We start from the raw sequence: 225816 nt of genomic DNA, 5'->3' as shown, positions 1-225816 counted from the left end.
TCATGTTCATCTCTTTGCTTGGATGAATGTAAAAGGTGAGCGTGTTGCTGCTTTTCTTTCATTAAAAAAAACATTTTCTTTATTGTGATTTTGCTTGAAGTTTTTGAAGATGGACAGTAAAAGGTGGGCTGAACGCGTGATTGGTCTCCGTTGATAAAGTACACCATTTTTTTTAATGTATTACGTAACTGGCACTAATTTTTACCTGTTAGATTTGTTGGCAGTTCCAGTTTCCATATGTTTCCATAAACTTAAACTTTACTCGTCGGTTAACGAAGCCACCAGATTTGAAGTGTTTCAGATATCGACCAGTTGCGTCCAACTTAACGGACTCCAGAATGTAACCGTGCAAAGTGTTTCCGAACAACGCAGCTATATGATGCATTTAGATCAAGTAAATCTGGAAACAAAAGCAAATCTATGCAAACAAAGGATAAAATTTTAATTCCAAACAAATTCCTCTCCTCAAATCTGTGGTTTTCTGATATTTTCAGCAGTGTAATTTGCTCATATTGTTTTACTCATGAAAGAGTAAAGATTTTACACATTTGTTATAGATGGCTTCTATACTTCTATAATCACAAGATTTTGAGCTTCTAATGTACAATTTGATCTATTCTGAAGAATGTGCAAATAAACAGTGTTACTTGATTTATTTTTGTGACTCTTGTCTGCCACCTCATTTCACATCTGATTTATCCATCTCTCACGAGCCTGCGAAGCTTCGGTAGCCAGTTGTGAACACAATCTTTCTCGACATTCACGCACGAGTTGGAATAATCAGCTCGTATAATCCAGAAACAAGATGCGTTTACCCATAAAGATGACTCCTCTACATATATGTAGTACTGAGAATAAGGTTGTTCTTTAAAAAGAATATTAGTTATTACTTTTCATCAAAAATGCATTGTTTTATAATCCTCTTAACAGAAATATCCAAGCATTCAGTTGATTGAAGATGAAATGAAGATGAAGAAATTACATTGAATCTGTGTTTATGGTAAATCATTCACTTGAATTTGAATGAGCGCATGTTTCTGTATGTTGCTTTTGTAAAAGAGCAAGGAACTGAATCTTTCTCCTTTATTCTAAGATGTACTTGTTGTCAGTGGTTTGAGGCTGCTCTGAATTATTTGTATTCGCGTTTTAATAGATTGACGTCTGTATAAGAAGACATGGTCTAGTTTCTAAACTGGAGCACTGGTTCAAAACTTGGAAGCAATGTTCTCAAACACATCTGTCTTGTCAGCAAGTGTCACATCCATGAAGTCAGAAAATTTCAAACCACAACTACAGTTTTTACAAACATTTTCACAAAGAAAAATCTGTGGCTTTAAGGGGTACTCCATGTTGTTTGATCAGTGGCGGAGTTAAAATGTTAGTTTTCATGAAAACATTGGGATGAGCCAACCAAGAAACGTAAACATGTTCAGAAAAAGATTGCTGAGCACATATGAAACTATGAGTAACTCTATTGATGGAGATCCGACATCTTGTCAACTTTCCAAAATATCAGCCTTCGGCCCACCACCTAAAGTGCCGTGCAAACTTTTGATGGACAAGCGTAATGATTGTCTGTATGTTCTACTTTTTGTTAAATTAATCTCATTATCTTTTTTTTTTGTTTTGCAGCTTCAGAATCCATCAACCACAGTGTGTTATTCCATAGCCAGCATATAGTGTGTCTATGTTCCAAATGTGGACATGCTGAAAAACTTTAATTATTAATAGAAATAAACCATTAGAACTGCCCTGACAACACAGGTGCACTCAGTGCTCAGTTAAGAGTATCAGTGGCAAGATGGCACGTGTTCTGTGCATCTGTGCTGTCTTCTCAGTGAGGCTCCTTTATGCCTGAGCTGGTCCACGAGTGCTGGTCTAATTGTGAAAACACGAGAGCCACTGACCATTGGTGGTTTGAACTGGAGGCAGGTCAACACTCTCGGGTTACTGTGGTGGTATGTGAAATTTAATGATGTGGGTGTATGATTTTTCCATTTTCGTGTTTCTCCAAAGAAAGGAAGTGAATGATTTATTTGGTGCCCCCTCTTGTAATTCCATCATTCCCAAAGAGCCCTCACTGTTCCCTTGTTCCACGACAGTGTCAGTGTGAACTCGTCGACCTGCTCTACCACCATCCTTCTGTCTCAACCCTCTGGGAACCAAGCAGGAGGCAAGGCTTTCCCCACACTGGTCCTCTTCCCCTGGAAATCCCTCACTAAACACTTCCTTTTGCTTAAGTTCCTAATCTAAACATACAGTTTTTGAGTTGCTTTAACGTGACAGATGTTCTATATTGAGTGCCTCCTACATTTTGTGTTTGCAATCTTTTGAACTTTTATGAAGTCTTGACTACAGAGCAAGGAAATGCACAAAGTTGTGACGTTGTTTTTGTTCCTCTGAAACCGTTTGTGGTAAAGAATGTTGAGACGTCTTCTTGTGTTTTCTGTACAGTGTCTTTCCATAATAAACTGGTGTAACCAATTTCACTCTCTCCTCTTTGACATGACAGATTTTGTCCTTATCACAATTTAGAAGCATAATTTGTTTGAAAAAGATAGCCTGAAAGTGATCTTGCGTGCATGCCATTTTCACACCTAATAGTTGAGAAAGGTCTGCTTGCACACAGCACAATAAAGCATAAGTATAGTACATGTGTATAGTACGAATGTTTTTTTTAAGCATTACTCTATTGTGACCAGCTGAACTTTAGTTTTTGGCTCCTACCAACTGTTTCTTAACAGTAAAGTATGAATACTTAAAAATTCAGGACAGTTTGAGTTATTTATGGTGACATGGTGTGCAAATCTTCCTCTGAAAAAAATATACACTACACTATATTGTCTGTGTTGTATATATACTGTATTGTCATCTTTTCTCACTGTGAACCTTATATTTGTGAGGACAGAAGTTCCCAATACAAAGGAAGGAAGTATATATAAGTATAATTTTTTGTATTCATACATTACACCATGAGGTGCTAAATACTTGAGGCCAGAATATTTCCTCTCCCATTACACAGCTGATAAGTTCAGTTTAAATGAACGATTAATATTAATCAAGTTTATATGGTCTGCACATCAAAGAAAATTGATATGGGTCAACCGATCCCTCCGTTATATTTCCTAATTTTCTCTCTTTAGAGCAAGTGGCATTATATGTGTTGAAAGGTTTTGCAGAGCAGCTGCACCCAAAATATATTGGAAAAATAGAACAGACACAAAATGTCAACAGTTTAAACCATTTTAAGTTTGATCTGAGCAGCAGCAACTGGGGCAGTGGTTGCCACAATCTTAGTCTTGAATCACATCCCTTTTAACAACAATAAGTATGTGGGAACAGAAGAGAACATTTTTTTGTAGTTTTGAAAGTGAAATCCTGTCTTATAGAATAGAATAGAATAGAAGTACCTTATTAATCCAAAACTGGGAAATTACAGTAGCAACATTTACACCCGAGTGAAATAGACATAAAAACACAAAGCACCTACTATTAAGTAGTAGTATAAACAAAATGTACAATTCAACCTTTAAAATTGTAATTACAAAATAAGATTCAAGTAAAAATATTGTTTATATACAACAAAATGTGCACTTATACAGTATTAAAGTGTACCAGTCTGTTATTGAACAAATAAGCAGTATGTTTAACAGAAAATATATCTAAAGTGCATATAGAGAATAATGACCAGTACTTTCAGTTTATTATATAGAAATAAGACCTAAAGGATAGGGGGTGGGGTTTAACTGCAATACATTTTAGTATTTAACAGATACACTTAGCCAGTTAATACACTAGTAATACATCTTATTAATATTACTATGAAATATAGTATGTTTGTGGGTTAGTACGTATTCGAGAGTTTATCATCTGAAAGATATTAGAATACTTCAGCAATGTCAATTATTATTATTCCTATTATCTTTTCTTATTCCGATACAAATGTTCTGACTATTTCTGAGTATTTTCTTTTGGAAGTCTTAAACATGTAAGATCACTAATGGATTCTTATTCTGAAGCTGGTCTAAAAAAAAGTTATGTCTAAAGTAATAGTTTACAGTAAATTACTCTGAATCCACACCGAAATTGAGTCAGTTGTGTTGCTTTCGCTGTGATGTTTTATGGATGTTCCTACGACACAATCAGCTGGCACTTCCAAATTCAATCAAAATGTTCAGTCTTAATCTAGTTTCCATTAACGTGTCCTGATACTGAATAGATCTTCTCTTGTTGTTATCGTGTCGATTCTCAGTGATTAATTAATCAGTAGTCGGCTGGCTTTGAAATGGAGCGCTAACTCGATCATCTTTCCAGTCCTCTTGATGTTTCTGTGGAGGAACCGCTGGGATAAGCTTATAGGCCTATCTCATTCTCTATGAGAAACAAACTTCAGAACACATTGGGCACATGCGTCTATCGACAGACGCTTTACCTTCCAGGCTCATATTTGAAATAGAAATGCAACAAGCCATTGAATAGATTTAGCCTGTTTCTTAGACAATTTAGACTAAGTTTAGACTGAAGTGGTTGTATAACCTACTAATTGACAGGACGGAAGCTACCTGATAATGTTATCATTCAGAAATGATAAAGTGGAAGGCGGTCAGGACAGTTTGCGCAACAGCACGTCTTGATGAGCTGTCGTTATTTTTCTTTCTTTCTTTCTTTCTTTCTTTCTTTCTTTCTTTCTTTCTTTCTTTCTTTCTTTCTTTCTTTCTTTCTTTCTTTCTTTCTTTCTTTCTTTCTTTCTTTCTTTCTTTCTTTCTTTCTTTCTTTCTTTCTTTCTTTCTTTCTTTCTTTCTTTCTTTCTTTCTTTCTTTCTTTCTTTCTTTCTTTCTTTCTTTCTTTCTTTCTTTCTTTCTTTCTTTCTTTCTTTCTTTCTTTCTTTCTTTCTTTCTTTTCGTTTGTACTCTCTGAGATACATGAACCCCCCCCCCTCTATAATTTCCATTGTCCACAGTCTAATTAGTAGCTGTGAATATCAAGGCCCCCAAAATAGAGAAGGGAACTTTATTCATTCAAATTTGACCTAAAATGATGAGAATATTGTGCTTAAATTTGGCATAGACTTGTAATGGATATATCGTCCTAAATGTAGTGTCCATCCCCTATTTTCACTTCTCTGTTTATGCAGGCACTCCTCCCTTTGTTATTCTAATTGCGCGCATCCGCCCATAGATCATATCCTTAAAAGGTCTGTGTTCCAATTGGACTTCTTGATATCCACTCACAAAAGCTATTGTGATTTAGACCGTTTTCTTCCTTTTTTTCTAATTTTGACAGCTAATATCAAAAGCGATAGGCCTATATATAAGGATTTGAGTTGGTTTTATTTGGATTTGAAGAAACCACCTAAACAAGTCACATGTCTGCTGCTTGTAAAAAATTGCAGATTGGTAGAAATACCGTATTCCCTTTCATCTCATCCACAGAATGTACGCTTAACATCCGAAAGCCATCTTGAAAAGATTTCAGCGGAGTTGAAAAGAGTGCCTGGAAGAGTTTGGTAAAGGTTTTCTTTCCTGTTTTTGTGGATAACTTTGCGCTTTGAGTTCTTTCTTCTTCAGGCACTGAATGGTTGGCACAGCAAACTCAACTAATTTGTCTGTAACATATGTGGGTTTCAAGAAGACGGGGGTCCGGGATTACCAATGAGTGAAACGCGATCCCATTTTCTGTGACTCAGCGAGCTTGTCAGAGCAACAGATATTTCAGTTTCAGGGATAGAAGGTGACACTGGCATCTATCAAGCCCATCCACGGTGAGGCTGGACATTGAAACTGTGCGTAACCACTGAGCCGGACCTTGAAGATTGAATTCATGTTTGGCACAATACGTGTCCGTCTGAATCAGCACCTTGTAGAAGCGAGTTCCGCACCTGGCCTCCCTCAAATGCACTTATAGCGCACCGCTTTGACTTTTCTCGCAGCGCAGCAATTGTTGCAAAAAAAGATCTCACAATGGTGGAACACGGTGGCCTAGACATTATGTGTCTGAACAAGAACTGCCACAGCTCCTCGTCGTCAACCAGCTCTGAGCAAGACAAGAAGATTTTCACCAAACTAAAACTTAATTTGTCAGCTGACTATCCGAGGAAAAACGCAGAGTTCCTCAGCGGGCAGTATGGGACCAATCTGCTGCTGATCGGGGTCGCGCTGATGCTGGCCATTGCGCACCACGACCGGTCTGTTGAGGAACGGCACCTGCTGTCCTTCGCCACCTGCCTCATGATCCTCCAGCTGATCTGGATGATGTGGTACATCCTGGCGCGGCACAGGCAGAAGAACACACGAACCGAGAGAGATGTGAATGCCACCACATGCTGGATAAGAGGTGAGATTACGCAGGGAGTTTAATGCGTAAAAATGCCCAATTTGTGCCGTGTGATTAGAAAGTACAGCGTTTTATTTGTTAAAGCTTGTTTCCATCCAGACCGTTAAACCTCAAATTTGATATCCAACGCCTAGGAAAGGACAATTAATTGATTTGATAATACAACATTAATTATCTTTCAACTAACAATCAGGTGTGCAACTTAAATCTTTTTATCGGTAGGTGGTTTGACTCTCCTCGCTGTCCTCTCACTGATCATGGACGCTCTCCGAATCGGGTATTATGTTGGCTATAGGTCTTGTGTGTCGGCTGTGCTCGCGGTATATCCTGTCATCCATGCAACCCACACCATAGCACAGGTAAGTTTACAGACCCTTAATCTCAATAAAGTGATAATCTTTCATCAGCGTTAGGAGCTGGGTCTTTATTATCTGTGCACCACTGGAGGGCTTTGGATAATGTGCTCTTTGTTGCAGCAACAATATAATCCCATCTTTGTCCATGTTATTTGAGTGCAACTTCATATGGCAAGGGATGACTTTGTGGTAAAGGAACTTAAACAGTCAAGTTAAGATTAGAATGTAATTAGATGCAACATGTATGTAAATTAGTATATGCTTGGTATATTTAGGTTGTTGTTTTTTAAGCTATACAATTTTTTGACTCTTGTTTGTGGGTTTTCTTTAGGTGCATTTTCTCTGGTTTCACATCAAGGATGTCATCAAGAGCTTTGAAACATTTGAGAGGTTTGTGAAATCTTTGATCTTATCATTGTGGAAGACTTGGCTGTTAAATCACGCTACATTTTTATAAAAAAAACAATCTTCTTTTCTTACTGAGAAAAACTAAGGAATGTGTTAAATATTTTATAATATGTGTAACAAGACAAGTGATTCCTCACTTTCAACATGCTATTCAGTGACTTCCAGATAACTGTTTTTCTACTTAGATTTGGTGTAATCCATGCAGTCTTTACCAACCTCCTCTTGTGGTGCAACGGAGTGATGTCAGAGGCTGAGCACTTCATGAACAACCATATCAGAAGACTTTCTGCCCTGGGATATGAAAACCTCACTATAGGTAAGGGCCAAGGGGTCGATTGCTGACTTGTACCTAGAGGAAAAGTACAATGGTCCACTTGAGAGCTCACTTCAATGGATGAAAGAAAAATTAAAGGGAGGAGGGTTTGTTAAGGGAAGGGAGGTTAGCTCAGTCACCCGGTGGGTCTTGTTTGTGTTGAGCACCTCTCTATTGGGTTTCACAAGTAACACAGATTTGCCAGTGCATAGAGCCCCTCCCTGACCCTGTCATGGTCTGTGTTTTGTTTCAGAGTTTCTATGTCATGTTGTTTTGTATTCTAGTTAAATTTCTGTCTGTTATTTATCATCATCCTGTATCTCACTTTTCTTGCTTTCCGTTTTATTTTGTTGAGCCATCCTCATTATGTTTTTTGTTGAGTTTACTTCCAGTTCACATCAGGTCTTCAGTTTCTGATTGTCACACCTGATCCTTGTTTGTTATCACCCCTCTCAGTATTTATTCTCCAGGTTTTCTTTTGTTCAGTGCAAGATCATTGTGGGATGTTTTTGTTATTCAATCTTTCAGGGTTTTTTTTCAGTCAGCTCGTCCCTCCTTAGATCTGTTTTAGTTTAGTTTGTAGGTTTTTGTTTCTGCCTTGGCAGTTCTTTAAGTTTAGTTTTCAATAAAGGCTTTTGTTTTTCTACACCGCCAGTCTGTGCCTCCTTCCTGGTAATCCAGCATTTGGGTCCCCTACCTCCCGCTCCTCCGTGACCTATGACAGGCCCTCTCCCCACACTTCAACTACCACGGCCCCTTTTTGGCAACCCCCCTCTTGACCTCAGACAGCTTTGTCCACTGGCTGCTTAGTCTCAAGGGTGCTGCAATTACAGTAACTGATACATCTAAGCCTAAGGTTGAGGGGTTCGGCTGCTCCTCCTCATATCCGGCTGACTGTGAGGGTGGCTGCACTCTGTCTGTTGCTGCCCTTTTAATTAAAAGGTGCAGTGGTATGGCGGTGGCCTTTTAGGGGTTGAAGGGTAGGAGGAGGGTTGGAGGGAAGGGGCACACGATGGGATTTTGCAGAGTAGTGACGTAGAGGGGAACTAGAGAACTACAGTGTATTGTGGTGGACTTTACAAGAAGTGAGTGTTAGCGAATACAATAAAAAAATCTATAAGTGTCAGCAGTTAATAGGTGATATTTCAAATTGTTAAAGAATGATATATAAAGACAGAAAATGGAAATGATGCTGGCGCTTTATGCTACATTGAGGTGGCTCTCTCCTTTTTTAGAAAACACATCATAGGTGAAACTTGTGTAGCTACCTATAGAGGAATTTAATAATAGGTGGAAGAAACATTCAGATCCCTTATATAAGCCAAAAGAGTTACTGAGGAATGTAAAAATTCTTTATTGAAAGTACGCCTCAAGTCCTGCATGAGAAATCCCACTTAAGTAGAGATGCATGGGTATTAACACCAAAATATTGTGAAACAATTAATGTATGAGTATATTTAAACCTTTTACTCATGTGTTACATATGACGCCATCAGATTTTCAATTCTGAAGCATCTGTGCAATTCTGTTGTAACTACTTATAAAGTGGAGCTAGTTTGATATTCTTGATAAAATTCTTAAAACAAATGTTCACTCGCTTTCAGTTCCAAAGTTATATTCTTGAATCTGAGAAAGGTTATAAGGCTGATTACAAACTATTTGGAGTTCATCATTCAACAGTGATGAAGATTATTCACAAGTGGAAGACAGACCTCTCAGTAGTTATTACTGCTGATATTGCTCTGGTATTTCCAGAGGCTAACAAATCGCAGGGTGTGTGATTATTGTTTATGTCCTGGTGTGCAGAACCTTAGAAAAGAAAAAGTGTGTACCTCTGTAAGTTTACATTACTCTTGTGTTGGCTTTAGATTATTGAAAAAAAAATTGCAAAAGCCTCCACATGCCCTCTTTCTCAGGCATTATAACGTTTTTCAGTATTATAAAGTGCTTGTTTATCTCCGTATGTTTTAATCAGTATTTCAAGTCACTTTTTCCCTTTTTTTCTATCTTTTCTTTACAGATGCACAAACTGTTAACTCTCCTCGTATTTTAGTCTTCACCACCTTCCCATAGAATGATTCTCTTTGTTTTTCCTGTGTCACTTTATTCTGAATCATCATATTCTTATTAAATTATAAGCAATTAGTGGAAAAAAGTTGTGTAGTCTACACAGATGTATTCCTTAGTGAAATAAATATTTCATGTTTCATATATTTCATTACGTTGAGTGTCTATGACTGTCTAATTGACTGGTGTTGTTGTAAAAAGATGTCAAGACTTAACCATTTTGAATTTAGTTTGAGTGCTTTCATATAATCCATATTTGATGGTAAAAAAATCTGATAGGATGAACCACAGTTTTTCATCCATTCAAGGTGCATTACTTTTTGGCCTGTACAGTTAGATGTGTCTTATTTGATATTGAATTGCTTCTCATTTCGATTAACTAATGTTGCTGTCAGTACCTTAATTGTTGATTTTAAAGAAATATGGATACTTATCCGCAGGTTTTTGGTCACTTACTTTTCAGTATACGTCCTGATACCAGGGTGTGATTTTAGTGATGTTATTTTTTTTTAAAAAAGGTTAACAATTTTAGATTTGTTAATCATTCTGTTGTATTTTCATAGAGGCTCTCTCATTTATTTACACATTTCTTTTTTTACTTGTTTTACAGAGGACTCAAAGCCACAATGTAACTGCACCACGAGCACATGCTCCCTGTTCTCCACCAGCCTCAAATATCTCTTCCCCTTCAATATTGAGTACCATATCTTTGTCTCTGCATTGCTTTTTGTCATGTGGAAGAACATCGGACGCACCATTGACCTCTCTTCAAACAGAAAAAGTCTGGTTACCAAAACCCAGGGCTTGACTGTAGGCCCTATTCTGGGTCTACTTGCACTGGCCAGCACCATTGCGATACTGGTGGTCTATGTTACCCGTGTAGAAGGGCGCCTTGAAATGCGTCAGTCAGCTATTTCTATGTTCTACATTTATGGCATTACCATGCTGGTGGTAATGTGCTTTGCTGGTGCTTCAGGACTGCTCATATACCGAGCAAACCACATGCCATTGGACACATCTAAGAACCCTTCGAGACAGCTGGACACTGAGCTGCTGTTTGGATCCTCCATAGGCTCCTGGTTCATGTCCTGGTGCAGCATAGTGGCTGTGCTAAGCAGCAACAGCAACCCCCCTTTTAGATGGACCAATCTAATATACTCTGTGCTTATTGTTTTGGAGAAATATGTCCAGAACCTCTTCATCATCGAGTCCCTTTATCGCCAGCAAGAGAGTGTTGAGAGGGTAGATCCAGAGTTGCCAGCTGCTCCGGAGGTCTTTTCAGTGACTTCCTCTCTGGCTCCACCCTTCAATGGCATCATCAACAGAGCTTATGAGGCTGCGGACAGGTCCTGCATCTCCATGGAGAAGGAGCAGGAGGAGAGTGGACAAGTGTACAGATGTCAGCGAAAGCCTTCTGAGGTGCCGCTGCATGTGGGAACTCAGGCTGTGGAGCCCCTAAATATGAAGAGGCTGATCCTAAAGAACATAGCTGTTTTGATGATAATGTGCAACATTTCGGTGAGTGTGTGTTTATTACACCAAGAGTTACTGATCAATTAAAAAAATGCAAATGAAATTAGCACTGCTTACACCCATGGAAACCAGCAGTTTGTAACACATAGTTTTGACATTAAGTGAGGGTGTTTTGTTTTGTTCACTATATGTCTGCTGTAATTATTATTAACTGTTATGCTGCAATACTAGTACTGAGTACTACTGTTTCAGTGATTTTCACTTTTTCCATTTAGTTTCAGTCTCATTAGATTGATCAGCTTTGTTTTCAAAAACCGCTGACAGCTGTTTCCATCTACAAGACTCCAGGATTACGCAAAACACAACATGTACAGACTTAAGCAACAGTTAGAAACTATCTGGTGAGCAGAGAGGATAATTTAGACACTCAATATCCTCACGTTTCACTTAAGAGGGGGTTTAAACGACACTAAGCTAAAGGAGGTGTAAATATTAGACGGATACATGACTCTACATGAGTGTTAATGTTGCAACGTGTCTGCCACAGTAACTTCACATGGAGACAAAATGTCAGTTTTGTGTTGCATTTGTTATTTTTATCCAAAGTGGTCAAAAATCCTACATGTTCTGCATTTGGTATCTTTGCTCATACCTTTGACTATGACTGATAATGGCATCCTGTAACGTATTGCTCTTCAAAGCATCAGGAGGGAAATATGACTCATATGAGTATTTCCAGATACTATTCCCAAGTCTTTTTTGGAAGCCACAGATTCCTCACAAGAAGGAAAAGGCGCTTTGAACCGTACACCTTTGTTAGACAAAAGATCAACATCAACATATGACGACTGCTTTTACAAAACATTTTTTAGCTATGATGAAGTAGTAACATGACAATGCTTTATTAAAACACCCGAGGGTTAGAAAGACATCACGGATACGGCTAAAATGTTATCCTTTTTACAACATTGCCCTCATGGATGCTATTTTTCACTTCACACTTCACTAAACGTTATATATTCTTCCAACTAAATTATAGGTTGCACTTGCCTGCATGACTATGTGGCCCATGGGCATGTTTTGAGAGGGACAGTCTCCAAAAATCAATATATTCTGATTTAACAAATTACATTTCTTTCTTTCTTTCAGTTGTGGATCCTTCCTGCCTTTGGCTGCAGGCCACAGTATGACAATGGGCTGGAACAGGAGACATTTGGCTTCACCACATGGACCACAGTTCTCAATTTTGCCATTCCTTTGAACCTTTTCTACCGCATGCACTCAGTAGCCTCCCTGTTTGAGGTGTTCCGACGAGTCTGACAGACAAGCAAATGAGGGACACTGCCAAACAGCATGCACAGGAACACCTGTCAGCACCAGCTCACAAAAGTGTCTCACAGCGCAGGTCAAGTGTTTACGAGGCAGTCAGGGTCACTCTGCGACAGACTTGTGAGCAAGCCATGGAGAAAATGTAGGTCCTCGGTGTGGGGATAACAGAAGATGACAAACATATTAGCCTGAGTTCCTTGAAGAATCACCCTGTATAACAGGAGGCTTACTAGAAATGGTGGTGAAATCATTGTTAACATTAATTTAGAGGAGCCAGTTGTACTTTTTGTTCTGTTCTCACATTTCAGGAGGTTTTCTAACTGTTTGGTCATTGACAAAAAGGACCTGTATGCTTGATCTGAGATACACAGTTTGTGCTGTTTCATATAAGTAAACAGGTAGACTACTGACTTGATTACAATATCCAAAAATAAAAGTAAAGCCACTGAAAAGTTGTAAGTTGTTAGTCTCAGTAAAGTAATAGTACTGTATTTTTTAATCATATTTTATATATTACTGTGTGACTAGAGCCACAAGTGCACTGGTGTACCATTTGACCCATATTTTATCTTTAATTGAAATATGCATACAGATAAAGTTCTCATATACTTCTCTTAGTGCTTTAGTTTAAGTAGATTAGCAGAACAGTATACACACTCAACCTCAATGCTAGCTACAATCTCATCAATATATCTGTAATAATTTTTTTTCAGTTGGATTTTAGTTCTCAGAAGTTGTTCCTTCCTCGCTCAGAAGTTAAGGTTCACAATTTTCCCAATTCTCTGTTCTGTTGAGCTGATGGAAAATTATATTCAAAGTTGTTTTTCAAAGTTTCCCATATTGAACCACATACTATTTAAATTCCACATCTTAACATAAAGATGTAGTTGGACTCTCACATCCAACATGTAAAATGTACATTGCTATCATGACAGCTCTACCCCTGAAGGATCAGCTATAAAAATGATCACAAACTTTGTTTGCACTGTATAAGTTTTTATGGAAATCTGCATAGAAATTCAGTCAGGTGTTCAGCAAGTTCTCAGCCTGGTGCTATTTTCCCTCTGGGTTCTCTGTATGTGCCAAGTTGTGGGAAACAAAAAATCCTTCTTTTTTTTTCTTTTTAGTAGATTGCAATAGTTTTATAATTTTGTATATACTGCTGTTCTGATTAAAATCACTCAGATACAGAGATATGATTTTGTGAATATTCCATTATAGTGTGCTGATGAAAAACTGTGTACATTAGTTATGAAATTATATCATTTACCTATTGAAATAAAGAATAGTTTTCTTTTTTCAATCTCAAGACCTTTGTACATCTTTGTAATTTCTTCATTTGTTTGAACCTTTTCCAATAGACACAAGTGCAAGGGAAATGATTTTCAGTGTCTTTACTGACAAACTTAATTGTAGTTCAAAAACGTAAACAAATTTCAATGCTAGCAACACACTCAGAAAAGTTGTTAGAAGGGTGAAGATTAAAAAAAATAAAATCTTGCAGATTATACAAAGATTAAACAATTTTCTGGAAGATTCTACAGTCATCAGATTAACTGGTGGCAGGATGTCAAGACTGAGTATAAAATAGCATGCCCCTAAGGCTAAGTCTCCATGCAAAGCCACTGTGTGCTAAACTCTTATCAGTTCCAAAAAAAATTTAAAATTGCCACAAACACAGGTCTCTCAACTTCTACAGTGCATAATACAGTGGAAAGATTTAGGGAATCTTGAGAATATTCTGTGTGTGAAGGCCAGGGAAAGAAAACAGTGTTGGATGTGCATGGTATTTGAGCTCTGAGGTGGTGCTGCAAGAGAAACTGTCATACCACCATGAGCAGTAAAGCCACTTGTCTTCAGGAGTACCTTGAAAAACCATGTCCATTCAACACAGTCCACCATAGCATCCAGAAATGTAACCCAAAACTGTATTATGCAATGAGGAGGCCACAACTCTGCTCCGAAACGCTGCTGAGTTCTCATCTCACAAGAGCTAAAATACAGAGAACAATTGTTCTGATCAGATGAATCCACAATTTCCTCTATTTTTTGGAAAACAGACTTCTTATTCTATGTATTAAAGATGAAAGAGACCTTCCAGGCTGTTGGCACTAAAGGTATAAAAGCCAGTCTCGGTGATGGTATAGAGGTGCATCAGTGTCCGTGGCATGGATGACTTGCACAATGAAAGAATGTATAATTGATGAAATGGCACATATTGGAAATTTGAAGAGACCTACAAGGTGACATCTTTTCCAAAGAGGGAAGTGGTTAGTTCAACAAGAAAATTACAACGTACTCCATGCAACTTACAACATCTTCATACACAGTGTGCCTTCATGACTGGCCTGCCTGCAGTCCAGATCTGTTGCCCATCTACAAAGTAAGCAGCATCGCAAGGGAGAGAACCACAGACTGTTGAGCAGCTGAAATCTTGTATTGACATATCCTTTTGGCCTCGGATGGTAGATCTGTGTCTATGCTTTTCCTGTTGGAACGAAGTGCTGCATTTGATACAGACGATCACAACATTATATCACGGAGGCTTGAACATGTTTTTGGGATTTAAGGAACCACATTAGGCTGGTTTAAGTCATATCTCACACTCATGCCATGAGTGAGTCATAGAGTTCTGCTGGTTCTGGTGCTTGGACTGATTATTTTCAATCTATACATGTTTCCGTTATGGAATATTATTAGATTGCATGGCATAACTTTACATTGCTTTATTGATGATAATCAGCTACTTACTCATGAATCCAGATGAAACCAATCAGTTGGTTTGACTACAAGCATGTTTTAAAGTTACAGCCAAAGTTCCTGCTTCTAAATTCAGACAAAACAGAAGTTGTTGTCTTTGGACCTCAGGAAGAAACTGTCTGTCTGTACAGTTTCTCTAGATGGCATTACCTTGGCTTTTAGTACTACAGTTAGAAACCTTGCATTATTGTTTTTTTTTTTACCAAGATCTGTCCTCTGACTCACATATAAAAAGGTTTCTGGGACTGTCTTTCATCATCGTCACCTTCATAATATTGCCAATATTTGGAACATCCTGTCTCAGAGTGATGCTGAAAAACTGGTCTTCTTTTACTTCAAGACTGGGCTACTGTAATTCTTTATTATTGTCCCACAAATGATCTGAAAAAGCCTCCAGCTGATCCAAAATGCTGCAGCCAGAGTTCTGATGAGAGAGGAGAGACATTTTTCCAGTTCTAGCTTCTCTTCATTGGGTCCCTGTTAAATTCAGAATAAAATAAAAAATTCTGCTCCTCACATATAAAGCTCTTAATGACCGAGCTCCATCATATCTCGAACAATATCATAGTTACATATTTTCCAAACAGAGTACTTTGATTGCAGATTTACTTGCAGAGCCTTCACTCATCAGGCCCCTCTCTGTGGAACCAGCCGCCAGTTTAGGTTCAGGAGGCAGACATCCTCTTTACCTTTAAAGGGGAAGTTTCTTTTTTTTTTAAAAAAAGGTTTTCTGGACCTTATTTCTGGCATAAAATTTGTTCATATACTCACCGATAACAGTTTATTGAAAGTCCACAATAACCCTCAATATCCTCCACACATATTCATATAACAGGAGTGAACGAGACATAGACAATACAGCCTCCAAATAAGGTATTATCTGTCTTTATTTCACCAATACTTTAAGACGAATGAATGAATGAATGCGTACTATTGCACTGTTAGTTCAGAGCTGCTGTGTTGTTAATCATCTACTGATGATCGTATTTTATGCCAGAAATAAGGTCCAGGTAAAACCGAACTTCCCCTTTAAGATCTGGCTTAAAACTTTATTTTTTGATAAAGCTTCTAGTTAGGAATGGCTCAGGGAACTCTGGGTCTATAGCAGCGTAAAGGGATGTTACAGACTGCAGGGGCACCTGCTTTTTTCAGATACAATGGACTTGGCTGGTGAAGACATTGAAAATATTGTACTTGTTTCAGCTTTGGACCTGTAACTGTTTGATAAAGATGAAAAACGACATAATAAATTACAAATGTCTCAACTTATTTGGAAATCTGGTTTTGTGTTTTCTTATATGCTGGGGACATGACGTTGGCAACAGAAAGTGCAGTAAATATTTGAACCACTGGATGGAGCCATATATTCAAGTTTTTAAAAGTTCTTAAAAGCTGAAGCTCCTGCAATACTGAATTAAGAAGTCATGCGTGCTTCCGACAAACCTGCTTTTTTTTATTTTTACAAAATACTTGCCAAAATAGAATACTGTTACATCTTATACAACAAAAACTATCCATACAGTTGCTTATAATAATAATAATAATAATAATAATAATAATGATAATACTACTACTACTACTACTACTACTACTAATAATAATAATAATGACATTTATAGATAATAATTTAACGTATGTAATTAAATGAAGAATATCTTATTCACAAAGAATAGCAGTATTCAACATGAACACATGCTGCAAGTTCCTTACAGTCCTTACTTATTCCTTCCTTTTGTCATGTAAACACATCCAAATGCACTGACATCTGTGTTAACATCTGCAAGGTAAATAAGTGAGCCAAAATTCTTTGTCGGACACAGGTTGACTCATGACGTGACGAGATCCTGAGATTATGGGTCAGACTACTCCAGAGAGTTTGGCATAGGGCGTCAGGGGATTATTTAGACGTAGTGTCTGAACGATTTGACAGGCACGCAGACACATCTAAAAATAACCATGACGTTTGGAAGGCGGAAACCACACTGCGGCTACGGCTCTGACACACGACGACGCGAAGCTCCTGGCTTTACATGCCCGCTGAGAGTGTGAATGTGACTCACCTGTTCAGAGAGCTCCGCAAAGTGGATGAGCTTTGACCTCCAGTCGGTGATTGTTAGAGAGCGACAAACCGCCTGTGTTCGGTCTGCAGAAAGACTCAATTTAACCATATTATTTCAGAACTGGAAATATTACTTCTACTACTATAACGCCAACTACTACATTATTAATATTATACCAGCCTTTTTTCCCAAAATTCGATTAAAAGTGTATCCACAAGGAACTTCATTTTGGGAACTGAGTTAGATGTATGATTAATTTAAGTTTTTGTGCTTTCAAATTAGCTGTGAATAAAAGTAGTTTTTGGAGAAAAGAGAAGCTTATCATTACTGCAAAGAGGAAAAACAACATTATAATCGCTTTCGAATAGATAGACCCTTTCACATTCCAGCAGACGCATTTATCGAAATCAATTCTAAAGTGAAGAGCACGAAGGACCGCGGGCTTACCGATCAGTAGAAAGCCACCCTGGATTTAGATGGATGGATAGACAGACAAACAGACAAACAGACAGAAAGACAGATAGACAGACAGATAGACAGACAGATAGATAGATAGATAGATAGATAGATAGATAGATAGATAGATAGATAGATAGATAGATAGATAGATAGATAGATAGATAGATAGATAGATAGATAGATAGATAGATAGATAGATAGATAGATAGATAGATAGATAGATAGATAGACGGACCATGAATGCAGGCTGCCTGCGTTTCAGCACCATGGACAGCGCTGTAAATGCAGACGTCAGTCCCAGTGATATAGTCTTGTTAACTTATTATGGGAACTGACTTGTATCCAGAACAAATGTTGGAAAAAAAAACATGTTGAATGCAAATGCAATGCAGTCCACACACTGACCCGTATGTAGTATCTTTCTAGTCACTCCAGTTTTATGTCAAGCAGGTAAATACCAGATCAAGGAATAGGCAGTTATGGGATGAACGAAACCTCTGAATTTATTTGGAGCTTTCAATTAAGCTGAAACCCTCAAACTGCTGAAGGTTTCCGCGATGCGTTGTTGTGCGTAACTCTACGCACAAAGAAGGCGTGATGGTGCATGCGCCCAGCACAGCCTGGTAAGGTTCGTGTGCGTTACACTGTCGGGAGTCCCTCTTCACCCACAGCACACTCCGGATATCTTGGACTGAGAAATCCACAGAGGCAGCCAGGTCAGACGACCGGCAAGGTTTCAATATGCGCCCGCCACTGCGTGCTGCCTCTCAGTCCCTCCGCGCTCCTGACACGTCGCTCGGTTTAGTTGAAACATGCTCAACCCTCTCTTTTAGTCTGTTTTGCACTCTGCATCAAGCTGACAGCCCAGCGGGTCACTTGGGACTATTCGGTGACTGGCTGATAACTGAGCCTGTCCCCGCGCACGGAGCAATGGAATGCAGTTCTACTTGAAGCGCAAAATGGAGAATCCTGCCAAATATCTCTCTTCGGTGCAGGGAATTGATTCTGTGCCGGCACCCCTTGGAGAGATTATGTGGAACAGCACTGGAACGGAGACAACAAGCGACGGGAGGAAGGATATGGTGGTGCGTACGTTGACGGGCTGTCTCCTGTCCCTGCTCATCCTATGGACCCTACTGGGGAACATCTTGGTGTGCTCCGCAGTGCTGCGCTTTCGGCACCTGCGGACAAAAGTCACCAACATTTTCATCGTCTCTCTGGCTCTGTCGGATTTATTCGTCGCCGTCCTGGTGATGCCCTGGAAAGCTGTGGCAGAGGTGGCGGGATACTGGCCATTTGGCACTTTTTGCAACGTCTGGGTGGCTTTTGATATTATGTGTTCCACTGCCTCCATCCTCAACCTCTGCATTATCAGCGTTGATAGATACTGGGCAATCTCGAGCCCCTTCCGCTACGAGAGGAAAATGACCCAGCAAGTTGCTTTTGTTATGATTGGCATCACTTGGACGTTGTCGGTGCTCATTTCATTCATACCGGTCCAACTAAACTGGCACAAAGCCACCGCTGATGATGTGGCTGGGACGCACAACTCTTCCACGACTCGACGTGTGGAGGAGAACTGCGACTCCAGCCTGAGCCGAGAGTACGCCATATCCTCCTCATTGATAAGTTTCTATATTCCCGTGGCAATTATGATTGTAACATACACCAGAATTTATCGGATAGCACAAATACAAATTAGAAGAATAGCCTCACTAGAGAGAGCAGCAGAGCACGCGCAAAGTTGCAGGACCAACAGAATAGAGTGCCAACACCACAACACCTTGAAAACGTCGATTAAGCGGGAAACCAAAGTGTTCAAAACTCTGTCGGTGATTATGGGCGTCTTTGTGTGTTGCTGGTTACCTTTCTTCGTTCTGAACTGCATGGTCCCGTTCTGCGACAGGCCGGCCACTGACCGAGACGCGGGTTTGCCGTGCGTAAGCGAGACGACGTTCGACGTCTTCGTGTGGTTCGGCTGGACCAACTCATCCCTGAATCCCATCATTTACGCTTTCAACGCTGAGTTCAGGAAGGCCTTCGCCAGTCTGCTGGGCTGTCGCTATTTCTGCTCCAACACACCTGTGGAAACCGTAAACATCAGCAACGAGCTGGTCTCATATAACCAAGATACCCTCATCCACAAGGAAATCGCGAACGCTTATGTCAACATGATCCCCAACGTGGTTGAATGTATTGAGCATGAGGAGACTTTTGACCGGATTTCACAATTTTCTCACAACAACGATAACGCGACCGACTCCGTTTGTGACTTGGAGGACTGCGAGGCAGACATTAGTCTTGATAGGATGTCATCGTTCACACCTAACGGATTACACTGACTCCACGCTTTGCGTCCCCCCGTGCGTGACTGGATGTATTGATAAGGTCATCGTTAATTCAGCCTCTTTATATGGGAGGCTCCAGGGAGGCCACAGGTCAGGGTTATTTGAGCAACCCAGCAGCGACCCTCAGGTGGCAGTGGGTTCTAGTGACCTGCTCATTGACATTTCAGCAGGACGCATGTCTCAAGCCACAAAGCCACCCTGCCATCGCTTTGCGTCATGTATGAGATGTGATGTTGTTGTCCTGTTCTGAAAAAAGTGACGTGTAGGTGTGTATTTACATGACAAGTAAAGTCTGTGTTATTTCGTTCTAAGGTTCAGTGTTGCTAACGCTGTTGTTTACTTAAAGACTTTAGTTGGAGCATCAGTGTCTAATGTCCATCCACTTGGAGGGAAAATGTTTGTAAAAACTCATAGAGGATTCTAAAAGGAAACTCTGCTGCTTTATAACCTCATGTGTATCCAGTGCCCGCCTTTCCATTGAGTATGAAAATTTAGGGCAGCCTTACAGACAATACAACTAAGATAGTCACATGCAGTCATTTCAGCGCCTTACAGCTCAGAGTAAGAAGTCGTTTGAGGCAGGCAAGGAATGTGTCTTTTGGAGTTTAAGTTACATGATGCCAAAATGCATTATTGAAAGTTTCACCACTTCAACCACTCCAATGACTCCCTCAGTACTCCTGCTCTGCTCCACATGGACTATTATGTAGTTTGACATAAAAAGCCACACGCTTTGATGGAATGAAACATGATGCAAAAGCACAAAATCTAATGTGAAGAATTGATAAAGTCAGCCTGCATGTACTGACATCTCTAACCCATATTGAAAAAACTGAATTTAATCAGTTGATACATTTTAACACATTATAATTGCTACTCTTTTCTATTTCTGTTATTTTTAATTTGTTATTGAGGCCAAACTGCCACAGTGTTTAAAGTTTTTCAGGCATATCTAATTCTAATCAAACAGACAAATAAAATTTAAAAAACAGAGAGGGACTAGATTAATTAAGACTGTCTTATATGACCAAAGACTTCAAGGAGTGAATCAATAACTGACACATTCAGTCTACATGGTTTTGTCAGCTGGATGAATTCTTTCTATAGAAAGCCCACACACGGGCCCATAGGCCAACATAACTGGATGTCATATGTCACCTCTCCCACATCTTTGTACTGTGCAGATGACCTGATCTGAATGTACCACTGTCCTTTAAATGGTGAAGTGTGTCATCATTTGTCTAATAAAATGCTGTCTTGCCGAGGAACACTGGTATCTTCCTGAATGTCTGTAATTTGGTTTCACAAATGGACAAAAACTGCAGGTTGGTGAATTTTCACCTTAAGGTTAAATTGCATTAGTAATCGCGTAAGTGGTGAACTTCCTGCTAAATGTCTGTTTGTGTTTTTTCCAAACATTTCTTCTTTTGGTATTTTGTTGTCTTTGGGTATTTCAAGAGCAGATAACAAGTGAAAATGTCAGCATACAAACAGAGACTGAGGGGGACAGCATGCAACAAAGATCCCCAGTGGGCTCAGGGGACATTGTGGTTTTGGCGTGCTGCTCCTAAGGGCACTTTATTAGTCTGACCCGTTTTCCATGGGTTCAGAAAGCACATCTTTCCACTGGCTTCTCCACTGGCTTTTTCAAATCCTGCAAATATGTGTGGCACAGATGAGCATGGGAAACATGGGAAAAAGAAATTCATCACTCTAACAATACTCAGAGCATGTGAAATAACCCTATGTGTCTTTGAGTTACCAGTAGCATCCATTAGTTCAGCCTGTCTCCAAACAAGAAATCCACTGTGTGCATATCCCATCACTGTTTCCCCACTGTGCCTAAACACATGTGAGTGAATAAACAGAATATGCAGCATAGGAATATATGACAGTAAACAGTAAATGCATATGAACTCACTTTTCTCATATAATGTGTTCCAATCTTTGTTGCAAACTGATTTCTACATTTCTGGATACTTCAACAGCAGCTTCAAAGCTTTCAAACAGGCATGGATGATTGACAGGTACTGGGCTTATTAATATGTGTAGAGGGCAGGATTAACAGAGCAATCCCTGTTCAAGAGACATTTCAAAGAAAAACTATAAGAGTGCTTAGAGCCCTCTGCCAAAGCCCAGTCTAGTAATTTTAAAGAACACAATCCAGACCCATCCAGATTTACTGGGTGTGTCCTTTGCACATCCACTCCTCCAGCATGTACTTTGGCCTGGTATCCCTTGCATAATGTAGCTGGGAAAGGCCGACAGATAGTTAAACAAATGTCAAGGGAAGAAAGAAATCTGTGCCAGTTATCTCAGGTGGCATCATCGTCTATCTAAAGTGTGCTTATCCCTCGCCATTCACCACATTATGCAATGTTGAAACAAATTTGTCTGTTAGTTACACAATGTATAGGTTAGCATAAATTAAAAAAGTATAGTAGAAGTAACTTGTGGTATAAGAAATTTAAAGATAATCCATTATTTCCCTTGACAGAGACAAAATAACCTTAAGAGGAAGTCTTTAAACTGAAGTCCTGAGTTTGTTCATCTCTGTTTTCACCGCCATACTGTCACGTATCAGTGTCTCTCCCGTGGGATGAGAGGCATTAAAAGATGTGCGGGGAGTGTTCAGCGGAGCAGGTTGTGTCTGTCGGATCCAAAATGTAGGTGATACCTCAGTGACAAAACATCAGGCTATGATTAAACTCCAGATCTCAGGAGCTGGTGTTCTCTGACACTAAATTCTTAACAAGTCTGGCCTCGTTTTAATGGTGTAATTATAAAGAGGAGATCATCATTTTAATTTATAAAGCCAAACCTGCTGTATGCAGCTGCAGCTTTTTTTAATCAAAACTGAGACTAGAAGGTTAATACTAAATCTTCAGCATAATTCCCCCTTTCGACATTTTTTACGTCCATCTTTTCAGTGTTTTTAAAAAAAAAAAATTCTGATTATATGAGTGAAAAATGGTAAAACAGCAGCCTTCCCTGTGGGCTTGCTGTTGACATGTTCTCTGTGTTGTGTCCTTGCAGTGCCAGGCAGATATAAGAGGTGGTTTGACCTCGATATTCGGCCATGACAGAGGAGTTGGAGAGGATGAAGAGGCAGGCTTAGGGGGGTAACACCATCCGTCAGGGCGCATTCATCAAAATCACTCCCTTTTCCTCTGCACATATATATGCGTGCACACAAGCAGCACAACCATTTAAAACACATAGATGTGCTGTTGTTTGAAGAGGTTTCTTTGATTCTTATTTCACTACGTATTTATTCTGACAAAGTACAAAAAGCAGTTTTGGCCTTCACTGTCTGCTCTCAGTTCTCAGCATGCTTCTCTCCTACTTTATCTTCAAAGAGTTCAGTTATAAAAGGAAAAGAAGAAAAACGGTTAAACTTCATGTTTTGTTCACGTTTCAAAGTGAATTAATTCAACCTGTTGACATTTTTTTAGCCTTCCACTGTTGTGAGAGCTTGGGTTCTTTAGGTTAGGTCTTTTCAGGCCTCTTAGTCTGAAAAGTGAAGTCAATAAATAAGTATATTTTATTCACATCCTTTCTACCATAGAGGACAGAAGTTTGAATGTAGAAAAGTCTGGGAAAAGGACTCAACTTAATCCAAGATCCCAAATAAATTAATGGGAAAAGGCTTTCTTCATTGCAGCTCTGGTCTCATTTAGAGTAAAATAGACAATCTGCATTATTATTTGCACAGTTGAGATTTGAGAGCTGAGCTATGGTTACAGTTCAACTGTGTCATTTAACTGGACCACCAACCTTGTCCCAGCAGGCATGCACAGGAGGGGAATTGAGTTATTGACTGAAGTATGTCCAACACTATTGACTGTGTAAAGAAACGTTCAAACATTTTTATAAACTGTAGGAAATCACTGTACTTGTAAGTGTAGCAGAATTCACTGCAGAGACGTTATCTTAAAGTTACTTGAATTGTGATTTTTTTTTCAGATGACATTATAGATCTTACTAAGTCCGGATTTGATAAGGGTAGAGTGACAGTCTGGAAAGATGATACAGAAGAGTCTATACACAGTCTTAAAGGGCTGATTTACATTCACTTGAAAATAGTTAGCCACCTGAAAAAGAAAAATATGTGAGTCAGAAAAGCTTTACTGGAAATGCAGCTGTACTGATATACATGCACTACTGATAGACTTTGCAGATTTAACAAAAAGATGTGAAAAAATTTAACTTTGAAAGAATGTAGACAGCCACCAGGTCAATTTAAGTCTAGCTGCGTATATACATGCAAGAGTGATTTGATACCCGACTGCATTATTTAGGCGTGTTAGGATGCTTTTGAGAAGCTTGATTTTGTACAATTACAGCTGAACTAACATGTTTGCATGTATCTCAAAAACACAGTTTTGGTTGGATTGCCATACTCATTTGTTTTTTTCTAGGGTCATGCAAACATGCTTAGTGAAGCACGATATGATTTAAAGCTGTGGTCCCCATCGATCAGCACGAAGCTGAAAAGTATTTATGACTGTATCAGCAAGAGAGTAAAGGAAAAATGTAATTACCTAGCTTAAATGATAAGCACATCACAAAAGATGCTAGTTGTTCTGTGAGGCAGGGTATGCTTTGGAACAGTGGTCCCCAAACACAGGGCCATCGACCAGCACTAAGCCATAAACCATTTATGAATGGATCGCTAAGAAAAGGAAAAAGAAAATTAATTACTTACTTTAAATGATAAGCACATCACAAAATACACTAACTGTTCTGTAATGACATTGAAAGCTGCTTTGTCTGAGTAGCTTCACCTTAAGGGCTAATGAGCAGTCACCTGCTTCACTGTCCACAGAATTTGACAGTTGCTCCCCCACCAGATATGACGCAAGAAGTGCAAAGAATCCATGACCTTTTGTGAATGTCCCCAACATATCAGAGGAAAAAATTAACTCCGTGCAAATGACAGCAGGTTGAAAAAATGTTTGGATCTCTGCAGGCATTATGGATGAAAGTCAGTTTTGATACTAAACCACTAGAGTGCAGAAACTGTTGCTTGAATTTCCAACAAGACTCTGCAACAAAGGAAGCATTTCTGCTATGGATTCTGCTACGAATATCCATTTTATGTTACTGGATGGTATAAGGTTGAACCAAAAACAATAAAGTTGTGTATAACTGAAGCTCACAGTGAAAGCTGAAAGTCCTTACCACTATCCAGAGTTGTTATAACACCATCATGCTCTGGCTCAGATCCAACACAACAATCACTTTTCCTTCCAAAAGCATCCATTAGAGAGGCTTAAACAGACAATGGAAATGGAGCCTAAGAAATATGTCAGAAGATTTCTGCCTCTGTTTCAGGGAATAAATGACTTAATATTCATGTTTCCACTGGCATTCATCCACTGACCCCGCACGCTGTCTGGGGAGCAATAGGAACCCATAAAGTCAAAACGGACACGGAACGAAACATCCATAAGGTAAAGACAGGTAACATGAAACGCTACACAGTAATTACCTACAATAATGTTTTAATATGGGAAAATATAAAAAATAAATAAATTGAAAAAAATCACATGAATAAACTGTAATCATTTAATATGAATAATGTAAGTAAATATATAAGTATAATATAAATAATTCTTTGGGTATGTTAATGTTACCTCTACTTCAATTAGCTGGTCTGAGTCACTGATGGGTACTATGATAACACAGGTCTTAGTTCTGAGTTAGCCAGTGTGAGGGGTTGTTTTAGCATAAAGATAAAACATTCTATGTCATCATGAAACTGTCTGATCTACATCTTACTAATCCCAGGGATATTACCCTGTTACGTGGGCTCACCAACGTATTTCCTCCTCATATTTCTCTGACTCGTCTCACACACTTTCATGTGCCTCTTACATGTTAAGTTTTTCAACTCTACGTGCATTTTAATGATTTCATATTTTGTTGTCAAGAAAAAAGAAACCATTTGATTGAAGCTCTTCGTTTACATCTGCAATGATAAAGCAGAAACTTCCTTCAGATCATTTAGACATTGTTGCATCTCTGTTTCCAAAATAGTGCAGCTTTGAAGATCTGACGTTTCTGCTTTGGAACTGCTTCTTTCACCTCTTGCTGCCATCCCATCCGCTTCCTATCTCTGTTGCACTCTGTGGTTTTGAGTTACTTCTTGTGAGCCTGAATGGAGAGAAAGGCTGGTGTCTCTTTCCCCAAAAGGCCAAATGGCCCACTCTGTGTATTGTCTCTCAGACATGCACACACCTGAACAGAACAAAAAAAACTGTCTCAGTGACACAGAATGTTCATATATGCAAATGAGTGAATCGTTTGTTGTTTCAGTTTCTCTTTTATTTATGTGATGTTGAGAATATGCATCATTATTTGCCTCTTGAGCATACTATGGGAGCTGGTATGGGGTCCTGCCACACCCCTGCTACCCTGAACAGTACAACGGGAGCATGGAGCCTAGATGAATGGCTGGTAAAAATAGTGACCAACATGACAGAGTCTCATAAAATGTCTGCATACAATCATTAATCAAACATTTGTGAATACCTCCTGGTGATCAGAAGCACACAGATCACTGTTCAGCTGCAATATCTGATTAAATGAGATTTTACCTTGTCACTGTTATCTTAAATTGTTGCATGAAGCTTTTCCTGCAGCTTAAGTAACATTTTTAATAAGGCACACAAAAACGAAAAGGTGCACTTAATTTCTAATCACTGTTTTCTTGTAATTATAATAGCCAACGTAATTATGAGGTGCTTCCACCGTCCAAAAACATACATGTTAAGTTAATTGGCGACTCTAAATTGTCCGTAGGAGTGAGTGTGAGTGTGCATGGTTGTTTGACTCCATGTGTCCCTGTGATGGACTGGCGACCTGTCTAGGGTGTGTCCTGCGTCTCGTCCAATGATAGCTGGGATAAGCTCCAGCCCCTCTGCGACCCTAAATTGGATTAAGCCAGTACAGAAAACGGATGGATGGTGCTCTGCAGAGATTAATGTGAGACCCAGGGTAATAAATGCATATGCATTTGCAATGTGCATCATATTGTTTTAATCAGCTATAAAGTGTGTAAAAAAATCTAAAAATATCAAACACACTTTTAATAGTGAACAAAGCTGATAAAGAAATGATGCCCAGGTCTGTTGTGTCTCTGTGTTTCTTTGGCTGGACCACTGGGTGAGTTTCATGCACAGATTCAACATCAGAGCACAGGCAATGAGACGAGAATTGTTTAGCTTTATGAGAGCGGTGAGAACACTGAATGTAATAAAATGCTGCTCTCTGGTTGCTGAAGGCAATCATGAGCCGAGCCTGCAGTGTAAAGAGCTTCAGGTCAATGACTTAAACACCTCCAGTGGTTGTAAAGTCAATGCCCTGTGTATCTTTTGCCTGTTGACTCAGCGTTCCTCACTTTGATCAATCAACAAACATCAGCCAAGGACAAGGTCACATGACACGATCAGCAACAACCCATCTCAGCTCTGAATAAATAATGCAATAATTATGTACTCAGGTATATCAATTTGATCTAATTTAAACATGAAATGTCTCTCTCATATCACTATGTGTATGAAACATCAACAGATTATGGTGTGGGAAAATAGTTCCTGGGTCAAATCCTGACTGGGGCCTCTCTGTGTGGAATTTGCATGTTCTTTTGTACATGCATGGGTCCTCTCCACCTTCCAAAAACAGGTATGTTAGGTTAATTGATGAGTATGAGTGTACATGGTTGTTTGTCCTGTGTGGCTCTGTGATGGACTGGTGACTTGTCCAGGGTGTACCCTGCCTCTTGCACACAGGAATAGGATAGGCTCCAGCCATCTCTGTGAATCTGAATTGTAGGTATATAAAAAGGATGGATGGAGATTGCAGTGTGGAATTTATCTATGAACCATAGCTATGAAGGTTTTTAATGCAGTTGGATATACTTTTGCACAAAAGAGGAGATCATGTCTTCTGTAATGAAATTAGATCAGGACATCCACCTTTGAAAGAACAGATTTTGTATTGCAAAAACAAAGCTGGAGGGGAAAAAAAGGTCAGCATTAAACAGAAGAAGAAATAACTTCATGTTTACGTTAAATTAATACATTAAAAAAATCTGACGACAAGTATTGAGCCTTCCTCAGAGGATAAATGATATAATTCCATTAGGACTGCGGTTGTGTAAAAATTCCAGTTATTATTATTATTACTTTTTGATCAATAGGAATTTTGGAACAATGACTATCCAACAGGTCGTCTTGGGCACACGGGGGTAACTATTTTCTTTTTAAACCTGTCATGTGCGCCCTGGAGAAGGCTTGAAGCTGTAACTAAACCTTCTCTGATTTGTTTTTGTTTGTTTGTTCAAACTTTGTTGTGGTCAATAAATCCTCAATTTGTCATGTTGAAAAGATGATAACCTTTTCCACCTGAAGCGCGTACACAGGGCAGCGACTTTGCTTTCTGTAAAATTTACGATGAGTGAAATGTGATGACGAGGAAGTTTCACATGACGTGCATCCATTACAGTTTTGTTATGAAACAAAAAAAATCTAAAAAGGTTATCCCTGTTGAAAGTAATTGTCGAGGACATTCAAGAAAAACATGATCTTGACCATCTTACATTTTCGTCCTGCAGCGGGTGGGGTCAGCTGCCATCTTGTCAAAGGAAACTACACAACACTCCCTGTCAGACAGGTCATTTTCTTGAGGTTAATCGCACGCAAACCCAATGCCTTGCTGAAATGAGATAGTGACAGATGTGACAACAACTGGAGCCATACAGCACAATGATCCATTATCATAAACTATATTATCTCAGTGCAGTCCAGTATGAGTCAGTGTCTCTTTCTTAATTTATCAGCATAAGACCATGAATGGACCAAAGTGTGTGTTCCTTTGCTGAGTGCGGGCAGGAAATCGACTCTTGAACAATACAACAGTTTTGAGAGGAATTATATGCTTGGCATGTTCTTAGTCTTACTGCTGAAATACAACTCCATAATTCCAAAATTAGGATGATGTCTAAAATGAAAATAAAAGCAGAATGCAATTATTTACAAATCTCATAAACCAATATTGTATTCACAACAGAGTCTTTACTGTTACTGGACAACATTGTCCAAAGTTTACATCTCTTACCCATTGATACAGTCCCATGTAAAGGTGCTTTATGAAAATTAATCCTCATCGTGCTTTAAGGGGAAACATTTGTCTGTCCTCTGTGTCTCTGTGTGCTGATGATTTCAATGAAAATTTTGAGTGAAAGTCAAAAAATCCCTCTGGACTTACCAATAAGCTGTCTGGCGCTCCAGCCAAAATTATTCAGCTAATGTCAATATTTTTCTCCCACCAGCCCACATGGTCCTGTTTAATATGCTGTTGAAGGCCTGCAAAGAGCATCTGTCTTTTTTCTCTGGAAACTGTATAAATTGAAGAATTGCATTTTAATGGACATTTACCCAATGACTAATGTTCCCCTACCATGTTTAATGTGTGCTGGTGAAGAATCAAAGAATCAAATGTAAATGTGTGAAACAGTGTAGTGTCTTTAAACAGTTCAGGCTATTTATGTCACTTTGACATTTATCCCTGTAGCATGTTGGAACAATTTCATCTTTAAGATGCACTTGTCCTATGAAACTTCCTTTTTATATAAAGGATTTGAAAGTTTGCAGTTAATTAGAATTCTCTTAGGGGATGTAAAATCTCATCAGTAATGAAACTATTTGTATTCAGATTTTTTTTCATATCAGCTTATGGTTTATATCATGCCAGAAACTGGGGCAGATACTGTATGATGCTAATCTTCAGTAATCTTTCAAACTCCATGTGTTCAGCCTTGTACGGACTCTCAAGAATAAATCCTGCTGATGGTCTAAAATAGAAATGTTTACAACTTGAGTTTGAAATTAGAACTGGTTCAGTGTTATCCAGGCTTCTATATCCATTGGGTTCCTCATCAGCGGACGATGCTGAGCAATCTCATAACATCTATTTCAGTTCAGTGATTTCCTCCAATACTGCCACGTATCCAGCTGAGTTGTTTACAGCAAAGAAAATACTGGCCATTATTGGGTCAACAATTTGCTGTATATATCACAGTCTCAATTTTATGTATGTATATATATATGTAAATATATATATATAGTTGCTAACTGACAGTCAGTCTCACAAGATCGCTATTGATGACATCATCTTTTTTTAAATATATATAATAGTCTCTCACAAGCATCAAGGTTACTGGCAAAAAGTCTTAGAATTTTTTTTGACCAGTGCAGTACTTTGTATCAAAATAAAATAACTTGCTGTCAGATAGAATAACAGAAAGTGGTATTTAGAGGAAATTTATCTTGATACCATATGGCCTTCTGTTAATGAAAGTCTTGATGACACCACAAACAAGATAGCAAAGACAGGAAGAACTAAAAGGAGATGGACAGTGCTGAGCATGAATAATTCATTTCAGTTCCGCAGCCAGAACACAAACTTGATGTCCATGCGGTAATGATTCTTGGAGAGCCCTGTCCCGAACTCAGCAGACTCCTCTCTCTCACATTGTATCTTCAGTTGAAGTCGGAGCAGGTTCGTGGGGGAAGCTGACAGAGAATAGAGTTGGTGTAACTAAATCCACTGTGCTAGGCTGTCTCTCTGAGTGCTGACCTGTGACGACACGGGAAATCAGCCATGTTTTATCGGTGGCAGGTTGGCGGATAGTGGCTAGTGCTTTGATGCCTTCTGAAACCTAGGAATCGGGTTGCAAGCCCTGTCAACTGACACAGCAGCAGATATTTTTGCATGCAGGTGTTTGTGTGCTAGAGTGGCTGCCTGAGCGTAGTGGGTTGATTGTATGCATATAGCTTAGTTTGCTAAATAAAAACACATTGGTATTGGGTTATATGCAAGCTTGGGCAGAGGAGACTGTACTAGGTACAGGAATTTTAGCAGTTTAGCAGTTTTAGCAGCAGACTTTAGGTCAGGTAAGGAAAATAAAATATATTAAACTGAACTTTGAATAGGGTAAAACCCCCAGAATGGATCCTTATGAAGCTAATAATATAACAATATAGAATAATTATCTCTAGCAAAAACATAAGACCAGCTGTTTTTCCACATTAAGGAGGCTTTTATTTGAATACTTTTAATAGGCATAAAACTTTACTAGAAAACTGTACATAAAAAGTGGATGTAGCATTCATAACTGAAAAGTGAGAAGCTCAATTTCAATTATGTAGTTTGACTAACATGTTTACATGTATATTTGAAAGTCCTGCTGTGGGCTAACTCAGTCATTCATGTTTTCATACTGTCATGTAAATGTGCTCTTTAATAAGTGTATTCAAGTCTTAATATTTCTTTCTTGATTTGTTACCATGGCAAATGCTTTCCTTAAGTCCATAGTTTCAACCAGTAATTACAACTTAATATGAGATTAATAGAAGTGAAAGGCAACACATCTGAATTCAAATGGCGTGTGTTTGTACCATTTATTTAGTTTCTGTGCATTCCAAAGACAAACTGGACAAACAGCAGAGCCAACTTTAAAACTACATGAAGCAAATCGGATCGTCAGAATAGATTTAGTATGTCTGACAAATTAAAGTGCTTGATAAGTGTAAGAACAAAATAAACAAAACTTGGTAAATAAACAGTTTTATTAAAAAAGAAATAGCAGTATATTCACGCCTAACAAATTAAGCTACCAACTTTTGATATTTTTCATGAGAAATGACTTGACTTGTTGCCAGAAATCCTTTTTAAGCTATATACATCACTGCAGTAAGCCTACTTAAGTGTAAGTAATTAGTTTATTCTTACTGATGCAATCTGTCAAACAGTTTCCCCAAAAGCCACCATTTAAAGGCTTATAATTCAATATATTCTCCTGAAAAGGCATGCCTCTTGACTCCACATCCTACTCTTGGCCCCAACAACTAATTTTATTTGTCACACTGCCTGCCTCCACTGTGTAACATGATTACTATAAAAGCAGGGCTCTACAACGAGTCCAAGACCGATTTACATACACGTATCTATGATAAAAAAAGAAGTCATTATAAGCTCTAATAGAGAACAAATTGTCTCTCAAGAAATCTTTAAGTTAACCCTTTGGAGATTTATATATGATATGACAGCTCGACAAAATACATCTTTTTTCCACCACATATATGGGGAAAAACAATTACTGTCAGATGGTGACAAGACAAGAAAAGTCATAAGTAATACGAGATGAAAAACTGAAAGATCGAAGACCTGATTAAAATTACATCTGAAAGAACTGTCCCATAGTTCAGATGAATAAGCTCTGCTTCTCTCATCTCTGCCCAATAAAGATTGCCTGTTCAGTTCTGCAAAGCATTTCTTTGACAAATGATGCCTGATATTACTTTGTCACAGCAAAGTGTTTCCATAAAGCTTTCAAATCATTTTATGTAAAGTACAGATCTGAGAAAAAAGGAAGCACGGTGTACATTTGTCTCGCAGAGACAGCAAATAAATGGTTTCGGTTAATACTAGAAACAAATTCTTTCCTATTCATCAAAGTGAACATAATGATGAACTGATAAGTTTCTATTGATCCTCAGATAAAATAAATCAAGCAGCTTTTGTTCAAAGCAGACAAACACGAATGCAACCAGTAATATATTGGATGAGGATAGAAAAAAGGGGGGCACCTTCTTGGATTGGGAGCAGGTTTGACATTCATTTGAGGTTTATGAGACATACAATAGATGTCAGATAACGTCCTTGAACTGAATTGGAAGTCTTTTTTCAGCCCTGTTATACTAAAACTATAACCCATCATATCTGACAAAGGAGTTTTATGGCTGAGCTCCAACATTCTTTGCAGGAAGGGAACAAAGAAGCCAATTTCCGTATAATTTTGTGTCAGTTGAAACAGTGGCTTCAGTCCAATTGTCTGATCAAAGATTTTACCTGGTACCTAGGGGCTGTCAGCGTTAGCAGTGATAAGCCTAACGGCTATGCTCTGCTTTAATTTTTTCTTATTTATATATTATAGGGATTAGGGTAAGCTTACATTGCCAGCAAATGTGACCTGAGATGGTAATGCTTTATTAATTTACATATTGATTATTTCTCAACCTGAAACCCAAAAACTTGATGCTAAAAGCAAAAACCTTACAAAGACTAGCTTTGCGTTGCCATACAATGCATTGCTGTCTTATTATACAATGTTTGCTCTTACTAGGCCATGAAATGGTGAGGATATCATGCCAGATGAAGAGGTAAACTCATTTGTAAAATAAAGTGTCAGCCGTATAGACACTGCTGGTGGCCCTTCTCCCAGGAGCCTAAGATAGTAAGTGATACACTAAAGAAGAGTGTGATAGCTGAGTAAATCAGCTGTGTAAATCCTTGCTTGCCAATAAGTGGATACGCTTAGCTTCTTTAAGGATTTCAAATATTGCATGACCGAATTCTCTAGCTACTACACAATAGTATCTCAGAGGAGATTATTGCTCAGTCCTTAAAATTAATTTTTTAGCAACATTCTGGGGCCATTTAATGCATTTTTACTGCTAGTGCGTGCCTAATATATTCTCTGTGTTGTAATTTTGACAAATATTTTCTGTTAAAGTGTGATCTTTAACTAAACTGACCTGACAATTTATTCCCATTGTCTCTTTATTCAATTCAATTAAATTCAGTTTTATTTATATAGCGCCAAATTACAACAATTGTCATCTCAAGGCACTTAAGTAATATAGTTCAATTCAAGCCAATTGGAATTTAAGGAAACCAACAGATTGCACCGAAACTTGTCTTCAGTCCAATCTCCCGTCCTGAGCGTGCCTGTGGCGACTGTGGAAAGGAACGACTCCCTTTTAACAGGAAGAAACCTCTGGCAGAACCAGACTCAGGAAGGGTGGCCATCCGCCTCGACCAGCTGGGGTTTGAAGACAGAAAAGAGGGAAAAGAGGGGGGGGGGGACATCATAACGCCATTTAAAGGATACCTGTTGGAACAGGGAAACACAAGTTAATAACCACAATAATGTCACATGTACATAAAATAATTTGAGAAATTTAACAGGGGGAAAAAGAGAGCAAAGTGAGGAAAGGTGTGACAGATGAGGTCCCCCAGCAGTCTAAGCCTATAGCAGCTTAACTATGGGATGTTTCAGGATTACCTGAGCCATCCCTAACTATAAGCTTTATCAAAAAGGAAAGTTTTAAGCCTAATCTTAAAAGTGGAAAGGGTGTCTGCATCCCGGACATTCACTGGCAGCTTATTCCACAAGAGAGGGGCCAGATAACTGAAGGCTCTGCCTCCCATTCTACTTTTAGAAACTCTGGGAACAACAAATAAACCTGCAGTTTGGGAGCAAAGTGCTCTGTTAGGAAAATATCTTACAATGAGATCTTTAAGATATGATGGATTTAAGATATCATAAAGAGCTTTATATGTGTGGAGAAGAATCTTAAATTCTATTCTGAATTTAACAGGGAGCCAATGAAGAGAAGCTAAAACTGGAGAAACATGATCTCTCCTGTTAGTTCTCATCAGAACTCTGGCTGCAGCATTTTGGATCAGCTGGAGGCTTTTCAGAGAATATGTGGGACAGCCCAATAATAAAGAATTACAGTAGTCCAATCTTGAAGTAACAAATGCATGGACTAGTTTCTCTGCATCACCCTGAGACAGGATGTTCCTGATTTTAGCAATATTACGAAGGTAAAAGAAGGCAGTCCTAGAAACCAGTTTTCTTTGACCAGTGCGTCAAATGATAAATTCTGGTCAAAAATAACTCCAAGGTTCCTCACTGTAGAACTAGAAGCCAAGGAAATGCCATCTAGAGTAGCTATATAACTAGACAATTTCTCCCTGAAGCGCTCAGGTCCAAAGAGAACAATTTCAGTTCTGTCTGAATTTAGAAGCAGACAGTTCTGAGTCATCCGGGTCTTTATGTCTTTAAGAGATGCTTGTAGTCTTTATCAATTAAACTGAATTTATTAAACTACACATTTCATAAATTGCCAATTTCTGACAGAGAGAGTGAATTATGTAGTCAATCAAAATCCTGTTTCCAACCTTCAGCTGAGCGTGGGGGTTGTTTTAAAACAATTGTCACCTTTTGTTGAAGGGGAACCTTTTCCTACTTTTTTTTCTACTTATGGACAATCATTTTTTTCAATGAGCACTGTCATCCTGCGTGGGCAGTAGGGATGGTTTCATTGTCAGTTACTATGTAATATGATTATAGGTGTGGCTCAACCTGTGACTGCAGGTCAGATATATTTATTCAGCTATTTGATGAATGAAATATCAATTTCATATCTATGAAATCAGCAACAATGGTTTTCAACTTGCAGATCTACAATCGCTGGAAAGAAAAAAAGATGGAAAACAAAATGTAGTTATGAGATGTAATTCTTTTCATTTATTCATTTACAGTTCAGAGACAGTACATGTTCAACAATAGATGAAAGAAAGAAAGAAATAAGCCCGATCTAAAAGTCCTTGTTATTCAACAGACAAATTAGAACTAAATTATTATAATTATCAGGAATAATCTATTTAATTCTCATAATATTCTTCTCATATCCTTGAGTGAATCAACATATTGTCATTGAAATGTTCCAATTTTCATCTCTAAACCACTTAAAACAAACCCCCAAAAAAGTTTCAGTGGGATCCTTTGTATTCGTATAATTTACAGAGGTTTGTGTTGATTTCAGAGACAAAAGGGTTATCTTTGCTCTTTTCAGTATCTTATGATACTTCAATGTCTTTTTGTCACCAGAGGAGCAATATCGTGTTCACAGACCAGCTTTATTTTTCTGCCTGACTTGAGCTATTCTTACTTTCTAAAGCTCTTCTTTTTTCTTTTTTTGTTTTTGAGTCTCTTTTGGCCTCTTTCATGCCTGAGTCCTCCAAGATTTCGATGCTCTTACTTCTTCATGTCTTTGATAGTTTCTTGGCATTGGATGCTTTGATAATCTTTCACGCCTTAAATTCACTAAAGCTCCCTTGATTGTTTTTCTCTCTGACCGTATGCTTTCAGCCCCCCCACTGGTCCCTCCCCATGGCAAACAATGTCGACAGCCTCACTTGTGTTTTTGATACTCATTGATTTTTATTTCCCACTGTCTGATGCAACAGGCCTGATCCAAACAAAACTTCTGGCTATCCAAAGATGGCATTCACATAACAGTAAATGGACTTGGCCCGATATACAAGAAATATATGAAATTCACACTTAATTAGACTTAGAATTAGTGAGCTGATTGGAAAGATTAAAGTTTTCTCCAAATATTAGTGTGTGTAGAGACTTTCATTTGTTTAAATACTGTGTCACTGATACATTCTCAAACATACAACATATTGGGTCATATCAAATGTTTGTCATTTTCCCATGCCTGAAATTGTCTTTGAACTACTCTGGCCCTAATTTTCCTGTGTTACTGAATAATCAGGAGCCAATCAGTGTCAAACAGGGGTTTCAAGTTCATGGAGTGAGTTACAGACAAGGCCAGTAAAATGGCAACTTTGTACTGCCTGTTAGATTATTGTTGTCCTTAACTTCGAGAGTCAGAACTTTTTTTGCAAGTGTCTACATGCGGTAAGGGGGGAAAAAAGCAGTTTTTGGTGCTGTTTTCTTTCGACCACTGTGTTAAAATGACTGAGCACATGAGGTTTACCAGTGCTAATGAGATAGCACCATGCTATTCTGGAGGGTGCTTCTTGAGCATGGAAGAGAATCATTTTCTATTGTTTCTGGGTGAGTGTGGACACAATATGAAGACTGCATGAATTCTAGTTAGGGGTTGCATTTAAGCTGCTGCTTTAGAAGTGCTCAAAGCTCAAGTTTGCACGTGGACAGAGCACGTGGTTGGATTCGTCAGCACACCACTCACTTTGGACTAAAGGTTTGGGGACAGTTAGTTGCTACAGGCCTGCACTTCTTAAGGAACTGTGAGTACAAACACCATTCTCCCCAAGTTTGGCAAATGAGCTCTAACTAAAGAGTTACGATTAAAAATTGAGTAATTAACAAAGTGTTTTTGTGATGAATATCGCCATGTTAAATTAGATTTATGGAGATGACATTGCTTTGGTTGTGATGGACATCTGGTTCAGTTAAGAACTAGAGTTTCTAAGAGCTCACATTGACAACATAGGATTTTACATGAAGTTAACCAGGCTATTATACACCTCAGTGAGTTAAATGCCTAGATTTCTAAATATAATCGCTACACCAGACTTTACATCTCAGAAGACCCTCACAATTCACCTCCAATGAAATAGGTTGCCAGGTTGAAAAAGGGGATGCTGTGATTATTTTAAAGACAATTTAGAATTCAAACCAACAGACCATTAAGGGAGTGTGTGTATTACTTGCAGCATAAACTGTAATTATGGAAACTTCTGCCCACTGGCAAAATCCCCAAGAGACACTTTACTGTTGTTCAGTGACCTCATACGACACCATCCTCTTGTGCCTGTGCGTGTGTTGAGCTTTAATTCAAGCGTAACAATGTGTGCACAGACCCACAAGAGTGTGTACTATACAACAGATCCTGTTTCCAGCAACCTGTAATTAGATGAAGACAGACTCAAAACACAACAGTGACTAATGATCTCCAGAGGATCACTGTTGTTAATGAAGTATATGTATATATGATGAGCCCGAGGTCTGGATTTCAGAAATTAATAAAGAAAAAGTTGTTGGTCCTGGTCCGAAACTCTCCTATGCTGTGCTTGTAAGATTTGTTGCTCTCTAATCTGGACTTTTTGAACAGGTGTCCCAGTATAAGACCAAAAAATAGAGAGCGTGCAGATCCAGTCTATGAAGTATACATAAAAAGGGTGTACTCTGCCTTTTGCTCAATGGCAGCAGGGATTAGGCTCCTAACCCCTGTGACCATGAATTGGATTAAACAGATATGAAAATAGATGAGTAAAAAACTGGAGTGCATACATAGAGAGCTTTCTTATCTGTCAGTGACACAGTTGTGTTTGACTTGCGGTATGCTAGCGTTACTCGGTAGAGTTTGAACTGGACTCCACTTTTGTTCATTTATTTGAAGGAGCCACACAGGTTACAAAATTATTTTACATCTTGCAGCACCACACATTTATTGGAGCTTGGCATTGTTGAGTAATTCTTCTTTTGATGTTTTTTGCCCCAGAATGATTTCATTTTAGATATTTGTGGATTACAGCTGTGCTTCTCTGGTAGGCCACTTTCTGTTTTGCAAAGAGAGAAAGAAGAGCACTGTTTTATTAGGTCTCCGTTTAACAAGTTCACACACTGAGGAAAATTGAGGGGTGGGTGTAAACGGTGCTCCCCAAGTTGACAAAATTATGTGATCCACCTATTCTGTTCACCTCATTGCAGCCTCAGCTAATAGCTAATATAGCATGCACATGAAATGAAAATTTCTTTTGGCGCCATTTTGTCAGCTTGTCCAGGTTGTACCACATCTCTTACCTGATAACATGGATAGGCTAGATAATGTGAAGACTTTAATTAAATGTCAGGTTTTTTTAGACTTGCAAGTTTCCTTTTTATTCAGTACATCAACAATTGATGTGTTATGAAATTGTGGAAGCTGTCCTCACCACTGTGCCAATAAAAATCTATATGACCTGACTTGCATTCATAGATAATCTAACATATTTGAATGTTGAATGTGTTGTGTTTAGTATCATATATTCACATTTTCCTAATTTGTTGTAATTTGAATGAAATTGCTTATGAAATGTTATTAATGTTATATTAGTTGCAAATCTTTTTGGAGGGTTAACTCATCACTGTTATCAGTGGTCAGATTACCATATTGAAAACAATTTCATAGCATGTTGTGCATTTTTCTAATGTTATCACTCTACATTTGCGTATACAGTCAGGGAAAGAGGTTCAAAGACTGCCGTTGTCACAGTCTTGTGACCAAAGATAACCATAAACAAATTTCGGACAGTATCAGAATTTTAGGTTGATCATCCTGCAGTGTGACTGCAGCTATGTCTCCCAGTCAGCCAGCGTTGGGATGACGTGTTTGTCAATACAACGCTGATGCTATTGTGTTTATTTGAAAAAAACAAAACCTGACAGTGGAGATGGAGACCAATTGATTTTAGATATAACCTGAGGACATAAAACAAAGAAGAAATTCTTATTGAGTTGCAAGGCACAGCGGAAGTCTCGTCTAAATGATGAATGATGTGTCCTCCAGCTCATACCATGACCACATTGTGAAAGACAGAGCTCAGAAAAAAAATGGTAAAGCAATTAACAACTTTTGAATAGCAAACCAGCAAACATATTAATACTCTTTTTTTAATGACAATATGCATATTTTTTTTGTCCGTGTGCTCATAAAACCCTCTTCACATCAACATGACGCTTGGAATTTTGTCGTTCTTCACAGTTGCAGCCGATTATGATTTAGCAAATTTTGTCATCGTACAGTCGGCACACATCAAACGTGATACTGTAGCTGAGTTCAGATACCTATGTGGCTTGCACAGAATTTATATGATGGCAAAAGTTGCACAATTCAGAGTCATCTTCAGTGAGACAGATTGTCTGAAATACCAAAACTCAAAAACTAAGTTGCAAAATGACATGCCATTAACAAAAAAGCATATATTGTCGTAATACTGCGTACAACTCTACAAACGTATTGCAGCTGAGCCACAGTAATCCATTCTGATGTAGTTAGCTTAATATTTACACAAAAAGGGGCATTGATCTTCCAAACAGCTGAGAGGGCATTTCCAAAAACATTTAACCATTCCCTTTCAATCATATGACCTTGGGCACTAGATGGTCTGTTACACAAAAGCTGAAGGTTGGTTACACAGAACCTCTCATAATAATGTGCTTGCAAAACTTCCAGCTTCTAAGCAAGTCTGAGTTGTAAGCTACAGATTGAGAGTTCAGAATTTTTTTTTTTTTAGTGAAAAACCACAACCAGCTGTTGCTGTTTGGAGGTTGGCAAGTAACTCGGTATCACCGGTCTTAGTGTGAACAGCACTAAATGGTCTACCTCTTGAATTTTGTTGTGTAGCCCCTTGTTAAACAGTGAGTGGTCTGGAATCCTGACTTTTCTTTCAGAAGATGTTGGAATTTAGTTGATCTGTATATCGAGTAACTCTGACTCCATATCAGTTGATTAAAGGAAAACAAAAAGACTCCTACTGATCATTAGCAGTTTGAAGATCATTTTGTCACAGCTAGGTGTCTAGCTGCCTTAACAAAATAGACCCAGGAGCAGACACACAATTTAAGGAAGCATCAGAGTTAGAACAGAGTTTATTTACAAGTGGTGGGTGTTGAAAGCCGAAGGGAGTATCCAGGTAGACGTGGAACTCTGAGGAGTGAAATTATTAAGGAGGTTCTGAATAAGGAATTTTTCTTGACAACAGGCATGTTTGTCCTTACTTGATCCAGGAGGGAATCCAAATTGGCGGGGAGGGTGCTGGCTGTGGTGCAGAGGTTCTGAGTCAGGGTGAGTAGGCAGATATGTTGAACAGGCTGAGATAATCTGGCAAAGACTGGTCGCTTCTGCAGCTCCTAAAAAAGTGTCCTGATGAGGGCAGATGAGGAACAGGTGTGGAAGCAGGAGCAATTTAGGTTCCGTCTGGTGCTCCCAGGAAACCTGACCAGAACCTAAGACCCAGAAACCACAGCAAAACAACACAGCCAAGCATGATCGTCACACATGTAGCTGTAGTATTCACTGTATTGTTTGACCTTTAACACACTACCACATCCAACTTAACTGCATCCATGCATGTATTTTTTTTCCCAAAATATAACCTTTTGGTCATCGAGGGCAACAAACACACCACTGCAGCCTCAGCTGTTTACATCCATTGCTAACTAACTGCTCAGTGGTACATCACATCGTCCCCGCCGTAAAGCTCCCCACGGTTTGTGTCTTTAGTCTGTAGCAGCTGTCAGCATTTTATTTTCCTTGTTTTGGTGCCAGAGGTTCAGTGGTGATTGTTGAGGCTGATTCGCATTTCGCCTTTGCAATTTAAGTACAGCTAAATTTGAAAATGATAGTTTTATTGCTTTGTATTGTGCTGACACAGATTTTTCCCTCTGGTGTATTCTGTCATGTATTATTTGTTGCTGCTTTTGTAAGGCAGGCTTTTGATGAATACCCACTTTTGGATCGCAGTCTTTCCAGAATGTGATGATTCAGCAGCTCGGACATCATTGCTCTCATCAGCACCATTGAAGTTTGCTCAATATGTACAAATCTGATGAATAACTAATTAGACCTAGATAACTATGAGGCTTTGAAAATTGTAATAAGGACTTATTCTGGCACTAGCCCATGCGTGGTGATTCACCACAAAATGTAATGGTACCTGGCTTGGAAGTTTCTCCAACATATTGAACTTGTGTAAAAGTTCAAGTGAAAAAAAGCAGCCGTTTTCTGTCTCACTGAAACTAGGCCACTGGTTTAAGGAGGGCAGGAAGGTTCTGAGTACGATGTCTGTGGTCATCATTGTTTCTCAGCATCCTTCAGTCTTACAGGGTTACTTGTAACAGGCTGCAGGGGATGCTCCACTCAAATTACACTTGCAGAAGCATATTATTTCCCAACGTCCACTGCAAAGATCAGGTGGCGTTCAAGGCAACCGAAAAGCTTGAGTAAGTAAGCCTGACCCACATGGCTGTTTAGAAGCGATAAGGGTCTGCTGGATGAGATCATAAAGGGGAAAGATGGAGAACACCCTTTGACTCAATGGACGGATCAATTCTCAAAGTTTAGAATAGAGACAGAATTTGTATGTATCAAAAATAGTACATAGTAGAAGCTCTCTCCGTAGCAAAGTTAGCATCAATAGGCACAGTTAAGCAAAAACAAGACAAGTTACATTTAGTTGTAATCATCATTTGATGATCATTTAGGGAATTATGAGGATGAGAGACTGTGGTATATAAGTCAGTAAGTTTTTGACATGAGCTGTCGGACAAGAAGCGAAGACCATCATATAATGTATCTCTTCTGTCTCAACCAAAGGTGCTTGCTCTTATTAAAATGTTCTGGTCTCATAGTGTCTTCATCTCTCTTTCGTTAAGATAGAATCTTCCGTAAGCATTCTCTCCTTTTTTCAGGACATTTCTGGAATTAATCATCTAAAAATTGGAAGATATTTTGTTTGTCCCATTATTGGTCTTTTTCATATATTTCCATTTTTTCCATTTAATCATAAATAATGAATTTTTCAATTTTATACAATATTCAGCATTCTAATCTTAAAAAAAATAAATAAATAATTTGCATTTTCTCTAGAATTGGCTCTTTGTTCAATGGAAGCATAGCATCCTGGGCTGTCTTCTCCACATTTCAACTACACTTTTGATAAAAGCTTGAGATGTGTAGAAGTGTTTCTTCAAAGGTAAAATATCCTTCTTTCGAGCTAAATTTCTTTGCAAGGTATTAATGAGGATGTTATCTATCTCCGGAGACTACTACATGAAGTCAGATGCAACTGTTAAAATGAATTAAATTAAAAAGAGAAACACCTGAACTTAGGAGATTTGAACCCATTTAAGCCATGAAAGAAGACTTCACAAGCATTTGATTGACTGTTGTAGAGTGTTTTGAATGCCTCTCTGCAGTAGTTGTCTTTGAAACTGAACTTCAGTTGCGGGTTCTTGACAGCTCAGAGACATTTCTGCTCTGTGTGCACTGAAAGATCCTTCCTGCCGCACTGCGTGAAGTGTTGAGCTGCAAATCACACAAGGTTCCCTCCAATCTGCGTAAATTCCCACAGAATCTAAATGGGAACAAGAAGTGTCCACCTTGACATTCATGCAATGCTTTTCTGCCTTTAACAATTCTGGAAAATAAACAAACATTACCATAGTGGGAGGGACTGATACATTTCTGTGCACTGAAAAATGTATTATATCAGAGAGTTTTTCACAGTGAAGGTTGGTACAAGGTTTCTGTTCATTTTGAAATCAAATTGGAATTTCATCACTGTTCATGTCAGCGATTGAATTAAAGCATCATCTGGCTTTTATGTTGCACTCTGTGACAGAGTTGATAGCAACAACTGATCAAGCTGATGTGCGAAACCAGTTAGAGGCAAAATAAGTACACAGAGTGTGAATGCAATTTTAATTAGTTTACACTGATCGTCGGTGTGTGTCCTTCACAGTCATGCCAATGGATCATGTGGAAATTTGCATTGCAAATCTTGGCGGCCAGTGTTTCTCCTTTACCTGTAAAGGGTCAGTCTCATGTTTACTGTGCAGGTCTGTGCAGCGCTCATGCACCTAGCGCATGCAATAGATGGATATCTGGAAGAATTCTACATACATATGTATGTTTTTGGATTCAGATCTGTGGAGAAGACTGAAACCAATGGGGGCGATAGCTGTGATTAACACCACATGTGTGAGTGTGATGCCAATGCATTTCTACAGTATGTAACAACACATGCTCAGCTGACTGAGAATCCCAGACGCGATCAGACTGTCAAAAAGAACACTAGAGTTTAAAGATATTACAGTATGGCTTTGGTTCATAATTCCCCTCATCACAAAGATGAACACACATTTGAGAGTTCAGCAATGCAAAAAATATAGGCGCTGCCTATATGTTAAAAAAAAAGAAAGAAAAAAAGTTATATGTTGAGATGAGTCATCCTTCACCATGTTGTTGTCATTGTGTGCAATAAACACCAAGTGATGTCAATCAAGTTGTCATAGTTTCATCATTAGCTGAGTGTAGACATGAATCAACTGAGACATGGTTTGGATGTGCCCAGATTTAAACAGATTGGTCTCCATATTCTTCCACTTCTTACAAGTGGCGCTGAAGAGACAATGAGCAGTAAGGAATCAGTTTAATGACCACTCTTGCATGGAACCCTGGTTGGCGGACAGTTGGGTCAGTCACCAAAAGACAAGTTGACCGCCAAGGCTGCCACCCGCGATTGTTTCCAATTATGGGCTTGAAGATTGCGCTTTAAATTTGAGACTTGTGTTTTGGGACTTGGTGAGGAGGCAGGCGGATGTCTTGAAAAAATGTCCATTCCTTGTGTGTGTTTATTTTGGTATTGTGTCAGAGTGTGTGTTTATGTATGGTTCCACGTAAATACTCAGTAAAGTAACACACAGCTTTTGTGCCAGCACATTTTGTATTGTGCCAGCTTAAGTGCAGAAATAAAGTGGAATAAAATTATTTAGAATTAACTTATCCCATCGAGAGACTTAAGCGAAAGAACAATTAAACCAAAGAAATCTACAGGCTGGAAGCAAGACATTACAAAAATGTCAGTGACACTCAAATCCCTCTAGTATTATACTGTTGTGTTGGATGTGTCTCAGGGTTGGTGAGTGAGTTGTCCATGGATCTCACATTGGCTGTTGGTTTGGTTTTATTCATGAGAAAGTCACTGAACTTCAAGTGTCTCCTACTGGCTGGCTAGTGCCCTACATAGCAGCGCTGCCGTCACTGGTGTATGATTTTTTTTCACACAAATAATTGGTGGAAAACTGTGCCTAGTAGAATCTAGCTAGTTTTAAAAGGTGCTATATATGTTTAGTCAACTTATCAGTTAGTATGTGTCACACTAAAAAGCCCCCAAAAGTAGTTTTGTTTTGGTCTAGTTTTTCACATATGTAACTCATTTTTTGCTCCTTAAACTTTGCTGAGATAGCCACCTCTTTAAAAAGTCATGAATAATACCCCATTTAACCAAAAAGACAAAACACGTGTGCCTTTAAAGTTTCTGTTGTTGTGTTGTTATTTAAGAACTGATGAGATTTCCATCAAAATTCTAAAATAATGAGGCATCGCATAGTGAGAAAATGTAGCACTGAGTTTGGCTCTTCTTTCATCAGAAAGTTTTCAGTCGATTCTACATTTCTAGCAATATCCCGGTCCAAACTTGTAATCAGTCCCCATTCTCAAAACTTAAAATATCAACCCCAAAATAGGTTTGAAATATTCAAACTTACGTTTAACATTTGCATTTGGCTAAAAGCAAAGGATGGAAGTTTTACTTTTTACTAATATCGAAGGATATAGAGATCCTGATAAACACATCTACATAAATTTACATTTTGTACAGAAAGAGACTGACAGTTGTTTGATATTGAAGCCTCCCTCCACATGCTGCCACACAAGCCCCTGATTTACTTTTTTGGCTCCGTCTCTTTACAGGCCCTGCAGGATTTTAATGACTGTACTCCGTTCCACTAGTTGCAGTTTGTCTGATGAACAAATAGAAAATAAAATGCTGATTATGGCGTGAAAGTGGGTTGTTTTTGCTTTTTGGAGCTTGAAGTGAGAGAGAAAGAGAATTTTCCTCTGCATTTTTTTTTTTCAAATCACCCAACAGTTTTTGACAGACAGGTGGCTTTTAGGTACAACCTAGAAAATCATGGCCTAAATCCCTGGCTTATCATCCTTCAGAGATGACACACGCATAACAACACAGGATACAGCTTATGAGATAAAAAGGGTTGTATCTGATGTCTCTGGTGCAACTTTCTACCCTTAAAAACCTCTTGATGATTGCACCCCACCCTAAAAAAAAAGCCAACCTTTAAGTGAATGTTTCTCACTTAGGACTGAGAAACTGGAAAAGCAAAGGAATTATGAGCTCTGAACATTTTGTCTGAGTGTACTACATCAATGTGACAGCTTCTTGGGATGTTGGAGGCTGCCGTGTGCCCTCTTTCTGTCCATTGTATGCGCTCAGTCCTGCATTAAGGAAAGTCTCTTCATAATAGTCCATCCACTGTTTGTTCTGAAGAACTGACTCGATACGTTGTCAAAAAAAATCTAATCTTTATTTCATCCTATGGCATAAGAACTCCTGATAGGACCCAATTTGTAGTTGTGATCTCCTTGAGGAAATCAACTCCATTTAATGATGCTCCTTTACATAGTGCCCCAAATTGTTTCCCAGCAGTGCTTTGTCACTGCGTCAAGAAGCTCATTGGTATATTTCAAGGTTACATTTTCTTCCTCTATTGTGTTTTTCTATGGACAATTTGCTCAATAAAACCATGATTTGTTTGTATGAGAGACAACTGGTCAACAATGTTAGATGGCTCTTCTGATCTCTTTATCTAAATGCCCATTAGAAACAAAACTTCTGTTCTGGGTGAGCTCCTGAGACTGAGGCAGGCATGAGCCAGACAGTTGGCCCCTGGAATCCCTCTGAGAGACAATCTGTGTTCAACTTGTCTTAGATACCAGCTTTCTTGGCTCATTTGCAAATGCCCCATTTATTCAGAGTTGGAAGACAATGAGTTGAAAACATATTGTGTTGCTGAATAACATTATCACTGTTAAATGCAAGACTAAATTTTGCTGTACAATCAACCTTTTTATTATGAATTAATTTACTGCACTGTGAATTCTCACAAAATTTATTAGTTCAGGCAAATGTGCAGACATGGCCTCAAAGCTGGAGTTTACTTAATTTTGGGGTTTTAGTATTTTCCTTTTGCCAGTGATTTGCAGAATATGACTGCTGATTTGCTTCAATTAATCATTCCCCTCTGAGTTAATTCAGGGGTTAATTATCGTCTTCCTTTTATTCTCCCCCACTTTGTCAGCTGCAAAGCTTTGACAAGCTGAATTCTGCTGACCTGGTTTTTCAAGTTTAGGGAAAGTCTTGCACCCTGGTAGGCTCAGCAAGGCTTGATTTTTCTCATTGTTATGAAGGATGTGCCCTTTATCTGGCAGCGCACCTGCACTCAGAATGATTGTGCACTGAAGATGAAAGGATAAAATGGGCTTATCGTTAAAAAGTAGATCGATGACAGGTCTCATGTGCTACTCATCACTGGCCATGTAATGATTGTATATGTTCTTAGGGACCCTTTATCAGTGTTTAATGAGATGGAGGCAGAGAGAAGATCTTGTATTGATAAGTGAAGCCTTAAACAGTTATTGACCTGAGTGCACATAAGGTCTTAGGTGCATTTTACTCAAGGTGGAAAGGTGCGTTTTCTAGTTAGGAAAATCTGTCCTATTTTTTTCACAGTATTTACACAGTATGTCACCTCTTCTGCTAATATCAGAATAGGTTTTTCCTTCTCTGCCCTCTTCTGCAAAGGTATGTGTAATTCTTGCTTTCTTCCGATCAGAACACATCAGCTAGAAATACAGCTCATCTATTATTCATCACGTCTATAGTCTCTACAGACAAAAGGTTTCTTGTTTTCCCTTTAAAACCAATGTTGTGCACCAGGAGAGCTCCAGCTGAGAAAATAAAAAAAATTGTTTGCTTTCTCTCTGGACTTTCAAAAATGAAAGACATGATCATATTTCTTTGTAAATTCTTTTTATCCTGCACTTACCATCACATTATCATCAATTAAGTTTGGCTAATTTATTTAAAGGTTTTACTAAATGGTTGCCAGATTTTTAAGGGCGCTTGTTTTATAGATTAAAGACTCTCCCAAGGTGGCCTGGGAGCTGCTTGGGTCAGCACATCTCTGGGGTTAAAAGTAGAGACATTTCTTATTTTAATTGCAGAGACTAGCGGGGCAGAATTAATTCTTCAAATAGAAGGTTTTTCCCACAGCACTGTGCGCAACACTTTATACAGTATAACATCTAATATAAAAATGTGGCTGTGGCTGAGATCTACAAAAGGGTAGTTTGTGTTAGTGGGGAATGGAGCTGCAGTGGTAATCAATCTCTATGCACTTTTAACTGTCCCAATACACTTAATGGAACTGAAAATGTACTTTGACATGAGAGATAAAGCACCTCCACTATTCAGTTGCTGTGTCAGTTCCCTCCTGGCCAGTGTTAGCTAAATAAAAACAGTTTTCTTTAAATTCTCAGAAAGCCCAGAAAGCTGTTAAAAAGATCACCCTCACAGACCTTATGATGTTGTTGTAACAGAGCCAGTTCACTTTACAACATTTGAGAAGAAATGAGCTTAAAAGGGCACTGCAGCATACTGAATCAATACCCGAGGCGGTTTGTAGAAGGACAAATTTTTCATAATTGGACCACACTTGTCTTGTGACACCCAAGTCAATAGCAGAATTTCATTTGATGCAAAATGACAATGTCACCATTACGGAAGGAAAAGGAGAAGGTATTTTTACTTTCTACTCATTCCTGCAGTAAAGATAATTCGATGCTCTGATGCTCTGATTTGATGCCTTCTCCTACGTGTGTTATCGCGTGTGTGTGTGTTGCTAGTCATGAAGAAAACCCTAAAGGAAAAAGGAATAAAGAATTATAATACAATGACCTACTAGAAAAGGAAGGAAACTGAGTAGAAACCACGAAAGTGGGGTGGGACTGAAATGGAATGCATGGTTTCTTCCTAAACTGTCGAGGTAGTTGACAAAAATATGGAAGTGGTTTTGATTCAGTAAAAACAATGAAGAACAGTGTGGTCGAAATTTTAGTAAGGCACAGAGTCGGTTATTTTCTGAGGAGATAAGATGCTTTTAATAATGATATCTTGCAAGAGTGAACAACACAATATAAAATACAGAGTTGCTCTGACCACTGAGGCAAAGACACTCAGTTATATTGCCCACTTGTCACGTCATCACTCCTTGGGTATAGTTGATTGTTATTCTACTGTACCTTTCCTCCCCAACCACAGTTGAGGTTACCCAGACACAGTTGTAAATATCAGCCTCACCCCTGTCGGCCTTAAAGTGCAGCTATATCACTATAACAAGCCCACCAATGTGAAGAGGAATCTAAGAAAACAGGACAGGATGGTTGGAGCGAGGTCATTTGCAGGTTATGCACAGTAACACTTAATATAATGCATATAGGAATTAATTTTCCATTACAACAGATTAATACAGTAGGCAAATTTTTTTTTTTTCACATTCATAGTTTTTATTCAATTTGCGAGAGAAGAAAATGTCAGGGTCTCTGAAATTTTGGCCTTTGGATTAGTTTTGGACTTGGGGTTTTCTGGGTTTTGTTTCTATTCCGTTTTCTTGTTTGTTATTAAGTAATTGGTTTCCATTACAATTCATATTTATTCAGTCTTGATTTGTCTTTTGGTTTTTTGTATTTTGAGTATTTTGTCATTACTCCAAGTTATCCTCAGTTTCATTGTTTTTGGTTCTCAGTTCCTCTGCACACCTGTCTCCACTCTATCTGTCACAGCTACAGTCACTCACTAATCAGTTCCCCCACAGTATTTAAGCTCCCTGGTTTCTTATCGCATTGGTCAGATCCTTGCCGTTAAGACCTCATAGTTGCCCAGTCTTTTCATGCTCATTGCTTTTTGTTTATAGTTTTGTTTATTTTTTTCCTTCAACACCACTATTTTTTTTCAAACCCTCAAAAATGTATATACTTTCTTCCACACAAATTCAGAGTCCATACATAGGATTTCATCATCATTGCCACACATACACACACACAGCAGCTGTACAGCATCCTTTCCCATGGTGCCTTGCATATGCAGTCAGGTTCATAAACAGGAAGGAGCAAAGATCATTCTGTATTACAAAACTGATTAGCAGTAAAAGTTGGGAGGTTTTGTCAGTGCAGCAAAACTTCTGTGATTTGATAGATTTAAGCAACTACTATGGAAATTATTTTCAGTTTCTCCACTAGCTAATTTTATTGTACTTAGGAAATATAAGCAAACTAATCACGATTGAAAATCCACCAAAAATGTCAGGATGGCATTTTATTTTTACCGTTGTGTGACATCACCCTTTTTTAACTGCACTGTAAAAAAAAATAGTTGGAAACTTCAGATACTTCTCAATGTGAATCTGTGTTGATTCTTGCAGAATACCAAATTGTTTAAATGTCTGTGTGGTTATTTAACTCTGGACTGAAAGTAGGCCAGTCAAGCACACATGTACACAGTGTCTGGCATGGTCCTGCTGAAATGACTTGTCTTAGTGATATTAACATATGATTGTCCAAAATTCCAATAAATCTTTCTGCACAAGTTTTGCCTTCACTCATATGCAAGGTACCCATGCCATGGATACCAAGACACCCCATACCATCACAAACGCCAGCCTTTTTAGGTTTTGTTTTTAACAGCGTGGACAGTCTTTCTCGTTTTTGGTACCCAAAACCAAAGGACAGTTTATTTTTCCCCCAAAAGCAGCTGAAATGTAAATTAATCTGACTGTGGAACACATGTCCACTTTTCTTCTGTCCATCAGAGATGAGCATGTGTCCATAGAACCTGGCTCTGTGCACAGTTGATACAGTCTAAGGCCTCGTCCTTGCACAATATGTTAAGTTCTAATGGTTTTCTGACCCCATTTGATTATGCTGATCACAGAGCCATGACAGCGTCTCGTGTGATGTTATCTGTGGTTTTTGAGGTCCAAGTGCATCTAACAGTGGTTTCTGTCCTTGGCCTTTAGGCACTGAGATATCCCAACACTATAAAATCATTCAGTATTATGAAGTACAGATATTTCATGACCTACACTATATTTTTTGCTGAGAAATATAAACTTGTATATTCAATAAACATTTCTGTCTTTCTTTGTTTTTCTCTAAGCTTTTTTTGATTGTTGCTGGGTTCAAATTCTCGGTTTGTTTAAGTTTTCTGATTTCAGTGAAGTTGGTCAGTGAAGACACTTAGGATTATTTTATTTATTGCATGTGTTTGTTGAATAAAATAATTTTACAAATGACATGCTAGTACATAGTGCTGTATGTGTTTCAGACATCTCTTAGCTGCTCTTACTCCAATTACTCTTCAAAAACAAAGAGGCTCAATTGTACGTCATTCCTTCCCATTTTAGATGTGAAGCGTTATGAGAATGAAAGCAAATTGGTAGCATTTAGTTGTTGATTATTTTCATCATTTAGAGCCATCATCTTTTAAATACAGTGCTTTAAATTCTTCTGCATTCTGTTTCTTACTTTTTTTCTTTTAATATTCTCAACCACAGACTGGCGGTGTCATCTCAACATATTGCTATTGCAACTCTAGGGAATATCTGCTCTCATGATTCGTAAAAGGGGAAAAAGCAGTCTTGGGTGATGCCTTGGATTTGAAGAGCAGCCCTCCAGTGACTTGAAAAATAACCAGGCTTTAGATCTATTTGCAATGATACTTTGCTTTTCTCCTGGTGACATTGCATTTTATGAGGACTCTACAATATGGAGCGCCCACAATATCATTCAGAGAAACAGTATCAGAATCTGTATGGAAGTAAAAAATACAGTAATTTGCACAAGAAGATCTTTAGAGTCAGACAAATAGCAGCTCTGATCATATTGCATTGGTATTTTTTCAGATTTCCCACTAAGCCTTTTTTTCTTTGCTTTTTTGCACTAGTTTAGAAGCTCTGCTGTTAGTGGATCTCTTCAGTTTTCTGACACTTTTTAATTGAGTGTCAGAAGTGTCTGATTGCGCTTTCTGCATGCCAGCTACAGTCTGAAAGAAGACCCCCAATCCTATGAGTTGTAGAGGAAATGCTGTGGATGTTGGGCAGGAACAAGAAGAAGAAAGAAAGAAGTGAAGGAAGCTTAAACAAAGTCTTCCCTTGATCCTAATGAAGCGGAGGAGGACACAGCAAGAATGTTGAGAATGCAGTATTGTATTTTTCAGAGAGATGGCTGCTGAACATATAGAAGAAAGCCTTTGGAGGGGGGGCAGCAAGGAGATAGAGAGGACCTCTCAAAACAGCTGATACATGAGGTGTCTCATCATAAAGTTGGTTTGATTTGTACCAGTTACTTTGAAATAGTAACAATTGAAGTATATACACAGAGTTTGAGATTTGATTAAAGTCTCAGTACCTTGAAGATTTCAAGTGGCTTTATCAGGTAGATTGTTGAAAAATTCTAAATTCCACGTGCTCCCTTTTGTGAAGCGTCTGGAGGTAATCTGTGTCTCTGAAGAGTAGGAAACATTTTGAACCCTGTTGATCAAATCTGACATGGCGGTTTTATCAGTTAAATTGACTTGACAAGTTGGCCTTTTTCAGCCCTACTGGAGCTTTTTCATTAGACATGTCACAGAAGGAAATGTGCAGGTACACCACTGGTGTTTGGAGAGGTTCTGCAGTTATGCACGTTGCTTCACTGTCATGGTTTACTGTAACACTAAAATGAACTGAGTAGTCATTAATGTATATTTACCTCACCTGTGCTTTTCCTGCTGTGATAAGTTTAAATATTGTCTGTGAAAAAGATCTATTGTGACCTATGCCACAGTTTTACACACTCAATCACTGAATCAACACACTGTATTTGAGACTGGGGAATATATACGACCTCACCATACGCCACTGGCTGCTACTTACACACCTAATTCTTATGAAAGCTTTAAGGATGGACTTTATTTTTCAGAAACTGTTTTGAATTATTGCTTTGTTTTAGTTTCATAAGGACAAAATTTAATATGTCATGTGATCTTCTATGGTTCTACTTATCAAATTTCAGTACCTGTTAAGGACCAGATTATTTCCATCTAATCATGTCCTGACACATAAGACCTTATATTGAAAGACGGTGCGCTTTCTTTTCCACATGACTGTATGAAGTATTGCTACATCCTTGCAGTTCATCACTGAGATTTTTTAAAACCTTTTTTTGATGTTCCCACTCTGTGGGAAGAATTTCTCATCATTTTTGTTAAATGCAAAGGCTGGTTTCTTATTGCTGCTGGTTTCACTGATCTTCACTTCATCACCCTCCAGGTTTCAATCAAGCTAATTTTATGGTGGGTCTTGCACTTGGTTGGGAACTAGATCTCTGCAAATTTCTCAGCTGAGTGGCTTGAGGAATCTAGCTCACATCTGTCATGGAAGCTTTTAGTGTCTGCTAGTCGTACTTCAACATCAATCTCTTCCACAGTGGGCTGCCAAAAACAGTGACCTTCCTCATTGAACTTACCTTGATTTTTGTTGCCATGTTCCCTTTTGATGCACTTGTTCCATTTCTTTTCTCAATCGTGGTTTGCTCTTTAAGTGTTACTTTTAGCACTCTTTTGTGCCCTGGAATACTGACTTGGAGGCAGTGAAATTGAAATTCAGCAGGAACACGGCAATGATTTTGTTCTTGTCACGTTCACGTTTTGAGTTCTGTTTTGTTTGGTCATGTTTTCAGATTCTAGGTTAATTTCTTGTCATGTTTTTTCCCCTGTCACGTTAAGTTTCACTCAAGTCATCTGTTTTCGTTCACAGCTGCACTCCATCACTAATCACCTCCCCACAGTATTTAGTTTCCAGGTTTCCCTCACTCATTGCAGAATACTCACCTTACTTCCCATGGTTCATGGCAAGTTTACTCACGTTTTGTCAGGTCAGGTTTTGCCTCTTAGTTCTCATAGTCTCGTCTTGTTTCATAGTCTTGTCTTGTTCTTTGCTATTTATGCTGCTTTCAGAGAACTCTGAATCTTGTGAGTGCCACGAATGAGAAGTATGCAATGACTGGCGCAAAATCCCACTGGCTGCAAAGATATATGCTTCACAAAAAGGATCCTAAGCCATGCTCCTTTGATAATGCACTGTTTGTATTTCCCTCTTTGAGAAATCAGCTTTCATTTCTTCACATATCAGTTGCCTCCATTTTATACCATGTGTGAGACAAACATCCTCTTTCAAGTCTCTTAGAAGGGATAAAGAGAAATACAGCAGTTGATGTTCATACTTATTTCCCCTTTGCTTACGGTTTTCCATATCACCAGCCTCTCATGTTGATACCTGATGTTGAGCCTAAAGTCTAAGAGATTCATTCTTGAACCAGATCGGTTTATTAAGAGGAAGAGGTGTCCTGTGGGAATTGTAAATGAAAGATCTGCTGAATTGTGTTGTCTTGAAAATAATCAGCAAACCATAGGTTGGTTATTCCAATTAAAAAAAGAATGAATTGCTGGTGTCATGATTTATTATTTATTTTCTATTCTAGTTTTAGTTTGATCACCTTGGTTGTTTCCTGTTTTATTTTGGTAATCCTGGTCTCTGTTCATTTCAGTGAAATTTCTGGGTCCCGTGTCACACCTGGTTTTGTTTGCTCATTGCCTCACCTGTCATTCATTTCATAATCATCACTCCTCAGTCTACATTCTCCTGGGTTTCATTTCTTCCCTACCAGACCATTGCATGTATGTTTTGATGTATCTGTTCTGCTGTGCATTCCTGCTTATGGCTTTAGTCCTGCTAGGATTTCGTTTGTAGTTTCTGTCCCTGCTTTGGCAGCAGTTTTGTTTATTTAATTAAAGTTAATTAATTTCCATCACCATCAGTCCTCACCTTCCTTCCTGGCATCCAGTTTTTGGACACTTAATAGTCAGATTAATATGACATTTATTTGGCATAAATGCAACTCTATTTGTATAATATGTATATTTACATATTGGGGGTTACCGATCTCTCACCCAGAGTCAGCTGAGATCGGCCGCAGCCTCACCTGATTCAATATAGAATTAAGTTTGCACAGCCCATGGATTGATGAAATGCTGGATTTCCACTGTGAAATGTCAATGCATGCAATATGTGAGCCCAACTAAAAATGTATTAAACTTCAATTGTTAAAGACAATGATAAAAATACAATTTTAAGCAATCCTATTCAGTATTACATTATGACTTGCTAATCTACTGTTATTCCTACATAATGGATGGATAGATTTAGATTTATACATTGATTTTTAAGGAGACATCCAAGATGCTGCACAAAAGTAATACTGAGCTAAAACAATAAATGTACTTTTTTTTTTTTTTGTTCAGCAGATTTTGCTCTCTTGTTATCAAAATTCGAATTTCCACTTTTTTTTTACCAAACTTCCATTTTGTATTATTCACAGGTCCACTCTATACAAAATCAGTTACAGGGTAGGTTTTCTGCCAAGTCCCATAATTATCTGAAAATGTAACTAAATCATTCTCATTTTGAGCATGTCACATGTTTCAGGGATTTAGTGTGTAGACAAAAGCTAATCCAGTGTAATTACTGAGAGCTCCCAGTCAGATGGTGCTCCAGTATGTGAATAATGCTCAGCTGATACAATTAAAGACCTTTAGGTGAAGGTACGTTTAATACTCTGTCACCATTCCTTAAATATACTTAAAAAATTACTACATATCCCGAAAAATCTTTGATAGGAATTTGTATTAATGCAGGAGCTTAATCTAAGACTATAACAATGAGGATGCATTTGGGAGGGTAATGTCAGTGAAAGACTGCTTGTGACTGAACATGAGCCAGTCTATTTGTGGACCTGGAAAGGAGGCTGTGGCCCAGCTCCACACTAACCTTCTGTTTTTTAGTCATCTGCAATCAGCAGCTGTACAGATGGCATACTGGCTGACAGTCATTTGAAATTTTTTCAAGAGATGAACGGTATTTTTCTCTAACACCATCAGACACATATGCTGACCTACATTCACTTATCTGTGTCTGACTGGTGTTGTAATATCACTGATTCGTTGAAAAATTGATATATTCTTCAATATTCTAGATTCTAATGTTGTGCAGTGAAAAGTAAATTGTCATTTTTTTCTGACCGCTTCTGTGGAGACTTCAGTTTGTTAGTGTTTAAGTTGGGGGGTAATTGGGGCTGGGTGGGGGGTTGGGGGAGGTGTTACTGCATTTACTGCATTGCTTCATCAGGGATAGAGAGCAGCTTCAGTGGAAACGTGGATGGCCATGAGGTCAAGCAGAAAAGCAATCACTAGAACCCATGTCAACAACTTGAGTTTTTTTTTTTTTTGTTAAAGCTGTCACATCCTCAGCTATACACCCATTAGAAGTAAATGCACATTGTCCTGTGGTGTTTCTTGATTGGTCTAAGTGAAGCAGTGATGGTTTGCACAGTAGAAGCCTCGATTTCGTAGCTTGGTTTTCTGTCAGAAACAGCTTCATCTTCATTCAGTTTAGAAATATCAGAACATTGAAACAATCTATTTTCATCAAATATTGCATATTTAGAGTTGGTCAGGTTACTATGAGGTATTGGGCTGGTGTAACTTTGCAGTTAAGTGAAAAAAAAAAAAAAGACTTGAATTACCAAGACAGAAAAGTTACGTCAAATAAATCTTAATGTTGATTAATTTATGCTGCATTGATATGTATGTTTGCAACAAGCTCAAAGCATGCAAATAAGTATATTAAAATAATTTTTAACCAAGTCTGTTCTTTGACTTTAGCGTGATTTCCATTTTCATTCCAACCCCAATTCCAAAAGGTTGGCACACCCTGTAAAATGTAAACTAAAATTGAATGCAAATATTTGTAAATCTTTTAAGACAATGTTTTAATTTGTAATAGAGCATAAAAAATGCAAAAATGTTGACAGCGAGACTCTTTACTTTTTCATAAAAAGCTAATGAAAAAGATTTTGCTGGCAGTAAGAAGTCTAAAATAGTTGGCAGCAGTGGCAACAAATGGCTGGAACAGTAAATGATATTAAAAATAAACAGATGGAGAAACATATTGCTACTAACTTGATTTATTGGCAACAGGCCACTAACATGATTGGGTTTAAAAAGAGCACCTCGGAGAGGCAAAGTCTATCACAAGTAAAGATGGGGAGAAAGTGTGGTGTCATTTTAATACAGCCAGTGTTGAACTGCTTTTGCTATTTTGGGTGTGCCAAATATGAATATCGATAAATATGGAGTCAAATTTACCAATTACAACTAACTTATTTGCCGCCCATCCCTAGTCTGAGTTTAGCATGAGATGCACTGAGTTAAGCAAAAGTTTGGAGAGGGAATGGACTAAGTTCATGGGGTGAGCTCTCTGATTTGTCTGTCTGAGATAAAAAAAAAAAAAAGGAAGCCCAAAAGTCTACAAAGTCTGAGATTTATTTTAAAGCATAAGATCTCTGTTACAACTTTGAAAGGAGGCACGTTTGAGACCTCTCTGTTCTAATAATTCATACCCTCATTTTAGTTTAACTGAAAACTTGAAGTCGTCTTAAGTGAAACATTGAGATCTCTCATCTAATTGTTCTTTTCCTCTGAGCCTGCCCCAACTTTTTTGAGAGGTGTTGCTGCCATCAAATTCAAAATAAACTCGTATTTTTTTCATGAAATAGTAAATGTCTTAATTTCAACATTTGATGTTTTCTATGTTCTATTGTGAATAGAATTTTAGTGTCTGAGATTTGCAAATGATTCTGCATGATTTTGCAGATTTTGCATTCTGTTTTTATTTCCATTTTACACAGCATTACAGCTTTTTTGGAAATGGGGATTATAGTCTCTCATGGGACTATGACTTTTAGAAATGTCATCTAATAAGTAGATTTCATTTGGTGAGATTGGATATTAATTGAGCACAGATTAAAACGCGAAAATTAGCATGTGCTCAAATTTCTGTAAATTCTTTATAATCTAATTCTTTTAAAATAATCTTTATAATATAATTCTTTAATTTCTGTATTTCTGGTATTTTACATAGCTCTGTAGCAAATCAATAAAAAAAGAGCCACTTGTTGGGTTAAATAATCTCACCCTACAATGTTTGAAAGCTAACATTTTTGACAAGAGACATTTACATTAAAACAAATATTTATAAAGGCTAGTATGTGAGCTGAAAAATACAGTTTAGGGATTGATTAAAAATCTGATGGAAAGAAAAGGTAGGTAATAATGGACATGACACAGATGTTTATTTTTTTATTTTTTTATTTTTTTACCATACCACAAACTGTACTGTTCTATTTCAGTGTACGTCTAAACCTTTACTGTGTAACCTTACTTACACGGTCAGCAGGATCTGACTGCATGAACAGGCTTTTCCCCGCAGCTACGATCCACCTGCTCTGAACAAAGAGCACAACGACACACTTACTGAGAAATCCCTTTTTGAGCTAAAATATTGAAATTCTTTTGCTCTGTCTGACCTGCTTTGTAGTTTAAAGGGATTGAAACAACGTGTAATTTTCAGTTTGTTAATACCTCTACTCTTAAACCGTCAGGATACATGGAGAAGATGGAGAAAAAGGGCCCAAATGCAGGGCCTCCAGAAGAGCAGGCGAGAGATCTTTGAGGCTTGAATAGATAAAACTCAGGCATGAAACTATAACAGAGAATTCTTTGGAAACAGAAGAACATATGTATATGCAATGATCTGACACAAAAGGGAAGGGGAACACTGCTTAAGTACATAAGGGGAGGGAAACAATGAGACGTGTAAGGAATAAGGGGGGAGAGGTTATTACAGAAAGGAATCTAAACAGGATGTGGGAATGGACAAACGTTTCAAAATAAGCAACAAATGTTTTAACATGAGGTCAGATAATAATCATGTGGGAAAATGCATTGATACCACATGAGGGAGATATTATTTGCTATTAGGTATTATTTGGATAGTATTTGCTCAGGAAAATGAATCATGCCAATTGGCTTTCTTTTTCTGTTTTTACCTCCATGACATTCTTCTGCGTGTTAAAAAGAAACTGTTATTACACATTTTTATTCGGTGTAATGTGTAAGAAATGGAAGCTCAATAACAAGGGGTTGTTAGCACATTTATGTTGCAAGGCAGTTATTTCTGAAATCTGTCAATCACTTTAACTGTATTTATATGGTTAATGTTGAATGATTTTTTTCCTTTTGTTTTTTTTTTTTTGTCCCAAACGTTAGTGTTTGGTGGCCGCAGTCCTTTGTTTCCTCTCTTTGGAGCACCATTAGCATCTAAGCCCACAGTACCATATATGTAGTACCAAAGCCTGACAGTGGTTATGCGCTCATGTAATGCATACTCTCATGGTGGTTGGCAAACAGCTCTATACATTACTGTCACCTTGTGGTAGTGGTAACAAAATACCAATAGCTGAAGGTTGATTTAGAATAAATCCATAGCAATATGATTGTCCTATAAATTATTCAATTTCTTACAGTTGAATGACTATTTGAAAATTCAAAAATCATTGCCCAAAAATGACTGAGAAGTTATTTTTAGTTTCAGTCCCTGTTTTCAGCAGCTGCTGGCTCTTAGTAACTGCTTGTAAGGGTTTGCGCATTTAAAATGTGGTCCTGAAAACATTAGGGCTTGTGTTGAAATTCACTGTATTAACATATGTATCAATATCTTCCTATTAAACTACATTTCTACATTACTTTACAAATTTTGAATAATCTCACTGTTTGTTAGTCCTGTGATATGCTGGCACCCAATCCAAGGTGAGCTGCTGTGCCTCTCTCCCAATGTCACCTGGGAAGGTCTCCAGCCCCCTGCAGCCATCTACAGAATAACGTGGGTATAGATAATGGATGGTTGAATGAATGATTTATTGGGGAAGGACAGAAAACCTAAAATTAGACCTGAAATTACAGATACATAGTCCATGTACCATTATGTAATAGAACTGTAACATTGCATTGTATGACCTTATCCACATCCCAAATATAAAAATACTATTTCCCAAAGGCTTGCTTCTACAACTTGGATGCTTTAGTTGTCATTGTTCAACATTTTAAAAAGAAGCTGCGCAAGTGAACTTCAAGGAGGCTATTATGAGGCTGAAAAACTAGAACAAAACCACTACAGACATCGGCCAAACCTTGTGATTACCCAAACCAACAGAGTTACAGAGGCAACACTGCAAGATGCAAACCACTAGTTAGCCCCAAAAACATGATGATGTTTTGATTACTGTTTGTCAAAAAGTACTTAAAGGCAAGAAGAAAGTATGGAGACAAGAAGGAACTACCCAAGATCCAAAGCATAGCAGCTCATCTGTTAAACATGGTGGTCGGGGTGTTATGGCTTGGGCATGTATGGCTGCCACAGGTATAATGATATAAATGTTGATAGCAGCTGCACAATGAATTCTGTGGTGTATATCAACATCTTATCTGTTCCAGTAAATGCCTCCAAACTCATTGGACAGCACATCATCCTGCAACGAGTTAATGACCCCAAACATACTGCTAAGGCAACACAGGATTTTCTCAAACCTTAAAAAAAACTGGCCATGCCAGTTACCTGATTCAAATCCAGTTGAACATGCCTTCGATAAGCTGAAGAAGAAACTTAAAAGGACAAGCCCTCGTAAAAAGCAGGAGTTGAAGGTAGCCACAGTATAAGCTTAGCAGAGCATCACCAGAGAAGATACCCAGCACCTCTATCAGTCGCCGACTTCAAGCAGTCGTTGGGTGTAAGAGATATGGAACAAAGTACTAAAGATGAGTGCTGTAATGTACTTTCCATTGTCCCAAACATTGTGGTGCTCTAAAATGAAGGGGACTGTGTTTAAAAAGTGTTGCAATTTCTACATGGTGGAATTTAAATGTATAAAGATTATGTTAAATTAAAGTCTGGAATGTGTACTTTAATCACACCTGAATTGTTTGATTTAGAATTTTACACTGAGGAGCAGAGGGGTAACATAAAAAAGTGACTTTGTCCCAAACATCATGAAGGGCACTGTAAATCCTTAAAACAGTTATACACAGATGCAGACCTGTAGAAGGATTACATTACATATATTTACACATGAGTTCAGATTATTATTAAAAAGTATTGTAGGAAACGCAATGCAAAGGTAATTTAACCAAGATTAAACGGGCCTACAAAAGTGTGGACAATTTACTGTGCAGCGCTTACTTCATATTTGTTTCTCTTAGGAAATAGTTTCTGTTACAGATAAAGTAGAAAAGTAGTCAAAGTGGGGAGAAAGTAAATTAGTGGGACAGACACCAGAGACATTTAAGAACCAGTAGTTTGTTAGGACCTTTCGAGCAGCAGAGCTGACCTCACCGCAGGTCTGAGGTACAAACCTCACAATTAACAGCTTTCATTGCTTATTTTTCCTTGTGAAGCTGCCTTCAGTCTCTGAGCTCAGTGTCAACCAGGGAGAAAATGGAGAACTCATATAATCTTGTTCTACCTATTAAGTCTTAATGCTTAATGGTTTTTTTTATATTTCTTTAGCAACTTCTTTAAAAAGCCACACTGTATATGGTCTGTGAAACCTTCAATTCTGTAAGTTAGAAAATGAAAAGTTAAAGTACAAGATGAAAAGGACAGGACTGAGTGAATAATAATGAAAATACTTCTTGTCTAACTTTGGAGCTTACCTGAAATTGACAATGTTCATGTAGGGGCTTGGGTGGGTTGTAGTAATTGGAAAATGTGTGGATTTGTCCTTGCGTCTGTAATTTCTAATGGCTGAACATAGTCATTTGTTATAGTCCTGCAAAGAAAATCTAATAGTGTGGTTCTCAGGAGCAGTTTATAGAGTAGTGCTGCTAATAGTGCTGTCAAAAATGACAAGAAGATCAAGAGTCTTCTTTTCTGTCCTCTACACCAGCAGCATGCTCACCCATTTGTTTTGAGAAGTGACATTAAGGACACAGAGGGTCACCAGTTTGTTCCACTTCAGAAATTATCAGCCGCTGTCCCATGTTTCATGAGCGAGTATATTATCACATTGGTACAATGGCTCTGTGAGATGCTCTTGCCCGCAAAAGCATCACCTTTCGTAAGCTGCAGGCATATATTTTGATTTAAAAACATGTTTTTCTCCTTTAACAGGCTTTCAGCACTACTTTCCCAACATGCAGCTGGGATAATGATGACTGATTCAGATGACCCATTCAAGCCACATCTGAATTGGTTAGTACAAATTGAAGATTGACATTTATTTCACCAAAAGTGAAATAAATGTCTAAAATTATGAATGAGATGAGATCAGACAAATATAGTTGGTGATTTAGTCCAGTCAGGACATTAGTTCAGAAAGCACAAAGTTTTAATGTGATTTAGTTCACGACTCTGCCACAGTCTTTTTTTTTCTTGTATTTCTTTTTCTCCAAAGACAACCAGAGTGATCTCAACATGGTAAATTTTTTGCACAATGATTTGTTTAAAATAATATTAAAAATGCTGTTCCTACTACATGAGTCTCTACAAAGGTATTTGAATACATATGTATTTTACTTTGCTGTGTGGTAAATTGCACTGATAACAAACTGAAAGTGAATATCTTACCCAGGCCACAGTTGACTGTAACTCTGAAAAGTGACATCTCTATTTGATTGGGAAACCGCAGTGCTAATTTCTATCAAGACTTTCTTTTTCTCTTACCATTTCTGTCTATTTCATGCAGGCTTGGCCCTTTAATAGGCTTTACCATCGGTGGTGGTGGTGACATATGGCAGCCCTAATAAATGCCTTCACCCAGTAAAGCAAGACAGGGAGAGACAAAGAAATTTCATCACTGTTTCTTGAGTTTGTTCTGGGATACTAAGTGGAAACAGAGGTTATCTCTGAGATGCTTCCTGCAGCACTCAACATTTACAACAGCAAAGCTTATGGGAAGAGGGTTGGACACCGAGGGGTAGATTGGCTGAGATTCTCATGCAGTGTCCCAGAGGCTCACTTTTGAGGGCAAACATCTCATTGTTCAAGCAGGTTTTGTTCTTTACTGTGTTCTGTTATCTCTTAATACCTGGTTTTTTTCCGTTTTTTTCCGATGCGGTTATTCACTGTGGTGTTCACCACATGATGTTCAATGTGAACATAATCCCCACAGAAAATACAGGACTTTCTGCAGTGTATGCTGTGTGTGGTTGTTGGTTACAGAGAATGCACCGAGGTGTTTCATACAGCTGGAGCTCCTTCATTCATGCTGGTGGAACCCACAGACTTGAACATGTTGCAGGCCAAAGGTCTTGAAAGTTGATAAATCTCTTTACAGTAAGAGCAACTGTGTTGCTCACCACGAGGTACACGCTCATTAGCATGGCAGCCTCTTTGTTATGATGACCCCCTCCTTCTGGTACTACGCTGGTGTGAGGTGGCAGCTGCATTGTACAAGGTCAATCAAGAACTTGATTAACTATGTACAGTGCCCCCCTCCCCTGCCACCATGCACGCATACACACACACACACACACACACACAGTTTCCAGACCTAGAATGGCAGGCTGTTACCTTGGTAACTGATATGTCATCATTTATGTTCTGCTGGTGTCATAGCAGAGAGAAAAGACTTTCAGCCTATCTGTAGGAGCTTATTAGAAGGTGGAATCTGGGGGAAACAAATTTTTATGTACCATAAGCTTCCCCAACTCACTTCGCCAGAAAGTGCTGACTTGATAGAAGCAGAGTGAGGTTGTAGTGCTTTTTGTGTAAGGCTGTAAAACATTGTCCATTTTAACTGCTTTGAGTGTGATACCACTTATACAGAGACTATTTAAATATCTGACAGGCAGACAAATTTCCATTTCTTGTTTGTTTGTACAGCCAGAAAATGCATTTATATTTTTGGGATATTTGTTTTCCCCTCACCAGTAATTATTGAGATATCTTTCCCATTGCTATCATTTACATTCAACACAGCAACTGTCTTTCAGCACCTATCTATTTGTTAAAATATGTAGATTATACAAAAAAGTTACTTTTTAAAAACAAAAAAGAATCTCTTAACTGATTTCAAATGTTACCAGCTACACATAGTCAAGCCATTTAGGGTTCTTTCTTTCCATCTGCATTTATTAATCAGCAGATAGTTCTATCTAAAGGGACTTAGAAGGCATCAGGATATGTGTGGGGTTTGATATATAGCATTTTGCTTGAAAATACTTGGACATGTGGGCAACTTTTCGTGTGGTTAAACAACTAATCTTCTTCCTGAGCAACAGCACCATGAATGTGCTACTAAAATCAGAGTCACAACTGAGGACTATTATTTCTTGGTCTTTAAGCACAAATGTCACAATTTGATCTGTGAAGATTTTAAGGACCAACAACAAAAAAAAAGATTTTTGACAACATTCTCATTTGTACATTTATCTGAAGCTTATTTTAGATGACATTTTTCAGTGTAGAATTTCCACAACATCGAAAGCTTTTACTGGGCTCATGAACTGGGTTGTGTATCACACTGACTCACTCCACACTATTAACAGAGACAGACAACTAGGACTAGTTTTTATTTTTCAGTTCACATAATGAATTCAATCAGAATTTATCAAAGGAAGTTTGCTTTTAAAGATCAATTAAGGGGAACTGTGTGTCTATAAATCAGTCAACACAGCCTTATTAACTGAATATTTGTTCTTCTCCTTCTCGCACTTACAGTAAATACACCCACACAGCATTTCCAGACACTGTCAATATTTGCTCGAAGTTGTCTAAAGTACTGAAGCTCACTTATGACAACTAGCGCCACTGAGACTGGAATAGAAAGCAAGTGCTTCAGGGCTTCAGCAGTGTTATAATGGAGCTTCTGTTGGAAGGGCCCGAGAGCAAATAATTGTTTGCTTCAAGAATCTGGTGTGGGAGGTTGGGATGTAACAGGTCAATGTTATATTGCAGAACTAGCTGCCCCTGTATTGTGACAGTAACATGGTGCAAAATGCCTGTAACTGCTGTTGTTTACAAGTATACGACCATTCTAATTGTCATATTGTGTGAGATTTCAGCACCTTTTTTTTAAGCATATATACTTGCAAATACTTTTGGATACAATCGTAACATCTTATTAAAGTTTAGGGAAACCTGAATTTATTTGCTGCATATATAAGGAAATCAGGGATTTACATGGTGAATTGAAATTGGAGGTCTGACACCAATAATCTGGCGGATAAACTGATTGCTGCCTGTTGTTTTTGTTTTCCATTGCTGGTGTTTAGATGGAGAGGCCAAATCCTGCAGAGACTGGTGAATAAAGTAAGCAGGCAGAAATGAAAGTGGCTTAATCTTCCATCGCTGAGGGTAACTCACTCCCCGCAGGAATAACACAATGTGGCAGGGACGTTAATGTCCAATACATGCATACTCACACAGAGATTATGGCAGATTTGGACATGGTTATATTTGAACAAACAGAGATATCAAAATTTGCTTCACTATGTTTCCCAAATGATTATCATACAGTACCCAGAATATGATCAGACTTGTTTTGAGACATATAAGCATTATGAACACCTACTTGGCTGTCATAGTTCAAGTGCTGAGTCAGACTAGATGAAGGCAAAAAAAGGGCTGTTTTTCATTGAAGTGGCACAGCTGCAGAGTGTAGAGCCTCTCGTCAATGCAAAGCACTGAAATTTGACAGATAAACTCCAACCCAGAGTCAGAAAGTCACATAACCACAGGGGCAGAGATGTTTTCCACAAGACCAGCTTAAAAAAAAAAAAAAATGTAAAAACCTTTCCATGAATCACATGTTTAAAATCACTATCAACAAAGTCGTCTGGTTGGAAAGGTTGGTGCTCAGCTGATGGTTTTCCACTAAGTTCAAGGTTAGCGTCTCAGTTCCTTGCCCTTCCACATATGGAAATGCACTTAATACAAAGATGCCCCCGTGGTGGTGACATGTGAATGGGTGAAGGAGAAACATGCTACACAGCATTTTGTGGAACCTAGTGAAAGCTGCACCAGTACAGACCTTTTATCGAGTCCAGGCAGTGCAAGAAAAAGACACTAATGCATGTGGGTGACAAGTGGAAGAGGGAGACTGCATTTCCCCACAGATCATCTCTGAAAGAAAAGACCCGTATATTTGGACAGCTAATCAATATTTAAAATAAAATCATCTTCTCTTTTTGTCTAAAATGTCTGTATGCATGTTGAGAGATTTAATGCTGGCTGAAATAGCTCATTTTGTCAAACTACCAACCAATACTGGCTATGAAGGGATTCATTTTTAATGTGATTCCAATAAAAGAGACAGTAGAAAGTTCAGCTGAAACTAATTTGAGGTTTCAGCAGCCTGAGCCTTGCAGATTAGCTTTGTATTCATTGGGTTTATTTTCCTTGTGAGATGAAGTAGTCTTTTTCTAATTTTCTGCTATTCTGTTATTTCAGATGGTGTGGCTAGAAAAGTAAAGAGGAAAATTCACTTTAAGATGTTGACTTTTACTAATTTTTTAAGAGGGTAAATGTTCAGATTGAATAAAGGTATTGGATTTCATAAACCATCTCTTCAGGTGGAATCCCATCATTATGGGCTATGAAAATGATGGCCTGTAACTGTCAGTCGGAATATTCTCACTGGGCAAAGGTGCTGCTGAAATGAGGTCAGAAGAGATTGACTTTAGTTGACAGAATGAGAGATTGTTTCATCAGATCAAGAGGCAGATAACTTTAAAAAGATACCTCACTGCCTTAAACTGTGAAGGGATTTAAGTCTTTAATGGGGGATTTTTATATTTCATGTCGCACGAAAAACTATTCAAACTGGAAAGTGTGTAATGCAGCCATTTTATTTTTTACCTCACAATAACTTGGCAATGGTGATTCCTTTCAAATGGTTTAGAGGAATAGTAAACTGAATAATGAATTATGACTTTGCCAGCAATCTTTATACCAAAACTTCATATTTTTGGCAGGGTGTAGATTTTCAGTAACTAAACCGTTCCAACAGAAAACATAAGATTGACACGGCACCTCCCGTTGCATTCACATCTTATTTTGCATAATTTGAGGTTAGTTGAACACACATTCTGAGAGGATATGTAAGTGGCTGGATAAGCACAGTCATTTATAAAGCACAGCATTTTTCATTAATTTGCATACTCTCCCACCAGCAGTGTTCGCCAAACCTTCCTGTCATTAACCCACCAACTAATGCTTCAGAGATCAGTACTTAAGAGTAAGATGCTGCTGCAGAGATATGCAAGACAACATAAATTGTTATTCACCTCACTTCCGTGCCTGCTTGCCAGTTGGGTAAATGTGATTTGTGGTACCAACTCACAAGATATGATCAAGAATTAAATTGAGTTATGATGCATTAAAATTTCCATATTCCCTATAAAACTTGAACACCTTATTGTAGCTTTACAACATGCATACACACACACACACGCACACACACACACTCACACACTTTTGTAACTCTATGAGAAGGTAGTGTCAGCCCTGCTGTAAGTGGACTTTAAATGTTGAACACACCCTCCTATGGAGCAAACCATGACCGCTTTCCAATGCTACGCTTGTCTGTTTCTGTTCAGATCACTTTCTCTGTTGGCTCCCACCATCTGGTGGGAAGTATCACCAGCTCCTCTCAGAGTTGGAGAGGCTCCAAGAAACTGTCAGATTTACAACGTTCACAGCGTTCTCCTTCTCTTTGTTGATGTCTTTACTGGAACATTAACAGACATCAGTGTTATAATCCTCATTTGGACAAAATATGAAATCCACTAAACTAGCTAACTGAGATGAAGAGATGTGTGCCACTGTAGCATCCAGTTTGATGAGTAATGATCAGATTCCACATCATTTTAAGTATTTTTGAAGTACCAGTGTGGAACGATCTATTGGAGGATGTGAAGTATGGGATTCTTGGTTGGTGGGAGGTTTTCAGTTTGTGCCACTACATCTTACAGTTCAGTGTTTGATTATTTTACTTATTGTGCATTTTCAATACGGTCTTTTTAACAATTTTATCACTCTGTCATTGTTATTTATCTATAAATCTTATAAGGCTTCCATGTCTCACTGTCCTATGTTTCTCCATGTCTTCAGACTCACTAAGTGGGCAATCAATATTCTAATCAATATCTTATGTTTGGCCCCAGCATCAGCATTTGATGACCTCAACAAAGTTGATTTTACTTATTAGAATAAAAAACTAGATTTAACTTTTTGTTTATAAGATATAGAAACAAATAATTGCTGTAAACTAAAATACCATAATATTTCTAAATATTCCAGTCATACAAAAGATACAAAAAGCATGAATTTCATTTTAATTGATCATTGTTATTAAATAAATATGCAAAACAACAAATATTTTTAATTTATACTTTGATCCTGCTTCTGCTTTACTCATGTAGTTTGTTCACTTAGAAGGAGCTCTCCATCTTTGTGACTTCTTGGGATTTCCCCGTCATGTCAGGCGTAATGGCCAGAACCAGCTCCATTTCTTGACTAGGGGAAGAAACAGGGATTTTGTTGATCTTGGAAAAACTCTGGCTGATGTCCATGAATGTTTTATTTTTCGTTTCAGGGAGGACAACACAGAGGTAAATAGATCCCAATGTGCAGACAACCACAAACACCAGGAAGGCAAAGGTTTGCAGTGTCTCCTACATCAACAGAAACACACAGACGAGAACAGATGTTAGATCATTTTCCATTATCTCAACAGTTTTTCTTCCAAATCAGTTAACAATTCATTATTCTGAAATAAATGGATAGAGTTTTTATTTTCCTCTCGAGACTTTAGACACGGTTTGATCATTTACTCTCCTCTCCATCCACAAAACCAAATCCTGCAATTTTTCTCAGCCTTCATAGACTTTTGCCGACTCCATAGGGCATCATCTGTGGCATCTGTTTTGTCATCTGTGCGTGTCAAGCTGGGGTGCACCAATATTTTTGTGTTCTGAATAATTGTATTTCAAATTCACAGCTCAGGCAGAATAAATGCTGTATTTGAGAGAGGAAAACGTATATCTCTTTTTTTAATTTGTTATCCTAAATCCCCCATTTGGATTTTTAGCATTTCTTGACCATTTCTTTTTAATAAAATTTTCAGATGTGTGCATTTTTATGTACACAGATATGTGTATAGGTACACAAAGTATGAAAACTAACCTTGTACAATGTATTATGTCAATAAAGGAGATTAGTGACAGATTCAAAAATGCACACTCGCTGATTACCCCGAGAGAGATTTAGATACTGAGAGGGGCTTTGTGTGTGAGAGAGTGAGAGAGAGTCTGTGAGAGGCATTTTGCTTGAGACAGAAACTTAACCCACCCACACCAGTGTGTCACCAAGCTTTAGCCTTTGCTGATAAGTGGACCAACTTTGTTTACTGTGCAAAGTACCCAGCAGTACAAATGTATTGCCGTACAAGGATGATCTCGATTATGGAACTACTTTCCACTTTTATTTGAGCGGTTATATCACCACTGATGTTTTACTGTGCTGCGTGTCTTTCATAACACAGACACACAAACACACACAAAGTATAACAGAAAAAACACAGCATTGTGCAAAGAACCTGACCCAGTTTCCCTGCTGCCTCTGTGATGTAATGCTCATCTGCAAGTTACCAAGTTCCTTAGAAAACACTTTTTCTTCGATGTCAGAGGAGATGACTCATAGTACAAACAGGACACTGTTGCATCTACTCCTTCTGTCATCAATTGAATTTTTTGCAATCCCAGTGGACGGAGGAGACTAAGGTCATTCCATATTTGACACCAGGATTCGCCTTTGATCTGTTGCGTCGACCCAGCTGGGTTCCGTTCAGGGCAAACGCAAACATTTAGGCATCACATAGACCCATCAGACCCTTAGATCTATTCTTAACTGACATTGTATGAATTGGACTAATTTGGAACGTCCAAAATTTTTTTGTATTCCTTTTGAAAAACAGAACAGAAACAGTACAACTGAAATAATCTGGAAAGACAATGAGAAAGGAATGGTGGTCTCGAAGGTGAAAGTCAGTGAAAAACAAGTCTCTCTAAAACCTCCTAAACAAAAGCCAAATAATTATTCCATCGCTATCTTTCCTACCCTGTAACCGGGCTTTCTTTGCTCATTCATTTCTATTTTGTATGCGCTCCTAACAGATATTGTCACAACTGATGTGTCACGGCATTGACAAAAAAGAACATATCGTCCGTGTCTGTGCGCAAAAAAAAACTTTTGTCAAATCTGGTGGTGTATCAGTGTTTGATGCCCTGAGAGGGAGGACACGTTGTTTGGCCACAGCAGGACGTACTGCTTTAGGACAGGAGAAAAAATAGAATATGACAAGATAGGAGCTGATGGCATAAAAAATGAATAAAAAAAAACATGAAAAAAGATGGCTCAGAATTAAGACTTAGTTTTGGAACAGGAGAGGCAGAACAGTACTGAACCAAAACCCTCACTAAAGACGCACAACTAGAGATGACGTGAAAAACAGCCCTGGCCCAGTGACTGCCCATGCTTGAAAATATAATGTCACAGTCAATAGTTCTAGGGCAACCATGAGTCATCATTGGTGGGCGTGAGCTATGTGCTGTTATGGGTCTGACGTCTATAGATTGTATTCTCATTGGGAAGCACACTGTCTGCATGGCATGAAAGACAGGGATGTATATAAGATTGAAGCGCTAATTTCCACACTGGGCTATTCAGCGATTGTTATGGATTATCATGGTTTAGTGTAGTCACAGTGTGCACACAAGAATGGGGAAGACAAATGAACATTTAGCAAAACAATTATGGATTACAGCTATGATAATGCAAACTCAACACAACAGCAAATACAACGCATTCTAATGTATGTGATAGTGATGGCTCATTAGTCTTTACAGATCTCAAAAACAAGTAAATCATGTTGTTACTATTTTTATTATCTTATTCAACTGGCTGGACTATGATGCACCCAAAACTTTAATTTGCAGGTCTTTTAAAGTTGCATTTAGATTCGTTCAATTCCAGGATTCCATTGTGGCATGTGGTCGAAAAAAAAAATATTTGAAGAAAGAAAAAGAAAAAAGCAGCATGTTTCTTAAGCTACTATTCTTATTCTAATTTAGACAACATTAATTTGCACAACAATCCTCTATTTCCAATCATTTCCAGTCTATTTCTCCCAAATGCGCATTTGTGCCCAGAGAGGGAAACAAAGAAGCAAGATGAAAGTAATAAAAGAGCAGACCAAAAGATCTCTGAGTAAACATTAAATGAGACTTTCAGTGTGATAAACCACAATGGGCTACTCAGTTTTATGACACCAAAATCTTCCTCAACAACATTTACATGAAATGACACTTGCTGCACTGCTGTGGATATTATTTGCTGAATTTCCTCATGGGGAAACAAGTAAGAGGGTAGTAAACCATGAAATTATGTCCCACACTTAATAAAAATGTAAACCAACTTTTATTGAATTTGATTAAGACATAATAGGATTAGGGGAGTTTGCTTCGCTTTGATTGCCTTTAATCAATTTACATCAAATTACTATTTGCTTTTTCAAAAGAACTGAATTGAGTGAAAATGTTTACCAATTGGTGCCATGCAAACTTGTCAGTTGATTTGACTTTATAATACATTTTCCTTGCTAAATTAATCAGAAAATACTATCAATACCCTAAAACATAAAAGAAATAAAATGGAAAAAAAACTGTCCTGTTGATGACATTAACAAACCCCTGTGTAAAACCGTAAGGGTGGAAGTAGACAGTGGAAATAAATGTAGTCAAATGAACAGCTGCATGTGTGATTTATTTCAATTACTCCTCCTCCCACAAAACTGACCGGAGCCTGTTTTTGCTAATAGAGTATGTCTGTTGTGTTTACTGTGAAAACTGCTGCTCTGTTAAATAGACACCGAGATCCTCACACAACTGCAGCATAAAAACTCTGAGCTCATTACCGTTAAAAAAAAAAAGAAAAAAGTGTTATATAAAATTCCAAAGTGTGAGTCAATAAAACCCCAAAATCAGCCTCAGTTCATTAATGCCAGAGGCTCAGAGACGGTGCCAGGGGTGCCTTTTATCTACTTTGTAGTGCTGCTCACTTTCATATTCTGGATCTGAATCTGGCTAGAAATATATACATCTGAAATTAAGATGCAGTCACACTCGAAAAAGGAGTGTGTTTGTCAAAGTTTCTATTTTGTTTCCTCACAAGCGTAACATAGTATGTGTTCACAAGTTACAAATATACTTTCCTCAGCACCTTCTGCAAGCCTTTGGGAATGAGACCAATTATAAGACACTTCAAATCCTCTTTCTCAAGAGAACGCTTCCCCCAGGAGGAAGCTCTCCCACATTCTGCAATAATTGTTCAGTATTTGCAGTTATGATGGGTGCAGAGCTCATCTAGAGGTCCCCCAGATTAAGAATTACATGAGTGGAAATGATCATGTCATGTCCACTTTCAGATGTCTGTTGTCTTGTTAGATATCCATGAGTGCTGTCTGACTTTAAACATAACTGCTGTTAATTGATATTAGTTCATGTAAAAATAACTAACTTAATGCTTAATTTAATTCTTCATTTCTACTCCTGCCCCATCACAAGTGAGATGTGACACCACTGCAGAGGTGGCAGTAAGGGGATGTGACAGTGCAGGAGTGTGTTGTCTGGACAGGGGTCAGAGCTGGTTTCAGGTGCAAGTCAGGAACGAGTAAGTCACTGCTGTGATCTGGATGGCCAGTGTGTGCCTGGGAGAAGGTGGGCCAGCAACAACAGCCAGAAAAACGACTCCTGCAATAACACTGGCACGGACTGTCTTAAAATAACTCTGTTGTTTCCTGTCTCTCACAGTTGTCTACACCTTCCTCGTCTCACTCAGTGTTATCTCCTGGGTTCTTCCCTTTACTTCATCAGATTCATTTTTACAGGTCTCCTGTGAGAGTATTGCTCTCTCTTTGCCGTATGCCTCTTATCTGTCTAATTACACATTCAGCCCTACTTATTCCTCCACTTAGAGATCTATTCCAGGCAATCTTTTATACATTAAAGTAAATAAGCAATTGGTATTACTATCACACATCATCTTTTTTTTTTTGTCTTCAGACTGGTTCATGATGCAACCAGCGTTGTGTGTGTGTGCATTTCAATGCAATATACCGTCGCCTATACAGTTCAAGACAAATCTTCAGGCCCAGTTACACATTCAAAATTATTAGACAGGTGTGTCCAAGCTTCTGACTACATTTATAGAACATTTATGTCAAGGAATGCATTGACTATGCGGAGACATTGGATCTCTCATCTGGTTAAAGTGAATTGTAATTCATCCATCCATCTGTATCAGTGAGGTACAAATCTGTCATTACCTCTGTGGCTTTTATTTTAGGTTTTAGCCACAGTGTTAATCTGAAGGGTCGGCTTTCTGTCTGTCACTTTGATTTTGCTGGATGAAATTTTTGCTGACCTCTGAGCTTGTGAGAGAAATCTTGTTAACTGTAGGATGAAACAGTTTTTTCTACAGATACATACACAGATTTTACTTCAAGTTTGAATCTATTCTAAGGCACCATGCTAAAAAATCGAATGATTATAGCCTACCTGTAAACCTGATCACATTGCCGTTAGTCTTGGTTGGGCTTTGGGATCATGTTACAAACACTTGTTAGCATGCTGACAGGCTAAAAAAAAGATGGTAACTTTGATTCACAATATTAAACATCTCAGCAATATTTAATATTTTGAACCAGCCATGTTGTTGCTAGTAATCTGCTCAAAGCAACACAGTACAGCCCTGTGCGAGACTATTTTCTCAATCCCTCTCTCACCCAGTCCACCCCTGAATTTCTGACTTTTACTGCCTGCTCCTGCAGCTTTCATGCTCTTCTCTGACCCGCTTCTGTGAGATTTCTGACCATTACCTCCAACCGAAGTGAGATTTTCACCAGGCCCTGCAGGACTGGCGTGATCCTAATCCCAAAGCAGCACTTTAGTGTGTAACACATTACAGAAGGGATGAAAACAACCCTCTAACTTTAGTTCATCCTTTAGTGTTTCTAAAAGCCTCAGCTAACATTGTGTTTGGACTGTAAAGTCCTGCTTTAATCCTTCTTTCAACTGCATTTGTTTATTTCTACATTGTTAAAGCTAGCTAAAAACAGGAGCCATTGTCATTATAGGGTGTGCAGATTTTTTTCTGACCAGCCTATTACAATTATAGCAGCATTTAAAGAACCCTGTTCATAAGAGTTCTTTTAGCCTCACAGAGCAGTTAGCATGGCTGTAGTCCGTTTATTCTGTAGTGCAATTGGCCAATTGTGGATGACATCTCCCCTGTGTTTGGGATGTATTTGTGTAAATTTGACAGGGCTTGAAAACAATGCATGATACATGATGCATGATGTCAAATTACTGCCTTTGATTTTTTTCAATGTCTCCGTCTTTGTTTTTTCCCCTTAATGTATAAGACTCAAGCAGAGGCAGAAAAAAAGATCCTGAACTTAATCTTCAAAGAAACTACTGTCGGAATGTTTGATTCAGATGGTGGTTTTCAGCTATTTTAGGGCTCAGTTCACTCTTTGGCTCCAACACATGACACTTGTGATGCATCTGACTGAAAAGACAAAATTAGGTTTATCTGGAGGCGTTGTAGAGAAAACGGGCAGAGAGCATTTGACGAAAGGTCAGAGCAACGTCACTGCTATGTCCACCAAGCCTCGAGCAAAGTTTCACTGCGATCTTCAACTTCAGTGCTGACTTTTATCCGACTCTCTGTTCCTCTCTATGAACATGTTCCTCCATTAACTGTAAGGGAACCTCCATTTTGTGTTGGTGTGTGTCTGTTTATACATTTTGCTTTTACTACTGACCTACAGGTCTACAGGTATGTTCTGCAAGTAAAATAGTCTGAAATTGTATGTATGCTAAAAAAAAACTAATCAATTTATTTAATTTGAACAGGCAAAAGTTCTTCTCATTATCATGAAACCTGCACTTTTCATTTCACTTGACAGTGGCTTTGAAGTGTACAAGGCAACTTAAAGTATATATATATATATATATATATATATATATATATATATATATATATATATATATATATGTATATTATGGCATGCCGTTCAGGAAATTAATCTTTGAATATATGGAATGAAACTTTGAATATATTGAATGAACCTTGAATATATGGAATGAAACTCTGAATATATTGAATGAACCTTGAATATATGGAATATATATATATATTCAAGGTTCATTCAATATATTCAAAGTTTCATTCCATATATTCAAGGTTCATTCAATATATTCAGAGTTTCATTCAATATATTCAAAGTTTCATTCCATATATTCAAAGATTAATTTCCTGAATGGCATGCCATAATATATATATATATATATATATATATATATATATATATACATAGCAGTCATTTAATGAAAGGAGACGAGCCTTATCACTGAACCCAGCTCAGTGATATATTAATTACTACTCATGCTGTTGGGGGTTAACCTCAGCAGTATGTATGGCTGAATCCTGCTTGCTGAAGTCTTGATGACTGCTGGAATACTCAGGAGAACAAACAATTTAATGAAAGATACCACAATAATAACTGTGGGAACACGTGTTCTTCTTGTAGCAACACAGTCTGTGCCTATTTTTGTGTGATCCGATTATGATTGAGCAGGCAATCGCAACACCTCCATATCTGACAGTAGCTACAAATACACATAGACTATACATTCTGTATTTGTAGCCTCAGCACTCGTAAACACAAACCCTGAAAGTGGACATGTTCAGATGTGGATTCAGTAGAATTAACACACCAGCCACTCAGAGATTTGATCTATTAAATTTGATGTTCTAAATTTACTTTAAGTCATTGTGTTTTCTTGGGGGTATTTCAGGAAAAATGGCTTTCTAACAATGCAGTTTTCCTAATTTAAATTGGAATTATAACAAGATATGCAATAAGAAAAGCTTTAATATGAGACAAATGATTTGAATAGCTTATGTACGCACGGAAATATACTGTTGTCCTACTGTATGTGAAATTACTGCCCTGGAAAAAAAAACAAATCTCTGACTCCTATAAAATGTTTAAAGGCCTGAAGCTAAACTTAGAGCCTGCACCAGGTATTTCTATTAACTGTGAATTATTGTTTATGAATTGTTCAACAAAAGAAACATGCATTACTTGAAAGAGTTAAGCAAACTGTAGGTTTAAAGAGTGTGATTTTCAGTGTACATATTTCCTTTCAGCTCAAGAAGATTAAAGTGTCAAATTCCATTAAGATCTAATGCGAGACAAGTGTGACATTATGACCAAAGGGAAAGTTCTTTCACTATAAAAAGCATAACAGACCTACGTCCTCATTACAAAGGGCAATTATAGAGCAGACAGAAGAACTTCACTTACATCAGAAACATTGTACAATGAAACAATGACCATTTAAAAAACATCTTTCTAATCATATCTACTTTATCACGAAATTGATTTCCAATTTCGCCTAAAGATGGCATGGCATCTTAATTGTTTCTTTAGGGGATGATAATTTCCTCAAACTATGGAAACATAAAGTATTTTTTGTTCATAATATCATTTGAAATTGAGTATAGAGCTGAAGGTGTTTTAAGCCCAGATTAATATACCTCAAGGCAGCATTCAAGACAAATGTTTCAAAAGATGTTTCATGGAAGGGAAATGCCTCTGTTTGTCTAAGATTCTCAGCTGTGTGTGTGTGGGGGGGGGGGGGGGGGGGGGGGGGGTGGATTTCAGCACAAGACAATACAAGTTATGATATTTTTATTGTCACTCGTAAAGTCTAAGATTTGATGCTATTAGGTGTTCATACAACGTCTACTAAGAGACTAGAGTAAATGGAACCTCAAATATATGCATTTAATATACGCAATTTACTACACTTCATCTACAATATACATGCATGGAAGTCTCATTAAATATTAGTTGAATTGGCATGTTAAACATACATCATGAAACAACATCCAATTTATTTTAATGTGAGCAATTAACTCTCATTGTTTTATCAATTAATTCCCCCCCACCAGAAATCTCCTCGTATCACTTATGTATATACAAACATTCCTCTTTATTTCTATCTGTACCTTTCTCTGATGGATTTTACAGTTGTTTTGTTCATGACCTTCACAGCCTGAATTAAAGTGAAGTGCCTTGAGATGACATTGGTTGTGATTTATATAAATAAATTGAACTGAATTAAAATTAGTGGGAAAGATGTTTTTCTGTACAGTATTTTCTGATTGATAGAGGGTTGAGAGAGACCAAAAAAATCATATCTCAACCATTTGACTTTATATCAACAATGTATCTGGAATCTTTAACCTAAGTTCAAATGTGAATTAATTGTGTTAATGATAATAATCAGCAGGGGGAATTACATTACAACATCTTCATCAGCAAATTTACCCTTGTTACAGACAGGAACAGGCTGAAGACTGTAATCACAATCAATATCCATTTAGGGGAATTACCAGATACAGCTCATTTAACATTGCATTAATGGGTGGGGGAGTGATTTAGAGGAAACCATTCACAAACTTGGAGTTGTGCAGCTGGGAATTTGTAAATGAATGCACAGCAGGTTTTCACGCACAGCAGGTTTTCAGAGAGCTGTAAAGACGTCTAAGCAGATTCCAGTGGGAGTACAGAAAAGCAAAGAGATGGGAAGGTCAACGTCAGGGACAATTCTTTAATTGTGTCGATAGAATTGATAGAATTAAGAACTTTCAAGTATACGGAAGTATTCTGATGTAAGCTTCAATATGTAGGCTGTATATCAGCTTAAACATGGCTGGAAGTTGGACAATATGACACAGAAAGTGGTTGATAAAATGCTTGAATATTTTCAAGCATTTCTGCAAGCTAAAGGGTAAAACCACCAAATACTTTTAAATACCAATTACTTCTTAGTTTCAACTCTTGCAAATTTCCTTTTGCCATGTGATTTGCATGACAAATGGTATAGCAGACAAACACTAATTGATATTTCAAGAGATTTGCAAGCTTTCTTTTAATTTGCAAGTAATGTACTCACATTGAAAAAGTATCAGTATTCCACTTTAACATGGAAAAAAAAATCCCGTTCCTTTTAAGCTTTATACAGAATCCATATGTGTACATTTAAGAACATTTAAATTAAAAGGAAACTAATGCATAGACAACTTCACAAAGTCTTATAATAAGAGAGCTAATCCCACAACAATTCATTTGTAACCCTGAGAAACCTTGGTGTGCCAGAAAGCCAAAGAGCCAGGGAAGGACAAAGAAAAAAAGAACAGCGACATTCATGACTTCCTTAAAATATTAAGGAGATAAAGATGACGTCACCTCTTCTTAATAAAAAAAGCTCCTTGAGAGAGAGAGATGTTACTGTACTGCAGATGAACAGAAGGTAGAAGGTAAGACATCCAGCAAGAGGGGGCAGAAGAAACTCATGGGTGGAACTAACAAGTACGCATGCCGTAGAATGAATAGCATTTGATGGATTGAACCGTTTTCAGTCTAAAATGCCGTACTCTTCATCCTCCTAGTAAGTCAATTAAAACCCGATAAACTTGTCTATGGTAGCATTCAGCATATGAAACCACTTCTTAAGAAGTACTACGGGTCAAGGCATGCATGAAAATGTCATTCAGTAAACAGAATGATAACTTATCAGATGGCTCAGGCATTTGCGCATCTTTTAATGTGCATAACTCATCTATAAAAGATAACTAATATTTCTTTAAAGAACATCACTGCCAGCCGGATCAAACTCGTGCAGTTATGATGAAGAACACGTTCACTTAGGACCCCTGGTAAGACATTAAAGACTACTTCAAAACATCAAAGACAAAGTGAGAGGAAGCAGGAGAGCTAGAAAACGGTAAGCTCTGAATACACCAACAAGCTGATACATTTTGTTTCCCAACCAAAACCCATCTCCCCTTTATCAGTGTCCACCAAAACGTTATCAGGGTCATTATCTTCTCAACACATTTTCATTGCAGATAAGATGGACTAAACCTTCAGGCTCTTTATTGCAAGTGATTCTTTGGTTTGTATTTAGAAAAATTATGAGTGCAAAGACTTAAACCTAATGATAAAATTGTATGAAAATTCTTAGAATTGTGGGCATTCCCCCCAAAAAATAAAGAACAAATCCCTGCCAAGATAGGTTACTCATGAAACATCTAGTCTCTTAAAGGAGCGCCTACCATGTTAGGATACAACAGGATCGCTTTTAAGTGGCTTAGGAGTTCCTTAAGCAGTGGAGAAATGGCTGAAAATGAGAAGAGATGTGCTCCGAAAAAATGGATGAAAGTGAGCTGTTACAAAGCTTTAGATTAGACCAGCGACCTTTTCTGTCAGTCAGTCTATATCTATATAGCACTGTTTTAAGCTCAATACAACTCGGCGCTTTATAGAGCAATTAAAACGACACAAGCAACGAAGTAAACCAAATCTAACAGAATGGCCCCACTAATAAAAGCGCTGCATCTTTAATGAAACAAAAAAGGCTGATAAAAAGTTTTGAAACCCTACGAGGCAAAAGAGAGCTTAACAGAAGTAACGCACGGAAAGCTCAATGACTTCAATTTAAATTCTCTCAAAAAGTTAAGTGTTGAGCATGGACATTAAAACCCAGCCCGTGTTTGTGATTTATTATATTAGAGATGTGCCAACATCTGTTATGAATACCGCCCTCGGTCTTTGTTTTTTCACGTTTTTTTTTTATCTCTCTTCTTTTTCAACAGCAGCAGCTATCCAAACCAATGGTTTTACTCACAAAGCCACCTTTAATGTCTTTGCAGTGAAAGCTTTGATGATAAAAAAAAATCAGCACCTAAAGTAAAGTTTTCTCACTCCAAAAGAAATGTCTTTAAACAAGCTTTTAAAACAAGGATGTATCCACTAAAACAAGTTGATTAAAGCCTTTTCCATCAAGTGCAGTGCTCTGTGGGCTAAGTGGGTCCAGTATACCTATACCAGAGAACAGGTGTGTTATTATGACAACATAAAGGACGGCATTACACAGTATACTGCAGGCACTGCTAGCGATATTCAAAAACTCTGAAATAATCAGGCTAGTTACTCCTTTTGACTGTACCGCAAACATCAGCACCATACAGCTGGACAGAAAATAAGCCTCCATCTGTCTTAACGATGGGTTGAAAAAAAATCAAATGGTATTACTCTCACCTCCTCGTGTAGCTGAGTTGTTGCAGTCTGTTTCAGAGCCTCCATGTGAGCAGTTACAACTGGTAGACTTGTGTTCTTTAAAAGAAAAAGTTATCTGTTCTCATTTTTCTTGCCCTGACCGCCGCATGGTAACTGAAAATGATTGTGTAGCTCTGGGTGTTGTGTTTTCATTGATGCTGAGCTGGAGCTAATTAAAACCTGTGTCCACTGCAGTCATTTGATGCTAGGCTGAATGCCAATCAAACACTTTCCCATCGCACTAATGCCAGATGTTAGTGGAAGTTAGCAGGTTTTTTGACCAAAGTAAGCCCAAAGGGCTTTGAATGACCTTAGCAGATTTTATCAGCTACCATGATGAGCTGGCACATGGTTTAAGAACATGCCACTGCACACAACCCAGGAGCTGAGATCATTTTGTGCAGAGAGAATCCTCTGAAATCCTCCGGCTATTAGCCAGATTTGGCAGAGAAGCTGTATTCGAAGTGCCACTGTGATAGCTCTCACACAGTTCAGTGCTTTTCTGTGTTGCAGGAAACAATGTACTGGCACACTGGTAGTGACTGCTTTTTTCCCTCCCCCATGCTGAATATCCACCAACTGCAGTTGTAATTGGGTTGGAGGAGGGCCAGTCTCTGTTGGAGGAAAGCCGTGGTCACAGTGTGTAAGATGTTTGTATTCAAAGCAAATTGAGAACATTCGAAATCATCCTGTTGATTGTTCGCCCTATATGCCAGGAGAGCAAGAGGGTAATACAAGGTGCTGCCAATCTTCTTCACGCTTGCTGGTTGAAGTGAAATGTGCCTGAAATTTCTGTAATAACAGGAAAATGATTCCCTTTCATGGTTTTTGTTCGAATGTTCTTCTTCTTTTCTGCAAGGCAGCTATCAGACAGCCATATCAGTGTTCCCTCTGATGCAATGCCTCGCTGATTCTCAGAATCCCTTGTACTGATCTGGGTATTAACCATGGTGTTGGATGCTCGTTTTCAGCAACTTTTTAAGAAAACACACAAGAATGATGTGTCATTGCTGATATCTCTGGTCATGGCATTGGCCTTGGGCAGAGACTCGCAGAGTGGATCAGTTCACAAGTTCAGTCCTTGAGCAGGACTTTGCCTGGCACTAGGCACCACTGCTGCAAGACCTAACTTGTTGTAAAGTGAAATGCAGTAACATGTCCTCCAAAACAGAGTACAACAAAGGAAAATTCAGTATACCAGACTACAATCAATAGGCAAACGAAAAGCTGAGCCGACCCAGGGTAGATTGGACTTTTCATTTCAGAACCTCTCCTTGTATTCCTTGAAAGGAAGATCAATCTCCTCTCTTTTTCAAGTCTTTCCTTTTTGAACAATTTTTAACCCATGTAATACAAATCCTTTTGGGGAATTTCCTTGACGCATGTTTAACTATGTTTAATTAATATTTTATTGGAACCTTTTCTATGGGTGTCTAATCACCTCACAACAATATCTTTATAAGTGCATTCAGTCACATGCACAGATTAAAGCTGCAAGTTTCTATATTTGCTACTAATATCCATCTACATTTCCAAACTTTCACTGTGATGACTTATTTTGCTTATTGTGCTTTCCAAACATGGTTTCCTTTGTAGGTTTAATTTGAAATAACAATTTATTACTGATAATACCTCTAACTCTCAGGCCAGTGCAGAACGCATAATTTTTGCTTACATACAGTAAATATCTGTGGACTACATAGTGAAAATGCTCTGTTACATCAGATAACACACATACATGGAGGATATCTAGTACACGATTCAGTGTATTTCCATGTCTCTGTCTCTTGATTAGAATAACCTTTGACTTTCTTTATTGCATGTGACAAGCTTTATGTCTGGACGTGTGATCCAAACTTAATGGACTCTCCCATGTTCTTGCTCTCTGACAGTCATGATGGTTCGGTATTGGCAAGGTGTAGTTTTCATTAGTGACTCCTCCACTCATTTGTGGAGGATATTGATTTGGCTTATGCCTGTAAAGGGTAAAATGTCCACATGGGCCACAGATCCTATTCTACACAGGGTACTGCTACATCACAGGCTCTGCTCAGGGGGATGTTAGTTCAAGACATTTGACTCTTCAGACTCAAAGATTACCTGAAGTATCTAATCTCTTTTGGATTGTCGAGCAATCCGGTTGGTATCAGAGAGAAGCAATACCGCTGTCCCTATCTTTACAGTCAGCAGATAAACTCAGCCAAACTCTGTATTGCTAAATTACTTCTGAGTCAAAGAGTTTTACTCTGTACATACAGTGAAATCTACAGAGATTTCAACAGGGCTCTGGAAAGAAAAGTTCGAATGAAGTTTTTAGGTTTTTATGCATCCAACTATCTCGAGCTTGAGAGTTATATCTCAGTCTAAAAAAACCTGCACACTTTTGTGGGTTTTTTTTGGTCTGCATCACTAAATGTTGATCACACTAATGTTTCAGCTCCTCGGGGCCTTGATCGGGAATTGCTACATTAAAAAGACATTTCTCAATGTCGTTTAAGTGCACAAAGTTTAGTACAATCCTTCGTATGTGGGGGTGCGCCTCAATAATTAATCCGAACACAGTGACATGTGAGCACCACCTAGAATCATATGTTTTACAAAAAAAAAAAATCACCTAGTGCCACACCACATTTTGTATATTTACATACAAAATACATATATCTATGAATGAAAATTTGCCTTGCACCTTTAAAATGACTTAATTGCTTTGAGCTGTATGTATCCTGATTGTACCATTACCAGGTATTAGAACGAGGAGCATAAAATGCCTTGAGATCATTATTCACACTTAGGGAAAAGATTTCACTGACATAAGCAATGGCTATGCATGGCAGAGGTGCAGAGGATGCTGTTGCCAATTTGATTCATACAATTTCTAAATATCTATATATATCTTCAGAAGAACTATCTTTTCCTTCAGGTTTAATACACTACAGTTAGGTGCTTTGGTGCAAATATGGTTCAGCAGAAATCTTTACTCTAGTATGTTTTTTTTTCTTACTAAAGCTGTCCCATTTGTAAGGATGAACAAACCCCCTCTTCAGCTATCATGTAATTCATAATGATAAAATGAGGCATAATTATAACTATAATTTCCCAAAAACTTGGGAAGCTGTGTAAAATGTAAACTAAAAAAAATTAAATAACAGAGGGCAATGATTTGCTTATCTGAAACCAGTATTTTATACACAATTGAACAGAGAAGTTGTATCAAATTGACCAAAAGGCTAAAAAGTGGTACTAAAAAGAAACTGCTGGGGGAACATGTTGCAACTATTCAAACTAGCTTGATTAATCTCTGATGGGTGTGTAACAGGATTGGGCATAAAAAGAGCATTTTAGAGACACATTGTCTCTCTGAAGTAAAGATTTTTAGAATTTTAATAATAAGGTTCCTTAATGTAGAATTGCACAACTTGTGCTGTAATTTTCTTTTAAAAGAAGTGACTTTCTTCTGGTAGCCCCAGTTGAGGACTTCTAATTGTACTGTTATAAACTTAATATGCTTACTTAAGCCTATAGAGTCACATGACTTTTGTTGTTTTCTTGTTATTTCTTTTCCCCCCAGTCTCTCTGCGCATCCACTGCAGGGAAGATTGACAGTTGTCTTGAGTGTTTTCCACTTGTGAATAATTTTGCTCAGTAGAATGATAGACTCCATTTTTTTGGAAATGGTCCAATAACCTTTACCAGAATAATGGGCATCAACAATTGTCGGTCATAACACATGTGTTTTTGTTCTTGCCATTGTTTTTACACTCACCTAAATGCTCCAGACCAGAAACCTGAGAAAACTTCTATATATATAACCTTTTATAGAGGTTCTCATACTTGCTGATGAACAATTAAGTGCATTTGTTTCACAGCACCTGGGTGCTACTTACCCACTTAATTCCAATGGAAGCACTTAGTGTACCTAGTTTTTCACACATCTTTTCTGCATCTTGGCATTATGTTTGCTAAATATGTGTAATATTTCCCTGTTTGTTTGTTTTTTTATCTCAAGTTGTATTCACCAAATAGTAAGACCAAGACTCTTTTTAAAATTTGTTCAGATACATAAAACCTGAAAGAGAATGTGCTGATTATGTGCAGGTCATCTTGACATGATCAATTCCTGTGAGAGCTACGCACAGTGGATAATAATTGTCACAAGATAATTGTAGCAAGAACCTTTTTCATAAACAGTTAAAGCCAAAATATTAGCGTAATCAAATAATTTGCAAATACAAGAAAAGAGCAGCTTATTTGCAGCTTCAGGCCTAAGTAATGAAATTGGCTTCTTTTCAGCTTTATCGTACAGGCAGTTGTGTAATCTGAACATGTGAAGTGAAAGAGCTGTACGTATCAAGACAACGGCCAACAAATACAATGGAAAAATAGCCAGATCATTCATACAAATATAGTTTGTGGTATAAATACCAGTCTTCTCTGAAAAGTTTTTTTAAATGTAACATGCCACCACATATATTTCATTTTACCCTGTAGTTGTTTCTCCATTTCTACTGAATTATCATTTCACCCCAGAACAGAAACAACAGAATGAACTGAGTAATTGATGCAGGAAAATATCCATTAGACAAATACTGTTGTGTTGAGCTGGAGTTTATCCCTATTTAAAATTAAAGGAATTCTGGCCTTTTTAACACAGGAAACTCGATGTAATGCGTAACAAATCACTGCCGCCTTTCACTGGTGGAGGCACCCAAGTGCAGACACGGAGTGAGAGCTAGGAGGCAAAAATGGAACGAAAACTATTCATTTCAAAACAAAAGTGAGGCAAAGCCAGAAATCCATCAAACAAAACATGAACTAATAGAATAGCCATGACACAGCTCAAGAGAAGTAACTGTGAGGATCTGACAAATGCTGAGAACAAACAAGGAGACTAAATACTATGGGGAGAGTCATTCGTGAGTAAGTGCAGCTGAGAATAAATGAACACAGGTGAGAGGAGTGGAGCTGATGACTGGCAGGAGCGAACTGAGGAAAAAAGTGAGGAAATGGCAAAACTGAAACCAAAATACACAGATTGTGACAGTCACAGCCTATCTATGATGTGACCAACTGAAATTCTCCAATACCAACAAACTCAGTCTTGTCAAGAAGAACAAAGACAGTGTATTTCTTGTCAGACGTTTGTGAAATTAATAAGTCTAGGGTTAAACTTTAGAGTGAAAGTAAATGAGGGTAAAAACAGGTTGTGAAACCAATGAAAGAGAATAAGAGGCACGGAGGGAAAGTAACAGAGGATGCAAAATGAGTGATGGAGAGTTGCCTGGAGTAATAGTCGTGGACTTGAAAGACTTTCCACTTTCCAGGAAAACATTCCACTTTTAAACACTGAAAGGCTCTTTCATCTTGAACTGTTGCTTGCTTATTACTTCACTCTTGAGAAGCACATCCTTAAAGGGGAGGTCCCTTTGGAGAATACAAAGCTCTTTAAAACTTATAACAATTCAAAAACAAGGATGATGGAACAGTAATGACCTTTGTTGAGCTTCAACAAAAGTTTCTTAAAGGATTCTACAACAACCCCACTCTTTTTAAACTACTTTTTATTACCACGTGTATTATCTTACATTGGCAGGTAGGCAGGTCTGCTGTACTTGCAAAAACAAAAACAAAAAAATCCCACAAGCACTTCTGACTTTACCAGTTCTAAAAACCTCAACACCAACCAGATTTGACTGAAATGGCAGATCCATTTCAGTCACTACACATCCTGAGTGTGCTATTCCTTTCAAAATGGTGCTGGATTGTGTTTTACCTACAGATCTCAATAGAAAAGGTTAAATGACAAAAAAAAGCATTCACATCATTTTGTTAGCAAAACAACGTGCAAAGCGTAGAACAAGCAACTGTGTCGATGGTTGCATTCATCACTCCTGTCATGTATCACATTTCACACGTTACACCTTGTAAACAAATGTCCTGCAGTGAAAACAGCATGTCAGCAGCACTGCAGCAGACAACACTGCAGCAGTGTCCACACAGGATCTGCTCAGAAACAGCTCTATTAGTTTTGGCACATTGGAAAATGATGTACCTTAATCTGTGGAAGAGAGGTCACGGTGACATGTCCGTTTTGGCAATTAGACCTTTACAGTTTATAGCTTGTGCTGACAGATTAGCTGCATATGTAAAGGTCAACTACAGTACATATGTGAAACACTTCAGGTGTAAACGGGTTTCAGGATTTGTTCCTGACCTCCTTGACCTCCCATGAAGTTGTAGAATTCCAAGAAACAAATTAAAGGATAATTCTCTGAACCAGCAACCTTCCTAAAATGTGCTGAAGCCTTTGTCATTGTGCATTTTATTTCTTAACACTGTGAAACATATGCCAGGGCAGAACAAAATTTCCCTTTAACTGTAATGACAATATAATATCTGACATTGTCAGGTTAATAAGGGGACTAAAACTGTGTCTCATAATCCCAGTCAAGTAATAATAGCTGGTGAAATGCCCTGAGTGGCATAACTGCTGCGGCAGTAATCATAGTGGTTTCTAAAGAAGGAGGTTGAATTTAATTTCAGTATCTCGCAAAGTTTACTGAGGTATCATATTAAAGAACTGCATGCAGAAAGCTGTGACATGAGGTACAATAGGTTTTTCCTATGTTTATATATTACAGTTCTGATAATCTAAGGGCCAGAAGTGCAATACATGTCCAATCAGGAACAGTCATCTTTAATTTCAAATCTATTATAGGCAGCATCTAAATTATCTTGAATCACTGCCCTCAAAAAGCACCTATTAGTAGTATGTAATTGGATTGTGTAATCCATATTGTTATATAATGAAACATTAAAAAATTCTAATGGAAGATGGACTAGAGAGCAGGCTGAGCAAGGTGGAGAGTTCCCAACATAACCTGCTGACAGCATGATGATGAGGCAAACTGCCACTTCAGGAATTAATGAGGAGCTGACAACTCTAATGGCCTGTGAAGGCTGAACTTAAACATAGATTATTGGCAATGTGTCAGCTAAACAACCTAACTCTGGCCATGTTTGTAAAACATGATTATTTTAGGATAGAGTCCATTGTTTTAGAACATCCCCCCTGAAGTTGTAAACTGGAGCTGAGTGCACTCCAAAACCTGAAAAACTGAAATATAATGTGTACTTGTATTCAACTATATGACAGCACTCACTTGAATGAAGGGGAACAGGAGGCCTACGGCAAAGTTTGATAGCCAGTTTACGGTGCCAGCAACCATGAAAGCAGCAGGTCGGTAGGACTGCTCAAACAGTTCACCAGTCAGGACAAATGGGATGCCACCTGACAGAGAGAGAGAAAAAGATTGATTAGTTAGAACAAAACTCTGCCATTATCTATCAAAAACAATTGTGCTTGGTCTGAAAAGGATTCTGTTCTTACAAACCCCTTGAAATTGATTAAGATTTTGTCATTGTCTGCCCTTACTGAAGGTTAATATACTTTACATTCTCCTGGCACCACCGTTTACTAAAAGCTGTCCCAAATGAGCCCACCGATTTGTTTGGATCCTGAAGGATATTGACTTTTGTTATGCACATTTCCACGTCCTAAAAATGACAAAATTCTCTGGTGTTACTCTAAATTAATCTGAAATAATACTTGCAGTTTGACTAGAGAACTTTGTTTATAGCGGTTTATAAAAACTGCAAAGTTTGGATTAAATTTTAAAAAAATAAATCTAATTTGAAATAGATCGAAAAAGATATCTTGTTTTTTCTAATATGCATCAAAACATAATGAAGGATCCAATCTGCAGTTTTTTGCTTGACTCTGTGACCGACCAGATAATGCATTTCAAAGACTGAATTAAAACATGATTTTTTTTCAGAGGTATTATTTGTGCACGGACAAGATAAAGTGATGGATGAGAGACTGTGTTCACGGACCTGATAATATTTCTTATCTGGATGATGTGTTATCTGGCTGCTTTTGAAAAAACTGCAGCCTGGAAGAATATCAGTATAAGAGTGCAAATGGTGTTCTGTGCAAGTCAAGGCATGCTATCAAATTATATGTGTCAGCAGTTTCATGAAGTAAGTTGGCCACCTCTCTAGCCACAAATACCCAAGTTTCTCCCACACTGGTCCACACTATACCATGATTTGACCATATTCATTATCGGACTGAAGATAAATCGCCTTATCTGCAGTAAAAGTTGTCAGTTACACTTGACAACTTTAATTCAAGGTGTAGAATTTCCAAATTCAAAATCCGTGCATTTACTCCTCACATCAGCTTGCGTGTTGATACAACTTGTGTGCTTGAGCAGAAAGCTAATCAGTTACAAGCGGCAGAAGCATTAACATTTTTAATCTGAACACAGAGGTATGGCTCACATAAACCCTTTTAGAATTAATTGCTTTTGACATCAAGCCATTTAATGGAAGATTCTGTTTCACAAGCATTGTTACGAGCTGATTAAAGCAGATTTTGTGTGTGAGCATGCACACGGCAATCATCTGCATATAAAAGATTAATCTTCTGCCTTTGGGTCCTACAACTGTATATCAGAGTTGATAATGGGCAGTAGACACACAGTATCCACCCATCTGTACCTCTATAAATGCTGGCTTATTGTGGGCAGAAGGTTTGGCAGGGAAAAAAAAACTTTAAAACATAAATTGTCGCTTCGTTTGAAAAAAAAACTGTTATCAGAGACTTTGGAATCCACAACAATAGGCACCAGAAGCAGGTAATAACAAAATCAATGAGCCCGGTGTATTCAAAGCGTATTTATACTGACTGAGAGGCCACAAAGTATCAGAACAGTTCATACATTCTTTTTATTTTGTCATCAAAATCAATCTGAATCAGATATTAAAGAACACCCAGTTTTCATTCACACAGTCATGCTCTGGCAGTCAAAGTTTACATTGCACAAACCAAATAAATCATGTGGTGGGGGGGGGGCAGTGGAGGGTTAGATCAGTTCCATGAAAATTCACTCAGTATATATAGTGCACAGCATGCAGGGAGTTGTGCTCCTGATCTGTAAAACGTTTGGGTGTGTTTGAGAAACATTGGCTCAATAATCTACAATCTACTGCTTTGTCATATTCTCGGAGAATACCACTAAACTAGGCTTCTGCTGGCTCCTGAAATTAACATTAGCTGCATTGTGTATTTGTCATATTTCACTCGTGATCCATAATGTTTCAAAATGATTTTCGACCTTACAATGTCAATAAGATACAAGTGGCTAATTGACCTTGTCTGAGGTGTGCCCAGGGACTGCATAGTAATTGGGCTGTTTATGTTATTTGACCATGTTTGTCTTGAATCGTGTGGGATGAGAGTATGCAGGTTTCCCTTCCAGGTAAACACAACAGTGATTGGTATATATTCAACCAGGCTGTACATTTTTAATTACAAGAAATCTAGTTTGAAAAATGTTGCCTGTTATACAAATAACACACTGTATCCTCCCTGCTTTAGTTTGACCTAAATGTAAGAACCCTTATTATGCAAAGCATCTGTCTTTAAGTCCCATAATGAGGTGTTTCTCCTGAATGGCCTATTTCTATCGAAGACAAATTTCCATTAAAATGTAAATAAAATTGTGAAAAGAAATGTTTGAATGTTTCACCAGAGGTAATAACATGTATCATAATTACTTGTGACAGAGAATAAAAGATTAAATTACAAAATATCTAAATCATGTCCCCAAATGCCATAACTGGACTAAACTGAGCAGACATAAACCATAGATTTGCTTCTTTGTGGTTCGTATGTGTGACAAATACTTCTGCACTGCCCTCTGTTTCAGCTTGACCTCCAAAGGCATCACATTGTTGGTCACACTCCAACAGTGCTATAGCCATGCTCTGTTGTGTGTCAGGCACAGACCTGCAGACGACTGAGCAGCAATGAGAGAGAGGTACCAGAAGCCCATGTTTTGTACATTACTTGGTTCCTACATGCTCATTTGTATAGTTTGCCGGAATGCCAAAACTCTAGGTCATGTTTCAGTACCATTTAAAATAAAGTAGTAGTTGATCAACTGGGAGAATTTTGAGCACCATTTAAAAAAAGTTTTTTTTCTCAGCAGCTGGAATGCCAGAAAAATGCTATTAAATAACAGGTGAAGTACAGTAAGGGTTCATGGTTAAAATATGGTTTCTGCTATAATTTGACATGTGAAGTTGGCTCTTTTATGTAAAAAGAAGAATCTATGAATGTAATGATTAAATTAGTTATAGATATGGCTAAAAACTGCAACATTATCAATAATCGCATACAATTTGTTTTTGTGTGTGCATGTTTATATTATTTTTGAGACATACAACCCAGTAGCTTGTTGTGATAGGGGAACATAATATCATCATAACCCAGTTCATTTCTATATGCCATTGAGAGGCAGGTAAACTGTGCAGATGTAGTTTACAGAAATGAATATCAGCTTTCAATCACATACCATTGCAACATAATCACTGCTTCAATTGAAATGCTTCTGGTATTGAGGAAACCAGAGAGCCAACCATCAACTCATCCACCCTCGCTGACTGAACGTTATTGTCTCTGACAGAACTCTCAGTCACGATTGCCAATTGTTCATTGAATTATTGCATGTTTTTCAAACAATATGTGGTGTTTTGTTATGTCTTAGCTCTTTATGTTATTTTTTTTCTTTCTTTTGTATGTACAAATAGTTATACATTTTTTTTCTTTTATACATGTTTGAAAATAAAATTCATTCATTCAGCCATTCAAACCTTCAACCCAAAACAGAGTTCAAATGCAATAAAATGAATCCACAATTGCATCACAAATGACCTATTTGGTTGGATTTTAATTGTATACTCCCATGAGTCTAGCATGAAAGTGACCTGAGTTAAACCTCCAATCCCTGCAAATGTATCTCTGCCATAACACTGCAACACAAATGTTATGGTTATTATATGGTTATAGGTTTTTAATGTAATTTCTAATTTGACATGTGAATTCACAGTCTATTGTGAGTTATTTTCTCATTTCAAAATTACAGGAACATGCTGTAAAATATGAGAAAAAGTGTATTATTATAGTTTTTGTTACACTGTACTAGCACTAAATTTACCCTTGGGTCATTTGGTTTGCCCTAGATATGTGCTTCTGAAATTATCTAACAACAGCTCACACACTATAAATACACTAATTACATAATCATGTAATCATGACACACCAACAGAAAACCACCCTCCCCCTCAAAGCCATGAAACCAACATGTCACAAAAATAGTATAATTGTCAGAGTGACAACCATTTGGATACATGTATATAATCTGTATGCAATAATTAGAGATGTCAGCTATAAACATTTTCAAATTTTTTTTTTATTTTCGCTTAATTTTACACTGATGAACATATTTAAGTATCATATGATATGGCCGCCAATAGATTCCCCTAAACCTTACACATCAGAACTTTAAGAACAGCTTTGAGAACAATCATTGGTTTTATTCACAGAAAATATAAAAATCCTTTCAACATAATACTTGTATATATTGCAGGGTTTCTGTGCTTGTATCTATTTTGAGTTCAGCAGATTAAAAATGTTGGTCCATCAGAAAAAGAAATCTAAAATTCAGAGAAAGCTAAACAAATCAGTTGAGGGTTACAAAGTAAAAAGGGAGATGGGTAAAACTGCTCTTTAGTTCCTAGAATTGTTTTAGCATCACAGGCAGTCTTACTCTGCTGTTGCTCTTGCAGCTGAACCAGACATTAATATTTAGAAAAAACAAATAGCCCGGAACAGCCAGGAGCTCTCCACACTTATTTGGTGTTACAAGCACAAACAGCTGCAGGACAATTTTATAGCCCACAGAAATGATCTCAGCAGCATGAAACTTGCATGTTGATATTTTTATGTACAGAGAAAGTGTTTCCTAGTAACTGGTTGGAGAATTTGTGTTGCCTTGTTGACTATAAGAGGTTGAGAAAAGCTTATTTTTCTCACAATCTCTGGGTGTGGTGCGATTGTGATTCACAACATCTATGAGAGGTCATTCACAGTGTAAAGGCCAACAGGGTTGTGCTCTCTATGAAGCAAGAAGCTACAGTTGTGAATATCTCACCTTGTTTAGAACGTTTTTAAGTACTGATGGTAATTTTAAAGTCACTGTTGACAAACATTTTCTGATGCCACTGTTGAAAATGTGTTTCACATAACTCTACACTTTTCCTTCATTTAGTATGCAAGGATCTATGAGTAGAAAATGACTCCATGCCTCTATATCCACTGTTGCCAACAGCTCTGAACCTTCAGCTGTACTCAAGTAGCCTAAAACTATCCGGAGCTACATAATAGATACATTGCAATACATGCGTTGCAATATTGCAGTCATTTAATCTTACATGTTTCTACAAGCACCCATTCAGAAGATAAAGACAAATTCTACAGTGTTGTCCACTAGAAGACTATCACAATGGTAATGGATTTTATGCATTGCTCTTTACGGTGTTACAGACATGGTGGTTATGGATAGCATGAGTCATCGACTTGGCTGTAATATCTCACATCATCTGTTGCCTTTTTTCATGGTCGCCCTAAGTCGTGGGGGATCAGCTCCTAATGTTTGTTTCGTATGAAACCGTGGCTGCTTGAGTCACTATTTTTTGAGACATTCACATGCTTTGACAGCTTCATTTACTCACAATATTTCCCCAAGCATAGAAAAAAAAATGTGGACGTTAATAAGGCTAAATACTTGATTTTCATACAGGGGAGTCTTCAACCTCTCAATGAACCAGTGGGATGCTTTCATTTTGAAGCTGCTAAAAAGCATAATTTTGAAGAAGTCTGAGTGGTGCTGCACTGCTATTGTTCATTAAAAATTAGTCCTCACAGCAAGATGTGAACATATTCTATTTTATTTAGCCAGCGAAATAGATTTAAATATTTCAAAGCAGAACAGTGCAAGAAACAACCAGATAGAGCAGGTTAGATTAAGGACATAGTTAACAGTGTCTGGTGCACACACACCTCTGACACATCAGCAAGGCGAACATTTTATTCTGCCTTTATGTGCTGTCAAAAGCCATTTACATAGCACTAGAAAGTCTTGTAATGATCCAAAATCGATCAGAAAACAACTTCAGTGCCTTTTGTAGAGTTGTTATTATGGTTTTTGACTGTGATTTTGTTTCAATGCTCAATACAAAGAGAGGGAGCCTGAGTGCAGGTGGAAGTGAACCATCTCAAGCCCCTGGCAGATGTTCAAAGTGAAGTAGGTGATGGGGAAGAGACTCGTTTTTCGCAATTTAGTAAACAGGGATGTGTGTCTATGAAGAAAATGTCATTTTTACATGAGAAATCAGCCATGGGATGTAAGGTACACAGCAAGGTTGGTGGGAGGAGTTATGCAAATAAATGACACTCTGGGATCCACTTGAAACCATATTTCTATGTCGGATGCAGTTTAACAAGGTATAGTTAAAAAATGCTAAATGCTAAATGTTTATGTGACAAAAAAGCACCGAAGAGGATGTTTCATTTAGGTTTTGATTTATGAGTCAAAGAGACAGATTATTCAAACCACGTACTGGACAGCAAGACTGGAATACTGAACAGTAGCAACTGCGCACTGTGTGTATGTGTATGTGTGTGTGTGTGTGTATTTGTAAGTATAAAATGAATAGCACATAACCCAAATGACGCAAACACAAAATTGATGGATAGACCCACACATAAATAGATTTAGGTGTAGAGATCATGTCATACTCACAAACACATAATCTATCAGTCTTTACTTCCGTCTTCATTTCTTTCACTCCTCTAATTAATTTTTTCTAATGGCTCCTTTACATCATTACATTTCACCTTGGTTCTTGGTCTCTCCACAGAGCATCTATTTTTTTCACTTCTGTCTTTGTATGTATGGCCTATGTTTCCCGCACAGGGACATCTGCCATGCTTGTTAGGAATTATTCACATATCACCGCCAGTATCTCGCTTTATCTACAAAGTTTTACAATCACATGATGGCTGACCATAAATGTTCATTACAACATGTCTTTGTGCAAGATGATTTATCTTATCTTTTCCACTATAACCTGCATGTCAGCCCTCCGTAGCCACCGCCTCACATTCTCCCAGCTACGTGATCAGTGCAGAAGCATTGAGTTAATTGGCAGTCAATCTACTGCAAGACCAAAGGGTCTGTTTGGCATTTCTTTGGAAGCAGTGACGACAAAAATCCATAGCTTCCTGAAAACAAAGCCCTCATCTTTTCTTACTGAGGAAAATTCGGCACGGTAAATTAACAGCTTAGACCATAGACAGCTCCATACAACGGATCAATTTTACTTTATTTTAAGGACTTTATCCAGACTGTAGCAAAAGTATAGTAATACTTAAGGGTTGTGACATAACTTTCATGCAATTTTCAGATTGATGTTTACATGATCCGACTTTGGCAATTTCAAATAATGTATAACGAAAACCTTTATTACATTTACAGGGCTGATTCTTTGTAACAAAATGTGTGATTTAATTTACTTTCATTTATATACTAAAAAAAAGCCGCTATCCTTCACCCTAACCCATTAGGAAACCAGCAATGCAGCAACTCATGGCAAGAAATAGTGTTGTTAGTAGAGTGCTGGTTGGCCCTGCTACCACATTCTGCAGTAGCAGCAGTTATTCAGGGAGAGTCTTATCACAGCAAAAGGGAGTCTGCATGTCCTCATGGGTGTTTTTTTCTTTTTCTTCACACAGTACAAGAACATGCATGTTGGATAGACTGGGGATTGTCTGCGACTGGGGACGCATGCATGGCGTAATTAAAAGAAAAAGTGCGGAAAATGCATTGATAAAGCACTTTCCAAGAACAAATGTCACAAAGTCCTTCACAAAGATAACAATAAAGAGAGATTAAAAAAAAGAAATGAGATTGAAAAAAACAATAAAACTAAAAGGCAATCAAACAAGATAAGTGAAACGCAATTAAACAAAAGCCTGTTTAAAGAAATTAGTCTTAAGCTGCTTTTTAAAGGTGTTCATTGAGTTCACACATTATAAATCCAATGGGAGAGAGTTTAACAATTTCAAAAGTACAGTCTCTTTTTGTTCTGAGTTGCGAACAAGAGACAGCCAACAACCCCTGATCAGACAACCTCAGGGGGTTTTTTTAATGTCGAAGGGATTCAGTATGTCTAAAACATATATGGGGACTTGGCTATGCCAGGCTCTGAAATTCAGAACAAAGATTTTAAACTGAATTCTGAACCTGATGGGGAGCCAATGTAAAGAAATCAAGACTAATGTTATATGGGACCTTCTGGATGTCTGGCAGCTGCTGTCTAGACCAGTTGTAGGCAGCGCAGATTAATTGCTCAGGCAAGTAAATGGGGGAATTAGAATAATCCAGACATAATGAAACTCAGCGAGGGATACAACAGGCCGTAAAGATGGTTTGACTAAATAAGACAAAATCAAGTCTCATTATCACATTTGGTGCAAAACAGAAACAAGCAGAAACGAGCACCTCTGTTTTCTGAGTTCACCTGAAGGAAGTTGTCAGCCATCAAATCTTTTATGGACTGTATGCAGCTCAGAAGAACGAATATCTAAAACATCAGCTTAAAAGAAACACAACTGAATATCATCTGCATAATGTACTTGTTAAATGACCCAGCACTGGGCCCAGAAGAGAACACTGGGGAGCACCTGAGGACAAAGGTTTAGATGACGATTTAAAATTACATTTACTGAAAAAGACCTTCCAGAGAGATATGACGAGAAACACTGGAGTAGTGAAACACCGAAATACCCACCCACTCCCTGAGCTTGTCAAACAAAATATCATCATCTACATCATCCCTGTTTGTGGCTCAGTTGTTTTGCAAGTCTAGCATTAAACAGTCCAATGAAAAGTGGCTGCTGCACACACACAGTCTTTCCCTAACTTTTACTGGGCTCTTTTATCCACTGAGGCCAGTGGTATGTGTAAGATTTAATCTCCTCAGTACAGCTGACAACAGACCAGTTCAACGTGAAGCTGTGTTCATTTGTCGAGCGAGCTGGATGTTAGCCGGTATGGCTAAGAGGTCGAGGCTTAGCAGGGGAAGCGGGGTGAACTTTAGAAATTAAATTTACACTGAAGATCACAATGGCTCATAAAGTGAGATATTTTCAAACCTTGGGGGGGGGCCCTGAAAAAAAGGATGCCAGGGTTGTGTTTTATTCAGTGTTTTTGGGCTGTTACTGACTTAATACACCAAAATATATGCAGTAAAGAACACTAATAAATTATTTTCCCATAATATGTTCCCTTTAAACTTTTTTGCCATGCAATACCTTAATACAGCATACCATGCAGCGTGATCAAAGGTAATGATGCAAAAGACAGGAAATGTTGACATGATGTAAGTGTAACTCTTAACGACCTGAGGTGTCTTCATTTTGGCACATTCTGAATTAGTATTTAAAGGTATCATTGTCACTTGATTGTGGTAAAATAACTATTTGGATAGAAATATATCTTCAGGAGGAGCAAACATAGCAAGTTTGCATTTGAATCTCATGATCTGCCTGTGAATGGTTTGGACAGAGTCATGTTCTCTTGTTGATACTTCATTTACATGAGGACAATGGCAGGGTCAATGAGATTTGACCAGGAACAATTATATCCTTTTCCATCACTGAACAATAAGTGTCTATAGTGACTGCCCCAGTTGCGTTTCTACAATGAGCTCCTGACAGCGTCTCACTTCAATGCACAAAAGAATATCATTTACATTTTATCTCACAAACTAAATGTGAAAAATATCAGGTGGGTTCTGTTGAAGTGGATGAATGGTTTTAAGTCCTGACTGGAAAACATATGCAGAGGGGAAAACCTACAAGAGTCCTCATCCTAATTTTAAAACACATTACTGTTAATAAGCTTATACAGCAACAAAAATACAGTCGAATGCCAACTGTGAAACAGAGTTAAACGCCAGTACTTGAGTATTTTTTTTTGTGATGACTTTCTACTTTTACTACATTTCCACACAAACAGCTCCTTACATTTTCGAGAGAGACTTGTTAATCTATCTTAAATATATTTCATAGATATAATCCATCATTTGGCCCTTAAAAGGGTTAGGGGGCTTATTTATCTTTTCCTGATTTATATTAAAGAGAAAATCAAGTTGCGAATTCATAAGAAAATTTGATTTTCTAGATCAGAGCATTTCATTTCTGTCTTGAGCCTTAAAAACTTGTGTGTATTCTGTGCCCTCCTCTGTGTATAAGACCCAGCACCCCTACATGATTGTCATCTGAGAAATGCAGTTGGAGGGATCACACATGATGATGTAAGAGGAGAAGAGTGAATAGGAATTGTTACAATGGAGGTTGTTTCCCTCAAACTATTCCTGCATGTCACCTTTCCTCAGATCAAGAATTCATTGCATAACTGAATTAAATGTAACAGCCAAGCAAGTTTAACTGGTATCATGACACAGAAGTAAGTTTTGTATTGTTTGTATTCCCAGCATGGTTGCAAAAGTGTTTTGCGCAGTCTTTGCGCAGTTTGTGGTCGAGTAAATTGCCTCAGCAGGTGAGAGGTCACAGGAGAAACTTTTTCCTGAACATACTGGGTGGTCAAACCTGTTGTAAAACTCCAACCTAAAAGCATCAGCTCTAATTACTGGAATAACAACAGCACGGCCTATTCGATAGCTAAGCTCAAAAACTGGCTACAAGTTTATATTCAATTCTGTTTAACTGACAGCACTGACTGCTTTGTTAGCGTTGTTTCTTCTAGAGATCAATGCTGTCATCTCGTCAAAGTGCCAAAAATAATGCCAACGCCTGCCTATTAGCAGTGAAACCTCTTTAACTGCCACCTCCACTGATCACTTACCCTTGTTCTTTTGACGAACAGAAAAGCTCCCATTTTTCAGATCACTAATTTTGTCAGTAGGAGGCTCCCTGAGGGGAGAACTGAGGGAGTGAGAGAGAAGTAAAGACGATAATAGATGAGTTTCCACCATACACAAGAGCTCACAAAAGGCTTATGTCTCAGTGGTATATCAACTGTGAAATCTAAAAGAAAACCTGCTAAGGCTTCTCCATGTTACACAAAAAAAACTACCAAAATAAGAACACACAAATATGGCTCCGAGAGGTGGCAGCAGGAGTGTGAAATGTTTATTTTCATATAGGAAACATTCTAAGCCCAGTTTTACAAAGGTCAGTCACCAGGAATTAATTAATTCAATCATTCAGCTGTGAAATGAGCATATGTTCAAAGTACTGCTTGTCTGGAACTCCTTCATATTAGATTTGCATGTTCCACGGAGCAGGAAGAAACTCTAACTCTTTTTCAGATTCAAATCTGAAATATGTCTTAAATTGTATCTGCTCACAATGCAGAAACATCTCCAGGAAGACTTCTTACTTTTAAAGAAGAGTTTAATATTTAAACAATTTAAAAAGATGTTCGAATAAGGTCATATGATTCTTAAAGCATATTAATGTCTTCTGCAAAGAGACTCCACTCATGAGTTTTGGTCTCTTAACAACTAAATTGTTCAAACCACCAGTTCTTACACAACACCGACTAATACTTGCGCATATCTTTGACTTTAGACAAGGCTAAAAACTGTGTAACTCAGATTAAGAAAAGTCTACAAAAAATTTGTTTACAATCCATCAGAATTTGAGGCATCACAGCAAAAGCCACCTCACACCTCCCAATTCAGTGGATTCACAACCTCGATCTTGTTTTCATTTAGGTACCGTTGTTTGGATTATTGTGTTCTCTCTCTCTCTCTCTCTCTCTCTCTCTCTCTCCTCCTGAACTGGAGTCACAAAAACTATAGCCAGTCACTTTAAATAGCTAAAAAGATTTTTCTTGTAAATATGAAAACTTCTGATGTCAGATGTTTTCAAATTTGATTAATGAAAATTTCACCCGATCTCAACTTCCAACACCCTCCAGCACCTTCTGTGTGGGGTTGTCAAACACGTGACAAACACATGACAAGCAGGCTCAAGTTCCTGTTTTACAAAATTGCCCCACCAACGCATCTATGTATGTGTGCTCAACATGGTTTTGTTTTTGGATGCCAGTTTAAAGAGAGAAACCTAAACTTGGTCCAAGTAATTCATATTGTGGGCAGCAAGTGGCGGCTACGAATGCAAAACATCGATTACATATGAGGAGATATATGAGAAGAGCTTTCAGAAGATGTTAAACCACAGAAAACTTATATTCAAGACTGCTACAAAAATGTGCCTGTGGCAAAAAGATAATGGAAAAGCAAAGACTCTCAGTAGGCAAATATAAAAGTAACCATGTTCTAATTTCAAACATTACAGAGAAAATTGAAAGACAAGACAGATTTGCCAGCTAAATACCACGTTTTAAAACATCAGGGATACCTGAGACGTGCAGGGACATAATAGAGACTCCAACAGTGTTACCTGATGATAGATATTTAATCTGTAGGTTAGGTGGCAAATGTCTTTTAACATCTCAATTCTTGTAAGTGCACAGGCACCAAGAAACAGTGGAGTGTCTATAAAGGGGCTGTGAGGATCTATCCCCATGTGCCAGTCCAAACCATGCTCCAAGGAGCGAGTGAGCGGTGGGTTTTAACCTCTATATTAATAAAGTCAATCGAAAACAATCTCCCAAAAACTCTCTGTCCATACAGGATTAACATTACGCATACTTGTGTACAATAAAGAGTGCAGTACTGTACATGCTGCTGCTAGTCTCACACCTTGTTTCTAAATTTTCACACTGTGTAAGACCATATGCCTGATTTCTGTACATAGACTTCTCAATCAGCAAAATAGGGCTGAACAATCCAGTTATCCAAAAAACATTGGTTGAAGATAAAAACAACTGTTTCTTTCTCATCAACAGGTAACATTTGGTTAATAACAAAAGCACAAACAGGATATGTTATTATCCCATTAGTATTCACCTTTCACACCAACGACAGTGTTAATTGCACGGTTACACGCACAGCTGAGTCAAGCTACGAAAACAGCTCGACTCTACCATTTAATTGGGTAATTATCCTTATCCATCTTTAGATGCACAGGGATGAGTTACTGAAACCTGTTCAATGGTGTGAGTAAGTATAGCTTTACTTATATTTGAGTAGTTCAGTTTTGTGCAATTTTGGTCAAACTAACATGTTTTCATGCATTATAAAAGTCTGCTTTGGGTCAGACTAGCCCAATTTTTTTTTCCCCCAGTGTCATGTAGATGATTAGTTTGTCCACAGTTTACCATTCGTCAGACTGATTTTAACGGCATATTCACAAATGTACTAAATTTTAGGTCTGCATAAGCGTATCCTCTGACTTGCTCACAAAAACTATATTGACTCTCCTCAGGTCAGAACATCAATTTCTGCCCTCTGGGAGGCACTTAGTGTGGTGAGGCTGATGGAAGTGTCAGTTCTAATACTCTTGTTCCTCACTTTATAAAAATGGCTTGACCAACAGAGGAGTGCAAAGAGCAGGTGATCCCCCTCTGTGATGAACGTTCACCAAGGCTCCTCCATTCCTACTTGAGTTTGTGAAATTTCAACTTGACTATAAAAAATCTAATTGGTTTAAAAGTGGTCATATAGAAGAAAAAGACAGAAACACTAGAGCCATCAGGACGGGACGCTGGTCCCAAATGAATAAACTCATTATTTTTTAACATGACCCACAGAATAGCCCTTAACAACCTATACGAGATTTATTTTCATGAACTTCACATTTACCTCTATGCTTATTGTATATACACATACTCTGCTTAACCCATATCAAAAGTACAGTTGTCATCCCAATCACCATGCAGAGTACAGTACCACGGTGGTGGCATGATGCTGTTGTTTCTGGTCTTGTTAGTTTGTTATATGTGGTCTTATTAGTTTCCATGCACAGACAGTAGAGTTACATGGCTTATGGAACAGCTTGGGGGGAGATGTTTTCTATTTCTGACATGAGGACAATACTCAACAGGAGCGACAGCATGAGAGAATCAACAATTTAATGAGATGACAGTGTCAGGCTGTTTGAGAAGGCAGATGAAAGAGAAAAATATCTGAACTGAACTAAAAAACTGTTCAGAAGTCTTTGTTTGAAATAGCAAATGAGCTCAGAGTGGAATACAAAAAAAAAATCATTTTCATTTAAACACTCAGAAAACAAACCCCCCAAAAGAAATTGAAATAAAACAGTAATTCTTCAGTTATATACTTCTTCCCTACACCGTAAAACTTAAATATCTATCCACCTCAAAACAGACTGTTCGGCTGCCTCTGCGTTTCTGGCAGCAGGCTCAGGACTCCTTACAGTGATTCTCAGATACAGCCACAAGCAGTGAAAGGACCCAATTAACCTTGACTTGATACATCTCCTCCAAGGGGGCTGCTCACCAGCTCTGGTGTTAGGCAAAGAAATTGACTTGCCTCAGCAGACCGCAGTTCCACTTGTCAGTCAGCTGACTCAAACCATCTGACAATCTGTCTCCAGCTAAAAAAATCTCAAACATTTATTCAACTAGACCTCTAGCAACTTGAAAACAGTTTAGAAATAAAAAGTACCTGATTAAGATTAGGCTAAGATAATGGTTAGGGCTAGAATACATAAACATTATCATTACATCACAGCACAACATTTTTCTTGCTTGCCTGGACACTAGACAATAATTCACAATATAAACCAATAGGTACAGCATGTACCTACTGGCCCATATGAGTGGAGACATTATTTACTGATAATACATCTTGAATATGCGAGGTAAAAAAATTTAGGACCATAACATTTCTGGACTCCAACACCAACATTTCTATCAATTTAAAAGTCCTTCTTTAAATATTTGGAATCAAAAAGCCAAAGTTTCTTCAAAATATATCTGCTGCAGTCATAAAGGCAGCCAAAAGGACACTGGAAATGGTCATGGTTTCAGTGTGGCAGAGTTTAATCCACACAGGGAAGTAAATCAGAGTCCTCTTTGTAGAAAAAAACAGGAAATTGTGCTCTAGAGCTGCTCCTTTTATGCAGTTCAACTGGGTTGAGCTCATAGGGGGCTCTATCAGTTTATTTCTTTGGAAATAATGGCATCACTGGTTAGGTGTCTTGTCATATTGCGCCCATACTCTGGCCTACTTTTGGCCCCTTATAGAATAATTGTAAGGAAATACCACTGGATGACAGCATGCACAGCTTTCCTCCTGCTGGTCTCTGGGCCACTGCTCAAACATGAACTCATTACTACTCCATACTGTACCAAAGATTCTTGCCATTTATTGAAGGATATCTACTGTGAATACTTTGTATTGTAGTTTACTTTTTATGACTGATTACATAAAGCGCAGTGTTTGCCAAGGCTCAACATTTTCCACTTCATAAAATAGTCCTTATAATTAAGATCGTGTGGATTAGCAAATACTCACAAACGTCTCAAGCGTTTACTTTTGTTTGATTCTTTTTTTTCTCTGCTGTCCATCAAATTGCTCTCTTTGTTTAATATAACATATGCATCTCACACTGTTGCTTGGTTGAGGCTAAGGAAGTTCAGATGGAGGACTTTGAAAAAAATAAACTAAGCCAGTTGCACACTTATAGAAGCCTGTTCTAAATCAACAAAATCATTTGAAAAGATGCAGCTGGATAACAAGAAACGTAAGGATTAGTTACCTTTAAAAAGAATATCAAATAATATCTTAATTGGTTATTAAGTATTGTTCTATAATAAATATTTTGCGTAAATATGCCTCAATGCAGTTAGAAAAAACTCTGACCAAGTTCAGAAAAGTGTGGCTTTTTATTTATATATATATGTATAAATACATCCGTATTTGTGAATTATTTTGATATGAAGTTTACCAGATTCCAGTGACTTGAATTCCAAACTTGATTTTGTTCTGGACAGCATACAGAGAAAATGCTACCATAGATTTTAAAGCATGTGTCAACCAGGGAAAAAAAAAAGAAAAAGAAAAGTTTTTTTCTTTTGTTACATAGAGACTTCCTCCAAAGTGAAATAGACTGCAGTGTTACAGTTTATCTCGTCTTCTTCCATTTTGCCTTGCATCATTGTTCATTTTGTTTCACACTATTGTAGATTTTAATCAGGTATGTGTACAGGGAGTGATTTGCGCATAGATGTTTTGATCGTGAGCAATTACAACACATGCATACATTCTTACATTTTTAAAGTATTAACTATTCAAACCCTACTTTATTGTTGCAGACACATCATGGTGGATACTTTCATACTGAAAATTGTCTCCTTATAATAGCAAACGCATTCCATTCTAGCTAGTTCATAAATAAGAAAAGCTCCACACCGTCTACACAAACGTCCCCTGTGTACCTAACAACCTCTTACAGCTGCAAAGTGCAAAAACCTTTAGTAAATTTTTAATTACTTAGTTTGAACAATGTGAAGTTCAAAGGGATCAAGAACACCCACCAAAGGAATACTTCTTAAGATGGGACCTGAGAATAGGTGAAGAAATTAAAACCAATGCAAACTGGCTGTTAGTGCTTCAGACAGTACTTTCTGCTGTAAGGGAAACCAAGCAAGCTAATTGGTTGCCGAGTTCATATAGAATCTTTTGATCCATCCTATAAATCTCAAGTACCGTCAGCAGCACAGTGTGCCGTTCTTGATTGTGTGTTGTGAATATTGTTGGCAATATGCAAGCTTGATGTCTGCATTGCTACCCATGACAGTATCCAACAGACAGAAAAATAATGCATATTCAATTTGCTAAGGAAAGTTTCTGAAAGAAATACAAGGCATCCCTCTCACTGGGAATATATACCAGGCAATATATAAGCAAAGATGGGTCTCATGGGAAAATGATAAATATCAGATTGGATTTTACTGCTGGAAAGAGCTCAGTGGAAAAACAGAATGACAGACTGATGCAGAGTTAGTCTAGTTTGTTGTTACTATTGTTATGTAATATCTAATTAGCTCTCTTGCTCCGTGGCATTTGCTTTGCTTGGTTCTGTTGTTGAAGTTGCCGACGCGCAGGTTTAAATTCATGAAAATAGCACTGCCGTGATCTTTTTTCCCTCAGCTCTGCGTGGGTTGTAAATCAGAGACTGAGGCTGAGGTTGATTCCTAAAATAAAACTAATGAAACATGTTTATACTCCACACGTTTATTTTATTGCTCTGTGTCACGACTAACGGGGAATACACAACATTACGACAGCAGCGTGTTCATCCGTGTTATGTTCATTATCAAAAGTTGAAATGTAAGTTATAGCCTCATCATTATTGTCCCTGCCTCACAAATGATGTCTCAGTTAGCCAAGTTAGCCATGTTAGTCCCATTGTTTCAGACTATGAATGTGAAATGTCATGTGAAAATGTCTGGTCAGCTTTTGCACATTTCACTCCAAAATCTTGGAAGTTTGTGGTCCCTTAAAAATGTTGCAATACATGGCACTGTAATGTATACAATGCACATATATTACCTTCACATACGTGCCACATTCAAATCCAACAAAAATGTATATCAGAGAAACTAGAACATTTTATCTTTTGTTTTGTCTTTTTGTGAGCATGTTTGTTCTTCACATATATGACAGGATATAAAAACATGCAGTCTTTCTTTCTTTGGTCTTGTAACATTACCATGACCTGTCTCTTTACTTATTTGATGACTTTTGGAGGTAATTTTTGTTGGCCTCTAAAGCAAGACAACAAATTCATGTGTATAGCTGCTCAAGTACGAGGTCAACAAGAGCTGTTCTTACAACAGTGGTGTTTTATCCCACAACTAGAGATGAAAAAGAATCAAGATTTCAACAAGTTTAAAGGAAAAAGTGCATTTAGTTTCAAGAAAGGCAGTTCACGTGAGAGCAGCATTGAATAAAAGATTGAAAGCAGGAAAGAAACGGGTAGTCAGAAGAGATTTTTAAAAAATTAAGAAAAATACTGAAAGGTTTTAAAAACAAAGATTACAACCATTGAAAAATTCCACTGAAAAGTATAGATTCATAGAAAGATACAGGAAATACACAGTAAGAAATTCCAAAGACTTAATGAATTATGGCATCTCTTCCAGTATGTGCTGGGAAAGGCTCCAACAGCCCTATGACCCTGAGCAGGTAAAGCTGAGGTACAGAAAATGACTAGATTAATTGGAAAGGAAGACAAAAATATATAAAGATTCAGTAGTTTCAACTATGATTCAGATACTAATTGAAACAAAGTCTCAAAAACAGGAAAAAAAAGAAGACAAACCGTGTCCTTTGGTGAGTCAAACAAAAATATATCACTCTGTCTTTTTGTCCAACTGTGAAAGATCTGGGCCACGATTCCCATAGTGAAGCAAGTTCTGAGAAATTATGGCTCCTCATTTATCCACTCAAACACTCAATGCACAAGAGGGGTGGCCCCAGTAGTGCTGTTTCTCCTCTCCCCCTCTAGTGAGAGACTTCATTTTTTACGCCATAAATGATCAGTCTGGAGTAAAACAATCGCATCCCAAAATGACTGCAACAGACACCTAATGACTACAAAGGATATGAGTGCACGCATTCTTTAAACTCTTCATACTATATAACTTAGTCTGGTCTATTTGAATAAATATGCTACAGCTTCTATTCCATGTGTGACATTTGTGAAGCGTCTGTCATCTCCCCTTAAATCTCAATAGCACCTTCCTTGGTGAATGTTCCCTTGAAACATGAATATTCTAAGAGGAGGTATGTGGTGACAGCCACCGTGCATTTCAAGTGTCATGGCATATACAGTACAGTATGGCCCCTACTTATTATGCGAATATATAGGACAACAGCTTGCAGTGTGAAGATCAGGGACATACCAGTTGGGAAAGTCACATTGAATACAACAACAGCTATTTAACTGAAGTAGACATTTTAAGTAGACAATCTGTTGTATTTTGAAGGGTTTTTTACATTGTTTGTTTAAAGTGCAGTTAGGAGTATAGTTTCAGTTTTACCTGGTCCAGAGCAAAATGCAGCAATCACACCCAGTATACAAAGGTAACTGAGGTATGGCATCCATGGCACACTATCCTGGAATGACACAGGTAAAAGGTTCAAATGGAAGCGAATATAATCCCTGAGGAAGTTCTGCTGGTGAACACTCAATTCTAATGATATTGTATGATGCAAAAAAAAAAAAAAAAAACTGGACTCTTCTCTAAATATTGTTTTCAGTTTTTTAGTTTGCAACATTGTTTTTTTGCATGAAGAAGAAGAGGAAGGACGACTCACCTGGAAATTGAGGAAAACTGTGAGCAGGCTGAAGCACACAGCCATGGAGGAGAAACCAAATATGAGAAGGGGCCTCCTCCCAATTTGCTCTATTACCAGGCCCTGAAGACAGGACGAAAAGGATTATATCTGAAGGCTGTCCAATTACATCATGATCACAGGCTTATTGTTAACTGTATGGAAAGTCATGGATCAAGGGTAAACAATGACAACTGGTTGATGGTAAGATTAGTGAGACCCCACATTTTTCAAAAACTACTGAACAGATGGGATTTTGTTCAGACATTCCTTGAACTCAGGGGAGGAAATGTATTTCGAGATGATCTTCTGACTTCTGCTGCTTCGGGTTGAAACTCTTTACAACTTTGGATGTGGCTCATCATTAATTCTGTGGCCACTTCACTTTTGGCTCAGGTGCCTCTCCGGATTATGGATGAAGCATTGGGTGTGAGATTGTGGCCTTACCAAGCACAAGTTGCAGCTGCTGGCCTTATTACAGCGTGGCTTCTAAGACTTAACATATTTATAGGAATGCTTGAATCCCTCTTAACCACTGGGATTTCGTGAGATTGTGGCGCGCGCGTTTGTGAGACAGCTTATTTCATTAGAGAGGGAACAGAAGTCTGACTATTATAGGACTACATAATGCATCACTACATACTGACAAGACCTGGGAGACAAGGTTGTCATGTGATGCTATGTCTTCCTCAGGTGTTCACTCTTCTATGTACATTAAGTCATTTGCACATTTTAATTTCTTGTTTCATGTGTTAATTACCTTTACAATGACTCGCTAGCAAAAAACACTTCTGACAACAGTAGCTATTTCTTCAGCTAAGACAACGTTTGTGAATTGTTCCACTTTCTGACAAAAAAAAAAAAGCTCTGATATCCTTTGTGTGCAAAACTAATAGAGTTAACTCATAATTTAGTTGCAATAAGTGAGCTTCACACAACCCAATATACTATTCTACTTTTTGGCAGACTTGACAGAGGTCAGACTGGTAACTTCAGCCCTCGCGGTTGGCAGGATTAAAATGTCTGGTCACAATTCATCACATCAAGAAGCAGATGAGCCATTACAGACAGCTGACTACAGCTTAAGGCTGCTCCGGTCTTTCCTTTGACTGCAATCTTTTAGGCTTTGAATAAGGAAACCTGTCACATAAAAATGAAAACAGCAGTGCTGTAACATATTTTATAATGATGACTATTTAAACCTAAAACAATATGTTTTTAGACAAATATATTAAAAGCTATTAACGTGTTTCTTACTGTAGGGCTACCATCTACACAATGTTAAGCAGTCTGGCTACTGTAGTAGGGACACATAACGAAGATGTGTGTTTTCAGAATTAGTTTTTCTTTTCTTTTCATCCATCCAATAAAGAAAAATAAATTGGACAAACTCTTTCAGTTGAAAGCAAATGCTATTCAAATAACATGTGTGCATATCTGTAACATGAAGTGCTTCCTCGCTGCCACAAGGTCACTTTTCACATTCCATAATAATTTGTTTGTGTTTTGACTTAAATTTGCCAAAGGGCTCCAGAGTGTGACGACAAGGCCGGATGTGTGTGAATTAATGCAGGGTGGCACAAAATCCTCAGCTCTCATTTGTTAGCTAGTCGAATAGTGACAAGTGTGCTGCAGTGAAAGGGCGTTTGCCCAGTAGGGCACTGGAAAAGATGGCAGGAGGTCAGCAGATAGCATGCAGCATTTAGGGCTTCATAATTGTACACGCTTTTGTCTTTCTTTCTTCTTTATGTACTTCACAAATTACTTATAATATTAGTTAAGTTGAGACTGAAATAAATAACACATGATCATTCAGTTTTTTAAAAAGTATTGCCGATATGTAACTGAATCTCTAGAGTTGGCAGCTGAGATTGGAAGAAAATGTGAAGCAAGAGATAAAACGTAGTTTTTAAAGGCAGTTTCCACAGTGAGTATGACGTTCCTCCTGTATATGATCAGATTTATCAGGGACATTCCTTTATCCACTGGTGTCCACATGGCTGAAAGAGTGCAATGATTTCACCAGAAGGACACTCGGAGTGGAGTCCTCTGTCGAGATAATAGCACTCTCTCATACTTTTAAAGAAAGTAATCTGGGGTCTTCATCAAAGAACAATGGATTGTTAATTTATCAATGCTCCAGCTCTCTGCCAAATTTCATTGGATTCTGCCAGGAAATATCTTCCCAAATCTTACTAACAGATGGTGGGGGGGGGACAAAATTTCTCTTCACTACTTTCTCTTTCCAGCAGTACATGTACAAATGTAACAAATGTCTCTGCACAGGAAACAAGAAGGAGTTGAAAAAAATACAGAAGTAAAGATTAAGTCGGACATATGAGTAACTACAGTGAGAACACAGCTGATTGTTCAATATGACGGAATTCACAATTTTCTTCTTTTACAAAAGGTAATTGAATGTAATGTCAGTCATCTCCTCCCACACAGCAGACTACCAACTGCCTCTAACAGATGTTTTTTTAAGCAGATGGCGATGTGCCCAGCCAGTTTGATCACAGAAAAAACAAAAGAAATTTTAAAAAACAGTACCTTTCACATAACCTTATTTGCATAACTAAATTGGAAAACTACTCTGAATCTCATACAACAGAAATCTCATATTCAGAACATGTGGGTTCACAACAAACAACTGATGTCTTTGTACCAGATGTACAAAACCGCCGCAAGCAACAATTAGATTTACTGAGTAAGTTGAGAATGGAAGGTGTTGAATTAGCTTGGGAGGAAAAAACCATTGGGTTGTTTTGGTGAGAGAGCAACTATGTCTGATTCATGGCTCAATAACAGAACGCTCTAGGTGGGTCAGTATTTAATTACAGCAAGTTTAAAATCAGTTAACACATAAACCAACTTGCTTCTGTTTGTTTGTTTAATACGGTTTTCTGTGATTATGGTGCATACTGACCAGGATGACAATCTGTGAAACTCAGAAAAACAGCCAAACACAGGAATTCAATCCAAAGTCAATCTAAAGTCTTGACTTTGGGACAAATAAAAAAGATAAATAAAAATTTAAGAAACATTTAAAAAGACTATAACAATTAAAAACAATCTGGTGTAGAACAGAGAACAGTATACAGTATACATTATAAACTGACTGAACAGATTACTAATGAAGTCAATCAAAGGGCAAAATTACAGACTAAAACCCCAAATCACGTCTTATTCAGATCTGTTTAATCTGTTAAGTTTAGCTATTTTGCCCTTTTTTGTCATGCAGCCAAGAATTGGATCTCTTACCTGACAGGCAGGTGGATATTGGATTATATGCTATGGATTATAAATAATTCAGCATCACTTTGAACCTTTGTCACTTTTTCATAAATCCAAACAGTTTCATCTGTCTATCCATCCATTTTCCATACAAGTTTAATCAAATTCAGGTAGCCAGACAGAATCCACGCATGCACCGGGAAAACATACAGATTCCACACAGAAAGGCACCAGCTGGGATTCAAAACATGATTCTTCTTTATGCTGACAACAAAACATTGTGAAATGACACCACCAAACAATTCCTTTTTTCCAAATTCAGCATTGTGACATAAAATGTTATCTGACCCTTTCATTTTCATACAACTCATAAAGATCAACCTATGCCTATAGTAAGCATAATTGCAAAACAAATTCTTATTTCCACTCACAGCAGTACCACAAAAGTACCACAGACTTAAGTGCCCCCAAAACTCACCAAAGCCAAACTGCAGGATGCAAAAGTATGACTAGTATTTTCTTGCAGGTTTTCAGTGTTGACAGACAGATAAGCAGATAAGGTAACTTTCGCACAGCACAGTGTTTATTTGTGGAAATTTAGTTATTTCATCTGAAATATCTAAAATTATAGTGGCATGATATGTCAGAAGTTAATGTTTGCATGTTGGCAGGTCCACGTGAGAGGCATTGCTAATTAGATAAAGTGAGAGTGTTAGCCAAATGTACCTTGTGGTGATTTAATTTCTGTATTGCAAAACACATACCCGCAGACTTTGGAAATAAATCCCACCTTTGAAAAACTGCCATCTCAATCAAACAAAAACAGCATTTTAAAGCCAGGTGTCAACTTTGGTATGAATATCATAAATATTTGAAGCTCCTGAAACCATAAATGGAATTAATCTTTGTCAATGAATGTCAAGAGTGAATCTGAATCTGAACATGAGACTCATATTAAATATGTTCAGGAGGAAAATAAGTTAAATTTAACCAGAATATGTCTTTTAACTATACATGGCATCAGTCACATAACCCTGAAAGCTCACAATCAAGACCAATTATTTATTAGATGTATTACTATATTCAGTTGTTCAGCTAATAGATATGTGAGTTTAATTTGGATCGTTTCTAACTACTTTATGTATGCCAGCAAAAAAAAAACCCGTAGCTCATTATTGGGAGCAACACAAAAAGGGTGGTGTTCTGGAAAGGTGGCTGGGGGCAGATTTAGCTGTGCCTGATGGGAAGTTGCTGCAGGGCCAAAGTGAAAACTGCTGTCTGGAGTGTACATGCTGCTGTTTGAAGTCAGTCACCTGGCAGTTAAGTCACTCAGTAGGGTCTTCTCTTTGCCACAGATTAAAGATCATATTTAATGTGCTCGTACTCACTGGAATCACACAAAGAGATAGCAGCCCACAACACATTTAAATGAGGAGGAATAAGAGGGGATAATTCCGACTCTATTTTAAAACTGTTCCTATTTGGAAAGTGAGACTTGTATTAGCCAAAGATCTCAAGCAACAAAACAATTCAGAGCGAAATTTGCTTTAGTTTCTCTTTTTGTAAAAGTCTACCACATTTCAGCAACAGAGAGGATTAGGCTGTAAGATCAATAACTAATTATGAGGCAGACTCATTTAAAATGAGAAAACAACAAATTGTGACATTGTATCGTTCTTTACAAGTCATGTGACCGTCAAAAAAAATTCACTTATTTAAATGAGCAATTGTATAGAAGGCTGTGTTTTTGTTATGTTCTATGATGTAATGTTGAAAGCACTGGGGCATGTACTGGGCAGCCACTCCTTCGAAAATTGTGGAAGCAAAGATTCCTGGGCATTAAATGCTTTGCCACCTCCTTATCTCCTCCAGGATCTCGCCAGGAAGTCTTCTTCCAGTTGTAATAACTCAGAATACCACCCATGGGAGGCATTCAAGTCCTGGCTTCTGCCCCTGGCATTGTACTCTACTGCATGAGTGAGTGCTAGCTTGCACCCTCATTCAGTGTAAACTGGATCAATAGCACACCACCATAAGTGACTCAATACTCCTACAGAAACAAATAAATAGGTTTTAAGACAAACACAGAAAACTATTAATTAACTAGTAGTAGATAGTAGGTAGATAATAATCACTCATAGTCAGTTACATTTTTCAGGCAGCCTTTACCAGAACATTAGCTGTGATGGGCAAAAATTTAGTAATGAAGACAAAACAGTTCAATTTCACCCCTAATGCATCATCAGTGATTTCTTCTGGAGAACTAGGGTTAATCTTAGATTTTCCAGCTCACTGTTATTCTAATGAAGATACATTGCTGTCGTAAGTCATCACATTATGTCAAATGCTACTGAATCTCAGGTACAAGCAGCCAAATGAGGAACTCCACCCAGCAGCCATGCTTTTTCACATCAACTTGCAGTTCAGAGATTCTCTCACTTAAAGCAGCTGTGATTCTGAGCATCAGAATTATGACTAAGATGTAAATATGTTGTGTTAAAACGAAAGTATTATCTCATGAAAGTATTGTCTTGGTAATGGAGTAACAAATTAAATGGCCATATTACTTTAATGTCTCTTCGTGTACAGTGTTCAACAAAACAGATCAGTAAAAATGCACTTGAACCACCACACTTCTTTTCACTGTGATACTTCATTGTCAAATATCTATGAACAGCATTGTATGCTTCACAATATAAAGTCGTGGTAGAGAAACATCCTGTTTTCACTTAGCAAGTATAAAAAAAATGTAAAGCTATCTATTAGACAAATAAACAGATTGTTTGTCCTGTCCTGAGTTTAAACAATGAGAGTAGGAATGGCAATGATCCTAATCTTATGAAGCACCATGCTGTGAAATAATTTACCAAAACAAAAACTATCATATGCTTTTAACAAGTGAATCAGACATACTTACTGAGATAATGGCAGCCAGAGTCTCTATAGCTCCCGTGCTCAGTGTGAAGTAGGGAAGCATATTCTCAGCAAAGCCTGCTTCCCGAAGGATCCCATTAGTGTAGTACCAGATCTGCAAGAAAATAAATAACATTCTACCGGGGTTCATTGGTTTTGCAGAGTCTATGTACATTCTAAAAATAAATTGTGGGTTTTTGTCATAAAAGTCCTGTCCATTTTATTAATGTTGGAGCTTAAAAGCATTACAACTGTCTTCTGTCATCTGTTCTCACTACATACAGTATAAACTGAATTTAAGGTTATATAAAGTTCAGTGCTGTAGACAAGTTGTGTCACATTGTATTCACAAAAGACTGAAAGCCAGATTGCTAAATCCATTTTTGGTCACACATACATATCATGACCAGATTATTACCAGGATGAACATTGTTAGAATCACATCGGTAACATACCTATTGCTTGATGTTGACCTTTTTAACTGCATTCTTTCCTCTAACATACAGTCAGCACTAATCTTTCCATTTGTCTTTTTAACCGACAGAATTGAGAGTGAGAAACCTTTAAGCAACCGCTGACTATCAGGAGCTTTGACAAGACAAATAATGATACTGTGGTTGCAGCAATATTCAGAGTAGCTTCCATGTATAGTTTTACAGCAGGGCATTAAGCTGCTGACAGATTACATTTTTGTAGACTGCAGAATCACAGATGGTGAAAAAGGTGTGACAATCCAAATAAATACCTCAAGGGTAATCTAAATTACATTCTCCTTTGAATGATAATGCATGTAAATTAAGTCATTTTCATATCTATGATTATTCAGACAAGCTGTCATTTCTAGGTTTAATGCAGATTACTCAAAAGTCCACAAACATATCAAACATGAAAATGTCACCATGTGAAAGTAAGTCCAAGCTTTATTATTTATTTATTATACTCATCCTACCAACCATTTTTGTGACATGCGACTGTGCTGAGTAACACATGGCTACACCTCCCAAGTGGCAAAAAGAGAGCTGACTGACCAGTTGGAAAACACAGAAAACGTGTCTAAAATGGTGAACAGCTGCTTTGCAGTTGACTATACTAATAGATTCGGATAGATCGGACAGTCAGGTTTTTACAGAATTCAATCTGTAGCGGTTTATGGGCCACTGTTTTAGAATGTTGTCAAAATGTCAAAGAAGCAAGCTCCATTAAGCAATTACTTTGGTGTTCCTCCACCTCCAAATAAATGTCAGACTGAGTCTGAACTGCAAAAGAAGCGCGTGTTCACGGAAAAGTGGTTGCAGGAGGTCAGCTGGCTTCAAACGAAAGATGAACGCACAGAGATGTGGTGCAGAATATCTGTCCCACTCTGGCGGACAAAAAAACAGCGCCTTTTATACAGGTACCAAAAACTTTAGTCATCCAGCTTTTGATAAGCATGCCAATAGCAAAGAGAGAAAGTACTTCAAGCAACTGATAATGGAAACAGGCGTAGTCTGGTGATGATGATGACATTCTGTAGGATAACAGATCCTTCAGTGCTTTAAAATAGTAACTCTTGTAAGTGCTTATAAAGCTATCATTTCATTTGGTTTTCAGTTAGAAAAGTAGATAGTGGCACATTTAGTTTTCAGAGCTTGAAACACAGTCATGTTATTAGAAAATCACAAGGGTTTAAGGAACAGGCAATTTGCTGTGCTGCTTCTCTTCATTTTCAGTTGAAATTAAAGTACATGTCACATTATCCACGGATCCCTCTATTTTGGTCCTCCCGTTAGGTGGGTTAAGGAAAAAATGTATTTAAAATGTGACCAAGCAACAACCCTAGGTTCTCCCCTGAGAACAAGACCTAAAATCGTATGTGCACCCCTGGCTACAATGCATCTCCCATTTATCGTCTGTGGAACTACAATGTTGATGATGGAACGATTTGATAGGAAAAAAAAATAATTCCTCTCTTTGGTCTGCATTGTGGATAAGAGTTTGATGCTTGTTACCCATGACAACCACAGAGGAGCAATGACAGATCAACTGTCAAAAAGGCCAAAGCTTATTAGAGTCCATTATAATGTGATAAATATATTGACTCTTTAGATACTCAGAGATCATCAGTTCAAGTCTAGAAAGGACAATGACATAGGTGCATATCCTCTATAGTTTAGTTTACATTGAAATAAAACAAAATTGAACTTATAAAAAAAGAAAAACAAACTGCTTCAGTGTATGGGTTATAAATCACATACATTCATCATCTTCACATTCACTTTCTTCTTTGCTGCTGCCCATCTGCATCACTTGAGGTTTTAGGATTCTTGGTAATAACCCGAATATGCTGCTTAGATGTGTAATGTGAGAAGTGTTGGTAGACTAAGTGGTGGTGCAATGGGACACAACCCTCTCGTCATGCACGACTATTCTTGTTACAATTTCATTCAATAATACCCAAGTGGACTGCAGCTCAGCAGGAGGAGGATGGTTGAATATATTATGAAGACCAAGTGAGGTATAAACAGTCACACTCTGCATCTTCTTCAGCACCACAGAATCCTACCATTTACATAGTAGTCCCAAACACAGAATTAAACAAAGACAGAGTCGCTTTACTTGGGCAAAGAAACTGTCTGAGCAGGACCTCGTGATTTAATATAGTCTTTACACTTTTTTAACTAAATGACAAATTAACTGATTAAGACCGATGTTACTTTTACCAAATTTTTAAAAAATATTTTGTTGTCCTTGCTCTGACACTCCACAGAGCTTTGAGAAATGTGTAACAAATAATTACCAACGCTGCTTTAGCTCTTCTCTGGGCAGAGAAAATGAAAGCCTATTTTCAAAGAAATAACACAAAGGGTGAGAACTGTGAAGGCACATATCCCAAGGGGCGTAAATGCAGTGTGCTGCTACACCTGATCCACCGCTTGACAAGCACTATTGATATTTTTGTCACTTTTGAGACCCACTTTTGACTCTTTATATTTATATTTAAGTTAGGAGTCGCATCATGCTGACTAATGTCTGGCTATATTAAACTGGCAGATTTGTCACTCAACTGTTAAGTAAGGTGTTAAGTAAGGTGTTCACCATAGCAATTGTATAACTGCTGTTTTTGTTATGATTTGCTGCCCAAAAGTGTCCAAAAAAGTGAAACAGTGCTATAAGTATATCACAGTCTTTGCTAGAAATCCCCCCTCTTAAAATTAGGCAGCTCACCTATCATTGCTATAAACTAAAAATATATTGTAACCTAAGAATAAGTTCTAAACTCATATAAATACCAAATAATTTATCTTAAATAAAGAGAATAAGGTACCCTCAATTTAAAATAGAAGAGGTGGATTACACTGAAAATCTGAGACAAGTGAAACAAGAGCTTAATCTTACAGCATTAAGGCCACAGAGCTGATAGCAAGCCATGGTGATGATGATGGTGATGAGCTGCCAGCGAACAGCTGGGCTCCTTAGCAGCTGTAACACAGAGACTGCGTGTAGGTTATCCTGAGCTCGAGCCTCCGCATGGACCTCTTCCAGCTCCTGTGACACATCTTTCTTCCCTAAAAACCTCTGAAAAGCTGACACGCAAACACACACACAAGTATTGTGATAAGAATTATCAAGTGTACAGGAATTATTGATAACAGCCATCATGCTGAGATTGAAGATGCTAGGGATTTTAGAACATAGCATATTCTCACAAATGGAGATGTTTGTTAAAATCTGAACATCCAATTAGTCTACATGGAAATCTAAACATCTCCTGCAGCTTCACTGGGCCCCATGCCTTTGTTATAAACAGCCTACATTCTGCCCTTCATTTATACCCAATTATTTGACTCCTTTTGGCTCCATAAAGTGGCTGTTTGAGGTCATACATTCTTTGAGAGTAAGAAATTAAAAGCATAGATGAGAGTCTGACGTAACATTGTTTAAGAAAACAGGAAGTCTACAACTTAATATATTTAAAGATCAACAAATAGGGCCCAGATCATTAGTCAGTTAGCTCGGTTTGGAGGTTGAATTTCAGTCCATCCTGAAAAGGTTCTGCCCATACCATTCCCAACCCAAGCGGTGACCGGTGTCCTTCAATGATCCAGCTACAGGTTCACCCATCTAGTTTCCCCTCAAATTTTAATTTTAAACCTGAACAAAATCTTATTTAATGGTGACTTTACCTAAGCTGTGTGCCTCTTACACGTAGTCCTGTACTTATTGACACTTCAAATAAGTTGCAGCTTAGAAAAATGTTTGCTGTTAACTTGTACATTTTCCCCTCCATGTGCTTTTTTGTCCAACCTTGTTGAAAACTTATTCAAATGCTATGGTCAAAGCATTTGACCATACTGAACACAGCTTGAACACAACACTTAAACTGTTTGAAGGATGAAACATTGTGACACTTTAACATGTTTTTATTTCTTTTTGTACCAGGTACTCACCAGGTACTTCTGATTAAATCCAATAAGCAGTCGGGTGTAAATGGTGATGAGTTGTAAGATGTCAGAGGTCAGAATGTCACTTGCTTGATAGTTTGACAGACAGTGTAAGGGCAAGCTTGAGTAATCTTTAGTTGAGTGAACACAGTGCTATTCCTTGAGTTGTTTCTATTTTGTCATAATATTGAGCAGTAATATTGAATAATACTGACTAACTGACTGACATGCGCTGGCGATTTCTTCACCTGACACTCTTAATTTCTGACTGACATATGGATGCATGTTCCTTTTACAGTTAACACTGTTTTGCATCTCCTGAGTAGTTTCAGACTGTCAGCTCTGCAGTAACCTAGGCTGTGCCTTTTTTATGTGCAACTGGGTAATATTTTCTTGCATGTAATTTCCTGTCATACTGTCAAAGCATGACAACCCACCCTGAATTTTACCGTAACCCCAGCCGTCAAAACCCAGTCAAATACGATGAAAATCATTGTATTTGTAATGTTTTCTTTTGTGAAAGCCACCTCAGCTCGAAGCAATGCATTTCAGTCAGAAGATTTTTCTTGTGAAGTCCATAGTACCCCTTTAAAGTGTAAATATTTGTACTAAACCTTCAGGCAATCCCTTATATGCTTTTATGAATTTAAATGCCTCCTCCGAGACAGAAAATTTATCAACGTAATATCACATTTTAATGCAGTATAAATGACTCTCAGCCCTTTGTCGTCGTTTGCTGCCTGCAGTCATTTAAGATTTGAATTCTCAATTTCCTGCCATCTAAACTAAATGCAGACATACAACACTATATTTAATCTTTTTGGTCACCAACACAAATGCATATAAGAAATCCACAGAGACCCTCCTTGTTATATGACAGTTAATGCAGTTGCTATATTGCAGGATATCATACTCACAAAAAAATCATTAGAGCCCCCCTGGGGTAAGCTCTGACTAAACCCATGTGCACATTTTATCAATCCATGCACACGGTTTGGTAATCTGTGCCCACAGATTTGTGAATTGAATTGCAAATGACGTCTTTCCTCATAGCACAGGAACACGATCCTTTCAACAGTAACCACTTAAGGATAGATTTAGTGGTGTGTTGTGTTTCTTACAGTACCCTTAAATCTAGATAAAGTGGAGTTGCTTGGCAGTTGCAAATGTCATTATAATGTTTCATTCTTTGTTCTCTATGAGAGAAGAGCCATGCAAATCCACGCGCATCATGGTTTATAAACCAAGAGTACAGATGTATGCAGGCCTTTTTTTTCATCCGTTGTCATTTGGGGGACACAATTTCATTCTTTTCACTAAAGAAATTGCAGTCATTAAACTGACAGAGTAGCACTATCAATTTGTGTTCTCAGAAAATAATTTTGACCAATGTCAGTCTCTTAAGTCTTGCAACATATTTTTTCTCCAAGGCCCCATTGCAGATTACAGTACATTACAGTTATGTGAAAAAGAAAGTACATGCTCTCTCAGTTCTAAGATTTTATAACAGGTCCTGAACAGGCTTTAAAGTTAAGTAAAGAGAACCTCATATGAGTAACCCATGACATATCATTATTTAGTCAATAAAAATTAAGCCAAAACGCAGACACGTTTGTGGCAATACTTAGTGCACCCTATCATTGATTAACATAAAGAAACCACCTTTACAAACAATAACTTGAAGTAATTGTTTTCTGTATGACGTTATCAGTCTCACACATTCTGGCCAACTTTATAGTTCATTGAGGTTTGTAGGCATTTGTTTACAAACAGTTCCCACAAGCGCATTTTAATTAGTTGAGGTTTGGACTTTAACTGGACCATAGTTAAAGTACGCTGTGCTTGAGTTTCACCAAATGTGGAGTTGTCCATTAGGACCAATCAGCTCCACTGCGGTCTCCACACGACATTATTCCAGAAGTCTTGTGGTTTGCTCAGATCTAACTTATCAAACCTAAGCCGTGCTGCCATGTTCTTTTTTAGAGAGAAGAGGCTTTCCTCTGACAACCCTTACAAATAGGGACCAGATTTTTTTAACCATTATTTTGGCCCAATAAATAAAACCTTGGAATTCAAAGAGGGTGTACCTTTTTTTTTCACATGACTGTTGACTATGTTAAAACAACATAATACCAACTACATTTCACTAGAAATTCATATAGAAGATTTGCAGTACATTGTTTAGTTTTTCTCAGTCTGAAGGCCAAACCAGTTATAAACACACATTTAATATGTGAGCAAAGCTGGCCAGGTGTCTGGCAGTCATTTTAAGTTTTGCCACTTTAATTTAATGGACAGGAGAGATTGAGTTGGTGTAAAGACACCCCTCTCCTCAATTTGAGCCTTTCTCCCCTTAAATTGAATCCCTGGGGTTGTGGGAGGATCAGATGGGTAGAGATTAGGGACACAACCCAGAAAAGGGCTTCTCAGAAAGAAGACAGGGTGTTAAAGCACATCATTAGTGAAGTCAGAGTGCACTGGCACATTGTACGGACACTGATCGCACAACATACACACCCGTCAAACTAAAGTTTCATCCACAGTCTGGTTGGGGGCATGCCGTAGCATTTATAAGGTATATGAGCAGTGTGTGTCTGTGAGACTGAAGTGTATAATCTGCACACAAAACACAATGACCAAGCCAACATAGGATATAATAAAATCTCTAATTATAGGATATAGTAATGTTATAGTATAAGTTTTCTCACTGATGTGTCACTATGACACTTTGTGGCCCATGGTAAGAGATTCACACTATCACATGAAATTATCTCCTATGCAGTTTTGAGGTTGCATTATTTCTGAATGGAAAAGGGAATTAAATATGTAAAACCATTAAATGCTAAATCCTCCATAAAATTAGATGTATCAGCTAACCACTAATGCTTTTTATTTAAACCGTGACGCATGTTTTGAATCAGTAATGTCCACTTAAAGTTACCTGTAAAGCAGGTTAATTAAGCCTCATACAGGCTGTAAAAAAATGGGGGTAACACACTTTGTCTACCTTTCTTTTGTTGAAGTAACTGACAAGCTTGAACTCATCACTCTTTTTCTGGGAGTCTCATTTTACTGAAGAGTGGGGTTTATTAAGGAAACTTTGATTTCACTCACTCCAACAGATGTACGCACAGCCATCCTGGTTTTCAGGACAATGTGATCACGGGTAGGCTTTTACATATATTACAAGCCTCCAGAAAAGATTAAAAAAATCTTAAATAAATTCTTAATATAAAGTCACTGTGAAAATAATACAATAATAATAATAATAACACTTCTTGCCTACAAATTCATCTAAAAATGTATATTCAATTACTTTCCCCTGTTAGTTAAATCCAAAGTCATGAATGAGTTGTCCATATCAGCAACACGATAGTGATGTTTGTAACAGTGTGGCAAGATGTCAAAGAGTGCCATTGTCTCCGTGGAGGAGTCAGATTTTTCTTTCCCCATGGGAGACAGCGTGGCTCCACTCTGTCACACTGTTGTGACCAGACACTCACAACGCTACAAGGAGGAGGGATGTGACACAACAGACAACCTTTAAATGACCCTACAGCTTGACTGAACTACTCACTCTATAGTGTTATCATTTAAACCTTACTGAGAAACCGTTAAGTTGGTCCTGTGAGTCTGATCAATGTGTAAGCGTGGAGGCATTTTTGTTTGAATTCACTCGTAAATATTGCATACATATATTGGGACAAGGGAAAGGCAGACATTTTCAAGCAACTCCCCCCCATGTGATCTTATTATTCAAATGCTTTGCCATGAGTATCATCATCTTGGAACACATGGAGATGTAGAATATTAACATTCTCACCAAAGAAGGTTCAGCTGTATCTGCAATGAAGAGTAAAGAAAATGCAATGTAAAATTTTGGAACATATATTGGAAATTATAAAGATTTGCTTAGTGGTCCAATGTAATTATTTCATGATCTGTCAGGAGGTTGGGTTGGAAATTACATAGCTTTGGTTACAACAGAATGCTGGGGAGGGTGATAGAATTGATAGAAGTGATAGATTGATTGTGATTAACATCCATCATCATAAGCCTCAGTAACTACAGCCCTCTTAGCCCTGTCAGGAACTTACAGAATCACTAGGGCTAACTAGCTCAGGCCTATATAACACAAAGTCTGATGCTTTCTACTTAATGCTTATTCATTGGTCACAAACAAAATAGTAAAGACCAAGCAATTATAAAATTAAGAAATGGTTTCAAGGGAATTGCTCAGACAGCCTTTGATATACATGTTTACTCATCTTCAACCTCTGAAACCTTTAAATGGTGGCAGCTACATCACATGACAAGCGATAAGGCATAAGAACATGCTGTCTCTGTCTGGCTACATGACAGGGCCTGCCTGTAAGACCTGTGTGTATTGAAAACAATTCCCTCCTCTGCAGTGCTGTAACACATCCCAACAACATGGTGATTCAGCACCGTGCAGACTGGTGCCAGCATAATGTTGGCTTGCAGCGGTGGGGAAAAATCTCAAGGGAGTCCAGGCGGGATGTCCTTTAAACAGACATTCTTTACTTCCTAAGAGGGCCACTTGTTTCATGCGAGGGTGAATCGCCAGAGTAAAGTATATATCACTGTGCACATTAAGTCAAATTCAAAGGCAAGTAATTAAGCAGTTTAGTAGTTAAATAAATTCACAGCTTAACATTACTTAAAATATTCACAAGAAACATTTGCTTGCTTGGTTCCCTACTAATTCACCTCTTTCTTTGTTTTCTGAATCAGTTGGGGAAAAAAAGAAAAACAGAAAGAAGATTAAAAAAAAGCAGATTTCCTCAGCTCCAATATGCTGAAATAACTCAAAGCTGGAATTATGCATTTGGTGAGAGAAGCAGTATAAGACAAATGGGTAAAGCACAATGAGGAAGTTGGCTTTAAATTAAAGTGCTCCATCAAGTATACGCATCGGCTTGGAATTCCAATGCAACATAATTCAAAGGTTATCTTCAACCAGCAAAATTATACTTTTTCAAAGACAATACTACAGGACTTTAGCACAAACACTGCTTTAATAACTAAAGCAATATGCATAACACTGATTTTTTCTGAATCAAATTCTATAATAACAATTTCATTGAAATCAACAGTAACATGACTTTAACACCATGGTGCAATTTAATATGTGCTAAGAATACCTTTCATCAGATACTACTGAGAGCTAATTAACTTCACATAAATATGAGAGAACAAATGCCACCCCCATATCACCACATGACAGTTTCTATATGGTGCCAATACAAATGTTATAATGTTTACTGTCTTTATTAATGTTCTAAAACTGACATGCCTGTATATATTGCATGTAATATATTCTGTTGCTTCTGATGCATCATAATCATTTTACAGTGCCTCAATATTACTGTACTTACAAAAGTAATGAGGCAAGTTAAGCAAAGCTTTTTTTGCATCTTATAATAAATATACAGCTTCCTGCGAAGCTTTCTGATACTTCATGAACTCCTGCACAACAACTGGTTGAAAATAACCAGGATTTTCAGTGCTACAAAGAACACAAGAAAGAAATCCTTCGGAGAGAATCCATTCATAATGTATGTATATGGGAATAAAAAATCAAAGAACACATACTACCCAAGAGACTAAAATGATCAAAGGCAAGTCTGACGTCATAATTTTCTGCATGATTCGTTAACACATGCACTTTGAGTTGGGATTAAACCACATACTACTTCTTTTCATGTCACATCATCTCATCACTGGACAAAAATTGCATCAGTAATTCTAATTTCTTTAGGAGAAAAAAGATAAGAACAACTATAAAAGCCATTTAACAACAGATCAGATTGCAATAGCACCTGAAACATGTAGCACATTTTTGGCTGAGCTACAAAATACATTTGTCAGGGAAAACTCATGGTCACACCAATAAGTCAAAAGTTAACAACTGAAAAAAATATAACTCCCTTAGTAAAATCTAGAGGTAGTAAACCTGATAGCTCAGGCGATATTCGTCATGGTAATGGAAATCCCGAATAATGTGATCAGCAGTTCTTCAAGTTTGTCTACTCTACTTAATATGAATACCATAAATGTTTACTGCAAGTAAAGATGACTGGTGCTCACAGAGATTAAAAGTTGTACAGCTACTCTTAATTATATAGTAATGTCATGAAAGGACTCACTAGAGGAGTGATCTGCATTTGGAGGTTAATGGACTTTGGTGTTACTACATAAAACTGGTTTTCTAAATAAAATGTGACATGCATTTAATAAGCTGGTGTTCCAATTTAATATTGGTAACCAGTTGAGAATCTATTTACTTATATGTGTTCACTGGTGCTTGGCTTGTGTGTGCACTCTCATCCTATGTGAACTCTGATGTATTCAAGTTGGTTGTATATTGTTTGTTTTCTTATCTGTTAATTATTTTGTGTCCTGCTTCATTGTCACCGTCCTGCATGACTGTACATAAAGCCTGTGGGATTAACGGTCAGGAGGATTTGCATTTTTGCGGGAATATTGGCATCTTTTTTTTTTTGTTGCTAATTTATAGTTTCTAAATTGCACTGCCAGACTCCCTTAATGTTTGTTTAGAGCCGTAGTCGTTAAAGGCCCCTTTTGCTGGAAGACAGTTAAACAACAAGAGAAAGCACTGGGAGTCACTACCTGTGTTTGAGTTCCACACAGTGACTTAAAAACTTACTTCTGTTTGAAACTTCACTTTTGTTTTGAATTATATTGTTTGGATTAAGAAAACAGTCATATGCAGTATGTAATCAGTGCATATTCCAAAGCAAAGACTCCAGTGCAAAATTTGTTAGAATATTAGAATGAACATAAAGATTCTTATGTGGTGACCAGGGTGGTCTTTTTTTAAAACATTACCAGCGCAGACTGTACTGTGGCACATGCAGAGTCTGGTGTATGCATCACTGAAATATACTCAGTGATCATAGTGTTTGTTTCTGCTGTGTTTAAAACCTCTTTCTGCTCCCGCCTCATCCCTCCTCTCCATCAGCAGGTAGCGAGGACTCTCTGGGAGGAAGGGCAGCACACACAGCTGCAGTACTGCCGGAAATGCCAAGAAGGAAAACAAGTAGTTCCACCTGGACTCCTGCAATCAGAACATCAACAGAAGAATTACATCAAAGCTTCAGCAATGGAACCGTTTCAGTATATTTGACGAGCACATTTGATAAAACAGATGTCTTACAGCTGTTATACAACAATCCACTGAAAGAAAGAATGCATGCACATCTCTTTCATTTACAGATATAGTTAGTGGTTTCTGTAGTCTGTGGTTTCAGAAAAAACACAAAGGCCCATTCAAGTATGTCAATTCTGTCAGTGTCATGGACTCAAAACTTTGTGCATATATTCATCAAATAGATGTGTAATGTCTGTCTGGGTTGACTCCTGTCAGTTTCTGTAATCAAGTGAAGTTCTTTTCAAACTAAGAAAGCCAGTGTTACAAGGCCTCAATAAAAACAGAGTTTTTCAATGTCAAATAACTGAAAGATAAAAGTCTTTAGTTTCTAAAGATATCAACCAAAGTGTTAAACAAGGACGATGTTAAAATAAATCTTTTTGACCCTAAATTTTTTGTTGTATCGCAATTATTTTAGGAAGTGAATGGAGTGGGATGACGGCTGTCATCTAAATTGTATTCAGTGTTTTTACAAAATCCCTCAGTAATATAGATATTTATATAACATAAATATTCATCAAAGTCTGGCAAAATTATGGAAGCTGGTAATCAACAAGGTCTTTTTGGCGGCTTGATTCAAAACAAACAGAATGTCACAACGGCTCCTGAGAGGGAACACCTGGGAAACACAAATGAAAACTTTCCTCAGAAACACCCCATGAAATATTTTGCATTTTTCATTTGAGTCAAAAATATTCCTTGAACACATCACAGCAATCTGACAAACAGCGTACTCAGTAACATAATTAGGTGCATTTATAATTAGAACTGATAATGAGGCCAGGTGTTGTGTGTCCACCGACAGATGTTAAACTACTCCAAACAGAAACAAAACTGTGCAGTTTAATAGAGAATCTGACAGTGTTCAGCTTACAAGCACAGCAATATACCTGAAAACTACTGATCTTCGTCTAAATAAAATGCCATCCTGGTTACTGGTGCTTATATGAGTTGTATTTAGAACGTTTACGTTACAGAGCATAGTTCACCTCAAATGACTAATATTTACATCCATCCAGAACCTTTATTGTATCTATATCCTTGAACAGAACACAGCTTGAGTTTCTGTCTTGCCTAAAAAGTCTCTTTTGTACCTACAGCCATCCTGTTCTTCAACAGTGCCACCTTCATCAGATACTGTGAACACTCCTGCAGAAAATTATTCAATGACTGACCTTATCATATATCATAAGTCATATGGTCAGAAAATGCTGTTTACATGGTGTTGTCTTATTCATCGTAAGGACTGCATCCGATTAATATCAGAATACCGAAGGACAAGTATATGACAGTTTTTGATGAGCACAAAACCGAATGTATAAATCAGCAGGAAGTGATCAGGAGAGTGGGTACAGGTATGCTGATAATGAACAGGTGTAGAAGCAAACCTGAGAACAAACTCCAATATCCCTGGTGGAGGAAAAAAGGTCCAAACTGAAAAAAATTCCTAACCAAAGACTGACATTCAGTCTGGGTTAATGGCATATGAAGTCACTTACCTACCAGCTATCTCTCTCACACAACACCAATGGAGGATTGATTCTAGGTTGTACACTACAAGCATTGTGTCAAACACAGACACAGTATATCTGCATAAAAAATTAACCCAGTGGAAAGACTTCAGGATTCAGAGTCCCACCAATTGGCTGATCTATGTTCCATGATCTAACCTCAGCAAATGGGAGCAGAACAGTTGCAGTTTTCCAGGCACTTGGAAGAAGGTGTCCTTTGAATAGAAAATGTCAGCTCCAAACCCATGAGAGCTATGTTTGTGATTTAGATGCCTAACCTTTATAGGAGAATGAAAAAAACTATTAGGCTGTAAAACCTCTGAGATAAGGAAATTTACTTTTGCGAATGCCTTAACTTTATTCAAGTAGTACGATTCAATATTCACACTTTATTACAGGTATTCTGTAGTTATTGTCTACAAATGTCATCAAACTGAAGAAAGATACCATTTACTGCTATATATGTTAAATTGAGAGGCAAAAAACAGAAAGTGGTCACTACACCCTCCTTATTAGAACGTCATAAAAATACTCTGATCCTTATCAGGTCTTAAAATTCGGTAAATAAAGCCTCTGTTACAATCTGTGTTGTTTGTGTTCTGTTTCCTTGGTTGGTCTTGTTCATTGTTATTAGTTTGTAGTCTAGTCTTTAGTTCCGCTGCCTTCACCTGTGTTCATTATCGCCAGCTGCGCTCATTCACTAATCACTCTCCCACAGTATTTAAGGTGCGTGGTTTCCTTCAGTCCCTACCAGATCCTCGCTGTATCTCCTCATGTAACTTTCTGCCATTTGAGTTTATTCTAGTTTTGATTCTCTGTGTTTTTTCTTGTGAGTTCTTAGGTTTTTTGTTTTTATTTTTCAGTTAGGTTTTGGTATGCTGGCTGGTCTAGTTTTTTTTTTTTAAAGCAAAATCAAAATGCTAAAGCAGTGTGTGAAGTCCACCTAATCTGTTTCCATAGGAATATGTAGCAGCCAGGTGCTGTTAATCAAATGCTTCTAAATAATTGTTTATCACCAAGTGTGAGCGCCTCCATAAACGCAAGCCTTTTGGCAGTTTGCTGGTCTGGAGCGTTCAACTGTAAGGAGGAAAAACATCAGCATCACCATCAATCTGGGAAGGTTTTTTTTTTTTTTACATTCACTTATACTGACTGATAAGGTTTAATAACCAAAACCACATGTTTATCTTTACAGATTGAAAACTATTTAGCAAAAAAACATCACAGTTTGCCTTAAAATAGACCATCTTACAATGTCTATTCCATTTTAGAAATCTTTTCTTTCCCATCTGCAAAGCACATCAAGAAAAAAAATGTGTAATGCATAGTGTCCGTCTGTATAAAGCATGCATTTATATGTGCAGTTTTACATTGACACTTGACTGACATGTCGCACTTGTATGTTTGTTTCATTTGGCATTACTTTATAAAGGTTGATAGTTTGCTATTGACACAGTATAATTAGCTTTATTTATTCAGGAAATTTTACTGTGATTAAGATATTCTGGTTTATGTCAGGACTCTAGTGTTAAGTGTCATCTTTTTTTCTCCTCTCTTCATACAGCCATGAGATGTCATGAAGCTTTACCTCAAGCTTTGTCTCAAGCAAACTCCTCAGCATCCCTACAAAATATATTGGATGAATCCCAATATTTCTTTAATATACTCTGACAACATGATGGCAGAGGTTTCAGCTATTTTCGAGTGACAATATTACCTAATCTCCATTATGCATCTGAAATTAGTGAAATCATTCCCTAATTTTGTTTCACTTACTCTCTAAAGAAAAAAAAAGATTTTCCTGTGCATTTCACGAACTTCCACAAACTACCTCTACAATCAAGCATAGAGTCTGAAAAGGTTTGCAATATGAAAGTGAGAAAAGTGGACCCAGACTGAATTGTGAATTATTACTCTTATCTTACACAGTCCTTAATTATGTTTCTCAGCAATGTCTGTCCGAGATATTTAATGGAATTTGAAAAAATATATGATGTCTGCCTTTTTCATCTGTGACAGATAGTTCAGCTCCTTTCAGTGATCCCGAGCAATCAATCATGAGTGGGCTCTGTATGCCTCACGGAAGAGATGTCGCGCTGATATTGAGCAGTGGACCATCTTATCGAAGCAGGAGATAAGATTACTGATTAGATTAAACCTTTCAGACAAAAAACATAACCTGTTCTGCAAATACCGATTTCTGTGTTTCGTACCTTTTAACACCTCACTTGAACTCAACGTTTTACCTCATTATGATTCTCTGGTAACATGGTATATTTCTCCTGATGTTGACAGCACTCTCAAACATATTATTTCTGATCCAACCAGCAGGTCAAGAGAGAAAATGCTACTTGATGCAGTGATGGCCCTGACTCCCTCCTACTCCCTTCGTGGCTGTTTCAACATTTGATGTTTCTTTATTTCCAACCTTTTTGGATTTGGGGTTGTGATTTTATCGAACAAATGATTTAATTTTTCATCTCCAACTTAAATTGTGCTCTCTCTGTTTGGCTATTTTCAACAATATTTTAACCGGCATTACAACACTAGCCTCAAAATCAAAGTGGATTGTTCCCATTATGTATACACTACTGTGTACTTGAATTGGCACTTGTAAGGCCTCTGAATAATTGATGAGTTCAGAATAGGTCCTGGCATACACAGTCATGCATGCAAATGCACGACATAGCAGTACCGTCAACAGTATGAACTAAATACGTGCCTTTTGGTGTCTTCCAGTAGTGGCATTTAAATGGAGGAAGTTTGATGTGACTATCCCTTCAACCCTAATAATAAATCACAACTAAACAAACCCTGCTGTGTAATTTTTCCCTTCAGTTAATTCCTAAGAGAAGTTGGATGCTGTATATTATCATCTTGTGATTGAACAAATCCATAAGATAAAACCTAGCTTTGTTCTCTGAAGATGAAACAAATCAAACAGAGCACAATGTGAAGCTCTGGCAGCTGTTCAAAGAAGAAACACGTAGAACCAGAGAGGGCTTGGTGTGAACATGTAACTTCTCAGACAGTGATAATGAAAACTTCAGGTGGGCCACATCTGTGATATATCCAATTATACAAGCAAATGTTCTACATGATAAGTTAGTTGTAATTACATTACCTATGCATTATCCAGTTGCTTAATGAGTCTGTTCAGTGGCAAACTTCTCCAAGTTTAGTCCCACAGAGGTTAAAGCCAATATTCATTCTCACAGCAGCAAATGAGATTAAGACTGTCACTCACTGTTTGCTGGACATCATTGCAAATATAAATGTTCTGTGTTACTGGGAGTGTAATTAGGTAGTTCATAAAAAAAAGTCCACTTCTCACAAGACAACTCTGCATGTGGCACACCACATGATATGAAATTCAAAAGCATGGAATTAAACCTACTTAGATAGCTAACTCAATGCAAGGATATTTTCTCTTAAAGTTAAGTTTCCAGCTTCTATTGGTTACACTGGTCCATCCATCATAAGATAGAAGATAAATATAGTAATAATATAGTAATTTTATGTCTTTATAATATCAAGGAAAACACAAAATTGCTTCCACATGTTTTCACAAAGTCAGAGCCTATTTTGTGAAAAATCTCATTATACCAGAATCTCAATCTTTAGAAAACTGTAAGTGGGCATCTGCCCATATCAGAAGAAAAGCCCATAAGCCTTCTGTCTACAGCTCCTTTTGATGAATGTCACCTTCTCCATAATCCTGTTTTGTTGGTGGGGTGTCACTAGAGCAAACTGACAGTTAGTCAGTTTATAATACACCTTGCAGGTGTATTATAAAACCATTTATAATTGGGGGAGAAACCACTGAGATTCACATATATATGAGGGGCTAAAGAGGGCTGTTAAACTTTAAAGTTCTACATTTGTGATGTTTATTGTGTGTTAGAGAAACAAAGTGCAGTAGGGTAACAGTTTGATATTTCAGATATCAATATTACTTTCACATCTACACTATTGGGCTAAACACAGTTCTCTGTATTCTCTCCAAATGCAAGTCTATATGTCACTGTGTCTCATAAATATGTGGAACAATCTAAGCTGTGGGCTGCTCTTAGTAGTGCTGGAGGCTGTTGTTGGTCCTTTGCTCTGCTGTGGAAAAGACACAAGTGAAAGTAGACAATGATTTGTTTTATGATTTAAAGATAATAAAGATTGTCCAGTGCAGATGCTGTAAGTTTTTGACCTGTACCTCTTTGCTATTAATGGTTGATCTTTTTGTTTTTGGTGCTTTGTCCTCTTTGTTTACAAAATATATTGTTGGCCCTTCCTGCTCTAGTTAACTTTCAACCAATCAGCATTCGATTAACACATTGTGCCATCTTCTAGAACCTACACTTTGTTAGCTTTTTGGAGGACTGTATGTCTGTCCATCTGCAGTTTGAAAAAATGGGGATAAAAAGGTATAAAATAATCTTATGTCTGCTAATTATAAAGCTCTTACCAGCAGGATAAAGACAGGAAGCAGAGGGAACAGTTAAATCACCTCTGTCTACGGAGAACAAAATCATCTAATCAGTGACTTCAGAACTTCTCAACCAGGTAATTTGATGTTTTCTGAATCTATGATCTCATCATAATATGAGAAGGTGTAATTTGAAGCTGGAGAGATGGTGCACCAGGCGCAACAACATTTGACAAGGACGACAAAATCTTTGGCAACGTGTACGGTTTGCCTTCGAAATGAGTAACAAATTCCACAATTACAGGTAAAATGGTTAATGGTCTAATCATTTTTAAACTACTTGAACTATTTAAAACTCTAGACATCTGAGACCAGAGTATTTTCGATTTCCCTCTCACCCACAGTTTGGTTAGTGTTAGGCAGCAAACCTCTTGGTTAGGGTTGGAAATAGATGATTTGAAATATGTCTTTCACAAAGGTAATTCTGCATGGTAACAAAAAAGAGGCCATAGGCCATGTGGGTTACAGTTTGATGCAAAGGCACACTGACAGAATACAGTGTTGGCATGTGACAAGTTATTTATTGATTCCAGGTTCAACTCAACCCTATTGATGTAGCATCTTTCAAACACAACTATTAAAAGATTAAAAAACAACAACAACAAAAAGTTAAAAATAGGCTTTTTCTGAAGAGGTGACTTTAAAGTTTTGCTGGGAGCCAGTTCCAAAGGAAAGGAGGATGAAAACTCAAGGTTTTCTGTTTCCCCATTCTAGTCCTAGAAATTCTGAGGACACAAAGGACCCGCATACCTAGACCAAAGAGTTCTTGTAGGATGATAGAAAACTTGGCTTTTAGGGCTTGGGTTTGCATGTAATGAGTATTTTAAATCAAAACTGGAGAATAGTGATCTCTCCTGGCAGTACCATGCAGTACTCTAGCCTCAGTGTTGGATTGACTGAAACGTCTCCAGGGAATTGTTTTGGACACCCAGCTAAGATATCACTGCAGTGGTGCAGCCTTTCACATAACTCATAATCTAAAGCAGGGATGGGCAACATGCGGCCCTCACCCTCACTCTGAGTGGCCCCTAGATTAATTTCTGAAAATGATAAAAGTGTGTCATCTACCGCGCCTGATCAGTTTTAAATTGTAATAACATAATTTACCACTAGATAGCGCTTTGTATGCAGACGCAACTTCCTATGTGCTTACCCCGGGTCTTCTCCATCAGTGAGGAAGAGAGGTCAAGCCATGGCGAAAAACAGCGCAAAGAGAAAACTTGCTTTTCAGGTGAAATGGGAAGTGGCTTATCTGTTGACCCAATTTAAAGGCAAACCTATGTGCCTAGTTTGCCAGGAGATGCTTGATATCCACTCTATTGTGCACCAAGAGGCAAAGCCACAAGTTTCTCATTAAAGGAGATCAGTCATGCTAGGGGAGAGGTACAGCAGGTATTCAGGGAAAATATTCAAATAGAATTTTAATGTATGACAACACTGGAAAAAAAAATCACTGTATGTGGTTATTTATTTGTTTGCTTCAAACCTTTTGTTGATGAAGAAGAGTAGATCTGTTATACATGCATTTGAGCTTGAAATATATTAAGATGCCGTGATTATGTTGGTTTAATAAACATACAGACACGTACACATATTTTGGTCTTATTCAAAATGGCATTTTTGTCATAAATCTGGTTAGGACGTGCGCTGTCCTATGTGGCACCCTGGTAGCGCTGATGAAGAATTGTGGTCCCCTCCATCATTTAAGTTGCCCATCTCTGGTCTAAAGGCTATGCTATCCTCTGTCTCTCAGGTTTGAGTTAAGCTAAATTATGAAGTCTATGCAATGTAAGCTCCACAGCATGGCTGTGTCAATTTAGCTTTCTCTCTAAAAGAAAGGATGCTGTACCAAAAGTTAAATCTAAAATGTATTTAGCAAAATTGTTGCATTTGATATTTAACTTTCCATAATAACATTTTATATTCAACAACGTCTGAATGGAACAGGATTCCATGTGACCATAGGCCAGACTGAATTATGGAGGTGTTTAGGATTGCAAAGACAATAGATACTGCATACACAGGTCCTCCATACAGAAAGCTTGCAGAGGAGCCAACATGTTTGAACGCCATCTCTCAACAGATGCTTGAGCGTGCCTGCACATTAAGCAAGTTGACTGAATGGTTTAACTCCCATGAGGATATGGGAACAGCAAACTGATATATCACTATGAAAATGTAGCCTAGCAACATTTTTGCCATGCACTAATGCACACTTCGGAGAATTACTTTAAGTCCTTCAGAGTCATGTTGCAAGTACAATATATACTCTTATACAACTATTGCATTGGTTGCTTCGTGTCAAAGGATGACAAAATACTGTGATGTTAAACTACACAGAGCTCAAAGCATAAACATACAGCACACACATGTACCTTGTGTGTATTGCATTATTCATGAGCCCAACAAGTTTACAATGTATCTAACATGAGATGTACTTTAGTCACATCACCCTCAAAACAATCAATTTATTCAAATGAAACCACTGACTGTTGTGGTGAAGAATACTCATCAACGCCACTGAACCTAACCTACATCTGTGTTTGGACAAAGTCCCTTTAACTTAAGCCACTAACAAGAGAAGGCCTGACAGTCTCACAACCCAGGACCCACAAAGATCATGACATTCATCATACTATATATGTGGCATGAGTGTGTGACATTGTTCTTGTGAAATGACATGGAAAAAGGCAAGTTGCAGAATACATAACAGCTGTTGCACAAAGAAATGCAACTCAATATGATATTTATAAAGGTCTGCAGGTTAAAACGAAAGATGGAGCAAATCAATATCAATACATTAAAAATGAGTCCCTGCATTTCCAGGAGCAAAGTCTCTTCACTGATGTATAAATGTCGAAGTAAGTCGAACCAAGAGTAAGGGGAGGATTTACAGACAGAGAGACTTGATTATCTCAACACTAATTTAATTTTGCACATAAACAAAGAAAAAAATATACATATATATATAGTTAAATAGATAGATATAGTTATGTACGTATGTATTTATATATATATATATATTCTTATTGCTATGTTAAAGACAACTGGAAAGTGCATGGCATGAAAAAGACTTTTCCAAAGGACAGCCATAGAAGCACAGGTACAAGAAGCTAGCAGAAAATGTATAAACTGTAATAAAGGTGCCATTATGATGATGGGCGTTGATCCACCGAAATTACGAAAAGGGAAAATATGCTTGTAGCTCTTATAATTGTTGGAATGACAACAAATGTGCAGCTGCAGATTTGCATTATGCTCATATACAGCACAAAGGATAAGCCCCAAACAAAAGAGGACTCAGACACAGTCAGGTCTTTGAAGTCTTTAACAGGCGCTGTCACATGACAACAACTGCACAAGACTAAATACTGCATAAAAACTTCCGTTTCAATTTCAACTTCAGTCTCAGCTTCATTTTATGACAATAACAAACAAAAATCAAACATCCTGATATTTGTTCAGAATTCTGATGGTGATCACTATTTAGACAAAGCAGCACAATGTATGTGTCTTCTAAGTGTCAGACAGCATACTTTTAGACTGAAAGCTTGCAAGGATTTGGGGAACTTCTTAATAGTTAGAAATGCTTTTTTTGTGTGTATTACATTAAACATATAATTGAAACAATTGTTTCCCAATTGGCCATTATTTCAGAAACTTTGCATCCGTTTCTCTTAGCATGTCTGTGTATCATCTTGATTCAATCTAGTTATTAATTTGGCATTTTATTTTAACCTCTTCTTTATAATCAAATGAAGAAGAAAATAAAATCTTTCACCTTGTTGACCTTAATTGCCTGCAATTAAGAGGGCATGGCAGGTATTCAATTCATAACATTTATTTTACCCTCAACAACCACAAGTGCCAAAGGATATGATTTCAGGCTATAAATATAGTAAATTAACTCAGGCAGGAGAAGAGTGCTTGATATTATTAGTCTTCTGTTCTCATGACACAACTGGCTTTGGAAGCATATGTGCTTCAGGCTAATGTCTGTTTTTTAGCCCTAAAAGATAAACTGAAATCTTTGCACATAAATAATCAAGTATACAGATGATGGATCCCTGTCATGGAAATGCTTCAGCTAAAGGCCAAATCAACAAATACTGTGCACAATGCTTGCATATCATGGAATGTAACGTGAGAGGGGATAATGTGGGTAAAATTTCCTCTGGGGTAAGAAAGGTGTGGCTGACAATTCCTGCTGCTATCCAAATTAAATTAGGGACCAACAGAACCAGACACATACAGTACTGTGAAGGGTAAGTATAGGGTGTTTTTATATATCTATACAGTATATTAAAAAAACATCAAGCGCTGCAGTGGCCTGATAAGGAGCCATTCATTTGAATCAGGTGTGGTGGAGGAGGGAAACATCGAAAACATGCAGGGCAGTGGGTCATGAGGACCGGAATTGAGAAACACTGATATAAACAAAGTGGCTGATGTGCACAATGGTTGTCAGCCAGCCTGGGAAAGCAAAGAAAAATAATTAAGTGTGAGCAGGGGTGGAACTTCTTTTTCAACCCCCCTCTCAAGTGCCAGCTCAAGCTTGAATGTCAAGCCAAAATGGAACTATCTGTCACTGAGGCTGTGAAGTTGAAGAAGTCAGTGCTGAGCGAGGAAACCTCATCACATAAAGATCTTGGCATTTAAACCTTTGTGGCCATCTCTCACCTTAATGTCATGGAGGGCACAAGGCAGAGACATCAAAGACATTAGAATAAGGTTTGAATCAGAAAGACACAAAGAGGTTGGAATGGCTAAATGACATTAGAGGTAACTGATTAGACGTAAAGTGTTGCTGGAAGCAGCAAATCAAGCAGCAAATCATAAACCCCATGTGGTTTATACAAACACGTAATTTTCTACAGAAAAAATAGTGATACGTCAGGACAGAGAATAAATTACTAATTAAATCTCAACACAAAATTTTATTTTATTTCTACAGTTTTTGTTTTCTGGTACACACAGCAGTTTTACAATGTAAACTGAGTGTGTGCATTAACTTAGCTTAACTTAACTTAACTTAGTTTGTGTCATTATTTTTACTCTCCTATTCTCTGAGATAACATTCTATTTCCAAGAGTATATATTCATTTTATCTACTCTAAAGCACTGAGATCTGTTTTGATAACAACATGACTTTGATTAATTCCTCAGCATTAACGACTGACTTGCACTCCTGACAGTAGTTTGCAGGTGGTGAATTAATAATTCGAACTATAAATAGCCACATCAGTGTAGTGCAGAGTGTCTGTGCATAATGTCAGCTCCTCTGGCATTGAGAGAGAACTTCCCTGATGCTGCGCAGTTTATGAATTTAGATTTTCTCCACTGCTTCTCATTACATGAGATTAGAGAAGCAAGCACAACCATTGTTATGCAAATATGTAACTAATGGACGGTTTCCAGGTCACTCCAAACCGACAGGACAGGAGGTATTGGCCTCCACATCTAGGTATTGCTCCTGCGCTCAGCTCCACTGTGACTTACATTTAGCAAAACAGAACCCCGCATAAAATTCGCTTTATATCTCTGACAGATTGTGTTTGTTTTTGGTTTCAAGACCAAAATGCCTTCGACTGTTATGAATGAGACAAATGAACACAGCCTCGAGCTTGAACGTTTTACTGTCTTTACTCCAGCTGAAATGGATGTCCTGCAGCTCCTCAAAGTGATGACTACTCTCAGAAGACTTGACCATTTTCAGGGCCGTTGGTGGAAAAACACATCTTCAATCATGGATGTGCTGTAAAGTCTGTTTTCAGCTTTATTTCTGTTTTGGAGTAAAATACAAAAACATGTCAAAGTGGTTTTCAAATATGTTCCTGACATTTTCATTTTCATTTAATAAATAGAAAAGATGACATCCAGAGATATACAGAACTATGCAACTCTTGAGCCACCCCTCATTTCTTTGCAGAGTATTTTGCTTCCGAGGAGTCAAACTGGTCTCTAATCTTAAAGGAGGGGGAAAGGTTCTGTTGTATCTGCACATAACAGACAATTTAGCAAAGAACCAGAAGTATAGTATAGTATAACCAGTAGCACTTTGTTACTAGCAGCCTGTTGCAGACATATATAATTTGTTTGCATTTCTTTAGATGTATCTAGAAAAAATGCCAAGAATAACAGTAGGACAAGCATAAAATCCCACTTTTTATAGCAGTGATTCTAATCTAAGAGCTATTAGCGAAAAGATTTTTGACATATCTCAGGATGGGGTGGAGTGTGTCTTTAAAATAATCTGAGGAAACTTGACAAGTGGAGGACAAAAGAAGAAGTGGCAGGTCTACAAAACTATCTCGAGCAGATAACTCTAAATAGGTAGTTTTGTTGTCTGAAATGAACAAAACAGCAACAGAAAACAAAAAATATGGAATTACATTACCAGTTTAGTTTAAAATCCCAATCAAAAGGATTCAATGTTACTGTGCTAGTTGGAACTCCTGTGTTTTATTTCTCTACATCACTACACCCACCAAGATGCAGATGTACATCCCTACCCTTCATGTTGAAAAAAATTCAATTCTGAATTCAATCTGACAAGAGATTCTTTTTGATCAAACAACCTGGGAATGAGAATTACTTTTTGTAATGAAGACTTAAACATTATCCAGATCAAAGGGGAAAAACAAATTCTCTTCAGTCATTCTCCACAAACAGTAGAGTGGAGGAGGGTGTGATGGCTCGTTTTGTTCGCAACAATTATTTGTCATGGTTGAGGCCACGTTGGCCCTTTTTTTTCCCATGTTCCAGATGTTTCTTTTAAAGGAAGGGTAAAACATTTGTTGGTGGGAGGAACAGTCACCTTAAAAAAACTTTAATCTTTCAAATCGATTTAGGTTTATTGTGTCGTTAAATGCTGGCGAAATAAATGTGACAGCCTGTGACTAATTCACAGTCTGGCATACAACTCATTCAGCAGAGTCGGTACAATCCTACAGTGTTTGTTTTCTCCATGTGTATTAGGTGGGTGTATCCACTGCTTTGCAGCTAGAACTGAGCTGAGAATCCAGTTGATACACCATTTAAATGGTGTGTAGACTCAACAACATTGTGCCAACAACATTGTGTGTCTGAGTAAGGTGTTTCTCTTTTTACAACAGCTCATTCATGAATCAAGCAATCATACTCATACCATACCCATACTCCTTGTTGACCCTATTTAAAGAAGACATATGCCTTTTTTTTTTTATCAAAAAACAGACAAAATTTCCTGAGAGCCTAATGAGAGCTTGAATAATACAGGGAAATAGAACAGAAACTAATTTACACCTCTATTCAAGCATACCATTTCAGTGTGTGGAGAGATCCATTTGACTCCACACTTTTGAAATCTGTAGAACTGAATAACCCTAAGAGTATATCATTATTGTATGTGAGAGCGTACAATAAACAGACTTTATCTAAGACTTTTTTTCAATGTTTATTACTAAAGTTTCTAATCTTAAAGCATGTAATAATAAAAAAAAAATGCAATAAACGAAGATGAAAGACACATAATAAGGGAATGAAGTGAAATACAACCAGATAAAACAAGCACATAACAATGAGAAATTAATCAAATGAAATGGTAAAAATATGTTTAAGATGAGAATATGTTTCTGCAGATCTGCAGTTCTTTGGGATGATTCCACATGAAAGTTGCATAGAAGCTAAAAGCAGGTTTTCCCTGATTAGTCCTTGCTCTGGGGACAGGCAAAGCTTTACCTGAAAATCTAAGCTGCCTGGGAGGGTCGTAGCGGACCAGAAGATCTGAAATGTGTTTTGATTCTAAACCATTAAAGGATTTATTGAACAACAGCAGTATTTTAAAATCAATTATTTGCTGGACAGTGGAAAGATCTCAGAACTGGAGTGATATGAAGTGTGTTTCTGAATGACTTCAGACCCATGTATATGCACTCAAGCACAGAGAAAAGGCTCTTTTCCATAACATATCCACTTTAAATTTTCTGAGTTGCAGAAATAAAAATCGATAACAAAACAAATCTATAAAAGATCATTTTAGACAGCCAGTGTATACTAGGATGACTTGATAGGTATAGTTCCATATTTTTCATAGTTCATACACCACTGACCTGACCAAGCAGTTCAGGCAGGCCCAGCACTTGTCCGGTGAACACTCCTAAGCAGATCAGGATGGAGTTGAACTGGCCAATAGAACCTCTCATATGCCTCGGCGAAATCTCTCCCAGGTACATGGGGAGGGCACTAAGAGCTATACCTGCCACGGATAAATAAAAGGGACGCACAACACAGTGATGATGAAAAAAAAGAAAGATGAGTAGCTACTATGTGTGGACATAACAGAGTACCCATTCAAATGTTTTGTATATGTCTCCTTCAGCAGGATGTAAAAACATTCCATTTGATGTCTTAGTCTGAAGCCCACACTGCACAGACAGCATTACACAGTCAGCTGCGCAACTGAGGGAGCATTGCAAAGACTGCTAAGATAGGAGGTACATGTGTTAGAGATGATCATCCCTAATAAAATAATTAATCCTGAAGCAGATTTGCCACTAATCAGTCTCAACAGTTTACAAATTGTAAACAAGTGATCGTGCTCTTTGGGAAATATGTGTACTTATAAGGAAGGATGAATCTCATCGAGGATGATCCAGAGATTACAACTGATCCTTGTGTAGTTCAATGTATTAATTAATCTAGGCAAAATCTGTCTGTTGCATAATGAGATATAGTCATTGACAAGCAGTGGTGGAAAGTTTTTATTTCATGCTACTTAAAATACATTATAGAAGGCAATGTTGTATTTTCTACTCCATTAATTATTTGACAGCTTAAGTTACGAGTTAATTTAACACAAAGAAGGATTTAAAAAAAAAAAAAAAAGCTTGCACAGCAAGGTTTTAAAAGATAACATGTTGTTAGAAATTACATTCATGGATACCAACCTTTTTGGCCCCTGAAACTTCTTACATGATTTGCTTTCAGTGAATCATTTAAATCAAATCAAGGATGAGCAAAACTGTCAAGACTTTCAGTAAAGCTTCAAGTCAGAAAAAATCTTTTCTTCTTCCCCCTCTCATTTATCATCTCACAACTCCTTAAATGTAGCTCTTGTCCACATATACATCACTGTACATTACATGGTTGAAAGTAGACCCACTTTCAGCAATGATCGCAGTATCATGTCGACATTATACTGCGATCATTGCTGAAAGTCAAACTGTTGCTTTCTTATCCAATAATTTCAAATTAAAAAAAAAAAGATCAGCCTGAGGGAACCGACCAGTAATTTCATTTTGATACTATGTGTATTACTTCATTATGCTGACAGTAACTATGTCATTTTACTACTATGTAGTTTTTACTGCAGTTTTGATATTTGTGCTTTAGGAAAAGATCTAATGGTATGCACATATAATAAGCACTTACCTCCGAAATTTAAGTGTGATGAAGATAAATTAAGTATTTATAATGTATATTAAATGACTTACCAGAGTTTATCCCTATAATTATCCGTCCAATGATGAGCATCTCAAAAGATCTGGACATCTCGCCCAACGACAGCAGCAGAGCAGCTATCACAGCAAAGCCATTATTCAGCAGCAAGGTTCCCTTTCTAAAAGTCAAAAATAGGATTAGAAATAATTTTATAAGTGAGTAATTAGGTGGAGAACATTGGATACATTAACACATTAAAATAAATCTTATAAGAAATGCTGTCCATTTCAAATCTATTCAATCTCTTTTGTCCAAATGAAGTGCTTTAATTGTGATTTTTAAAAAATCCCATTTGACATCTGTCGAAACATTTCAGAAAGGTTTTCTGGAGCAAGAAATGGCATAGGAGAAATCTTTGAAAAAGGAAATATGATGTTTTTGTATCATTATCAAGATCAGAGTGGATGAGGTTGACTCTTCAAGGCAAACAAAACCGAAAAATGTGTTCTCTAAAGGAGGTTTTCAATTTGATGAAAAACAATGCAGAATTCATCCCAACTCAAACGTAAACCAGCAGATGAATATATGTTAAGATATATTCAAGTCTGAAAGCATTTGATTATCAGCACACAGACAGAAGCATTACTGGAATAATTGTGGATTAGGTGCAACGTCACCCCCTGCACACACAGGGACGCGCCGTGTTCCAGTCCGTCAGAGGACCTGAAGGCCACACTGGATCTGAGCTTTTTCTCCACCCACATTGCAACAGACAGCCTTAAACTACTGGTGCATTCAGGCAGCTCTCATGGTGAATGGTCTTCTAAAATGGCATGTCATGGTTCGTAGATTTTTGGACTTTAGTTCATGTCTTGGTTTTTCTGTGATTTTATCTTAACATAGTTTTCTTGTTAGTTTTCTTGTTAGCTCTAGTCTTGATTTGTTTTTGTTTTTTTGTTCCTCCTTGCTTGCTCTTTGTTCCTAATTTAGTTGGTCTTTTGTTTAAGCTTAGTTTGCTTGTGATCTTGAGTGATTGGTTTGTCAGGTTTCTTCAGTTTCTATTAGCCTAGTCTTTAGTTATTTAAAGTTGCTTGCTCCACTTTTCCTCTCTTAGTTTTCCTCAGTTCCTTCCTGCCTGTTCATTAACTCCACTGTCTCGCCTGTGTTCACTCTCCTCAGCAGTTCTCATTCACCTACCAATCTCCTGTAATTAAGCGCCCTGGCTTTTCATCATCCTTGTCAGATTATTATCCATGGTTTGTCTCAGCACTTGTCTCTCGTTCATGTTCTTATCCACATTCTCAGTTACAGTCAGGTTTTTGTAAGTTCCTTGGTTTTGGTTTTCAAAGTCTAGTTTTTGTATTTCCGGCTTGGCTGCGCCTTTTGCTCGAAATGTTTAAGTTAAATTCCTTCTAACTCCAGCTACATCAGTGTCTGCATTTGGGTCGTCCACTTCATAGCCACATATTGTGACAATGACAAACAAATTGTTTGGGTCATGGGGAAACTGGGACAAAGATTTCCAAATGAAGTTCACTGCTGCACAACAACAACAAAAAAAAACAGGCTTGAGTCTCGTGTCTGGATTTAATATCCAAACTCTATGGAAACTTCTGCATTGACCTACACTACGGGCCCCTGAGTAAACTACAAATCTCTCATAACCTCCCGTTCCAGTTTAACATCGAAACAAAAGCTAAACTGCCCCTTGAAACATCAGAGGTTGGTAATTTATCGTTGTTGTTGACTGAACATCTCTTAACCCTAAAGGTCAAAACTGCTTCTTCTCCCCCTAAGGTTTTAAACTGTGCTGCACTGGAGGACAAAAATGGACTTACTCATTACTCATTACTATGTGTTTCGTGACAGAGTAGAGATCAAAGTCAGATCTTTTCTATACCGATGAGCTGGGTCTGGTAAAACTGATGTGAATCAAGAAAGACAAAGGCCTCTCAAATGAGAGGATACATGGCATTCTGGTATATAAGATGACAGAACCAGCGGTTAAGTTTGGCCTAAATACTGACAACAAGTCAAAACAGCTAGCATGGAAATTGTCTTTGTTCATCTACTGCAAACAAAGACTGAGCTATAAAAACTGCAATTTTTTTTATACATGTAGAATACATGTATGCAGGAGCGAGACTCCTTCAAAATGCCTTTTAGCGCCTTCATGACTTCTCTTTTAAAACTATATCCATATCTTTAAAATGGTTAAACATTGTGCAAGAGCTCATCTTTCATGCTGTCCCATCGAAAGGGAGCTTGCTGCTGGTCTGTATTTTTGGATCATTAAGTTTGCAATTTGTTAGTTCCATCGTCTCTGTTCCCAAACTTGTAAGATTCCTAGGCCTAGATTTACATTCTGTTTTGGCATAAAAAAAAACTATTACTGTCAATAACTGACAAGACACAGTGTTAAGTTAGCTCCTGAAAGACAGGGACTCCATGATCTTTGTGCCTGGATATGTTGCATATGCTTTAATGGGAGTTTCCCTTTGAGGAGGAGAACACTTAAATATTTCAGGCAGACTTATTTACTTAGCTTTGTATTCACATTTCAAGGTGTGGATGCACAAGTTCTGCTCAACACCATCTGGAGCACAGGTCGTGGAAAGCAAGAGACTTGGCTCAGGCTGTAGACTCAGATACAGACACCAAACTGTCATGTTGTCCTTACTCTGGTGGCTTTTGCAGAGGGGTTTGTTCACATATCATTCATAGCCTTATTTATAGAACATTTTATTCCTTAAATGGTGGCAATGTTTTTTGCTGGCATTTGAAATATCTATGCAGTAAATACCTCTGACTTTAACGTCAAGAAAATGGAACAAGGATGCTGAACCTGGCTTCGTAAACATGTATGCACACATTTGCATGCACACAAATATTTACTAGTCTAGTTACAACGTCAGGTGCATACTTAAACTTTCCATTTCTCAAAGCAAACTTGGTGGTGAATAGACTAAAAGGGGGTAGATTGTTTTTGCAGGATTAAACAGCAGAGCTTCATTGTCGAGTGTCAGGGGTCAAGAGAAAATATGTTTTTGTTTGACTGCCGCAGTGAGCTTCTGAGTAACACACGCTGTCTCAAGGGCAGCCTCATTTCCATTAAAGCTGAGTGAGAAGATAAACTATTTGTGCTAATATCATCCAATCACATCTGCGCTGTGAAAAACACTGCTGTGGTAAAACATCCAAAAATATTAGTTTAAAAAAAACATAAAATGACTTCAGCTTCACCTTTAATGAACCACTTGGTGACTCTTTGAAGTAGTTTTCTTTTATACTGCTTCCCATGTCCTTATCTGCTAACATATATTCAATTCCTCTCACTGACATCTGAATGTCAACCTCTCCAGGACTCTGAGCTGATCTACCAGCTGACCCACAGATGTCTAGCAGAGAATATTAAGGAAGAATGAATAGTCTCTTTCTGCCTAATCAACACATTTGAAAACCACCACCTGAGACTCATGAGGTGAATCATTAGGACATCTTAATTATCTCAAATCTCTATGAATAGAAGCTTCGCAAGTGTTACCTGCTCTGACACAGACATACTTATCATTATAGGCTAATAAAGTCTTTCGAATGTGAATCCTTTCAAAGTAGTGCAGTAATAATGTTAGTGCCTGAGAGTCCCTGTGGGGTGGGAGGACATACAGCTCTGCAGTCCCATGCAAAGGTGGTGAAACAACTCAACTAGGCCAAAACCCGAGAAACTCATCATACTGGCTGCAAGATTGGATCTCACAGTGCAAAATAAGATGTCAAGCCACAACTAATGGATCAGGAGAAAATACTTTTTTTCTTCTCCTACATATGTATGTCCCTGGAACAATGGACAATCGGTTATATAAAAAAAAAAAAAACAAGAATAAGGTCAGTTCCTTTAGAAAGTGCCTTGCTGCATGATAGTTCTGCATGTGAGTTGGAGACAACCGTGAGGAAGCCATCATGTATATAACGACTTCTTTGCTGCCAGCACTTAATAGGACCAGCTTTGGGGGAAACTAGGGGAAGACAGGGAAATAAACTAATGTTGCTTCTGTGGCAAAGAAAATGTAGTTCTTTATAATGGGCACAACATGACTGACTGAACCTACAGATCATGGCAAAGTCCCAACAAACTACAGTTAGAAACAATCCGACTATAGGTTTTGAGAGGAAAAAAATATTCTCGGCCATTTTCAATTAACATTGAAAAAAAAAAAGTCAAAACCATCATCAGATTTGGGTTCAAATGTTGTTTAATTGCAAATGGTACACAAGATTTTGTGAAATCTGACAGACCACTGAGAAAATGTGTATGGTGAGCCTTTGATCTGAAACTTAAATCTTCTTTACTAGCACATCCAGGATCCTACAAATCCTGCTTCAAATTATGGCAGCCTCAGCTACATTCCACAATTCAAAAAAAGTTTTCTTTTTCTTTTGCAAAGGGACAGTGGCTCATTTCAGTTTTTCTGTTAAAAAGTATGTCCTGCCAGCAGGTAGAAGAGCTAAAGTACTGTTGTACAATAATAGGTGCAGTGATTTAGACAGCGTCTGAAGAAAAAGATAGAAAGAAAATACTGACAAAGCAAAAATGCTAGAAGGCTAGGCATACAGGGCTCCTGTCTCCTCAGACATTTCAGAGTCTGACTAGAAATTAAACATTTCCCTACTATGTAATATGAATGGCAGTTCATTTTTAACCCAGAGTACAGTAAACGAGACATCTGTTTGCAACAAGTCAGCAAAAGTAAAAGTTTAAGCTAGGTGGGACAGTGTCTTACTTCACAAGTTTTACCTGACTGCAGCGACCAATATGAGCCTTTCTTTTTCAACTCTTTACACATACAGTGCCAATCCAAAGTTTTCACTTTCAAGTTACCCACCTTTTCTCTGTAAGCAGAATTTTGTATTTTAATATATTCTGAATCTTCTTTTACTTTATCAACATCTTCTGTTCAACAAGCTTCCCTATTCCAAATGGAAGGGCCAAGCAGATGCTGCAGATGTTTCTTATAAAAATCTCTGATCTAATTACTCGTCTGTGTGCTTTAAATGTTCAACATCTTATCATCTCCGATTTAATCTCTGATTTAAAAAATCATGGAGTCAGTGAGGGATTACATGAGGATATACTTTAAGCAACACACATGTAACCTGTAGTAACATATCAATGAACTATGCAATACTTTTCTCCAAGTCAGGAATCTGCTGAATGGCGATTCACTTTTCCCAATTAGATGATCAGTTCGCAAGATGGTTGTTCCCTGGGCTTGAACTTTTTGAACTGACAGAGCATCGTGGGCTACAGCTGTAACATGCCTTCAGATAAAGAGACGGCCTCAAGACATTTAAAAACTGGGTCAAATATTAAATTAGGATTAGCTCAGCTAAGGTTGCTCGTCCATTACAAGTGTGTAGATGATGTGTTTTTATGAGCTCATATGAGTGTACTCACCTTCCAAGAACTTTGATGATTAAAGAGACAGACAGAGCTCCAAGAAGGCCTCCAATGGCAAATATGGACACTGTGATAGACCAGAGAAGGGTGGCTGTCTCTGCTGGAATAGGCTCCTCATATCTCTCAACCCAAGTCTTATTGTAGAAAGCTTTAATGTACTGCAATACAAGAGAATGATTCAGACACATATCTTATGATTGTGTCATATTCATAAAATGTTTGAATGTGTTAAAAAAAACTATATATCTGAAAATGCAAAACAAAAACTTACCACTGTCTTACCAAAAATGCATTTTTTGAATGTAATGTGCATCATACCGAGGTGTACATTCACTTGTTCAAACTGAGTTTATGACCCTGCAATGATTTTTCAAAGCTATAGATACAAATTTGACAGGAAAAATCCATTATGAGACTAACTCAGAATTAATTATGTTACACACAGTAAAATCTATCAATTAAATATCTGATTTGATGCATTATTGTGCTTATTATGTTTTGCCTGTAATTCATCATCCTGTAAATAATTCCCTTTGTATGTTTTATTGTGTTTAACATTAGAATAAACAACTCTTAAAAACAAATAGAAAAAAAAAGATCAAACTAAATGTAGTGGCCAAAAATTCTTTAATGTGATCTGGTAACTTTAAGGAGCAATCTGAGTAGGGGTGACTCGAAAGATTAATTTGCTGAGGTACCTACGACTCAGTGTTCTGGTTTAAAATCAATGGAAACTGTGTCAAAGAACTTTAGTTTTAATTGGAGTGTCTTCATTGTCTGTGACGGTTTAAAAAAAAAACAGCTTCTTTTTCTTTTGCTGTACTCAGGGGCCCAGGCGTCAGCAAAGCCAAAGCCCACACAGCCAGTGTTCTCAGCATAGTTTGCAGCACCATTGCAAGCTTTTTTTTAATTAAATTTTAATTGAAAAGGGGAATGAAAGAAAGAGGGAAAGTGTGGGGAAAAAGGCAGGAGATAGAACCATAAAACAGGAAACCAGCTGCTCCATCTGGAGAGGAAAATAAAACACACAACAAGCAGGACCATGGGGAGCCCCTGCAAAAAGATTAATGAAGAAAAATTCCAACAAAAAAAAGAAACAAACAGCAACAAGCATATGAAAACTTAACTATGGTCACGGATTATTATTAAAGCCACAAAGTGACATAGCAACTGTAGAGTGAGCATGCGAGTGAATGAGTGGGTGTGTGTGCATGTATGCCTGCATGTGTGTGCAAAATATATGGCAAAGACTTTACATGAACTATGGTTAATAATGGGGAAAGCGGGCCAAAACCATCCCCAACTCCAGAGATCAGGAGCAGACTGGAAGGCCCGTCAGACCCAGGCAACCAGCAGCCCCCATGGAGCAAGGAAAAGAGAAGCCAGGCAGTCAATCACAGGAAAGTCATGCTCCAGTCCAGAGGACAGCAGAGGAAGGCCTCATGTAGAGCGCCCACAGCCAAAGGAGCCAGGGAACCAGGGACGACGGCCAAGCTTCTATATATTTTAATCTTTCTTTTTACAACTACAATCCTCATTCATTTCCCTGAACCGAGCTACACTGCTAACAATGCTCAAATCACAGATTTGCCCAGTGCACTGGTCGCTCTCATTGACTGCATTGACTCTGCAGTCAAGGTTGTGCCCACAAGCATCGTGCATAACAGTTTAAAGTGCTGACAAAGTTGCCTTTGATATCACTGGAATAAAAGTTCTGAAAATCTTATTCTGCTTTGAAGAGCAGGAGGGTCACAGGTTACACTGATTCCTACAGGGTAAACTTCACCCATCTTAGAAAGACTATTACTTAATTGCTCTCTGAAATCCTAAACTACGGCCAGTAGGCAATGTCTTTACCCAAAATGAGCAGCATGCGCTCCAGAGACAGTAAACCCTGTACTTTCAGAAAACAATTTGGTATCCAAGAAAGAAGGTTATGTCGACATATATCAACTGTTTAAAATGGGGTGAGGAGGGGTGGGGCGGGTGGGTGCCTTCTGGGGGTACAGTAGCTCCCCGAATATGGTCGCTGCAGGCCCCGAGCCTGGTGGACATCAGGCCCTCCAGCCCTGTGGCGGGTCCCAGGTAACGGGGGTGCCTTTTGCAGTCAGTCTCTGGCTCCCCTCTCTGGGGGAGCTTCTCGGGTGGATGCGTGGTTGGATGTGTGGTTGGATGTGTGGTTGTCCCTGCAGTGGGCTTCCTGGGTTCTGTGCTCTGTGGGGGCTGCTGTTGACTTGGGTCTTGTGGCCCTCTCTGCCTGCTTCTGATTGCTGGGGGGGGGCTGTGGATTGCGGCTCTGTACACTTATACACTAATAATTAAGCAGTGTTATCATGTAGGTCCTGTGCCACAGGTATTGCATCTTCACGCGCACACACACACATTCATTAGCCCAGTAGCAGGCTCGCTAAGCAGTTGATGTTTTATCCTGTGGTATCTATATCCACAGTTGTGTTGTATGTGCTTGTCGCTACTTGAGCTTCTTTTTGTTGTTTGTGTGTTTGTTTTTTCTCTGCTTGTCTGCTTTCAGGTGCTCCTGGTGGCGCTAAGGCTGGATTCCCCTCAGAGGCCGTGGATTGTCGTCCGTTTTGTTTTTACAGGTGTAGCAGCTGGTTGTCTGGTTTTTGTTTCTATTTTTGTTCTGTTTCCTCTTCTTCTTTCCCTGTCCCCCGGTCCGGTTCGGCTCTATTACATGTTATATATTGTAAACAAAAATAAATAAATGGGCAGTTGATGGGCATCAAGGGGAGCTTTACATTTATAAAGCTTCCCTTGGCAAAGCAAATCTGTTTGGCATAAAACGTATTCAGATTACAATTCTGCTGCCATAATGCCGGACAGGAAAAGGGAAAAAAAATATTAAAATGGTCAAATTAAAACAAGGTCTCATGGCTGTGGCATACCACTGAAATAAACTGCCCTCTGTATATTGTGTACAATGTATAAGTAGTATAAATAAGTGTGTGGACTCTTTTTGCCTTTCTTTCCTCTCTAGTCTTCTTACAATGTTACTTTTACTGCATGAAGCAATGTGAGTAAGCAAAATAAAGTTTAGAAGAGATCTCGCTGTGGCCAAGATAATGGCAACAAATGATATATCTAGTGCCTAATACAATGTTTGTTGGGTCTCACTGGGAATACATTTTTGACACCTCATATAATATTCCTTTGCTCACATTTTAAAATGGCTCACTGCTGGGAATGGACCTGCTGTGCATGGGGAAAACTCGGTTTTGGTTAACACATGCTGAGATTTGACATGCCATATGTAGAGACTATTGTGGTTTCAGTGAACTGTTACTAAAGAGGCTGATTAAATCCTTTGTAAAAGGAGCATGAGTAGCGTCTGTGAAGCGTTGCTCTTTTTATGATCTTTTCATTGTAATAAACTGTGTCACTGTCTTTTTTCTGTCATTAATTTATAGCTGAGAACAGACAGGAAGCTCCTTTGTGATCTTTAGATTTTGGCATAGCAGGAAAAAAAACATACATTAAAAGAGGGGAGATGCTGGTTTATTTATTTTTCATGAATTTTGTAAAAAGACAGCGGAAGCAGTGCTAGACCCCTAGAGTGGCACACAGAAGCCAGTGCCTACATTAATGATTAGCTTATGTTCCTGGTGGGCAGAAGCTATGAAGGAGAATAAACAACGAACGATCGCTCAGCATACTCATAAACTGGAGAATTAGCTGCATCCGTAGCTGAACAGTTGCTGTGAATTCAAAGGGACTGTCCAGCTCGTTTGAAGTGGGGGTGGCGTTAGATACTTAGCTGTTGGTATATCACATACCCTAGAAATTGGCAGACATTTATACCAGCAGAGAAAGTAACAGAAGGTGTTGCTGTGGACAAGATCAGCTGCAAAACTAAAAAAATTATTTGAATTCTTCAGAAGTTATTATGTATGCTTTAATGTATTCAGAATGCTCTCAGTGATTTGTCCTGACATCAGACAGCACTTTCCCACAAGCAACTGAAGCAGTTATATCCATCTAGACTCTCTTCAATGCCATCATACCCCACTGACAAAAGCAGCATGAGCTGCAGGTTTCCTTTTGCCTTTATCTGTTCTCTCATGTGTGTTTTTGTGTGTATAAAGAGTGTGTTGCCAACCATTCCCTTAAAACACAAAAGTCAAAATAGCTGTGGACCAACAGCTCCTTGGCTCTTTGAGGGAAAATTACAGTTTTCATCAAAGGGATCTCGTGGCTCTGAAGAGAGCAATACAACTGCCTCAGTTCCCCGTTGGGAGGCAGCATATGACAAGGAAGTATAAACACAAACTGGAAATGAGTTTTTTTTTCTTTTTTTTTTTAAAGATGGCTAAAATACATTTTCCAACTGACACCATCAACAGCAGTTTACTGCTAAGCTTTTACACTCAGCTTGCATTTCAGAGGGTCATGCCGGTTTACAGCAAACACACTGGCTGTGTGGCTGAGCAGAAATCACCCTGGCCACCGAATAAAGAGACATTGAGGAATGGAGCCTCCAGTGATGTAATGGTACAGGTTTTGTTACACTAATGAACTAGAAATGCTACGTCCATGTGAGAAAATAAAGTATCTTAGTGTCATTTGAAGATTAAAAAACAAGGGCAAAGTTTTTTTTTCTGTTCACTAACAGTTGCAGCCTTCATAGACTTTTTGCTCGGGCATCTGGTTAGGATGCCTCCCTGGTGAGGTGTTCCAGGCACGTCCCACTGGGAGGAGACGCCGGGGAAGACCCAGGACATGTTGGAGAGACTATGTCTATTGGCTGGCCTGGGAACACCTCGGGGTCCCCCCGGAAGAGCTGGAGGAAGTGGCCGGGGACAGGGACGTCTGGGCTTCTCTGCTCAAGCTGCTGCCCCCGCGACCCGACCCCAGAAAAGCGGCAGATAATGGATGGATGGATGGACTTTTTTGCTTCTTTTTTAAGTTTTTAATTACTTTAGCTTTTCAGTAAATGCTAAGATCCCTTTTGTATTTTATACAATATTCCTTGTATATTTGTGTGGGCATCTGCAGAGCTGTGGGCTGTACTCTTTGAATACTAATTCAGTGACCTGTGAGGCATCTAATTAACTCAGAAGAAACACAAGGCCAGATTGGAAAGTCTAACCTCTGAAAATGCCGTTTCTTATGCAAAAGTGGCACCACTTAGATGCTGTTGAAATTTGCAATTTTTCCACAGAGCATGTATAGACTATGAAAATGTCTAGTCTGGGCTGAGCTGAGCTATGCCAAATACACAAATCAGCCACAATATTAAAACCACCTGCCTGAAATTGTGTAGGCTATCGTCATGCAGCTGAAACAGTTCTGACCAGTTGGAACATGCACAAGAGACCTCTCAGGGTGCCCTGTGATATCTGGCAGTTGCAATTAGAGGTGTGTTTAGTTTGCAGGAACATTTAGGTGTTTGTAAATGTCAAAGCTAAATCCACATGAATTCCAGAAAAATGTTTCCCAGCAGAAGATTGCACTGTAAAGACATCATTTGCATTATTCATTTGACCTGTCATTGTTTTTAAAGTTGTGACTGAAGACCCTGCACATAGTTGTGTGGGAGGATGTGTTCAAGCCAGCCGTCAGTGTAAATGTGTTAATTTTGTATCAGAAAGGGTGATGAGGTTAAATACAGGGCTGTGGTGGACAACTCTGTCACGTGTGTGAACAGAACCATCTGCAGCTTATTGTGACATAGTCTAAGGAACTAGTTGTGGACTTCAGGGGGAGTAGGACACCTCTGACCTCTGTTTCCATCCAGGGGCTCAAAGTGGAGATGGTTGATGATTACAAAAATCTCGGTGCGCACATTGACAAAAAACTGGACTGGACCAAGAGCACCACTGCCATCTACAGGAAAAGCCAGAGCCTCCTTTTATTTTCAACATCTACTGGCCGGTGGTCAGGATGTTTTATGAGGCTGTGGTGGCCAGTGTTATCCTCCAAAGCTGTTGTATGCGGGGGTAGCAGACGCCAGCAGGTTCAAGAAGCTAATCTGCAAAGGCCAGCAACATTGTACTAGACTGGTGGTGGTGTCAGAGAGGAAGATGTTCAAGTTAAGTACAATACTGGACAATATTTCACACACACTCCATGACAAGCTGGTCAGTCACCAGAGCGTGTTCAGCAAGACATTCATTTCAATGCACCACTAATCACCACAGGAAATAATTTCTGCATGTAGCAATCGAGCTATAAAAACTCCACCTGCTGACAGTCTTGATTTTAAATAAGTAGTTTTGGTCTTTACTTTCAGTCTTTATTATTCTTTATTAGTTTATTCTTTTCTCTATAGTTTACTCTATTCTTTATTAGTTTATTAGTCTTTATTATTCTTTATTAGTCTTAATTATTCAATTCCATATCCATAATTACTTTATAGTTGTACAACTGTATTGTTTTCAATGTGTTTTTATATTCTTAATATTGCTTATTGTTACTTCCTATACCTCCACTGGAGCACTGTAGCAAAAGCAACAAAAACAACTAAGCGTTACGATTACTGAGTCTACTACTGAGTACTGAGACATCGAATCATAGAATAAGAACTAATATTTCAACAACACAACAGGTGCGTTAAAGATGCTGTAGGTAGTTACTTCTTTGTATCAGTGGAAAAAAAATTCCATCAGAAATAACTTAAGGAGTCTGATAGGGAGCTAAAGACCTCCACATTTGTTTTTTCATCTGAAAACTCTATCACAGGTCTGACAAACTCCATTAGCTCAGCAGAATAGCTCCCTCTATTCATGCACACACACAATGGTATTCACTAATCATGGGCTAATCAAGTACACAAGTACGCCCTGTATTTGGCTGAAGGACTTACTCTTTAAAAGCATCTACAATGATGAAATGCACTTACTTCTTTCAGCACTAAACAAATCACCATTCAGTTGCAGTTTAATCAGAATCTGAATCTGACACTGAATCCCCATTTAAATGAACATTTATTGATTTCTGGAAGTGTTACCACAATGAGAAAATTAGAGAAATCAATGGTGGTTTCCCACTACAGGGCTTACAAGCCAGCTTAACAGTTTGACTCACCTTAGCAGGTGCATTGACCACAGAGAGGTTGTAGCCATAAAGGAAAGATGAACCCAGGGACCCAAAGAAAGCTGCGCTGAACAGGCAGGCTGTCAGTGGTTGCTAATGAGAGATAAGACATAAGAGATGAGATACACAGATCCATGCCGGCCGTACAAACACAGGCCTCCTCGGTGGCACTTGCATCAGTGTCAAGGTCAAACTAAACCAAGGTAAAGGTTTTATATAAGTCAAGGTATTTAGGCCAGGAAACTGGGTTACTGACTTAACTTTATCCTTGAGAAGATCATTGCTTTAACATTAAATACTAACAGCACAGCACCAAGTGGATCATGCTGCAAGCAAGATCTCCTTGACACAGTTAAGTGCAGCCAAGACAAGAATTGGAAATGTGAAAGGCATGATCTGATCTTTTCATGTATTAAAAGCATCGTCCTATTTGACTATTTATGGTCCATAAACATACAAACATAAATGCATACATAATTCAATAAATAAAACATACAAGCAGATATATGCACGCATTAGGTATATGCATAAACTCATACTGCTCTCTGTATACTTGTACATCAGTATGTGAACTCGTGCATATAGGAACACATGTAAAACATACAGGACCTGTATGAGGTTGCTCATTATATTTAAATTGCACACAGAATACATTAGGTTGTGTTACCTTTTTAGCTAATGTATTATGTTTTGTTTTTAATGAGTCTTCGACATGTCTTTTTCAGTTAACTGACCAGTTTTTGTTTTTTTACAACCAAGTAAAAATGATTGAAGGTGCTAAAAATGTTCGAGGACAGTTTACAAAGCAGAGATTAAGCTGTACTCTGTGATGTTGAAGAGGAAAATCCCTGACGGCCTGCTCATGACCCCGTATGTTTAAAGTGTAGAAATGGCTGTCAGCGGAGGCTGGACAGTATGAAGGTCTGCTATTTTGTAGGAAACCCATATGGTAAACTTTCTTAGATCTTTTATGTAACTAACTTTAAAATCAATGTACTGTTTTTTTCTATAAAAGAATGTAGATTATGTTATTGCCCACGTTTTGTTTGTCAGTGTTACAGTCAGTATCGGGATGACATTTCCAAGCCCCTGACATAGATTATGCAGGTGTGTAAAATGATAAGTGCAGGTAAAAAATAATCTTAGAATCAAAAGCAGAGAGACAGAACAGAAAGGGAACTTTTGCTACTCAGACAGCCAAACCATTTAAGGGGGTTAAAACCAGAAAGTCTTTCCCCAGGGGTACAAAAGGAAATGCCACAGCACCATTCGACTATTTTTCCCCTCCTTTTCCCCTTCCCCTTTAATAAAGTGGGTTATTAGCAGATTTTCTGACACAATTACATCATGTCTCCAGTGTGCAAGATTGACATTTGAAGATGGTGAAGATGCAGATGTGTATTCATAAGTATTATGAGTTTTACTAAGTTTTACATGAATGTGTTGTGATTAGAACATCCACTTTTACAGTGGCAGTGAAGTCTGAAAACAATCACCATTCTATTGTGTGTTTTATGCATTATTACAATAAGAAAAAATGGAAAGAATATAGAACATGTACTTTAAATCAAAAATCGAAAAAGATTATGGCATTTTCAACACCAACTACACGATGATAAGAAAACTAGTGGGTCCTGATAGGTGTTTACTGAGCTGAACTAGAAACTGCAACTTTCTCCTGACTCAGGCTACGGTTGAAGAGGTGGAGAAGAATAGTACATAGTTGTTCGGTGTAGATTTTCAGGATCCAGGGACAGACACCATCTGTATCCGCAGCCATGTTCTGGTTCAGTCTCTCCAGCTGCCTCTTCACCTGACTGCTGGAGACAGACAGGCTGGAGGGGGAGGCAGCAGAGGTCGCAGTGTGTCCTGAAGTGTTGGGGAGATGTTAGTGAGGTTGAGGTAAGATCTGTGACTGAGGTGTGGGGTGACACTACAGGTGTGACAGGGAGGATGTGGGTGCAGGTAGGGTGTGAGGTCTGTGTTGCTGGAGGCAGATGAGGAGGATGCTGAGTGCTCTGAGCTGAACAGATAGAAAAACATGTTCAGGTCTGTCGAGGATTCCACCAGTCTGATCCTATTTAACATCAATGTCTGATCTTTTTTATCCCTGACCTACATATATTTTATATTGTTCTGCTGTAGCTTTCATCTGTACACCTCCTTCCGATCTAAATATTTTTCAGGTGTTTTGAACAGTCTTCAGTAACTCCCTGCAGGCTTTTTTATTCATGTTCAACAGCTTCTTCAGGTCACTGGTGATCCAGGGTTTGTTATTGGGAAAGCACTTCACTGTCCTTGTGGGGATTATATTCTCCACACTGAAGTTAATGTAGTCTGTCACAAACTCATGGCATTGATGGCATGCCTACATGCCGTTCGCAGAGTACATTCCAGTCTAGCCTCAAAGCATCTCCATAGATTTTCTTTACCTTAAAGTTCATATGTTAACAGCTTGCCACTTAACAGTGGGTGTGGAGAAGGGGTTACAAGCTCCAGAAACTGGGATGTTGTATAGAAAAAAAGGGTGGTGACTGAGCTGCTGATGTCACAGACAGCATCAGAGGCCCTGGGTGAGATACACCGTTTCCAGGACAACACAGGTGAACTCTGTGGATAGCTAATACTGATGTCAACACAGCTAACAGGTCAATTTCCCTGGTACAGATCTTCTACTTCAGTGACATGTCAAGGATTGCACCATCTGAAAGCTCAATTGGCTGCCCCCATTTGTAAACAACTATTCCATTGGCATGCTTTCTAAGCCTCTAAAGCGGCACAGAAAAATCTCTCCTCGATGAAAAAAAGAAAAAAAAATTATCAAAGCAGCTGCAACTTGCTGCCACTGTGATGGCGCATTCTAGAGAATATACGTTTATGTTAACTGAAATGCAGGCAGTTAAGGGTAGAGTCTCATATTTAGCAAAGAATGTGTTATGCCAAACAGACTAAGAGTAAGACTGGCACATCCAAATCACAACACGATACAAACACAAGTGAATACACCCCGGTAGAATATAATTTAAATGTCAAATTAATCAAAATTTGCATCACCTTTCAGTAATTGCTTCAGTATTCAGACTGTGAAGTTTTTGCTTTTATATCAAATTAAAAACAGCTCACATTTACAGTTGTTAAAGGACAGACCCAGCAGCATTAGTCTTTCATTAATATAATTAAAATCGTTTATTTTTCCACCTCTTACTTTTGATGGAAGGCTCTGCTGTGATCAGCCTGGAAGAAACCAGGGGTGCGAGACATTCAGCCATTTTCATTCAAGGCAGGTGATATTCCTTCTTTATAAGCTCCTCTATGATTTTGGGAAGCGTACTTTATCGTGCCAGAATATTCCTCTTCCTCCAAGCTTCTGCAAAGCAGGAGTTATCTAGTCAGCCAGTTGATATATCAACAGGCACTCATGCTGCCCACTACAAATATTATCTGCTTATCATGTTTTGTACGCCTGACTTCAGGACAGTACATTCAATGTAATAATCAGGTTCTCACCAAACACATATGAGCCCCCCCCCACCACCACTACCACCACCACCACCACCATAAAAAATGGTCACATCTGAGCAAAGAAATGGACACCTAATAATTAGATTTTTCCCCTCCCCTCTCCCGTGGTGCCATCTATAGAGGTTGAAAATATGCAATTCTCATTGAAACTGAATGTATTGTACAGAAACTTGAAATTCCATGAACAACCTCTGTGGAAAGTCTGAAGAACATGCACTTATAATATTCAGAGCACGACTGTGCAAGCAGCACACTGCCCATTGTGTTCCTTTGAGAAGACAGCTATTACTGATGAAATTACTCATTCTCTACCTCCTGATTTCTGCTATGACTGTGTTTCCACTGATTTTTCGGTCAGCTTGGTGTATTCTTCTCCATCTTTGTGAAGTTCTTTTTGCAGACTTTTCGATTCCTCTGGGACTCAGCTTAGAAATTTAACATAGAGATAATGCAGTTACTGAGAGGTGAAAGAACGCCTTGGAACGTGTGCTCCAGCAGAGCTTAGACCCAATGAAATCCACCTTTTTTATTAGCAAATGTTCTGCACAAATGGAGGAGCATGTTCTTCCTTTGCATATTAGTTCCAAGTTGTATTTTACGTGTCATCCTAAAAAAATATTTTTAAGCAAATCAGAAAAACACCAGCATGCACAGGGAAGTTATATTATCCCAAAAGTTTCAATTTTGTTGAGCTATTCACCAGTACCAATCTCAAAAGGTGCATAGCTTATTTCTGCATTTGCTGGTCAGGGCCCAGTTGTTCACAGTTAAATGCAGCACGTGCTGGGATGGTACTTGACAGTGTCACTTTCAGGTTCAGCATTGCAACTACTGAAGAAAAACGATTGTTCCTACACATGACCAGCAGCAGTTTCTGTTCAGTCATTTCCACATGAATCTTTTGTCCTCCCACCATATGACCTGAGGGTCTTGGGGGAAGGGTGGAGTTTCTTAACAGTCACTTTTGAGAGACAGCATGGAGAGAGAAAAAATATTTTTCTATAAATACCTAGATTCAGATTTTAAAAGCTGTGATGGAGTAACATTTCAGTCAAACAATAAGGCTGTTGTGGCATCTGCGCATTTACTGTGGCCAAAAGAATTAATGATAATGATCTCAATATCAATCTAAAACTTAGGGTGGAAAAAAAAGCTTAGATCAAATCACAATATTCTGTTATCAACATATCCTATTCTTTTAAAAGCACAATATTGTCAATACCAGTATAATGTGACACCCCAGTAGCAGTAGTAATGTAAAAAAAGAGGATAAATGTGTTAACACACACTTTAAGAAACCCATCCCTGAACCTTTTCAACTAAATAATACAAGCAAAGAGAATTTCTATTTTTCACAGAACATTAAAGAAATAAAAAAGAAAAGTAAATGTAAATGTTAAAAGACAGTAATAAATGTTTAAGGTATTTCATTAAGGACATGGAGATTTTGTGAGTTTTAAAAACACGTCAACATCAACTCCTTCATCAGTGAAATTTCTGCATCACACTTCAGACAAAGTGTGTAAAGGAATGAATGTAGGTGTACAGCTATGAGGATATTCTGCCCCCCTGATAACAGTTTTTCAGCAAAAAAATTGACAAAGCAGCCTGGAAATATTTCAAATCAGATTTGTTAAACTTGGCATGGCTATAAAGCAACACTGCGGATTGTACTTTGGAGCGGTTTATTGACAAGGTGGAGCCTCATAGTGGAGCAGGAGAAGCGACTAGATCAAAGCTGTGATGTCAGTGTCTGTAACTACTGGTGAGGGACGAGCATGAAGAGAGATTTTTTTGGCAAATCATAAATGAACATTTACAGTTAGTCATAAACAGAATTGTGAACACGTCTCTTAGATGTGAGACTGTGTACACAACATAAATAAATCTTATTACTTATTTCACTAAAAAGAAAAAAAATAAGAAAGTATCTCCACTTTTGTGTTACATTAGTTTTGCTCAATCACTTGATTATCTTTCAGACATTTGTTATGATTTTTTCATTACACAATCAGTCGAGGTTTTTAGTATTTTGATAAATCCAATTTTGATGTGATCTTAGTTTTAACACGGATAAGTGTTCACGTTTCAGCAGCGGGTCAAATCCTTACAAAGCAGAAGCAGGACTTTAAACAGATTTTGTGCTCGGTCCAAATAGCAAAGGTCATGTGCATACAAGCTAAAGTGTAGTATACAAGTTTACACAGCCTATATCATGTATGCACAAGTCACCGAAGGGAGTTAATGTATGACATGACAGCCATGACCTTTATATAGTGCTGTCAGAACAGTGCATTTATCAGACTGGTCAAATTTGATTCCTCCCAAAAGAAATAATTTCATATCAATTGGCACTTGTTAGAGGAACACATTCAAGGCCTAAAAGAATCCGACTTTATCACACAGACCTTTTCTGAGCTCTTCTCTGACTTGCTCATTTTGTGGTTATCCTGGCTGTCCTTCAGCTTCTCCATGTTTTGGCACCTTAAATGAGAAGATTAAAACATTACGCAAGTTTGCATGAAATTCTAGCAGAGACAAAAGAATAATTTCACAACAAGGATGGGGAAGTAGAATTTCTCATAGAAACATCTTGTGAAAAGGAAATGACTAGTGCCTCTACATGCTGACGAGCATCAGCGAGGCTGGTATGAAAACATACAGGATTATAGATCAGGAACTTGAGCATAAGTTCAGGGTTATTCCACATGAAGACTATAAAGTTGAATTGGTTTGGAAAAAGACCTCTATCCTCTATCATGAGGTAAAATCTAACCCAGGCTATAATCTGAAGCACTGCATTTTTACCTAACTTTCCTACAACAGCTAAGAACGGTGGCCTGGTTTTGTCCTGCACCACAGTGTAGGATCACACAATGATGGACAACCAAAGATTGAGTCTGCCACCTAGTGGTTATAAAAGCAGCAACACGCAAATATTGCACAGTGGACAAACTTCCAGCTGAGAAGTGTTAACGTGTTAAAGAGGGGTTACAACCACACAGTTGTTGCTGGGCTTTGGTCTGTCCAAATTAGTCTCTCAAAAATCTATTTTGTGGAAAAAATGTAATCAGGAAGTTGTGCCTGAAATTAGTATAGCACATGCTCTGTATAGGATTCACTGACTAACATAGAATTTAGTCATCTTCTGGAAATCAAACGAGCACCTGATGGAATGCAAATGAAAACCAGCAGGACTCTGAGTCATGATGAGCACACATATAAACCCCAGCTATGGAGGGACTTCTTAGGGAGATGCACAACATGACCACATTCACAGTCAGAGTGTAAAATTGATATATGACTGTAAAAAAAAAAAAACACCCTCAAATTACTACATCAGCTGCCAGTCGCACACATCATAGTGCACAGTGGAAAACTCCCTGTGCACCGGCAGAATTATTGTCAGATGTAAAATAATGTGTGTATACCATAAGAATCCCACACACTGCAACACAATGATTTCATCTGGAATGAGACTAGATGCATGATCAGCCTGAGAGAGCGTTGCCTGTGAGTGACTTTTGCTGCAATACCTTCCTGCAGTGAAGGAAATGTTCTGTGGAGACTGCATAGACTGCGTCAGTGTTTGACTGTTTGTTTAACATGAAGCAGAAACCAGTGGTTACCAGCAGTCATAAGTATTGATTTTAGAATACTTCTCATCCATATCATCATATCATTAACTAGATGTCACTTGGAAGAGCCGCTTGTCTCCTCATGAACTCTCACTGGAAATCAGTTTTCTAAGTTTCAAATTCTCATGCCCATGTAAGCTTGGGACTATCCATCCAAACTTGTTAAACCACTGCTGCAATGCAACTAAGCTGTCTGCATATAGATTTCTCATTCTTTTCAAGCCTTTTGAAGGCTCAAAGGAAATTTTGATCAGAGCGCTCCCTCCAGCGCAGAATTTGAGACTTGCATTCTAACAAAAGTGGGAATCAACATTAATAGGTCCACTGATACAAGAGCTCAAGCACAATGATGAAATTGTGCGGTTGTCTCAGTGTAGTGAACTGCATCACATACACCATCAAAGCAAAAAAAAAATAAGATACAACAGACCCAAACTACTGCCGGTCCTAAATTTATACGATGAGAAATATTACATAACTGCAGCAAATCAGCTGTCAATATTGGCAGGAACGTTTTATTCAAAGAAAATATAGCAACACATCCATGTGTTTTTTTATATTTGCATCTCCTTCTATTATTTGTGAAAGTCAATATATCCCATTTGTAAAATTAACAAATTAGCATTTACAATGCATTCACTGATATATATGACTACTCAACACAACTAGCATTTCAAATGATCTTTTAGTCATTTTCTCTGCATTACAGACAACAAGTGACACAAGTCCACTGTTACAGCCATGATAAACGTTAGAGAAACTGATTTGAGCTAGATCAGCTGTGGATGTGTGCAAATGAGAAATGTCACAGAGTAAAAAAGAATCCCCAAAGGTATTCTTACCTGCGTACACGGGCTGTGTATCCAGAGCAAGAAGAGGGACAACAGCCCAAACATCACAGAGACACAACTGGGATAACACTGAGAAATGATTAACTTTGGGGAGTTATACCCTTCCTCTCCATGTTACTTTCTTATGTCATCATTGCAGTCAAGTCAGCTGCTTTCCAAAAAAGGCAAAAGCCCACTACCACCTTTCGCTGCCAGTAAAACCTCAGCTGTGTGTCCTGCCTCACATGTTTAATCAAGCACAATCACTGAAACTGAAAAATATCAATCGTATGAAATTTACATGCAAGCAGTTATACTAATGTTTGGGGATTTTTCAGAAGGTTTTGCAAACTTTGAAAATGTTACATGATTTTTGTTTAAAAATAAACAAATAAATCATGACAAAAAGTGAAATGATTTGCTGAGTTGACATGGAATGACCCAAAAAAAATCCAATATATTGTTTTAACTTTCAACATTGAATTACTGAATTATAATCTGATATGCGGACCAGTTTTAGCAGATTGCAAGTGCAGGTATATATGATCATCAAACCTCTTCTGTAGAATAACTGACATTTCTCCTCCTTTTGTGATGGCCCGAATTTACAGAGGAAAAGACAAACTCTCATTTACACTAAAAACATGCTATATATATCTTTGATTAGCAAAAAGGTAGACTTCGTCCTACTTTAATAAGCTTGAATGATTCCTATCAGCAACAGTCATGATGGTAGCCACAGCCAGGCCAAACCTAACCCTTTCTGCTTATCTGTGGTGAATGATGGCCAGTGCTGACATTTCAAAATGGTTATAAAGTGCAGATGCGGCTGAGGAAAAGATCTTTCGCTTTGCAGCTCTTTAGTCATAAACCAAAGCAGCACTGTAAAGTCGGGTGTGACAAACATCAGTCACTTGTCACTAAAAAAGAGAACAAGTCAGATGATCAAACAGACTCATTAGGATTCTCCAAATCTCTAAAAAATGTCAACTATAATCTCTGCACACAGCATGTCAGATGGGACTGAAGGACAGAGCAACACTGGGACTCCAAGAGTCATGCTGAAAACTACTTACATTTTGCAAGGCAACTAGATGAATAAATGTTATGTAAATTGTACTGTCAATATAAGCCCTGAATAAGGTAAGTTTTCCATCAAAAGGAGGCCCGACATCACATTTGTAGTAGGAAGTATGAAGTCGTATGAATTGCGAAATTCATAGTTTCCTGTCAGCTTGACAAAAAAGGAGGACACTCCTTCACAAACCAGACCTATCTACCGATCTAGCTGAGGGTCAAAGGCCTGCGTGCAAAAGTAATTTCCTTTCGTGTCTCTCTTTGTGGTTGTTCCCTTCAAATAGAACCTTCTCAATAAGTGAAACAGATCAAGAAAATCCCAACAAAGACAATGTTGTCTGTTATCACTGTTACAAAAAAACTCATGATATAAATCACAATGACCACAGTTGCCCCTTTCCAAGGCCTGGACCATGCAAAGCAAAGGAAAGCTCTACTGCTTGTTAAATGTCAAGACTGCAGTCAGACATGAGTAAATTTCCTCTAAAAATAAGTCCAACAAAGAATATATTGGTGCTTACCTTGCAAAACGCATGCAAAGAAGGTTCTGTCAACGAGGAGTTGAAATTGTGAGATGTAGAATCATGACAGTACAAAAACCACACTGGCAGCAAGTGTTTGTTTCTCCTATCATAAGAATGATTAGGACAGCCCTCCAGCTCACCCATGCCTCATTGTTATGCTATATTCCTTGACCTTGTTTAAGCGTGAGCAACAACCTCCTCCTCGGCACATTACCAGAGAAGTCCAGAGAAGACTCCCGGCGAGATTGTTCATCGAGCAGACCAGAGACGGAACAGAGCAGCGGTTGCCAAGGTAACGCACACCCAGTTATTCCACGGCGACATGTTGGAGGCTAACTACTTCCTATTAAATGGAGTGACAGCGCCATTCCAGTGCAGTAAAATGAGTTTCTGCCAGTGGAGCCACTATAGACACACAGCCGCTTCTTATATAAAAGGAGCACAACAACTTCTTCTTTAATCCCCCCACCCCACAAAAAACTTTCTCCTCAGGCATCTTTCTCTCTGATCAATGGCTGTTTTCTTCTCGCTCACAACGATCACAGTTTCAAAACCGCAGCCTGGCAGCGGTCTATATTACAAACATGTGAGCGAAATTTCTGCAAAGTGAAAGAAAGTGCATGAAAGAGCGCCGTCAGAATCACAGTGTAGCTTCAAATTTGAACGTGGCTTCAGGTGGCTTGAGCAACTTTAAATATGTTGTTTCCCGGGTCATGAGCCGCCACGGGAGAAAAAAAAAAAGATACCACCCAGTAATGAGACTCAGGCTTGTAAGCCGAGTCCCCCCTTTGGGACATGTCTCCTCAGCCCCTGAGTGCAGGTAACAGAAGCTCTGTCCCAGAGAGTGGACAGAGGTTTCAGACACGGGGGGAGGCTGGGATGATAACAATCTTAACCGTTTTTTACTCACATTTACATATTATTTTCATGCAAGTTATGGTAATGCTGGTTTGTACATTACAGATGCAACTGCTGTAAGAGTGCTCAGTGGCAGACTAGGCTACTAAACGAGTTACACAGTGATTTTATTGCACACATTGTTTTACGACCATCGTATTCTACAGTGTTGTCCACTCCGAATTACTTTAATGTTTTACAGCTCCTCGTGTTGTGATAGAAAGGTACACAATTAAAGCCACTCCAGAGCTGATTCTGCCAGCACAGTTATTTCCATAGCCTATGTCCTAGATTACGTTTTATCTCCGAGACTTTTTTTTCTGCAGAGATGTATAATCAAATGTGACCAGTTTTGTTAAACATTGACTCCTCTTAACAATCCACACTGAACAGTCTTCGCTGCTGTGACGTTCCAAACTTCTTTTTTTTTTTTTTGGTGCTTAAAAGAAAAGAAAAATATAATCTCCCAAGTGTGCGTTTGGTCAATTTTCTTTTTTTTTTAAGACAGAAGAGAAAAATAGAACTCACCTACCACTGTCTGTCAGGAGAAGTCGGGATTTTCCCGCAGAATCCCAATGAAAAAGGCCACATTATGAGGAGGACGCCATTATCACATGAGGATTTGCTGGCTAACTTAATTTGCTGACGCTGAACTTTTAACCAAAAGTGATGGGAGACAGTGTGGAGTGCTGCTAATGCAGGCCACGTTCTTTAAAATTCTGTCAATGATTAGCCTTGTTGAGTTTCGGAAGCCGGCACAGATGCCGGGAAAAGGGGAAAAATTATTAAAAGACCCAACAAGCAATATTTTTTTTCTTTTTCTTTACTTTTGTCAAAATTATGCTTTATGTAATACAGTAAATGCAACCACTGAGACTCGAACAGACCTCAGATATATTGGAAATGTAGGGAAAATGCTAAACGCAGTCATGCCAGAGTGACGCAGGTTCATTTTACGCGTCTCTTAAATAATTACCTTACAGGTTGCTTCAAGAAACTCAGGCCGGCAGCTTTATGACAAAAGAAAAAAAACACTCACTCTTCTACCGTTTCAGTGTGCTGTTATTGTCAAATGGCAGATCATTGTCCAAATACATGTGGTGTCAGAGGGAGAGTGAAATCAATCTTCTGTTAACCTTTATCAGCTTCCTCCCTTTCCCCTCTGGTAACAAACTGTGAGAAAACATTGCGAGAGAAATTCAACACCCCTGACCACTTCAGCTGTTTTCCATGTATCCACCTGACAGTGACAGTATAAAAAAAGGAATGAAAAAGAATACTAGAGAGTATGTTCTGGGGTTTTTTCCCCCATTTCTGCTGGTGTCTGGTTCTGTGGTAAACCTAAAAACCCAAGAATCTCTGTTGTTGTCAACAGTTAGGCAAGTACTCACTTTGCAGACTTTACTTCCAAAAGAATAGTGAAACTTTTTTTTTAAATTTCCATTATTTATTGTTGTTTACAGTTACAGTTAACCCTATGCCATGCAGGGAGAAAGAGGTGATTTAATGGGTTTATGGGGTACCGAAGGCCGCAGTTTCAGGACTATAGTTCTGCATAGAGAATAGAGATTCTAAGACCTTCTTTCAGGCACTACATTTTCAAAACCTGTCCACTGATTTTTGATGATTCTTAGGTCAGGGAACAAAGGCCATAGCAAAACCTTGTGTCGCCTTGCACCTCTGCGGGAATTCCCTTCTTTCCTCTATCAATGGAGAAGTTCCACATGCCAACACAAACACAAAGCAACCCACCACTTGCTGAACATTAGGAAAGCTGCTATTTTTATCCTTTTTTCCCCCTAAAAAAAACTTCCATTTCAGTTTAGTGAGTCCAGTGCAAAATGCACCAGCCTTGTTTAGATGGTCATTGTTGCACAATGTTGCAGGTGAGGACACAGGAAACAGTTTTTCCACTCTGGTTACTCCTCCATGACGGTTTGGCTTCACAGCGAACAGTGTACTGTTATCAATCAGCTAAATCGTCATGGAGGTCTCATGCAGTCAAACTTCGATTTTTCAAAGTTTATTTTGGAAGGTTTTTTTTTTTCTTTTAGGTCGTTGAGACTTCAACTTAACCACCACTTCTACTGTTACCTGCCATTTCTTTTGCTTATGAACAGAGGAAACGGCAGCCTTAAAAATCTCTTCTTATAGCCTCCCTCTGCTTTGAGAACTTAAGTTCTAAGGCAGCTCCTCAAAGAAAGCCGTGGCTGCTTGCTGTTGGGACAAGGTTTAATGAGCCAGTGTTTTTTGAAGGTGTGATATGTGAATCACGCTGCACTTTGTCTGCAAGTTTGACGCAGTTATTCGCTGAATCAAAAAGGCGCAAATGTATTTCCCATTTAATGGTGTAGAAACTGTGTGGAGTGCCTTAAATGCCAATTAACTTTTGTTTCCCTTATGATCGTGTCAGTACATGTATCTCACAGGAAATGTTTCTTAAGAGTTAAAGGGGGGGGGGGGGGGGTTTACAGAACAGCACAAGATTAAGTATTAGCACAATGTCTTAGATATTTTTTTTCCAATGACTCCTCCTTTATTTGACAGTTCAGTGGATAAAAGGGGGAAAAAAAAAAGTAAACATGACATTGATGTAACAATGTTCAAAGATCAGTCCAGGGGTATCAATTACATCACAGCCAATGACTGGTAAACCTCTGCGGTTCAGCGTGTTTAACTTGCAGTGTTTGACAAGTAAGATTAGCGCATGTAAGGGTGAACGCATACATTTTTTATTATTGATGAACCACTTCCACTTTGGAAGCTCTTACATAAAGACATGAGGAAGACAAAAAAAATAAAAATTAAGATGAGCAAAACAACACACAGCAACAACACAGGACTTCTAACTGAACAGACAGCATTTTGATTGTATTCTTTGTTCTTTTAGTTCCTATTATTGCTCCCCAGTTCAACAGGTAGAGAGGTGAATCACAAGAAGTATGAAACTTACAAAGCCAAAAGGCAAAAAGGAAAACCTTGAAAATAAAAAGTGACACGCAAATGCAGCTGGGACCAGTAACTGCTCATTTCAGGAATGTAACCAAAAAGGTTTCATTTCTTTCAAACATCATTCTACTTGATTTAAGAAAAAGAAAAGAAAAAAAAAAAGCTTTCAGATCCTCTAAGCTAGGATGCATTGTCCCCAGAGTCACCTATGGAATGATGAGCTTACAAATACATTTCTGGGTCCACGGAGAGGTGTAAAAGCACTCATGGTTACGTTGTCTGCGTACACTCGAGTTAATTGCATTAAAACCGATTATTCTGTGGAAGCGATTTCCAAACTCAACCCTTTACAAGTCAGATGTTTACAGACAGCACAGAACACCGTTCCAAAGTACAGTTTAGAAAGAGAAAAGAAAAGCTTGAAGTCTACAGTAGTCCTTGTCCCTGGAGGTGTAATTGTTTGCGGGCAGCTCAGTATGTAATTGTCCACAGCTTGACGCTGGCGTCGTGGGAGGTGGTGACAAGAGTGTGTTCATCTATCCAGGCCAGCCCGCTCACATGATGTAGACGGTGAGAGTCTGCAGACGAAAGAACAAGGAAGTTCAAAATACTGATGACTCAATACGGGAAAAAAAAAAAAATAAAAAAAGTGGTGAACACAGGAACCCTCAGACTATTAGTTAAATATTTAACTGAATACTCTTAAGCCTGTGATAATTCTGCAACTGTCGTCTGCATTTGCCACTTATCAGGATTCATGCACACAAACATTTTTTTTTTTTTTAAATAAAGAATAAATAAAAATGTTTAAAAGAAATATGCGATATGTGAAGTGATTGTACAGAAGAACTTGTTTGGCCGACCTGGAATTTTGATCCTCTGATCAGCGTCACCAACTGTCCACACATACACCATCATGTCCATTCCGCCAGTCGCAAAGTGCTCATTATCAGGTGACCAGGCCAACGCCACTGGTTTGGCATGATGTCCGTAAAACTCATTTTTGACCTGGAGAACACGAGAAAAAGATGCGATAATTAAAAAGAACAGCTCCCATCGACTGTCGGAAATGGTAATTAATCCACCGGGAAGGCACATTTTTACCGAGTATCCATCTGCCACATTGAAGGCTGTGGTGACCTTCTTCTCGTCGATGACGGCCAGATAAGCTCCATTATCAGAATAAGCCATGTCTGTGATGGGCCCTTTGGCCTCAAGAGTTTTCCCCTCATCCTTCAGTGTGTTACCCTGAATTGAGTAGAGGTGGACTTTCCCATCCTGAGAAGATAAAGCAAATGCATATCAAATTCAACAACATCAAGATGTGACGATGGGTGCGATGCATGTAGTCTGCGACAGTAACTAATTAGATTCTTCTACAGAAGGATATGCAGATGGAATTTTGTGTTCCCTGAACTTGGAAGCAGTTGCCAAAGTAGTCACTAGCTGGAATCACGTTTAGCAGAATAATCAGCACTCGGACATCCACTTACTGCTCCTCCCACTGCAGCAGTAGTGCCACCAGGATGGATGACTCCAACCTCTGGTTCATAGTCGAGGCTGTCCAATGTGAAGATTCTCTTCTTATCCTTCAACAAGACAATCTACGAAAAGTAACGAAGAGAACTCATCAATGGGTGAGCAATCATGTGATGTAAAAAAAAAATAAATAAATAAAAAAACACTGAAAATACATTAGCCATTACCTGCCCAATGCAGACAGCCAGTGACAGCCCTCCTACTGCTGCTGACACACTCTTAGGCTGGAAATCCATCTTCACCACATCAGAGGCACTGAGAACCAGCAGCACGAGTGTCAAAATAATCCACACTAGGTTAACATCAGCCATGATCCATGCAGCAACGGGTAACAAACCTACCTGTACTCCTTCTTGTTGAGGTCTATGTAGCGCAGCGTATCGTCCATGCTGCAGGTCACCAGCTCATTGGCTTCGTCAGTCACCATCTTGCTCACCTGGTTGCTGTGGCCCTTACCCGAGAAGCAGTCGTTTTCTCCGGTTTCTGCATCCCAGTAATGTGAGGCAGACGTTAAGGAAAAAAGCGGTCGAGGGAACACGGGTGTATCTATTGCCAAATATTCAGCACCTGGAAAATTTTGTGGTTTCTACTCAACAACTTGGTTTTGTGGTTTCCAAACAAAGCTGGTTGTCACCATTGCTTGAAATTAACACAAGATAGACCTGATATAGCAACAATTTTTGCCACATAAGGACCTGCAATTAGTCCAAAAGCCCCATGGGCAGGACAAACACCACTGTCAAGTGACAAGTTTTTAAGCTACAATTTTGAAGAATAATCACAAAAAACATAGAATTCCTGGAGACCTCTCTTGATTTTTCCTTCTACAAAAGGAGGCCACCGGTTTTGTTCCGTCTTTTTCATCCAAGTTCTGTTTTATCACAGCCTTTACTGCCACCTACTGACAACATTTTGCAAGTTTAAGCACAACTCTTAACTGAAACGGGCCAACTTGCTTCTCTGATGCTTGAGGAAATGTGCAGAGAGATTTAAACGGTGATTGTTGTTTGAACCTGAATACATGACAGAGGAGCTTGGTTTGATGGCGACGAAGCTTGATATGCACAGTCACAGGACTTTTTAACAGTTGGAACATTTGGACCACTGAACACTATTCTAGGATAAGTGATAAGGGCACTAATTAAACAATTTTGTCTCCCCTTGGTAAGAGCCAAGTGATTCCAATTACTAAATCAATTGACAGTTTCAGATAGAGAATAAAAACACCCGTAGACCATGGAGTCACCTTAATAGCTACAAATAATGGAAAAGGATATTGATGTGTCCATCATGACTCCCCGAGTAGATGTACGTCCGCCCATCACTTTTGTGAACGGTCAGACACTGGATGGATTTGCTGTGACCCTGTCGGATGAACAAGTGCATGTTTTAAAAACATAACATATTCAACAGCGCTGTACAATGTTACCCTCCACCTGTAGAGGCCTTTGAACAACTTTAATTCAACTTAAACCCATGTGACAGTTTTGGATAGTTCTACATTTTCTGTCCCACTATTGCTGCAATTGACAGTATATCATACAATTAAATGCATCAACTGTTGTATAGAGCTGGGTCAGCCCGCAGAGTGCAACAGCTTAAGTAGATGTAAATCTCTCCATGTCCAGAACTGGAAACATTTTCACTGCATTAATTAATTTGCAGAACAACAGTTAGCATGGACACGTGCACATGGAGCTACGGTTACAGCCTAATTGAGCCATTTAATTGGACCACTGTCCTCATCCTTGTACACGTGCACAGGAGCAGAAGAGTGACTCACTGAAGTATTTCCAACATCTCAATGCTGTGGACTGAAAACATTCTAGATATTCTGACATTTCACTGCGCAGAGGTCGACTTTAAGCAACTTCAACAATGATTCTGTCTGATGGCAAAACGCAGAATATGAAAATCTGGATATAATTACAGCAAAGAGACAGCCTGGAAATGCTTTAAGCAACGGCAAGTTGACAAGTAATCTGAAAAGGCTGCTTTTTCTGACACGATTAGTGAAAAACAGAAAGATACACGAATTCACTGTAGGTTAAATTAACACTTTAACACAAAAAAAAAAACTGTATCAATGAGTTCAAACTGCCGCCACTTCCCTCTGATCTGACAAGTGTGCCAAGGTGTGGACATGCTTGTGTTCTATGACTGCTATGATGTCATTTGTGAATCGCGTTTTATTTCTCTCCTGTACTGATTTGCTGTGCGTTTTCCTCTGCCTGCGGTTTTCACTTGCTTGCCTTAACTTTACAGCTGCTTCTTATGTTTTACTAAATGAACAAGGGAGAAATTTCCAGGTCATTTACAAACTAACTGAGAATTTTAAGATTCTACCTTCAACTACACTGGCAAACCAACGTGTATTTGTACATTTGGGTAAACGGTTAAAAACCTCTCTGCAAGTGTCAGTAGTTAATCATTGCAGGGCAAGAAGTTGAAAGTAGCTTTCCTCTTAGAGAGGTGGGGGATAATGTGAACATGTACGCAGGGTTTTATTCCTTCCAAGATCTCTACTGATAGCTAAAACGAGCATCATTAAACTCTGACCTTGACTGTACGTATGGGTCGGTCGGGATTGTTCTTGTCCAGGTAGTTGATGTATCCTGACAGAGAAATGCTGAGGAGGTGGTCCTTCTGCCACAGGCAGCCCAGCTGCTGGTCTGTCACATCAGAGCCCATGTTGAAGGTTGTGACGGCCGTACCTGCGCCAACATCCCACAGCTTCACAGTCTTGTCTCCTGAGGCGGAGATCAGCTGGGAACTGTCAGGGCTCCAGCTGACCTGCAGGATAAGAAGCACAGGGAATCAAAGAAAAACATACACAGGTAAGAGGAGTGGGGGGTGTTTTCAGGGAACATAATGCCTGATTTGAATAGGGAAATAAGCCTTTTTTAGGTTTCAAACAAACTAACCTGAGTGTATGCAAACTGATTGTAGCTAGCTCAGACAAAAGCTACACATGTGACCTATTTACTGCAAGTTAGCTGACATCTAGCTTAAGAGAGGATTGGTTCACCAAGATAAGCTTAAAAAGAACACTACCATAACTGCTGCATTACACCCCCCCCCCCCCCCCCCCCCACCACCACCCATTATTTTATTTCTTCCATAAACATTTACCGCATAGATGCCTCCTTTGTGGGCCTTCTCACCACCGAGTGTTCCAACGCGCTCACCAGTTGTTCCATCAAAGACAAATATCTGGAGATTATCAAAAAGACAAGAAAATTCATTGCACAAAATCAGGGATTTGTGAGAGTAACTTTTCTATACAAGTCTGCATCAGTTTAATATTCGAGTTCAAATTGTGAATCTTAAATAATTTATGATCAAATGAGGCTCAATTTTACACAACTTTATTAGTAAATCATGAGCACGATTCGACTCATAACTTCATTAGTTATGCATTAGACTGTTGACAACAGCTGTTCTGCCTAAAGACTTTTCCTAATTAGTAAGATATTGTTCTGTGTGTAACATACAGATTAAATTGGCCATCTGTTTATCAGCTTACCTCCATTTCATACAATCACACACGGTAATCAAACACCTACCTGACCATCAGCGCCAGCAGTGACAAATAGACTTCCATCCGGAGAGAAACGTACACAGTTCACAAACTGGCTGTGGTCCTGTGGTCGTCACCAGGGGAGACAGAAGGGGAGAAAAACTGGTGAGAGATCAGTCATAAAGAAATTCATCTGAACATTAATTTGTCCATAGCTTTCAACAGCTGTACACAAAAAGGATATTTGAGCATTCTGATAAGAATAAAACAATCAGTTTTCCCCAGTTTTGCCTCCTTGTACTGTTGACCAGTTAAAAATAGATTCTAAAACCTTTTTGCTTGTATCCAAAGATCCCCGACTGGCCACGCTCCTTCCTACGTCTACCTTTGTAACTCCTCACATTCATGCTCAGGCTCTCAGATCAGCCGTTGCTCACAGAGCAAGGATGGAGACAGAGGGTGACCATCGTTCCCTGCGAAGTGCACGAGCTACCCTTGGACAGTCTTAAAACGCTTTTCTTTTCACGATGGCTTCTGAATAGAGTTTATTCTCGCGTTAGCCGCTAGTTATTTCTGGGCGATGTTTTTCCACACAATAAAACCGGAGAACTTCTTGAGAATGAAGACAGCTCGGAGCAGACTTTCCCCACAGCTGCTGTTCACACATGCATTTCACAGCAGGAGAATCTGTGCTGGATTTAAAAAAAACATTTTAAAAAAGAAAAAGAAAGAAAGAAAAGGGCAGCATCTGTTTGGAGTGCAGAGTTCACGATGCAAAATGCTCACAGTGGAAATGTTTTGTTTACAGCATGTCAAAAGTGGCGGATGAGACCATCTTCCTGTTGCTTTAATACCCACTTTTGTTTGTTTTCCCCTCCTCCACATTGAGCGAATGGACAGCAACGTGCAGGACAGAAAACAAAAATCAGCACAGACATTTAAGCCCTACAGAATATCTGCTCCTGTATTCACACGCTAGCCGAGTTACTGGAGCTCTTACTGTGCTGTTGGCTGGGATTAAAAAAAGAAAAAAGAAAAAAGTATCTTCGTGCTTTCACAGGTAGCTCCAACAGAACATCAATAGAAAATTTAAAGACTGCATTGCAAAAGCAGCTTTAGTCATGACAGACAAAGTCGGTTCTTCCTCGTTTGGTACGATAAATGCTGACTAAAAAATAAATGAATAAATGAAAAATAAAGATTGATAAGACAGATAAAGTCGGAGGGGGTATTTATAGATGAATATGCATGCATAACCTCTTTATTTCTGTAGAAATAAATAAATAAATGGTGAGCTGGAGTTCACTGAAAATACAGAAAGACCAGGCATACACAGCATGAGTGGCCTCGGGCATTAAAAGTACTTTTCATGCTGCCGTCTGAAAAAACAACATAATCACCGATAAGAAAATAACTGGGGGGGGGGGGGCGGTCACTGAAGCCCTAATTAACTGCACATTCCAGCTATAATTAGATATAAAAGAATGTGATTACACACACAAAAAAAAACTGAAACATTTGCTTTTACTTTCAATATGGAGCATTTGTAATGTAGAACATTTTACACGGACCCATAAACTCTTACACACAACTTATTCTGCTCAAAAACGTGTTGCACATTTCAAGAGGCAACAGCTCGCTTTAGGACTGTGGCTCACAGACGCTTCAAGAATTTATGGAGGAAGTAGGTTATATAACGTGGAAAAAAGAAAACAAGACAACGCTGTCATAAGCCACCAGGGCGTGACAGATTTGAGAGGACCAAAGGGTATTAAGAAGGCCTTTAGCTGAAAGTCAGAGACGCACGTAAAGGCAGGGCAATGCCTACATTCCCTGAAGGCTAATATGTTGTTACCTAGGAGAGCACAAGTCAGAAATGGTATTCAACATACATCAGTCTGGTCAGTGGGGTTCGCTCCAGGGTGCCCGAAGCAACCAACCCCATACACTTTGTTGAAAAACAAATATTCCTTATATTAAGCTGCACAAATGACCGAGGGAGGAAAGAAAGAAACTAACTCACCCGTATTGTGAATTTGAACTTGAAGGGAGGTCCCTCAAAGAAAGAGCCACAGGTGTCATCACTGGCAGTGGCGAGGCGGTAAGGGCGTTTCTGTCTGATGTCTACACTGTTGATTAATTTTGCATGGCCAGAAACCTCTCCCACTGATGAGCCAGAGTCCCACAAGAACACTGCACCAAACCTGTCATGAGACAAACACTCCGCTGTTCCAGTCTGAGGGTGGCTTGAGGACTTATTCTTACTTTAAGAATGGCACAATATCAAGGCAGTCGGCGACATCTTTATAAATAACCATGAGCATTTTGACGAAAAAACCTGAAGCAAATGATGCAATTGGGTATAGAGTTAACCAGACTGACCGCTCGCAGTAAGTGGAGTTCCTCATTAGGCAGATTTATCACAGTTTAACGCAGTTCATCTTCATTTAACCATGACTTAATGAAACCCCTTCTAGAACAGAAACTTTGACACTCACTTCTCTCGTCCGTCCCCAACAACAGCAATCCTCTTGCTGTCCTCCGTCCACGCGATGTCCTTGACCTTCCCTGAAATGGGGGTGTACTCATACTTGAGCATGTGCTCCTTCTGGGTGGTGTCCCAGATTCGGATCTTTCCCGATGCATCTAAAGAGTCGAAAAAGGATTCATTTCACAAAACTGCTGGCATTCCTGAGCTGGGCGTACATTTGGCGACACATGTTAAGTTATATCTTGTACCTCCAGATGCAATGTAGAATCCACTGGGGGCATACTTGGCCACAGTAACTGGATGAGCATGCTCGGTGTAAATATCTGCAATAGCTGGATTCTTTAAAAAGGCAAAATAAACACGAGATATCAGCATGTCTGTATTTCATAGAGGGCAAAAATGTAGTTTACTTAAATTCAATACATTGAGTTACATTTCCTTTCTTTTTTCCGGTTCTAATTTACTAATAAGATCACATAAAAAGGCCACAGCATTTTAGCTCGACACAGGTTTAGGTTTGTGCAGTAGACAATAACAATCTCTGTGTGAAATCCTGAGAAATGGACCCTGGAAACTGGCAAATGACAACATTTTCTGGTTCAAGAGATGGAGATCCTACTTTGACTGCTGTTGCACAGAGCTCAAAACACACCGATGTCACCCTAAGGAATAATACAGGCCGCACTTTATTTAGCTGTGCCAGTGCGCTGCAGTGACCGGGGCGCGCAAAGTGCTTAAATGAGTTTGATGCGCAATTTGAAAGTGTGGCACACAATGCTAAGGAAGTAAAGTTCGCTTCATTCGGCAAACGGCAATAATGAATAAGTAAACAAAATCAGCAGCATCTGTAGGAATCGCTGCACAGAAAAATAATTACTTCAATGTTCCTGATGATGACACACTTCCCGTTGGTGTAGAGGAAGTTGTTTCCTTTGGGATCGCCACCAATCACCTTTGCAACTCCCCTCTCCATCTGTGGGAGACTGGCGAATACATGCTCTAAAAATAAACCAAATAAAAAGTCACCATTAGACAAGTGTTGTAGAGAATCAAAAATCATTACCCTGAACTATTCCATGAGGCAGCACTTGCAGAGAGATAACTGCGATATGTGTATACAGAGAGGCTGAAAGAGTTTTCCTTGTGTTGTCCAGGATCAAAAGCTCATCTACAGTGTCAGACACAACATAAGAGTATGATGAGGTCATCTGCACCTGCTAACTCTTCATTTTGAGGACTTGACGGAGCTGCGTTCTCAGATGACCCCAGATACCTCACTTAAGCCCATCTTGATGGCTTTATTGGTTACAATTTTAGTCACATTTGGCACAAAAAATATAAATAAGTTATCTTTTTTTGTATATCCCCTTTTTACTGCAAAAAAGTGATTAAACAAAAATAGAGTCGAGAACAGAGGAGTTCACGTGGTCTAATAACAGCGTTAGAAAGTTTTTTCAAACGTTCAAATATGAAAGAATTTAAAATACGCATTATTTGCATAAATCGTAAAGACATAAACTAAATTTATTTTTTATGTTTTTAGTTGGACTAAAAAAGTTTTTTTTTTTTTTTTTTTTTAAAGATTACATATTACGGAAGCAAAAAAGTACCAAAACTTATCAAAAGGTATAATGTCTTGCATTTCAATGAAAGAGTGTTTGGTCACCGAATCAACGCACCTAAATATCGGTGAGACTTTAGGTTTCTTTAGCTATTAACATTTATTCATTCAGCCTCTTTCCGGTCCCATAAACCGTATATCGTAGCCGTATACTGCTGTCAATTGGCGATCATTCAACTTACTGCACATTGGTCAACTTATTGGACTTCCGCAAATCCTCAAAGGATTAAAAAAAAATAATAATAACTCTAAATCATTAGGAGGAGATTTTCCCTCAACTGCAAGAACTTGACGTTAGAAATGATGGGTGAAACCACCTCCCGGCTGTCTGACAGCCTGCTCTGTCTGGACATGTCAAAACAATGCGATGTAAGCGCAACTACTTCCTCTGAGTGACGTTAGCTCGGCTAGCTAACCCAGAGTTAAAAAGTACACCGGCTGCCCTCCCGGCCATTACATCTTCTCAACAAACTGCATTTGAGACACACAGCTCTGTGTTCAACTCGGCAGAACCGTCACCTTCGCGCAGATTTTATGTTTCATTCGCGGGATGAGGTGTCAAAAATCTCGCAGCGATGGGCGAGGCTAGCTAGCTGGGGACTACCTGGACAGCTAGCCGCCTAGTTTGGTGCAAAAACAAGAGATTCGCTGTTTATTTACACCCGGCTGCTGAGATTTAAAAGAGACAAACTTACTCAGTTCGTACGGCATTTTCCCTGCTGGCCTCTTGCCTATCGTTACAATTCCCAATGAATGAAACAGTGACTATAGAAACGCTCCTCTGCCTGTGTGCACTACCCTCCCTGATCACACAAACACGGAAGCGGGTGCAGCTCTCGCTCTGCCTGGCTTTGCCCATATATAGTAAACTCAGATACTACGCTGCAGCTGGCAGCCAGTAGTCGTGCGCTGGTGTATATGGGATATTTTTCACCTAAATATGGTCTTTCAGGCTCCTGGGTAATTATGTCGTCCCAGAGACCCATCAGTCAAAATGGCGAGGTGAAAGGTTAAATGCCACTCTCTGCTTCTTTCGTTAAGCTAATGTGTTTATTGTGTGTTTATTCACCTTTTCAGCGGGAATCCGTGTGCCTTTCGGACAACAAATAAATTACTATCAGAACGCACAAATGTTCTCACAATTCAAACAAAAAAAATGATCGACGTGGATCATGGACACATTTTAAGCACAAAGCTAAAAATCTACATTATCAATTAAATATTTACCCGAGAGCCCTAACTCGTGGCAACATTACACAGTTTCAATTAACTGTCTTTATCCCAGAAAAGCAATAACCAAATTGCCCAAAAAATTTAAATTCTGACTATAGCAAACAAGTATCCTGGACAAACCCACTCAACTACAGTCTCTAAATAGTATTTGTAAACTCCTAGATTATCCTGTGTGTCAGTGGAAAACATCACTACCCCAGAATAGGACTGGGAATCCCCCAAAACAGTTTAAGACAGGGTTATTTCAGTGAGTGGATCTAAAACAACAGAATTTAGGGGCAATATTGTGAATGATTTGTGTGGTGAGGCTGTGAGAATGTGTATCCACAGCATGTGTATATTTTGGGTCATCTGAGTTCAATTCAACAGCAACTCTGACACAATAAATCACTGGAAACCCTGTTATATTCAAGGGGCCCTGCCCTCCTTCATCTTGACTCCCCTGAAAGAACAATAGCCTAAACTTTGTTGAATTGCATTATGTGTTACATATCAAAATGTCTCAGCCCATATTCATTGTATTTTTTTTCTCAATGCCATTTACTTTCTATTTAAAAACTATAATGGCATTGAGCTGGAGCCAGCTTCTTCTACACACACTGTACCGAGAAAAATCCAATGTGCCTTCAGTGCATCCTGTAGATTTTAAAGAGTCCTTAACATTTTATATCTGTGTTTATTTTGTTGCCTGCTAGAATAGGTTTACACGCTTTAGTGTTCATAAAGCATTTTGTTTTAGCTGTTGTTCTCACACCCTCCTAATTGTTTCAATCTGTTGGCCATCTTATTGTCCAAAAGAAATGGAGTCGAAGGCAAATGGTCCATCTTCCTTTGATGTGTGCCCAACAAGCGGTTTGTTGTGCAATGTTGGGGGCGCCACAGAACGCACTGGAACATAACTTTGGCCTTGGTACCTTTGCAGAAACGTAACATGTGCAAAAATACCACAAAACACTGAATGAATGGGAAAACCCTACAGGTACAATTTTGCCATTTGACCTTTTTTGGTCAGGTTTTCTCAAAAATACTTACAGGCTAATTGTATTGACAGTTATTCTGTTATGGTTGGTTCTTTCCTGTTTTCTTTGTTTTTGGGATTCAGTTCAAGAAAGAAAAGATTCAAACCAGCTGTGATATCTATGATTGTGGCATGCAAGCTGACAATCCAGGTTTATGTGTTCGTGTTGGCTGCCCTCCAACTAGTAAGCTGAAATCTTATGAGGGAAGCTATTCGTTCAGTGGACGAGGGGAGAAATTGCATCCGGTTTCCTGCCATATAACCTCTAAAAGCTGATAGGTTAACTGTATGAGTCATCATACTTTAACGGTGTTTCCCCACTTTGGCTGTCGTACGGTATTTGTCTTGCAGGAGGCGCTATTGTCACCGCTGGCAACACTGCAGCACCACAGAAGAAGTAGTACAACTGCTGTATACTTTGAACAATGGCGGCCGCCTTGAGAGGAAGCTTAGTAACATTGGTCAAGGTGAGTACATACCTGATATTTACTGGCTAACTGGTTAATACATCGGTAGAGAATGAGCTGTTGAAATTATATACTGTCAGCCCAAACACTTCGTTGGTATCAGCCTTCAAAGAAACAGTATTTGTGGCAACTGTGTCTTAAGTTATTGCTAACCATGAGCCTCTCACTCATGAACGATGCAAGCATTAGTGGAGCGACTGGTGTAATAGTGAAGCGAATGGGGTTCGGGAAACCACAACTTAAGTGATTTTTGTTGCCAGTAAATCGACGTCAAGCAAGCTAACATCCCCAGGTGTTTAGTTTATCTTTAGGCTAGCATAAGTGGCTTAGCCTGCCCGCCTGTTGACCCTGATATGGTAAAACCTCTTTGCCGTTACTTAAGCTAACAGGCTTGAAAGGAGCATCCCCATCTTAACTCTGCACTTCGTGTTATTTCTGTGTCCAGGCAGGAATGACAGAAAGCAAGGGATTCTCATCTGATTGTGCAGCGTGTTTATTGTTGAGCACGTTTCCCCAAAATGACGTAATACAGCTGTTTCAAACTTTTGAGTTTTAAACATCTGTCTCAGATTTTAATTAAATTTATCCGAGCAAGACATGTGAATGGGCACAGCAGTACACAACAAGATACATACATGTACATGTTGTAAGGCTAAATTACAGAGACAACGGCATCCATTAAAAACTAAATGATATGCAAATCAGGTGCAAATCAGTTGTTGCTGGTCATCTTCATGCGCTTGCCTCCAAATTTTTTCCAACTTTGTTGAATTCATTCAGAATGAGTCATGACATGAATAAATGAACGAAACACAGGAGGGAATATTCAGGCTTTCCCGAGGAAAAAAAAAAACAAAAAACTGTGAATGTTAGTATTTCCACTGTCTGTTTAAAAAATTATATAATTTTTTTTTTATTTGTAAAATGTCAGGACCTGGTCGACACCTTTAATAACTTTCAACGAGTTATGGGTTGAAAAACTTTACTTTATTTTATTTTCATCTTTATGCCCAACATGTTAACATATTTTACACATGAGTGTTACAAAAAAAATGACTGCCAGGTATTTCAATCAACCCATCAGGTGCTTATAATCTATTGACATTTTTAGTAGTTTTACTGCTCAAGATAAACAGAGAGGGTCAAATTCTTGACTAAGTCAGAGCGCAGTTTAAAGTTTTTCAAGTGTTTTTTATTATTTTTATAATTTTATTTTTTTGTTTTTTAAATGAATCCTTGATGGCCGTAACCATCAAGTGAAATTTCAAAGAATAAGTTCGTATTTGCTTGTGATATACCATAGCATGACTTGTAATTGTGTGTTTGTAACCATCTTTCAGGGCCTTGGTGGCCCCCGGTGGCAGCAGCTGGCCTCTCGACCACTGAGCCTGTCTGCTGGTCTCTGTAGCTCAGATACCCGCGCTGATACTATCTTCAAGGTCACAATGGTTCCTGGGGATGGAGTGGGACCCGAGCTGATGACTGCTGTTAAGGAAGTCTTTAAGGTACACTGTTAAAGGACGGTGGTGGAATAATTTCTGCCCCCTTCTCAAGTTCTCCAGCACGTTTACAAAACACGCAGTATGCAATACATCTGGGTCAGTGATGATACAGAGAAATAGTGGGAACTACTTCCTCCCATACGCTGCTTATTCTTGGCTTTTTCATTTTTGTTTTTATTTTTTTTTTTAAATTCACAGACAATTTTGAAAAAAAAACAGAAGCATCTTCTGCCGCTAGCTGGCAGAGGAAATTAGGATTTTATGGATGTCTTTCATCCTTTCATTTTTATTTTTTTTTTCGGTCTGAAGGCAGGTGATGTTCCCGTTGAGTTTGAGGAGTTCCATCTGAGTGAAGTGCAGAACATGGCCAGTGAGGAGAAAATGGAGCAAGTGTTGAACTCAATGAAGACCAACAGAGTGGCCCTCAAAGGTAGATGTATTTCTTCTTTTATCATTCACTTTCATTAGATAAAAAACAAATGTGACTTGAGGAAAAATGCAGTATATTGTGTTGCAATAAATTAATGTTTTTGTGTTCTCTAGGAAAGATTCATGCACCCATGGAGTTCAAAGGAGAGCTGGCTTCTTTTGAGATGAAACTAAGGTAAATATCTTTTTTTTTTTTAAGAATGGAAAAAAACAATTAATTGTTTGTTTGTCTGTGGCGCTCTAAACTGACCCTACATCCCTGCTTCTTCACCAGGCGTAAACTGGACCTATTTGCTAATGTGGTTCATGTGAACAGCCTGCCAGGCTACAGCACTCGGCACAACAACCTGGACCTGGTCATTATCCGTGAGCAGACTGAAGGGGAGTACAGCGCTCTGGAGCACGAGGTAAAGAAAACCTGTCTTACTTGCTCCTCATGAAGGTCAGTTTATACACATTGTGGGGGGTAGTCCTTATTTACTAAATCAAAGGTGTTTTGTTGTCTTCTTGCTACTTGAGTTTTCTGAAAAATGGTGAACTTGTTGTTATCTTCATTATAATGTATCGTGAGTAATGAGTGAAACATAAGCTAAACATAACTGCTTGCTACAGGACCGCAGCTCTGGTGTAACAAAACCTTTGCCTTTAAGTTCATGCCACTCAGATCTGTTTGTGTGTTACTGAGAGGTGCTGTAAGAGCATCGCGAGCTCGTAGCCGTTCAAGATCTGTCAAGCTTTCATTTGAGCTGCTTCTCCTTCAGAGAAAAAGTGACCAGAACATATTACTTGTGATGATTCCTCAGCTGTCTGTGACTTTAAAAGGCTTTAAAAAAAAAAAAAAAAAAGTTTCATGAAACATAATCCAACGGAGAACAAAAATGCGGTTTCTATATTTTTGTCATTTGTTTTTCTTTAGCTGTGCTCAGATTAAGAGAGCCACTATAAAACTGTGTACCACCTTCTCTCTGTGTAGAGTGTGACGGGTGTGGTCGAATGCTTGAAGATCATCACCAGAGACAAGTCGCGGCGCATCGCCAAGTTTGCCTTTGACTACGCCACCAAAAAGGGAAGAAACAAGGTCACTGCCGTTCACAAAGCCAACATCATGTAAGAGCGTTTCTGACAAGGTCTCCTCTTTGTTTTGCATGGAATTTAATTAAAAGAAAGAATACTTAATTTATCCCAAAGAGAAATCATATTTGCAGAAGAAAATAGCTCAGTATAAATCACAACTAAATGCACACAATACTAGAGCACTGCTGCGACCGCTTGGTGCGGCGTCTTCTAATTTGCCCTTCACTTATTTTTGGAAAAATATTCTAAAATGAATTCCGTGTTAATTTGGGTCATGATTTGCACCGCAGTTACGGCAACAATTGTTTCCATCCGCTGTCTCATTTCAGGAAATTGGGTGATGGCCTGTTTCTGCAGAGCTGTGCGGAGGTGGCACAGCTGTACCCCAAAATCAAATACGAGAACATTATCATCGATAACTGTTGCATGCAGGTATTTGCGTCCCTCCGAGCTTTTATTTATTTAATTTGGTTGGTGAAATAAACTGTGTTACTTTCTTCTCTAAACCTGTCATTGCATTTATTTCCTTGCTGCAGCTGGTCCAAAACCCATACCAGTTTGACGTACTGGTGATGCCTAACCTGTACGGAAACATCATCGATAACCTGGCTGCGGGACTGGTTGGAGGAGCAGGAGTTGTTCCAGGGGAAAGCTACAGTGCCGAATATGCTGTTTTTGAGACTGTGAGTTGAGTTATTCATTCTTTCTTAGAAGAAAATGGGGGGAAATTTGTTTTGACAGCTGCAGAAAATTGCATTATTTATACTGCTAGCTGTTTGTTAGTCTCCCCCCCCCCCCTTTTTTTTTTTTTTAAATGTTTTTACTGCAGCTCTTTAATCCCTGTTTTCTTTTAGGGTGCACGTCATCCTTTTGCACAAGCTGTAGGAAGGAACATTGCCAACCCCACAGCCATGCTGCTCAGTGCTGCTAACATGCTACGGCACCTCAAGTGAGTCCGTTTCTGAAGCCTTGTATCTATCGCGTGTTCCGCCATGACCCTCAAGGTTTTGAAAAGAACCCAAAGTGAATTTGTGACAGTTCTGGACACCTTTTGATCGTCTACGTGTTGTGTTTCAGCCTGGAGTATCACTCCCAAATGGTGTCAGATGCTGTCAAGAGGGTCATCAAACAGGGAAAGGTAAATATATCTGTTGGCTTTACTTACTGGTGGATGCATGCATCGGATCTAACGGCAACCATCGTAACCTAAACATGCCAGAAACACTAACAATATTAACACCGAACAGAATAGATTTAACCAAAAAATCTGACGCTCCTGCAGAATATCTGAAGCCAATAGAACTTGTGTTTCTTAATTAAAATGCTTGGTTGGTTGGTTTTGCAGGTCAATAATTGCTGTTCTAAACACACAGTGTGTCGTAATGTTGCAGGCACTTCAGAAAATGAATCCTTTGAAGTGAGCAGCCGTGGGCAGCCAACCTCGGAGTTCTCACTGTAATCAGTCAAACAGAAACAACGGTGCCAGCACATGAGCTGTGATGTTAGCAGTTGTTGACCTACAAATCCCAGCTTTTTACAACCCGCACACCCCGCTGCAGCGTGTTGGAGAGCCTTTGATGTACTAGATGTGAAACCTGCTCATGTCTTTGCTGCATTTCTCGTCCTGCTTCATTTTGTCCTTCTTCTAAATGTTCATGTCATTTACATCTATCATCATGAACCCTCCCCCTCCTTTTTACACTGGTTTGGACTGACATACACTGACTCAGACTTAATTGGGATGTTGGTCAACCTTTGTCTCCCACATGGCTGTTCACCTGATCATGTTTATTTGTATAATTATCTGTTTAAAGGAATACTGAAAAATGGCTGAAAGCTAAATTTCCCTGCACGCCACCCTTTTCCTCTCCTTTGAATCTATCCTCTCCTTGTACCTCATTATCCTGTCTGTGTGTGTGTGTATATACACACACATATATATATATATATGTGTGTGTGTTTGTGCACATCCCAGGTACGGACTCGAGACCTTGGCGGTTACTCTACCACTGGCGACTTTGTGCATGCAGTTGTGGAAAACCTGCGTCACCGGCCTATTCACTAAGATGTTTGGTCCCACTCCTCACTGACATTTCCTTCAGTCTGGACATTGATCTTAACATGAACTGAGTGCATGTTAAGAGTCATCTCCCCTCCTCCATGCTCAGCGACAGTTGTGCCACACAGCTTTGACATCAGTGGCATCCTCATGTTGATGGCCCATAGTGGGTTTTCTGACTGTCAGTGGAAGCAGCAAAGACTTGTTCCTTGCTGAAAAAGGAAGAAAAAAAGTACAGCTTATGACTTCCTCCACTCAAACACATCAGTCTTTTCCACAGTTATTGTCCAACACTTTTCATTTTCTTTTTCAGTTTATTTAAAAGTGATCATTTCACTCATTTTGGGCGATTATTATTATTTTTTTTTTGCTGTCACACATTAGAAACTGTATAGCAGGCAACAGTTACCAACAGTTTGACTTAACATGTGTACTTTTGCCTCAAAGACTGAATCTAAGTGTTAACTCAAAAAAAAGAACTGCAGAAAAAACTGCCACTGACATCTAATGCTGTAACATTTCTGACCTACAGCGTCTAACTTAAGTAACTGAAACGCATTTTTAGTGCAAACTTATCACTTGCAGCTTCATAAAGCTGAGTAGAGACTGAAAGTGGTCCGGTTGGTTACTGTGATGTATTACCCACATTTCTGGCATGGACTGTGATGCATCTTTCTGGTGTTTAACCAAAATAAATGTCCTAATGCTTCCAACGTGTTCTTAAGAGCCACAGAAATCATGCAAAGATAGACACGGTGTCCATAAAGCCAGTTCTGTGTAAAGCTAGCCTACCTTATATATGACTTACTCGTTGATTTGCTATTGACTTAGTTACCTCAGTTATTCGTGTTGCTCCATCAGAACTTCATCTGTCATGCTTTCTTTTTTTTTTTTTTTGAGCATTCCTCTGAAATGACCTTACATGTGATAACTTTTTCCAAAAATAAAGCTCTGTAATATATTATCAACTGTTTTTTCTTGTTTTGACCTTTAGCGCCATCAGAAAGCAGAGGTCTTTATGGGGGGGTGTTGTGCTGTGTCATGTTCTGTTCTGTCACGTCAGTCAGTTTGGCATTTTGAAATTGTATAATTAGAGTAAACATGGAAAACAACAACGTGTTCTTATCCCCCACATTAACATACTTTGAAGTACCTTCTCTGGTGTGCAGCTGCGAGTGGCAAATTTAAATTCCCAGGCTCGTGTTGAAAATAATGAAGTCATCCGTGTGTGCGGTTTTCAAAGGCTCTCTAACACGCGGGCCACGATACTGTATGTGGACATGTGTTGCAGCAGCTGTGCATACAGTAACACGCTGTCCTTATGTTTGCGACAGGTGCGCACTGGAGACCTGGGGGGCTATGCAACAAGCGATGAATTCACCCAGGCTGTCATTGCTAACCTGGCAGTCTGAGCTTTGTGACTGCAAATCTGTCAGCTGCTGAGACGCACACATCCCTTTCTTATTTACCTCCTGTCATACAGGCTGTGCACACACTCAACAATGTATTCCCAGCCTGAGTTTAAACACTTGTTCTCCTTATCCTACAGGAAAGTAACTGAGATGTTCACCAAATACTAAGTCTTTAAATCGGCACAAGATGGTTTCCTCGCAGTAACTGCCGCCCCCACCAAGCGTTCACATTTCTCCTGCATAGGTCCTGTAAAATTCTACTTAATTTAGCAGATTAAACAGCTGTCAAAACATGATGTATGTATATTCCATATTTATTAACTTTAAATTTTGCCATATTTCTGCTTAATTTGTGATGCAATGTGAAGTAAAAAAAAAAAAAAAGTCAGATGTAACAGCTCATGTGTGAAATCCTTGCATGACTTAATGGGAGACTAATGCAGTATTCAGTGTTATTAAAAGTTTATCGTGGCTGCCAGTGGCTCGGTCAGCATGTGTCATCTCACAGCATGTTGGACTCACACCCTAGCTACCGCCCTCCTTTCAGGTGGAAAAGTGTAGTCTGTAAAATGTATGAATGTGACAGCCTACTTCCGTATCAGAAAGACTTGAGATGTGTGTGTGATAATACAAAAGGCTTCAGATTACAAGGGCTATGGACAAGTATTTTCAGGTAAATGAAAAGTAAAAGAACGCACGAAGTCAGTCTTCTGCTCTAGTTCGCAGCTTTTAAAGAGCGATGTGATGGTTTACTCAGTTAGCCGTTCGGTGTGCTCTGTGGGTGAAGAGGACTGCTGCAGTGTGGACGGTGTAAGCTGTGGCTCTGCCAGCAGGGGTCGCTGTCGGCTATGGATAAACGGCGGAGAAGAGACTGGGCCTGGCCTGGGAATGTTCTGCTCGCTTCCCATTCTTCCTATGCAGACAGACACACAACATGGCGGACTAGAATAGTCGGCTGACGCGCCCGGATACAGCGGATAAACTGTGGGATTTACCGTCCAGTGAAGCAAAGAAAGAACCCACCGACGAGACGACACACACCGGCGAATTACTGTGTTTTTTTTGGGGGGGGGCTGCCTGCTTAATCTGGATTCCGCAGGAAGAAAAAAACTGACTGCGAAGTGTTGGCTGTGTGTCCCAGGTTGTGCTTCCCTCCTCTGCTATCACCCAGAGCCCCCACCCCCCCACCAACCCCGCTCACACTCTCGGTTCTTGGGGTGTGGAGACAGGGGCCGGGGTTGAAAAACGTGGAAGAGGCAAAAAGCGGATAAATTCCCACTTGGCCTCGGTTTCTCCCTTCAAGGGTTTCCTCTGGGCGCTACAGGAGTTGTGGTGAGTTTTTCTTGCATTTGTTGCGCAAAGCCGAATCACACTTGTTCCAATGTCGCTGTGTCCAAGCATGTTTCCTCTTGCTGTAGCATTGAATCACCCACAAACAAACAGTTCGTGCCCCTCGTTTATTCTCACGTGATCCTTCTATCAAGGTAGAGACGAAAACGAGCTATGGACGAGGAAGCCGCGCCGAGTTCAATAGTTGTAACGCTTGAACATTTCAGAAGTAGCTCGGAGGCAGGGAGGGTGGGTTTTTTTTATGTTTTTTTTTTATGGCGAAGGGGGCTCTCGATTTTCTAAAAAAAAAAAAAAAAAAAAAAGAAAGAAAAGGGGGAGCTTAAAAGATGAGCGCGACAACATACAAGAAGTCAGAAGTCGGCTTGTTGTGCCAACACGGATGCTGTTGCGCTGGCACAGGAACAAAGAGGGGGTCTCTGGACTGCCTCACTGGAAAGTGCACTGTATTGATCAATGCTTTGTTATTACACGCTCAGAGAGGGAGGGGTGCTGGCTGGGTTCGTGGGTGGAGGAGCGGGGCGGGGGGCTTCACGAGACCCACAACAGGAATTGGGTCGCCCTAACATTAACATGTATCCACTGTCAAATCACAGCGGCTGCTTTGTGCTTGTTCTCCTTCAGCTGGCTGACATTAAGCCTCCCTCCTTCCACAACCTCTCCCAAAGTTTTTGTAATGATTAATATTCTCGTCTTTTTCTCGGTTTTGGGTGTAACCAGGCGTAGCATTGGAGTTGAGTGGGTGCTGGGGATGATGATCTTGTTGTTGTTTTTTTTTTTTTTTTTTTTTTTCAATGAATTACTTGGCTTTGATCCGTGTGGTAAGTTCTGAACGGGGCCTGCTTTGAAAAGGCACGTTTTTCATGTAAATGGTGGCAGTGGGATAAAGGTTCTTGGCAATATCGAATCATGCCACACAAGATCATTGCACCAGGAAAGTAGCCTGAATGCTTTAAAGTCAGAGCAGAGTGAAGCATCATCAGGCTGCTGAGGCATGGCAGAGCTTGGATTGTGACATCTGTTTAAAAAAAAAAAAAAAAAAACCCTCCTCTGTGTCTGCTTGGAGCTGCACTCCTGACATCTGGTTCGATTCAGTGAACTGCAGCACACACACACACACCATTCCTCACTTTTTGTGCTTCCTCACATCAGCTTCACCGAGGTTGTCATGTCGTATTACTACCATCCGAGTGCAAAAAAAAGGAGTTCTCTGCGTAGTCTCCGATCTGCGCTACTCCTCTTTCAGGCCTACCTTGACCTCTGCTTGTCAGGCTTGAACACGTCTGCCTCTTTTCCCCTAAAAAAAGAAAAGAAAAAAAGGCTGTTGCACCATCTCCTGTTGTCAGGCTGCACCATCTCATCAAACCGAACTGCGGAAGAGAGAGAGAGGGAAAAAGTGCACCTTGGCCATACGACAGAGAAAAGCAGGGCTGTTATCATCTTGTTCTATATCTCCTGCGAGCTATTTTAAGAAAACAGTTATTTCTGACTTGGGAAGCCGAAAGGGGTTGAAGTGAAGGGGAGCTTGAGCGATCTTCACACCACATTTTTTCGTGATTGGCCTAGTTTCTAAAAATAAGAGCAAGTATAGCTTGAAATTTCCCTCCTGGAGCTTTACATGAAGTTTCGATGGGTGGATTACCTCAGTGTTGTGAAATTTCACAATTTTTCAGAGCTCTGACACAATATTATGAGTTGGCTCTCAGGGTGGGGCCGGAGGTATATTTTAGTTTCCACCTGTAGGCCTGCATGTTTTTCACTGTGGAAGAGCACTGTAATTCACCCTCTGACAGGATAAACACCGCCGCATTTAGAGGATCATGAAGCATTTTATGGGTCCTGATTGCCGCTTTATCTTTTCTGTCATTCAGCCTTGATGGTTTTTCTCTCAAATCACAGGAAGTGAACCCGTGTATTTACTTATGATTGGTGAATCTTCACTGAGCAGAGGGACTTCATCCGGAGTCATTCAGCTCTGCTTTTTGCTCCTGTAGCCGCAGCGTGGCGATTATTAGATCTCTTTCAAATTTATTTAGCAAATCGCTGCTGTCTGTCCTTTCGCTGCGGGGTGATTGATGTCCATCGCAACCACGAGGAATCTGGAAAAAACGGAATATGCTTCTTGTTGGTGGATTTTGATTTGTGTTTTTTTTTTTTGTGTTTAACAGCTACTGTAGATATGAGAGGAGTTGATTTAGACTTTAAAAGTTTACTGTTGATCCGGGTCAGTGGAAATCTGCTGTCCCTATCCCTGTTTCTTCACTGGAGAGTTAAGTTTAGGATACATTTGCTTTTTGCTGTAACTTGTTGGGATCCTGGCTCTTTCCTGCAGGACAGCTGGGTTTGGCACGACCTGCATATAATCTCTTGTTTAGCAATACATCTGTTAATGGGACCACAGCGCACTGTTTAGTAGGCTTATAATGCTTTTTTTTTTTTGTCTATTCTGTCATGGTAAAATATGTCCTCCCATGAACAGACTTTGATTTACTTTCCCTAAACAATGCCCTCTCAGTCGAGGCCAGTCTCCGGTTGGATTTGAAAATTTGGAGCCGTAGTTTTAAATATTTATATTTGCCCTTGGCATCAGTCGGTGAGCGAGTTTTTTTTTTTTTTGGCCTGATTTGCAAAAAAATAAAAAATCCAGTAAATAAGCCGGAGATAATCTTTTAGTCTTTAAATGGATGTAGGGGAAGAGAGGTTTTGGAGCACTGTCAAGACATTGCTCTGAAGTCAAGTCTCTGATTGTCTTGTTGATGGCTTTCTTATCTCTCGGAGGAAAAGGAGGGGATGAGTTGGGTGGGATGGTCACCTCAGATATAAGCGCTGTCACTTTGGCCTCTCGTTTGCTCCAAAACCTAAACGGATGCAGCAGAAGCTAAAAAGTATGAGAAGCAACAAGTTTTTGCTGCTTGTTGAGCTTTATATCATTTGATTTATTTTTTTTTTCTTGGTGGGGTAACGGCAGCAGTGGAATGGATTGGAAAACATTTGCTCTTCTAAATGCCAAGTAAACATTTCACCCTTTACCTACTACAGGACATGTCAGTTAAAAGGTATTTACAAATCTAGATATTTCTGCATTTTCTTGTGCGTAATATGCAGGTGGACTTATGACGGAGTAAGATCCGAATCGGTTGGCTGACTGAACCACCCGGCATCGTACTGAACAGTGATTACATCAAACTGCACCAGTTCCGACCTGCTCAGAAGCAGATTTGAAATGGGAAGTGCTCGGAGAACAAAGTTACTTTGGATTGAACGTGCTCCGTAACAAAAGTGCTGTGGAGAAGGCATCCATTTTAGTGATGGGCGGAGGAACCTCTAACTTGTTATTTCATTAAGAGCAACATTTTGCGAGAAACTTGATATACACCTCAAGTTTCTCACAATATGTCGTCTTCTGAAAGGAGAAAAAATGGTGACTATCTAAAAGAAAGCATCGTTTAGCCAAACTTTTGCGATGTTGAAAGTAAGCCTGTGTGATAGAGGAGAACTCTATCAAGATTGTATTTGTCGCTCTGTTACACGCATTGATGTGTTGATTCTGGTTTAGGGGTTTCTAACTGGCCCAATTCGTCTAATACTCAGTATCCCAGAAGTAATGTCGGCTCTGACTTAAAAGATTTTTAGTTTCAACCGCAGTGGTCGAAATGTGCTCCCCCATGTGAACTTCGCTAACATTTTCAAAACAGGACCTCTGCCTTGACCTCGCAGAGAGGCTGGATTCTATTGAGGTTCGCAGGGATCCATCAGCTCTAAGCACTCAAATTTCGGGTAACTCCCCAACCCAAACCTTTCACAATGTGCCAGCAGTCGAGATGTGCAGCACATAGCCGGCTGCTTTTGCATTTTTATGATGGATCTAGTCAGGTTTTCCCACACAGTTTCACCCCCACCCCTTTCTCACACACTCCTCCCTTTTTAATACACACACACCAGATCAGTGCACGATCTTGCATGGGAAGAATTCTTGTTAGATCATACTGTTACCAAATAGATTTAGTGACTTTCACGTCTTCTTCTTTTCTTTCTAATTCTAAAATAGCCATTTCTGTTAGCCTGACAAGTATGTATGTTATACAGTTGATATACCGCAACTGAGTTTATAGTTGCAGATACAGATGTGTTCTTCCACAGTATGTATTGCTTAATGATAATAGTCACAGTGGGATTAATGGTATGATCAACTGTTTGTCCAGCAGACTTGCTGAAAGTCCACTGTTTACGACACAATACTCTTCGTTCATGAACAATAATTCCTCCTTTTAGCGTTTTCAGTGTAACCGTGATACAGATAAAAAAAAAAATAATTAAATCGAATGTTTTTCACCAAACGTACAATAATAAAACAAACCAGAAAACAGGATTCAAAAATTGCCTGAATCAAAATTCAAGTCAGGAACGGTCTCCCTCAGAGAATTCATACAGAAGATTACCGATCTGAAGGCGGCGTTCGGGGCCAGCTCTCAGGGCTTTGTAGTTTTTGAATCTTAAGGCCACTCACACATTTCGTTCATGACCAGAAATGTATTGAGGTCCGATGTCCAGCCTAACTGCATGCTGCATCTAGAGATCCGTTATGCTGCTTGAGTTTCAAAGGACAGAAGTGATAGTGAATCAAGTTTCAGTGTGGCCCTTAAGTCGTCCATTTGGCCCCACATTGCACTTGAAGGTCACAGTGGCTTTTGTGGGGAGGCCATGCTTTGCGCCTCCAGATCCTCTCTTGTGTCCATTGTGGGAAAGCTTGAGAGGCCCCTGGCATCCTCTGTGAGAAACCCCAGCACGCAGCAGACACAGAGCAGAGCTGCCACTTTCACCCATTGAAACAAGCAAGTTTTCTTAATCCTTCCAGGCTGATGGACCCAGATCATCATTACAGGCTTAATAACAGGCACAGCGGTCACTGTTGCCCTTGTGATTAGCCGGCATAGTAATCCCATGCTTCTCTTCATCTTTTCATCAACTCACCAGCTCATGAATGAAGCCAACAGGAACACAAACCACACAAGCAGGGAGTAGTATTCCTCAGAAGAGGAAGTCCAGAGGATTGTGGCTGTTGTATGTGGCACTGGGGACGTATAATCTGTGGTCTGTTTCGGAGCGAGAGTCCTAGCAGCCCTGAGTCGGGCCTACTTCAGCCTCCTGTGAAGAGAAGCATTCACAGTGTTCCTGTTGCCCCAGACCCCCTCCTTCTGAAGACATAGAAACAGTTTTAATATGCCATGAATGGAGACAGACAGACAAGCATTATCCAGCACTGCAGCAGCTAGTGAAGCAGGATGTCTTGTAAGAAAAGCCAGAGGAAAATATTCCTTTGCATGAATGGTAAAATCCCCTTGAACCCACAACTAGTGGTGTCATATCACTGAGGCCTGTGGTCACTGTCTGTTGGGTTACTCACTCACTTGCCACGGGTTGTCCTCGTGAAAATTTGAAATGCATTGTATCGTCCAATTTGTATATTAGTGCCGTCTTTTAAAGAGTGGCAAAACACAGAGGTTCTTGCCGCTTTAGTGGTTTTAATCTTTGGCCACATTGTCTTTGGGTGTCTGCCAGATTTAGTCTAAATAGCACACAGTAAACTCATTCATGATCCGCAATGACAGAAGGTTCTTTTGTAATGCTTTAGTGCTTTAATCCTTCCCCAAAAATCAACGTGCGTTCGAAGCTGTTTGATACCTTCATGTGAGTATAGGAAAACTATTATAACATCTATGAGCCGAGGCTCATAGATAAATGCAAAGGCACAGCTGAAATCAACAGTTGAGCCAGAACTCACCATATTAAATAACAGCCTCGCGCTGATCTTATGTCTTGGCCTTTTGGTTGTCATGGAGATATAATTGGCCTTCCTTTATGTTCTACCTATGAGTGTTCCTTTCACCGTGTCAATGAAATGGGGTTGGAGCAGCCCAGCCCACACAACTGTGTGATTGCACTCCAGTAAGGCAGAGGAGCATCTGCATTAGTTAGCTGAGCTCATTAAGCTCAGAGTTCGGCACATATTGCGACACATTTATATTAAGAAATGTTCTCAAGTCCTGTATGCTGTCTTGTTTGACTAAAGTGCTGCTGCTTGCTGTGACTTATTTTCTCCTTTTATGTTTATTTTGTATTTTTATCTGTCACTGAAAAACACTTGGCAACATGTCCAGGTTTCTTTTTTTTTTTTTTAAAGGATGCTAGTCTGATTACTAAGCTTCAGACAGCAATGCCTACTCTCAAAAAAAAAAAAGAAAGAAAAATCTAATAAAGACCTAAATCATTATCATATGATAGTCAGTGGTTTTGAGATTGGCTGGTAATTTGGACTACAAACAAAACCCAGAATTCTTTCAGAACCCAAAATCCTGTCCCCTGACAGCAGATTGTGCAAAGTCTGATGCAAATATCTGTTTAGAGAGATTGTTTAGAGAGATGGGTCACTGAAGCTCAGTGGTGTTTTTGCATATTTTAAATGAAAATTGTATTTATTTATTTTTATGGCAAAAATGTGAAATTTTCTGAGGGAGAAACAGCACTCCAAAGTTTAAGTCATTAGTAAGGAATCATACCCCCACATATATATATACTAGAATGCAGGTAGCTTTTTAAAAGGTGGGTAAATCGACTTAAACAAGCCTATTTAATCGTTTCCCATTGCTTGGAGTAGCTCATCTACCATCAGGGTTCTGGGGGCTGCAGTGCATTCAGAACTGGTCCAGTAACCACCACCACCCCACAGGGTACAAGCATGTAACTATGACAACACAAAGGGACGACATTACATTATATTCTACTGGCTGTGTTGAACCACAGTTCCTTAACGGCACGACTTTTTGATGTAATCACACCAGTTTGTTGCTTTTGAATGGACCACAGACTGTGGGACAAAAAGTTAGCGTCCAAAAGGTAAAATCGATCAATCTCGTCTCTTTTTGTTTGCAAGTTGTCGCTGGCAGTTTTAATGGAGACTTTACATTTCGTTGAGGTGCGTTTCCAGTAAAAAAAAAAAAAAAGTGAGCTGAGCCCACTCTTGTTTCCCAAGCTGAGGCAGCCTCAGTGAAAATGAGCATGTGCACCTGGATGTTGTGTTCCCATCGGTGCAGACAGGAGCTGAGAAATAAGTGCGACTGCTGCAGAGTAAGTTGATGTACTCGATCCATTGTACTCAAAAGCCTGATGTCTGATTAAGTCAATCTCAAAATGGAGTCTCAGGTTAGTCAGTCCAGGTTAGTGCACAGAGCCGTTTTACGATGAATTGCAGTATATCCTTCTTAAACAGAGGATTCGTAGCTGGTCCCTGTGCACCTATCTCACAGCTTTCTTCGTATAAAGGCCCATTAATTTGCATTGTTACCTCTATAACAACGTTGGTGTGTGTGTGTGTGTGTGTGTGTGTGTAGTAGTTGTCGTGCTATTGTCGGTGTGGCTGTGTGAATGGACCATCTTATGACTTGTGTTTAAGTTTGACAACACGCAGTCGGATTAATCTGAGAGGGATTGTTGGGTCATTTGTCATGGCTGGTCATGCTGAAAACCAATTGGCTGATCAGTCATTGCATTTCTGCTTCTTAATGTTGACCAGAAAAAAACTGACATATTGACAATTCAAGCGACTCAATTCAAACATAAGAAGCCAGCTTTTGACGCTTTCTCTTTCTTGTCCCAGTGTGATATTTATTTGTGTATTGTCTTGCTACCAAAGTTGGTGCCGTTGGAATAGAAAGAAACCAGTCAAATATTATATTTTATTATTAGATCAAAAAGAACGGACCCATCTTGTAAAGTCTGCCGTGTTTGTTATTTACTTACGTCGGTTAAACTATTTATTTAATCTTTGTGTGTGTGCTGCATGTCGCATTCTTAAGAAAACGGAGGGAGTTTTGCTCTCATGCCATGGGACAGCTCAATCCTAAAAGTGTTTTCTGTAACGGACTGTCTCTAAGTGCTCCTCCTTGTCTGAAAAATATTCACATGGCTGCACAGCACAAACCCAACGTCAGGAGAGGCTGAGCTGCATGACTGCCTCTTGAGTACATTCATTCACCATTAGATAGGTCTGTGCATGTTTCCTCTGCAGGGAATTGCATGATTAAACTGTTAGATATTTACTCTTTTAATATGTGGTCACATCAATGTGCCGAGCTGGCAACTGAAGTGAAAGAAGTTGGAGTAAGTGAGAACTCCCTTTTTCTTTTTTTTGTATGAAATCTATAAACCTGAGATCAGCGCAAGGGGGATAGTGTGGTGTTTCTTTGTTCTTTAAGAAGGTTTTAGTAAATAAATTTGTGCTTGTGAGGGTGTGTAAAATGCTTCAGGCCCAGATGAAACGGATAGTAGCTAACGGTGCACCCATCACTTGGCTGGTGATCAGAATAAACAGATATTTCGAGCTTAACCGGCTATTACCGGTGGTTGGCAGCTCAGGCTTAGAGAAAGCAGCCTCGTCACTGTGATCATGTGTTTGATGATCTGTGGGCGTTTATTTACTTGTTGCATTTATTTATTCATATGCTTTTAATTTGAAATGCGTGCGCTGAAGGCAGACAATGGACCGATTCTACCAGAGAAAATGTAAGCAACGCAGCCCTAAACGAATTAGTTGATCTTGCGTTGTTTTGTGCTTCTTGAGTTTTATCTTAGAATAGTAACAACCAGCAGCTACGAACCGCAGCTTTTGGAACGTTATCAGAACTCGGTCCGAGAATGAAACGTGTAATTTACATAACATGTAATGTCCTGCTTATTAATATAAGTACTAAAACACCTGCTTAATTGAACAGTGATAATTACTGCCAGCTGCGTCCTACAGGAGTGTGAGGTACACAAATGCAGAGACTGCACGAAACCTCAAAGTGGCACAAATAGAAGCACTTGCCCAGTACCTCTTAAATTAAAGATGTTCTACCCCCAACACATAAATCAGCTGAAAATATTGCATGCATTTATACACACACACACACACACACACACACATGTACGCGCTTGAAGACGACAGCCTCTCACAAGGCCAAAACACATTAAGATGCATCTCTGGTGAGTTGTCCTCTAGATTGTAGACAATCTCTTGATAAAAACCTCTCGGGTCCATGCAGCATATGTGAAACAAATTTTAGCTGCAGGACTAGTTTATATCTTTTACACCAGTACAGTGACAGAACATCCAGCCGAGATGGATGGATAGTTGGCTGAAAACGATGAGTCATGCCTCATAATGGAAAGGTCACTTAGAAAAGCCTGTTGACGATAATACCCATCAGCGAGCTCCGTCCATCACATCAAATCTATCTTAACAGCATATAATGCTAATTCAGTGAGCGGAAGGAGACTAGAGGTAGGCAGTTAGAGGTTGAGATGCGGGTTGGACATTTCTATATGATCAGACAGGAGACAAAGGAAGAACTAACTCTCAACGCATGTCATGATATGGGATTATATATGTTTTGTTTGGATTAAAAGTTGGTCTCAAAAGTCAAAACTGATGGAGATGGGTAAGGAGAGATAAACTGGAGCAAAATTTATACCAATTCCAAGAAGTGCCAAGGCACTTTGAACTGCCTTGAGATGACATTTGTTGGGTACATGGTTTCCATGTCCACATGCATAACCCTATTGGGACTCTACAGATACCCTCTACGCACCATTTTTGCTTTGGTTCAGTTGTGCAGCAGCTTCATGTTTGGGCATATAATCCATCCACAACGCTTAGTAGAAGGGTGGCAATTCTCCCGCAAAGTGTTCCCTCAAAACAAGCGTCCGGGTTGTTCTCCTGCTCCCCTGTCCTGTTTGTCTCGTGCGTTATCTTTTCTGGCTTGAGACTGACTCGAGCGTATGCAGTTTGCGCACTCAGTATGCACAGTTAGATTTTTTGGGCTGCTTGTGGTCTGCTGCAGAGGGGCCATAATGGACCCTAACAGACTGGTGAGGAGGGACTAAATTTACATCACGCAGGACTCGTGGCCAAGTGGAGGCAGAATATCTTTGACTAGGCCAGAAGTAGAACATAAATCCAAACAATGCACTGGTGCCAAAGAGTTTCCCCAAAAGGCTATCATTTGCAAAGCAAAATTTACTCTTGCCCGAAAGATTAACTATACAAAAATATTCAAATTGTTTGATTTTAGTTTCCCATTTTTTGAGGGATTGAGTGGTTTTCTGGAAGCAGACAGTTATTAGCTAAGCAGATGCATGGATGGGTGACAGGGAGGGAGGAGGAGGAGAAGCAGTTGGATTTGTAGGTTAATAGCATCCTCATTGACCACATCGCTCACTCAACATGCCCAATTGCTGACTGCAGTCAGAGCAAAACTGTCTGCACTAAAACCAAACTATAAGTGGCACCACGAATGAGCTGCGTTTAAAACATCAGAGCATTGGCAACTGACACTATGAGGGCTTTTAGCACCCAGTGTATCCTTTGCCCACTGATGCAGTAATCCGTGATGTAAAGCATCAGTCCACATGTGGCAGCGCGTAGTGTTTGGCTCAGTCCAGTGCTGAAGCTACTGAAGTATCACTGTAAGCAAAGGCCATCAGACTGAATTATGCCAGGGTCAGGACCATGGGATTAGATCCAGGGATTATCACAGCTCAGTTAGCCTCTGGGATTATATAAACAACTGACACTTAGCCAGACAGACCACCCGAGCTTTCATCAGGCTCTCCTCAAGTCTGTCCTGCTCTCGCTCATCCACGTATCAGTGGTTGAATAGTTGAATAGATGCACTGTTACTGCAGGAATTTAAGTGCGACACTAATTCTGTTTTCATCTTGCTCGAAGCAATGAGTGTTCAGTGTCGATAGCTGGGTGATGCACACTTTGTGATCTCACAAGCACAAATCTGGATGTGCTGTGAAATGATCATGAAAATGATATATATTTTGTTATTATAATGATGTATAAAATTCAAATACTGCTTCCGCTATGATGGCTACAAAAAACCTCCAGTTACTCATTTTGTCATTGTTTAACTGCTGTTTTCATGGAATCATTCATTCGGACCACTGAATGCCTCGTGTTATGATGTGTTACTCCCAGCGAAAGTCAACTAACAGTTATAGTTAACTGCTTAAATTTCAGGGGAATTGTTTAAGAATCTGTGCATGATCATGTGTTAACATACAGATGTTGATCCTTACATTAGTTTCCATGAAGCATGATGCAAGGATCAGGAAAAAAATGGATTTAGGAACAGGAACATAATAAGGGCCTCTGGATTTCCTTAAATGTCTCATGCTTGTTTCTGTTGGTTTCTGTAGGACCACACTGTGCGAATGAGTGATTGATTCCAGCTTCGCTTCCTCAGGTAAACGATATTAAAAACACAAAAGCTAAATTCTGAAAGTATTTGTTTTTGTAGACGAGGGTAAAAGACTTGAAAATGCTAACTTGATTTTACAGCACGTAAACCATTAATATTGATTTCCGTGGTGTTTTCAGCTGATTTTGACGACTGTTCTTTGTTTTTTTGCCTCTTGTTCTTCCTCCCTATAGGGCAGAATGGGTGTGTGTCCCCTGCTCCTGCTGCTTGGTTTAGCCCTCGGGGCCTCAGCCCAGGATCAAGCCCCCATCACAAGTAAAAAAAAATAAAAAAACCTGCATCCTCTTAAACGACTTTACTTTGTCACCTTTTGTACCGACAAATGACCAAGTTTCATCTTCTTCTTTACAAGGTCCTCCAAATGTCACAGCCAAGCCCACAGAGCCTCCCGCTGCACCCTTCCTCAATGACACAGTCCCACCACCAACCTCCCCCAGCCCACTCACAACACTTGCTCCCACAGTTGTTGTGCCGACAACAATAAAAACGACAACAGCTTCCACCACAGCACCGAGCTCGGCTGTTGATGAGGATGCCCAACCATCTGGTCCCAATTCCACTGGGCGAGTGTTGCCAGTTCCTCCTCCACCTCCTCCAGCTCCCACCGATGCCCCTGAGGTACCACCAAACACTGAGCCCCCTCCCCCCCCTACCCTGGCTGAGGAGGGGGATCAGGACAAGACCACAACCTCAGCTCCAGACACCCCAACTGTCGAGGGTAACAATGATGGTTATATGGATCTGGAGACCACCACAGAACCAAATGAGGAGTTCCCTACAGACAGCCCCCCACATGGTGAGTGCTGCTGCACATTCATATTTCTTTGTACAAAGACCATGTCTCAAGGATGGATTTCGTGTGAAGATACGTTAAGGACGATTCCAAATTATTACATTCACACATAACTATGTTCAAACCATTATTCCATGAATAGGTTACAGGTTTCATACAAAAGCTTGTTGAATTGACAGGGGGTCTGTCCGTGTGAGAGCTCACTCTGGCTGTTCAGTGTAGCGAATGAGTCCACAAGAAGAGAGGATGCAGTGACGGCAGACATCTAACTTTACATGTCCCACACAGTAGCTTCTCGTTTGTCATGTTTTAATCCTACAAAAAAAAAGCAACATCGTTCCCAACATGTTCATGAGAAGACCATGATAAATATGATTAACAGAGATCAGGGGCCTGTACTACAGAACATGTTCAGGCTATCTTCTGGTTATCTGGCTTAACTAGACACTTGCTATCAACTTTATAAGTCAACCCAAGTTTTCTGGGGATCCATAAATCAATGAGCAGATGAATTTTACTGCCATGTCACTAAATGATTTAAATGCTCCTTACATCGAACAAAGAACAAATATGAAATTGTTCAAACCAGTTCCAGGGCTTATTGTAGCTATCTTAGTTGATTTACCCTCATCTCGCTGTAAAATGCTTTTAGTTCAGTTAAATCAATGTTTTTGAAGCATTTTAAATAGATGTGGACATAAATAGGCCTTTGATTATACAGACATACTTTGATGCAGTTTGTTGGTCTGTTATCCCAATACCTAAACCTGCTCCTATGCAAGTCAGGCATCCAGCTTAAGTTGCCACGGTGATACATATCATACATACCACTACCACCTTCTGCACTGGAGAGCTTTTTCTTTTTCCACAGGCGCAGATTGTACGCTGCGGTATTTGGAAGTCATCTTTGCGGTGTGTTCAGGCGCTCTTTTGTTTGTTCAGACATTCGCAACACGAGGAGACACGACAGGACGTTCATCATTTCTCACTCGTTCTTCCAACGCCTCAAAACGGAGAGCCTCAGTAGCTCAGAATGACACGATGCAACTTAATATGCGAATCTGTGATCAGAAGGCTTAGACTATTTTTATCTTGATGGGAAAAACTCTCACTTGCAAAGCTGTTGGCATGGCATGTTCTTTCTGAATGTCAGACGTTAACACCCTCATTCACTGGAGTTGTTTGGTCATTTACCTAAGTGATATAATGTGTATTTAGTGCCTCCTTTATGTCACCTGGTTACCTGAGATAAATTTTATGTGCGAGAGCCAACAATAAGAAGTATATGCAGACAGCATAGGTGAAAACAATGATGATATAAAAAGTTTGGATGGGTTTTTGTGTTATTCTTGTGGCAAGGCAGCAGAAATGGCTAAAAAGAGAAGGTGAGAGATGCAAGCAAGCTCTTTGGCCAAGAGTCAGGCTTTAATATTTTAGGTAGTTGAACATTTTTCTGCTTTTAGTCTCCATTGTGGCAGTGCTGGAAATATCCTGATGGGACATACCTGCATTTGACCAGTCATCCACAAGAAGCAGAACACAGGCCACAGCAGATGACCCCCACACTGCAAAAAGTTTTATTTGAAAAAAAAAAAAAAGGCGTTTCTTCTACTGGGGTGGCCTCAAGTTGAGGTCGGGTATATACTGGAGCAAGTCCAAGATGAAATTAAAATGAAATGGGGGGGAAAAAAAAGTATTTATCTCAAAGGGAAGTTATTTAATGTGCACTTTGTACCAAACAAGAATCTTGTGGTAACAGACATTGACATCATGCATCCCTCTCAGATGTATTCAACAAACAGCTTGTCTATTCAGCATCCCATTGGCTTCAACACCAAACCCGTGGAAATGACTTTGAATTTCAAGCGCTATAGAGTTTTATTTTTCAACAGCCTGGAATATCCTCGTTAGAGAAACATGACACCTCCCACCCTTTTCTTTTGCATTAATTATTCACAATACATGATTCTGGAGGAATACTCAAATCACTAGCATATGCCACATATTGATGTGGAAAGATGTTTTTATTATGGAATGTAATAACATTGCATATGTTTCGAATCATCTTGCGAGACTTCAAATGCTAGCCACAGTACCACTTGTAGAGTGTATTTGAGGATGTTGCAGAGGTTAATTTATGCGTCAACTTACTGTATAGACTGCCTATTATATAACACGATCACTGTTGGTTCATTCGTGTTATGTAATCGCTCCATTGTCTCCGTCTGGACATCCTTGAGTCTGGCGTGGAGAGCTGCGAGCCGCTCTAAATGGCATTAGACCCATCGAGGCTGGGTCAGTACCACATGACACCCACAGCCTGTTGTGCGCCGGCTCTTTTCAATGTACACATTGTCCCAGTGAGAACACTGAAAAGTCCTGGGAATTGTGTGTGTAAATGCAACGTTACTGGGCAGCGTTCCAAAATCCTTCTCCCAGAAAGTGCTTATAGAGCACGAAGTCAAGTGAAGCATTCTTTGCAGCTTACTTTTGTAATGTGAAGAACTTTCTTGAATTTTATCCATGGAACAGCTGATTTTGGCTTTCTATTGTCACCACCAGCGCGCAGTTTTCTGGAAAAATCTGTTCTTTTGTTGCCCACTAATGAGTCTTATTGAACAGTCATCGGCACACAAACAGCAGGCGGTTTTTGTACACCAAACTCCGCTTGTTGTTCGGGTAAATCTCATGTCTTTTGTTCCAACTGTTGCAGTGAAAGGTCACCAGGAAGACCACACGTTTGCCTTCACCCAGTTTACTCACGCACACGGTGGAAATGTATACAAATTGGTCAGCCATTGTTATCGACGGGGGGCATCATGAAGAATAGATAACTTGGCTTGTGTAATGTCTAATTTGTAATGGACAGCCTATGTGACTGCAGTCACGAACAAAACTGCAGCGCTTCAATGCTGTCAGGCCTTTAGACGTGCTGAAAGCATCTAACATCCAAAGGCCTAAATGTTTCAGTGTTGTATGCCAGCTCACCGTCTCTGCCGTCAAACTTTGGTTGACCGTCTCAGTTAAAATGGGATTTATCTGCTCGCTCCGTTTGACAGCCCGTTGAACTCTGCGTTTGCGTGTCTTTTTGGGGTTTCTAAAACGAATGAAATATTAACAGGGATTAACACAGGCTGGTGTTGAAAGAAGCTGAGCACAACTTCATAACTTATATGAGAGACTTTGTTTTCTGTGAATGGAAATTAATTTGCAAATGTCTACATCAGTTTTTCAGACGGGTTGTTTTACTTGTTTCCTACAGTTGGATAGAAAGATTGTTATTCCTGCCAGAAGATGAGTGCACAGTTGAATTGGTCCAAAGGTCACAAACCACCTGTCTGCTCTTCCAAAGCTCACTAATTAACACCTTATTTTTAGTCTGTTTAATGTTTACAATTGCCTCTTTTTTTTCTTTTTTTTTTTCGTCTTTTTGGATGCTGGACTTGAAGAAGTGACTGATAAACAGAACCTACGTGTTACTGTACAGGCAGCGTGGCGTCAATAAAGTCTCTATGCAGACACCTCGGAAACGCCTGCAGGCAGTTATTTCGGGTAGATTAATGAAGGTGAAAAGAGCCATGGCCGCAGTTTCAGTGGTCAGCAGGACAAAAACACCTTTTGGTTAGAGGCACCACAGCAATTGTGTGGTGTCGTTGGTGGCCTCATTTCCCCCCAAAATAAGCTTTCAAAAGCTTTTATTCTCCCAACATTACACTTCTACTATTCAAAGTAATGTTAACGTCTATTATTGCAGCTACATAATGTGTTGGCTCGGTTTAACTTAAAAACTGTTTGAAACTAATTGTCATTTTTCTTCATTTTCTGTTTTGTTTTTCCGACGTAGACGAGTCTGATGACATGCCAATCATAGCCGTGATGGTGGCCCTGTCGTCCCTGCTGGTCATCATCTTCATCGTCATCATCCTCTACATGCTCAGGTTGGTGGAATAACGCCGATGATCTTCAGGCAGCGGAGACCTGCGTTACTGTGTGGTTGCTTGCAGGCGGTGACAAAGTGTTTGTCAGTGTGTTAATATGCACTTTGATCTTTGACAGATTTAAGAAGTACAAGCAGGCAGGGAGCCATTCAACCTCCTTCAGACTGTCCAATGGCAGATCAGATGAAACAGGTAGACCAACCAGACATGCAGTAGTTTGTGTGTTTATGTGCGCTTTGTATGTGTCAGCAGATGCAACATGCTGAATACTCGTTTAATTATTTTGGAACATATAGGCAGATGTTTACAGCCAACTTCACCAGACTTGTTTTTTTTTTTTTTTCCTCCGATAAGCCTCTATTGCTTTTGCCTCCCCAACTGATAACATTTCACCGTGTGACTGTTTGCAGTGTTTTGTTTGTTGCGATTACCTAATCAACAGAGCTGCAATTGGCTCCCTTATGTTACATTGTGAACTCACATTACCCTCTGCTGGGCATTATAAGAACTGCAAGTAAAAAATGAAGTCAGTGTAACGTGCTGTAAGACAGTACCAATCATGCTCTTACCCTGTGTCCCATGTCTTTATCTCCACCTGTCTGGCCCTTTCCGTTCCTCCTCCCCCCTCCTCTGTCTTCACTTTTGCCTCCTCCTTTCCTGCTCGTTGGCACAGAACTCCAGAGTGTGCCACTATTGGCTCGTTCACCCAGCACAAACAGGAAGTACCCACCCCTTCCCGTAGACAAACTTGAGGAAGAAATGAACCGTCGCATGGCTGACGACAATAAGCTCTTCAGAGAGGAGTTTAATGTATGGCACACTCATGCTGGCATCCACTCATAACACACTGCAGCTCTTTATCATAAATTAGTGATTCAGAACTAAGGCCACTTACATATACCAGTTCCCAGGAGATGTTGGACTTACAAAATACATTCTTAATTGATTAAAAAGCTCATCCAAGTGCTAGCATGTAGAAGGAAAATAACCATCCCAAGAGATTCAAAACGTTGGTGCAAAAGCTGATACCTCAGTAGGTCTGTACCAGTAAATTAATCATTTTTAGAATATAGTAGCATTAAAAACACAAAATCTGCTTTAAAATCTTTGGAAATGATCACAGAAATTCTGTGAATGCTGAGTTAAGGAAATATCATATTTCAGTGGTGTAGGGCTACAGCAGACCAAAAAAACAGCAGTGCACAAGAATGAAACTCTACTAAAACACAAACTTTACCATGTAAACAACCCTCAAAGAACTTTCAGGATGTTGCCACACATGTCGGACATGATAATTATCTTATTGCTGCGTTTCACTCACACAAAATGATTATTTTTGTGATTTCTGTTGACACACTTGGCACATAAATGAAGCCCATAATAAAGATATGTGCAGAGTATAAGTGACATGCATCTGTCTGTTTTTCCTCTTTTTAGGCACTGCCAGTCTGCCCCATCCAGGCATCATGTGACGCTGCCTCCAAAGAGGAGAATAAAGAAAAGAACAGATATGTCAACATCCTGCCATGTAAGTGACAGGTTCTTGTTTTCTAATTCAAGCTTTTAGAACCATCTGTCTACACAGTTGTATTCGATGTCAGTCAACAGTTGGAGTTAGTTTACGGGTGTATAATTTACCCAGGATGGGAAAGATGTATGACATCATGTGCTGGAGTTGGAATTAGTTTAGCTTCATTGTGGTGTGTGCCCTTCTTGTTCCTTTTGTGTGTTTTTGCTTTTCCTTACGTCCCCTGTCGTCTCGTTCTCAGATGATCACTCCAGGGTGCATCTCTCATCTCTGGAGGGAGTCCCAGACTCTGACTTCATCAATGCCTCCTTTATAAATGTTTGTACAGCATCATTTCTTCATAAGGAGCTATTCTGCTCTTGATATGATAGTTGTGATTGGCTCTTGCCACTGTCACCCTAAAGTCTCTTTCTGGTCTCTTTTGACTGCAGGGGTACCAAGAGAAGAATAAGTTTATTGCTGCTCAAGGTGAGCTTGGCACCTAGATTGAAGCAACATCAAACTGTGCTGTTGTTCTCTAATAAGCCTTCTTATTAATACTCTTGATTGCTTTATTGTTCTTGCTCTCTCAGGGCCAAAGGAGGAGACGGTAAATGACTTCTGGCGGATGATCTGGGAGCAGAATACAGCCACCATCGTCATGGTGACCAATCTGAAGGAGAGAAAAGAGGTAGGAGAGTTGGAGCTAAAAGGACAATGATGCTGCTTCCATTAAGACCCTAAAAGACTTTCCTCAACATATTAAAAGATACATTATTCAAATTTGTATTAAATATACATATACAGTTGAGATGAAGGTGCACTTTTTGAATGTACTGAAAACCCTTGTGCGAGGACCAGGGCAGGGATGAAATCAAAACGTGGCTCAGATTTAAGGCCACTGTATTCGACCTTTCAAAGATTCAGAATTTAATTTGAATTTCCTTATAAAAGAGAAGCTGTTGTGTGCTGTGTCTCAAATCAATCTTGCTTTTTTTTAGTGTAAGTGTGCGCAGTACTGGCCGGACCAGGGCTGCTGGACGTATGGGAACATTCGCGTCTCTGTGGAGGACACAGTGGTTCTGGTGGACTACACTATCCGCAAGTTCTGCATCCAACAGGTACCATGAACATCTTATTTGTTTGGAGTAAAAAAATCACTGTCTGATTAAGCAAAGGGTTCATGCTTATTGTGCTGCTTACCTTGTGCTTTATGCCTTACTTATGTATTGTCCTATCTTAAATTGCAAATGTCTACCTCTACCTGAATGACCAAATGCTGCCACTGCAGTGATGAAATAATTTATGTCATATGCTCCACGTCTTAAAATAGCTTAAGGTCCATAAATGGAAACCATTGTGGCTTGTTTTGTGATTTTTCGATTGTTTGTATTCCAGGTGGGAGATGTCTCTGGGAAGAAGCCTCAAAGGCTGATCACCCAGTTCCACTTTACCAGCTGGCCAGACTTCGGGGTGCCCTTCACTCCCATTGGCATGCTTAAGTTCCTGAAGAAAGTAAAGACTTTCAACCCACAGTATGCCGGAGCCATTGTTGTCCACTGCAGGTAAGTGTCTCTCTCTTTGTTGCCTTCTTTGATTTTGTTAAGTGTTCGTCTGCATGTCACGTGTAACTTGCACATTTCTGTCTGTCAGTGCCGGTGTGGGAAGGACGGGCACCTTTATAGTTATCGACGCCATGTTAGACATGATGAATTCAGAGAGGAAGGTGGACGTGTTTGGCTTTGTCACCAGAATAAGAGCCCAACGCTGTCAAATGGTGCAGACAGATGTGAGTCCTGTGTTGACTTATACCTCACGCCACATATTAATCACGAAAGATTATAAATATTAACACCGTACCAGAGAGCCACGCAGTGACTATTTCACATGAATCAGCAGGCATCTGAGAGTTATTCATGTGTTCTCTCCCACAGATGCAGTACGTTTTCATCTTCCAGGCGTTGTTAGAGCACTACTTGTATGGCGACACAGAGCTCGAGGTGACCTCGCTGGAGTCCCACTTGGCTAAGCTTTATGCCCCTTCACCTGGAGCTGGCTGCAGTGGTCTGGAGGCCGAATTCAAGGTCTGTTTGGATGCTGTAACGCTTCCAAATGAACATTATCTTTTTTCATCTCCATTTGTTCTCATACCTTTGCTGCTTATCTATGCCTGTCTTATGAAAACATGTTACTCTAAAATATTTCACCTAATTTTACCTTCCAATGAACTCAACTGTGATCTCTAGAAGCTTACATCCATCAAGATACAGAATGATAAGATGAGAACAGGCAACCTGCCTGTCAACATGAAGAAGAACAGGGTGCTACAGATCATTCCGTGTAAGTGATGCACCTTTTCACATATGGAGTGGGTCTATTTGGTGTAATTTTTCATTAATGTCAATACATATGATATAATTCCATATGCCCTGATGTCAAAGCTCCTTTCAGTCAAGCAAAATGCTTCTGTGTTTCTGACAGATGAGTTCAACAGAGTAATCATTCCAGTCAAACGAGGAGAGGAGAACACGGACTATGTCAATGCCTCTTTCATCGATGTGAGTGTTGGGTGCGGAAAAGGATTAAAGCCTGGATTAGAGAGGATAATTGCATTTCATTAATGGGAGCCATTGATTAGCTGTTTTAAGTGTGCTTTTCTCCCTCCGTGTTCATTTTGTGTCACTCTCATCTCTCCGCCTGGGGATGTCGCTCCCTGTCCTCTCCTCCATCTGGTCACAGGGCTACCGTCAGAAGGACGCGTACATGGCGAGCCAGGGGCCCCTGCAGCACACCATAGAGGACTTCTGGAGGATGATCTGGGAGTGGAGAAGCTGCTCTATAGTAATGCTCACTGAGCTGGAAGAGAGAGGGCAGGTGTGTGTGCACAAATACAAACAACTGTATTAGATATCCGGTCAGAAAATGGCTGAATAAGAGGGTCAACACTAACTGCCCGATATCACTTTTGTTAATAATCTGAGCAGATTGATCTGATCTTCATCTACATGTATTCAGTGTCTGTAAATGTAAACCTCTGCGACTTACCCATCATTAATATTGGAATTGGAAGTTATTTATAGCGAACATGATGGATCTGGTGTCGGTATCTCTCTGTGCTCATGTAACCGATACGAGTAACCAATACTATTTTGACATTCAGATATGTGAGGTGCATACATAAAGATAAAATGTCTCTAAATTTAGAACGCCGCTGACTTTGGAGATTTCCTGGGTGTTATTTTTGAGAATTGACTGTGTCCCTCACGTGTCCAATAGGAAAAGTGTGCCCAGTATTGGCCAAGTGATGGAGCAGTGGTTTATGGGGACATCTCCATCGAGATTAAAAGGGAGGAGGAGAGTGAGAGTTACACAGTGCGTGACCTCCTGGTGACCAACAACAGGGTAAGAAACAGGAGCCACCTTTCACACAGCGGTCGCGCTATAATGTCACAAAGACGACTCCCTTGTATTTATCAAGCAGAGGCGGTGTGGTGTCGTTCCTTTACTTTCAAACTACCCTTTTGGATCTGAGGTGTGATAATGAATGGTGTGGGTTTTTTTCCTCACCTGCTCTCTGTTACACATACGTTTGTGCAGCTCTGGCTGCTGCAGAGGTTCGGTCAGATATGCCACAGTTCTTCTATTGTGAAAGGTTTAAGTAGATGTTGAACATACAAACACTCCTGACGGTTGAACAGATTGCACAGCCATCTATTAATATTGTGGTTTGTAAGGCCGTAAGCGGTTATTATGATTGCACTCACTTTAATCATGTCGGCCCAGGAGAACAAGGCTCGAGCTGTGCGTCTGTTCCATTTCCACGGCTGGCCAGAGGTGGGCATCCCTACAGATGGTAAAGGCATGATCAACATAATTGCTGCTGTGCAGAAACAACAGCAGCAGTCTGGCAACCACCCCATCACCGTGCACTGCAGGTAGGACACATTAAGCGCGCACACACACACACACACACACACACAGAATTTTTCTCTTCTTTTTTCTGCCATTTTAACTGCTTACCAGAACCATCACTGTCCTTTTTTTCCTCATAGAAAAGGCTCTAGTTTCAGTGTTTTTTTTCTGCACACTGACTACTACTACTGTGAGTATTTAAGCTAACTTGTGTGTGTGTGTATTTGCAGTGCTGGTGCCGGCCGGACAGGGACTTTCTGTGCTCTGAGTACAGTCCTGGAGAGGGTGAAGGCAGAGGGCATCCTGGATGTCTTCCAGACAGTGAAGAGCCTCAGACTGCAGAGACCCCACATGGTGCAGACACTGGTGAGGGTCCACCAAACCTAAAGTAGTCCTCTGTCAGGGACATGCAGAGAAAGTGAGATGGATGTCTGCTTTCCTCACTGTTGCAGTCTTTTAATCTAACACTAAGCAAGAGAGGGAAGGTGTATACTTCCCAAAATGTTAAACTTATTCCTTTAAAGAATTCGTCAGGTTTTATTTACCAATGTAGGAGAGGGTTTAATGTGGCTGAAATGCATTTTGTCAACACAGAGCCGTGGTGTACAGACCAGATGCAGTAGTTTTATTCATATCACACACATTATCATAGCTTTGTGATTGTACCGCTGTTTGTTTTCTAAGCTCTAATCTACAGATCAGGGACTTTACAGCTGATTGAATCAGATTGGTGCTTTCAGCTGATGTGGCCGTTTCTTCCATCTCCTTCTCAGGAGCAGTACGAGTTCTGCTACAAAGTGGTCCAAGAGTATATCGACGCTTTTTCTGACTACGCCAACTTCAAGTAGGGACCCGCCACGGGTGGATGGATACATTTCTCACAAGCATTAGCGCGTACCAGAACACAACCATACATTGTCATGCAGCGAGCTGCGTGTTCCCAATCCGGTGGATCTCTCAGAAAGACTCGTCGTTAGTTGATCTGTGGATGGGATGAACTGCCTGCAGGAAAAGGGAACAGAGGTCAATGCCCGAAGGACGGGGCAGAGCAGTTGGACAGAGAATAACTGAGATGCCTTCTTGAATATTTTGTAATGATGTTAATACACCCATTTTTCCTTTATTTGCTTTACATCTTCACCCCCAATATGTATATATACTTACTGTGTTGCATTTTATTACTTTGGATTTAGACACAGTTTTGAGTTTGGCTGCATTTTCGAGTGGCACCTGTAATGTATTTTATTGGTATATAAAGATATATAAAAAATATTAACATATATATCTATATATAGATCTATATCTATAGATCTATATATATCTATATAGATATATGAATATAAATCAAATGTTTTGGTGGCTAATGTGCAACATCAAGAGTCATGGTGATGATGTTTGGATTTTTTTTGTAATTTTTTGAGACTTAAAGGTATTTTTGACTTTGCCTGAGCCTCGCTGTAGCGACGTGTGTCTGGTAGCAGAAGTGGGCTGTTTTTCTTCCGCCATTCATGCACGTTCACACAGTTAAAGCCGCTTTTTCTCGACACAAAGTTGGTTCCATCTTCTTGGCAAAAAAAAAACAAAAAAAAAAACATTTTCACGACATTCACGTTTTCTCTTAATTTCAGCTCTTCAACGATCTCTGCGATGTAGCCCACAGTCTCAGGTTTTCACACACACACACACACACTAAATATCAGGAGACGGTTATTTTTGGAGGATTTATATGTACGTGTGTGTGTGTGTGTGTGTGTTTGAACTGAAGTACGAGCTGGCAGAGAAGACTTGTGTGTTTTCACGTCTTCTTTCCGTGACGTGCTTCGCTCATTTAGCACATGTAGGTCTGGAGTTTGAGAGAAAAGAAAGCGATTTAACTGCACAGGGATCAGTAATGAACACATTTCTGGACCCCAACAGGAATTTGGGAATACTAAAAATGCATAAAAATATATATTTGTGCTCCATAAAGTTAAGGAATATGAAGCCTCTGAAATAAGTTTCTTTTTTCTTCTTATCATTTGAAAGTCTATTACAGTATCAGCAGCTTGTCTCGATGACCAGAAACGTTGTTGCGTCACCGGAAGCAGCAACTCCCAAACACTCAGCAGCTTTTTCTTGTTTACAGAGGTGCACCAGTGTTTCTTTAGTGAATTTCTCCCCTATACAGGTTTTCTTTGAGTTTGGTTGGGATTAACTCTCCCCTGTTTTATCTATTAGCATCACGTCACTACACCTGTCACTCCTTTAGAAAACGATGTCCTTTTATGTCCCTCCATGAATACTAAGGCTGAAGAATGTTTCCCTTTACTCAGATGCTTTTCCTCAAAAATGGATGCATTGTTACTTTCATGGGCGAGGCGTGCCATGCCACGTAAGCTCTTGATTTTTATTGAATTTTTTTCAGTTCATCCGGATGTCTTGTCAGGACACTTGAACTGCAGTGTGCTTATTCCAGCCTAGGTCACTATTGAGGCCTCGCCCTTTGTGATTGTAATGAAAGATAAATGATGTCAGTTAACTGCAGGGTTGTTCCTAATTTCAGCTCAGGAAATGACTGAAGCTGGCATTGTTTAAATTTATTAATTGAACAACTTCACCTTGAGTTTCTCTTCATGAGTGGTTTTAGCTCCCACCACAGCAAAGGCATTCAGACGATATGTCAGCAGGATTTTGATCGACCTTATAACCATGATACAGGAAATGACTTCCTTTAGGAATATTAAAGCCAGACTTTAGATGAAAACAGCCCCGCCCCACTCTTGTGCACAATCTACACCACACTAACACTCCCATATTTATAAACCTTTATTAAGGGAATGAGCACAATCAAATGTATTTATTGTGGCCGTCATTTAAGAGTACGTGCTGAATTTTGAGAGAGGGCGATAGCATCAAGATGATTGTTTGAACACTCATGCACTATATGCACCCAAAGCAAAGCTCTTAAAGCTTAAAAGAGCAGAACCAAATGAGAGTTAAAGTCAGAATGATTTAGAATATGGAAGCTGTGTTTTTAACTCTTCAAAAGCTTCTTCAGGTCTCAAAGCTGCGGCTTAAACCTCCCGTTAGGCCCCAACTTGGGCTGAAAGTAGCAGATCTTAATTGACCACTCACTGAAACTGTTGGCTGTCTGCATCCTCATCTTCATGTCAGGTCTTCTTTCTTTCCAAAGCATCACAAGTGCCCGCACTCATAGTTAAGTGCCATCATCGTCTTCCTTCATTGGCATCGCCGCTGACTGGGTCTTTATTTGATGGAGGAGGAGATGCTTTGCTGTTCCAGCTGTGCTTAAGTTACATGGGGTTTTTTTGTGTGTGTTTGGATCATGTGATCACAATGTCTCACTACAGTTTTATAGCCAAACATGACACTGTGCCAACCCACAAGAAGCTCTATTGCTATTTAAGCTAAAATAAAAAAAAAATTTAAAAGTGCCTCGCTGGTAGGTTTTCAAAACAAATGAATTCTCCAAACTTTATCTTCAGTATGTGGTCGCACCGTTGTCCTCCTTTTCTTTTTCTTTTTCCACGGCTATCACTTGCACACCAATGACAAATCCTTTTGTGCGAGGCAAATCCAATGGGCCAAAACCAAGACTGGGTCAGTCATCCTTTCCTCCACATTTCCTGTAGTTGGATCTCTTTTATTGTGCAGCTCCAACCAACACAGAGGCTGCTTTGTTATTAATTAGACATTAATGCAGTGGCCTTGTTTCATTCCATATCAGTTGAAAGTGGGACCATGATAAGTAATCAGTTGTGGGTTCCCAAATTTCAAGCAAAAATTGTTGAGCAAAAAGAAAAAAGATGTATAGATTATAAATCCCCCCCCCAATGGAAACCATGTCCCCTTTTGTCTGATAGTTTGTCCCAGTGGAGCATTTTGAATGCTCTGAAAATATACAAATACATCTACATGTCAAGAGAGGGAAGATTTTTGAAAGTTCAATGTCCATGTTTTTGCCACCTTTGTTTGCCCTTTATGTCTCTTATCCAACTCCATTCACTCTTGTCCATTTATTTCTTTCTTTCACTTTGTCTTCGGAACATTTTCCTCAGTGGTCAACACCCACTACTCCCCTTTTGTACATAATGTAAGGTTATTTATATTTCATTCCTGCCTGCAGCCTTGCTTATTTTCTTTTCTTTTGCCCCGTTTTTCTTTTCTTTCTTATTTTTTTTAAAAAGCTGTATATTGAACTGTATCGGGACCATTTTGAAATGTATTGGATGTTTTTTTAATTATTATTATTTTATTTTGGCCATTTTAAATTTGGTATAATTGTCTTAAGCAAACACCCCCCCCCCTCCCCCCAGGTTTGTTTCTCGTGTTTTTGTTATTCAACATTTTGAATATATGTGTATATAATTATATATATGATGAAATTATATATAATTATATAATGCCAAATGGCCTTTCTAAGCAAGATGCTGTTCAAATGTAATAAAGTGCTTGAGATTTTAACATTTGTCTGTATTTATTGTCTTTAAATATGACTTCAGTCACAAAATTGCAGTTCTGGCACAAACAATCTACCGACAGTAAAAGAGATTCAAGCTTGTCTAAACTGATGATGAGCTTGCTATAATTCAGACAAATATTTGCCAATTTGGAAAGCTAATCACATGTGTTAGTTTTTTTTTAAAACTCATTGTTCTGAGAAAACTTGAAATAGGACAAGCACAGATGTACTAATAAGGGATAGATTCCAATTCATACATGTTCTACAAATATATAACATGCACAGATGCAGAAGTGGAACGCACCTGAGATTAGCACCTTATATTAAAGTCCTATAATCACAATATTTGATGATGATGTTGCACATTTTCCTGATTATCTGGTGCAATCCAGGTTTATTCTACAGTAATTCCCCAGAATTAGGTGAGTACTTTAATATGTGAACTGTTCGCACAATGAAGGGCTAATTAAATGTACGATTTGTGATTAAATCGATTACATGAATACCTGGATAGATTTTTAGAGGATCCCAGGAAGTGGGAAGCTTTGGGACCCCCAAAACCTTTTAGTCATCGGTTTGTGTTAAATGCAGTGTATCTGTGTCTAATGACAAAACCAAAGAACAAGGATGCATTTTTATTTTTTTTATCTAAATATTCTCATTAAAAAAAAATTTCAAACTTAGATAATTGTGAGGTAAATATGTTTGTTGGTCACATTTTTAAAAAAGTAGTTTCCCTAAATCTGAACCTGCAGTTACAACTGACTGACGACACTGCTGTGTGACTGTGGCGGAAATACGCTCTTACAAAGTTCCCGGGGGGGATTGTTTGAGTTCCGCTTTACTATTTCATCCTCTGTGGTATACTTATTTCACAGCCTCCAAGTATTTGCCTCAGACCCCGTTTTGTTGAACTTGACTTTGGAGGGATGTTGATGATGCAGCACAGGAAATAAGTATTTAAATAATTAGTGTTCGTGTATGTGGCAGGTATGATTGATGGGCTTTTGGAGCAGAGGATTTACTTGGAAAGAATCTACAGAAAGCTCAACAACAACAATGTTTAGAATAAGCCTGCAATTAAGGCTGGTCTGTCTTTACTGCATTATTTTACATCTAACACAAATGTCCAGTCATGTACTTTTCTGACTGTAACATTAACTTTCTTCTGCTTGGTCTACAGTGCACCCTGGGTGTGGTACAGATAGAATACAGAGAGTACTAAAGACAGTCAGGTAACTGAAAATGGAAAGACGGGGCATATTTGCTGAGCTCAGTAATAACTAATCGAATATAGGTGTGTGTGTGTATGGTGCTACCAGAACGAGGTACAGAACTAAAACTGACCAAGGTAAGTATTTCAGTAAGAATTTCTCATTTAGAGAAATTAATAAAGTGACAACAACTTTCCATTCCAACCATGATAACTCTGCTTTTGCAGCATAACTGAAAGGAGGGTTTACCTTTTACCTTCTATTTGAATTCTCTTTTGGATTTTACAGTAAGTCCATGAAGAAATGCCAAAATAAGGGAAATGCTGTCTTTCTTGATTCTAAATTGAATGAGTGTGAGTGTGGATGGTCGTTTGTCTCGTTTGTCTTTGTGCGGCCCTGTGATGGACTGGTGACCTGTCCAGGGTGTACCCCGCCTCGCGCCCGATGACAGCTAGGATAGGCTCTAATCTAAGATGTCTTCAACTTTAAACCATCAGCATTCATTGAAAATAGTTAGCTGCCCTCTGAATGCTTGATCCTTTTCTGAGCTCTTTGGTTACATATCATCACAAGTGAAAAACAAATGGTTAAATATCTTCATTTAATTGGAGACGATCCTCAAGGGAATTTCTCATTCAATAAATATTTTCAGGTATTCATTATCACCTAAATTATTGGCTGTTGGGTAAACATCTTTATCCTATAGAAGGCCTGGAGCCTATCCAAGCTGACATTATAGGCAGGGTGCAATGTTAAATGACTGCCGGTCAATCACAGTGCAAGCACATAGACAGTCAATGATGTGTGTTCACACATACCTTTGATGCGTGTCTTTGGACTGTGGGAGGAAACCACAGCCCCCATAGGAAACCCACATAAAGAACAGAGACAACGTGCAAATGCCACTCAGAGAGGCTTCAGCTAAAGTTTGAACCACAGCTGTCTTGCTGCACCCCTGTGCCACATCAAACAGTAATTAAAAACAAATGTTTCAGGATTAAAGGAGACAAATCCTTTCTTTTTTTGGTCACAAGCTGACGCAATTTCCATTTGTCTTACTGAAATGTCTCTGGTCAAAACAATATAGTACCTGCGTAGCAGCTACTTTTTCATCCATTAATTTACACCTCTACTCAGAAGATCATTTTAGAGATCTCACACCAAAATGAAATAGATAGACTTGGCTGGCAATTCTATTCTCAGATACTTAAATTGAACTCATCTGCAGTCTGACTATGGACAGCTGACGAATTCTACTCTATTCTGCTTAAGGCTACAGAATTCTATTCTACACCCAATCTCTTTGTGAGTCGTGTGTTGACCCGGTCCAAGCTGTGTAAGACACGCACTGCAAAACGTAACAGCAACTCGCCGGTTAACAGCACCATTGAGAACTCCATAAACTCTAGACCTCGCTGTTGCTACATTCGTCTGTGTTTTGCTTAATTTTTTTAACATAAAGAACTGTTGCATTTATGGCCAATATCTCTCAAGTGAGAATTTCTTTCCTTTGACAGGTAAAAAATTCAAAGAACGGCAATTTAACGTCAGATTTCCTTGTCAGTATATAAAACATTACAGAAAGTACTGGTAGAGCATCATAAGTTAATCTATCTTTCATTTAAAAAAAAAAAAAAACTTTCTTGTATTATAATCTTTTAGCTAGCAGATTATCAGAGTAAACTGAACCGTGTCCCGCTGTCAGTCGGCTCCTGAGTCTGTATCTAAAACTCTAGGAAGGAATTACCTTTCCTCCTCTAATAGAGAATGTTGCGATCTATGACCTGGTCAGGAATCCACAGTGTTTGTTCCCCTTGTTATTAGATGTTGCTGAATTTTCCCTCACTGTGGAGTCAACAGGAACAAAGTTCCTTGATGATTCATTGTGATCAGAAGAGCTAAGAATAGATATATAGGGAGCTATTTGGGCTTAGGAACATATAAGAATGAACACGTACTGTAGTTTTATCTGGAAACTACTAAATGTTTATCTACTCTTACTTAACTTAAAGAGATAGAGACTGACCAAATTTGAAATGCTGCCCTGATCTTGTGTTTAAAAAAGAAAAAAGTGAAAATGCTTTGCTGCTCAGATCAGAGCGACAGTATTTAAAGAGGAATTAAATCAAAAGATGGACACACCAAAGGTGTCGGTGCTGTTTGCAGATGATAATTGGAATTGGTGAGGTCTTCTGTACCTCTTGTCACCAGGGATGGTTCATTTCACCCCGAGGGCACAGAGACCAATGAGGTCAATGATGAGTGTTGCATGTTTGTTGGGAGGGGGCCTTGGAGACTGGTACATATAACAGGGATGAGAGACAGGCTGAAGAGAATCCCTACGGTAAAAATACATACTGCCCGATCAACTTGAAAGCAAGTGAGCTCCTGCAGTAACTTAAAGGAACACTCGTATTGACAAGGTTGAGAGCTGAGACTAAGGTAGGACATTTCCTTATATGTGTACCATAAGACAATTATTGTTCTGTCATTTCAATTCTGCCTGTTAACTCTAATCCATTTAAAGGGGACTCATTGATAAAAGTCCCTAAAATGCTGTTTTTCTTGAAAACATTGCTCCAACTGCAGTTACATGTTTGGATCTGTGACAGGATGATAGCAAGTGTTTTAATTTGGTTCTATAGTCAAATGACCAAAAAAAAACAAAGAAAATTCAGTTTGCAAATTTGCAATGAGTTCCATCAGTCCATAGCATTGTAGTATCTGTGCTGGTGTCCCTTGAAAATATTGCAAAAACATTCTGATACAAGTTTTTGAAGGGGAAAAAAAAACAAGAATACCTTTCCAAAACCACTGGCAAACTTTACAGGATAACCTCTTACAGACAGACTAATTGTCCATATCGGCTTTTAGGTGAGAATAACATGTCTCGGCTGGTTTTGCTGCTTGTTCTGCTTCTATACGTGGGGGCTCAGCTCTCCTACGCCCAGCACTGGTCCCATGGTTGGTACCCTGGAGGAAAGAGGGAGCTTGACTCCTTTAGCACATCAGAGGTTGGGATTAGTGTTTATGTGTGCATCATTTATTCTTTCAATGGTCAGTTTCTGTCGTGACCGAAGACGCTCTTATGCTGTTTACCCTTTGGTTATTGTGTGAATCTTACTTTGTGTTTCCTTTCCTCAGATTTCAGAGGAGATTAAGCTGTGTGAGGCAGGGGAATGTAGCTACTTGAGACCCCAGAGGAAGAATGTCCTGAGGAATATTGTTGTAAGCGAACAAATTGAAAATGGAAATGAACCTTACTTGTGTTATGAACACCTTAATGTTATTGTATAATGTTTGTCACTGGTATGAATGGTATAGAATTTCTTGTGTTTTTTATGTATCTTTACATTTGACATCAACGTAGTTTGAGAGGCAGTTAAACCAAACAATAAAGCAAAATGTTGATTTATTTTGATCATACAGAGAGAAGTTATAGAACGCCATATTGAACAACTCTTTCTTTCAGCTGGACGCCTTGGCCAGAGAGCTCCAGAGGAGAAAGTGACTGCTTTCCAGCTTTCGTTGCTTTTCTACCTCTTCAGTATCTTTATCTTAGAGTAATTCTGCGATCTTTTCATTACGCCTGTCTGTAGATTTTATTTTCAGGACGGTCTAGTTTTTTCTCCATGGAAAACTCATTTTCCAAATCAAAATTACCCAGAATAAAAAGCCTATTTTGATATCTACTTTGTTATTCTTTTATTTCTAGTGTCCAGAATTGTCTGAGGCATGAGCTTTGTGTACGGATCATGTGTGTGGAGTGAGAAAAGTAGAATCCTACAAGCTGAAGAAGTAACAAATAAATAAGGATATTAAAGAAAATACTATACATGATGATTAGATTTCTAGCGTAATTGAACAGAACATGCATAAAAAGCATGCTGACAGATGCAGACTATTTTGGGACTGAACTATTCATCGTCCATTTGCCCTGAAATGATTATGATGATGGATTATTCTGATAATGCAAAGTTTTTGATGTTCGTGAGTTGGATGTTTCTGTAATAAATGTTATTTACTAATTTAATCCTCTATTTTCTTTATTGAACCTGCGTATACTTATTCTGTGTATATAGATGTGTGCACTGTTAATGCAAGTGTATGATCATTTTTAATTGGTGTGCTGCCTGCTGCCTGCTTTGTCCTGGACGATTCTGAATCTTAGGTCTTGTGTATTTTCCTGGTTAAATAAAAGTTATTAAATTTAAATAAAGAAGAGAAATAATGAAAAACCTGTTTGGGGAACAGCATTGAGATAAAAATCACATATCTATGCAATGGCGTTTCATTCTAAATTAAACGATAAATAATGCTAAAAGAAATTGTTATGTCCCTGAATTGAATTAAAATGCTTGTTACATCAATTTTAAAAACTACATGTTGAAGTGGACCATCTATCCACTAGATCATCTGTTTCATGACACTTTTATTTCTAATGTCGTATTCATATATTTCAGGAGACACTGAAATGCGACATTCATTTCTCAGCTCTTTCTTATATTAAAATAAATGGGCATGAGAAGCACGGAAGCAGCAGCCCAATACAGTCCAACTGCAGATGTCACCTTTAGTAGCACTTCTGGTACCACCTGTAAGCTCTTACATCTGTTTTCTTCTTTCTAACTCTGTGTGCTCACATATACTAGACACCAAGGCAGATGGATTCTCAATAGATCTTCTCTCATTCACTTTTTTTTTTCTGTTGTCAGACAATGAAACATGTCAACAATTAGACCAAATAAATTGCTCACTTCGACTAAGGAATCTTTAAAATTCTTTAAATATAGCTTTGTCAAAGACAGCTCACTCTCACGTTCTCATATTCATTCAGTCTGTCCTGCAGGTGACAACAGATTCCTCTGTAGGGTCATCTCCACAAACCCTTGTACTAATACTACAAATAGAAAGCTTAGCACTTGCACATGATCTAACCAGGATACCTCTCCCTGCACTACGGCTGTCAGTTTGCAGTGACAGGATCAACCATTGACAAAATGAGGGCAAACAACACATCAAAGTTTTGTGAAAATGTACATGTTTTTTGCGCTAGTGGCTTTACAGCACTATTGCTCAAGGCAGCTGCTGCATATATTTTTTTCCCACATGGAACAACTGAAAAAGGCACAGGCGCGAACACAAGCCTTACATGTAATTACAGCTGAAATCACAACACAGGTGCTGCCTCTAACATGGGTACATAGTAGCTTTGTCAGTTTGGTCATAAAATCATAACACTGCGGGCACAACTCAGGATTTTATTAGAGCTGACCAGTAGACCGCACCAGCATATTTATAAGCCACTTTTTTAGTTACAATTGTGGACTTGTTTCATCATTTGACAACAGAAACAAACAAAAAAAAGTGAATGAGAGCAGTTGGGAATTAGGCTGTACTTGCATTCAGTATATGTGAACAAATAGTGTTGAACGAAAGCAGGGAGATGTAAAAGCTCACAAATAGTACCAGAAGTGTGGGAGAGCAATCGTCTCACAAAATTCGGACCAAAGATTTTACACAAGGCCTTATAAGTCTAAATACAAATAAAAAGGGAGGTGAAATATTAAATACACAAATGTAGAATTATGAAATTAAAGTTTTTGGAAATAAGTTGTCCTTGGAAAAATTCAAATTTGATTAATTTTCGTATTAATTTCATGGGCATATTCTTATTTAAGCTGTTTTGTTGTTGTTGTTGTTTTGATCTCTTTAATTAAACGGCATTCCATACCTCGCATCTGGGACACTAAAAAACGCCAACAGTACACTGGTGTTAATGCGCATGCGCCAGAGAGCTAGGAAAAAATGGAGGATGAAAGGGTCTGTCTACCGCTAACAGCGGAGTCAGACGCTCAAAATAACACTACTAGTTCACGTAACGTGGCTTCTGTCATAGATGCTGACACAATGATAAACACTAAAATTGGTAGTACCCAGGTTGAAGGTGAGTTGTGTCTAGAACGTGAAAATTAAGCCGTTGTATTCCCTTACTGTCGCGTCAGCGTTAGCTTTTTAGCTAACTGGCTAGCTAGCTCGCCAGTCTAGTGAGCTAGTTAGCTCATTAGCCTAATACGCTAACGTCATCTGTACAGTGAGTGGGGATTCAGTGTTTTATGGAGATCCGCTTGCACAGGACGTTGATGGAATATCCCACACAAACTAACTTTCTGCCCTCTAACCATCCCGATGATTAAACCCTTCTAAATTGGGAGATACTAGTAATAATTGGTCTAAACTCCGTCAGGTGACGAATTAAACCCCCAAACATTAAGAACTTAATAAAACTATCCATGTTAGTAATTTATGTTATCTAACTCACTCGTTTTTAGTAGCAGATGGGCCAAAAAACAGCGATTATTTTTATTTTTGATCGACTCTCCCATTGATTCTGAGTCACTCAGCAAAGTTGGTGGCAAACTGTGTGTGAAAAGGTACAGAGTCATCAGTTAGGCTGTGAATGTGAAGGATTACAGATGAGACCGGATGTGCTGGCTTTGTAACAGAAGACCAATGCTCACGACATGTTTGCAACGAAACACAGTTTTCTTTTCAACACTATACAACTACTTTAAGACAATAATTTGTGCATGATAATTGCCACTGTGACTATCACTTGGTAAGTATAGTATTCTAACTATCAGCAGATTCTTATATATTTTAGACAGTCTTATGTGTTTGTTAGCCTTATGTTATACTTAGAGCAGATTTGGCCTGCTTAGACTAAACAGCTAAGTATGTATTGGGACACAACACTTTGTATGATCCTCGATAGCCTTTTATATTTATTTCTGTTTCTTTACATTATCTGCCAGAGTAGTAGTTATTTATATTATTTGAGAAATTATAACACCCCCCCATAAATATTCTTTAAAACTTGAGGTAATTGATCTGCAGTAAGAAACAACTGGCCGAGCAACATAGTGACCATTACTGCCTTAGTGACAGATTTTCAGTCATGAAAATAAAATGCATTTGACGGGACGTGACCTATGATTAGATAAATACAGCATACCGAATCAATCCTTCGTGAGATTACATCGTGGTTTAAGTCTGTAAACAAGGGTCATTTGTTGGCAGCAAGAAGTTTTACTCATTGATATTTATGTTCACATATTAGTCCCCATCAGAGTCATCAAAGAGACTGAGAACAACTGGTCAAACTGCTTCTTCTTTGTTTTTTAAGTGTGGCTTTTGGAAAAATAGCAAATTTCAACACCATGTGTTTTCCTAATAGCTAAGCCACTGGGTCAATACATGCACAGTAAACAGTCACAGTAATGTGGCTTAATGTTACATTTGTACAAAAATAGTGATGTCAGTAAGTGCTTGTTGTGACTGTTTTTTTTTTTTTTTGGAAAAGCAAACGTCTCAAACAGCTTTAGGGTTATGATCAACAAACTTCTCTCCTAAATAGAAATATCCTACAGCTGTATTGACAAGTAAGCAAATGTGATTTAGGTCAGTCGATCCTATGTCAATAATATTGAAGCACTTTGGGTTTAGCTTTGTGGCGTTTGCCTTTTTTGTGAACATGCTCATCATGATTCCAGGAGTACTGCACGATAATAGTTTGTTGAAATTACGAAGGGCGAAGTGGACAATCTTCTTCTTGTCCTCGGGGGATGGCAAGAATGCAGCAGCAGTGAAGCATGAGCACGTATCAGGCCTTGAACAAGCACAATGGGGTCAATTAAGAATGAAATTGCGACACACCACTTAAGTTACCTGTTGTTTAGTTGCCATAATGCCATAAAGGTTTTTTTAAATGTATTTTTACATAGTTTGGGCTGTTTATGAAATCTGAAAATTAATTTTAAAAAGCAGGTTCTACTAGTTTATCCTGTTCAATTAGTTAATATTAGTAACATCTGACTTGTGAGTGGTTGCACGTTTAGATTCATTAAAGTTATGGGTACCGTTCGCTGTGCTGATAGTTTGTACTGAAAAGGCAGTTTTTCCTCCTCTTGCACAGTGTTGTGCAGAATTCCAAACTAATAATTAAAGTTGGTTTTAATGTCGGATGCAAGAGTCTCCACACATTTAAAAAAAAAAGTTCCTGTTATCGTTTAATCAGCAGCTCGAAACCCTCAAGAGCAACAAATTAACATCTTCAGGCTGTGATCGTCAAAGTGTTTGAATTTATGTGAGCAGAAAAACACAAACTTGTGGTGAAAAAACACACTTGTCAGTTAAATGTTGTTTGTGTAATTGCCCTTTTATCTGCTCGGGATGCGTGCCTAACCTTCCTTTTTATTCGCCATGTTGTCACACAGGAGGACAGAGCGATGAGGAGCTTCTAAAGGGTCTCCTCACTGACAATTATTGCCACGTGTGTTGTTCTAAGCTGTTGGTTGAATCTCACCGCATGTCCCACTATGAGGTAGGCAGTGCTCTCCAGGCCATATTCTACAACTGTGCCACAGTGTTAGTCACTGAACAAACATAAAGGAGCCTTTGTAATAATACTTCTCGTCTCCTTCGGCTGCAGGGAAAGAGGCACGCTCAGAAAGTCAGGGTATACCTAAAGGCCGTAAGAGCAGAGAAGACCACAGGATCCCATGTAAGTGCTCATTTAGAGATTTTACTTTGTTTGAAATGTTGAAAAGTGAACACAATCACAACGCAGCACAGTGACAGTCTTATGATTAGGCTCATCAGAGTCACTGCTTTGGTTCCTTAGTTATGTTTCTCTCAGAAACAGGAAAGGCACAAAGACAAAATCGCATTAAAAATAATGGAACGTGGAGGAAGTTGCAGTAGTTTAACATCTTTATTTTTTTTACTGTTACACCAGCCAGTGTAATATATTAATATTATATCCTCTCTTCTGTTTTTTTTTACACAGCAACCAATGCCGAATGATAAAAACCGTTTCTGTGAGCTGTGCAATATGGTGTTTAGTTCCCATGTGGTGGCAAAATCTCACTATGAAGGCAAAGTCCATGCAAAAAATCTACGTAAACAAAGTCTTCACCCACCAGGCAAGTGCTCGTTATGTGACTGTGAAATCCTTTGGCTCGATCTTGATTTTGATATTTCCAGGTTAGTGGTACGGTTTGATGATTCAGCTATCTCTTTGGGTGCGTTAAATGTTTGAAGGATGAACACAAACTCGCCTTGGTTTGATAATTTCTAACTGAATTGACAGGCAAAGACACAGAAGCACATACCAAGGATCCTGATAACTTTGACCAGAAATCACCCCCAGAGGGTGACATGGAGCTTCGTCTGAACCCGGCAGCTAGCCCAGCTTCCCCTAACAAGTACTGCTCCCTTTGTGCTGCCTCCTTCAACAGTCGTCAGATGGCCTTGCAGCACTACAATGGACGCAAACACCAGAGAAATCAGGCGAGGCAGGAGCTGCTCAAAGAGCTTGGAGACGATTTACAACAAGGTACAACAGGCAATGTGCAATTTGGTGGCAATAGTGATGTGAAAAAAACAAATGTCTTGTGATGTACACCTCAGTGTTGAGTCAGACACATAATATGTACATGAGCATGAAAGAAAACGAGCATAAATGGAAAAACCCAATTCAGTTCTCTGCCGAGCTCCAATCCACTGGTGTTAACTGGATTCAGGTGTTTCAGTTGTTCTTCAGTGAAATAGTAACAACAAAGTTTCACTTAGTTTTCCCAGTTGTTGTGCAAAACAGAATCCTGAAATAGTTTTTCATCTCTTTGTTTGAGACGTCTTAAAGATGGGCTGCAAATGAGTGGGAAAAGAACTTGCCTCCATATTTTGCTGCACCCTTTTGTTTTCAGCCAACTCCCTGATGTGCCAGATGTGTGGCGTGCAGTTAAACTCTGTGGAGATGTACCAGGCTCACATGCAGGGAAACAAACACCAGATCAGGTAGGATCAAACTTTACACCACAAACACGCCATTTCTATTCAAAATGTCATCTCAGCTGCTCCCATCTCCAGCTTGCTTTTGCGGAACTTTTGTAACAAGCAGTTTTAGCCGTGTAAAGTGGGATGTTACATCCCTCCATAACCTCCCAGACCAATATTACTAAGCCACCATTTAGTGCTGATCAGACTGTTATTAGCATCCTGTTTGACTAACTAGCATTATTTCAAGAAAAGTGCAATCTTAAAATCGTTCTAGTGCATTTTTAAATGCTACGCTTTGTTAAAAGTTAAAGTATATTGTTTTAACATTTTACCATTAAACATAATATAATGCCAGTTATATTTTAGCAACATGTTATACTTTCCCATGGCAAGAGCTACTTGATCAGGTCGCTTCTTTTGTTTACCGGTTAATATGCTTATTTGTGTAAATGTGCAGCTGTTTGGTTAGATGGCTTAATCAACAAATGAGTTATTGGTTAAGTGAGACACTACAGGTGAATAGGGTAACATTTTAAAATGATAGATATCACCATGAAACTTCTTCAGCTGATTACTTACACAAATATGGAAAAAAATGTATTACAAGTTTTTCAAATTTGTATGTTTAATTATGCAAATTATGCATTATCTCATTAAATATGCACACATTTGCATATATTTCTGGTAGATAGATCTGAACATATGATAAAGCCAGGTGCAAAATTAATTAAAATTAAAATTAAAAATTTCATTTTGTTTACACACCAGATGAAAAGAAAATTACAGAAGGATTTCAGGATATCTGCTTTCATTACCTAGGAAATCAAAATATACTGTCAATAGCCTTAAAAACATCAATTTTTGCTATTTTTTTTACTATAATGTCACATAAATCAGGCCAGGAATGATTTATTAAGAAATCCTTCTGTAAATATATTCAGAATACTGCTAAGTGTATAACTGGAAAGTTTAGTGTGAGTAGGTGCTACATAGACTGAGATATTGATACTTTTTTGATTTTGAGAAAACAGCATTTAAAGATTTAAATAGGGGAATTTAATACATTTGTATTGGAAACAATTGCTCAAAAACAGAATAAATGTTCTGGCCCTCTGTAATAATAATATAGAATAATAGAATATTATTAATATAGAATAATAATATAGAATATAAGCTCAATACAATACAAGATTGCGTATCAATTCATTGAGACATGCAACTTGTATGATCAGCCACTGCTGTGTCGCACAGTCAGTGCCACTGTCATCAACTCCTCCTCGGTTTCCTAACAGCAGTTTATGGTCAGATGCGCTGCTTCCCGATGGTTCATTAGCTAATCTAATAGATTTTGTTTTAGGGCAATTGTTGCCTTCTTTTCTTTGAAAGCTGCAGTGTTCGGGGCATTTTCGGAGATTCCGCGAAAGCTGCACACGGAAGTGTCAGAGACTACCATGTGATGCGTTTCCTACGCAGATTTATGCAGCTTTGGGCACCTCTTTGGGCAGTATACTGCCTCTGTTAAACATGCAGTTGAAATGAATGCTCTGCTGGATGTGCAAGAAGAAAATGGTTTGATATGTTACAGATGATTTCAGGCGCTCCATGCAACTGTGAAACAAGGTTTGCTTTGTGCTCTCGACTGGTCAAAAGCATTTAATTTGAGCTTAATGCTTAATAGACTAAACTTAATTCCAGTTTTTGTGTTTTTGAGCAGGGAGAAGAAGGTTAGTGACCTCTTCAAATCCCAACCAAATGCCTACAGCACCTTTGCAGATGAACTGGCTGATTACATTCAGGTGCAGAAGGTTCGTGGAATCACCCCCAGGACTAATCATCCTCATGATGGCACGCAAGGAGAGGATGGAGATGAGGAAGAAAAAAATCAGGAGGCATTTGAAAAATGGGACGTGGTAGACGCAAATCAAGCTGTGCTTAACGTCTCTTGCAATTTAAAGCCTTCTCACCAACCCCACCCTGGAACATGGCATGGGTCATTTCCGGGTCCACCCTGGCCGTCCCACGGCTGGGACAACAACTGCCCTCCACCACTCCCCCCATGCTCAGGTTCCTCACACTTTCCCAGTCAGCCTACAAAGAGTGGGCGGTACAGAAGACTTTCAAGTTCCTCCACATATTCCACCTCTTCCTCCGCCTCGTGTTCCTCCGACAGCACTCACACAAGTGACAGTGACGATAGTGCATATAGACACCGAGAAAAGAGGAGAGTTAGAAAATGTAAGAGGGACAGAAGCAGGAGGGGAGGAGATGAGGAGTCAGGGAAGGAGGAAGGGAGGAAGAAGCGGCGGAGGAGGGGAGATTATGACTCCGGGGAGAGGAGAAGAGAAGAGTCAGTGGAGTCAGAGGAGGAGGGAAAGAGCAAAAAGCTGAAAAGTCACGTCCACCAGAGACATAAAGAAAAAAAATGCCAACCCGAGAACTTTGAGGCGGACAGGGGGGAAAGGTTGACGGACACTTTGAAGCCAGAACATGTTATAGGGAATAGAGAAGAGAATGACCTGCACTCTCACAGCGAGAGTGGACATGACAAGTCCGCCAAACCCAAGTTTAAGAAAGAGAAGAAGAAAGCAAAAGACAAAGTAGACACTAGGACAGAGGAGGAGAAGCTGTGGGATGACTCTATTCTGGGCTGTTAATCTAATAGCGTCAGCTCAACGCTGGCCACTGAATTGCTGCCATTTTGGTAAATACAGCTATCATAAGCACACTATTAAGTTATTTTTACTAGAATATTCACTAATATATTTCAGTTACTGCACAAAGCTGATTGTTGTCTGCAGTGTGTGTATCTCTGATCATCTTGTCAAAGTACCTTTAGTCCTCTGATCACATCACTGAAGTGAACTTTTTTTGTTTGAGAATCTGTGCTTCTGGCAATAATTTGATGAGGAGTGTAATCCCTGCAGCGGTCTGTGGATGGCGCTGTTGAGCTTCGTGGAAATCAGCAGTGAAGTGAATAAAAGCCCATAGACGCTGAAAGCTTAGTAAGTTCATTCCTTTTAAAGCTTTGGGTGCTGTCACTCACAGGTGCAAAAAGTCTGGTAAGAGATGTACAGTACGGAGGTTCAACATGTGTTGGATGTACGGAAGGAGCATTAGTTGTACAGCACATCAGAAGCTTAAAAGCTTAATCCACCATGCACGATGTGCGAGCTCATGTGTTGTGGATGTATTTGCACCTCCAAACAGCACATGGGATGTTTGGGGTCATACAGGTGCAAGTGTTCAAATGAGCGCAGACCTCAGGATTCAAGTTTAGAAAACTGTCTGCGAGGAGTCGCGTAAAAGCGGCTCACGGTGCTAAAAAGAATGAAAAGAAACATGTACTTTTTGTCATTTAGTGTCGCAACAGAAACGAAGCGTTCGTTCATTAAAATTTGGAATCTTTTTTTTGCATCACGTGGATCCACTTTTTGATCCACCCCGAAGTGTTGAGAATAGTGCCCGAGTTTAACAATCCAAATGCTCTCAGTCAGCTGTTTGATACTTTGGCTACAGCTATGTATTCCTGTTCTGATTTCTAAACTCTTACAATATGTAATGAATTACGCCCGTGTGGTGAAGCCTGGTAGCAGTATGAGATCGGCTGCTGTGGAAAAAGAAACATCTGTATTAGCAAAGTGACAGAAAACATGAATTCTAGTCTGTCAAACTTGTCCTTTGGAGGCTTTAAAGTGAGCGTCTTCTGAGTCGGGCTCTGGACTGTTTAATGAGAACCAAATAAAGTCCTATGTTATGTGTGGAAATAGGTGTTTCTGTGTGAGAAGTTAATCTTACAGTCTTGCCAAACTGTCTGAGCAGAGTGGGGAAATTACATGAGAGGCAAACAGCCTCTCTGCTTTTGCCTTGAAGCGCTGAAGCAGAGACCAACAAAGGCTTCGCAGCTCTGCGATGTGTAAAGAGCATCTCTGAAGCCCCCTGAGATCTCCTGTTTTCAAAGAATCCTGTGGTCTCGTTCCCTTACTCGCACGGATCTTCGACCCCCGTAAAGCTGTAGGCTGCCCACATCCTCTCACTTCAAGACCCCTGCAAGACCGTTCTGTGCTCTAACCTTTTATAACAGGCACAAAAGACTCCAAAAACAACAATCTTCAGTTTTTATCAAGGAGTTTTGAGCGCAGCAGATAATCAGACAGCGGTCAGTTGGAAATGTTGCTTTCAGTGGTGGAAAAAGCATTTGAAATGAGGGCTGTGGCGTGTCATTGTCATTACTAAAAGGCAGAATAACACGTCGGTGTATCATTCTGCCTCATTCTTTGAGGGCCACAAACAAAAATGTTGTGTTTGATTGGAAAGCTGCTGTCTCAGTAGATGATGTACCTTTGGGTGTCTTATTTGGCTAAAAAGGTTTCAGCAGATTTTAATGGTGTGTCATGGTAT

At 38.9% G+C, this 225816-nt stretch overlaps 9 protein-coding genes across 14 annotated transcripts in view; 7 read left to right on the top strand and 2 right to left on the bottom strand.

The window, feature by feature from the left end:
* The window catches only part of tmem128 (transmembrane protein 128), a 7272-nt gene extending 4778 nt beyond the window's left edge, over nucleotides 1-2494 (top strand). Inside the window, exons 4-5 of the mRNA XM_072382654.1 lie at nucleotides 1-35; nucleotides 1633-2494. The exon at nucleotides 1-35 is cut by the window's left edge and continues 74 nt beyond it. Coding sequence (XP_072238755.1) covers nucleotides 1-26 — 26 coding nt within the window. The 3' untranslated portion in view covers nucleotides 27-35; nucleotides 1633-2494. The remainder of the gene's footprint in view (nucleotides 36-1632) is intronic.
* A 2822-nt stretch (nucleotides 2495-5316) lies between these two features.
* otop1 (otopetrin 1) lies at nucleotides 5317-13216 on the top strand. The gene is made up of 6 exons (XM_072382660.1): nucleotides 5317-6333; nucleotides 6556-6692; nucleotides 7021-7079; nucleotides 7283-7413; nucleotides 10088-10995; nucleotides 12100-13216. Exons 1-6 carry the CDS (start codon nucleotides 5961-5963, stop codon nucleotides 12268-12270), a joined length of 1779 nt encoding a protein of 592 aa, XP_072238761.1. The 5' UTR covers nucleotides 5317-5960; the 3' UTR covers nucleotides 12271-13216.
* A 5177-nt stretch (nucleotides 13217-18393) lies between these two features.
* drd5a (dopamine receptor D5a) lies at nucleotides 18394-21123 on the top strand. The gene has a single exon (XM_072383190.1). The coding sequence runs from the start codon at nucleotides 18494-18496 to the stop codon at nucleotides 19898-19900; it is 1407 nt and encodes a 468-aa protein (XP_072239291.1). The 5' UTR covers nucleotides 18394-18493; the 3' UTR covers nucleotides 19901-21123.
* A 46346-nt stretch (nucleotides 21124-67469) lies between these two features.
* Nucleotides 67470-162883, bottom strand: slc2a9l2 (solute carrier family 2 member 9, like 2). 5 transcript variants are annotated; one of them, XM_072382650.1, is made up of 13 exons: nucleotides 162762-162883; nucleotides 157228-157303; nucleotides 151289-151390; nucleotides 144245-144405; nucleotides 138843-138967; nucleotides 137460-137605; nucleotides 123153-123285; nucleotides 115138-115325; nucleotides 111767-111877; nucleotides 105598-105699; nucleotides 105321-105396; nucleotides 86565-86692; nucleotides 67470-67825 (listed from the first exon to the last, which is right to left on the bottom strand). In XM_072382650.1, exons 2-13 carry the CDS (start codon nucleotides 157291-157293, stop codon nucleotides 67583-67585), a joined length of 1581 nt encoding a protein of 526 aa, XP_072238751.1. In that variant the 5' UTR covers nucleotides 157294-157303; nucleotides 162762-162883; the 3' UTR covers nucleotides 67470-67582. The 5 variants fall into 5 exon arrangements, with proteins under 5 accessions (XP_072238751.1, XP_072238754.1, XP_072238750.1 ...); XM_072382653.1 differs by having other exon boundaries at nucleotides 162825-162843; XM_072382649.1 differs by lacking the exon at nucleotides 162762-162883 and adding an exon at nucleotides 162318-162557.
* Nucleotides 162884-164495: 1612 nt separating this feature from the next.
* On the bottom strand, nucleotides 164496-174737 carry wdr1 (WD repeat domain 1). The gene is made up of 15 exons (XM_072382647.1): nucleotides 174601-174737; nucleotides 173162-173283; nucleotides 172533-172623; nucleotides 172292-172439; nucleotides 171817-171997; nucleotides 169840-169917; nucleotides 169406-169486; nucleotides 168833-169066; nucleotides 167546-167638; nucleotides 166615-166766; nucleotides 166441-166528; nucleotides 166228-166338; nucleotides 165839-166012; nucleotides 165598-165742; nucleotides 164496-165312 (listed from the first exon to the last, which is right to left on the bottom strand). The coding sequence occupies exons 1-15, from the start codon at nucleotides 174614-174616 to the stop codon at nucleotides 165206-165208; spliced, it is 1821 nt and encodes a 606-aa protein (XP_072238748.1). The 5' UTR covers nucleotides 174617-174737; the 3' UTR covers nucleotides 164496-165205.
* Nucleotides 174738-176532: 1795 nt separating this feature from the next.
* idh3b (isocitrate dehydrogenase (NAD(+)) 3 non-catalytic subunit beta) lies at nucleotides 176533-183570 on the top strand. 2 transcript variants are annotated; one of them, XM_072382646.1, is made up of 11 exons: nucleotides 176533-176623; nucleotides 177964-178128; nucleotides 178435-178555; nucleotides 178669-178729; nucleotides 178829-178961; nucleotides 179528-179661; nucleotides 179958-180060; nucleotides 180165-180311; nucleotides 180483-180577; nucleotides 180706-180766; nucleotides 183022-183570. In XM_072382646.1, exons 1-11 carry the CDS (start codon nucleotides 176582-176584, stop codon nucleotides 183097-183099), a joined length of 1140 nt encoding a protein of 379 aa, XP_072238747.1. In that variant the 5' UTR covers nucleotides 176533-176581; the 3' UTR covers nucleotides 183100-183570. The 2 variants fall into 2 exon arrangements, with proteins under 2 accessions (XP_072238747.1, XP_072238746.1); XM_072382645.1 differs by lacking the exon at nucleotides 183022-183570 and adding an exon at nucleotides 181604-182655.
* Nucleotides 183571-183974: 404 nt separating this feature from the next.
* On the top strand, nucleotides 183975-210080 carry ptpra (protein tyrosine phosphatase receptor type A). Its single transcript, XM_072382644.1, has 22 exons — nucleotides 183975-184431; nucleotides 195691-195737; nucleotides 195926-196007; nucleotides 196105-196548; nucleotides 200390-200483; nucleotides 200602-200675; nucleotides 201157-201293; nucleotides 201921-202011; nucleotides 202253-202329; nucleotides 202443-202479; nucleotides 202584-202681; nucleotides 202992-203111; nucleotides 203389-203555; nucleotides 203644-203779; nucleotides 203925-204074; nucleotides 204237-204330; nucleotides 204472-204548; nucleotides 204730-204864; nucleotides 205267-205392; nucleotides 205774-205925; nucleotides 206133-206268; nucleotides 206676-210080. The coding sequence occupies exons 3-22, from the start codon at nucleotides 195932-195934 to the stop codon at nucleotides 206748-206750; spliced, it is 2496 nt and encodes an 831-aa protein (XP_072238745.1). The 5' UTR covers nucleotides 183975-184431; nucleotides 195691-195737; nucleotides 195926-195931; the 3' UTR covers nucleotides 206751-210080.
* Nucleotides 210081-213937: 3857 nt separating this feature from the next.
* On the top strand, nucleotides 213938-215611 carry gnrh2 (gonadotropin-releasing hormone 2). The gene is made up of 4 exons (XM_072383189.1): nucleotides 213938-214020; nucleotides 214453-214592; nucleotides 214723-214806; nucleotides 215051-215611. The coding sequence occupies exons 2-4, from the start codon at nucleotides 214464-214466 to the stop codon at nucleotides 215087-215089; spliced, it is 252 nt and encodes an 83-aa protein (XP_072239290.1). The 5' UTR covers nucleotides 213938-214020; nucleotides 214453-214463; the 3' UTR covers nucleotides 215090-215611.
* Nucleotides 215612-217385: 1774 nt separating this feature from the next.
* On the top strand, nucleotides 217386-224418 carry zmat1 (zinc finger matrin-type 1). The gene is made up of 7 exons (XM_072382636.1): nucleotides 217386-217525; nucleotides 219855-219961; nucleotides 220070-220141; nucleotides 220427-220562; nucleotides 220730-220975; nucleotides 221346-221436; nucleotides 223133-224418. The coding sequence occupies exons 1-7, from the start codon at nucleotides 217387-217389 to the stop codon at nucleotides 224070-224072; spliced, it is 1731 nt and encodes a 576-aa protein (XP_072238737.1). The 5' UTR covers nucleotide 217386; the 3' UTR covers nucleotides 224073-224418.
* The last annotated feature ends 1398 nt before the right edge of the window (nucleotides 224419-225816 follow it).

Source organism: Leuresthes tenuis, unplaced genomic scaffold, assembly GCF_036924035.1.
Source record: "Leuresthes tenuis unplaced genomic scaffold, fLeuTen1.0.hap1 SCAF_3, whole genome shotgun sequence".
Classification (NCBI taxonomy): domain Eukaryota; kingdom Metazoa; phylum Chordata; class Actinopteri; order Atheriniformes; family Atherinopsidae; genus Leuresthes; species Leuresthes tenuis.
Note: the sequence above shows the minus strand (reverse complement) of the source record. Positions and strands in the feature narration are given on the sequence as shown.

Excerpts from the sequence above, each read along its gene's own strand:
- otop1 (XM_072382660.1), top strand. The coding sequence starts at position 5,961 with ATGGTGGAACACGGTGGCCTAGACATTATGTGTCTGAACAAGAACTGC. Across the intron at positions 6,334-6,555 it reads CACCACATGCTGGATAAGAG|GTGGTTTGACTCTCCTCGCT; the intron begins GTGAGATTACGC and ends TTTTATCGGTAG. Across the intron at positions 10,996-12,099 it reads TGATAATGTGCAACATTTCG|TTGTGGATCCTTCCTGCCTT; the intron begins GTGAGTGTGTGT and ends TCTTTCTTTCAG.
- gnrh2 (XM_072383189.1), top strand. The coding sequence starts at position 214,464 with ATGTCTCGGCTGGTTTTGCTGCTTGTTCTGCTTCTATACGTGGGGGCT. Across the intron at positions 214,593-214,722 it reads ACTCCTTTAGCACATCAGAG|ATTTCAGAGGAGATTAAGCT; the intron begins GTTGGGATTAGT and ends TCCTTTCCTCAG. Across the intron at positions 214,807-215,050 it reads ATGTCCTGAGGAATATTGTT|CTGGACGCCTTGGCCAGAGA; the intron begins GTAAGCGAACAA and ends TCTTTCTTTCAG.
- drd5a (XM_072383190.1), top strand. The coding sequence starts at position 18,494 with ATGCAGTTCTACTTGAAGCGCAAAATGGAGAATCCTGCCAAATATCTC.
- zmat1 (XM_072382636.1), top strand. The coding sequence starts at position 217,387 with ATGGAGGATGAAAGGGTCTGTCTACCGCTAACAGCGGAGTCAGACGCT. Across the intron at positions 219,962-220,069 it reads ACCGCATGTCCCACTATGAG|GGAAAGAGGCACGCTCAGAA; the intron begins GTAGGCAGTGCT and ends CTTCGGCTGCAG. Across the intron at positions 221,437-223,132 it reads GGAAACAAACACCAGATCAG|GGAGAAGAAGGTTAGTGACC; the intron begins GTAGGATCAAAC and ends GTTTTTGAGCAG.
- idh3b (XM_072382645.1), top strand. The coding sequence starts at position 176,582 with ATGGCGGCCGCCTTGAGAGGAAGCTTAGTAACATTGGTCAAG. Across the intron at positions 179,662-179,957 it reads GTTCACAAAGCCAACATCAT|GAAATTGGGTGATGGCCTGT; the intron begins GTAAGAGCGTTT and ends GTCTCATTTCAG. Across the intron at positions 180,767-181,603 it reads GGGTCATCAAACAGGGAAAG|GTACGGACTCGAGACCTTGG; the intron begins GTAAATATATCT and ends TGCACATCCCAG.
- slc2a9l2 (XM_072382649.1), bottom strand. The coding sequence starts at position 162,376 with ATGTGGCCTTTTTCATTGGGATTCTGCGGGAAAATCCCGACTTCTCCT. Across the intron at positions 157,304-162,317 it reads ACTTCTCCTGACAGACAGTG|GTGCCAAAACATGGAGAAGC; the intron begins GTAGGTGAGTTC and ends TTCTCATTTAAG. Across the intron at positions 137,606-138,842 it reads AATTATAGGGATAAACTCTG|GTATAGCTCTTAGTGCCCTC; the intron begins GTAAGTCATTTA and ends TATCCGTGGCAG.
- wdr1 (XM_072382647.1), bottom strand. Across the intron at positions 172,440-172,532 it reads ATTCTACATTGCATCTGGAG|ATGCATCGGGAAAGATCCGA; the intron begins GTACAAGATATA and ends TCGACTCTTTAG. Across the intron at positions 169,067-169,405 it reads ACAAAGGAGGCATCTATGCG|GTCAGCTGGAGCCCTGACAG; the intron begins GTAAATGTTTAT and ends CTTATCCTGCAG.
- ptpra (XM_072382644.1), top strand. The coding sequence starts at position 195,932 with ATGGGTGTGTGTCCCCTGCTCCTGCTGCTTGGTTTAGCCCTCGGGGCC. Across the intron at positions 196,008-196,104 it reads GGATCAAGCCCCCATCACAA|GTCCTCCAAATGTCACAGCC; the intron begins GTAAAAAAAAAT and ends CTTCTTTACAAG. Across the intron at positions 204,865-205,266 it reads AGCTGGAAGAGAGAGGGCAG|GAAAAGTGTGCCCAGTATTG; the intron begins GTGTGTGTGCAC and ends CGTGTCCAATAG.